The following is a 257,307-nucleotide window of genomic DNA, read 5'->3' as shown; positions in this document are numbered from 1 at the left end:
GTTCATCTTTGTGGGGGCACAGAGGCTGGGGCCTCCTATGTTGCCATTTGTTTTCAATGAATGGATAAATAAAACGTGGTATATCTGTATAGTAGGGTATTATTTGGCAGGGAAAAAGAAGGAAAATGAAGTACTAATACATGCTGCAACATGGATAAACCTTGAAAACATTATGTTATGTGAAACAAGCCCATCACAAAAGACCACGTATTGTAGATTCCATTTACATGAAATGTCCACAAGGGGCACTATAGAGACAAAAATAAGTAAGTCTAAGGCTGAAAAGGAGGGCGGGTGCTGAGGGGATATGGGGAATGACTGTTAATGGGTGTGGGGATTTCTTTCTGGGAGTGTTGAAAATGTTCTAAAATTTATTGTGGTGGGAATTCCCTGGTGGTCCAGTAGTTAGGACTCCGTGCTTCCACTGCAGGAGGCACGGGTTCGATCCCTGGTCGGGGAACTAAGATCCCGCATGACCTGTGGTGCAGCCAAAGGAAAAAAAAAAAAAGAAAAGCTAAAATTTACTGTGATCATGGTTGCACAACTCTGTGAATATATTAAAAATCACTGAATTGCACACTTTAGGCGAATTGTATAGTTATGTGAACTATATCTCAATAAAGCTGTTACTCAGAAAAAGGATATTGGAAGATAAAATGCCTTCATTCATTGACTCAGAGTTTATTGGGAGCCTATAATTTGCCAGGCACTTGCTAGACACTAGGGAAGAAAGATCCAGCAAGACTCAGTCTCCCTATCCTTAGGAAGCTTACAGTCTGGTGGCAAGAAAATTAAATGGACATTTTTTTATCTGGCCGCAGGTTGCGGGATCTTAGTTCCCCAACCAGGGATCAAACCTGTGCCCCCTGCAGTGGAAGCTCGGAGCCTTAACCACTGGACTGCCCGGGAAGTCCCTAAATGGGCGTTTATAACACAAGGATTCTGCTGGAGAAGGAAGGTAGCTTCATTTTTTCCACTCTGTCCCACCCCCCACCAGCCAGCACTACTCAACAAAAAGAGGGAACTTGCCAGCAAGAAAGAATTCCCCTTGCAATGATACAAATGAACTGATTTACAAAACAGAAATAGAGTCACAGATGTAGAAAACAAACTTATGGTTACCAAGGGGAAAGGGGGGGGGGAGGGATAGATTGGGAGATTGGGATTGACATATACACACTATTATATATAAAATAGATAGCTAATAAGGACCTACTGTATAGCACAGGGAACTCTACTCAATACTCTTTAATGGCCTATAGGGGAAAACAATCTAAAAAAGAGTGGATATATGAATATGTATAACTGATTCACTTTGCTGTACAGCAGAAACTAACACAACATTGTAAATCAACTATACTCCAATAAAAGTTAATTAAAAAGAAAAATAAAAAAAAGAAAGAGTTCACCTTGCTAGAAAGAAGGAGTGGGGTGAGGACCCAACTTCCCCAGCCTTTCAGGGTACCACTGGAGGGCCTTCAGAGGTAGGATACATTTGAGATTGATGCCTGTAGCACCCCTAAAATCACTTCCACATGAATAGCAACCTATGGGGCTTATATACACAATAAGGAAGAATTAAATAGCCTTTTCCTGTTTATAAAGCACTTTCATATATACTGTCCCTGTATGACCTGCCTACAAAGTAGATAACACTTTCCTAATTTTACATAGAGGTTAAGGGGTTTACTCCTGATCACACAGCTAGTAAGTGATAAAACCAGGATTCAAGTTTTCTAAAACTCATTATGCCTCTGTCTACTCCAGACTAGCTCCTCCTCCTGTGTCTTTATTTTACCGGGCACCCCATCCACCTGGTCTCCCGAGCCGGAAATCTGGTTAGCCTCACCACCATATCCAGCCCACCACCACGTCTGGAGAGCCTCTCTCCTTAATTTCTCTTTTGTCTCCGTGAACAGTTCAGGGCCTCCTCGCTTCTCTCATTCCTTGGAAAACAGAAGCCTCTGGCCTCACCTCCTTCAATGCATACTTCATGTGGCTGGCACGGAGAATTTTCTAGAATATTAATCAGGTCTCTGAACCTATCACTGCCCTGCTAAAAACCTTCAATAATTCCCCATGGCTTCAAGATAAAGTTTAAAATTTAGCATATGAGAACATTCTTGCTCTGACCCCAGCCTCTCTCTATCCCTTTTTTTTTTGGCTACACCTGCATGGCATTCGGGATCTTAGTTCCCAGACCAAGGATTAAACCCGCACCCCTGCAGTGGAAGCGCTGATTCTTAACCACTGACTGCCAGGGTAGTCCCTAGCCCTTTTTATACAGGCAAAGTTCATGCCAGTCGGGATGAAATTCCCTGAGAAGTCCTGTTTTCTCTGTCTGGAATATTCAGCTTTTCTCTCTCCATCTAGTTAACTGAACTTCATCCTTCAAGAGTTAACTTATGGTTGGAAACTCATGTCCACACAAAACCCTGCACACTGGTGTTTATAGCAGCTTTTTTCATAACTGCCAAAACTTGGAAGCCACCAAAGTATCCTTCGGTGGATGTATAAACAAACTCTGGACCAGACAATGGAAAATGAAAAGGCATGGAGGAACCTCAAATGCATATTACAAAGTGAAAGAAGCCCATCTGAAAAGGCTGCATACTGTATGATTCCAAGTACATGACATTCTGGAAAAGACAAAACTATGGAGATAGTAAAAAGACCCATGTTTGCCAGGGTTTGGGGTAAGGGAGAGGGATGAAAAGGCTGAACACAGAGGATTTGGAGGGCAGTGAAAATACTCTGTATGATACTATAATGGTGGATACATATCATTATGCATTTGTCCAAGCCCACGGAATGTACAACACTAAGAATGAGTGTAAGGTCAACTGTGGACTTTGGGTGATTTTAATGTGTCAATATAGGTTCATCAGTTGTAACAAATATACCTGTCTTATGTGGGATGTTGATAATGGGGAGGCTGTGAATGAGTGGGGGCAGGGGCATATGGGAAATCTCTGTACCTTCTCAATTTTGCTGTGAACCTAAAGGAGCTCTAAAAAAATAAAGTCTTAAAAAAATTTTGAACTTATGCACCTCCTCCCAGAAGTGCAGATTAGATGTCTCCTTTGTGAGCTTCCTTAGTTAGCATCTTCTATTATAACATGTAGTCTTTACACAATCATTGATTTACCTGTGTGTCTTTCCCACTGAACAATAAGCATCTTGAAGATAGATTTATAACCAAGCAGGACCCTATGGAGCCTTCCCAGGACAGACCCTCCCCCATATCCTCTGCTGTAGCTCTTCTCTGGAGTACCCAGATACAGTATTGATACCGACCAGGGTTCTTGGCCTTCCCCAATCAATAGAAATTGACTAGAGGCCAGACAAGAAATTGCAGGCAAGGCTTTCCTGGGGCCCCGCTGCAGCAGGAGGGAGCGAGCACAAGCTTTTTCCTTATGTGGGGTCGGAGGGGTGGCTAAGGTGTTTTGACCACCCCTTAGGTGGTGTTGAGTGCAGGGGGCATGCTCAGTACCCTGCTTTTCTCCCAACACCCTGCTTTTGGCTCCCAGCTCTTCAAAACTGGCTTTTGAGTTTTTTGGTCTTTTGTATCTTTTTGTCCATAATTTGCCCCAAGGCATGCACGCAGTTATTTTTAGTCCCATACAGTTTCTTTGTATTTTGCTGCTTGAGGAGAGGTTTGTCCAGGTGCAAGCACTGCAGCAAAGGTTCCCTGGTCCCAGCTGGTCTCAGTATCTCACGCATATTTCATGAGTTTTTCAGAGGCTAAAAACCACCACCACATGGAAGAAATTAACTATTTGATGATAATGAGCAAGTAGCTCCCAGACCTTCTGGCACCTAAGGATTGATAATGTTAACTGCCGTGTTACCTAACCATCAACCAATCTGAGAATTATGCATGAGCTGATCACACACGCTGGGACGCGCCATCACCTGGCCTTTAAAAAGACTTTGCTGAAACGTTTTGGGGAGTTCCGGAGTTTTTTGGGCACTAGCCACCCGTTCTCCTAGCATGGCCCTGCAATAAACCTTTCTCTGCTCCAAACTCCAAACTCTTGACATTTTAGTTTGTTTGGCTTCACTGTGCGTAGGGCACATGAATTGTGTTCAATAACAGATTCGTGTCTTATCGGTCTTTAATTTCCCATGCAGATGCTTAATGCATATTTTCTGAATAAAATACTTTAAAAAATCTGCCTCCGCATAAATGGTGCTTCTAAGTATTAGGAGAAGAGGATTTAGAATCTCTTCGGCAACAAGGTGACAATGGATATAATTTCTAATTTAAACTCCTAGTTCATATCAAGAGAAAATTTTTCTTTAATCATTATTTTCATCAATGTCCTCTGTTCACTGTCATAACTGAAAATATATTACTTCAACCATAACCAGGTTCATTGTATCAAAACCTTGCATCTGGCTCTCTTCCTGTTTCCCATCATGGTTCAGGATCAAGGTGCAAAGGAGAACCCCATGCGGGAACTTCGCATCTGCAAGCTCTGCCTCAACATCTGTGTAGGGGAGAGTGGAGACAGACTGACCGGGGCAGCCAAGGTGCTGGAGCAGCTCACAGGTCAGACCCCTGTGTTCTCCAAAGCTAGATACACTGTCAGATCCTTTGGCATCAGGAGAAATGAAAAGATTGCCGTCCACTGCACAGTCTGTGAGGCCAACGCAGAAGAAATCCTGGAGGAAGGTCTAAAGGTGCGAGAGTGCGAATTAAGAAAAAATAACTTCTCAGGTACTGGAAACTTTGGTTTTGGGATCCGAGAACACATCAGTCTGGGGATCAAATATGACCCAAGCATTGGCATCTACGGCCTAAACTTCTACGTGGCGCTGGGTAGGCCAGGTTTCAGCATCACAGACAAGAAGCGCAGGACAGGCTGCATTGGGGCCAAACACATAATCAGCAAAGGGGAGGCCATGTGCTGGTTTCAGCAGAAGTATGATGGGATCATCCTTCCTGGCAAATAAATTCCCGTTTCAATCCAAAAGGCCAATAAAAAGTTTTCAGTGAAATGTAAAAAAACAAACAGACAAACAAAAAACAACCCAAAAAACCCAAACCTTGAATCTGAAGTTCCTAAGTGGGGAAAGGTCTACTTAGCTCCTAGCATGGACCACCTATGAAAGGAGATTCAAAGCTTGTGACCTCTCTATACCCTGGACCTTCGTGTATATCATCTACGGATAAAATGTACTCAGCACCTCAGTCTCTGGTTGCATCAGGAAAATTACTCCAATGGGAATTCACACTGGAGTTTACTTTGGTCACTCTTCAAAACAAATATTCGCAACATTATTGTAATTCAAGAGCAGGTCATCCTCTGGATACAACTAGTAGAGTTAGTTTCACACAATGGACCATTGTTCACAGGCATCTCTGGCAACATATGCCTCCAGTAGCTACTGGCTAAAACTAGAGCTGTTGGTTCTCAGGCCTAGAATAATAATCTACAGCTGCATGGTGCCTTAGTTTTGAAAGCTCTTTCACACCGACCAAGGTAGAGATACCGTGAAAGGTTAGAATACTTGGCAAGCTGTGTCAGTGGTTTAGTAACGTTGCACTTGTTCACCTGTATATGAGGCTGGGGGGAGCAAGCACTAATTTAGAAACACACTTGTAAAACCTACGCCTAGCCCTTCTTTTCCATTCACGCAATCAACAAATATATTTTTGTTATTTACTATATACCTATTACATACCAGTTACTATGCTAAATATCAGGGATAAAATTTTAATAATAGACACGATTGTTTTCATCATTATTACCCATACCTATTAACAATAAGTCATGCGAATCCCAGTGCCTTCCCGGAGTCTTGACTTGCACATTTAACTCAAGAATTGCCAACCTAATTAAGGACCTGCCATGCCTTGAACGATTGAAATAGGATTCTCTTAACTATGCCCCTGATAGAAGGCACTGTAAACTTTTTTTTTTTTTAATTTTATTAATTTATTTTTGGCTGTGTTGGGTCTTTGTTGCTGCACACGGGCTTTCTCTAGTTGCGGTGAGCGGGGCTACTCTTTGTTGCCGTGCGTGGGCTGCTCATTGCCGTGGCTTCTCTTGTTGAGGAGCACGGGCTCTAGGCGAGTGGGCTTCAGTAGTTGTGGCTTGCGGGCTCTAGAGCGCAGGCTCAGTATTTGTGGCACACAGGCTTAGTTGCTCCGAGGCATGTGGGATCTTCCCGGACCAGGGCTCAAACCCGTATCCCCTGTATTGGCAGGCGGATTCTTAACCACTGCGCCACCAGGGAAGCCCAGGCACTGTAAACTCTTGAACGTGAAGAAACTGTGATCAGTGGTTGCCTCTGGGGAGGAGAATTAAGATTGGGACACAGGGGTGAGAGGCAGGGTTTTCATTGTACAGGCATATCTGGGAGATACCACGGTTCAGTTCCAGATAAAGCAAATATTGCAATAAAGTCACACACAAAATTTTTGGTTTTCCAGTGCATATAAAAGTTATGTTTACACTGTTCTGTAGTCTATTAAGTGTGCAATAGCATTATGTCTAAAAAACAAAGTACATACTTTAATGTTAAAATATTGCTAAAAAATGCTATCATCCTAACCTTTAGCAAGTCATAGTAGTAACATCAAAGATCATTGATCACAAATCACCATCATAATAAATATAATAATAATGAAAAAACGAGCAAATGCTGTTGGAGACATGGCACCGAGGTAGGAGATAGATGGGCTCCAGGCTAGACATTTCCAACTGGCATCCTGTTCACACTTCCTGGGGTGAGAAGGAGATGGGCTCCAGGCCGGACATTCATTACCAACCCCCTGTTTACATCTCCTGAAGCAAGAGACAAACGGGCTCCAGGACTACACATTTATGACCGGACTCCTGTCTATATTTCGAGATCTGCATCTCGATGTAAAAACCAGCAACAGAAATAGAGTAAATAACCAGACATTGGACATTTTTATGGCAGGGACAGAGTGGGACTAAACCCTGTTAAAAGATCAAGAGGTCATAAATTCCCATCCTTGGGGCAAGGGAAACATTGCACATCCACAGAAAGGCTCCTTGGGAGTCAAAAAGGAGGGGGCGCCACCCCATAATATGTGATGCTAAGGCGGTCCCATAGGCCTCTGGGCTGTAATCTAGCTTGGAAAAAGTTGCGCATGCGTGTTGGGGAGGGTCTTAGGGCAGGGCAGGTGGAAAAAGAAACCAGATAATTGGCCAAAGGTAAGCAAAGACCTGGAAGAACTGCCCTATATAAATGACCTAACCGCCTTTTTATCGTGCTTCTCCTCACTAGGGAGGGCGCCCACACCCTTTCTCTCCGGGTGTGCCTCTCTGCCTTGCTTCTACCTCAACTAAACAAATGCTTCTCTGTTTGCTCTCCCACTTGTTGTGCTGTGTCTCCAATAGTAAACTTTGTACCTGTTTTTACAGTTTTTGCTTCCATGAGAAATGCATTTTTCACTGGGGGCAAGAGCCAGGGGGTGTGGTGTCTAGAATTCCTAGTTTTCATCCAGGCTACCCAGGTTCAATTCCTGGGCAGGGAATTAAGATCTCGCTTCACGCCACCACTCACTGCTGCCTCTCCGAAATCAGTACCAATAGACTTGCTCCAGGCAGAATTGCCACAAACCTTAAATTTGTTGAAAAAAAAAAAGTAGTCTCTGCTAAGTGCAAACGGAGGTATGCCTGTACAGTGTACATTTGTGTACTGTTTGACTTTCATCGTGGTATTTGCCTGTTCTCTGGTCTCCAGGAAGCGAGAAGGCGCAGCTGCAGACCCTCAGGCACCCACGAGGGTGGCGCCCCCGCCCTGGCAGCGCGCACAGCGGCTATGCGGGGCGGGGGTGGGTGGGTGAGTGGGGAGCCGGGGGACGCGGGGAGGGGCTCCCGGCTCTCCCCGGTGCCCGGGGGGCCTGCTCCAGGTTGCTGGGAAGCAGCTCCGGGTTGCAGGGCGGGAACGTGCCCTTCCACCTCCGGCAAACTTTCGGCCGCCTCAACGGAAGCAGGAACTCGTGAATCACGAACCCAGGGCTGGGCGAGAGCTGCGGAGTCTCCCGGGCGTCCTCCACGAGCCCCTCGCGGATCCGCCGCTGCTTCCCCGAGCGCGCGGGGCTGCCCTGCACCGGGAGGGCAGCAGGGCCCGCTCCTCCCGTCTCCAGGTAAAGGCTCTCCATCCTCCCCTCCAGCCCCCGCGGGCCGCATCGCCACCTGCGGGGGCAGCGGCGCCCCCCGCCCTTTCCCTGGGCGAGCCTCCTCCGCCCCTCCGGGAGCTCGGAGAACTGGCTGAGCCGGATGCTGGTGGCCCCCGTATCCCGGAGAGGGTCTTTAGGCCAGCCAGCAGCAGGGTCAGAAGAATGGTTTAGTGAGCCACGTACATTTCCTCAAAGAAAAGGCAGATTTCCCATTTTTTCTTGTATGATTTGTATCCTGTATTTATCGAACCCGCTAATTGTCTAATACTCTGTAGAGCGTGTGTTTATACACAGTTATAAACACCTTGATAAATTAAGTTAGATTATGCTGTGAGAAAAATGATTTCCAATATTTCACTGACTGCAGGTACGATCCGATAACTCCAGTCAACAGGCATGTAAAGCTCAGGTGCATCTTCTCCTACCCACCTGTATCCTTTTCCCACTCTATTTCAACAGGATTCAACTTCACTTTGAACCTTTTTTTTTTAAATTGTAAGCTTGTTTTGATCTTTTTATTGTGGTAAAATAGACATACTGTAACAAAATGTATTATTTTGATCATTTTAAGTGTACAATTTAGTGGCATTAAGTATGTCCACATTATTGGGTAACCATCACTACTGTCCATTTTCAGGACATTTTTGGCATCCCCGATAGGAAAACTCTGTACCCATTAAACAGTAACTCCCCATTCCCTCCTCCACCAACCTCTAGTAACTTCAATTCTACTTTTTATCTCTGTGAATTTGCCTCTTCTAGATACTTTATATAAGTGCAATCATACAATATTTGTCCTCTTGTATCCAGTTTATTTCACTTAGCATAATGATTTCAAGATTGTAGCATGTATGAGAATTTCATTCCTTTTTGTAGCTGAATAATATTCCATTTTATGTATTTGCCACGTTTTAAAAATCTGTTCATCTTTGGACCCTTAAGGCCTAAATAATAATGTATTAGAAGAATTAATTCACCTAATAATTGTTTGGTACCGTTAATGAGATAAGCGCTTTAGTATGCTTGTGATCCAGGAGCAATAAAGATGCTGGTGCTGAAAGCACAGCTCTTCTCCTGCATCCCCTGGCACAGTTCAGGTTTCTTTGCAGCAGCTTGAGGAGAGATTCTTAGAATCCATTCAAAGTGAAGTGTTGGCCTGGTTTTTCTTTTTTTGTTCCTGTTTTGTTTTCTCCAGTGACTTGCAAAGCGTGGCAGCATAAAAAGTAACTTGTGCCAGGATTCTTAACCTGGGGAGTCCATGGACAATATTCAGAAAGTCTGTGAACTTGGGTGGAAAAGTTTATTTTGCTAACCTCTAAATGTAGTGTAGTATTTCCTTTAAGAGGCATGTAGGCAAAAGCCGCAGGAGTATTAGTGGTAGGGTAGCTCTGATTTGCCACCAGTAGAAATCATAGATATTTCCATGTCATGTGACTTACTGCATATATCTCAAAATCATTACATTCAACACTACTTCAAAATTATGGCAATGATTAGACCTACCATCTGTTATTTATCACACAGCTTTTAACTGAAAATGGAGCTAATGGGATCTAGCTTACAGGATTCTTGTAAGGATTAAATGACATAATATATGTAAAGTGCTTAGCATAGAGAACCATAAATGTTACTTTCATTTTACTGTTTTAGAAAGTTGGACATAAGAGTTAGCAAGGAAGGTATTAGACTTGTGCTGTATTACCATATACTGTTTTTTTAAAAAACTGGGTTTTTTAAATTTATTTTTTTACTGATCAAAGTCTACCTATTTATATTAGGATGCACTCTTTATTTATTTATTTATTATTTATGGCTGTGTTGGGTCTTTGTTTCTGTGCGAGGGCTTTCTTTAGTTGCGGCAAGCGGGGGCCACTCTTCATCGCGGTGTGCGGGCCTCTCGCTATCGCGGCCTCTCTTGTTGCGGAGCACAGGCTCCAGACGCGCAGGCTCAGTAGTTGTGGCTCACGGGCCCAGCTGCTCCACGGCATGTGGGATCTTCCCAGACCAGGGCTCGAACCCGTGTGCCCTGCATTAGCAGGCAGATTCTCAACCACTGCGCCACCAGGGAAGCCCCAGGATGCACTCTTATGTTCTACAGCTCTGTAGGTTTTGACAAATGTAATGACATACATCATTACAGCATCATATAGAATAGTTTCACTGTCCTAAAAATCCCCTGTGCTCCACCTATTCAGCCCTTCCCTTTCCTCCAGACAACCACTGATGTTTTACTGTCGATGTTGTTTTGCCTTTTCCAGAATGTCATAGAGTTGGAATCATACCCTTCACACTGGCTTCTTTCACTTAGCGATATGCAATTAAGGTTACTCTTTTTTGTGGCTTGATAGCTCGTTTCTTTTTACTGCTGAAAAATATTCTATTGTGTGGATATACCAGTTTGTTTATCCCTTCACCTATTGAGGGACATCTTAGTTGCTTCCAGTTTTTTGGCAATTATGAATAAAGTGCTATAAATATTTGTCTGCAGGTTTTTGTCAGGATTTAGTATTGTCAGTTTTTTGGATTTTAGTCATTCTGATAGGTGTGTAGTGGCATCTCATTGTTGTTTTAATTTGCAGTTTCCTAATGACAATGATATTGAGCACCCTTTCATATGCTGCTTTGGTGAGGTGTCTGTTCAGGTCTTTTGCTCACTTTAAATTGGGTTGTTTGTTTTCTTTTTGGTAAGTTTTAAGAGTTCTTTGTGTATTTTAGCTACCAGTTATTTATTGAATATGTGTTTTGCAAATACCTTCTCCCAGTCTGTGGCTTAGTTTTTCATTCTCTTAACAGTGTCTTGCACAGAGCAGAAGTTTTTAATTTTAATGGAATCCAACCTATCAATTTTTTCTTTCATGGATTGTGCTTTTGGTGTTGTTATCTAGAAACTCACCTAATTTAAGGTCACAGAGACTTTATTCTATGTTACATAGGAGTTTTATAGTTTTGCATTTTACGTTTAGGTCTATGATCCATTATGAGTTAATTTTTGTGAAAGATGTAAGGTCAGTGTCTAGATTTTTTTTGCATGTGGATGTCCAATTGTCCAGCACCGTTTTTGAGAAGAATATCCTTTCTCCATTGAATTGCCATTGCTCCTTTGTCAAAGATCAGTTGGCTGTATTTGTGTGGGTCTATTTCTGGGCTCCTTATCCTGTTCCATTGATCTATTTGTCTGTTATTTTGCCAGTACTACATTGTCTTCATTAGCAGTGCTTTCTGGTAAGTATTGAAGTCAGGTAGTGTCAGTCTTCCAGCTTTGTTCTTCTTCAGTATTGTGTTGACTATTCTGGGCCTTTTTGCATTTCCATGTAAACTTTAAAATTGGTTTGTTGAGGTCTATAAAATAACTTGCTGAGATTTTGATTGGAATTGCATTGAATCTGTAGATCAAGTTGGGAAGAACTGACATCTTAGCAATATTGAGTAGTCCTATTGAGGAACATGGAATATCTCTCCATTTATTTAGATCTTCTTTGATATCTTTCATCAGAGTCTTATAGGCACATTTTAAAAACTTTTCAGTAATTATATTTCAATATAACTATCTTCCTTTGTAATCCTATATATTTCATTTTATACATTTAACAACATGGCTTTTATACATTTTAAAACATGTCAGAAGAGAGCCTAAGCACCACCAGAGTACCAAAGGGTTCATAACCAAAAAAAAAAAAAAAAAAATTAAAGAAGCGGTAATTCTGATCTAGGCTATCATTTAGTGAACAATTTGTATTCTGGAAATGAGGATATTTTCTGATATAGCCTTGCCAGTTTAACATTTTTTTTTCTGGAAGAACCAGCTCACCAATGGAGTTGGCATTATATGTATTATGACTTTTGTGTTTTTAGGGATGTCAAAAAGAACACTTGCCCCTACAGTTTCCTTCAACTGAACCAGAATATTCCCCCTGTTGATGGGCTAATTCCTAGAAGGACAATATATGTAATTTTCTTAGCGCATTGCCTACCACTCAGTAGGTGATTTTAAAATGCTAATTGTTATTACTGAGAAAGAAAATATGTCCAAAGCGATGATCATTGCTTCATCAATGACCACAGATTTTGTGTCCTTTCCCCTCTTCTTAGGAGAGGCAAGAAGAGGAAGGATTCTAGAACTGAAAAGCAGACTACCTCTTCTTTCATAGATACTTGTCAGATTTTAAGCATTGATGGGAGAGCGCATGTGTGTGTGCTTACTAGCTTTTTGCCAAGTTTTTAATGAAAGGTCTCAAATCTATTAAAAGTGAAACAAAAAATACTTGTTTATTCCTGTCCTATGAATTGTGAGTTGTTTACATTGACTTGAAGGAAATGAAATGTATCTTCTCTAGGTTTGTTCAAAGAAACAAAACTCATTGATGATTTTCTATTTTTGTGCTAGAGAGAAATTCCATCATATGTACAATCTTCTTGAAGCAAACTCAGGCCAGAGGGAGAGTTATCCGACCTTTGGAGACCAAGACTAAACTGAAATTTAAAATGTTCTTCCGGGAGGGATGGAGCTTGACTTACACTCGTGTAATAATTTGTTTCCTGACACTAAGGCTGTCCACCAGTCAGAACTGCCCCAGCAAGAGTCTAGAAGATATGGTCATTGACATCCAGTCATCTCTTTCCAAGGGAATCAGAGGCAATGAGCCCATACACACATTAACTCAAGAAGACTGCATTAATTCTTGCTGCTCAACAAAAAACATATCAGGTAAGTAATAATGCCTTGGCAACTCTTTATTCCATGTGTTTTGTGATGTAAGTAGCTGGTTGATGAAGCTAAATGGTTTGTACTAGTGATTCTCAATGGGGTAGAAAAGTGGGTGGCAAAATCACTACGGAATGTTCCATGGTGTGCTCTCCCCTCCCCTAAGCTGAGCCAAAGTTACTGATGAGTGTATATATATTATCACTTCAGATATGTGGGTAGAAAAAGGGTTGAAAACGACTGGTGTTATGTTCTAACAGGCATCTGAGATATTGAAAACAAAAGTCCTATTTAAATGCTTGGCTTCCATCATCATGGAATATTGGAATACAGTGTGATATTAGAAAGAACGTTTAAACAGAAAGGGAGTTGAGGCAAAAAATAAAATTCTAAAGTCATCCCATAGGAGAATCAGCATTTGAGTTTTAAGTAGAAGCACAAAATTTCCGTTTTATCTCCCTTCCCTGGAGCTGGTGGCACAGGTGAGTCAGGAAGCCACTGGCCACTAATTGCAGCTTCTAGGAATCTAAGAGGCATGGGAAGGGGTTTAGAATGACCCATTCCATGACACAGAAGGAAACTGAGGCCCACAGGTTTGAACCATGCCCTTGCATATTTCAGGCTCCAAACCTATGACCTGAAAACAGAAGTATATATCTAATAAACAACAAAAAAAACCCACATAAGTTTATTGAGCACCTAATGCCTTGGTAGGTGCTGGAGATACAACAGTGAATAAGATGGAAAAGACCTTGTCATCAAGGACCCTAGAAGAGCTAGTGGACACGGGACGCGTGATCCTTACTTGATTTATCAGCTGACTAAATCATATGTTTTCTCTTAGATCTTTATTTCCGTTTCATGCTGTAATGATTGTGGTATAACAAGACAAATACACATGGACATGAAATTGAAGGACACAGACTTTTGTGTATTTATATTTATTTATAGTCTTTGTCCCTGATTCCTGGCACAGAGGTCCTAAAACCCTGGGAATTTTCTGAGCTTAGGAGCTTCTTCTGTTATTCATAAGGAGCCCCATTCAACCATACCTGAGCTTATGCTAACGAGGTGACTCTTGGTGGGACCCTCGATTGCGCCAGGATGGCTGCTAGTTGCCAGCAAGACCAAGCTTTGCTTAGAAGAAGCTTGGAACTTTCAGTCTTCTCCACCCACCTCCAGGTAGGGGGAAAGGGGGTGGAGATTGAATTCAGTCGCCAATGGCCAATGACTTAATCAATTATGCCTACATAATAAAACTGCCATGAAAACCCCTAAATGATGGGTTCGGGGAGCTTCCAAGTAGGTGAACACATCCATGTGCCAGGAGACACCCCAGCTCCACAGGGACAGAGGCTCTTGCACTTGGGACCCTTCCAGACCTCGCCCTATGTACCTCTTCATCTGGCTGTTCATTTGTATCCTTTGTAATAAATTCTAACAGTAAGTATTGCATTTTCCTGAGTTCTGCGAGTAGTTCTAGCAAGTTATTGAACCTGGGGTGGGGGGGTGATAGCCAAGTTTGCCGTATGTGTGAGTGACCTGAGGACCCGATACTGTGACTGGCGTCTGAGTGGGGACAGTCTTATGGGACTGAGCCCTAGACCAGTGGGGTCTGACACTCACTCCAGGCAGTTAGTATTAGAATCGAATTGAATTGTAAGACACCCCGTTGGTGTTAGAGAATCAGAGAACTGGAGAATTTGGGTAGAAATGACACCAGGTATTTGCTGTCAGGAGGAAGCAAATACTTCAATGATCTTCTCAAATTGAGCTGTGTGCTTTTGGACACTCTTCATAGAGACGTAATTTATGGAAGTCATAGAGATCTCATTTAAATTTCTAGTTTTTCTTTAAATGTTGATATCAACATACATGTGGAATAGAACCATCACCTGCAAATAGGACTGAATGCCATGTGGGCGTATCCTGGCAACACAGGAAACCTTGCATTTCTCTTCAGTTCTGTGATAGGTGTTTAGTAAGAAATGAGGGTTTGCGGCTTTATTCTACAAGCAAAAGTACTGTTACTGCTTTACTGTAAGCAGAGGTACTGTGGGTCTCAGTTAATGGATCTCAGACTTTTCCCTCTTTTACTGAGCGTTGGTTTTTGACCGTTTAGGGTTCCAAAAAAGCACTTTGATAATTTGCCTATAGCCACAGACTCTAGAAAAATGCCTACAAATACAAAGGACACAAAATTTTGTGTACAACTTGGACCCTTTATGGACCCTCCCCTTTACCTAAGTGCCCACAAAAATGGTTTGTAGAATTATCACATCGTGGGGAAAGGAAAAGCCAAAGTAACCAGAGTACCTTTCTTGTTACCTGGCTAATGGAGACATGATAGGATAAAACCCCTGCAGAAACGAACTCAGTCTTATTTCCCACTGGGGGAGTCAAGGGTGATCCCTGACCACTGCCTGATTGGGAGACAAACAAAAATGATAAGGAAGAGCAGAAATTTGAAGAACCAAAAGAAGAATGGTACTGATAAAAGTAAAAAATAGACTTGGCATTCCATATGCTATGCAGCTCCATTGTGGAAGGAGGCATGATATGTATAAGGCCGAATTTACTGACCCTCCCTGCCCACCACCCTCCCCTCGCCCCACACCAAGAAAACCAGACTGATGGCTTCGTAGGCATCTAAGATGCCTTCAGTATGCAAGAGGTACATACAGGCATTAGGGTTAGATCCATTTCCTAAGGTCGGACTCAGTAGTGAGTTGTAGACTTAGTATTTCTATGTATGTTTTGATAAATATTTTAGCAAATGGAAGGCTTCTTTCTAAAGAATGAAATGTACTATTAAAAATGTTTCGCCAAAATTACCTTCATTCTGATTTTTAAACCCGAGGTCTTTAAAAGTTGCTTTCAGTGACTAAACTAAGGAAAAGGAAATGACTCAGCGGCCAGCAGGCAATGAACAAAGGTTTTTGTGTTGGCCGCTAGAATAAATGTTTTCCTGCTCGCCGTATTCTTTGGAAGATCCTATTTCAGAATAATGCATATGAAACCTTTCATTGCAGGGGACAAAGCATGTAACTTGATGATCTTCGACACTCGAAAAACAACTAGACTACCCAACTGCTACCTGTTTTTCTGTCCCACTGAGGAAGCCTGTCCCCTGAAACCAGCAAAGGGACTTATGAGTTACAGGATCATTAGAGGTAATAAAAACATTGTTCTTTGTCTTCTGTGATTGGAATTATTTAAGGATATGATTCATGTAGAAAGGTTGCCTGCAAGAGTTTAAGAAGAACTGCCAAAAGGGATCACAAATATAGAGGCACATCAGAAAAAAATCTCATGATTTAAATTTCAGTTGATTCAACCAAATATCTTTCTTTTTTCCAGTGAACGTATTTTATACCTATGAATGATAGTATTTTGTTTTGTTTTTGTTTTTACCTTCTTAAGATAAAAGGCACATAGATCTTTCATGTAAACATTTTGAAACACGTCTTTAGAACCGTGTCAGCAACACTGGAATAAGTATACAGGTCTCCAGGGGTGACTATTTTGAAAGGGTTAAGATGATGTAAATACAGTATATAAAATTCCAGTACATTTGTCGTTAGGTTCCAATTATTTTGTAATCACATTCTCTGAAATCAAACTCACTGGATTTTATTATCCAGACCTGCAAGGAAGCTCATTTAAGAAGTTTTTGAGAAACAGCTACATGCCAAATTTTGTGCAGGCATTGGAAATAGTCTCCACATTTGGAAATTACATATTTGCTCAGAATACAGAAAATAAACAAGTAAAAATAATATAATTATTTGGATGTGCCTTGGTGAGATTTTGGCTTGTTAATTTTTCAGGATGAAATGCTTTCAAGTATGAAGTTTACTCTTATTTCAGTTTTATAAAGTTTTTGTCCTTACACCCTTAGGTATTAATAATACTCCCTTTGTTCATTTATTCAATAAGAAACAAATTTTATTTAGCATCTTCTATGGGCCAAGCACTTTTTACGCCTTAAGGGTAGAAAGATACGACACTAAACATGAAAAACAAGGTTCTCATTTCTGGAACTAATATTTTAGGAGAGAGAGACAATAACCTTAATAAATAAATAATCAAGAAAAATAGTCACCACGGCCACAGAGAACAGACTTGCGGTTGCCCAGTGGTAGGGGGTTGAGGAGGAATGGAGTGGGAGGCTGGGGTTAGCAGATGTAGGCTTTTATATATAGAATGGATAAACAACAGGTCCTACTGTATAGCACAGGGAACTATATTCAGTAGCCTATGAAAGGGCTTCCCTGGTGGCACAGGGGTTGAGAATCTGCCTGCCAATGCAGGGGACACGGATTCGAGCCCTGGTCCGGGAAGATCCCACATGCCGCGGAGCAACTAAGCCCGTGCGCCACAGCTGCTGAGCCTGCGCTCTAGAGCCCGTGTGCCACAATTACTGAAGACCGCGCACCTAGAGCCCGTGCTCCACAACAAGAGAAGCCACCGCAATGAGAAGCCCGTGCACCACGATGAAGAGTAGCCCCCGCTCGCCGCAACTAGAGAAAGCCGGCATGCAACAACGAAGACCCACTGCAGCCAAAAAAAAAAAAAAAAAAAACCTATGAAAAACCGTAATGGAAAAGAATATAAAAAAAAAGAATGTAGGACTTCCCTGGTGGCACGCAGTGGTTAAGAATCCGCCTGCCAATGCAGAGGACACGGGTTCGAGCCCTGGTCGGGCAGGATCCCACATGCCGCGGAGCAACTGAGCCCGTGTGCCACACCTGCTGAGCCTGCGCTCTAGATCCCGTGAGCCACAACTACTGAGCCCGCGCGCCTAGAGCCCGTGCTCCGCAACAAGAGAAGCCACTGCAATGAGAAGCCCGCGCACCACAATGAAGAGTAGCCCCCTCTCGCCACAACTAGAAAAAGCTCGCGGGCAGCAATGAAGACCCAGCACAGCCAAAAATAAATAAATAAATAAAATAAATTTATTTTAAAAAAAAGAGGTGGTTACCCTTAAAAAAAAAAAAGTATATATATATAAACTGAATCACTTTGCCGTACAGCAGAAATTAACACAGCATTGTAAATCAACTATACTTCAATAAAAAAATTTAAATTAAAAAAATAACAGTGATCATAATAAAATGAAACATGGCCTTTATATAAGAATATATTTTCAAAGCAGAGAAAATTAAAACATAAAATTCCCATTTAAAAAAGTCATAAGAGCTATGCAGATAATTGAGCTAAGACAACATAATAGATAATCACAGAGGGACTTCCCTGGCGGTCCAGTGGTTAAGACTCCTCGCTTCCATTGCAGGGGATGCAGGTTCAATCCCTGGTCGGGGAACTAAGATCCCGCATGCCACACAACACAGCCAAAAAAGAAAAAATAGATAATCACTGAGTGGACCGTCTGGATTAGGTGATCAGGGGAAGCGTCTGTGAAGATGTAACCCCTAAGCTGAGATCTGAACACGGAGGAGCCAGATGTGGGAAGATTGTAGGAAGACCTTCCAGGCAGAGGAAACAGCCTGTTCTAATATCCTAAGGCAGAATGGTTTGGGAGTGTTTGTTCAAACACTCCAATCTCAGCAGCTGACTCATAGTGAACCATGTAAAGAGTGATATGCAAAAAGGAAGGAAAGTGGGGCGATCCCATCAAGCTCTGTAGCGGGTAAGGAGTTTTTATTTTCGGTGCATGATTGGTAGCCGTTGGAAGGTTTTCAGCAGGCACGTATAACGTGCTGTTTTAAAGGTGATTTCTCAAAGCTCACTGTGACTGCTCTATTGCGAATGGACAGTGACGCCGCAGCAAGAGGGCATGTGGGAAGACTGGGTATGAGGCTGGGACGAGATCCGAGTGAAAGGCCGTGGCCTTGGGGACCAGGGAGACGGTGGAGGAGATGGAGGAAAGTAAACACACGAGCCATTTCAGTGATAGCATTGACAGGGCTTGCTGGTGGTGTGGATGTGGGGAATGAGGAAAAGAGAAGAGTGAAACTGGGTCTTAGTCCTGGGCTTGAGCATCTGGATGGATGGCAGTGCCATCTACTGAGCCGGGGAAGTGGTTTTGCAGTTGGGAGGGAGAGTGCAATCAGGGTTCTCTGGGGAACGATGCTGCCCGGGCCATCCGGACACTGACTCTGCTTTGTCCCCTGAGTGAGGCTGTGTCTGAGTTTCGTTCATGAAGCAGCAAAACCTGACGTGTCAAACATTCCCTTAAACAGGAGCGTAAAGCACAGATTGCTTGTGTAAATTCTTCCTACATAGTGGTAGAAGCCCAAGTCTAAAAAGATTGGTAGATAAGGTACAAAGTTTCACTTTTGCCTGATGAAAAATTCTGGAGATGGTTGATGGTGAGGGTTGCACAAACTCAATGCCACGGAACTATACCCTTAAAAACGGGTTAAAGTGGTACATTGTATGTAGTATATTTTACCACAGTTGTTAAAAAGAATAATTTTTTAAAAAGACTATGGCACAGAACAAATTAGGCCTCTCAGAGCACCCAGGATCTTACCTCGGGTGGAAAGTATCTTGTCGTCTCCCAGCCCCTTCTGGGCTTCACACTGGCCAGGGCAGTTGCCCCTGACTGTTCGCCTCCTTTACGTCTATATATAATCTTGGCTAAAAACACCGGGACCTACAGTGTTGTGCGGATATGGCTTCTTGCTTGTCCTCTTTTTTTTTCATCACCTGGAACGTGGCAGAGCCTGTTGGACACCCGGGGATGGTATCCAGCAGGAAATGGGCATCGCAGTCTGAGTTTCCAGTGAGGTCAGGGCTCAAGACACTAATTGGAATGGTTATTTTTCTCCTTCAAGAGCTCCCATCAGGTGGAAGTTGGACCATCACATCTGCCTCTCTGATCCCTTCTCACTGCCTCTTCTTCATTGTGTCCTTTCTTCCACTGTCAGTGTGTATTCCCTATGTCTATCAGCTATTTCACAATTAAAGCAGAATATTAAAGAAATTATAGGTAATTGAATCCGGTCATTCGACTTCCATAAAATCTATACCAAATAAAAAGCTGTTGTTGTGAAACTGTTTATTATGTAATTAGTTTAAAAAGTGAAAACAGCACTTTTTGAATTAGTTTAAAGGAAATTAGTTTAAAAGTTTCTACAGCTTAAATGTCCAAATGCTAGGGAATGGTTGGGTGTAAAGTATAATGGATCCACCTGAGGGAATACAATGCAGATGTTAAAAAATAAGTTTGAGATGTAGAAATAAAATGTCACCTAAATTTCAGGTGAAAAACACCCAGTTTTTAAATTACATGAAAAAAATTTTAATTTTAAGGTATGCATAAATGTTAATAGTTGCTGGGACATGATAGAAATTATCGTTGAATTTGTTTTATAACTTTCATAATACTTCTGTCATGTTATTGATTTTATAATGCCTGTATAAAAGAGGGAGTATGTGGTAAAGATTCCATTTTCTCCGGTGGAATTGGGAGAAAAGGGAACTTGGCTTGTGCCTAAACCTTCTAAGGGCAAGTGTGAAGGTAGTGAGTGAAGTGGAATTAGAATCGAACAGTTCCTGTGTCAGCCACCAGGGGGCACCATCAGCCCGGAGCCGGTGGCTATCTAGGGGCAAAGTGGCACCAACCCCGGACTTAGTGTGCAGTGGGCTGTCTGTATCTACAGATGTTTACAAATTGTGTTTGTAATTCTATTTATGAATCTGCCCGTGTTGATGGATTGAGATTGCCCCATAAAAATAAATTATCTGCCTCCTGGTCAGAGTGAAATTCAGTAGATATGTTTGGTGGTTTGTATCCTGATGAACTCTATTTCCTGTAATTGACTAATATTTACAGACTGAAAGTTTGAAAGATAATAGTGTGCTCTGTTCATTCTGTAAAACCATTGCAGCTTGGCATTATTTAATCTTTGTTTGTTTGTTTGTTTTTGGAGCTTGGTGGTCTGTCATTCCTCCAAGGATTAGAATAGGGGAATTCAGAAATAGAATAAATTGAAAGTCTATTTGCTCAGCTGGTTTCCAAGTTAATAGTCAGTCCCTAAATTTTTTATCTAGTGAAGTCACTTGGAAATGAAACTCAAAAGAGCGGTTGAGGACACATTTCCCAGCTCCTTCTGTAGCTCATGGCTACGTGACTGAGAGAAAACACCATACCCCAAAGGCAAACATCAGTGAGGTGAATGGAGCAGGTGTGGAGGATCCCTGTGTGGTTCTAGGATCCTTGCCAATAGATGAATCTTATCAAGAAATGGGAATAGCCCTAGCTTTGCTTTATTTATGACCTTGTATTCTTGAGAAAGAAAACAGCTGTTTTGGTCATTCTTGTCAATGGCCTTATTTTAAGTTTTGAGTTCACACATATCACAGAGTATTTATTTAGCCTTCTTTTTTTTTTTTAACTTTTGGGTTTGTTTATTTATTTATTTATTTATTTATTTATTTATGGCTGTGTTGGGTCTTCGTTTCTGTGTGAGGGCTTTCTCTAGTTGCGGCAAGCGGGGGCCACTCTTCATCGCGGTGCGTGGGCCTCTCACGGTCGTGGCCTCTCGTTGCGGAGCACAGGATCCAGACGCGCAGGCTCAGTAATTGTGGCTCACGGGCCTAGTTGCTCTGCGGCATGTGGGATCTTCCCAGACCAGGGCTCGAACCCGTGTCCCCTGCATTGGCAGGCAGATTCTCAACCACTGCGCCACCAGGGAAGCCCTAGCCTTCTTTTTAAACTTTAAAATGAATTATGATGAGTCTTGCTCTTTTTAAAAATATCTGACACGACCTAAAAATACAGGTGCTCTTTATCTCGTGGTGAAGCTATGCCTATGAATGTGATATCACCTGCAGCAGAAACTCTTTTCTTCAGCATTGTTGGAGGAATTTCAGGCATCTAAATTCTATTTTAGAGTGTCCTAGAGCAGGTATCCACAAACTTTCTTTGTCGAGGGCCAAATAATAAGTATTTTAGGCTTTCAGGCAAGTCTTTTAGGCTTAGTGGGCCATATGCAATCTGTCGGACCTCCTCACTTCTGTCCTTGTAGTAGAAGCAACCATAGACAATATGTAAACAAATGGGCATGCTTGTATGCCAATAAAACTTTATTCATGGACACTGAAATGTGAATTTCATATAATTTTCACATGTTACAAAATATTATCCTTCTTGATTTTTTTCAATCATTTAAGAATGTAGAAACCATTCTTAGCTCGCAAGCCATATAAAGAGAAGTGGCCATAATTTGCTGACCCCTGTCCTAGATGGATTAATAAGTGACAGCTCTGAAGGACCTCTGAGTAGTGTGAAGCTTAGAGAGTAGTCAAAGATGTCACAAATCTGAAGTTGCCTCTGGATCTATTTGTTAGCAGAGAGGAGAGTGAGGTCTAGTTTAGAAACTGGTATTGAGGGGAGTTGAAATAGAAGACGGAAAAGAGAAGAGGGGAGAATCACCTTTGCTTCCTTCCTTGTGTTTCTGCCGTTCTAATTTAAGTGAAATGATTAGCCAAGTAGCAGAGTGATACAGAGCAATTCAAGCGGTCTTTCTCTGCCCCGGATTGCTTTAACCAGCCTTTTCAGTTCGAGCTGTGATAAACGGCATGTGTGACAAAGAGCAAAACTCTAAACTTTCTCACACAGGAAGAAGATCTGAGGCTGGTTCCTCCTCAGCAGGAGTTGGGACTGTGTGATCTTCTGCTCTTTATGCTAGCCATGTGGCCATCATGATTTCAAATACTGGTCCATGGTCCTCAGAACCTAAGATATTGGCTCTAAAATTTTAATCTTCAAGGGTCAAAAGAAAATCTCTCAGATCGCCTTCCTCCCCTGAGTACGATGCTGAAAGCTGGTTGTTTTTTTGGTTTTTTAAAAATATTTATTTATTGGGACTTCCCTGGTGGTCCAGTGGTTAAGAATCCACCTTCTAACGCAGGGGATGTGGGTTCGATCCTTGGTCAGGGAACTAAGATCCCACATGCTGCGGGGCAACTAAACCCGCGTGCTCTAGAGCTCACGTGCCACAACTACTGAGCCCGCGTGCCACAACTACTGAGCCCACGGGCTCTGGAGCCCATGCGCCACAACTAGAAAGAAGCCTGTGTGCCACAACGAAAGATCCCACATGCCGCAAGGAAGATCCCGCGTGCCGCAACCAAGACCTGATGCAACCTAATAAATAAATAAATATTAAAAATATGAAAATGCAGGCTCTCAGTTGCGGCATGCAGGATCTAGTTCCCTGACCAGGGGTCAAACCTGGGCCCCCTGCATTGGGAGCACGCAGTCTTAACTGCTGGACCACCAGGGAAGTCCCTGAAACCCATTTTTTTCATTGAAAAACGTCATCAGCTTTGTGCTGCTGCCTTGGCTTCAGGGACCCTCCAGCTTCCTCCTCCTCCTCCTCCTCGTGGAAGGCAAGTCACTGGGATTTTGTCTCCTCTCCGCATTGTCCTGTGGGCTACCCCCCGGCCCCATGATATCTCCCCTAGTGATGGCTTGCTTCCCAGTTGTCACTGCGGTCCCAGCTGGCACAGCCTGTGCCTCACACCAGCATTTTCTCTGCCTGTCCTCTTCCTGCCACATCACTCCAGCCCAGCTGCCTTCCCTGGCCTTGGCCCCTGAAGGGTCTCCATCTTCCTAAACCTCTTGCCGGCCATGCTGAGCTCCTCTTATCATCTCTGCTGGTCCCCTCCCACCTCTTCCTTCATTTGCCCGATCCTCTTCTGCACACTTCTCTTCTCCTCTGGGCCAACACTCTAGAAATAAACCACAGCATCTGGGGAAGAGGCAGGGTCATCAGGATCTGATTTAGCAATTCGTATTTTTCCATTTTGCACCATGAAATGTCAAGAATCAACAGTTTGAGGTCTTACTGAACAAGCTGATAACGTTTGTCCTTGTTAACCTGCCTTCGCATGGAAATATGGAAGTCTTCTTTTTATTTTCTTTCCGTCTTCAGATTTTCCATCTTTGGCGAGAACTGATTTGCCAAGCCAGGAGGTGGCCCAAGAAGAGTCTCTGTTCCGCAGCAGGTCTTCACACACCATCACTCCGACGCCCCCTCCTCCCACAGGTGCTTCAGAGCCCACGGTCTTATGGAGAGATTCATTCTCTCCGAAGTTTGGATCCTCAGATCACTTGGAGAAACTACTCAAGATTGATCTGGCGAGTCCACAGTGGACTGTTTATAAAGCAAAAGGCCACTCTCAGAAGTCACCATCTCCCTCAGAACAAACGGTAGCTCATCTGCTGCCTGAAGATGTGACAGTGTTCCCCAGTACAGTGGCAGCTGCTTCTCTGCCCACCATCCTGGCCACTCCAAAGCCTGCTTCTCTCCCTGCCGCCAGCGCTGCAGGAATACCTTCTGTGACTTCTCAGCCTCAGGGGGCCACCTCTGCCCCACCTGTAGCCACGGTCACTAACATGACCACAACTGAGGTTCCGACATCCATCTTTAGGGCATCGACAGACTCGAAAGGCCCACCAGACACGGTGCCCTTAAGAGACATTTCCAGCTTGATTTTGAACACAGAGGCTGCCGGGGACCCTGCTACGTTTCCTTTGTCAAATGTGAATTCTCCCACTACAAATACAGCAGCTTCCCAGGAAGACGGGAAGGCCAGCTCTGGTGGGCCCTCCCTGAGCAGTGCTCCAGAAAGTCAGCAGGGCCTCGCATTTGAACAGTGGCTCCTGGTCGGGACCGTGCTCTTTGGGGTTCTGTTCCTCGCCATAGGCCTGGGTCTCTTGGGCAGAACGCTCTTAGAATCCCTCCGCAGGAAACGTTACTCGAGGCTTGATTATTTGATCAATGGCATCTATGCTGACATCTAAGGAGGACATTAGATGCCTCTTTTTTTTTTTTTTGGCTGTGGGATGTGGGATCTTAGTTCCCCGACCAGGACCAGGGATCGAACCCGTGCCTCCTGCAGTGGAAGTGGGGAGCCTTAACCACTGGGCTGACAGGGAGGTCCCTAGATGTCTCTTTATTCATGTAGTTACTAATAGCCCCTATGCAGCGAGGTTCTGCTGATTTGCTCATCTTCGCAGGATTTTTCAAGTATTTTGTATACAGGCAAAGATGCCTCCTACCGCTTTCTTTTTGCTTGTTCTTCGAAAAGAAGCGGGGGAAAGAAACAAACTGGGTGATTTGAAGGATCTGTCTCTAAAATATTAGCTGAAAACAAAGCTCTACCTAAAGCAATAAAGAATAATTGCCACATCAATTGGAAAACGACTGGCTTTTTACAAGGAAAAAGGGTTAGGACTCCTAAGCTCCAATTCATTAATGTTTCTGGTTCCAGATAAAGTCGACTGTTTATGGTATTAATTCTAATGGATTTACTTTCCTTTTTATATGAATTCCAATAAAACTTATTCCAGATGTATTTCCTTCCAATTAAATATCTGAATAAATCTTTTGGTACTCAGTAATGTTCTTGTAAGTGACACGTCCAGCTGGATAACTTTAAATTTATTCCCACCAGCAAAATGATTAAATGATGAAAATATGTGTTCTAAGTTAAAATGACAAACCCCCCTTATCCCATCAATGGGCAAAAGAGGTTCCTTTGGGAGAATTCTAGCAGAATATTAGCCTGCATGGAGATGATGATAAGTTCTGATAAATGACCAGATCTACTTTGGGTCTGTTCTAGTTAACTATTTTTTCAAAAAAAAAAAAAGAAAAAGTAAAATAGGCATTTTCCAAACTTCAGTAAATTTAAAATGTAACAATATTATTTATAAGTCCTTATCTAAACTTGACCAATAGTCAATTTTGGCTTTATTTGGAATAACATTGGAAATAATAGATAGCACTTAAAATTACAGGCATACCTCATTTTATTGTGCTTCACTTTATCATGCTTCACAGATATTGCATTTTTTACAAATTGAAGGTTTATGGCAACCCTGCCTCAAGCAGGTCTATTGGTGCCATTTTTCAACAGCATTTTCTCACTTCATGTCTCTGTGTCACATTTTGGTAATTCTTTCAATATTTCAAACTTTTTCATTATTATTATATTTGTTCCGGGGATCTGTAATCAATGATCTTTGATGTTGCTACTACGAATTGCTGAAGGCGCAGACGTTGGTTAGCATTTTTTAGCAATATTTTAAAATTAAGGTATATACTTTTTTTAGACAATGCTATTGCACTTAATACTACAGTACAGTGTAAACATGACTTTTATATGTACTGGGAAACAAAAAAATTCGTGAGACTCGCTTTCTTGTCGTATTCACTTTACTGCAGTGGTCTGGAACCAAACCCGCAATATCTCCCGAGGTCTGCCTTGTATTATTAAATGATTAGCATGCTGTAATTTTTATTGATTAGTTATTACAGTGTCTGAGAAATGTTTTGAATAATGGGGGTTTGCCGGACAAGTTACAGTGGGGTAACTGGAAATCCAGGAGACCGCCTGGGTCAGTTCGACATCTCATCTCTCTGGACTTCAATTTGCTTATTTGCAAATCAAGAGGTTTGGTCCCTGGTGTCATCAGGGTTTTTAAAGACAAAAATGGGATTCAGGTGAGAATTTATACAGTGAACACTAGAGGGCAGTCACTGGTTAATAAGTAGAGCAACGAAGGCAAATGTAGACAGAGACAGAAACAGGCTTTTCTCCTTTTTCCTCCTTCCCTCCTCCTTCCCGTCCCCTCGCCTGGAACCCCTCCCCCTCCCCCCTGGTTTACACTAAGCTCATAAAGCTCATTAAGAGGAAAGCTGGTCTATTGAAAATACTACTTTTCATATATTTTCCAACTTAACAGCTTGACACAAATCTCCAAGGGGTTTACATAAGCTTTAAGTATGTTGAATAAATAAAACCTTGACTCAGTTTAATTTAACAAGTATTTATTGAATATCCACATGTAGGCCAGAATCAGATTAGTAACTAAGTACCTTGGAATTTTAAAATTTCTCCTCTCTTTGTTAACGGAATTGGATGTTGGAAATAGGGCTTTCTGTGGATGTTTATAAAGGCGTTCTTCTGGAGCTCGCCATCCACCTTGCCGTCTGCAGTCTTTCTTGCGATGGAGCAATTTGATTGGGAGCCCAGATGAGAGATGCTATGGGCCCAAACTCTGGCCATGACTGTGGGGATGTAGATTGTAGGGGAACTGCTGATTTGCGACGTCCTTCTCAAGGGGAAAGAGTAGCTCTTCTCACACAGCTCTCTGCTTGTTACCCCATCACCATGGGTGAGATGCTGCATGGGGCAGTAAAAGGGGGTGAAGCCTGCATCCACATCCTTTTAAGTACCTTTAAGAGTGACTGGCCTAGCCAACCTTCTAGACAAGGTGAACTGAATTATGAACTTTCTCCTTTGGTTTGTGGGAAGGGAAGGTGACAGCCTAGAACAGGTGAGAAGACTAGAAAGGTCCCCGGGCTCAAAAATATCCTCTCTCTGTATTTCACCAACAAGTTACTCACCTGAGTTAAAAGCTATCCTTAAAAAAGCTAATGACCCCCGAAGGATGAAGTCTGTGGCTCATTTACTCTGGAAGAATAGTGCGATGTCCTTGTTTCTCAATTATCCCTGGCCTGAGTGAGGCAGTCTTGAAATCTTTGGCTCCCAGACTGTGATGGGCACTGCGGATTCTCCATGCAACAGCCAGCCCAGCTCCACTTTTGCTTCATTTGTTTATAGATTGAAAGTGCCAGATTCTTTCCCAGCTCCTCTTGCAGTTAGGGATGGGCCTGTGACCCATCAGTTCTAGCTGAAAGGAAACCAACTGGGGCTTCTAGGAAAGATTCTCCTCCTTGATAAATGAGGGCTACACAAGGAAGAAAGCCGTTATTTCCTGCTTGAAATGCTGGTCACGTGAGGACTGGATATTTGGGACTACTGCAGCCTTTCTGCCACCATGAGGGGAGAAATCACTAACAAGCCGAAGATGGCAGAGTGGGATATGGGAAGGGTCTGGTCCTCGCACCAACCTGGAACTGCCCACTTCCAATCTTGTTCTGAGATAATAAATCTCTAATATTTGTACCACTTTTAGTCAAGTATTCCATTACTTATTAATAATGATAGCAAACACTCACAAGGTACTTACACTGTGTGCCAGGCACCCTTTTACGTAGACTAACTCATTTCATTCCTGTAACCTCATGAAGAATTTTTATCCTTATTTCGCAGATGAGGAAACTGAGGCACAGAAAGTTTTAACTGACTTGCTGGAGGTCACTTGCCTGAATGATCTGGCTCCAGACTTCCCACACTTATACTCTTATAACAGGACAGATAAGAAGTAACCAAAAAAAGAGGTTTTCAGTAGATCAGGTATCTTCTAGATAACAGCTTTCAAATGGTATTGAACCGAATGATGGATACCATGAGCCAGAGGCATGGAAATGAAGAGATCAGATGTCTCATTCTGGGGCAGGCTTCTCAGCCGCTGTCATCCTGCCTTCTTGTTCGGTCACTGGCCACCTGTGCCATAGTTAATGGTCATCCTTTAGTGGGGGCACACCCGAGTAGAGAACCCATCATGTTCCATGTTCTTGCATCTGGATTAATAGTGTCACCAGCCACCCAGTCTCCCCTGTACTGAGCAACGTCAAAGTCATACTCTGCTTTGCCCTTTCCTTCCACCTCCACAGCCAGGGTTCACCACATGTTATCTATTCTCTTTCAATAATGCTTCTCAAAGTTTTATTTATTTATTTATTATTATTTTTTGGCTACGTCGGGTCTTGTGGTGTTCGGGCTCTTCGTTGAGGCATGCGGGCTCTTCATTGTGGTGCACGGGCTTCTCTCTAGTTGTGGCGTGCGGGTTTTCTCTCTCTAGTTGTGATGTGCGGGCTCCAGGGCCTGTAGGCTCTGTAGTTTGCGGCACGCGGGCTCTCTAGTTGAGGCTCATGAGCTCAGTAGTTGTGGCGTGCAGGCTTAGTTAGCCTGTGGCATGTGGGATCTTAGTTCCCTGACCGGGGATCAAACCCGCATCCCCTGTATTGGAAGGCGGATTCTTTACCACTGGACCACCAGGGAAGTCCCTGCTTCTCAAAGTTAACCCTTCCCACTGCCACCTCCCTTTTGGTGTCCCTAACCCATTTCTCCTTACTCTACTCCCAAGTTACACATTCACTCCGTATGACCTCCACTCCCCTTAAAAGCACAACACACACAATACATCATGCAGTACACCTCTGTGCCCCCCTATTACCTGCAGGGGTGATCACCCCGAGTGTAGGCTAACAAGGTTCCCGTGTTCTAGCCCTGACCTAACTGTCCTCCCAGCTTCCTTCCCTCCCACAAAACCTGGGCCGCAGCTACACACACCTATGCACTCTTTCTCAAACGTGCCAGGCACTTTCATGAGCCATCCTATTCCCTCTGCTTGTAAATTGCCCTCCTTCACCTGGCAAATTTCCACTCATCTTTCAAGACTCAGCTCAAACATCACCTCCACTGCAGTCTTCCCAGGGTCTCCCAGGAGAGGTATTCTTCCTCCTGGATTTCTGGCACGGCTCTTGATTTATACCATCAGCAGGACATTTCCATGGTCTCTTTGCATGTATCCATTTATATATTACACCACTGTGTTCGAGAGCAATGCTCCTGTGATTCTCCCACACTCAGTGTGTGCCTGGCACACAGTACACTCGATAAATGATCACGAGTGAATTTTAAAACCTGTTTGTTGAAGTTCATGCCTTTCAGCAACAGGCAGTAATGTGATCAGCTGGATATGTAACAGCTTCTATATCATGAAGAGAAAATACAGGCAAGACCCCACTTATATGCATTTTTTTAGGAAAATGGAATATAATCCAGGTGCACAATGATGAAGTGTATACTGTTATTTTAATGAAGACCATGTGCTGAGGAATCAGTAGATAAGCAATTTGATTTTGTTTATTTCTCTTCTTAGAGTTAAAGTAGTACAGTTTTCTTAGCCTATGGGAAGATGAGCTGACAGAATGGGTTTTTGTTGGTGCTCTTACATTTTCGGTTAATTTTTAAAAATTATTTTATTCAAGTATAGTTGATTTACAATGTTGTGGAAACCACAAGTCTGTTCTCTGTGTCTGTGAGTCTGTTTCTGTCTCATAGGTAAGTTCACTTGTGTCCTGTTTTAGATTTCACATATAAGCGATATCATACGGTATTTGTGTTTCTCTGTCTGACTTACTTCACTTAGTATGGTAATCTCCAGGTCCATCCATGTTACTGTAAATGGCATCATTTCATTCTTTTTTATGCCTGAGCAGTATATGTACATGTACCACATCTTCTTTATCCATTCATCTGTTGATGGACATTTAGGTTGCTTCCATGTCTTGGCTATTGTGAATAATGCTGCTCTGAACATAAGGGTGTATGTATATTTTTGAATTATAGTTTTCTCCAGATATATGCCCAGGGGTGGGATTGTTGGATCATATGGCAGCTCTATTTTTAGCTTTTTAAGCAACCTCCATACTGTTTTCCATAGTGACTGCATTTTTGGTTAATTTTAAGGCAACTTTTAGAGCACTTTTATTGCCAAAATAAGGCCCAGAATCTGTTATCTGTCCCCAAATTATGATGTTGGTTAGCAAAAGAGTCAAAACTGAAACCTTCTGATTCAATATTCTTTCCACCAAGCCATCCTACTGTGAGCAGGGCTGTGTCTCTCTGGAAATAACGCATCTAATAACATACACACCCAGACATGGGGTGGGAGGTGTTTAATTTTGAGTTTCAATCTCATTGTATATTACGTAATTTATAATATCTTTAGTAAACATTTGTTTTTCATCTGTTCTCCATGAGAGACATCCATTTACATTTAAATATTTGAAAATGAGGACACATAGGACTGGTTAAAGGCTAAATTCTGTTTCAATGACTATATGCAAATACTGTCTTTATCAAGGGCCAACAGCATTACTCTGTAACATTATATTTGTGTTCACCTTTTCATATGGACAATTTGTCTTCCCAGCAATATTGAAAGTGCCTGGAAGATCAGCACTCCATCTTATACTTCTTTTTATCTGCTAGCATCATTTATTGTTTGCCACCTGTGGCTGGCACTCATGCCTAATTTTCTTTCTCATCTAGTCCTAATTACAGTGCAGGAAGGATACGAAAGACACAGCTCAGAGCATGGAAGGTCTGGCCCAGCCTCGAACTCTGCCTCTCCATCCTTGCTTTGTGTCTGTGACAACTCCTGCTGGCCCTGCATTGAATAGGTTATCAGGAAATGTGTTAGTTGGAACATTTTCTAGACTTCTACACTCTAAGGTTTGGGGCCTGTGTTTCATGGGATGAAAGGAAGCCCGAACGAGCCAGGCAAGAATTATAAAAGCTGGGAGTGGTGGGCCCTCGTGTGGGTACAGCGCATGCTCCGCGCCATCCCTCCCTCCGGTTCTTCCTCTCCCCTCTCTTTCCAACACAACCCTCAGCCCCTCAGGCCCTGAGACCTGCATTCCCCTCCAGCCTCCCCTCTGCCTTCGGAGCCTTGGCTCCAGTGAGAAATGGGCAGAAACACAGAATGGGCAGCCTCTGATGAGCTGCCTGTCTCCTCAGAGACTTGGCCTGTTCTCACATCACTGAAAGCTCACTCCCATCATCAGGGGAAAAAGAAAACCCTTACCAGACATCACAACACATACCTGATCACACACATTTGCAGACCTTTTAAGCATGTTTGTTTATTTATTTATTATTTTTGGCCGCACCTCGCAGCATGTGGGATCTCAGTTCCCCGACCAGAGGTCGAACCCCTGCCCCCTGCAGTGGAAGCACGGAGTCTTAACCACTGGACCGCCAGGGAAGTCCCTTTATGCATGTTTATACATAATAACCTGGAAAAAAAAAAAACCCAAACTGAAGAAATCTGAAAGGATAATGTAAAAGAAATAGAACTTGGAGCTAGCATATAAGGTTGGGAGTGAGGGTGCGTAGGTGAACCCTCAGCCAGTGTCCCTAACAAATCACTAGGGTGTTCCTCGCTGGGCGGACCAGGTTCAGTGGCACACAGGCCAAACGCTGCTGCCACACAGCCTGCTTTTTGAATGCCCTGGGGTGGAGAGCAACAGGGGCAGCTGCATTTTTGCAGCCAACAAGGAGCAACAGAGAATCATCCAGTCCCTCCTGCCTCTGCCTTCCAGACAGGGCTTCTTGTAACTCAAGTCAGGTTCTGCGCATCTTGGCTTTCTTCTCATCCCCTTCAGTCAACATCATCAGCAATCTTCAGACTTGAAGCAGGGTGGAGACCAAAATCTCTCTTTAAAAAAAAAGGAAAGCCCTTGCCTTAGGAGGACTTCGTCCAGCGTGGGCAGGTTACACTGTCCCCACCATGTCACCCCACCCAGCCAGAGTAACACAACATACCCCTGGCTGGATTTATGACCTCCCTCTCTCCCCCTCTTGCCAGGGAGAGAAAAAGGCCACAGTTTTGAGAAAAACAAGTATCAAGGGTTGATGTGTGTGCTGAACTTTAGAATGCTAAATGACGGTGAAAAATATTTTGGAAAAGAAACGATCTTCAAAATTGTGCTACATAGTAAAGTTAATGGAGCCCATATGGCGTCTACTAAAACTTAGAAAAACAAACTAAAAACAATACTTTAGCGCCTGCCAGGCTGAAATGTGATCTACTTCTTAATATTCACTCAACCCAGAGTAAAATGCTTTAAAATGGTAATGATTCCAAAGTGAAGGCCGAGCTCCGTGGATAAACAACAGACCTCAAACAACACGGGGGTCTCTGTTCTCATCCCAGCTCCAGGCAGATCGGGCAAATGGCTTCATCTCCTGGTTCCTTCTCAATTTTCTCAGCTCTAAAATGGGGATAGCACGACTTCACAAGGGGTTTCCAAGGCACACTAAAATGATTGTCAAGCACTTTACAAATGTTTAATAACTGATGCTTTTTTCATAACGGGGCTTTGTAACATCCTTCATTATGCATTCGGTGGTGTGGAAACAAACGCGGAGGAGTCAAACGAGCACAGAGGCTGCTTATTCGGAGCTTGCTTGCTGCAGTGAGGGCGTCAGCCACCGTCACTTGCATCGGGCAGAGACTCAGGCCGGAGAGGAGAGTGAGGAAGCTTCCTAATGAAAGAAAGGGAAGCCTTGGGGTGTGCCCGGGTCGGGGGTCGTTGGCATGGGGAAGGTGGAGGCGGGCTACCAAGAATCGGGGCGTCCTCTGTGGTTGGTTTGGGGGGCATATTTGGCTTTCTCAGGTTGGTCCTGGCTGGAAAGGGGCTCCTGAGTTGGAAGCCGAGTGGTTTGGCTTCCCCAGCTGGTTACGGCAGAAGCTGTGAGTCAGAGTTCTACTGTCATATATGGTATGGCGTTGTCTGTTTGTACATTCAATCTCTCAGTGGAAAATAAAAAGGTGAGAGGGGTCCGACCACCCCAGAACAAAACTAGGCACCTGCCTGGTAGCCTAGGGAATAACTTGGACATTTTGTACCTTTTAATCACTTTTAGAAGCGGCAGATCTAGAAGATAGACTGATGAACCAACAGTTTCACTCTGCGCAATCAGTGGGCACCACCGCTGGGCGAGCAATCCGGACGGACAGATGGGCGGGTGGTGACTAGTCCTCGCCGCAAAATGCCCCAGGGGCCTGAGACGAGTCACACAACCTCCCAGGGCTTCAGTTTCCTCGTGAAAAGGCGGAGAATTCCTATCCGTGGAGTCTATCTCATCGTTGGGTTTTGAGAATAAGTGGCTTCATGTTTGTAAAAAGAACCCTATAAAGCAGGTATTTAAAACTCTATAAAGGAGGTATTTTATAAGGCATTTTAGAAGTCTGAGAGGGAAGATTGTGGCTTAAGCCTTTGAAGTTTCACCCAGTGGGCTGGAGTCTTGAAAATTTTTCATGTGTCCCATGGGGAGACAGGCTGCCTCTCCCTCAGACTCCCCACCTTTCCCACCTCTGCCTCCAGGAAGGCTGCCTCGTCCTCTCTGCACCTCCATCTTCCATCTTTGTGAACAGGATCACTAGAAATGAGAATTTCTTTAGTCCGCTGCAGGAAAGTTGAATGCTTGACTTGTACCTCTCATTGATTCACCCATTTGTCCGAAAAGAATGGGTTTCTTATTGTTATTTTTAAATGAAGTAATAAATATTTTTTTAAATTTCTCATTTCTAATATAGTAAATATTGATATAACCAATATAAACAAAATCTCTGTAGGTCTTCAACAATAGTTAAGAGAACAAAGGGGTCCTGAGACTAAAAATCGATTAACCACTGCTTTAGATAATCTTACCATTTGTCCCATCCAATGATTCTACATCTAGGATTACATTCTAAGGACATAGAATTGCACATAAAAATTAATGCACAGTATGTTCATTGCAGCACATTGATCAGTGGAATCAGTCTAGGTCTCTGAATATGATTAGTTAAATAATTCATAGTACATTTATAAGGTAGAATATTATATAGCTAGTGAACATACTTTCAAAGAATTTTAATGATACAAATAACTAATTTTCGACAAAGGTGCCAAGAATATACAATGGGAAAAGGTCTGTCTCTTCAATAAGTGGTGTTGGAACAACTGGATATCCACATGCAAAGGAATGAAATTGGACCCTCATCTTACACTGTACATGAAAATCAACACAAAATGGATTAAAGACTTAAACTTAAGACCTGAAACCATAAAACTCCTAGAAGAAAACACAGGCAGTAAACTCTTTGACGTCACTCTTAGCAATATCCTTTTAGATCTCTCTCCTCAGGCAAGGGCAACAAAAGCAAAAATAAACAAGTGGGACTACATCAAACTAAAAAGCTTTTGCACAGCAAAGGACACCATCAACAAAATGCAAAGGCAGCCAACTGAATAAGAAAATAATATTTGCAAATGATATATCCAATACGGGGTTAATATCCAAAATATTCAAAGAACTCATACAACGCAAAATTTAAAAAATAAGTGATTAGACTGAAAATTGGGCAGAGAACCTGAACAGACATTTTTCCCAAGAAGATATACAGAGGACCAGCAGGCACATGAAATGATGCTCAATATCACTAATTAGGGAAATGCAAATCAAAACTGCAAAGAGATATCAGCTCACACCAGTTAGGAAGTCTATTATCGAAAAGACAAGAGATAGATGCTGGCGAGGATGTAGAGAAAAGGGAACCCTTGTGCACTGGTGGTAGGAATGTAAACTGGTACAGCCACTATGGAAACCAGTGTGGAAGTTCCTCAAAAAATTAAAAATAAAACTACCATATGATCTAGCAATTCCATTTCTGGGTGTTTATCCAAAGGAAATGAAATCACTGTCTTGAAGAGATATCTGTACTCCCACGTTCATTACAGCATTATTTCCAATAGCCAAGATATGGAAACAACTTAAATGTCCATCAACGGATGGATAAAGAAGATGTGTTCTCTATCTGTCTATCTATCTATCTGTCTACCTACAATAAAGTATTATATAGACATAGAAAAGAAGGAAATCCTGCTATTTGCAACAACATGGATGAAACTGGAGGATATTAGGCTTAGTGAAATAAGCCAGATAGAGAAAGACAAATACTGTATGGTATCACTTATATATGGAACCTTAAAAAAAAAGGGTTGAACTCATAGAAACAGAGTAGAATGCTAGTTGCCAGGAGTTGGGGGAATTGGGACAACAGGGAGATGTTGGTCAAAGGGTACAAATTTGAGGGAATTCCCTGGCAATCCAGTGGTTAGTACTCTGTGCTTCCACTGCACGGGGCATGGGTTCGATCCCTGGTCCAGGAACTAAGATCCCACAAGCCGTGTGGTATGGCCAAAAAAGAAGGAGCGGGGTACAAATTTCAGTTGTAAGATGGATACATTCTGAAGATCTAATGCACAGCACAGTGACTATAATTAGTAATATTTGTACTCTTGAAATTTGCTAAGACAGTAGATCTTAAGCATTCTCACACACATAAAGGTAACTGTGAAGTGATGAATGTGTAAATTAACTTGATTGTAGTAATAATTTCACAGTGCATATCTATACGAAACCATCACATTGCACTTTTTTTTTTTTAATTTATTTATTAATTTTTTGGCTGCATTGGGTCTTCATTGCTGCATGCGGGCTTTCTCTAGCTATGGCGAGCGGGGGATACTCTTCATTGTGGTGCGCAGGCTTCTCACTGCAGTGGCTTCTTTTGTTGCAGAGCACAGGCTCTAGGTGCATGGGCTTCAGTAGTTGTGGCACTTGGGCTCAGTAGTTGTGGCTCTCGGGCTCTAGAGCGCAGGCTCAGTAGTTGTGGCGCATAGGCTTAGTTGCTCCACGGCATGTGGGATCTTCCCAGACCAGGGCTCAAACCCATGTCCCCTGCATTGGCAGGCGGATTCTTAACCACTGCACCACCAGGGAAGTCCTACATTTTAAATATATGATAATTTTATTTGTTATATCCCTCAATAAATCTAGGAAAAAATCATTTTAATGACATTCGTAAATACTAGCAGGATAATATTAAATGAAAAATGAAACTGTATTAGGTATAATCCTGATTTTGTGTATATGTGTGTTTATATGTGTGAAAAGCTTAAAGAAAATTTACCAAATACACCATACTGTTCACAGTGATTATCCATCTTTGGGTCATTGGACTTTGGGTGATTTTGTTTCATTATATTTATCGATATTTTACAAATTTCTATAAAAAACTAAAATATTATGTTTATAATTAGAAAAACACAAAAGTTATTTTTTAAAACACTTACAACACCACATTTATATTTTTAATACCGAAGCCTCTGACCCCCTCCAAAGGACAGGTCTCCACAATTTACATATTTTGGAGAAGAAGCATTTGCTACAGCACTTATAAGCATGAAAACATGTATAACCACTGCTTAAATATCCAATCATGTGCCTGGAGTCTAAAAAAGTCATCTCTTTCATAAAACACCTCTTTTGTAATCTACCACGGGATAAGCCAGAAATCAGGCATACCAGTGGGAACAGGCAGAGGCCCCTGACCTCAATCTAGGTGCATGGCTAAGGTCACAGGCTTTGGAGAAAATGCCAAGACGAAAAGATAAGCCTAAGGGGAAAAGACAGATGGACTCTCACTTTTATAAGCCAAGTCCCTGTAGAATCTGAGAGTCAGCCCGAGCTGGGGTGGGGCAGGCAATGGCAGGTGATTGGAAGAAGGCCAGAGAGGACATTGGCAACAGGGAGATATGGCAGCAGGGCCTCAGGCATCAATCCCAGGGGCTGGAACTTGTGGGTGATCTGAGGCATTTAAGGAGCCAGAGGTGCAGTTCCCCAGTTCGAGGGGCTGTGGATAAAAGTGGGAAAACCTCAGTTTCAGAGATACATCTGAAAGACCTAGCTCAGACATACCCAGTTCAGCCAAGTGACATGGTGCTAATTTCTACTTCACAGAGTTATGGTGGGGATTAGATGAAATATGATAGGTGAAATATTCAGCACAAAACCTACATAGTACAACTAAATCCAAGTCATTTTACCATTTATATTTATTATTGCTGTTGTTCTTGCTTTCTTGACTCTCATAAAATGGGGTTTGGGCATATGTGGGTAAGAATCAGGGATCCTCAGGCGACACTTTGCCTAATGGACCAAGCCTAGACATTCTTCATTAAAGACCACCCAGGTGGTCTCCAGACCTGCAGGAGCCTAAGTCAAGGGGAATTCATAGTGACACGCTGATTATTTGATCTTCTCACCTGGAGCATCAATGCCTTATCTGCACCACACCTGTATATACAGCCTGTAAAATGAAGCTTTACTGCCTTTATTAGTGTGTCTCTGGAATAGGAGGGAGCCAAAGCAGTGTTCACTTTCTTCTCTTAAGCCTTAAGTTGTAAAGTTGACAAACATTATGCAATTTTTGATTAAGAAACAGAATTACACATATAGATTATGAATCATACCTTAATCCAATTGACTATACCTTATGTAACCCATTTGAAACTTTTTTGGGGGGTTATAAATGTTTACCTCCAAATTTCCGACATTATAAGATAGAACCTTAACAAAGAAAAAAAAGGGAGCTTCCCCTCCCGATTTCTATGCCCTTCACTCAAAGTTAAGAAAATATGCCCACACCTTTTGCTGTTACCTATGTTGGATCCTGCATTCCCAGCCTTGTTTACTTATAGCTTCAAGCTCAACTCCATCCAACTCCAGAACTAAAATAGGACTTAGGCAGCTAGTAATTGCTGTTTGGGACCAGTGTATGAACTTTAAGCCCTAGCACAATTATAAAAACTATAGTAATTATTTTTCATTTTTTTCCCCCTGCCCAGCATCCCTCCTGCTTCTTCTGGTAACACTATCCTATTTTTTCTGGTGGGCATGGGGGATCGGAGCGTTGGGGGCAGGGGAGGTCAGTGCCTCCTTGGCTCCACATAGCCATGGTGGAACCCTAGCGTTCTCTGCTTATGAAACAGAAGCCTTTTCAGACTCCACATGTATGATGGGATGTTTAAGCAGTGGCTGTACCGACCATGTCCTGAGATTCTGATTCAACTGGGGCAGGGGCATCATTATTTTTTAAGTTTCCCAGGCGGTCATAGTGTGCAGAAGACAGGTGGAGATCCACTAGACAAGGGCAAGCAAGCCATGACCGTGGGGACCCTGAGATCTCCTATCTCTCACCAACTCAAGGGACTCTCCTTCTGCCTGCCCTTTCTCCATCTTCTCCCTCATGAATTTCCATCCGGTTTATCCATATTACAAAGTGCGGAGTTGTGCTTTAAAGTTATACAGAATTAATATTTTTAGTTTTAAAAAAATCACCAGAGTTGGTGGATCACTTGTGACATTTTTATTCTCAGACTCGACTGCAGGGTCTGTGTCATCCTAAACAGACTCTACCGTTCCCAAGCATGACATATTTGGGTTAACAGAAAGGTTATTCTGCCAGTTTTGTGAGAAGACTAGTGATGAGAAGCAGCAAAGGCCATTTGGGGGCTGTTTCTAGGTGGGCACATTCTGCTAGGAAATCTCTCTCCTAAAGTAGAAAGAGACCTGAGACCCAATAAGATTAAAACGAGCCTTGTGAGTGTGTAAAAGGACATCCTCTTCAACTTTGGGAGCTACCTGGACACAAGAATTCTAATTCAGATACTGATGTAGGATTCCTATGGTCCAGGTATTAGCTATACCTCTGTCTCCAAAACACATATTTTAAATTCTTGAAATCAAGACTTTACAAATATAACAGACAAATGGATTTGTTTGAGCCCATGCTCTGGGATGCAAAGCATGCCCAGTTTACCCTCACAGAGGTTCCTGTGTAACAGACTATACATGATACTTTCTGTGGTACATCATTCAATATCTCCCTGGCAGCAGCAGCTAGAAATTACTGCTTACACACTTCACGCTCACTGATCCATGGGCTACCGAGACACGGGGTAGAAAGTCTTTAATTCCACGTCCTGAGGCTCGCCTTCCACCTGCTTTCTACTTCAGCAACAGGGACACCTGTCATAATCCCAGTCTGGGTTCTCTGGCCAAGCTACAGTTTGTATTGGTGAAATCTGAAGGGACTTCTGTGGCAGTTTTCCTCACTTCATTCATCCATTTATCAAGCAGTGATTGAGCAACGTCTCTGTGTCAGGCTTTGCGGTGATTCAAACACAATTAACGTGCAAGCAATTACAACACATTGTGCCACACGTAACCCTAGAGGGATGAACAAAACTGTACAGAGAGACAGTTTTCTTAGAAAATTTAAGGCCTTTTTTAAAAAAAAGAAAAAGAAAACACGGGAAGTTATGTTCAAGTTGGGTCTTGAAGAGTATAGGGGAGTTTTCCTAAGAGAAAAGTGGAGTATGGTACTCCAGGCAGAAAGAATACTATGTACAAAGGCATAGGAGTAAAAAAAAAAAAAAAAAAAAGCAGGGCAACTTTGAGAATAGTGAGAAATTCAGTATCACTAGAGCAATGGGTATGTGGGAATAAAATTGTACGTGAGACTAGCAAGGTAGTTTTTGGGAAGGGTTTTTGTAAGCTTTGCTTGAGAGTTTAGATTTTACCCTATGAATGCACAAAATAGTCATTATTTCCAAGCATGGCACGTTTTTGTTACAAAAGAAAATCTGCCAGGCGTGTAAGAAAAAGACTAGGGGTGAGAGGCAGAAAAGTCAGCTTCAAGACTCCAGAGCTGTGATTCTCAGCCAGGGGAGATTTTTGCCCCCTCCCCAGGGGACAGTTGTCAGTGTCTAGAGACATGTTTTATTTCACGACCAGGGGTATATAGTGGTGGGTAGAGGTCAAGGGTGCTGCTAACATCTTACAATGTAGAGGACAGCCCCCTGCAACCCCAGTAAAGAATTATCCCGAGAATTCCCTGGTGGTCCAGTGGTTAGGACACTGAGCTTTCACTGCCAAGGGCCTGGGTTCAATCCCTGGTCAGAGAACTAAGATCCTGAAAGCAGTGTGGTGCCACCAAGAAAAAAAAAATCATCTAGCCCAAAATGACAACAGTGCCAAAGCTGAGAAACCCTGACCTAGGGTGTAGCGGACAGTTTCTGCTTTCGGTTGCTCGATGCCCATCCTCTGTTCTTCTTTGGAAAAGGAACTTGATTTTTCATGTTCCCTTTTCTCTATAAAACCACGTGCTGCAGGGGAAGCCGACATCCACATTCCAGTCTGCAGGAAGAGCAAAGAGAGAGTTCACTGCCAGCAGTTTTTTAGTCCTTACAGAGGTGATCTGAAACTTGTATGCACCACTTTCCCTCCCACCCCATTGACCTGAACTCTGTCATATGGTCACGTCAAGGGGAGAGAGAAACTGGGAAGTGGCCATGTTCTCAGCTAAAACTGGGGCAAGTGGTGGTTCTGCTAAGACGAAAAAGGGAAGTGTGGAAACTGAGGGATAATTATCGTCTCTGTCACACCCAGATTTTTTTTTTTTTTTTTTTTTTTGGGCTGTGCCACTCGGCGTGCAAGTGGCAGCGCAGAGTCTTAACCACTGGACTGTCAGGGAAGTCCCTCTGTCACACCTAGATTGATTTGTGTTTGGTCCAGGGCCATGACTTGATATAGGCCCATGAGATATAAAAATATATGAAAAAGACATTTTCTAGGAGCTTCTGGGAAAGAAGCTAGGAAAATTCAAATCAACCTAAAAATAACTTAGAGTGTCCTGATATTTTTCCTTAACCTTATTAGATCTCTTCCTCCAAACTGCATTTTTATTTCTCTCCATTTCCACACTGCCCTATTTCTATCACATTCTCCCTATCATGATGGATTGGTACTAGGCATTCCCTTCCTCCTTTTTCTCTCTAGCCCCCGAAACTAGTCACTCATGAAGTCAAAGCTCTGTTCTCTAACATCCCTCTTTTTTTAAAACAACTTTGACATATATTTCACAAGCCATACAATTCACCCATTTAAAGTGGGTAATTCTATGGTTTTTCATATATTCACAGATCTGTGCAACCATCACCACAGTCAGTTTTTTTTTTTTTAATTTATTTATTTGGCTACGTCAGGTCTTGGTTGCGGCACATGGGATCTTTGTTGCAGCGTGCAGGCTCTAGAGCCTGTGGGCTTAGTTACAGCATGTGGGATCTTAGTTCCCCGACCAGGGATCGAACACGCGTCCCCTGCATTGGAAGGCGGATTCTTAACCACGGGACCACCAAGGAAGTCCCTACCACAGTCAGTTTTAAAACATTTTCATCATCTCCGGATGAAATCCCATACCCTTTGGCTATCACCTCCATATACCCCCATTACCTTCAGCCTTAAGTAACCACTAATTTACTTTCAGTCTCTATAGATCTCCCTGTTCTGGACATTTCATATGAATGGAATCCTGTGAAATACAGTCTTTTGTGACTGGCTTCTTTCACTTCGCATAATGGTTTCAAGATTCATCCATGATGTAACATGTATCGGTACTTCATTCCTTTTTATGGTTGAATAATATTTCATTTCTGGACAGACCACATTTTGTTTATCCATTGGCCAGTTGGTAGACATTTGGGTTGTTTCCACTTTCTGTCTATTATGAATAATGTTACTATAAACATTTGTGTGCTAGTTTTTAATTGGACATATATTTTCATTTCTCTTGGGTTCATACTTGGGAGTGGAATTGCTGGGTCATATGGTGACTCTACGTTCAAACATTTCAGGAACTGCCAGACTGTTTTCCAAAGAAGATGCACCATCTTACATTCCCACCAGCAGAGTATGAGGGCTCTGATTTCTCCATATCTTTGCCAACACTTGTTATTACCTGACTTTTTTTATTCTAGCCATCTTCTAATTGTTACCAAGTCAATTGGTAACACGACGTGTGACCTGCTGGCCACACGACAGGCCAATAGGTCAAGAGATGAGTTATTGGGGCAAGGAATAGCAACTTTATTCGGAAAGCCAGCAGACCGAGAAGACGGTGGACTACAGTCCCAAAGAATCATCTTACCCAAGTTAGAATTCAGGCTTCTTTTATACTAAAGGGGGAGGGGGTGTGGCTGGTTGTTGCAGACTTCTTGGTGCTGGAATCCTTTGTTCTTGCAGCTGTCCACTTAGGTCTGGACACAATGTTTCTATAAACCTGCAACAAGACAATTGTTATTTTCTGTTCTGCAACTTTTTATCTCTATATGAAAGGGAAAGTGTTATACCTTTAAAGGTCAGAGCCTTGAGACTGGGCTATCATGTATATTTCAGGTTATAGGCATCGTTCTTTTATAAAAGGTGCAGAGCCAGCATGACTAAGCACAGGCAACAGAGCAAAAGGTTAGAGCTAAAAGAAGAGATCCAATATGGAGTCACGTTTATTCTTCTCTGTTACATAATGTCTCTTGCTTTCATCTCTTTTCCATAGAGGCACCAAGCCCTCAACTGACCCATTGGTTCCCGATTCCAAACCTCTTCTAGCACTACCAACCTGTGTATTTTCCTGTCACAATGAGCACCTGACTTACGCCTATCTTCCTGGTCTTGTCCTGTAGAGCCAAGGAGAGACCCATCAGGCAATATGCAGGTGACTGTCTACACCAGACAATCCAGTCTTCCAGTCCTCCCCACACATACTGAGTTGGGGAACATTAAAATATCATGACTGCACACTGATGGTGGGAATGTAATATGGTATAACCATTGTAGAAATCAGTGTGATGGTCCCTCAAAAAATTAAAAATAGAATTACTATAAGATGCAACAATTCTACTTCTGAGTATATGCCTGTGATGGTTAATTTTATGTGTCAACTTGACTGGGTCACAGGATGCCCAGATGTCTGGTTAAACATTATTGCTGGGTGCGTCAGTGACGGTGTTTCTGGAAGAGATTAACATTTGAACAGGTGAACTGAATAAAGCAGATTACCCTTCCCAGTGTGGATGGCACCATCCAATCTGCAGAGGGCCTGAACAGAACAAAAGGTGGAGGAACAGAGAATTCTCTCTCTGTCTGACTACTGAGCAGGGATATCTGTCTTTCGCTCTCAGGATGGGGCTTACACTCTGGCGCTCCGTTCTCAGGCCTTCCGACTTGGACTAGAGCTAAACTGCCAGCTTTCTTGGGTCTTCAGCTTGCAGACGGCAGATCATAGGCCTTCTCAGCTTCCATAATTGCATGAGCCGATTCCCTGTAATAGTCTCTCCCTCTCTCTCTCTCTCCCTCTACAGATCTATCTATCTCCTATTGTTTCTCTGGAGAACTGTAATACACTACAGAAAATAATTGAAAGCAGGAGCTCGAACAGATGTTTGTACACCGATGTTCATAGCAGCGTTATTCACAATAACCAAAAGGTAGAAACAACCCAAGTGCCCATCAACAGATGAATGGATAAACGAAATGTGGTATATACATTTGGAATAGAATATTATTCAGCCTTAAAAAAAGAAGGAAAATCTGACACACGCTACAACGTGAATGAGCCTTGAGGATGTTATGCTGAGTGAAATAAGCCAGTGACAAAAAGGCAAACTGTATGCTTCCATTTATGTGAGATCCGTAGAGCAGTCAAATTCACAGAAACAGCAAGTGGAATGGAGGTTATTAGGGGCTGCAAGAAAGAGGAATTGGGAGTCACTGTTTAATGGGAACAAAGTTTCAGTTTGAGGAGAAGAAGTTCCCAGATGGTGATGAGTGTTGTGAAATAATGTAAATGTACTCAATGCCACTGAATCATACACTTAAAAATAGTCAGGATGGTAAATTTTATGTCATGTGTATTTTCCTACAATGTAAAACATGTTAAATCATGATTGCAAATACGTGCACAATGGGGTATTATTGGGCCATAAAAACGAATAAGCACTGACACATGCTACAACATGGATGAACCTGAAAACGTTCTGCTAAGTGAAAGAAGCCAGACACGAAAGGTTATATTTTATGGTTCCACTTCTGTGAAATGTCCAGAATAGGTAAATCCGTAGAGACAGCATGCAGATTGATGGCTGCCAGAGTCTGAGGGAGAAGAGGAAATGGGGAGAAATTGCTTAATGAATGCAAAGTTTTATTCTGGAGTGATGGAAATGTTTTGGAACTAGATAGAGGTTGTGATTGCGCAACATGTGAATGTCCTAAATGCCACTGGATTGTTCACTTAAAATAACTAATTATGTGTTATGTGAATTTCATCTTAATACATTAAAAAATCTGTATATATATACATTTATATATGTATGTATATGTATATATCTGTATAAATATATATTATTATTTTATTATATAAATATATCTATAGATGTAGATACAGATATCATGACTAATACCTGCTTCCTCCTTGACATCAAGCACTGTAGCTGCTCTCTAGAGCATGACTCCAATTTTATTCCCCTGAGGAGGGGGCTGGCTACTTACCTGACCCTCTTCTCTCCTTTTAGATACTGACCTTTTTTTCCTTCTCCCCATTCCCCATCCCTTTTACACTGTCATTACTATGGCCCACAGTGCTCCAGGGGGACCTGGCCCCTGCCAAACGCTCTGAGCTCTTTCCTACCACCCTCCCCTTTACTTACTGTCCTGCGTTGACACTGGCCTTGAACTTGAACAGGCCACACCTGCTGCCCCCTCAGTGTTAGCGCTTGCTGTGCCCTCAGCCTGAAGTATGCGTGCCCTGAGCCTGAAGTATGCGTGCCCTGGGTATTTATCTGCTTTACCTTCCCTTCATTTCAGTCTCCTCTCTAATGTCACCTCCCAAGAGGAGCATTTTGTAATCATTCTACCTACATTTTAAGTATTATCCACCGTCATTCTCTGTCTCATTTCTTTGCCTCCCCCCCACCCCCCGCCTTCCTAGCAGTTATCATATTTGCCATATTTGCTTCAGATCTTTCTAAAATAAAGAATATAGTTGAAGGTCCTTTATTCCATCTTCCCCCAATATCATTCCCTTTTCCTCCTTTACCAAAGGAAACCACTATCATAACTCTGTTCTCTCTGACTTCACATATTCTTCTACTCATGTTTTTATACTTCTATTACATATATGTAGGCATAGATAACATACAACAATTGTCTTTTCTGTTTGTTTTAAACGTTTTTATACTGTTATGTATTTCTCTACAATACACACACACACTTAAAATTTTATTTATTTATTTATTTTTGGCTGTGTTGGGTCTTCGTTTCTGTGCGAGGGCTTTCTCCAGTTTCGGCGAGCAGGGGGCCACTCTTCATCGCGGTGCGCGGGCCTCTCACTATCGCGGCCTCTCTTGTTGCGGAGCACAAGCTCCAGACGCGCAGGCTCAGCAATTGTGGCTCACGGGCCTAGTTGCTCTGCGGCATGTGGGATCTTCCCAGACCAGGGCTCGAACCCGTGTCCCCTGCATTGGCAGGCAGATTCTCAACCACTGTGCCACCAGGGAAGCCCCCGCCCTCCACACACACACTTATATAGATACACACACTTATATAGATACACAGTTCATTCATTTTAACGGATGCTCTATATTCTAACAAATGAAAATACCTCAATTTATCTAGCCCTTTACCAGGTTCCCCCCCCCCCCAATCTACTGTGAACAATTCTGCACGACAATATCCGTGCATGTCCTTTTGTACACACGTTGGAAGAGTTTCTGTAGGGTGTAAACCTGGAAGTAGCGATGCTGGTCATGTGGTATGAGGGGTGTTTTCCATTTGCCCCTCAGATCCACTCTCTCCTCCACAGAAAGCTGATCTCTGTGGACTACATCAATGAATTCCCTTTCCCTACTGGCTTCCTGTTGGATAGTTGGCCAGTGGGAGGTACCATCAGGAAAGCAGGGGGGTGAGGAGGAGAGTGAGATCTGGGCGTTTATCCTCCCGGCTCCCATCCTGCTGGGTCTCTGTGGATTGGCTGGATTTCTCTCCGTAAGGCTCCGTAAGGCTGCTGCCCCTTGGGTTCTGGGATCTGGTGACACTCCTCTCTTTACCTCTTCAGGCCTAAGGGTTGCAATGAAGCTCCCCAAACTCCCCTCTTAAATGTAACTGACTTTGAGCTCTGTTTTTTAGTATTCACCCATATTACCTAAGTGCTGTGTACAGAGAGGAGCTCAGTTAGGATTTTAATGAACAATAAATAAATTGCACTAATATCGCTAATCAAGAATTGGTAATAGCATGCAATCTGGTGACTTGAAATCCTTTCTGCAGTTCTAGATAGATGTAATTTTCATTTTTCCTGCTTGTCTAATTTATTCTTATGTTAAATGTATCCTGTTAAATGGCCTGTGTGTCTTGGTTCTGAGAAATATACATTTTGGTGGTGAATGAATTAATGCCTATAAGTTTACCGTAGATATAGAACTGCCATTAAAATTAAAATATTCATATTTTCATAAAAGAAAAATTTCTTAGCAGTGAAAATGACGGTGATACCCAAGTAAATTAATAGGGATCAAGGGCCTCCATTCTCCACCCACTTCTGGATGAAAATCTGAGGTTCCTTTATCAGCTCTGAAGTATCTCTTAACATCTGCAGACATCCTAAGGGAAATAGGCACAAATAAATAGATCCATGCTATTTTTAACTCCAATGGGAAAAAAAAGCTAGGAGAAATTAGGTTTCTCTATGTGAAAACAGGAAGAGAAATGTTTCTCAAAAGTCTACCTAAGGGCTTCCCTGGTGGCGCAGTGGTTGAGAATCTGCCTGCCAATGCAGGGGACACGGGTTCGAGCCCTGGTCTGGGAAGATCCCACATGCCGCGGAGCAACTAGGCCCGTGAGCCACAATTGCTGAGCCTGCGCGTCTGGAGCCTGTGCTCCGCAACAAGAGAGGCCGCGATAGTGAGAGGCCCGCACACCGCGATGAAGAGTGGCCCGCGCTTGCCGCAACTGGAGAAAGCCCTCGCACAGAAACGAGGACCCAACACAGCCAAAAATAAATAAATAAATAAATAAATAAAAGAATTTGGTCAACAAGCTTTAATTTAAAAAAAAAAAAAAAAAAGTCTACCTAAGCAAAGAAAAAAAAAAATTAGTCCTTGACCTCATTCACAGCCACCCCAAATACAATGATAACAATCACCCATTTCTGCCTAACATATACCCAGGGCCCAAAATATCCTGGATCTTATGACTGTCAAAATACTTTTTTCTCTTCCTTTCCTTAGACTTAGGGCTTTAAGCTTTTTTTTTTTTTTTTTTTTAAATGAATCTGTGATGAACACTTCAACTGCATTTGTAAGCAAATACTTAGATTTCCTAGAGGTCAGGATGCATTACGCTGCAAGTAACAGCTTAGATCCTTGCTACTCAAAATGTGGTCCCTGGAGCATCACTTGGGCATTTGCTAGAACTGCAGAAGCTAGGCTCCACCCCAGTCCTACTAGATCAGAGCCTGCATTTTAACAAGACCCCCCAGGTGACTCATGTGCACATTAAAGTTTGAGAAGCACTAGCTCAGACCAAACAGGGGTTTATTATTTCACATAACAGACGTCTGGAGATAGATCATTCTGGAGTTTGTTAATTCACTTGCAAAATGATGTTGTTGATAATCCACGTGCTTTCCAGCTTTCTGCTTTGACATCTTCCATGTGTTGGCTTTTGTCCTCGGATGTAATCTTTCATTGTAATATAATGGTTGCTGCAGCTCCATCACATCCTCATCAAACTATATTCGAAGCAGGAAAAGTAATCTCTCCTCGTGCTTCTCTTTTTCTAAAGAAGAAAAATATTTCTCAGGAGTCCCCCACCACACTTCTCCTTTGTTTCATTGGCCAGAATAGAGCTAATCACTGGTAGTGGGCATAGGGATTAATAAATTGGCTTAAGTCAATCATGGTTTATCCCCCCCAGAAGTGGGAGGAGCCTATCTCACCTGGACACCTGAACCAAATTGAGGTTCTACTATCAAGACGCATTAATCTCTGTCCGGTAAGTACAAACCAATTATATTACATGGAAGCAAGTAGCATTAGTAGGGAGAAGCAAAATGAGTTAATGAAGGTATGGGAGGCCTATGGGAAAAGTTCTAAACATAGAACTTTTTCTTATAAATACTGAGAAGTGGTCAATAATATCAAATCTGTGTCACATAACAAGTTTGACAACAACTGAATCTGGTGATCATAAAGTTACAAACAATCTTGATGAACAGTAAAGTGGTGGATGGGGGTAGGATAAAGATTACAGGACATTAAAGAGAGAATGAAGGGTGAGGGAATAAAAATAGTCAATGTAAACAATTTAAAAAGCTTGCAAGAGGGAGTTCCCTAGCGGCCAAGTGGTTAGGATTCCGGGCTTTCACTGCTGTGGCCCAGGTTCAATCCCTGCTCAGGGAACTGAGATCCTGCAACTTGCACAGCATGGCCAAAAAAAAAAAAAAAAAAAGTTTGCAAGGAAAAGAAAGAGGAATAGAGTGATGGTTAAGAAGTAACTCTATCAAGGGAAAGGGTTCTTGTCTTTTCCCTACTCCCTCAACCGCCATAGCACAGATCTGAGAATGTCGAGAGGAGAATGAGTCTGTGAAAGAAGAATGAGAGAGGTTGTTAGCAAAGACAGAGGTAAGTTTTGGGTCACAGGGGACCTTGCTGGCCTCGGTGAAAGGACAGGCAAGATCGTCTGTTAAGGAGAGAGATGTGGAGTGGGTGCTAGGGTGGTGGTCTTCATGACGTTGTCCCCAGGTTGACAGCACCTCCTGGGGACTTAGAAGTGCAAATTCTCTGGCCACACTTCAGACCCACTGAATCAGAATCTCTGGGGATGGGCCTCAGCCATCTGTGTGTTAATAAGCTCCTTCGCAGGTGATTCTGATGCAAGTTTGAGAACCACCGTGCCAGGGAATTGTTTATACAGTACCTGCCTGTATGCATGCCTCTGCAGCGAAACTATTTGAGATTTTCCTGTCAGGAAGTGTTTCCCTCTTTGTTCTTCACTGCTCACTCCAGCCAGGTATACCTGTGGGTTCGGGTAGACACACTCTGAGGTGCTTCTGGCCCTGAGGAGGGTGTGTAGAACTCTGGGTAGACTAGGAGGTCTTCCGTGTAGTTTCTCTTCTGGCTGGGCTGGTTACCCACATTTCCTTTATTCCTGCTCTGGCTCTACTTGAGTTCACAGAAAAAAGCCCACTCATCATGTTAACGTTTGTTTCAGTTCCGTTAATGACTGTCTATTGCTAAACCATGAACGTCTGTACCCCTGAGCATGGAAGGCCAAGGCTTCTGTAGCCTAACCTCTGCCCACTTCTTGAGCTGTCTACCTTGCTGCCCTGAGGGAGACCTCTTCTCTTTGGCAAGAAGTATGTAGAAGGGAATTGAGAAAAATTCTTACAGAGTTCTAGTATCATCTGATCTGCTCACAGACCTTTATTACCTGCCTACTATATGCTCGGAACTGTACTAGGGATAGGGATAAAAAGATGCCTTACAGAGGAGTATAAAAGATTCTGGAAGAGATGACCAAAGAAACAGATGATTTAAATACAGTAAATTTAAATGCTATGATAAAGGTCTGTGTGAGGTGATGTGGAAGCACAAAGACAGGACATTTAAGTCAAGGAAGGTCTCCTGGAGAAATCGGTACCTACACTTCAGAATATAGTCTTGAAGGAAAAGTAGGAAGTAGCTAAGAAAAAAAGGTAGAGGTATGTGTTGTGATGAAAGGAATAACATAATCAAAGATAGGGTGTAGGGCTTCCCTGGTGGCACAGTGGTTGAGAATCTGCCTGCCAATGCAGGGGACACGGGTTCGAGCCCTGGTCTGGGAAGATCCCACATGCCACGGAGCAGCTGGGCCCGTGAGCCACAACTGCTGAGCCTGCGCGTCTGGAGCCTGTGCTCCGCAACAAGAGAGGCCGCGATAGTGAGAGGCCCGCGCACCACGATGGAGAGTGGCCCCCACTTGCCACAACTAGAGAAAGTCCTCGCACAGAAACGAAGACCCAACACAGCAAAAAATAAATAAATTAATTAAAAAAAAAATCTTTAGGAAAAAAAAAATAGGGTGTAAAAACAGCGGAGCAGAGGCTGGACACAGAGATTCCCTGAAGCCGGAGTGGAGAGCAGCAGATCAGAGAGCTGGAGAGGAAGATAGAGGGTGACCAACCATCTGGCTTTCCCCAGAACCATCCCAGTTTTAGCACTGAAAGTCCCCTGTCCCTCACTTCTAGGCAAACCAGGATGGAAGCCAGAATGCAGAAGGTCATATGTGCCATGGAAAGGAGTACACACTTGATCATCAGGGTGGAAGAGGCACTGAAGGCAACAGGATATATTTGGGAACATCTTACAGGGCTGCATGAGCAAGAGAGGGGCCCAAGTGGGCTAACCCTCCACAGGGAAGGGAAGGCAAAGTCAAGTCTCCGGGCTTTTGCTGTCCCACACAAGTGGGAAAATCAACACACATACAAAAAAACATTGTTAAAGAGGGAGGAAGGCAAGGCAGGAAGGCAAGGAGGGAGCATAAGACTTGAAGTCTGGAGTTAACGTGTTCATTATTTCCACTTACTCAGACGTGCTTTGTGAGCTTCAGCTTCCGCATCTGTGAAATGGGATAGTACTTACCTCCTTGGTTTGTTTGATGATCAAACAAGAGACTGTGTATGGAAAAGCTTGGTAAGCTATAAAGCACTCTATGAGTATTACTAATAGGACTATTATCACACTCAAAATGTACCCAACCACATCAACTCTGAGAGTGTGATTTTGGTTGTAATTGCATCACATTGCTTTCTGCTGTTCACCAGCACTGAGTCACCATTAACAGCTCCTGTATGTCGGCTGGTTTGAGGGGGGTTGAGAGTTGCTGGGGAGAATTGCTAAGGGAGAAGCAGTCTAGATTCTTCCTGTTCTTCCTCCAACCATAAACATTCAAGCCCGGTTCAGTGAGATTGAAAGAGCAAGAGTGGAATTCTAAAAGATACATGTACCCCAATGTTCATAGCAGTGCTGTTTACAATAGCCAAGACATGGAAGCATCCTAAGTGTCCACCAACAGATGAACGGATAAAGAAGATGTGGTAAATATATACACAATGAAATATTACTCAGCCATAAAAAAGCATGAAATTTTGCCATTTGCAGCGACATGGATGGACTTGGAGGCTATTATGCTAAGTGAAATAAGTCAGACAGAGAAAGACAAATACTGTAGGATACACTTATATGTGAAATCTAAAAAATACAACAAACTAGTGAATATAACAAAAAAGAAGCAGACTCACAGATAGAGAGAACAAACTACTGGTTACCAGTGGGGAGAGGGAAGGTGGGAGGGGCAATATAGGGGTAGGGGATTAAGACGTACAAACTATTTGGTATAAAATAAGCTACAAGGATATATTGTACAACATGGGGAATATAGCCAGTATTTTAAAATAACTATAAATGGAGTATAACCTTTAAAAATTGTGAAAATGGGACGAAGCTCACACTTCTTGATCTGACCCCACTCACCTCTCCAGGTTCTCTTTAGTCCTTCCCCCGTGTACTACATTTCAACCACTGCCACCTGCTAACCACGGCAGAATCTGTCCTGGTCTCTTCTCGCTTGTGCCATCCCTTTCCCTGACTTTCCTCCTTGACTTCCAATATGGGCTCAGATGCTACCTTGGTTTCCCCAGGCAAAGTCAAGCATCAGTGAGCCTGTATGACCTTGGGTGATCTCCTAGTACAGGGGAGGGTATGTAATGCTGGGTAGCAGATGAGAGCATTGGGTTTGCAGGCACTCTGGCTTTTACATCCAGATCAGCCACCTGCTTCTTTGGGCTAAGGCACAAGAGATGCACTGGAGTGGGTTGTAAAGAGCATAGATTCTGGAGCCAGATGACCTGGTGGCAGGACCTTGGACCAAACTCTCAGTCTCTCAGTATCCACATGTGTAAAATGGGGATGATGATATCAGTACCCATATCATAGGGCAGTCATGGGGATAACGTGAGCTCATATGTAAAAGACACCAAGAACAGCGCCTGACACATACTTGTTAGCTCTTGTTATTAATTTCATGCTTTCGTCTTTGTGAAATGGGAATAATACTCACTGGAGAGAGCTGATATGAGAATTACTCAAGATAAGCAGATGTGCTTGGCTTAGAGAAGGTACTCGATAAATCTGTTACTTGCCCTTTTCGCTCTTGCCATTTGTATTATAATTTTTTTACTTTAAGATATTTCAACCACTAAAATCTCTTAGCTCCTCCAGGGAAGAGAGAGAGTCATCCATCTTTGTGTTCTCAGCGTCTGACACACTCTAGGTGCTCAAGAAATGCTTGGCAAATGAATTGATAAAAAGATAGTCATGGGGAAACTCAAAAGGGCTTTAACTGCCTCTCAGCAATATCCTGAAAGGTCACAAAATAGGAACTTAATCCCGAAAAAATTCGTGTCTTTATAAATCTGTGTGCAATTCATAGTTTGAATATTAGTGTGTTTTTTTGGTTGTTGTTTTTTAAATTTTATTTACTAATTTATTTTTGGCTGTGTTGGGTCTTCGTTTCTGTGCGAGGGCTTTCTCCAGTTGCGGCAAGCGGGGGCCACTCTTCATCGCGGTGCGCGGGCCTCTCACTATCGCGGCCTCTCCTGTTGCGGAGCACAGGCTCCAGACGCGCAGGCTCAGTAGCTGTGGATCTCGGGCCTAGTTGCGCCGCGGCATGTGGGATCTTCCCAGACCAGGGCTCGAACCCGTGTCCCCTGCATTGGCAGGCAGATTCTCAACCACTGCGCCACCAGGGAAGCCCTGAATATTAGTTTTTAATTGTGTTCTGTGTTTGTGTTTCTTGGTATTTTTTTCCCTCCCTCGTCTTTTCTGTATTCACCTTGGGCTGGGTTTCTCAATCCTGGCACTAACAATTCTTTGTTGCGGAGACTGTCCTGTGATTGTAGGATGTTTAGCAACGTCCCTGGCCTCCACGCACGAAATGCCAGTAGCACCTCCCCACCCCCCTAGTTTTGACAACCTGCAATGTCACTAGGCAGTGCTAAAACTTCGGGGGAGGGGGCAGAATCTACCCCCTTTCCCCACTATTGAGGACCACTGATTCAGGAATATGCTTAAACAGTTTCAGCTACAGCAAATTTGGGTAGGACTGATTGTTTTTATCTCCAACGGAAAAATCTGGCTCCTATGCCTCCAAATTGAACAGATTCTAACAATGGTGAAGGAGAATTTCTTCTTCCCTGATGGTAGAATTCCTCCCCATTCTCACTCTCAGAAGTGGCACGGAGGCGGGGAAGAGGTTGGGACCATGTTTTATTTACCTAGACAATATACCCCCCAGATGGCAAGTGCATATTTCTTTCTCTTCATTTTGTGGGAAAACTGAAAGAATGCAGTGTTTTACAATTCAGATTAAAGCGAAAAACACATCAGGCTGTCTGATTTTCTGGGAGTGAGAAGTGGGAGAGGGGCTTCATTCTGTTATAGGTGGAGAAAAAGACTTTTCAGCATCAGAAGAACTTTTTACAGCATGAAAGAAAAATGTGTATGTTGAGAAAGAACATGAATGCTAAAGACATATTGTTACTATAAATCCTTGAATCTGAGACACAATTCATGATGCCGCTTTACTAATAGTGCAATTTTAAACCTATTTAAGCTGGGATATTTGTTATCAGGTGACTCAGACATGTGGGGAAATCCAGTTCATCTGTGCCAAAGCTGAAAGAAAGCGATTAGGTATTTAAATGTTGAGATTCCATTCAGTCTTGTAAATGAATTGCAGTAATCTTGGATGAGGAGAAAAGTAAGAACTCATCATTTTTTTTTTTTTAAATTATTTATTTATTTATTTTTGCTGTGTTGGGTCTTCGTTTCCGCGTGAGGGCCTTCTCTAGTTGCGGCGAGCGAGGGCCACCCTTCATCGCGGTGCGCGGGCCTCTCACTGTTGCGGCCTCTCTTGTTGCGGGGCACAGGCTCCAGACGCGCAGGCTCAGCAGCTGTGGCGCACGGGCCCAGCTGCTCCGCGGCACGCGGGATCCTCCCAGACCAGGGCTCGAACCCGTGTTCCCTGCATTGGCAGGCAGACTCTCAACCACTGTGCCACCAGGGAAGCCCTCATCATTTTTTAACTCATCATGTTAAAAAATGTTAAAGGGCTCTTTGAATTTAAATAATAAAACCTTATATTTATAACACATTTATCTTTCAAATAGCATGCGTACTTTTATTACTTTTTTATCTTGAAACATTCAAAAAGTTTTTTTAAAAAAAAGTTAAGTACAGTGCAAAGAACGTTTTGTCCTTAACCGTTTGAGAGAAAGTATGGATCTGATGCCCCACCGTCCCCAAATACTTTTTAGTGTTATTTCCTATGACTAAGACCTCTTTCCTACTTAGTCACAATGCAACCATTAAAATCAGAAAATTAACGTTGATACATGACTGTCTAATCCTCAGGTTCCACTCAAGTTTTGCCAATTGTCTCAATAAAATGTTTTCTAGCAACAAGATATGGTTCAGAATCACACATGACATTGAGTTGTGTCTCTCCCATCTCCCCTATAGATCTCTTACACATCTAATCCTGTCTTGGTGACTGCTTCTCAGTAGACATGAACTAATACATCCGCTTGTTGGACAGAGCTAGGGAATACACACACACACAGACCCACACACACAGACCCACACACACACTTACAGCCATGTTTATTTCTATATCTACCCACATATATTGAAAACCATGAGTTCATAACAATACATCCAATACTAATACAGCATCACAGGGTCCATTCTAGTTTTCTCTGTTTCTGTGTTTGTAACTCTTTGTAATTGTTAAGCTTCTCGGATGTGTAGGTTTATATATTTTAACAAACACAAGAAGCTTTGGATTATTATTTCTTTAAATATTCTGCCTCTTTCTCACTCTCTCCTCTCCTCCTGGGACTCATATTATGTGTATGTTGGTACACTTAATGGTGTCCCACTGGTCTCATAGTCTCTGTTCATTTTTCTTCATGTTGTTTTCTTTCTGCTCCTCAGACTTGATAATTTCGATTGACCTATCTTCAAATTCAGTGATTCTTCTGCCTGCTTGTATCTGCTGCTGAATTCTGCTAGTGAAATTTTCATTTCAGTTGTTGTATTTTTAGCTCCAGAATTTTTATTTGGTTCCTTTTCAAATAATTTCTCTCTCTTTATTGACATGTGGTATTGGTTGAGGCATTGTTCTCCTGGTTTCCTTTAGCCTTTTGTCCATGGTTTCCTTTAGCTCTTGAATATATTTAAGACAGTTGATTTAAAGTCTTTGTCCAGTAAGTCCAGTGTCTATGCTTCCTCAAAGATAGTTTCTGTTAATTTCTTTATTTTCCCCTGTAGATAGGCCATGCTTTCTTGTTTCTTTATATGCCTCATGATTTTTTTGTTGAAAACCACAGACATTTAAAATATGAGGTAACTTTGGAAATCAAATTCTCCTCTTTCCCAGGATTTGTTGTTGTTGGTTGCTGTGGGCTGTAGTTGTTTGTTTAGTGACTTTCCTAAACTACTTCTGTAAAGATCATATTCTTTGTCTTGCGTAGTCTCTGAACTCTCTGTAGTCTCTCTGTGTGTTGCCGCCGATGCTTCAGTGTTAGTCAGGCCATTTATCACTTGGCTTTAGCCTTCGCTCCTGCTTGTGCTAAGCCTGGAGATCAGCCAGAGGTGAAAGCGTATGGTCTTTTCAGGTCTTTTCTGAGGCTGTGTCCTGCCCTGAGCATGTGCATAGCTTTCTCGATTCCCCTGAATGCACAGGAGCTTTTCAAAACCTTATTCCCTAAGTGTATCAATCCTCAGCTTTTCCTCCCAGGTTTCTACATGTCTGTGGTTTGTCCCAGCTGCCTTTGCACGTTTTTTTTTTTTTTTAAATAAATTTATAAATTTATTTATTTATTTTTGGCTGTGTTGGGTCTTCGTTTCTGTGCGAGGGCTTTCTCTAGTTGCGGCGAGCGGGGGCCACTCGTCATCGCGGTGCGCAGGCCTCTCACTATCGCGGCCTCTCTTGTTGCGGAGCACAGGCTCCAGACGCGCAGGCTCAGTAGTTGTGGCTCACGGGCCTAGTTGCTCCGCGGCATGTGGGATCTTCCCAGACCAGGGCTCGAACCCGTGTCCCCTGCATTGGCAGGCAGATTCTCAACCACTGCGCCACCAGGGAAGCCCCCCTTTGCATGTTTTTGAAGAATCTCCTCCAGACAGCCACTTCTGCACTCTTAGAGGGTCCTGAGTTGGGTGATACAAAGGCAAACCCCTTGCTTCAGTCCTTCAGGGAGCCCCCAAACAGGCCAAAACATACAAACACAATTCCCTGGGAACAAGGTCCTCTCTGCTCTCTCCAGATCAAGGAACCCACTCTGGGAACACTGGCTGCTGTTTTCTAGAATGCTTCTGCCCCAGGGAGGCAAGGCTGGGCAAGGGTAGGGTCAAACATGACAAACCTCCTCTACCATGTTTCAGTGGCCCTCCTCCTGATAAAGCATTTGCTTGGTTGCTGTAGACCCTTGACTATCTTCTAGAGCTCTGATAAAGTTGATTCTGACAGTTTCTGCCAGGTTTTTTCAGTGTGTCTGGGAAGAGACAGGACCCTAACAGAACTAGTCCACCATTTTCATTGACTTGGGCACCAATACAGCTCCCTTGTATTTGTAACTCCTTCTCCAACAGTTAGAAACCCAGTGTCCACTGTCCTTAATGTGTTTACTTACTTGATCAATTCCTCTGTACGTAACCAACATTCTGACTCCACCGTCATCCCCTCCCTGGCATGGACACCCTCCTCTCTGCTCTGGCTCTGGTTCCCTAGGGCAGGGTACCCTCTACTGCAGATGTCCTCTCCTCCTGCAGGGGCTAAGTATTTATTGTTCATGTTTTAATTTTATTAGTCTTATTGGGGGTTTATATAGCTGATGTTGAAATAAGAAAAACTATTACCAGAAACAAAGTATAATTCTTTTCAAATTGTAATGAATTCTTCTTATGCATCCCCTGCAATACTCTCATGCTGTAGCTAGGAACAAATATTATTTCCATTCCGTGATGGGAAAATAGAGGCAAGAAGGCCACCGTTCATGGTACCCACCAAATTTATGGTAACCAGTTGCAGCAGGACCCTCTCTGATGTTGGGGAATTCTTTGTCAGCTCCCTCGTCCATTCCTTCAGCTGCTTTTCCAAATCTTCATCACTTTCCTGAAGCCCCCACTATATTCTTTCTTACTTCACTCTGAACAGATTAACTTTGCTTTTTGTTTATTAATAAAATGAAGGCGAACAAACATAAATTTCTTTCAGTTTTGGCCTCCCCTATCCCCTCTGCCCCAAACCTATTAACAGCTACCAGGGGCAGATTTGGTTTTGTGGTGCCTGAGCAGATTCAACTGGAGAAGGGGGAACTTTTAAAAAAAATGAATACAAAAAATACCTTACTTTTGCAAATTTTGTAAAAACACATGACCACATTAAATCATTGCCAGGGTCCCTCCTAGGGCCTCTGGAAGAAGCCTGTAGAAAATGGGGGTGGGAGAAAGGGAGCTGGAACTTCAGCAGCCCTAAATAGGCACGCTTATTCTCCTCTTGCCCAGAAATGGCAGCCCTCCTCCTCCTCCCCCTCCTCCTCTCCATTCCCGTCTCCCTCCCCCTCCCTCCTCCTGCTCCCATCCAAGACTCATGCACCCTGCCAGGTTCCAGATCTTCTGGGAAGCCTCCAATTCACTCCTTTTTCCTCCTTCTTTATTGGATCACCCACTTCAGGTTATAAATGTGACTGTGTTCCTCTCAAACTGAAAAACAAAGTAACCAGTCAACCCTAACCATGTCAACCCCTAAATTCCTCCATCTCCAAATTCCTTTCTAGCCACCCAATTGCTCTTTCCTTTAACAACAAAATTCTGGGAAAACCACTGGCCTCCCTCCCTGTTTCCTATTCATTTCTTAATTCACTTCACTCTTGCTTTGGCTCTCATAACTCACTGAAATTGCCTTGGCTAAAGTCATCAATGACTATTTTGTTCACTTTAAGTTTAGTAGTGATTTTTTTAAAAAACAGGCATTTGAATTAAAAAAGTAATGATCCTCAAGCATCTCAAATAGTAAAGTGTCAAAAGTAGAATTAAGTTCCCATTACCTCTGCTAAGTACACACCTCTGAATGTCCACTCTTTTTTAAAAAAAAACACATTTATTTATTTGGCTGCACTGGGTCTTAGCTGTGGCATGCGGGATCTAGTTCTCTGACCAGGGATCGAACCTGGGCCCCCTTGCATTGGGAGCACAGAGTCTTAACCACTGGATCACCAGGGAAGTCCCTGAATGTTCACTCTTAACAACTTCATGTTTACCATCCATACTTTTTGCTTTGTCCATCCAAATCTAAAACAAACACATATGCAACTACATAGGATTTCTGTCTTTCTCTTCTTCTCTTTCACCCTCCCTTCATTCCTTCTTTTCTTCTAAACAAAAATTCCATCACATTGAACATTCTATTCTCTAACCTGCTCTTCAGTTAACCATATATCACAGCTACACTTTCAAACCAATAGATATAAATTTATAGAATTCTTTTTGACAGTTGTATAGTATTCCACAATAAGGATATACTGTTGTTGATTCAACTATTCCCTACTGAAGTGCATTTAGGTTCTTTTGCCTAGGTTGAATCACATAAAACTGCCATTTTTTGTAGGCTTGTTTTTTTGTTTTGTTTGTTTTCTATTACATACAATGTTATAGTAAATATCTATATATGCGTATCTCTATAAACTTTTCTTTCTGCCGATAAATTCCAAGAAGTGGAACTCTAGTTTAAAAGGTGTGTGTATTTTACTCCCAGATTGCTTTCCTAATATGTTGGCATAATGTATGTTCCCATCAATGACCTTTTGGGAAGTTATATGTCACAATGGCCTCTTTTCAGTGCTTCTCTTAGCAGACTTCACAGTACACTGTATAGTCGGCCCTCGAGGGTGGATTCTAGGATCCCTCGGTTACCAAAATAGGGGGATGCTCAAGTCCCTTATATAAAGTGGTGTAGTACTGTCAGCCCTCCGTGACCGCGGGTTCTGCATCCTCCATCCGATCGGGGTTGGTTGAATCTGTGGATGTGGAACCGCAGATACAGAAGGCCGACTGCATTTTGCTATTATTATTATTATTATTTTTGATGTGGACCATTTTAAAACTCTTTATTGAATTTGTTACAATATTGCTTCTGTTCTATGTTTTGGTTTTTTGGCTGAGAGGCATGTGGGATCTTAGCTCTCAGATTGGGGATCGAACCCGCACCCCCTGCATTGGAAGGTGAAGTCTTAACCACTGGACCACCAGGGAAGTCCCTGTATTTGCCATTATTGACGCACCTTCTCTCCTGGCAGCACTTTCAGCCAGTTTTCCACTCACCTCTTTTTGTCTCTTTCCCCAGCCTCTCTTCTTCTGTTTGTTCCTAGATTCTTGTATACCACATGGTTCTGCCATGGCTCACTTTTCTAGTCACACTAAATGTTTTGTTCTCTCCTTAGGCAAGTTTATGGTTTCAACCATCATCTCTACCCTCAGCCTGCCAAGGAGGTGACCCCAAGGTGACTTCACTTGAATTGAAAAAAGGATTTCCCTTCCTGAAGATGCCTTACTATCGTCGTCCAGAAAATTGTGCTAATAACTATTCAATCACTATTTAATATTCTACAGTATGTCCCCTGGACTGTGTGGTGTAGAAGCTCCACAATCATCACTGATGACTGTGTTTTCCATTCCTCTCCTGAGCCCAGACTTCTACGTCAAAATGGTCTCCTGGAGGGTGTGGAGAAAAGGGAACCCTCCTACACTGTTGGTGGGAATGTAAATTGGTGCAGCCACGATGGAGAACAGTATGGCGGTTCCTTAAAAAACTAAAAATAGAGCTACTATATGATCCTGCAATCCCATTCCTGGGCATATATCCAGAGAAAACTGTAATTCGAAAAGATACACGCACCCCAATGTTCATTGCAGCACTATTTACAATAGCCAAGACATGGAAGCAACCTAAATGTCCATTGACAGATGAATGGATAAAGAAGATGTGGCACATATATACAATGGAATATTACTCAGCCGTCAAAAAGAACAAAATAATGCCATTTGCAGCAACATGGATGGACCTAGTGATTGTCATACTGAGTGAAGTAAGTCAGAGAAAGACATATCATATGACATTGCTTATATGTGGAATCTAAAGAAAGGGTACAAATGAACTTATCTATGAAACAGAAATAGAGTCACAGATATAGAAAACAAACTTACGGTTACCAAGGGGAAAGGGGGGGAGGGATAAATTGGGAGATTGGGATTGACATATACACACTCCTATATATAAACTAGATAACTAATAAGGACCTACTGTATAGCACAGGGAACTCTACTCAGTACTCTGTAATGGCCTATATGGGAAAAGAATCTAAAAAAGAGTGGATATATGTATAACTGATTCACTTTGCTGTGCAGCAGAAACTAACACAACATTGTAAATCAACTATACTCCAATAAAAATTTAAAAAACAAAAACAAAAACAAACAATCAAACAAAACGGTCTCCTGGATAGCAGCAAGCTTGGTGTTTTACAGACCCCGCCAATATAAAAGACCCATTGTTGAACTTATCATCTGTCCCTCTTGGAATGCTCCTTATGCATTTCTTTTCTTAGTAAATGAGACTCCCATTCACTGGGGTGCATATTTTAGAAACCTGGATTCATCATAGACTACTTCTCTCTCTCTCCAAATTCACATCTGTTAGGTTACCACATCCTGCTGTTTCTATCTCATATTCCTGGAATCCACCATCTTTTTTCAATCCCCAGTGCTGCTGTCCTGACCATCTCTTTCATAGACTAAAAATAACTTCCTCACTGGTGTTCCTACTTTTTGCTTTGCCTCCATTCTCTTATTCACACTGTTGCCAGAGAAATTATTTAACATGCAAATCAGTTCTCTCCATGAGAAAAATCCTTCAATGTCCATTGTCAAGAGGTGAAAATCTAAACTTCTTAGCATGACTTAAAAAGCTCTTTATTATCCAATACCTGCTTAACGGTCTTGCTTCATTTCCCGATATTCTCTGAAAGCGCCCTATGCTTCAGATATATGGATCTACTTTCAGATCCCCAACATGCCAAGCTCTCTCTCTAATAATTCAGTGCCTTTGCACCTGCTCCCTTTCTGCCTGGAATTCCTTGTCAGTCGTGTTGGCCTGACAAACTCCGACTTAAATTTCAAGACTCAGCTGTAGGGTTATTTTCCCTTCTTTAAATTGTTCAGGCAGACTTAAGTGCTTCTGTACTTGAATTCCTTGTTGATATGGCACAAACATGCACTACAGCAATTTTAACATTTTATTTATTTGTTTTATTAATTAGAGTTTCCAAACCAGGTTGTAAGCTTCTAGAGGGTAGGGATTATATGATTAATCTCATCTTTGCATACCCAGCACTTGACACCGGGACTGGCACTGAGTATTTTTAACAGGCACTTGAATGCATGTGAAACAAATTATTAAGTAGTAAGAACAGCATCCTGGCTGAGCTTAAGCTTAAGCTATAGATTTTCACATAAGTACCTTTAAAGAAATTGCAAAAAATATATAATACATTAAAGGAAATTTAAGAACAGAAAAATAAAGTAAATCTCATATTACTTCACCATCCTAATCCCTGTTTTAGTGTATTTACTTTCGGTCTTTTCTCAAATATGCGATATTTATATATATATGTTTTTGTTTATACATGTATATATATTTATATTTTACATAGCTGTAATTAAAATATACATGCACTTTTATATGTTTTTAAGCTTAATGAACTGTAAGCATTTTCCAACACTGTTTCATAGTCCTCCAAATTATCATTTTTCCACGATTGCATATCTCATTTCCCTGCTTCGGTTGATAGCCTAAAAGAGGCTTAGGTTATACCCAGTTTTCTATTATAAATAGAAACAGATCCAGGTTTTGTGGAACTTGAAATTTACACAATTTTGAGTCATGTTTTCAGAAAAAGAATACAAAATTATCTTACTTTTGCAAATAGGACCATGTGAACACATTGTTAGGGTCCCTCTCCAGGCTTTGGAAGGGGCCTGTGAAAGTCGTGGGGGGGAAGTCCTGAAGATTAATTTTTATTGGCTTCACAGTTATCTACCTCCAACTAGAAATAATCCTGGAATAAACATTTTGAGCATGAATTTTTTTCCCTCTTTTCCATTCTCTTCGAAGGATTCCAAGTTACTATGATACCATTCACCTTGCAGCAGTTGGGAAAGGAAATGGTCATTTATTGAGCACCTATTATATAGTGAGAAGTTTGTATATATTTTAAAATTTAATTCCTACCACAAACCTGAAGGAGGTATTATCCCCATTTTACAGATGAGAAAACTGAGGTGCAGTGCATTTAACTATCATGCCCAAAGTTACACATCTAGTAACTGGCAGGGTTTTGGAGCCTACCGGTCTTATTCCAAAGCTCATGCCTTCTCATTACATCGTGTTGTCTCCACAGCCACACAGCTTCCAGGTAATATTCTCTAGGCTACTGCTGAAAACCTGGTTCTCAGTTACCTGTTTTGAGGAGGACAGAATACAAAACTTGCAGAGTCCTGACATGTTTCTTGGAAGAAGGTAATTTAAATCAATGATGGCCAGACTTTCACAGGTGAGATTAGGAGAAAGTGATTTGGCTCTTTCTGCCTTCCTGCTTACAGACACGTATTGCCTTGGTTCCGTGTGCATTTCTCGGAAGGAGCAGAGCGTCTGCAGTCGGAAGACCTGGGTTGGGTTCTGACCTGCTATCCTCTACCTGAGTGACCTTGGGTAAGTCATTGAACTCCTCAGCTTCTCATTTTCCTCTCTGCACTAAGGATACTAAGTGACACAACCTGCCTTACCCCAGGGTAGCTGTGAGCGTCAAATCTGATCATGTGTGCTCAGCACTTGGTGAACTGCAATGTTACTAAGATACCAGTACCAATGCAGGAGTGGCTCCAGCTCCGCATCCATCTGCCCCCAGGTAAGGGCATGTGACAGCTGGGCAGGTTGCACCTAATGGCTCCTTTACGTTAACTCTTGGTGGCTTGCCCTCCTCCCTCCCCACCTCCCCCTTCACCCCGCACTGAAGCTGCCATGTGATTCCAGGGGCGTGTGGGTTGTTACTCCTGAATGCCCAGTGCACGGAGAGCAGACAGCAGAGGCTGTACAAAATCAGAGTCCGAGATTCCGAGGAATCCTTTCCTCAAGCTGAAAACGGATCGTCAAAACATGCCCAACATTCATCATTAAACGCGGTTTGTAAAATCCCGAAGACAGTTCTGACCGATTGTCCCTTTGCTCTGTCTTAGGTGCTGACGCATTTATCTTGGAATTTTATCTGCCAGTTTAGAAATCTTTAGTCCTTGTTGGACTTAACTGAGGGGGCAGTCTGTAGTTCTGGGAAACCAGGAGAAAAATTTTAAAAATCTCCGTTTTGTGTTGGCGTTTGAACACCCTTCTGGTGTTCAAACCATATCTACGTTGAAAGTCGGTGGACGCAGCATTAATTTTTATTTACCTTAAAAAAAATAGATGCTTAAACCAATTTCCAACCCTGGGACTAAGCTCATCACCCGCGTTGGGACCCGCGTGGCTCCCTGAGCGTGGACCTGCGGCTTTGCCGGCCCCGGCCCGCCGTCCCCCGCCGCCCCCCGCGGCCCCGGCCCAGGTGGCGGCCGGCGTGGCCCAGGAGCCTCACCTGGCTCGGCCGGCAGCAGCCGCACAAAGACCCGCGCAGGCGGCGGCCGGGCCGAGCCGCAGAAAGTAGTCCCGACCACGCCGTCTCCGATGTTGTTCGACGTCGCTTCACGCCCTCCGCGGGGAGGGCCGAAGGGGCCGGCCCGGGAAAGAATCCCATTGGAATGCGCCGCCGGGCGGCCTTTCCCCTCCCGCCCGCCTCTGCTCGCCCCGCACGTCTCCCGGGGTCTCCCAGCCGAGGCCGTGCGCACGGCCCCCGCTCCTTTTCTGAAATGCCCGGGAGGCGGTGCCGAGGGAGGGGGCTCGCCCGCGCGCAGGGAGACCTCGGCGGCGACTCATGAAGGCGGCAGGAGGCATATCCCTGCGCCGCTGCGTGAGAGGAAGAGGCTGAATGAGGAGCTGCGCGGGGGAAGCGGGGCGCCGGGGGAGGAGGCGGCGGCATGGAAGCAGACGCTGGCGTCGCGCGAGCCCCGGGCGGAGCGGCGCGGTAGAGAGGGCGGCAGCGGCGGCGGCGGCGCGCGCGGAGCCTTGACGGGCCCCTTTCTTTCTTCTCTCTCGGGAAAGCTGGGAAGCATGAGCGTGCAGACCTGCCGCTGCGGCGGCCGCCCCGGCTCCTCGCCTCCCCCTCTTCGGGCCGCCCCTCGCCGGTGAGAGAAGCGAATGCGAGAAGGGAAGATGGGGGCCGTCCTGAGGAGCCTCCTGGCCTGCAGTTTCTGCGTGCTCCTGAAAGGTGGGGAGAAGCGGGGGAACGGGGAAGTTGGTGGGCTTTGGGGGGGGAGGGGGCCTCGTTCTGCGGTGTGGGGGTGGGGAGGGGAGGGAGGGAGGCGAAGCAGGGGAAGAGGAGCCGGGAGAGGCCTGGTCGTGGGGAAGGAGGGAGAGAGGGGCCTGGGAGAAGGGGCTGCGCGCTCGGCCCGGCCACGCTGCAGCCCCCGCCTCGCTTTGCCCACCTCGTCGGGGCAGAGCGGAGCCTCCGTCCGGCCTCCCTGGCCGGGTGACACCCCGACCCCCCGGAGCCCCATTCTGTCCGAGTGACTGAGGGTCGGTGTGTCTCTTTCTGCCTGGAGTCACCGGGGACGAGGGGCTTTGTCTGGATTTTGGCTCTCGGAACGGTGGAGCCCAAGATGCTTCCACGTTGGGCTTCGCCGTCGAAGCCCCCGCCTTTTCTGTGTCGGTCCTGGGAACTTTGAGAGCTCCCTTACTATTTTTCCAGGCCTTGTTACAACTAATAACTGGTTTCCGTTGGGGATATAATGATCGTGGGTGAGAGCACAGTTGGAAAGTGACTCCGAGGTTAAAGGTCGAGAGGTTCAGCCTTGGGAATCGCCCGGGCTTCAGGCCATAATAAAATAGAAACGTTGCCCTTGCAACTCCTGGCATTCAGGACTTGCCCCTGTTTTCGGAGCATGCAAGTGCACAGTTGGCACCAAGTAGGAGAGTCATCCTTGGTGCAGAGGAGCCTGTCTTGGGACCTAAGTTATCATCTGCTGCGCTCCCCTGGGGACTGCTTGGCACTTTGGTAAATAACACAGGCTATTCTAGATAATTTGCTCCGAGAATCGCGTAAATTCGATGGTCCTGTGGGTTTTTGTTTTTGTTTTTTGATTGGCCTGCAAAGCTGTCACATACGCTGTGACTTTTATTTTGTGACAGTTCACTGAGGTTTTTCACTGGCCCGCAAGATTTCAACAGCTCTTCTCAAACTTATCAGTGGTGAAGTGGTAATGACTCTGATGCTATGGGGCATTTACCAGCAGAGGAATTTAAGTACCGATTGATGCCATGACTTGTAGCTTTGGTTTTGTTAAAACTCTCGCTTGTGTTCACGGTCAGTTCTTTTCGGGTACGGAACCTCTTGGGTCTAAGGGGATTTTTAGCTATTAATTTAACAGACTAAACTTTTGGTAAGCGTGCAAAGTTACTGAGGTTTCCAGAACACAATAGAAACTAATAGTCTTGTGCTATAAATGAGCCAGATATGCCATTTTTGAGTATATATTTATTTTAGATGAGGGTGATTGACATTTTTTTGGAGGAGGAATTTTTTTTCTTTAGTTACGCTTCAGGATTATTATGTCTGCCTATTGTATCTTAGTTTTACTTAATTACGACCCACTGTAAGCATATCCTAAACTATTTCCACGTGTAAACTCCAGAAAGCTAGTGCCCATTTCATTTTCATGGCAGAGAATTTAATGCAGTGTTATGTACTTGAGAGGTTTAATAAGTATATGTTTATTTTGTTATAGTATACTCCCTGTCGAAAGGGGATTTTGCTATAGCTGTGCAAAACAATTATATTTGACATAGAATATGTATATATTTTAAGACAGAAGATTAATAGAGTTAACAAATAGGAGAGTCAGCTGATGGGTTAAAGTCTTTGAGAAATTGAAATCCATAACCTGGGATGTTTCTGGTTGCCCAATTGTGTTTCTTGGAAGGGAAGGTTATGATGTAAATGCCACTTGTTTAACACCACGTTTGAGCCTAGAGTTGGGTTTATTCATTATTGGAATTGAGAGAAGTTGTACTTGAAGTAATATTGTGCAGTATGATATTGTGTAAGAAGACCTAAAAGAGTTAATAGTTTAAATTGTCTCATTGCCACTAGCAAGCAAAGTTTCCAAAAGTGAAGCTTTTATTTTAATTGTAGTCTAATAATGGTATGAGGTGGTCTTTGAATTCAGTGTACTTAACTGTGAGTATGTATTTGAACTAAAACTGTCTTTCAGTGTGAAAGATTTTTATTCATAATTTAGATTCTTTTCATTCCATGATAATGTCATCCTGTGTTGAAATGGCAATATTAACCTTGGACTCCAGGGAGAAATGTGATTAATTTGTTGCATTAAGATAATGTTTCTTCACAGAAGAGTTGGAACTTTAACATTGGGAAGATGGGATGATGGGAGAGTTTGGGAGACCTTTTGTCCTCTGGCCCTGTTAAATCAATAGCTGAAAGCCAGGGAATAATGCTGTCATTATCTGGGCTGCATCCCTATCCCTATCATCAGAGGACAAGGTGTAATGGAAAGATTTGGGAATTTCAACACCAAAATCTTGGGTTTAAAGTCCATGCTTCACTACTTAATAACTTTGTGATTCTAGTCTAGTCAGTGAGTTTCTCTGGGCCCCAGTTTCTTTACTTGTAAAATGTGGGTAGTAATAACAAGCTAATTTGCAAATTTGTTGGGTATATTAAATGAAGTACTGAATATCAAGTGATTTGCAAATGTTATTTTTTGTTATAATTTTTGATTGTGGACGTATCCTCAAATGCTGGGGATTTGAGATTTAATTCGTATGAGATTCACAAATTCTTAAAGATAGAAGAGATCTTGATCCTTCTGATCTAACCACTTCATTTTCAAGTGGGGAAACTCAGATTCAGAGAGATTATAGCGTGATCAAGATCCTACAGCTAGTTAATGTTAGAGCAGGGATTTATTGTCCATTCTTTCAGCAATTAGGTATGGTATACCTACTATGTATCAGGCTCTGATGCTATATTGGTGAGCAAAATCGACACGGGCCCTGCTCTCATGGACCTCACGATCTAGGTTGCCATCCTTACTTCCATCCAGGTGCTGGTTAGAAAAGAGTATAGCTCTGATTTCCTAGAGGAAATATTTTTTATAAGGATATAAGTTTTGGAATACCATAAGTGTGTATAATCTGTAAATACTATGTCTAGCTTATTTTGAGAAGGCTTTGTTGTTCTCTAAGAATTCTTTGTTACTTACCTTTTTTTGTTGTTATTTGTTTTGGTGGGGTGGTGGTAAATACTGTCAGCACAAGCCACTAGTGTTTCCCATCTTAAATTTTTATAAGAGTGGTCCTTGGAAAATTGTTTAGTATCAGGTATAACGAAGTCTTGGGAAGATAGAATGAATTTTGGTGTGGGAATCAGGAGAATTTGATTCTTATTCTAAGTTTGTCATTTGCTAGCTGTGTGACCTTGGATAAGTTACCTAAACTCTGTACACCTTCGTTAGGATAATGAATCCTTCTTTTGGAGGTTCTTACTTCATATTAATGCACTAAGGGCTCTGAGAGGTTCTGAGGTAGAGACCAGTTTTAACTTTGTTGAATCCACTGTTTCCCAAAGTAGACAATGAATTTTTTCGTAAATCCTTTTAACAGTCTGCTGAACCTTTGTTCCAAGGAACAAACGTAGAGAGAACCTGGACTCGGTAACCCTTTAAGCATTAGGTTGAGTCATGTGAATTGATATTTGATGATAATTTCATATAGTTGAATCTGATACTTTAATCCCTTCTTACTTACTTGGCTTTAGATTTGCTCATCTGACTAGGAAATAATTTGACTGGTTATGAAACTTCAGGGTTTCAGCTCATTGTTATCATCAGGCCTAACAGTGATTTCCCATGGTTCGGTTTTTCAGAGAATTTTTCTTTTCTTTAATTGGAGGTTTTTCCATTTGCTGAACTGAAATGCTTTTCTGTGTAGTTATATGTGTTTTGACTATCAGAAAGGTTTGTCTTTTTTGAATATCAAAGATTCTGTGAAGGAGTATATAAATGGAAAATATTTTATGTGAATTTATAAATTGAATATATTGGAAAAACAAGTAATACCGGTTATAGTTCTGCTTAGACCATGGGTAAGTACTCTGAGAAAATTCATTTTCATCATGGAAATTTTATTGCAAGTTGATATTTCAGAGAAGAGGCTTTGTTGACAAATCAGGTTTGTCTTCCACCACTTTATGTAGCCTTGGACAAGTTACTTAGCTTTAGTTTCTTCTACTATTTCTTACTATTTCTTCTACTATTAGACGGGGATAATACCTTCCAAGATTTCTGTGAGAACTGATGGAGTGTTTGCAAAGGGATAGCACAGTGCACAGTCTGTGGACTTTGAGTAAATGGTCACTATTGTCAAGATGGCTAATTTAAAAGAAATGTTAATGCACAGGAAAGACGAGTAAAACATTTATGTTCTGGGCACTGTTTTAGACAGTAGTTTTAAACCAGTGGTTTTTGAACTTGATTCTTTGGCAACTGGAACAAACTCCGTGAAATACTTTTACTTCTGATATTTTCTATTTTGTTTTATATAAACAAGATGGCCACTATCTACTAAATTTATTTTTCCTTCTAAAGGATTGCAACTTGAACACTTTTAGGTGATTATTATAAATAAGCTAGAGAATAAGTAGTTCGGTTAATTATAATACTTATTTACTTTTTTAAAAGTTGCCCATACTTATGGGCAAAATAATTTTATCAAAATATTGTCTAATTGAGAGTTTTATTATTGTGTTTGTTTATAATAATTAAAATCAGTTGATGGACTTCTCCCTGTAGGATGGGTAAATGCTATACTGAGTTCCTGCATTGTATATTTCAGTCTTTGTATGAGAGTCTTTTACATATCTTCTGTAAAAGGAATTCCTCTTAATGAATAGAACTGTGCTCCATGTGAATAACTTTGAAATTTAGTTCAGATACATGGACTAGGCAACCTAAAGAATAGGATATTTGTCTTTGAGATTATTCATTTAAAATATAATTCATCATAAATACAAGGAAAACTGTTATTTGATATTATTAGCACATGCTTTTGTTTCTCAAGCTGTTTGTGTTATTTGTGGCAGTGACTATCCTCACAAAAAAGTCATGCAGATGTGAGCCTGGAAAATACTAAAATGTGCCTGGGCTCAATTTGGTGAACATTACAGGTACTTCAGTGCTGTGATCCTATTAGCTATAATGTAACTTGCTGATTTTTGTTTCTGTGATACCTTGCTTGGAAGGGCCAGGAACTTGGGGATGTGAAGTGAAATCATATTTTTAGGCAAAAAAAAAAAAAGTGAAAATTTAAATTATTAATTGACACTAGAAAGACGAATGACTGATCTAAGGCCAGATTGCTTGTACTCTGGACAGTAATTTTACATGCAGTGCTTTCTGTATGCATCTAATTTCACCTGGACCTTAATATGGTTTTGAAAATGATACCAATCACTTTTTTTTTTTTTTTTACACCAATCACTTTTGATAGGGGAAAATAAATAACATTGTAATTTTGGAGTTTGTACATAGGTGGTTTGTCATATTACTGTAAAATAAAAACTAGTCCAGATTTAGGTAAGGAGAGACTTTATTCAAAAGGATTATTGCAAAAGGGAGAATGCTCTTCTGTAGGATCTGCAGGCATCTCAAAATAAAACACAAAAAGACTCTTCTTTTATGGACAGGGGTGAGCAGGGCTAGCAGTAACTTGGTAAGAGTGTGGGCCGAGTGGGTGAGGGTGAGCAGATTGCATGATCAAGATAGTTTAACTGGAGTTTTTTTTATTTACTGCAGTCAGTTGATGGCTTGGAATGAGCTGTTAAGGGAGCCTAAGAGCATCTGCTTGCTTAAATTTAGGGCAAGCCAAACTTTAGGGGCTTGTGGGAAAGGAGAAAAGCCTGACTAAAGTTTGTCAAGCGAAGTCAGTGTATAAGCAAGGGTAGTTGTGAGCACTTGGTCAGTCCTGCTGTTGTTTAAAAGAAAATTTGTCAGTCTTAGGGATATGTTTTAGTCAGCTCAGGCTGCTACAACAAAAATATTATAGACTAGGTGGCTTATAAACAACAGAAATTTATTTCTTACAGTTCTGGAGGCTGGTAACCCAACAGCAGGGTGCCAGTACGGTCAGATTCTGTTGAGGATCCTCTTCCAGTTTGCAGACTGCTGACCTCTCTTTGTATCCTCACAGGGCAGAGAGAAGAGAGAGGAAGCAAGCTCTCTCTGGACTTTTATAAGGGTACTGATCCTGTTCATGAGGACTCTACCCTTATGACCTCATCTAATACTAATTACCTCCCAAAGGCCCCACCTCCTAATACATTCACATGAGGGGGAGTGTAGGGTTCCAATGTATGAATTTTGGGGGACACAGACGTTCGGTCCACAAAAAAGTAGGCTAAAGTCATTGTGAAGTTGGTCTCATTAGATTGGTCTGATTATTTATGTAGGTGTAGGCATTTTAGGTCTGCTTCAGTGGGACTTTTTATAAGGAATCTTGGATTGAACTTTTAAAAGCCTCTTGAGGCCAGGAAGCCAAGTCAAGTACTCACCATTGGGTTTCACTTGCAGTACCTATAGATTTGGGTAAATTCCTGAGGTCCCCAAAATATCCTAGGGTTCCTGGGCCTGCCTGGAATTGACCTTGCTTACTTTACCTGTAAGACTGGGATCTCTGTAAGCCAGGTACCAGTCTAGTTTTCCCAAGGGAACTGTAAGCATTGTTCCATAAAATCAATCATAGCTCCTTAAAAGTAACTGGTGGTATTAGATTAAGTGAACATGACTTTCAAATATGACATCCAGTCAAAGCCTTGGTTGCATTATAATGTTTCCAACCGGGAGGACAGACTTTTATTGAACCTATACAAATAACTATGTTGCCCTGAAAATAAGAATACTCATTTAAATAAGAGTTTTGTTTTTGAATTATGGATGAATTAGGGAGAAAAAGATAAATGTTTTTATTTCTGTTTACAAAAGCATAGTCTGCTGAAATTGTCAATGAATTATAGCTAGCTTAAGAGAAAAGAGAAACGAATTCCTTATATCCAGAAAATAGGACATTAAAGCATCAGCAATATTTTAAAACCCATAATCATCCTTCATCAGTTTATTCAGTCCTGTGTGATTAATTCTTGTTCTGCTAGATCTTGGGTTAACAGTCTCATGAATCCATCTGCTTCACTAGTTTTTTGGGAATCCTGACTCAGTCCACTGGTATAGTCTTGAAGTTATTTAAGTGATGCCATCAGAAGCTTGTGCCCAGGAGTTACCGGTATAGTCCTCTTTCAACAATCCTTTTTTTGTTGAAGACAAGCACTTGGCCTGTAGCTCATTTGCAGGCACTTTCAGGGAAGCATCGAAGTAAAACAAAAAACACTCTGTAGATAACAAAAGACTTAAAATGGTGGTGCTGACTTATACGGGTAGTTTTAAAAGCGAAAGATCTGATGAGAGTTTGTTATAAAAAATAATGCAGTTGGGCTTCCCTGGTGGCGCAGTGGTTAAGAATCTGCCTGCCAATGCAGGGGACATGGATTCGAGCCCTATACTGGGAAGATCCCACATGCCGTGGCGCAGCAAAGCCCGTGCGCCACGACTGCTGAGCCTGCGCTCTAGAGCCCGCGGGCCACAACCACTGAGCCTGCGAGCCACAACTACTGAAGCCCGTGTGCCTAGAGCCCGTGCTCTGCAACAAGAGAAGCCACCGTGATGAGAAGCCCGCAAACCACAACGAAGAGCAGCCCCCGCTCGCCGCAACTAGAGAAAGCCCACGTGCAGCAATGAAGACCCAACGCAGCCAAAATAAATAAAATTTAAAAATCTAAAAAAAAAAAAAAATGCAGTTGATGAATAAGTTTGGTTTTTTTTTTTTAAATAAAATTTTTTATTTATTATTTATTTATTTTTATTTTTGGCTGTGTTGGGTCTTCGTTTCTGTGTGAGGGCTTTCTCCAGTTGCGGCGAGTGGGGGCCACTCTTCATCGCGGTGCGCGGGCCTCTCACTATCGCGGCCTCTCTTGTTGCGCAGAGCAGAGGCTCCAGACGCTCAGGCTCAGTAGTTGTGGCTCACGGGCCCAGTTGCTCCGTGGCATGTGGGATCTTCCCAGACCAGGGCTCGAACCCGTGTCCCCTGCATTGGCAGGCAGATTCTCAACCACTGCGCCACCAGGGAAGCCCAGTTTGGTTGTTTTTATGGCGTGCAAACCAAAATAAAATCAGTCCAGAAAAGTTTTAGGCAAGATATCTATAGGCATAATGATTAACCTTATTTTAAAAAAGAGTAGCTATTACATCTGATTTATGAGTATAAGTGAATATAACTCTTGTAGAGAAAAAGACTTAAAGATATGCAGTAATCCTGAGACATAATGTGTCATGAAGCATATAGTTAGAGCATATCAAGATTATCAAGTAAAAATTTTTAGTTAAGTCTGGAATAAGTCCTAAACATCTGTATAATAAAATTCCGTAAGTAAGTTAAGTGAATCCCTGGTGGAGAACCACTCACTGGCCTACCAATAATATACTGTATTCAAATTAGAGAAATGAAATTGTGACCAAGGTAACATTAAAAAAAATCATAAAAAAGAAAAAACAAAATTATAATTGATAATTCTGTACTGTTGTTTAATATCAGACAAAGCACCACTGGGACTCAGGAAATGGAAACACACTGTGAACACTGAGGCTATTGATAAATTTCTAGGAACTTCATCCAGTTTTTGAAATAATCATATTAACATTTTACCCATACTGATTTAATCTAGGGAGGGTAAGCCTCTCTTCTGATTTGGCAGTGCTTCCCATGCAAATCATAACATTGATCAAATAAACCAGTTATTTTTAGTACCTCTCTTCTTACAAGGTGAAAGAATCCTTTGTGAACTTCCAGGGGCCCTCTGGGAAATTTTAAAGACAGTAGTAGGTGCAAAATACATCATTTAGTATTTGAATTTGAAAAGGCAGAATGTCAAAAGTTGTCAGGAGGTTTGAACATCCGATTAAATAGGATCATGGATCAGTGAGAAAAAATACCTGGCAACCTGTTTAACCAGTGTCAAAAAAATATTTTTTTAAAAGTGAACATAGGAAAGAACTTTAGCTCTTTCAAAAGTGAGAAGACTTTTTAAAGTAATAAGACATGATAAAATTAACACCAAGTACAGGAAGTTCTGAAAAGACACCGAATTTTTGGCTTCTAAGGAGATTGATTACTCAGAAAACAAAGAAAAACCTTTTATAACCTCTTTATTAACAGCGGATCAGAACCCAAGAAAATTTTGTCATTTTAGTAGAAAACCAAACTTTAGTTTTGTACAAGTATAATGTTTGATACTGAAGCACTTTCTGAAAATCTTACAAATAAACCTGTCAAGTCTTAGCTGGCTTTGACCGTGACAAATAAAATTCTTTTTATCATCAACTTGTTATAACTTTGTCCATTCAGGTTTTGTTCTACATGTTCCTCTTTCTCATTCTGAAACACTTAGTCACTTTACTTTAGGACCGTTTTCTTTTTCCTTAAAAACACATCCTGCATATTTCTATTATTTCTATTAGAGTCTCATTTACATACAAGGTTATAACTTACAATGACAGTAACTACTATTTTACAGAGAAAACTATGAGGTGGATAGTTGTGAACTGTCTGTCATACACCAACATTTTGTAGTAGACTGGCAGAGTTTATGAATATACAGCTTACAACTTCTTATAGCCATGCACTTCCAGATAGTACAACTTCTCAATGTGACAAAAATGAATATGTTCATTGATAGACTCAAATATGTGTAGTTTCTTGGTACCATGAAAATAAGAGGCAAAAACTTGTATAAACTTGAAATGCTTATGCTTCAGTGTTCTGTCTTACTTAGAAATGACCTAGGTATTTGATGAATATCCATGGACTAACTTAGCATAAGTCTAAGGTTTTAAGTTACTAAAAGATTTTGGAAACTATCTTCAAGTTGGCTTATTACAAGATATAATTACTTTTGAGGTACAGTTTGTCAGAATAATGATTCAACTTGGCTAAGTACAAATGTAGATAAAATGCTAGTTTATTCTGTCAGTAAACCTGTAAAAATTTAGGAAGAACATACTCAAGTAGAATAAAAACCTATTCTTGTGTTATACTTAATGCCCATAACTCAGAAGACATAGGTGTTTTTATTAAACCAGCAATATTAAACTGGTCTCATATACCAAAGATTTGCCTAAATGTATGTTAACTTGGATTTTTAAAACATTTGGGTTAGTTTCTAAGAATTTTGATATCCTTAACTTCTGGAAATCTTAGAAATGCTTTTATATGAGCACTTTTTGTTATTATTTTAACAGCTTTATTGAGATATTCACACACCATACAATTCACCCATGTCACGTGTACAGTTCAGTAGTTTTTAGTCTATTCACAGAGTTGTGCCACCATCACCACAATCAGTTTTAAAACATTTTCATCACTCCAAAAAGAACCTGTGAGCACCTATTTATCTTCAAGCTAATCAGAATAGAACTCCTTCAAGGGATTTCATAATCTAAAATTATACTTAACAATACCATCTGAAGGTAGGGAAGTATTTTATATACATATATAACATGCATACATATGTACATAAAACATACAAATAGCTTATAGCGTCAGTTTGAAAGTTTCAGCTCACTGATGGTTTATGTAGAAGAGCTAGTTCTTATCCTTCCTTTATCTTTGTGTTTCTGGCAGATAGGGCAGGTTGAGGTTACCTACCCAGTCACTATGAAGGCTAAAGTCTTCCCACCATTATTTGTGGAGGAGACTTTTCAGATTTTCTTTGCCCTGACGTGTAACCTTAAGGAGGCTGTGGACTACATTTTGAGTGAGGGCCCAAAGAGAGACCAAGGGCTGTCTGGGTGTCTCAGAAGCTCATTTGAGTGGATAAAAGATCCAGCCTGTTTCCAATTTGTATTTTTTTTTTTTAAATTATTTATTTATTTATTTTATTTATGGCTGTGTTGGGTCTTCGTTTCTGTGCGAGGGCTTTCTCTAGTTGCGGCAAGCGGGGGCCACTCTTCATCGCGGTGCGCAGGCCTCTCTTGTTGCGGAGCACAGGCTCCAGACGCGCAGGCTCAGCAATTGTGGCTCACGGGCCTAGTCGCTCCGCGGCATGTGGGATCTTCCCAGACCAGGGCTCGAACCCGTGTCCCCTGCATTAGCAGGCAGACTCTCAACCACTGCGCCACCAGGGAAGCCCCTCCAATTTGTATTTTTAACTTCAGGTCCCTGAGCCCCTCATGAGTCCCTAGGGGGGAAAAGGGAACCTTAAAGTGCTAGTGACTACAGGGAATTGAGGGGTTGGAGTGAGAAGGGAAAGGTCTGACAGGGTGGATAGAGGGGTGGAGGAGATTGGGGTATTAAAGGAGGATAGATAAAGGATTTAAGGGAAGGTTGAGGTTGGTAAAATGGAGGAAGGAAGAGAGATGGTGATGGGAAAGGAGAGGTTTTAGGGAGATCCCGTTTCCCAAGGAGGACATTGAAGTTCTAGATTGTCTTTAGTAAAATTTTGCTATTTTTGAAGATACTGGACTGAATTAGTGCTGTAATGGTGAAGCATGTGGTCAGTGGGAGAAGACGGAGGGCGCTCAATAGAGTGACAATTACCTGTTGGATTAGATAATTAAACAAGACATAAGAATTTTTTTTTCTTTATCTTTTTTTTTTTTTTTTTTTACATCTTTGAGTATAATATCAGCTATACATATATCCCCATATCTCCTCCCTCTTGCGTCTCCCTCCCACCCTCCCTATCCCACCCCTCTAGGTGGTCAAAAGCACCCAGCTGATCTCCCTGTGCTATGCGGCTGCTTCCCACTAGCTATCTATTTTCCATTTGGTAATATATGTAAGTCCATGCCACTCTCTCACTTTGCCCCAGCTTACCCTTCCTCCTCCCTGTGTCCTCAAGTCCATTTTCTAAGTCTGCATCTTTATTCCTGTCCTGCCCCTAGGTTCTTCATAACCATTTTTTTTTAGATTCCATATATATGTGTTAGCATACGGTATTTGTTTTTCTTTTTCTGACTTACTTCACTCTGTATGACAGACTCTAGGTCCATCCATCTCATTACAAATACCTCCATTTCATTTCTTTTTATGGCTGAGTAATATTCCATTGTATATATGTGCCACATCTTCTTTACCATTCATCTGTCGATGGCCACTTAGGTTGCTTCCATGTCCTGGCTATTGTAAATAGAGCTGCAATGAACATTGTGGTACATGACTCTTTTTGAATTATGGTTTTGTCAGGGTATATGCCCAGTGGTGGGATTGCTGGGTCGTATGGTAGTTCTATTTTTAGTTTTTTAAGGAACCTCCATACTGTTCTCCATAGTGGCTGTATCAATTTACATTCCCACCAACAGTGCAAGAGGGTTCCCTTTTCTCCACACCATCTCCAGCATTTATTGTTTGTAGATTTTTTGATGATGAAGACATAAGAATTTAAAGGAGCTGGGAAAGGGTATTCCCTTGTGAAGAGCCAAGGAAATTCCCTTGTGTAATCTCCATTATAGGAGTTAGGGAAGTTAGAAGAGGCCTCACAGAAGAGTTGGGAATATTCCGCCTCAAGAGTTAGGGTGTGATTGTCTACTCAGAGAGTCAAAGAAAAAAATTATTTGCTGGAAAATATCAAGGTAACTTCTTACCATGTTGCAACAGATAAGATGTCTGCAGCACTGGTTAAAGAGTTGAACTCAAGGAAAGATCCCTGAATCTGTGAGCAGGAAAGGAGTTTAAATGACTCACAAAGTGTCATTATTGAGGTGGGGATGGCACGGGTCCATAGGTGAGGTCAATACCCATCCAAGTCATGTCACTCACTATACAGATGTCAAATACAAATAAATTCCGCTTGGTAAGGCGAGTCTTTATTCAAAAAGACTTTTGCAATAAGGAGAATGACCACAGGGTATGCAGGTATCTCAGAATCAAACCCAAAAAGGCTTTACTCTTATATGTAGAAATGAATAGTGCCAGCAGGATCTTTGTGGGAAAGTGGGACAAGTGGGTAGAGGTTAGCAGATGACATGACCAGGGCAGTTTTAACAGGAGATTTTTTTGAGTGTATGGTCAGCTGATACTTCAAATGAGTCCTTAAGAGAGGATGTTCTGGATTGGCTTGCTTAAGGTTAGAGCTAGCCGAAGTTTAGGGCCCAGAAGCCTGACTAATCTGGTCAGGCCAAGTCAGTGTGTAAGTTGGGCATTTGTATGCATTTGGCCAGTACTTAATGTAAAATCCTTTAGGGTTTGTGACAAGTATGTTTTTAGATCAGGTTCTAAAAAATTCCTTTTAAATATTAATAAATGTTTTTTATATGACCGTCATACAGTGAACTGTGTTAGGGATTCCCCAAATTAGTTAAAAGGTATGGCTCCTGTTCCCAAGTGGCAGAGGTCCTAGTTGAAGAAGGAAATATACCTAAAAAAATGCTAATATCAAATAAGTGGTGAAGACTGTAAGGGTGCAAAGAAGGAAAGCTGAGGCAATTGGAAAGATTCTTGGAATAGATAAGGTTTGAATCTGGCCTTGAAGGATTTGCTTGCTGGATAAGGTTAGAGAAATACGGAGCGTGCAGGAAAATGAATACACTGTGGTGATGGAGTATGATGTGCTCACAGTTGATGTGTTAAAAACTAGTTTGTATGACGCAGAGACTATAAAAGGTAAGTTAGAGTCATAGGTAGAAAGCACCCGGTGGAGGCCTGAGGTATTGAGGCTTTTTAATTTTAGGCACAGGAAATCAGAAACCTTTTTGAGTTGGATAAAGTAGAAGTATTGGAAGTAGAAAAGGGAAGGGAGAGTCTTGAGATCATTTACTATTGAGGTAGTTTAGGCGTGAGGTTATGAGGGTCTAGAGTAGGATAGTGGTTATAAAAAAGGGAAAAGAAGAGGCAGATTTAAGGACATGCTAAAGGAGAATCAACAAGACAGTGAGTGATTGGCAGACGGGGGGGGAAGAGGTGGGTGTCAAGGATGGCTCCGTGGCGCACCAGTAGGATTAGGAAAATTGTGGTACCATTGACTCTTGAGGGTTTTCTTTGGGGGAAAGGTGATGAATTTAATTTTATGGCCAGAAGAGACGGCCAACTTAGATAATTTTCTCATCTACACTCTGTGTTGTCCCCTAAGTAAGAGAGTGTAGAAGAGAAGATTATCCAAGTTCACCTGGTCAACCAGCAGCTCTATTCAGGTAATTTTCAAGTCATCATCTCCAGCCTAAGCTTCAGTTCTATACATGTAATTTCTTGTTGGCCATCTCACTATCCTGTTTCTTGAATCTCCAATGGCTCCTGCCAGGTCCCTGCTCTCAAAAAACTTAGTTTTAATAAAGCTAACCTTGCTACCACCAAGAGAATAATTATATTAATCACAAAACCTTACAGTATTGGTATACACTTCATATAACCATCCATTAGCTATTAACTCCTTTAGTCTAACTTCCCACCTATCACTCAGCTGAAACTGCTTTCTCCAAGTCTTCATAACCAAATCCAACTGGCCTTTTCTCAGTCCTTATTCTTCTCTGCAGCATTCAAAAATGTTGACCATATCCCCACCTATGTAGAATGTTCTGCATACTATACTATACTATTATTCCTCTGATCGTGCTTCATCTGCCTTTTAGTTTCAAATCTTCCCTCCCACTTACCAAACATAGGTATAGACTAAGAAAGGAGGAAGGGCAACTTGTCATTTGAGACTGAGGACAAAATAGAGGAGGATGGGTAGGATATAAAGAGATTTTTGAGAAGTTTAAAGTAAGATGTTGGGGATGTATGACATTTACCTTGCTTCCTGCTTCACTGAGATTATTTTGTGAAGATGATCTGGGATGAAGGATTCAAAGCATGGAATTTGTCTTCAGGAAAGCAGAAAAAGTTTAGAAAGGCACTAGGGAAAGATTGGTAGGAAGTTAATAAAGGAAAATAAGGATTTTTAAGCACCTGTGAAGGTTCACTAAAGAGATATGATGGTGGTTATTTGGGTTATCTGGGTATTAAGAAGTCTGAAGGTAAGTGCTTTGGAGTGGAAGATACTGAGTGCATGGCACATACGCTACAACTAGGGGCAAGTGTGTGTGGATCCAGTGTATTTCTTTAGTAGATTAAAACAGTATTACAAGTCAAATTATACTTTTCAGATGTCCCATTTAATATACTGCTAAGTAGATATTGGTGACAATATTGTAGAAAGTATTGAAGTATCAGAAGGGTGGTTGGACAGGATGAACTCTGGGATTTCTTTTTAATAGTGTGTATAGGGTTATGTATAGTCCTTTAGAAATCCTCAATTATAATCACTACTGCTAACTTAAATTAACTTGTACACACCCACCCACCCACCCCCTCCCCTCCTTTTTTTCTGTACTCTTAAGGCTTGTGAGGCCTTAAATGACCAGAAAGGTTCTTTGGATTTTGTAGACCACATATTCAGTAGAAATGTTAATGTTTGACTTGAAAGCCATAGAAGACATTTAGCTGCCACTTAATGCCATATACAGATTTGGTATAGTTTTCCAAGGAAAGTGCCATAAAGAAAGGTGCCCAATAAATATCAGATTATTATCACTCTTGGATTTTAAATTGTAAATGCTCTGGGGCTATTTCTTTGCCTTGTGCAGCACTTAACATTGTACCCTTAACTAATGTTGACCTTTCTTCTGATTTTTATAATTGGCGCATAATATGAGGGGTTCAGTATAAGATAGTGCAGTGAACACTATGTGGACTTATAAATCAGTGTGATGTATGAAGGCCTGAAATGAGCTAAAAGTGCATCTGTGAGGGAAATTTACTAATTTGCCAATAGCAGCTGTAGGTACGCAGAATAAGCAGAAAGGGCTCTTAGTCACTTTTTTTTTTTTAAATAAATTTATTTATTTTAATTTTTATTTATTTTTGGTTGCATTGGGTCTTTGCTGCTGTGCGCGGGCTTTCTCTAGTTGCGGCGAGCGGGGGCTACTCTTCGTTGCGGTGTGCGGGCTTCTAATTGCAGTGGCTTCTCTTTTTGCGGAGCATGGGCTCTAGGCGCGTGGGCTTCAGTAGTTGTCGCACGCGGGCTCAGTAGTTGTGGCGCACGGGCTTAGTTGCTCCACAGCATGTGTAGTTGCTCCGCGGCATGTGGGATCTTCCCAGACCAGGGCTCGAACCCGTGTCCCCTGCATTGGCAAGCGAATTCTTTACCACTGCGCCACCAGGGAAGCCCTCTTAGTCACTTTTTTAAAAAGCTGTCCGCCCATCTGTTTTTGACTAAGAAAGTTGGACTTAAGCTTAGTTAGAAGGGAAGTTCATGTTGTGCTTACTGATGAAAATAGTGGACTTCGTAACTCCATTTGGCAGACACAACCCATAAACTGGCTTAAACATCACTTTTTTCTTTACTGTTTTTGAGCACCTTAATTTTTTTAAAAATTAGTTTCTTAAAGAGGGGAGTGGTTAGTTTTCAGTGGCACTTGGTCTTGGCTTTGGATGACTGTTTTAGATCTTTAGTAAGTAATTGTGAGAGAAGATCATGTAGATTATTGCATCGTAACTCTGGTCTTATTTTTGCTGCCTCGTCTGTGTTCTTCATCTCAGCCTCTAGATCTGTGCTATCCATATGACCACTTGTCTACTTAAATTTAAATGAATTAAAATTAAATAAAATTAAAAATTTATTTTCTTAGTCATACTAGCCATCTTTTAAGTGCTCCGTAGCCACATGTGGCCAGTGGCTATTGTATTGCACAGTGGAGAGAATACTTATATCATCATAGAAATTTCTGTTGGATAGTGGTGCTCTAGATCTTTAATTACTGTTGATACCAGGAAAGTAGATGTCAAAAGCTTGGAATAAATGCTTTAAAAAAACCAAAACCCATATTTTGGGTTAAAAAAAAAAAAAAAGCATTTATACTACTTCAGTCCTAACAGCTTCAGCTTTCTCAGAGTTAAATATCTCTTTCGGATAGGCTTTATATTTAGTTTTGGTATTAGGTCTTATTCAAAGATCATTTTAATAATAATATAAAACAGAATAAAAATAGTTGCATTAAGAACTATATCTTCCAGACTGTTTTATTAAGGTATAATTGATAATTCAATAAATTACACATGTGTAAAGTTTAAAATTTAATAAGTTTTGACATATGTATGTACTTCTGGAACCATCATCACAGTCAGTATAATATAGCCATCACCTACAAAAGTTTCCTCATGCCCCTTTATCATCCCTCCTCCTCTTCTTTTCCACCCTCTCTCCCCACCTCCAGGCAACCACCGACGTGCTTTTTGTTACAATAGATTAATCTGAATTTTCTAAAATTTTATGTAAATGGAGTATGCAATATATACACTTTTATTCTGACTTCTTTTATTTTACATAATTATTTTGAGATTCACCCAAGTTACGTAAACAAATAGTTCATTACTTTTTTTTTTGGCATGCCGTGTGGCACGCGGGATTTTAGTTTCCTGACTGGGGATTGAACCCGTGCTCCCTGTAGTGGAAGCGTGGAGTCTTAACCACTGGACTGCCAGGGAATTCCCAATAGTTCGTTACTTTTTTTTTTTTTTTTAATTTATGTTTGGCTGTGTTGGGTCTTCGTTGCTGCGTGCGGGCTTTCTCTAGTTGCGACAGGCAGGGGCTACTCCTCGTTGTGGTGCGCGGGCTTCTCATTGTGGTGGCTTCTCGTTGTGGAGCATGAGCTCTAGGCGCGTGGGCTTCAGTAGTTGTGGCATGCGGGCTCAGTAGTTGTGGCTTGTGGGCTCTAGAGCACAGGCTCAGTGGTTGTGGTGCACAGGCTTAGTTGCTCCACGGCATGTGGGATTTCCCCGGATCAGGGCTCAAAGCTGTGTCCCCTGCATTGGCAGGCAGATTCTTAACCACTGCACCACCAGGGAAGTCCCCATTACTTTTTTTTTTTGAAATTAATTTTATTTTATTTTTTTATACAGCAGATTTTTATTAGTTATGCATTTTATACACATCCGTGTATACGTGTCAATCCCAATCTCCCAATTCATCACACCCCCCCCCACCACTTTTTCCCCTTAGTGTCCATACATTTGTTCTCTACATCTGTGTCTCAGTTTCTGTCCTGCAAACCAGTTCATCTGTACCATTTTTCTAGGTTCCACATATATGTGTTAATATATGATATTTGTATTTCTCTTTCTGACTTACTTCACTCTGTATGCCAGTCTCTGGATCCATCCACGTCTCTACACATGACCCAGTTTCGTTCCTTTTTATGGCTGAGTAATAGTCCATTGTATATATGTACCACATTTTCTTTATCCATTCGTCTGTCAATGGGCATTTAGGTTGTTTGCAGGACATGACTATTGTAAATAGTGCTGCAATGAACATTGGGGTGCATGTGTCTTTTTGAATTATGGTTTTCTCAGGGTATATGCCCAGTAGTGGGATTGCTGGGTCATATGGTAATTCTATTTTTAGTTTTTTAAGGAACCTCCATACTGTTCTCCAAAGTGGCTGTATCAATTTACATTCCCACCAAGAATGCAAGAGGGTTCCCTTTGCTCCACACCCTCTCCAGCATTTGTTGTTTGTAGATTTTCTGATGATGCCCATTCTAACTGGTGTGGGGTGATACCTCATTGTAGTTTTGATTTGCATTTCTCTAATAATTAGTGATGTTGAGCAGCTTTTCATGTGCCTCTTGGCCATCTGTATGTCTTCTTTGGAGACATGTCTATTTAGGTCTTCGGCCCATTTTTGGATTGGGTTGTTTGTTTCTTTACTATTGAGCTGCATGAGCTGTTTATATATTTTGGAGATTAATCCTTTGTCCGTTGATTCATTTGCAAATATTTTCTTCCATTCTGAGGGTTGTCTTTTCGTCTTGTTTATGGTTTCCTTTGCTGTGCAAAAGCTTTTAAGTTTCATTAGGTCCCATTTGTTTATTTTTGTTTTTATTTCCATTACTCTAGGAGGTGGATCAAAAAAGATTTTGCTGTGATTTATGTCAAAGAGTGTTCTTCCTATGTTTTCCTCTAAGGGTTTTATAGTGTCCGGTCTTACATTTAGGTCTCGAATCTGTTTTGAGTTTATTTTTGTGTATGGTGTTAGGGAGTGTTCTAATTTCATTCTTTTACATGTAGCTGTCCAGTTTTCCCAGCACCACTTATTGAAGAGACTGTCTTTTCTCCACTGTATATCCTTTCTTCCTTTGTCATAGGTTAGTTGACCATAGGTGCGTGGGTTTATCTCTGGGCTTTCTATCTTGTTCCATTGATCTATGTTTCTGTTTTTGTGCCAGTACCATATTGTCTTGATTACTGTAGCTTTGTAGTATAGTCTGAAGTCAGGGAGTCTGATTCCTCCAGCTCCGTTTTTTTCCCTCAAGACTGCTTTGGCTATTCGGGGTCTTTTGTGTCTCCATACAAATTTTAAGATTTTTTTTTCTAGTTCCATAAAAAATGCCATTGGTAATTTCATAGGGATTGCATTGAATCTGTAGATTGCTTTGGGTAGTATAGTCATTTTCACAATATTGAGTCTTCCAATCCAAGAACATGGTATATCTCTACATCTGTTGGTATCATCTTTAATTTCTTTCATCAGTGTCTTATAGTTTTCTGCATACAGGTCTTTTGTCTCCCTAGGTAGGTTTATTCCTTGGTATTTTATTCTTTTTGTTGCAGTGGTAAATGGGAGTGTTTCCTTACTTTCTCTTTCAGATTTTTCATCATTAATGTATAGGAATGCAAGAGATTTCTGTGCATTAATTTTGTATCCTGCAACTTTACCAAATTCATTGATTAGCTCTAGTAGTTTTCTGGTGGTATCTTTAAGATTCTTTATGTAGAGTATCATGTCATCTGCAAACAGTGACAGTTTTACTTCGTCTTTTCCAATTTGTATTCCTTTTATTCCTTTTTCTTCTCTGATTGCCGTGGCTAGGACTTCCAAAATTATGTTGAGTAATAGTGGTGAGAATGGATATCCTTGTCTTGTTCCTGATCTTAGAGGAAATGCTTTCTGATTTTCACCATTGAGAATAATGTTTGCTGTGGGTTTGTTGTATATGGCCTTTATTATGTTGAGGTAGGTTCCCTCTATGCCCACTTCCTGGAGAGTTTTTATCGTAAATGGGTGTTGAATTTTGTCAAAAGCTTTTTCTGCATCTATTGAGATGATCATATGGTTTTTATTCTTCAGTTTGTTAATATGGTGTATCACATTGATTGATTTGCATATATTGAAGAATCCTTGCATCCCTGGGATAAATCCCACTTGATCATGGTGTATGATCCTGTTAATGTGTTGTTGGATTCTGTTTGCTAGTATTTTGTTGAGGATTTTTGCATCTATATTCATCAGTGATATTGGTCTGTAATTTTCTTTTTTTGTAGTATCTTTGTCTGGTTTTGGTATCAGGGTGATGGTGGCCTCATAGAATGAGTTTGGGAGTGTTCCTTCCTCTAATTTTTTGGAAGAGTTTGAGAAGGATAGGTGTTAGCTCTTCTCTAAATGTTTGATAGAATTCACCTGTGAAGCCATCTGGTCCTGGACTTTTGTTTGTTGGAAGATTTTTAATCACAGTTTCAATTTCATTACTTGTGTTGGTCTGTTCATATTTTCTATTTCTTCCTGGTTCAGTCTTGGTCCGCATTACTTTTTATTGTATGGATATATCACTGTTTTTTCATCCGTTAGTCTGTTGATGACTTTTGGGTTGGTTCCAGTTTGGGTTATTACAGAAAAGCTGCTGTGAACATCATGCAACCAGGTCTTTGTATTGACGTATACTTTTATTTCTCTGAAGTAAATATCTAGTCTTTTAAGAAACTGCCAAACTGTTTTCCAAAGGTGCTGCACCATTTCACAGCCCGCCCCCAACCCAGGAGAGTATGAGTGGTCCACTGGCTCCATATCCTTGCCAGTTCTTGGAATGACCAGGCCTTTTAAAATTTTATCTGACAGACTAGTTTAACAAGAAAAGACTGTCCTGGTAGAATTAATTTCCCCTCTTGCAACTCTTTTGTATTTAAAATGCTGCAAAAATAATGGCTTGTGAAAAGATTTTGACAGTTTTCTATACATTTATTTACTCTTTAGTTTTGATAGTATTTGCTCACTAACACTAATTTGAAACTCCATTTATAGGAACCAAGACATTTCCTTCGTTTTGACTTACATATTTTTCTTTTTTTGTTCTAGCGGCCCCTTTGTTGCTTTATGCAAACAGACGGGACTTGCGATTGGTTGATGCTGCAAATGGCAAAGAGAATGCTACGATTGTAGTTGGAGGCTTGGAGGATGCAGCTGCGGTGGACTTTGTGTTTGGTCATGGCTTGATATACTGGAGTGATGTCAGCGAAGAAGCCATTAAACGAACAGAGTTCAACAAAACTGAGAGTGTACAGAATGTTGTTGTTTCTGGATTATTGTCCCCTGATGGGCTGGCATGTGATTGGCTTGGAGAAAAATTGTACTGGACAGATTCTGAAACTAATCGTATTGAAGTTTCTGATTTAGATGGATCTTTACGAAGAGTTTTATTTTGGCAAGAGTTGGATCAACCTAGAGCTATTGCCTTAGATCCTTCAAGTGGGTAAGTTTTGCATCATGTACAAAGGTTATTGTATCTCCTTCTCCTGGCTGTTTTCTCTCCATTAGCATAGACATCCCTTACCTCCAAGAGAAAAGAAACATCAGACCCCAGTTTTAGATTCTTTGGGCTTCTTTGTCAAGTAGATTTGAATGTGGGAAGTTAGGTCATGTTCTGAAAGTAAGGTGTGTCTGTAAATAGTTTTGTGTTTCTAGTATCACTTATGGGATAGCCATGTTTATAGTTCTTGGTTTTTCTTCTGCACTTACTTTTTATAATTATGAGAGGATAATCAGAAGGCGGAGAAGAAGGAATGATAATGAGTAGTATTTGATAGCTCAAGATTATATAAAAAATCTTCTGAATCTTATACCTTTTATTATATACACAAGTGTTTTGTAATGCTAGTGTTTTTTTATATTAAACTGATATTTTTAATATGTCAGTGTTGAATGAAAAATAAAAATTAGGTTGTTAAATAACTCATTTTTAGTTAGCTAAACATGTATTTGCCATAAGAGTTTATTTTCTTTTTTTCCCTAAATATATATATATTTTTAGTGCAGATATTCTCTACAGAACCACTGATTTTTCAGAAAGCTGTCTCTAATTTGGGCAACACAATGTATAGGGAGACCACGGTATCCTATTACTTTTTTTTTTTTTTTTTGGCCACACCGGGTGCGGCATGTGGAACTTCCCCAACCAGGGATCAAACCCGCGCCCCCTGCAGTGCAAGCGTGCAATCTTAACCACTGGACCACCCGGGAAGTCCCAAAGTTTATTTTCTAATAGAAGAGAAACTTAAAGCTATGGGCAGATCTTATTATAAAATGTGAACTGTGTCCCCAGGTGCTTCTCTGTTACTGTGTTTCAGTCCTGCCATATACAATTCCTTGCTATTTATCTATTGAATACATTGTCATGCCAGAGTCTGTCATGGCTAGGTATAGATAACTAAACATGAACCTGAAATGAGTTACTAATAATTGTTTAAAATCTAAAGATAAATAACCTGTGAATAACTCTTTTAGTACTTCGTTTTCTTTGACTTTCAAGTATGTTGGAATGCTTTAAAACTCATTTATAGAAGGCAGTGGATTAATATTATGTAATAAATGAAAATTTGGGAAAAATGAAAGAAAGGTTTATATATGCTCCTTTCTCTTGATATCAGGCCCTTTTTGGTGACAAAAGTTAAAGAAGATAACAATGTTATAGGAAAATGAAAAGCCTTTTCTGACTATAAAAGATAACATGGGCAATGGTGAGTGAAATTTTAGGGTGAGAAGTTCTAGAAAACATATATTATGTACACTTTATATAATATATAAAAAATGTATTTTTAGAGGGGCATTAAGAGGTATCTGCTAAAGTCAGATGGTCTTTTAATAAAGCATCAGAAAATATTATACTGACTCTAGTGGTAGGAAAAAGGTTTGTGTGTCCCAAGGAGAAGGTCACAGATGTTGAATGTGTGGTAAACTGTATTGATTGAAGCATTTGCTTCTTGAGAACTTGCAGGGTATTTTTGAGAAATGGAATCTGTTTTGCCAACAAAGTTCGTTAAGTCTCAGGGAGTGTTGAAATGTTTCTGAGGTTACTGCTTCACAGAACACACAGGGTTTTGGTGCTTTCAGTGGTTATTAGGGAGTAATACGTTGATGAAAAGATAAATAGTTCTTTTTTTTTTCCCCCATTTTTGACAGATTCAATCTTATAACTCTAAGGGTGATGATGGAAATTTCCCCAAATATCTGTTAAATGGTTAGTATGTTCAGAGCTTTGCTTTTTGTGTTCTTCTTGTGGAGAGGGTGAATATCTTTAAGGATTTACTATTTTATTTAAGGAGAGAAAACTTAGGAGAGAGAACTTTTCATTTTTCAGAGCATGTTTATTTGCATTATGTAGCATGTATGTGGAGAGGGAAAGAGTGTTACAGGAATTAGAAGGGCCACAGAACTCTTAAGGAGGATGGGTGGGTAAAATAGCTCGATTATCACAATTCTGGAGTTGCATCTTATCATTTCTATAAGGGGTAATGATTACGTGATAGTACATAGTCAAGGGAGATGAATTTATAGGCAACTATTGACTATTCAGGAGCCGATAATTTAATAAGTAAATGAATCATTCTCATTTTGTCCCCTAAAACTGAGTTTCACTTCTGGGTGGCAGGTCTGATAAGTGTCTTAGGAAGTAGGTTTGCCATATGATTAAAAAGTATTTACATTAGCGTTTCCGTGGCTTAAATATTTACTAATATTTAAAGTTTGAATTTGCCAAAGACTCAGCTGGTAAAGGATACTGGAAGCATCAATAATAATGTGCTTTGAAGGTAGAAAGTACTGTTATTTAAGCTTCTAAGGGATGTTCAGTGAAGAATATGTATATTTTTCCTGAGGCCTAAATGGGGGTGTGGTCAAACACTCAAAGAAATGTCTTTCATTATTTTTGATGTCTGTAGTTAGTGTTGAGTGTGTATGTGTGTGTAAATTCACTCCCCCCCCCCTTCAACAGTTCTAAAATTTCTTTTAATTTTTTGAAAGTTTTGTGTCAGATGGCTATTTTTTGAATTGTGCAACTGGAAGCAAATAGAATGCAGACAAATGGCATCATTTGGTAATTAGCAAGATGAAGCGTATTTAAAATTATATTTTAAACTCATGCACTTAAAAATATATTTTATCAGACAGTTTTTCGGTATTGATCTTAGGTTTTATGTTAATGCTTTTAGTTTTAATGGAATAGTAATTTTGGATTGAGTATATCACTTATCAAACCGAAGAGATGATTTTCAGATTTATTTTTTAGGGGAAAAATGAAGTTTGCTTTCCAGAGAAAGTACATGAAAACAGAGCTGAGGAAAAAGGTGGCTTTATCAGAGTTCCGGGATCCTGGGTTATGAGGTTCAGAAGAGCTGACTGAGCTCTCTCACAGCAGCTTATGTAAAAGGAAAGCTATTGAATGACTGGTATTGTTTGAACCCTGGGAACTGGTGCAGAAATCTGTGTGCTTTTGGATGTATGGAGTTCTTTGTGCAGTCAGTCCATTTAGCCTAGACTGAAGGAAGATTTTTATTTCCCTCCCTAAATTTGGCCTCTGTTAGTCTGAGATTTTTTTTCTTTTGAGTGACTGGCAGTGTAGAATTCGGAATAAGGAGCAGGAAAACTTGTGTATGGAAATTGTTCCAGAAATGAACAACCATGGTTATAGAAAGCAGTATCCTTACTTTATAGTGAGAGGTGATTCCTATGTGGCTGCTCCTAATGGTGGAACTCCTTAATCTGATCCACAGTGACTGTACTAATCTTAGTGATGTTGAGGACCTACTGTTTCAGGTACAAATAAAGCAGTTCTAAGGGTTTTTTGTTTGTTAAGGATCTGTTCATATTCCAAATCATTCTGGATATTTTTTAGAAAGTTAAATTTCAGTGATTCAGTCTGAAGTGAATTCATACTGAATAGCTTTGAATGATACATATTTTAAAAAGTACATTTTTATCATTGTTAAGAATAATATTAACAACACTAAAAGTTCTGCTTTAAAAATGCTTGCAGAACTAGTTCAGTGGAAAAAGAATGATTTATAATTTCTTTATCAATTATGTACATACAATTGTCATAACTTGAGTATGTTTAAAAGTATTTTCTATACTGGTATATCCCAGGTGACTAAAATAGTTCCTGCCACATAGTAAGTATTCACTAAATATTTCTGAGTGGCTGGACTTTATATTTTCTTTTATAATTCTATTAATTCTCCTTGTTAGGGACATTTGTTTTCTAAGCAAATGTAAATTTTAGTATGGTCCTGTGAATTCTAAATCACTATGGCTTTGACTGCAATTGTTAATTTAAAATATAATTAAGATTTTTAGTCTTTTCATTTCAAGTTTTCAAGATCATATTTTATAAAAATACACTCACTGGAGCATGTTTCATATCACATCTTGCTCTGTTATTTACCAAGCAAGTTACTTCATTTTCTTGGACCTCAATTTCCTCATCTCTAGAATGATGAGTTCCTTTCAATTTTGACATTATTTAAGTTTTATAAGTCAGACATTTAAAGAAAGTACTCTTAATTTTTAATTTATTTTTATTTTTGACTGTGTTGCTGTGCACAGGCTTTCTTCTAGTTGCGGCGAGCGGAGACTACTCTTCGTTGCGGCGAGCAGGCTTCTCATTGCAGTGGCTTCTCTTGTTGCAGAGCACCGGCTCTAGGCGCGCGGGCTTCAGTAGTCGTGGCACGCAGGCTCAGTAGTTGTGGCGCAGTGGCTTAGTTGCTCCGTGGCATGTGGGACCTTCCCGGACCAGGGCTCGAACCTGTGTCCCCTGCATTGGCAGGCAGGTTCTCAACCACTGTGCCACCAGGGAAGCCCTAAGAAAGTACTCTAATTTTAAAAATTGTATTTTACAATTACATATTCAAGTCTAATTTAGGTATGTTACACTTAGAATTGTGTTTCTGCAGAACAGATTCTTCTTAAAATTTTGTTTCTACTGCCCTTATTGCATATGTCATCACACTTTTTTAGGGTTGTTTCGCCTCTAGTTTAAACCTCTTTTCCAGTTCCACTTGATGTAAACTGAAAAATATTTTTAAATGGCGAAGGATTCTTTTTGTATGAAGAATGGAAAATGTGGCCCATTACTTTTAGGCAGACTATATATATTCAGATATGTTTGGAGATAGGTGTTTTTGAGATTATTTAAAAATTACGAGAGTGTGTAAGAAAAGCCACTAATCCAGGAAATCTGGATAATAGGTTTAGCTTTACCAGCCTCTGGGATAGGAATCAAGGCCCTTGGAAGTGAAAACATTTTTTTTTAAAGAATAAATAAATGTGATGAATTGGGCGATTGGGATTGACATGTATACACTGATGTGTATAAAATTGATGACTAATAAGAACCTGCTGTATAAAAAAATAATAAAATTCAACAATTAAAAAAAAGAATAAATAAATGTGTGTGTATATTTATATGTATTCTTAAATGTTAGTGTTGGTCTTTCCTCTTATAAACATCTTAACCCTCATCCAGTTTTTAATTCTTTATATCTAGTGATATACATCACATCTCAAATTGAGTTTTGATTATGTGGTCTGATATTTTTATGTTCTGTATCTCCAAGGCCCACTTTTACTGAAGGAATATTGAAAGGGAGTATTTGCAGTATGACCTAGCCCAGTCTCTTAATAGCTTTCTTTGCTAAAAGCTATCCTTGCTTGCAGCATTGACCTTGTAATTTATCCTTAACAAGGAGAACAATGAACAATGAAATTTTATGAGAGTAAAGAATAGGATACCTTTAACTGAGTTCTCTGCATTTTGGAGATCTTACATACCCTTGCTGTATTCCAGTATGATTGGCTCTTTAGCAATTATAGCAAATTAGTTTGATTGCTCCTGGTATTTCTGTCATTGAACCTTTAAGATTTTGGAAGGAGGAGTCTGTGATAGCTAATTTGTGAAGTAGGAATAAAATGATTGTCTTCAGTATTTTTTTTTTTTGCAGCATTTGATATTGATACCATATTCCTTTTAGAAATTTTCTCTTAAGACTTTCTCATTTTTATACTGTTCGTTTTCCTACCACTTGGACCACCCTTTTCCTTTCTTTATTAACTCTTCAAGTTTAAAATGCATCATTTTCTATATTCTTTCTCTAAGATCATATCCATTTCCATAGTTTTTGCACAGAAGCAGATAGCCAGTTATCCATAAAGCTCCATATCCTCAAGCACTGGTTCTGAGTGTGAAATATCTTGCTCTGAACTCTCAATAATTTACATTTTTAAAAGTGTCCTGGTCAATTGGGGAAGCTTACTTTTTTCTGCCCATTAAATCCTGGGACTGGTAGGGAATTTTAAGGATCTTCTAGCTAAATGCCTTCACTTTTTGGCTGAAGAAACTTAGGCCTTTGGCTAAAATAAGAGAAAGTCAGATTCTTGGTTGAGATTTTCCAGTTCCACGTTTGGTGCTTTTTTCATCATGAAAGGTATCTTGCTAAAGCCATTTTTTTTGCACATTTAATTACTTTAAAAATGCAACATGGTAGCTTTATTTAAAGGAGGATTTTATAAATTCTGTGTTTTAGATTTACTCACTGTACTAATTTCTTATTTTACTATATTTTTTTGCATCCCACTTAATCCATTTGTGTTCAGCTTCCTTCTGCTTGCAGTTATGTTCTTTAATATTCCTTTCAGCAGAGGTCTGTTGATGGTAAACTCTTGATCTTTGTCTGAAAATGTATTTATTTTGTCCTCATTCTTGGAATGATAATTATTTGATTATAGAATTCTTTGTGATAGTTATTTGCACTTCGTCCTTCGAGGGTATTATGACTTTAATTGTTGCTGTGAGAAGTCTGCTGTTTCTAATTATTGTTGCTTGGCAAGTAATTTATTATTATTTTTTTTCTGGTTGCTTAAAATCAGCCCTTAGAAATCCCTTAATTTAAAAAAAAATTTTTATTTTATTTATTTGCCTTATTTATTTATTTTTTTTGGCTGTGTCGGGTCTTAGCTGTGGCGCACGGGATCTTTGTTGAGGCAAGCCGGATCTTTTTCGTTATGGCGCGCAGTCTGCTTGGACTTCTTTCGAGCTGCGGCGCCCGGGCTCCTCTCTAGTTGTGGCGTGCGGGTTTTCTCTCTCAAGTTGTGGCACGTGGGCTCCAGGGCGTGTGGGCTGTGTAGTTGTGGCGCACAGGCTTAGTTGCCCCGCAGCATGTGGGATATTAGTTCCCTGACCAGGGATCGAACCCATGTCCCCTTTATTGGAAGGTGGATTCTTTACCACTGGACCACCAGGGGAGTCCCTAAACATCCCTTAATTTTTTAAAAATTAATTAATTAATTAATTAATTAATTATTTTATTTTTGGCTGCATTGGGTCTTCGTTGCTGTGCGCGGGCTTTCTCTAGTTGCGGTGAGTGGGGGCTACTCTTTGTTGTGGTGTGCGGGCTTCTCATTGCGGTGGCTTCTCTTGTTGCAGAGCACAGGCTCTAGGCGCACAGGCTTCAGTAGTTGTAGCATGCGGGCTCAGTAGTTGTGGCTCACGGGCTCTCGCGTGCAGGCTCAGTAGTTGTGGCACATGGGCTTAGTTGCTCCGCGGCATGTGGGATCTTCCCGGACCAGGTCTCAAACCCGTGTCCGTCCCCTGCATTGGCAGGCGGATTCTTAACCACTGTGCCACCAAGGAAGCCCCATCCCTTAATTTTTGATATTTTGCAGCTTTGTTCACTTTGTGTCTAGATGTGACTATGTTTTTATTTATCCTGCTTAGAGCTCTTGTTTCTAGAATGTAATCATTATTGTTATTTATTAATTCTAGAGAATTATTATCCTTTATTTTCTTACTTACCCTTCATTCTGTTTAGTCGCCTTTGGATCTCCTGTTTGATGTATGAGGACCATGTAATTTTCTGCTCCTTGCCTCTTAATCTTGCTTTCATATCTTCTGTATCTTTATCTCTCTAGGCCACTTTCTGGTTAGTTTTTGCACGTGCCTTCCAGATAATTAATTCTTTCTTAAGCTGTGCCTAATTTTACAGTTTGAGTCAGTTGATTTTTTAATATCAGCAATTGTATTTTGCTTTTCTAGAAGTTCTTTGTGCCCCTCATTTAAAAGACTTATTATGAGAAAATGTCAGCCTACATGAAAATAGAGAAAATAGTGTTATCAATAATATTAGACTTATAAAAAAGTTAAAAAATAGTGTATAGTTCTTGTATAACCTTTACCTGGCTTCCCCTAATATTATATTTTATGTAATCATAGAATAGTTATCTTAGATCAGGAAATTAATGTTGATAAAATACCATTGACTAATCTGTAGACCATATTTGAATTTCTCCAGTTTTCCCACTAGAGTCCTTTTTGTGGACTAGGATCCCATGTCACATTTAGTTGTTATTTCCTTAGTCTTTTCTAATCTGGACATTTAACCAGTCTTTGTCTTCGTAACCTTGACCTTTTGAAGATTACTGGCCATTTTGTAGAATGTCCCTCATTTAGGATTTGTCTGATGTTTTCTTGTGATTGGTTATACATTTTTGGCATGGCAGAGGTCGTGTTGTGCTCTTCTCTGGGCATCATATCAGCAGGTGCATGATGTAGATACTGGCGATGTAACATTTGATAACTTGCTTATGGTGTTGTCTGCTGGGTTGGTTTTTATTTTTTTTGTATCTACTTTTTTCCCCCTTGTAATAAATATTTGAAGCTATGCAGTTATCCTGTTTCTTATCATACTTTTCAGCATTTTTTAACGGTTTTTGCCTGCAACAATTATTACTGTGGTGTTTGCCAAATGGCAATATTTCTAGTCCCATTGTTCCTATTACATGCATTATCAGTTAGAATTCCATCTTAAGGAAGAGCTTTCCTGTCTTTCCTATTTATTCATTTATCCAATTATTTATACTAGTATGGACTTGGGCACTTGTTTATTCTATAGGTTATAATCCATTAGTGTCATTATTTCCTGCTTAGTGTTGTCCCAGATTTTGCCATTAGGAGTTCCTTCAAGTTTGCTCCTGTGTCCTTTTGACAGGCCCTCATCATTTTTTAAACCCTTTTTTTTTTTTACTATCTGCATAGCACAAGATGTTCCAGATTCAACTTGTCCTTCTTCTGCTTCACCCTTAGAATCAACCATTTCTCCGAGGGGCTCTGTTCTCCTTTGATTGGAAAATGGTATTGAGAAATTAAGATCTGGAAGCTCGGTGTGTTCATACTGGGTTTTCATTGCTTTTAAGTCCTCTCAGTGGACAGAGTTAAGAAATACACGTATGTATATGCATACACCTAGTTCTGTGTGTTTCTTTCTGTATCTACATATTTTAAAAAAAGAGTTCGTGTTGATATCTCCAATTCCAATCCACTGCTTACAGAATTGTGTTATAGTCTTCTCCCCCCACACCGTTTGTTTGATAGGTTGTTTTTCCAGTCTATGATAGTGAGAAACCTGGTTCTCATTGTCCACAATGTATTTTCTTACTTGCTCAATCCTAGTATACAAGAATTTCAGAATTGCTAACCTCTACTCTTGTGAGAAACAAGTTTATTGTCTAGAATACACTACTATGAAAATATTGTCAGTAGAGTCAAAATACTGTTTTCCAAATTTATTTAGGTAATTTCTTTTCTTTCCCACCCATTGCAGTGTGACATTTGTAATACATTTATTACTGTTTGTGTTCCATTTTGAATCCCCACCCCCCATATCCTGGTTGATTTTAATTATCAATTTATTTTGGGGTTATGTGAAACAATTACCATGTTTCTAAGAGTTAGAAATAACACAAAAAGCTTTACTCAGAGTAGTGTCCGTCCTCCCTATCCTTCTACCATGGTCCCATTTTCACTTTCTTTCCAGCTTGTTCCCATTTGTCCTCTAGGATATCTTATTATCATTTATTTCTGGTTTTATCTTCTTGGAATTCTTTTTTGTGCAAATGAGCTGATATGTATAAATTATTATATTGCCTTTTTTTCTTACATGAAAAAAACACTAAAGGGTTTTTTTGTACTTTCTTTTTTAACTTAATAATATCTCCTGAATATCACTTCATATCATTTCATAGAGCTCTTCCTCATTCTTTTTTTTGAGACTGCCTAGTATTCCATTGTGCAAATATAGCATAGCTTATTCAGCTACTCTCCTGTGTTTAGAAATTTAGGCTGTTTTGTTAGCTGAGGTGTTTTAAAGCAAATCACACAGTGACATCTCACTTTATGTTGCATCTCTGAAAAATAGACATTTTTCTCCATAACTACAGTACCATGGTCTTCCACACACCCCAAATGCACAAGTCTTTAATATTTTAGTTTACTTATTCTATATTCTGATATCTTTCATAGCCTCAGAAATGCTGTTACAGTTGGCGTGTTTGAATTAGGATTTAAAACAAGCTTCATAAGTTGCATTTGATTATGTCTCTTTAAGTTTGTCTAGAACAGTCCCCCCATCTTTTTTTTCCTCTCACCCTCTTATTGAAATGATTCTACAGTTTTCTTGTAGAATGTTCCAGATTTTGGGTTTTTTAAGAGTTATTTGGATGTTTGACTTATTTTTATTCCTTTACATTTCTTTCTATCTATCTATCTATCTATTTATTTATTTATTTATTTTTGGCTGAGTTGGGTCTTTGTTGCTGTGCGCGGGCTTTCTCTAGTTGCAGCGAGCGGGGGCTACTTTTCGTTGCAGTGCGCGGGCTTCTCATTGCAGTGGCTTCTCATGTTGCGGAGCATGGGCTCTAGGTATGTGGGCTCAGTAGTTGTGGCTCACGGGCTCTAGAGCGCAAGCTCAGTAGTTGTGGCGCACGGGCTTAGTTGCTCCGTGGCATGTGGGATCTTCCCGGACCAGGGCTCGAACCCGTGTCCCCTGTGTTGGTAGGCGGATTCTTAACCACTGCGCCACCAGGGAAGCCCTCCTTTACATTTCTTGGAAAATTAAAATTTATGATAGGAGACTTGGTTTCCAACGAATTCAGTGTTTTGGCACAAATGCTTCATAGGTAGCACTGAGTTCTTTGTATTCATCACATCAGAAATGTTTTGTCCTACTTGTAGTGATGCTAATATTCAGTAGATTCAGATGATGAAAGTTAATATTCTTATTATAATATTGAGCTTTTCCTCTTATATCCTTCGTGCAATCTGTGGGATGATCCTTTTGTACCATGCCAGTATCCAGTTCCTCATCTGTATCAGTTCTTGTATTGTTGTGTTAGGGATGTCTGTTACTGTTTTATGATGTCCTGTCCCATGTATTTTAGTTTATCTTTTATGTGTTTTAATCATTTAAAGCACTTATAAATGTCTGTCAGATTGTTCAGTTGTCTGAAGTTCTTAGAAATCCACTTCTGTTCTTTGCTATATTTGCTGATTCTTAAGGTGAACTGTTTCCTTAGGTGTTTTATAGTTTTGAATTGTGAGCTGATCTTCAGAGGGGTTGTCTATGAGAATTCTGAGTGGCTTCTTGGCGAGGCGGGGGGGCGTATTACTCCAGAGAGGTTTGTTTTTGCCAAGCACCCTAGAGATGTTTCCAGGGACCACTTTATTTTTAAACTGAAGTATAGCTTACGTGTACTAAAATGCACAGATGTTCATTGCAGTTTTGACATGTGTATATACCTATGTTATCAAGCAGAGAACATTTTTTCTATTTAATTTTTGGAATTTGGAGCTCCTGTACAAAGTAGATAGAATAAATTCAAACTCTAAACCTATGTGAGGGCATCTTGTGATTACAGAGTCTTTGGTGATTTTTCCCACATTTTCAGAGCCTAGGCCAAGGCAGAAGACTTCTTTGCCTCCTACCAATGGCAGATTTTTCTACTTCATTGTTCCCCAAGGGTCTGTGCTTTGTGCAAAAATCTTACTTCTAAGCCAGTGCATCTTGTGTGTCAAGGCCTTGTCTTTTTCCCTGCTTTGCCACTGAAACAGAAGTTCCTCAGTTTCTGAGATGAGAATAACCTGCAGGGTGGCTGTAGCATCAGGTGTGTACTGCTTTTTATTTCCCTATTAATTTTTGGCTCTCTAAGAGATTTCCCCTACTTTCATACCTTAGTTGTACATTTAAAGGAGTGTTTATGTATTTTTATTTTGTGTATATATGTGTATCAGTCCGTTTGGGCTGCTATTACAATACACCACAGACTGAGTAGCTTATAACAATAGAAATTTTATTGCTTACAGCAGCGGTCCCCAACCTTTTTGGCACTAGGGACCGGTTTCTTGGAAGACAGTTTTTCCACGGGGGGTGGGGGGGATGGTTCAGGCGGTAGTGCGGGTGATGGGGAGCGGCAGATGAAGCTTTGCTCGCTCCCCCGCCGCTCACCTCCTGCTATGTGGCCCTGGTTCCTAACAGGCTGTGGACCGGTAGCGGTCCGTGGCCCAGGTGTTGGGGACCCCTGGTGTACAGTTCTGGAGGCTGGGAGGTCCAAGATCAAGGCGCCAGCTTGGTCCACTTCTGGTGGGGGCCCTCTTCCTGGTTCACGCACCTTCTTTCTGTGTCCTTATGTGGTGGAAGGGCCTAGGGGTCTTTCTGGAGCCTCTTGTATAAGGCACTAATCCCATTCATGACAGCTCTGCCCTTATGACTAAGCATCTCCCAGAGGCCTCACATTCTAATACTATCATCTTTGAGGATTTCAGTACAGGAATTTTGAGGAGACATAAACATTCAGACCATAGCAATGTATAAATCAAGTAAAAACACTTACCTGTGGTTCTAGGTGTTTTGTAAAAGGAGGATTTTCTGGTTATGCTGTTATCAAATTACCAGAAATAGAAATTCTAACTTTTATGTTTTTAAATATTACCTTTTCTTATTGTGGATATATGTGCATGATAGTTGGGCATTATTCATACTTACTAATGTATGTACTAATGACTTCTTTTAATTATAGGTAGGATTATATAAGTAACTTAAAGGATCATGAAGTGGTTTATCACCTGGTATAGATCTGGTTCACTTAGATTTTATGACTCAATTCTAAATGTTGTCTTAATTAGTCACCTTTGAATGTAACTACATCTTGTAAAGGGTGACAATGTATCCCTTTTGTTTAACTTTATTGAAACTGAACATTTCTGAGTATTTTTGTTAGGGGAAGCTGGATTCAAATTAAGTATACATACTAGATTAGGAGTCTGTAAATATTTTGGAAAATATATTATTTTTTCCTTACCTAATCATAGAAATTATATGCTTGGGATTGTAATAAATTTGTGTAAAATGGCTGCTATCTAGTCTGATTGACAGTTGAGATATTTTTACTTTACTGGCATAAGAAATTTTGATGTCTTGAAAACTCACTGTTTTCTTTAATTACTTCCTAATTAAAATGAAGCCAATCTTCTACCCTTTACTCCATTTAAAAATTATTTTCCAGAAAGCGTTGCAAATGGATATCATGCCAGATACAGCAATAAAATTACATTTGTGTGGAAACTAGTGAACAGCATATAGCAGCCTGGCACTGGTTTTCATGATTTTTGATGAATAGCAGATGTGCACACTCTGGCAAAGCGGAGCTGTAACCACATGTATTTAATTCTTCAGTATCAAGTAGATATGTTTATATTCTCTTAATGCAAAGCCCAGATAGAACCCAGAGCCAAAATAAATTAGAGGCCAAACAGACTACATAATTGGAGAGTTAGTAATAATTGTTGCTGAAGAGAGATTTCTCTTATGTGAGCCTGTAACTTGGCTTTTGAGAAGCCATAGGAGACATTTATCAAACACTCTTGTATTTCCTAAAGGATACTTTAGGTATCCTTTTGGCTTTTAAATAATGCTGATAAAAAGTGTTTGTAGACTATATTACACAACTAGCTGAATTTAGCAACTTTATTGTTAAGTGCTTTTAAGTAACCATAGGTTACTAAGCTAGGTTAACTGCCCAAACAAAACAAAACAACTAAGCCAAACCAAACTGACTCCTTAATATGTGTACCCCAGTTATTTTTTATTTTTGGAAAGAGTCCAAAATAAAATGATGTCGTCAAGGAGTTCACCTCATAGTCTTAGTTTTTAGGCAGCTGGGTTAAGGGGGGAGGTCTTCAGGCCTCAGTGTCAAATACTCTTTTCTTCATTTTAATAATAGAAAATGTTTATGTGATATCCTAACAGATAATCTGGAGAATTTTTTTTTCCTCTTTTTTCTCTGCATCCTGAAGTCTCTATTCTGCTGGCAATCTTGATGTTCTCCATCCTACTAGTTGATCTTTAAATAAAACGTTTACATCTTTCTCTTATTGGCTGGTGCCCATCCCCCCTTTAAGGAGTAACTGTCTTAAAAGGAGTAGCCCCTAAGTATTGTTCTTTATTAAATCTACTGTCTTAAAAGGAGTAGCCCCTAAATATTGTTCTTTATTAAATCTAACACCTTAGTTTGTCATTCAAGCTTTTAGCCGGTGCCCTTTACCATATCATCCTGATTTTTTCATATTCTCTTATGCAACTTAACAGTGAGAGCCAGAGTCTGTATATATGCTATATATTTTTGGGCTGGAAATGACCTTCCCTCACCTCCCCAATGCAGATATAACTCTTCATGACTTACTGACATTCATTGCCCCATGATGCTTCTTGTTGGCAGCTCTACCCCAGCTGTGTAAAGTTTCTGGAAATTTTGAAGTCATAGAATCATTTTGAAAAATGACAAACTTCTAAAGGATTCAATTTTGCTTTAAACTATGTACTATAATAGATTAATGGGAAAAACTATAAAGTTAAAAAAGTTAACTGGGAATTTTAAAATCTCTTTTGCAAACTTAGAGTTTTTCTAGGTCACATAATCTCTTTCTGATACATAGACTGAACCTTAAATTTCTTCCAGTACCTAGAGTAGTAGAGTCACTCATATTTATAGAGATATTGTGTATTTGTGCCATGTCTGGATTACATATGAGGGCAGAGCATGCTAGTCTTGTCTTGTGCTACACTTTGACTAAGGGATGTAAGTTGATATTCATTTGACAGTGTTAAAATGTTGTAATTCAACTTTGTCCCCTCACCTGGCCCAAATAAAGCTCTTAGGTAATCAAACTCAAAATACAGAGTAAATCCTCTGTATCTACTTTGGATATGGAGGATACTTTGATTTTGGAGGACATATACCAGTGGATGTTCTTTTTCCCCTCTCTCCAGGGTTTTTCTCCTCTCCTCATGTTGAATGATGATTTTGGGTTTGCAGAAATGGAATTCCCAGTGATGAGATCGGCTGCCATAGTTGTCCAACATCACATATCTGTACAAGGGTCCTGAGCGGGGCTCAATAGCTTCCATTCCGTTTGAATCAGCTTCAGTGCTTCATCCCCGAGTGCCATGAATGCTTCTCTCCTGGCTCTCTAGGGCCCATTACCATTTTTTTCCGCACTCTCTAGAGAAAGACAAAGTCTCATAAAGCAGATTCTGAGCCTGAAACATAGGAAAGACTATAGTGTGACCGTTGTGGAGAAGACCCAAGCAGAGAGCCTCATTGTGCTGAAAGGTCATTGCATTGACTGAAGACATTTTAGAATAACATTTACTGTAATCTCTTTCAGTCTCTCTTTCTTATTCCTTCCTTTGGACATGTAATTTAGCTGCCTTTGGGGAGCCCACATGCCACAACTAATGAAGCCTGTGTGCCCTAGAGCCCGTCCTCTGCAACAAGAGAAGCCACGGCAGTGGGAAGCCCACGCAGTGCAACGAAGGGTAAACCCCCGCTCACCACAGCTAGAGAAAGCCTGCACGCAGCAACGAAGACCCAGCGCAGCCAAAAATAAATAAAATTAAAAAAAAGGATAAGAAAAAGGAAATAAAAAGAGAAAAGTTTTTTGTTTGACATTCATTCATTCCTTCTCTAATACTCTTTATTTTTTTTTTTTTAATGTAGATCTGAGTTTCTTACCCGTATCATTTTCCTTCTCTCTGAAAAACTTCGTTTCTTGCAAAGCAGGTCTGTAGGCAATAAATCCCCTCAATTTTTGTTTTTCTGAGAAAGTATTTCCCCTTCACTTTTGAAGGATAATTTTGCAGGTTACAGAATTCTAGATTGACAGGTTTTTCCCTTTCAACTCTTTTAAGTATTTCACTTTTCCTGCTTGCTGTTCTCTGAGCTGCTTAGATTTGTGGTTTGGTATCTGATACTAATTTGGGAAAATTCTAAGTTATTAGAATATTCTTCAAATTAGAATATGCTTCAAATAGCTCTTTCTCTTTTTCTTTGCCTTCTGGGATTCCCATTATGCATATGATATACCTTTTGTAGTTGTCCCACAGTTCTTGGATATTGTGCCTTTTTTTTTTTTTTTCCCCAATCTTTTTTCTCTTTGCTGTTTAGTTTGGAAATTTCTGTAGACATTTTATAAATACAGAGATTCTTTCCTCAGCTGTGTCCAGTCTCCTAATGAGCCCATTAAAGGCATTCATTTCTGTTATAGTGTTTTTGATCTCCACCACTTCTTTTTGTTTCTTTCTTAGAATTTCTTAGAATCTTTCCGGTTATATTATCTGTCTATTCTTGCATGTTGCCTGTTTTTTCCATTTGAGTCATTAGCATGTTAATCATGGTTGTTTGAAGTTCCTGATCTCATAATTCCAACATTCTGGCCATATCTGAGTCTGGTTCTGATGCTTGCTCTGTCTCTTCAAACTTTTTTTCCTTTTAGTAAATAAGCCTTGTATTTTTTTGTTGAAAGCTGAGCATTATGTACTGGGCAAAAGGGACTGCAGTAAATAGGCCTTTAGTAATGTGCTGGAAGAGGGGATATGTTCTGTAGTTCTATGAGTAGGTCTCAGTCTTTTAGTGAGTCTTCTAGTTCCTGGGCTGGGAGCTTCACAAATGTGTCTGTTTTTTTCCGTCCCCTTAGGTGGGGCAGGATAGCTAGAGGAGACTGGAGTTGGGTATTTCCCTCCCTCAGGTCTGATAAAAGCCCAATAGGTTAGGGTAAAATAGTTTCTCTTGAGGGCAGGCCTTGTTAAGAAGAATAGAATACTCTGATGTAGTTCAAAAATTATTATTTTTTACCTTCCCATTGCTGGAAGCATGAGGGGATTTTTCTTTGATCTTCACAGTGAGGACCTGGGAGAGTTCCTGGAGGAAAAATTCACGAAAGTGTGAGGGCCACCTCATGACTGGTTCTCTCTGGAGTTTTTAACTTTCAGATTTATCTACACTAAGTCTCTAGCAATTCATCAGTTACAGTTTAGGTTTTACTACCCTGCTACTGGTTCCCACATAGTTTTCTGCTCTGGTAAATTATGATTCTCTGTATCTGCCTGCCTGTCTGTCCAATTTTTGGATCAGCAATTTGCTCTGTGACCCAATTCTCTGATGGATCTAAGAATTGTTGATTTTTTTCAGTTCAGGTTTTTGCTTGTTAGGATGGAGTGGTGGTTTCTAAGCTTCTTACATGCTGGACTAGAAATTGGAAGTCAGGGCTTTTGCTTTTTTTGCATTAAAAATCTAAATACATGAAGCTTAAGTAATGCAATATTTATTAGCTAGAAGAATCTTACATAGTATAATCTGGAATCTTAATTTCGATAGATGAGTTCCAGACATATTCAGAGGTTTTGCTTTGGATTGGGGCAGGCATCCAGGGAATAGAACCTGTATGCTCTTATATCTTATTTATATCCTTAGTCTAGTTCCCTAAGCCATTGGTATTGGGTCTAATAATACTTTTATTTATTACCATAAACTGTTTTTCTACAGTAAACAGATACTGTTTAGACTAGACTGACTTTGTTTAAGAATCCTTAGAGTGAGACTGAACTAAGTAAGTGAATCCACATCATCTCAGTTTATATATAAGAAGACTGAAGTGGAAATGAAAACAGTAAAATGAATTCATAACTGTCTTTTTAAATTTTCACTAATTTTATTAATGATAGAGGCTTAAGTGAAACTCTCAGAACTTGGTTGTAAAATAAGATATGAAGTCTGTTTCCTTATAACTCTGTAACATTTTCCTTTGAAGCCTAACCATGAGCAAACAACTGTTAGCAATCTGAAAGTAAATTTTCTGAACTGTCTCCTCAGAGGTTGAAAATAGTGTTATGTGCATGGAGATAAGCCTACAAACATGTAGACTGTGTAGTCTGTTTAGAAGAATTAAAGAGGACTTTGGAAATGTGTATGTTTGCCTGAAGAATTGTTTGTAAGCTGTAAATTTGTTTGTAAGCTGTTATATGTATATAGAAGATGAGAAGCATCATAAAAGAGCACACTGTAAATTTGTCAAAACCCATAGAACTCTACAGCAGAAAGTGAACCTTAATGTGTGCAAATTAAAAAAACAAACATGTAGTTGGTTGGAGGATCCCAGGATGAAATGCAGACTGAGCCAAACATCTAATTCTATTAGAAATGTATGAAAAAAATCTCACTGAATATAACGGGGGAGAAAAGGTACTGTCCTAAGTAACTTTGGAAATGCATGGAACCTGTAAGACTAAAGGCAAAAGGAACTGCACATAAGTAGTGTACTCAAGTTGATAATGTTGCTTCCCATAGAGGAATGGTTAACAATTCTGATTCTATACTAGAATTCAACAAGTAAGATAGGTGGTAGGTGGTGGGAACCAGGTTTCTTACTGTTGGAGTGGGAGGTTACAGACAAGCAAGGGAAGGAGGCTACAGTGATCCACGTGGTAGTGCATTAGAATTGGAGATATTAGTATAAGCTCATATTTAACTTACTATAGATATAAGTATACATCTTAAATGAGTTTAGTTCATTAACCTCAAAGCAATCAAAAACAGAAATTTCAGCCTTGGAATTAATCGTATTTTTTTTTTTTTTTTAAGAAATTCACGTTCTTTTATTTATTTATTTATTTATGACTGTGTTGAGTCTTTGTTTCTGTGCGAGGGCTTTCTCTAGTTGCGGCAAGTGGGGACCACTCTTCATCGCGGTGCGCGGGCCTCTCACCATCGCGGCCTCTCTTGTTGCGGAGCACAGGCTCCAGACGCGCAGGCTCAGTAATTGTGGCTCACGGGCCCAGTTGCTCCGTGGCATGTGGGATATTCCCAGACCAGGGCTCGAACCCGTGTCCCCTGCATTGGCAGGCAGATTCTCAACCACTGCGCCACCAGGGAAGCCCAATCGTATTTTTAAATTAAAAAAATTTTTTATAATTAATTTATTTTTATTATTTATTTATTTATTTTGGGCTGCGTTGGGTCGTCATTGCTGTGCATGGGCTTTCTCTAGTTGAGGCAAGCAGGGGCTACTCTTCGTGCAGTGCGGTGACTTCTCTTGTTGCGGAGCATGGGCTCTAGGTGCACGGGCTTTAGTAGTTGTGGCTCGTGGACTCTAGGCACACAGGCTCAGTAGTTGCGGCGCATGGGCTTAGTTGCTTTGTGGCATGTGGAATCTTCCTGGACCAGGGCTCGAACCCGTGTCCCCTGCATTGGCAGGCGGATTCTTAACCACTGCGCCACCAGGGAAGTCCCTTAATAGTTTTTTATAATCAAGGTGGGAGTAGTTGAAAATTATATTATAGTTAATATTTTAAGCATTTGCCTTAAGTATTGCAGGATTTGTTAGATCTTACAGAATGAGACAGAGTCCTAAATCCAGACCTAAGTATTGCCAGTCATATTGTTGAATGCCTTCTGTTAAGAGGGAGATTTGTACTGATACAAATACAAATCCCTTGATCATAGAATCATGATTGTATTTTGCAGTATTTGTAATTTTATTTAAATTATTCAATATATGTGGTATGCTCCTTCCTTCTCTCTCTCTCTCATTCCCAGGGGGAAACACAGCAACAGTGTTTGACTGGTGGTAATACTTGTACCTAATTTTCAATTAAACAGTTTGTGGAAAGACTTTGTAGAATGGCTGTTTCCAAGTCATTCTGGGAGGCTGAGATAAATGACTATAACATGCGTGTAAAGATTTGGGAAAATTCAGATTCTGTTTTTTCTTTTGATGAAGGGTTTGAATGAAATAATTGGGGAAATATTTCTTTAAAACCTTGGAGTGTCTTTATAATTTTTATGCTTAGCTAATGGCATGAATACTTACTACTTTTCTGGGGAGAATGATTTAAAATATTTTATCTTGGTGTTGGACTGTGTCAGCTATAATTTCGGGTTCAGAAAGTAGAGTCACAATATGATTGAGATTTAATTGATGGTTTTTCCAAATTGACCTAGGAGCATTTTGCCAAATGCTTTATAGATTTATCCTAGAAATACTGCTTGGTGTTTTCTAGAGTTGTGTATACTACGATTACTATGTATTTACTGTGTATTTTCTGATGTTACAAAGACATTTATAAGAAAAGATAGTACTTGAGTTTTATTCTCTTATTACAACGTGGATTCTGATTTAGTAGTTCTAGTGTGGAGCCTGAGATTTCTCTGAGGCTGTTGGTTCGTGGACCACATTTGCAAGGTGTTAGAGCAAGGGGTGGGCAAATGTTTTCTGCAAAGGCCCAGTTAGTAAACATTTTAGTCTTTGTTGGCCACATATGGTCTCTGTTGCATCTTTCTCTTTTTTTTTTTTTTTCTTTACAACCCTTTAAAAATGTAAAAACCATTCTTAGCTCATGGGCCCATACAAAAACAAGGCATCAGATTTGAACCCCTGGCCATAGTTTTCCTATTCCTGTTTTAGAGAAAGGACATATGTGTTTAGTTTGATAGAAACAAAAATTCTAGAATTGGTGTTTGTCATGACTTTTCAGCATTTCAGATGATCATGTAATTTTTCTTTGCCCTATTAATGAGGTGAATTATTGCTGATGGTTCAGAAGCTTTTTGTTGTTGTTTACAAAGTTTGTTTTTCTTATTTTAATAGGGGTATAATTTTACATACAGTAAAATTCATCCTTTTTATTGTATGGTATTATGAATTTTGACAAATGAATATAGTTGTGTACTGTTAAAGGTGAACAAAGCTGGACCCTAGTTAAAATGGTAAGGACAGATTTTAATCAGTAATATATTACTGCAAAGACTCCAGCGTGAATGGAGGAGCTCGGCTTTAATTTGTACAGCAGTGACCTGGCGTTTTAAAGGGAGAATGAAGGCATGGAGAAGGAGTGAGGGGGTTCAGTGGCGTCGGGGAAGCGATAAATAACAGGAGGCTGGAAGGGGAGCTTTTTGTTATTGGTCCACGTGAAACTATCTGGATTGGTTAATTGCTGCTTATCCAAAGCTCTTACCATCCCACACGTCCTGCCAGACAGAAGCCCTATGTTCAGGTGTTGGCTGGAACACACAGTAAATTCTTTTGGCAGCTTTGAGTTTTTTCAGGCAGGTATTTTAAGAGGGGCTGGAGTTATCCTAGGGATGCAGCTGTGAAACTGTGTTAGTGTTTTGTTCAAGTCTTTATAGGCCATGGTTGAGGCATAGTTGAGGAGGGGACTCAGGAGCATGGCTGGAATTTAATTAGAGAGTCTCTGTCAGTATCACCACCACAATCAAGATATAGAACTGTTCTATCATCACCTCCCCCTCCCCCCCAATTTCCTTGTGCTCTGTTGTACTTACCTTCTTGCCTCACCCTTGGCTCCTGACAATTACTGATTTGTTCTCTGTTCTTCTTGTCTTTTCCAGAATGTCATATAAATGGAATCATATATTACATAGCTCTTTGAGACTGGCTTCTTTGACTCAGCATAATACATTTGAGATTCATCTATGTTGTTGTGTGTATCAGTAGTTTTTGTTGTTGTTGTTGTAGCTGAGTGGTATCCCATTGTATTGATGTATTACAGTTTGTCCATTAATCAGTTGTTTCCAGTTTTGGCAATTACAAATAAAGCTACTGTAAACATTCGTGGACAGGTTTTTTTGTGAACATAAGTTTTCATTTCTCTTCCTATTCTTGGGTAATACCCAGAAGTTAGCTTGTTGGGTTCTGTGGTAACTATAATTAACTTTATACGAAACTGAAAATTTCCTGAAGTGGTTATATCGTTTTTTATTCCCACTAGCAGTGTATGAGAGTTCCAGTTGTTCTGCATCGTCACTGGCATTTGATAATGTCAGTTTCCGTCAGGTCATTCTTATACATATGTTGTGAGCTCATTGTGGTTTTAATTTGTATTTCTCTAATGGCTAATGAGGGTGAGCATCTTTATATATGTTTAATGTATTTGTGTATCTTCTTGGGTGAAATATCTGTCAGATGTTTTGCCAAGTTTTATATTGTTTTTCTTAATTATTGTTGAGTTTTGAAAGTTGTTGATATACAGTCTGGATACAAGTCCTTTATCAGGTATGTGTTTGATAAATCTTTTCTCCTAGGCTGTGGCTTGTCTTTTTACTCTCTTAACAGTGTCTTTCAAAGAGCAGACATTTTATGTTTTATCAGTTTTTTTTCTTTTAGGGATTGTACTTTTGGCTTTTAGTATCACATCTTGGAAATCTTTGCCTAATCTAGGGTCACAACGATTTTTCTCCTGTGTTTTCTTCTAGAAATTTTAGGTTTTACATTTAACTCTATGACCCATTTTGAGTTAATTTTTTTTTCCATTTTTACTGGAGTATAATTGCTTTACAGTGGTGTGTTAGTTTCTGCTTATAACAAAGTGAATCAGTTATACATATACACATATCCCCATATCTCTTCCCCCTTGCATCTCTTTCCCTCCCACCCTCCCTATCCCACCCTTCTAGCTGGTCACAAAGCACTGAGCTGATCTCCCTGTGCTTTGCAACTGCTTCCCACTAGCTGTTTTACATTTGGTAGTGTATATATGTCCATATATACACTACCACTCTCTCACTTTGTCCCAGCTTAACCTTCCCCTCCCTGTGTCCTCAAGTCTATTCTCTAGTAAGTCTGCGTCTTTATTCCTGTCTTGCCCCTAGGTTCTTCAGGACCTTTTTTTTTTTTTCTTTTTCTCCAGGTTCCATATATATGTGTTAGCATACGGTATTTGTTTTTCTCTTTCTGACTTACTTAACTCTGTATGACAGACTCTAGGTCCATCCACCTCACTACAAATAATTCAAATTTCGTTTCTTTTTATGGCTAAGTAATACTCCACTGTATATATGTGCCACATCTTCTTTATCCATTCATCTGTCAATGGACACTTAGGTTGCTTCCATGTCCTGGCTATTGTAAATAGAGTGGCAATGAACATTGTGGTACATGACTCTTTTTGAATTATGGTTTTCTCAGGGTATATGCCCAGTAGTGGGGTTGCAGGGTCATATGATAGTTCTATTTTTACTTTCTTAAGGAACCTCTGTGCTGTTCTCCATAGTGGCTGTATCAATTTACATTCCCACCAACAGTGTCTGAGGGTTTCCTTTTCTCAACACCCTCTCCAGCATTTGTTGTTTCTAGATTTTTTGATGATGGCCATTCTGACCGGTGTGACATGATATCGCATTGCAGTTTTGATTTACATTTCTCTAATGATTAATGATGTTGAGCATTTTTTCATGTGTTTGTTGGCAATCTGTATATCTTCTTTGGAGAAATGTCTATTTAGGTCTTCTGCCCATTTTCGGATTGGGTTGTTTGTTTTTTTTGATATTGAGCTGCATGACCTGCTTGTAAATTTTGGAGATTAATCCTTTGTCAGTTGCTTCATTTGTAAATATTTTCTCCCATTCTGAGGGTTGTCTTTTCGTCTTGTTTATGGTTTCCTTTGCTGTGCAAAAGCTGTTAACTTTCATTAGGTCCCATTTGCTTATTTTTGTTTTTATTTCCCTTTCTCTAGGAGGTGGGTCAAAAAGAATCTTGCTGTGATTTTTGTCATAGAGTGTTCTGCCTATGTTTTCCTTTAAGAGTTTGATAGTGTCTGGCCTTATATTTAGGTCTTTAATGCATTTTGAGTTTATTTTTGTGTATGATGTTAGGGAGTGTTCTGATTTCATTCTTTTACATGTAGCTGTCCAGTTTTCCCAGCACCACTTATTGAAGAGGCTGTCTTTTCTCCACTGTATATTCTTGCCTTCTTTATCAAAGATAAGGTGACCATAAGTGCGTGGATTTATCTCTGGGCTTTCTGTCCTGTTCCATTGATCTATATTTCTGTTTCTGTGCCAGTACCATACTGTCTTGATTACTGTAGCTTTGTAGTATAGTCTGAAGTCAAGGAGTCTGATTCCTCCAGCTCCGTTTTTCTTTCTCAAGATCGCTTTGGCTATTCGGGGTCTTTTGTGTTTCCATACAAATTGTGAAATTTTTTGTTCTAGTTCTGTGAAAAATGCCAGTGGTAGGTTGATAAGGATTGCATTGAATCTGTAGATTGCTTTGGGTAGTATAGTCATCTTCACAATGGTGATTCTTCCAATCTAAGAACATGGTGTATCTCTCCATCTATTTGTATCATCTTTAATTTCTTTCATCAGTGTCTTATAATTTTTTGCATACAGGTCTTTTGTCTCCTTAGGTAGGTTTATTCCTAGGTATTTTATTCTTTTTGTTGCAGTGGTAAATGGGAGTGTTTCCTTAATTTCACTTTCAGATTTTTCATCATTAGTGTATAGGAATGCAAGAGATTTCTGTGCATTAATTTTGTGTCCTGCTACTTTACCAAATTCATTGATTAGCTGTAGTAGTTTTCTGGTAGCATCTTTAGGATTCTCTATGTATAGTATCATGTCATCTGCAAACAGTGACAGCTTTACTTCTTCTTTTCCGATTTGGATTCCTATTACTTCTTTTTCTTCTCTGATTGCTGTGGCTGAAACTTCCAAAACTCTGTTGAATAATAGTGGTGAGAGTGGGCAACCTTGTCTTGTTCCTGATCTTAGTGGAAATGGTTTCAGTTTTTCACCGTTCAGGACGATGTTGGCTGTGGGTTCGTCATATATGGCCTTTATGATGTTGAGGTAAGTTCCCTCTATGCCTACTTTCTGGAGGGTTTTTATCATAAATGGGTGTTGAATATTGTCGAAAGCTTTTTCTGCATCTATTGAGATGATCATATGGTTTTTCTCCTTCATTTTGTTAATATGGTGTATCACACTGATTGATTTGCATATACTGAAGAATTCTTGTATTCCTGGGATAAACCCCACTTGATCATGGTGTATAAACCTTTCAGTGTGCTCTTGGATTCTGTTTGCTAGTATTTTGTTGAGGATTTTTGCATCTATGCTCATCAGTGATATTGGCCTGTAGTTTTCTTTTTTTGTGACATCTTTGTCTCATTTTGGTATCAGGGTGATGATGGCCTCATAGAATGAGTTTGGGAGTTTTCCTCCCTCTGCTATATTTTGGAAGAGTTTGAGAAGGATAGGTGTTAGCTCTTCTCTAAATGTTTGATAGAATTCGCCTGTGAAACCGTCTGGTCCTGGGCTTTTGTTTGTTGGAAGATTTTTAATCACAGTTTCAATTTCAGTGCTTGTGATTGGTCTGTTCATATTTTCTATTTTTTCCTGGTTCAGTCTTGGAAGGTTGTGCATTTCTAAGAATTTGTCCATTTCTTCCAGGTTGTCCATTTTATTGGCATAGAGTTGCTTGTAGTAATCTCTCATGATCCTTTGTATTTCTGCAGTGTCAGTTGTTACTTCTCCTTTTTCATTTCTAATTCTATTGATTTGAGTCTTCTCCCTTTTTTTCTTGATGAGTCTGGCTAATGGTTTATTAATTTTATCTTCTCAGAGAAGCAGCTTTTAGTTTTATTGACCTTTGCTATCATTTCCTTCATTTCTTTTTCATTTCTTTCTGATCTGATCTTTATGATTTCTTTCCTTCTGCTAACTTTGGGGGGTTTTTTGTTCTTCTTTCTCTAATTGCATTAGGTGTAAGGTTAGGTTGTTTATTTGAGATGTTTCTTGTTTCTTAAGGTAGGATTGTTTTGCTCTGAATTTCCCTCTTAGAACTGCTTTTGCTGCATCCCATAGGTTTTGGGTCATTGTGTTTTCATTGTCATTTGTTTCTAGGTATTTTTTGATTTCCTCTTTGATTTCTTCAGTGAACTCTTGATTATTAAGTAGTGCATTGTTTAGCCTCGGTGTGTTTGTATTTTTTACAGATTTTTTCTTGTATTGATATGTAGTCTCATAGCGTTGTGGTCAGAAAAGATACTTGATACGATTTCAGTTTTCTTAAATTTACCAAGGCTTGACTTGTGACCCAAGATGTGATCTATCCTGGAGAATGTTCCATGAGCACTTGAGAAGAAAGTGTATTCTATTGTTTTTGGAGGGTTGTCCTATAAATATCAAGTTCATCTTGCTTAATGTATCATTTAAAGCTTGTGTTTCCTTATTTATTTTCATTTTGGATGATCTGTCCATTGGTGAAAGTGGGGTGTTAAATTCCCCTACTGTGATTGTGTTACTGTCGTTTTCCCCTTTTATGGCTGTTAGTGTTTGCCTTATATATTGAGGTGCTCTTACGTTGGGTGCATAAATATTTACAATTGTTGTATCTTCTTGGATTGATCCCTTGATCATTATGTAGTGTCCTTCTTTGTCTCTTGTAATAGTCTTTGTTTTAAAGTCTATTTTGTCTGATATGAGAATTGCTACTCCAGCTTTCTTCTGATTTCCATTTGCATGGAGTATCTTTTTCCATCCCCTCACTTTCAGTCTGTATGTGTCCCTAGGTCTGAAGTGGGTCTCTTGTAGACAGCATATATATGGGTCTTGTTTTTGTATCCATTCCGCCAGTCTGTGTCTTTTGTTTGGAGCATTTAATCCATTTACATTTAAGGTAATTATTGATATGTATGCTCCCATTACCGTTTTCTTAATTGTTTTGGGTTTTGTTATTGTAGGTCTTTTCCTTCTCTTGTGTTTCCTGCCTAGAGAATTTCCTTTAGCATTTGTTGTAAAGCTGTTTGGTGGTGCTGAATTCTCTTAGCTTTTGCTTGTCTGTAAAGGTTTTAATTTCTCCGTCAAATCTGAATGAGATCCTTGCTGGGTAATTTTGGTTGTAGGTTTTTCCTTTTCATCACTTTAAATATGTCCTGCCACTCCCTTCTGTCTTGCAGAGTTTGTGCTGAAAGATCAGCTGTTAACCTTATGGGGAGTCCCTTGTGTGTTATTTGTTGTTTTTCCCTTGCTGCTTTTAATATTTTTTCTTTGTATTTAATTTTTGATAGTTTGACTAATATGTGTCTTGGTGTGTTTCTCCTTCGACGTATCCTGTATGGGACTCTCTGTGCTTCCTGGACTTGATTAACTATTTCCTTTCCCATATTAGGGAAGTTTTAAACTATAATCTTTTCAAATATTTTCTCAGTCCCTTTCTTTTTCTCTTCTTCTGGCACCCCTATAATTTGAATGTTGGTGCGTTTAATATTGTCCCAGAGGTCTCTTGAGACTGTCCTCAGTTCTTTTCATTCTTTTTTCTTTATTCTGCTCTGCAGTAGTTATTTCCACTATTTTATCTTCCAGGTCACTTATCCGTTCTTCTGCCCCAGTTATTCTGCTGTTGATCCCTTCTAGAGAATTTTTAATTTCATTTATTGTGTTGTTGATGATTGTTTGTTTACCTTTTAGTTCTTCTAAGTCCTTGTTAAACGTTTCTTGTATTTTCTCCATTCTATTTCCAAGATTTTGGATCATCTTTACTATCATCATTCTGAATTCTTTTTCAGGTAGACTTCCTATTTTCTCTTCAGGTGTTTGGTCTGGTGGGTTTTTACCTTGCTCCTTCATCTGTTGTTTCTTTGTCTTCTCATTTTGCTTAACTTACTGTGTTTGGGGTCTCCTTTTCGCAGGCTGCAGGTTCGTAGTTCCCGTTGTTTTTGGTGTCTGTCCCCAGTGGCTAAGGTTGGTTCAGTGGGTTGTGTAGGCTTCCTGGTGGAGGGGACTAGTGCCTGTGTTCTGGTGGATGAAGCTGGATCTTGTCTTTCTGGTGGGTAGGTCCATATCTGGTGGTGTGTTTTGGGGTGTCTGTGACCTTATTATGATTTTAGGCAGCCTCTCTGCTGATGGGTGGGGTTGTGTTCTTGTCTTGCTAGTTGTTTGGCATAGGGTTTCCAGCACTGTAGCTTGCTGGTCGTTGAGTGCAGCTGGGTCTTGGCGTTGAGATGGAGATCTCTGGGAGATTTTCGCCATTTGATATTACATGGAGCTGGGAGGCCTCTGGTGGACCAGTGTCCTGAACTTTGCTCTCCCATCTCAGAGGCACAGTCCTGATGCCTGGCTGGAGCACCAAGAGCCTGTCCTCCACATGGCTCAGAATAAAAGGGAGAAAAAAGAAAGAACGAAAGAAAAAGATAAAATAAAATAGTTATTAAAATAAAAAACAAAAAATAAGTATTAAAAAAAATTTTTTTAACTGATTAAAAAGAAAGATAACAACCAAACCAAAAAATAAACCCACCAATGATAAGCGCTGAAAACTATACTAAAAAAGAAACAAACAAAAAACCGGACAGACAGAACTCTAGGACAAATGGTAAAAGGAAAGCTATACAGACAAAATCACACACAGAAGCATACACATACACACTCACAAAAAAGAGAAAAAGGGTAAAATATATATATCGTTGCTCCCAAAGTTCACCTCCTCAATTTGGGATGATTCGTTGTCTATTCAGGTATTCCACAGATGCAGGGTACATCAAGTTGACTGTGGAGCTTTAATCCACTGCTCCTGAGGCTGCTGGGAGAAATTTCCCTTTCTCTTCTTTGTTCGCACAGCTCCTGGGGTTCAGCTTTGGATTTGGGCCTGCCTCTGCGTGTAGGTTGCCTGAGGGCGTCTGTTCCCCACCCAAACAGGATGGGGTTAAAGTATCAGCTGATTCGGGGGCTCTGGCTCACTCAGGTGGTGGGGAGGGAGGGGTACGGATGCGGGGCGAGCCTGCAGCGGCAGAGGCCAGTGTGACGTTGCAACAGCCTGAGGCGTGCCGTGTGTTCTCCCAGGGAAGTTGTCCCTGGATCACGGGACCCTGGCAGTGGCGGGCTGCACAGGCTCCCGGGAGGGGAGGTGTGGAGAGTGACCTGTGCTTGCACACAGGCATCTTGGTGGCTGCAGTAGCAGCCTTAGCATCTCATGCCCGTCTTTGGGGTCTGCGCTGATAGCCACGGCTCGCGCCCGTCTCTGGAGCTCCTTTAAGCAGCGCTCTTTAAGCAGCATACCAGGAAACAAGGAGGCAAGAAAAAGTCTCTTGCCTCTTCGGCAGTTCCAGACCTTTTCCCGGAGTCCCTCCCGGCTAGCCGTGGCGCCCTAGTCCCCTTCAGGCTGTGTTCACGCACCCAACCCCAGTCCTCTTACTGGGATCCGACCGAAGCTGGGGCCTCAGCTCCCAGCCCGCACCCGTCCCAGCGGGTGAGCAGACAAGCCTCTCGGGCTGGTGAGTGGTGGTTGGCACTGATCCTCTGTGCGGGAATCTCTCCACTTTGCCCTCTGCACCCCTGTTGCTGCGCTCTCCTCCGTGGCTCCGAAGCTTCCCCCCTCCGCTGCCCACAGTCTCCGCCTGTGAAGGGGCTCTCTAGTGTGTGGAAACCTTTCCTCCTTCACGGTTCCCTCCCACTGGTGCAGGTCCCTATTCTTTTGTCTCTTTTTTCTTTTTTCTTTTACCCTACCCAGGTACTACCGTGGGGAGTTTCTTTCTTTTTGGGAGTTTTGAGGTCTTCTGCCAGCGTTCAGTAGGTGTTCTGTAGGAGCTGTTCCACATGTAGATGTATTTCTCATGTATTTGTGGAGAGGAAGGTGATCTCCATGTCTTACTCTTCTGCCATCTTGAAGCTCCTCCTCCATCTTGAGTTAATTTTTGTATGTGGTGTGATTGAAGTACATCTTTTGGCATGTGAATATCCAATTGTTCCAGCATCATTTGTTGAACAGACTGCCCTCCATTGACTTGTCTTTGTATCTTTATTGAAAACCAAATATGTGGGTCTATTTCTGGACTCTGTTCATTTGATCTTTGTGTCCATTGTTTTGTCAGTAACATGCTCTCTTGATTACTGTAGTAAAGATAGTAAGTCTTGAAAGCAATTAGTATGAGTTCTCCAAGGTTGTTTTCCATTTTCAAAATTGTTTTGGCAACTCTAGTCTTTGATTTTTCAAATGAATATTAATGTCAGCTTGTCAGATTCTAATTAAATCTTGCTGGGATTAAATGAAGCATGTTTGTTCTGTTGAAATCTTCTAATTCCTAACTGATTTTTGAGTCTGTTTGATTTATCTGTTGCTGAGAGAAGTGTGTTAAAAATCTTGACAGTTTCTTTCTATAGATCTGCCCATTTTGCTTTTTAAAAGGGTGCTTTGAGACTGTTTTGAAGTGTACGTAGATAGAGAATTATCTTCCTGATGTACCTCGTACTATTATTTAGGGACTGAATTTATTGCTAATGCATTTTGACTTAAAAGTCTGTTTTGTTTGTTGTTACTAACTACATGTACTTTCTTTCAGTTAGTTTTTGCCTGATAGTTTTCTGTTTTTAAATTTTCTGTGTGTTTGTTTTCTAGGTATTTCTTTTTTAAACTTTAAGTAGCTTGTGGTTTGATTTTTAAGTCCACCTTACAATTTGTCTTCTACTGAAGCTTTTAGTCCATTTGTGCTTATTGTAATTACTAATATATTTCAGTTCATTTCTGACATCTTATTTTGAGCTTTCTGTTTGTCCTTCCCATTTCTGTTTCTTTCTCTGTTCTTTCTTGGCTTTTTTCATGTTGATTATGTTTTGTCCTTCAGTTTTTCTCCTCTACTAGTGTGCAAATTGTACACATTCTGTTCTTTTTGAAGATACCCTAGGAATTTTTTAGCACATACACTTATGAAATTCTTAGTACACTTGACCTCTGTTTATTACTTTCCTGGCTTATATAAATATCATTATCATTAATTTAAGTTCTACTTCGTTGTTTGTAACTCACTAGAAATTTTTAAAATTTAGATTTATCATGCCATCTTGCATATTAGACCTTCCAGGTGAGATAATTTTTCCAAATGTTTAGTATTTACATTAGTGAAGGTGTGTTGGTAGCTGACTCTCTCAGGCTTTGTTTGTCTGATATGCCTTCATTCTAGGTCAATAGATTTCATCATGTTGATGGTATCATTCTACTGTCCATTGGCATTCTTTGTTGTTGAAATAATCTATTACTCTTATTATCATTCCTGACCACAGTTTAAGTATAATTTGTGTAGATTTTTGTTTCTTATTATGCTACTTGGGATTTGTTGGGTTTCTGGATTCTGTGGGCTGATGTCTTTCATCAGTTGTAGAAAATTCTCTTCAAATAATTGCATTTGCCCCATTGTTTTCTTTTGGAACTCTAAATAGAAATCTGTTTTCCTCACTCTTCCATTTTTTTTATGATAACCTGTCTTTCATGAATCCATTTTTTCCCTTTGTATTTAACACTAATTATCTCTTCATACAGTCAGGTATTCCTACCATTTCCTTCTTTCTCTCTGTCTGTGTGTTTGTGTGTGTGTGTGTGTGTTCCTTTTAGCTTATCCACTGAGAATGTTCAAGTTGGGGTTTCTGGTACTGTGTGTAATCCCTCATCTGTGGGTGCTACCTTGTGTAGATTACAGAGACTGTCTCTCTTTCAGTGCTGCATTACTTCTCTGGATTTTTCCTTTCTTTTTGCTGTGCTCCAAATATTTCCTTAATTTTCTATGGTCGTAGATATGTACTTAAAATATTATTTTTGGAGTTTATCATTTTCAGGTGTTTTATAATAGAAAGCCTTCTCTGGACTTACAGTCTGCTGTATTGCTGTATAAGCTTTCCTGCCCACCCCCACCCCAGTATTTAATTTGCTGTTTCTTTCTTTTATGATTCTTATATTCCACTCTTTCCAGTACTAAGGAGAGTTAAGTATGTTCAGCTTGCTTTCCTCTCTTCTTTTTTTCTTTATGGTTTAGTTTGCTGTGCATTTTAAACCACTCACATACTTATATTTCATACCTACAAGAAGATAATAACATAATGAGCACTGTGCCTACTATATAAGCTAAGCAGTAGAACATTACCAGTGTGGTTTGCTCCCTGTACTGATTGCCTCCTCTCGTACCATACTTCATATTTAATTCTTCAGTTGTTTTGGGGGATGTGAAGTAGGGTGAGACTCTAAGTAGCTCCCCCAACCAAGAGTTTTTTAAATATATACTAGAGTTTTAATTTGATGAAATTTGAGAGTTGGATTAGAGATTAATTCCTAGTCTAGTGCCATTTTCCTTTTCTCAGTTATTTCAATTTAAGAAAAAAGTTTATTCTGTAGCTTTCAGATGATTTTGTCCTTTTTCTCTTTCACCTGCTTTCCACTTCTGGTAGATTAATGAATTGCCTGCTCAAACATACTGTTCACCTTTTTAAGTAGTATTTGTTTAGAGTTTATTAACAAATTAATTTTTCACCCATCACTTTAAATTCTTTTGCAACTAAATCCTTGTGAAACAGGCCTACTTAAAATAATAATCCTTTTACTTAGCTCCTTTTCTAACTGGAGAATACATTTAAAATAGATGTTTATGGTGCCGTTTTATTTTTAAGTTTTAAATAACTATTTCTGTTTTGTTTTTGGTAGTTATCTTGACGTTTATTCTTTTGACCTGTTTGACCTCAAGGTGAAATTGGAGGTAACTTTAAGCGCTAGGTAGTACCCAGGTAGCTCTAAATTTAGCACCAGTATCAGAAGACTGTTCATCCTCTAGATGCTATTTCACTCTGACTCTTGGGGTCTTGGGCAGAAACTGAGTCACTAATTTTGTCAAAGAATCTTAATGATGCCCCCGCACGTACATAAAAGAAGGGTTGGCTTTGGGGCATGTCTGCCTACTGTGGGTATCTGAGTAGGGTTACCAACTTTTTTCTGCTGATTTATATGGATTTGAAAAAGACGGTAATGAGTGATGGCTTTTATTTTCAGGAGTGTTTAAACTCTTAGAAGTGTACCAGTTTTCCCAGGGGAAAATTGAGAATTACCAATTGTTTTTTTGAGTAATGCAGTTTTGTTTAAGGCATGATAGCTTTTTGTTCTTATTTATTTATTTTTTTAAAATCTTTATTTTATATTGGAGCCTAGTTGATTAACAGTGTTGTGTTAGTTTCAGGTATACAGCAAAGTGATTCAGTTATTTGTGTACATGTATCTGTTCTTTCTCAAATTCTTTTCCCATTTAGGTTATTACAGAATATTGAACAGAGTTCTTTGTGCTATACAGTAGGTCCTTGTTGGTTATCTATTTTAAATATAGCAGTGTGGACATATCAGTCCCAAACTCCCAATCTATCCCTCCCCGCTGGTAACTGTTCTCTAAGTCTGTGAGTCTGTTTCTGTTTTGTAAATAAGTTCATTTGTATCATTTTTTATTTTTAGATTCCACATATAAGCAATATCATAAGATACTTGTTTTTCTGTATGTGACTTACTTCACTTAGTATGATAATCTCCAGGTCCATCCATGTTGCTGCAAATGACATTATTTCATTCTTTTTAATGGCTGAGTAATATTCCATTGTATATATGTACCAAATCTTTATCCGTTCATCTGTTGATGGACATTTAGGTTGCTTCCATGTCTTGGCTATTGTAAACAGTGCTACAGTGAACACTGGGGCACATGCATCCTTTTGAACCATGTTTTTCTCTGCATATATGCCCAGGAATGGGATTGCTGGATCATATGGTATCTCTATTTTTAGTTTTTTAAGGAACCTCCATAATGTTCTCCATAGTGGCTGTACCAGTTTACATCCCACCAACAGTGTAGGAGAGTTCCTTTTTCTTCACACCCTTTCTAGCATTTATTGTTTGTAGATTTTTTGATGATGGCCATTCTGACTGGTGTGAGGTGATATCTCATTGTAGTTTTCATATGCATTTCTCTAATAATTACCAACGTTGAGCGTCTTTTCATGTGCCTATTGGCCATCTGTATGTATTCTTTAGAGAAGTGTTTATTTAGGTCTTCTGCCCATTTTTTTGGTTGAGTTTCTTTTCTTTTTTTTTTTTTGATATAGAGCTGCATGAGCTGTTTATAAATTTTGGAGACTAATCCGTGGTCAGTCGCACTGTTTGCAAATATTTTCTCCCATCCTGTGGGTTGTCTTTTTTGTTTTGTCTGTGGTTTCCTTTGCTGTGCAAAAGCTTTTGAGTTTAATTAGGTCCATTTGTTATTTTTGTTTTTATTTCCATTACTCTAGGAGATGGCCCAAAAAAGATATTGCTGTGATTTATGTCTAAGAGTGTTCTGCCTATGTTTTCCTCTAAAGAGTTTTATAGTGTCCAGTCTTACATTTAGGTCTTTAATCCATTTTGAGTTTATTTTCGTGTATGGTGTTAAATAATGTTCTAATCTTTTTTTTTTTTTTTTTTTTTTTTTACATGTAGCTGTCCGGTTTTCCCAGCACCATTTGTTGAAAAGACTATCTTTCTTCAATTGTATCATCTTGCCTCCTTTGTCATAGATTAATTGACCATAGGTGCAAGAGTTTATTTCTGGGCTTTCTATCCTGTTCCATTGATCTATATTTCTGTTTTTGTGCCAGTACCATACTGTTTTGATGACTGTAGCTGTGTAGTATAGTCTGAAGCCAGCAAGCGTGATTCCTCCAGGTCTGTTTTTGTTTCTCAAGATTGTTTTGGCTATTTGGAGTCTTTTGTGTCTCCATACAAATTTTAAGATTTTTTTGTTTTAGTTCTGTGAAAAATGCCATTGGTAATTTGATACGGATTGCATTGGATCTGTAGATTGCCTTGGGTAGTATACTCATTTTCACAATACTGATTTTTCCAGTCCAAGAACATGGTATATCTTTCCATCTGTTTGTGTCATCTTCGATTTCTTTCATTAGCGTCTTAACAGTTTTCGGAGTACGGGTGTTTTGTCTCCTTAGGTAGGTTTATTCCTAGGTATTTTATTCTTTTTGATATGATGGTAAATGGGATTGTTTCTTTAATTTCTCTTTCTGATCTTTCGTTGTTAGTGTACAGGAATGAAAGAGATTTCTGTGTATTAATTTTGTATCCTGCAACTTTACTAAATTCATTGATGAGCTCTAGTAGTTTTCTGGTAGCATCTTTAGGATTTTCTATGTATAGTATCATGTCATTTGCAAACAGTGACAGTTTTACTTCTTTTCCAATTTGAATTCCTTTTATTTCTTTTTTTTTTTCTGATTGCCATGGCTAGGACTTCCAAAAGTATGCTGAATAAAAGTGGCAAGAGTGAATGACAGTTTTTTAAATATTGATCTTTTACTGGACTGAACCTGCATGAAGGAAAAAGTAAAAAATCCTTAATTATTTGGAAAAAGCATTAGTTTTGTGATATTTCAGACTTTATTTAGCATAGCTAAGGGTAGGTGCAAGTCAACCAGTGTCAAAGTAACACAATGCCAAGGTAACTATACTATTTATATTACACATTTTGATGAAAATTTCTTGCTAGCCTAACATAATCCGTCTTTTACCATTTTGGCAACATCTAAACTGAAGACAAAAGTTTTTTAAGGATATTTACTATAATCTTCTATATGTTTATATCTTATAAGTAAAATGAGACCCTGTTGTGTGTAATATATTGAATGAATTAACAAATTAAAACCTCCAATGAAGAGTTGCCACCATATATATATAAAGAATTGGGGGCTTCCCCGGTGGCGCAGTGGTTGGGAATCTGCCTGCCAATGCAGGGGACATGGGTTCGAGCCCTGGTCTGGGAAGATCCCACATGCCGCGGAGCAACTAGCCCCGTGAGCCACAATTACTGAGCCTGCGCGTCTGGAGCCTGTGCTCCGCAACAAGAGAGGCCGTGATAATGAGAGGCCCGCGCACCGCAATGAGGAGTGGCCCCCACTTGCCGCAACTAGAGAAAGCCCTCGCACAGAAACAAAGACCCAACACAGCCAAAAATAAATAAATAAATAATTAAAAAAAAAAAAAAAAAAAAAAGGATGCCAAAAGCTTGAGAAGTTTTAGAAGAAATTTGAAAATTCATTTTATCCTCACAGATTTTTGTATATTTATTCTTAGTAGAATTTTAAACAGTAATTGTGAACTTTCAAAATACCATTTCTTAAATTATAAAACTTTTGAAAGAAGTACGGAAGTGTTGTGTGCGGGAAGGAATTCGTTCGGTACTTTGTTTCCTTTTGTGGTCTTCCACAGCTTAAGGTGTGAGTACCAACTGAGGCCAATTATTAGCTAATATTTAGGGTCAGCTGGTTAATGATTTAAACACATTAACACCACCTGTACAGGAACAGGGTGCTGTGGATAAACAGGTGCTTGAGAAAGTCAGACTCCTCTTTACTCTTTCTAAACCCTGTCTGAGTGCACTAACATTCCTTTGGGAGCTTTTAGACAATATTGATGCCTGGGCCCCAATCCAGACCAATTTAATCAGAATCTCTGATGGAGGAACCCAAGTTACTGATATTTTTAATGAGTTTTTCAGGTCATTCTCAAGTGCTGCCAGGGTTTAAAAAATTTATGCTTTAGGTGTTTCATGCTGTTGATGCTGCTGCTGTTGTTGATGGTGGTGGTGTTAATGTTGTTGTTGTTATTTTTATTAGTGTGTTTGTGTGGGGAAGCGTGTGCATAATCTAAGAAACATTGTGCTTAAGGTAACTGGTATTAGTCCGTTTGGGCTTCTGTAACAGTATACCATAACTGGTGGCTTATAAACAACAGAACTTTATTTCTCACAGTTCTGAGGGTTATGATGTCTAAGATCAAGGCACTGGCAGGTTTGGTGTCAGGGGAGGGCCTGCTTCCTAGTCGGCTGTTTTTTCCACTGTAACTGCACATGGTAGAGGGGGCAAGGGAGCTTTCTTGGGCCTTTTAAATAAGGGCATTAATTCCATTCACGAGGGCTCCAACCTCATGACCTAATCACCCCAGAGGCCATACCTCCTAATACCATCACCTTGGGAGTTAGGATTTCAACATATAATCTTGGGGGGCAGGGGAACATTCAGGCCATACCATAACTGTTAATTATGTGTACAATTCTGGTTTCTGAATATTCAAGAACTGGTTATCTCAGGGTCATTATGTATTGGTGATTATTGGATTTTGAAGTTATAAATGTGTAGATAAAGCAGACAGTTCAGTTGAATTTTCTTTCTTTTATGCCTCATTGTTTCATTGTTTATGGTGACATAAGTGTCATATTTTGATGTTAAGTTGGCTTTTCCATCTGTCACAAATTGTTCTCTTTATATCAGTTTTCATCAAGATACCGATTTAGGTAAGTGTACAGGTGGAAGGTTCAGGATATGATTTGCCTGACAGTTTTCTGCCAGCCATTCTCATGAATGTTGACATTGGCCCTTAATGAGCGGAGTCACAGTAGATTGAGGGAAGAGTTGTGAGATTTTTGAAGCATGCCATTTCTAAGATAGCAGAGGTGAGGGGAGGTCTAAGATACGAGGCTTTGTTGGGACAAGAGTTGAAGTGACTTTGTCTAAACTTTTAAGTGATGGTGTTTGGATCTAAAAATGTGTGTTAGTGTTCATAGTTTTAAGCAATAGAAACCCTTCTACTTTAAACAGAAAAAGTATTTTTAAAGAGGATGTTGGCTTACTCATAGAATTTCATAAATGGTAGAATTACCAAGCTTGGAATCTACATCCAGGACCTCTGCTACAAATCATACCACAGACCTGGTCCGGTGAGGGCACCGCTGTCAGGTGGTGTGCTTACCACTGTGTGTGCTCTCCCACTGACACGAGGCAACAGATGATCCTTAAACTGTTGTAAAACTGGGTTAAAGAAGGATGAGTGAGCTTAAACTGGATTTAATTAGCCTTTGCTCTTACCCCCAGCCTCCCCAGAATGGGTTGCTGTGGTCCTTGCTGCTGCAGCTGTTGCTTCCTCCTCTCCTGCCTCTACCTCCTCCTTTCCTTGGTGTGTCTGACTGGGAAAACCCAGATCTTATGTTCTTGTCGCAATTGCAAGGAAGGTTTGGAAAGCAAATAGCTGGTGTTTTCAGTTTCTTTAGTTTCAGGTATTGGTTCTCTCTCATAAGGTGGAGGATTCTTCAACCATAGGAAGGTAGTTTAGATGCTGGAGAGCCCCCTAAAATGCCAGCTATCCATGACAGAACATTTTGTAAGTGAATGGTCATAGGATTAGTCCATATTTTTGCCATACTTTGAATACTGTATTTTTTTTTCCTTTCTCATGTTGAAAGAATGAATGGAGTGTGAGGATAGATAGTTAATAGAAATATAAATTTTGTAACTGGAATGGGCCTTAGGAATTATCTAAGCCAATCTAAAGAAAATACTGATTATAAGAGTAATGCCATTCGCTGAGAAATCATCTTTCCTCCTGTTAGTGAAACCAATTTCTACCCCCATTAGTCCTCATAAAGAAGCTGCTATATAAAGTAGTGAACAGCACCCTTGTAGTATCATCAGTGACACATTTATTTGGTCTTTGTGCTGCAGTGTCAGGGCACAGTGCAGTTCAGTAGAAGCAGGTAAGGTGAGCTAGAGATGTGAACTGAGTACTCAAGGGCAAGGGCAAGATTCTCCTCAAAAAGTAATTTTGGGATTCCTGTAATACATCAGACATGTAATTGAAGTCCTCATAGGGCCGACTGAAATAATTTTACCTTTATTCTCTTCACCAGGCCATTAAAAAAAAAGTCAGTGAAGCTCTATGTGTAGTTTTTAGGTTTGAGCAATGGGATATTCTAGTATATCCTCTGCGGTGACCTAATAGCAAAATGTGCATAGAATAGAGACTAATTATATATTTATTAGGTATAAACCAGTTTTAAATTTAGGGAAATAATGTTGTGTAATAAAGCTTTATAGGTATTGCTATGGGAATCTGTACAGTGGAGAGAGTTATCAGTTTTACTCGGGAGGCTATTTCAGGTTGGTGCTTTCTAGCTGAGCAGTTGTTGGCCAGAGGAACAAGGTGTGGAAATGGGTAATAGGTTTTAGTCAGTAGGAACGCTGTGTGCCAGACTCTATCGTGCCATTCATTGCACATTCAAGGAATAACAAATAGCTTGTAACTGGAGTGTAGTATAGGAATAAGGGTATACATTAAAATAAAATTCTACCTGTATTTTTCAAGGATGTGGTCTCTGTAATAAGACCCACATACAAGATGGTCCAAGAGCAGGTGAATGCAGACCATTATTAAACATTGGAGTAGTGACTATAAATATGCTTGCCATTATATTAGATGGTTTTAGGATAGGGGATACAACTATGAATAAAAACAAGGGCCTGGAATCTAGAGGGGTGGGAAACGTGTAAACAGCCCTGGTATCGTATGTGTTTGAGATGTGCAGAGCACTGGAGGAGCACAGAGGAGAGTGTGCTTGAGGGAGTCATGAAATGCTTTCACCAAGGTGTGGTGACCTTTGAACTGTCTGAAGAATCAGGATGTTTATGAGTGTCTAGAAGGAGGAGGGTGGCATTCCAGACAGTTAATATATCATTTTTATTATACTTAAAGGAGCCCAAAATGCATCACCTTGTTTTCTTCAGAAAGAGGAATGTGGATAACAGCAATTTGGCAAAATTGCTATAGTTAACATTTTCTTTGGTAAGCGTAGGGAATTAAATTGATTTAGCGTGCTGTTAATTTCAGGCTTATAAGCTATACCTTCCAGTAGTGTTATATCAATGTTATTTCTGAATGAAGTATATTCTTAGTATTGTGTCCACTAACTCTTAAATTTGTCAACTAGACTGGGTGCCTAAGGATCATTTTTCTCCAGGATAATCAGTTTATACATGCAGACTTCCATTATGATGCATATTGTCGGAGCAAGGTTTTATTTAATAGAACCCATGTTCTTTCCTGTTCCTCAATAATAGAATCTTTTTTTTTGATTTGGTTACTGTATATTCTCTGTAAAAACAAATCATGTAAAACAAATGCTTTCATTATCTTCCAGTAATCACCACGTATAGTTAAAATATGATACTAACACTAATAATCAAAGAGAGGGAAAACACGGGAAGTATAGCAGATTTCTTCATAGTTTTTTTTTTTCTCTTTGTATTGGGTTGGCTAAAAAGTTCGTTCGGGTTTTTCCGTAAGATGTTATGATAGTTCTATCAGGAAATAGATATTATTGAATTCTCCAACCTTTTCTTCACTTAAAAGCCTAATCTACTAACCAAAGTAAAACAGAACTGGTTCAGGGATGAGGAAGACGAAGGATGTGTGAATTCTGCATGAGCCTTTTCTTTTCACTTTCATTAAGTCAGAATTTTTTTCACTGGCTTTAGTCCCAGTGATTTTAGAAACTTTCTCAAAACAAATTTTATGGCAAGAAAATGTTTTTGAGGCTCCATGGCTCTTTATAGTTAGATTTTACCTTACATCTGTCACGTCATGTTCTTAGAATGTGGCATGACTCTTGCTTACACTTTGGGGTTGGCTTGGTTTCATATGCAACTCTTAATTGTAGTTTCTTTTGCCTTGTTACTATAGTCCAACTGCGTTGACTGTTAACATCCTTTTTATTTTATTTACTTTTCTGTCCAACTCTTCCTTAATTTTTACACTGTTTTTTTTGTTACTCTTTTGGCTGGTTCTTTGGATATAGAAGGAAGAACAGTGAGGTCAGTGTGCTCATTTCATCTTTGTCTGAACTCAGCATGTTGCCCCCTAAACTCTGTCTCTATTCCGTATTTTGTTGAGTGACACCAATATGGACTTACTCACATTAGCCAAATCTTGGGAGCCATCCTAGTCTGTCCTTTATCTTTCTTCTCCCTCGTTGATCCATCCCTCAACTTTTATCTTCATCAGTTCTCATTTGGAATATCTGAGAAGTTTTGTGCCTTACTTCTCTTTCTCTAATTTCTTCCCCCTCTAGTCAGTCCCTCAGTATTATCAACAGTGATTTGTAAAAGGATAATCTTTTGTAATTTGTAAAAGGATAATAAGCACTTTACTTTTCTGCTTATAGTCTTAACGTAACTTCTCATCCCTTATAAGCTATGCAGTCCAAGCTTCTTAGCACAGCAAAATAGATCCCATCTGTGGGACTTCTTTTGTTGCCTTGTGTCCTCCACAATACACAGTATCCTGCAGCTCTGCTGATCTTGCTGTTTCTCAAATATGTCATGACTTCTTATGGCCTTTGCATAGGCTGTGTCTTCTTCCTGGAACACTGTTTCCCATTTTGGCAACTGCCTAAATAAAAATATTACTTCCTCTGGTGGGCTTTTGTTGAGAACTCTTACATTCACTGGCTTGATTGGGTATGAATTCCCAGTACTCTCATAGCAGCCTGTTCATACCTCTCTTGATACAGTTACCATTCCTTGCCTAGATTGCAAGTTTCATAAGGACAGTAGTTTTACCTTGCTTATTTTTGTATTACCATGTCAAGCATGATGCTAAGCTCCTAATAGGTGGTCAGTACATTAAAAAAAATTAAACAGTATCTTGGTAACTTATAAAATATTTGTGTTTTTGTGCTGCCTGTTCCTTTTTCCCTTTCTGTATTAAGTATGTAATGAGTTTTTAGCTTAAAGGTTAATTAAATAACAAATGCAAATGTTCGGTATTTATAGATGAAATTTATTACTTTAAATTTTAAATATTTGAACAAATGAAAATACCAGCAAGCTTCAATTAAAAATTCTAAATTTTATCAAATTCTCACCTGACAAATTTCTCAGTTTCATTTGTTGTAGTTGAAGCCTTTACCTGGGTGTGATCCGTGAAGTAACATGACATGATTTATTTCTTAGGGTTGAGTACTGGAAGAGTTATTCATTAGCTTTGAGCATGCATATAATTTTATTTATTATAAAATTCTTGTTGAGCTGACTAATTCATTTGTGATAGCTTTTTATTACACCATAAACTAGACACTGAGTTCTTGTAAGTTTAGTGCTTCTTTAGACAAGCTTAGTGGCAATTGTGAGACCTATGTAAATGATATTATACAGGAAGGACAACGGCACTTATTTGCTATATCCATTTGATAGCGTGCAAATTGCTTATGGTCAGCCCATATGAGTTCTTCATAATTTGTCTACAAACTGTGATAAGTATTATAGCACAGCGAAACAAGCTATATAGGAGCACGTAGGAGGGAGTAACTCTACTTTTTCTAGGCAAGCTAGGAAAGGCTTCTACAGAAAAGAAGCTACCTTTGCATTAACTTTAAAAATAGTCTCTTGATTCTTATTTGTGTTATAAGCAACTTTTTTGAGATATAATTTATATGCAAATATATGTATATTTTAGTATTTATAGCTTGATGAGTTTTGATAAATGTGTGTATCTACCATTACCTCCGAAAAAAACCCATTTTATCACATCACTCCAGAAAGCTGCCTTAGTCCCTTTCAAGTCAGCTCCTACTTTCACCACGATAGCTACTGATCTGACTTCTATCACTATAGATTAGTTTTGCTGAATCTAGAACTTCATATAATGGAGTCATTCTGTAGGTACTCTTTTGAGTCTGGGTTCTTTTGTTTACCATTATTTAAAAAAATATATCCTTGTTGTTGAATATGTGAGTAGTTAGTTTTTTTACATTGTTGAGTTGTATTCCATTTTATGAATATACCAGAGTTTGTTTATCATCCTATTGATGGGCATTTGATTTATTTCCAGTTTTTGGTTATTATGAATAAAACTTCTGTGGACTTACATGTACAGATCATTGTGTGGGTATGTTTTTATTTCTCTTGAGTAAATACCTAGAACTAGAATTACTGGTTCATAGGGTTAAGTGTACATTTAATTTTGTAAGAAACTGCCAGACTATTTTCCAAAGTGATTATACTAGCAGTGTATGAGAGTTCCAGTTGCTGTATCCTCACCAACACTTGGTATTGTTGGTCTTTTTAATGTTAGCCATTCTAGTGGGTGTGAAGTGATATCTTATTACTGATTTAATTTTCGTTTCCCTGATGATTGATGAGATTGAGCATCTTTTTATGTGCCAATTGGCCATTCATGTATCTTTTGTGAAGTATTAAATGACGTCTTCTACCCATTAAAAAAGTTAAAGTAAAATTTGCACACAGTAAATTTACACTTTTTTGGGTGGGCAGTTCTGAATTTAGACAGATGCATACATTTGGGTAATCACTACCATAATTAAAATATAGAATAATTCCACGACCCCCCAAAATATATTCTTGGCTTTTTGTTATCAACCTTTCCCTCCACCTGCAGCTCTAGGTAACCACTGATCTGTTTTCTGACTCTATACAGTTTTGTTTTTTCCAGAATGTAACATAAATGGAATCATATATCGTGTAGTGTTTGAATCCAGCTTCTTTCTCTTACCATAAAACATTTGAAGTTTATATGTGTTATTGTGTATGTCAGTGGTTCTTTTTTTTCCTAAAAATATAAACATTTAGTAAATTATAACACAGATACAGAAAATGTGCAAATCATATATATATAAAGCAAATTAAGTTTATAAATGTGAACACATCAATGTGAGCAGCATATAGATAAGAAAACAGTACAGTACCAGCATTCTAGAAGTCCCCTCGTGCTCTACTCCTTCCCCCAGAAGTAACCATTATTCTGACTTCTAACAGTTAAAATAGTTTTCCTTTTTTTTTTTTTTTGCACTTTTATTTTTATTACAGTGGTTCTTTTTATTAATGCTGAGAGTATTCTGTTGTTCGAATGTACCATAGTTTGTTTATCCATTCCCCATTTGAAGAATATTCAGTAGTTTTTGGTGACTATGAATACATCTGCTATAAACATTTTCATACAGGTTTTTGTGTGAATACATATTTAATTTCTCTTGAGTAAATACCTGGGAGTGGGGTTACTAGATCTTATGGGAATGTTTAACGTAAGAAACTGCCAAACGGTTCTCCAAAGTAGATGTGCCATTTTGCATTAACACTAGCAGTGTATAAGAGTTTCAGTTGCGCTGCATCTTTGCTAGTACTTTGTATTGTCCATTTTTTAAAATTTAGTCATCTTACTAGATCTGTAGTGATATCTCACTATAGTTTTAATTTTCATTTCTGTGATGAATAATTATGTTGACTATCTTTTTGTATGCTTATTTGCCATTTGTATGTCTTTTGTTGATGTGTCTGTTCAGATCTTTTGCCCAGTTTTTAATTGGGTTATCTTTTATTGAGTTTTAGGAGTTCTTCATACATTGTAGATATAAGTCCTTTGTCAGATATATATAATGTACTACAACAGATTGAACGCAGAAAGCTCAGATTTTGTTATTGGCAACAAATTGAAGGGACAAGGTCATTTCATGTATTTCCAAGAAAGTATCTGCCTCATACCTAAGTTTTATTAACCATAGTTTGTCATTCATTTTTTTTTTTTTTTAAAGTAAAAATGGTGTTCCATGAAAAAAGCAGCTAGCTCAGTTGGCCAAGTGCTTTTTCTCAAGACAACCATTCTACATTCATATGCAGCAAAAGTACTTTCTCTGTAGATCCTATTTTGTCACACAGAATATTAAATGTGTAATCAAAGGTCAAGCTCTAATGAAATTAATAATTTTCTGCCTTACCAATGTCAGTGTTCATTGAGACTGACTTTTCTTTTGTACGTGGTGAAGAATAAATATAGTGACTATTAGTACAGTTGGTTGCCACTCCCTGCAGTCTTACCCACCATTGCTTTTGGACTATCAGTGCAAATATCAGCACAAGTAGGTAGTTCAGGGTAATCTGTGCAATTCAAAAAAGTTATTCAACACTTTGAATATTTCAGCACCACGTACATTTATTGTTGTAAACATTCACTTAGAAGATCTTTGATAATTAGTTGGTACTGACACCTGATGAACAAACAAAACAGTAAGTCCGGCCATATCCTTAAATTTAGTCATATGTAAGGCAAAAGCACAGTTTCTTAGATGACATTAACTTCCCTTTTCATGTTTGCAGCTAAATTTTAAATTTTGTGTTAATGTAGCTTTGGAAATTGGCGGCACTATGATTTCTTTTATTGGCTTTTCCTCTGGGAGGAATTCAGTAATGCTAACTGGAGAAAGCTTTATTTGTCTCTGTTTTTGTGAGTTTCTCCAGCTGGAAAGCTGTAATAAACATTGTTTGGCTTTTAATGAGGTCATATTTACATTTAAACTATGCAATTCATTTTTCTTTAAACTCTGAATGATTGTCTCAAAATAATGCCTCAGCTTAACTGGAACCATAATACTGTTCACAAAAAGATAACATGTATAAGCCAATGGAAAGATTGCTTTTGTAATACTTTTTCATTTACAGTTTTGCTCAGGGTCTTGGAGTAGATTTCATCCCTTCTTAGAGTCAGAGAACGCTCTCTGATAGATCAGTATCATCTTTTTTAACATCTTTAAATGTAGGCAGTATAGCTGTGGGTTGAAGAAGTGAGTTTTCTCATCTCTCCTTTTTAAGCCAATGGGCCATTCTTAAATACAAGACAAATATAAGTAAATTTTCTTTTATTTTAAAATAGAATACTAGTAAATTTCAAAATAAAACGTTTAAAATAAAAACTTAAAGTTAAGAAATATTGTAAAACAAAGCAGTGTATTTGCTCCTTGATGTGTTTTTGCTCTGGGCACAGTAAAATTTCAGGACTTCAAAAGTAACAAGTTTTTAGATGATAATGAGGTACAGAGATTATAGCAGGTATAATCAAAGGTAGCTAGTAAGAGTGCAAAAGTGCTGTGAACTGAGTTAATCTCGGAACATGTATATAGTTATTTCCAAAACCTGCTACCTTAGAAGCTTATGGAAAATATAGTAGGTATACATTCCATGAGCCATCAGGGTGAAGTCATCACCACACCTTATATGTATCCATGAAAAACCTCCAGGATGAAAGTGAAAAAGGCTAAATAAATACATAAAACTTAGCAATATTATGAAAACAGGTTTGACCCTGTAGACCTCCTGAAAGGATTCCTTAGATCTCCAGGGATCTTTTTTTTTTTTTTTTAAATAACTTTATTTATTTATTTATGGTTGCGTTGGGTCTTCATTGCTGCACGCGGGCTTTCTCTAGTTGTGGCGAGTGGGGGCTACTCTTCATTGCAGTGTGTGGGCTTCTCATTGCGGTGGCTTCTCTTGTTGTGGAGCACGAGCTCGAGGCGCGCGGGCTTCAGTATTTGTGGCACGTGGGCTCAGTAGTTGTGGTGCATGGGCTTAGTTGCTCCACGGCATGTGGGATCTTCCTGGACCAGGGCTCGAACCCGTGTCCCCTGCTTTGGCAGGCGGATTCTTAACCACTGCGCCACCAGGGAAGTCTGTCCAGGGATTTTTGGATCACACTTTGAGAACCACTGCCCTAGGGTGTGGTCTGGATTCAGCCCTTTGAGGTGTCTCAGCTGAATGTCCAGGGTGGTGTTGATACTCTTTACTCTGTCTTGGCAGAACATGTAAGACCACCCGCATTGCTTGACTTCTGGCATTTTAGTTCTGTTCTCAACCTGATAATCCTTGAGGATCCTGTGCGTGCACAGCCTGGTTCTTGGTCCAAGGACTCATGGGGATCCCCCATGAGTCCCCCTCACCCCCACCAATGTAACTTTCTCCTTGTTGGGGCCCTGCAGATTCCAGTCTTTGCCCCAAATTCCCTCTGCCTTCTTAAGCTTGTTGAGACCACTGTTCCTAATTTCAGTTTCAGCTTTCCACACTTTGGTTGGGAAGTTGTCACCAGGTTGAGTCCGGGTGATTTTTGGAGCTCACCTGGTGAGTTTCCTTTGTCTCATGGTTTGTGGTCTCGTGCTGCCTTATTTTCAGTTCCTAGAACAGCTGCCTCATAATATTTTGTTTAATTTTATGATTATTTATAGCTGTCTCAGTAGAAGTTAATGTGTAATAGCTGCAGTTTTGTGAGTTAATTATTGATGGTGGTTATTAGCTTTTTAAATTAGGATGGAGTAAAATAGTATGCGTGAAAACATAGGGACAAAAAACTCAGGGTGTCTTGGGAAGAGCATGTAGTCGCTGTGTTTACAGTAGGGTCAACAAAGGCAGGCCTGCATTAGCTCATTCCCCTGGGTTCTTAGTAGAAGTCATTAACTAAAAATCACTGAGTTTCTCCCCACAGCTCTGACTAGGCTTCACAACCTTTATGAACAGAGTACCGGACCAAGTCACTGATGGTTGGCTGTTAGGGGAAGGAAACAATTTGTCAACTTGGGACTCTAACTATAGGATTCAAGGTAGGGAACACCAGGTGATGAAACTAGGAATTTAGGCTAGGCCTAAAGAAAGGCCCTGACCCTTTATATAAATGAATATTTCTGTTATATTATTCTACTACCATTGCCCATTTGCTTTAGTTGTCGCCTCATCCTTTCTCACTTGGAAAAATTGAAATAGATTCCTAACTAGTATCTGTGTTTTTCTTCATTTAAATCCAGTAAGCTGCCAGTGTGATCTGTATAAAATGTACAGGTTTGACCATGTCATGCCTCCCCCACTAAATAATCCAACTTAGCAATGGTTTCCCAAATACCTATAGTGTCAAGTTTAAGCTCCTGAGTACAGGCGTACGGCTCTTTGTGAGATTTGATGCCTTTGTTCTCTAGCCTGATCTCAAACCTTTCATTTTATGATGTAATGATACTGGAATGCATGTAGTACCTTTTACACACAGTTTGTGCCTCGGTGTAATGTTTTCTCCCGATTTCTTATAAACCAACCTGCTCCTCCTTCAAGGCGCAACTCAGGTGTCATTATCTCTGGTTGGACTCATAGCCCCTCTTCTGTTGCTGTCAGAGCAGTGAGGTCACACTTACCTCTCTTATGTCTCTATTATATTTGAAAACTGTCTCTTCTGAAAACTCCTTGAATGCCAGAACCATACCTCAAGGGATGTTTGTCACTTGGTAGGTGCTCAGTGTTAGTCTAGCTGCATTGAAGTGAACTGATGAAAATGAAATAATGGTTAATCCCCAAAAAAGCTTTTCCTATGGAGGAAAATTTGACAAACACCAAAACGTGCAACACCATACAAAGCTGTAACTATACAAACCAATCTTAATAATTAGTATATAAATTACAGTTCTTTTGTGACGTTTAAAATTTTTTGTCAAAACATTAAAAATTATTACTATCTGCTGTAAATGTATAGGGAAATGGAGAAACAGTAAAACTAGTATTTATTTATGTACTATAATTTAAAACATTAGCAATATTATTAAAAGTGGTTTGAGCAGAGTGTGCTGCTGTCTTCTCATTGTATAACTTACTATACGGAACAAACATCTTTTCTATGCCTTGGTGAATTGTCGTATTCCTTTCTATGTTTGGATCAAGCTTTCAGAATATTTAGGCCTTTTTGTTTTCAGTGTTGTGGATTACCTGAGGGAGTCCCTTCAGTGTGAAGTCTTTGCCGCCGTCACTCTGGGGTGGCTTTATCCTTTTTGTCGCAATCATTTTCCTCGTTTATGTTGATAACTTGGCCTTGACTGAGTTCTCCTGGCTGCATATCTGTGTAGAGTCTTGAATGGCAGTGGTGTCGACGTTCCCATGGTCAGCTGTTTCTTCTATAACTCCATTTATGTTCAATTCAGATTTCATTTCCTGTGTTACCACTTTTCATTTCTTTGCTGCACCTTCATCTTTCTTGGCCAATTTCCTTTCGATAATTCATTGCCATAAAATGTTACATGGGTTTATCAGTACAAGGAGGCAACGCAGCTATACACTTTGCTGTCTGTGTGTGAGCTGAATAGCAGATGGGCAGAGGCCAATCATAGACTTTGAAAGAAGGATGTGATTGATCACTGATCATCAGACACATCTGTCATTTACATAGTGATTTGTGGAGCTGGCAGTGAAATTTGTACTTTGTGTACTTACAGTTCCTATACCATGGTAAGTGAAATTTGATCATGTTGAGCGGGGACTGATGTTATTTAACTAAACTGCGGTAACTGAAGTTCACATGTATTGGAACCGTGCAGAGCCATGACTGCCTGTACAAAATTAAAAACAGGATATTGGAAGGAGCCTGTATGAGGGATTCTGAGGTTTGCTTATGCTTTATTTATGGTAAATGTGCTTCTGAGTTGCTACATGATATATGCATTTAACAATTAAAGATAGTTTGAGAAATTCTGTATTTTGGTAGAGATAGGGTTTAAATTTCAATTTTTTTTGAAGAAAGCTTCTACATGATTTTGTCATTTTTAGGTGGTTCTTTGCCCACATGCAGAAGACTGCATCTCAAACAAGCACTTAATTTATGGGAATAATAGCTGATTGGGAAAAGATAAACACAGATACTCAGCTTATCTTCCCAGCCCCTCTTTTTCCTACTCATTATGGAGATCCAAAACAGTGAAAGGACTCACAGTTAAAAGTGAAAAAATTTAGACCAGCACAAGCAACAAAAGCAAAAATCAACAAGTGGGACTACATCATACTAAAAAGTTTCTGCACAGCAAAGGAAACTGTCCCCCCCCCCAAAAAAAACAACAAAAAACCCTACAGAATGGGAGAAAATATTTGCGAACCATATATCAGATAAGGGTTAATATCCAAAATGTATAAAGAATTCATACAACTTAATTAAAAAAAATCCAATTAAAAAAATGGGCAGAGGAACTAAATAGATCTTTTTCAAAAGAAGTCATCTAAATGGCCACTAGGTACATGAAAAGATGCTGCATGTCACTAATCATCAGGGACGTGCAAAGCAAAACCACAACGAGATATCACCTCTCACCTGTTAGAATGGTTATCATCAAGAAGACAAGAGGTAAGTGTTGGCGAGGGTGTGGAGACAAGGGAATCCTTGTACGCTGTTGATGGGCATGTAAATTGGTTCAGTTACTATGGAAACCAGTATGGAGGTCTTCAAAACATTAAAAATGGAACTGCCATATGATCCAGCAATTCCACTTGTGGATATACAGTTGAGCCTTGAACAACACAGGAGTTAGGGGTGCCGACCCTCTGTGCAGTTGAAAATCCACATGTAACTTATAGTTGGCCCTCTGTACACATGTGGTTGCTCTGTATCCGAGGATCCACATCCGAGGATTCAGCCGACCATGGATTGTGTGGTACCGTAGTATTTATCGTTGAAAAAAAATTTGCGTATACATGGACCTGTGCAGTTCCAATTTCTGTTGTTGGAAATGAAAACAGGAGTTTGAAGGGATACATGTACTCCTATATTCATTGCAACTTTATTCACAATAGCTAAGATACAGAAACAACCTAAGTGTTCTTCAACGATGAATGGATGAAGTATACAATGGAATATTAGCCATTGAGAAAGAAGGAAATCTGCCATTTGTGGCAACATAGGGGGGCCTTGAGGGCATTATGCTAAGTTAGATAAGTCAATCAAAGAAAGACAAATATTGTATAATATCACTTAGATGTGGGCTCTAAAAAAGCCAAACTTATAAAAGCGGAGTAGAATAGTGGTTACCGGAAGCTGGGGGCTGGAGGAATTGGAGATGTGTTGTTTTAGGGTACAAACTTAGAACTAGTAGATAAATAAGTCCTTGAGATCTAATGTACAACATAGTGATTATAATAAACAATACTATATTATAAACTTCAAAGTTGCTAAGAGACTAGATCTTAATTGTTCCCACTGCACAAAAGAAATGATAATTATGTGATGTGGTAGGGGTGTTAGCTAATGCTATGGTGGTAATGATATTTCAGTATATAAATCTGTATCAAACCAATATGTTGTACATCTTAGACGTACGTGTTGTTATATGTCAATTATACTTCAATTTGAAAAAAAAAATTAGTCTAGGAGGACCTTGGACTTGGATTGTACAATAATAAAAGAACAAAAGGTGCATGGGTTGATTTAATATTTTGTCATTGACTGGTTGCTCTCTTTTTAAAACTCTTCTTGTGGTGAGAGATCTAAATTCTTATCATAAATTCATTCCAGCTTTCTTATTTTTAACGTTGTGAAATATAAACCAGAGGTGAGCTGTTAGCTAGAACATTGCTAAAATATTTACTGATAGAATGACCTGTAAACAGTTGGCACTCAGCCAACTGAGACATGACATTAGCATGTCAAACTACATAATGAAACGCTGCCGCCAAATTCAGTCTGTGATCATTGGAAATCTCTAGTCAGTTTCTCTGCCAGCTTATTCTTCAAATGTATTATTTCTTTTCTGCTGGCTGTTGTAGACAAGAGTTCTTTCATGTAATAGCATTATTAAGAATGAGGTATTTGTATGCCTCAGCAAAAGGTATACTTTACCAAATCAGAAGATGGAAAATTTATCTTTCATTTACTTTTAAAAATCTTGTCCTAATCCAGAAATTGCATGAAACATAAATGTGCAAGTTAGAGGTAATAAACAATAAACATTAAGCAAATAATTATATTGATAGTTGTAATGCTATGAATATAAGGTAGTCTGAGAGCTTATGAGAGACTGTATAACCTAATTTGGGATTTAAGGGAAGGCCTCGTAGAGGAAACACGATTTAAGCGGAACTCTGAAAGAGGAAGATAATAGGTAGAGGGAAAGCCCTATACTGCCAGGGAGTGTGGTACCCGGCATATAATAAATGAGGTGGAGAGTGGCATTAGTTGAAGCTGAAGAGATGGGTAGGAGCCAGATAGTACAGAGTTAAGGATTATGTTAATGATTTTGCTCTTCATTCTAAAAGTGAGAAGCCATAAACAAGGGATTTATGACATAAACAGCAGTAGCTAAAGCATATATAGAGCTTCTACGTGCTTTGCATATATTAACTGCTTTAATTCTTGCAGAAACCCTATGAAGTAGATCTTTTTTGAATCCTCATGTTATAAGGAATATGAGGGACAGAGAAGTGAAGTAACTCGCTCAAGATCACGTGTCTGGGAAGTGGCAGAACTGAGCTCTGGAATCTGTGCTCTAAATCACCTCTACACTATCTTATAATCCAACTTTTCCACACTTAAAGGGCTTGTAATTATAAATTATACAATTTATAATTGAACAGTTACAACAAAAGAACATTTCTCTGTTACGGTGATATCCGAAATATGACATTCATACCAGTAGGTGTTATATGGTTGAACATCTTTTATTTTAATAGCTGTGTATTTATTTTGATGTGTATTAATATTTACCTCTTTTAAGGCATCACTTTTTGGCCAGAGACCTAGAAATCATCCGCAGTTCCTGCTCTTCCCTCACTCCTCAAGCCAAGTCCTGTCAGTTTTTCCTTCCCAAATAGCTGTTGGCTTTGCCCTCTGACAATTTCTTTTTTGAATGGAATCTTTAATCCATTTATATTTTAATGTTGTTATTTACTTGAGTGTAGTCATGTCTGTCATTTTGTTTTCCTTACGTCCTGTTTTTCTTGTTACTTTGCTTCAACTTAACTGCCTCCGTTTTTATTAAGCAGATGTTTTCTAGGGTGTCATTTTAATTCCTCTGTTGAATTCTTTTTTTTAAAATTATTTATTTATTTTTATTTATTTATTTATGGCTGTGCTGGGTCTTCATTTCTGTGCGAGGGCTTTCTCTAGTTGCGGCAAGTGGGGGCCACTCTTCATCGTGGTGCGCGGGCCTCTCACTATCACGGCCTCTCTTGTTGCGGAGCACAGGCTCCAGACGCGCAGGCTCAGTAATTGTGGCTCACGGGCCTAGCTGCTCTGCGGCATGTGGGATCTTCCCAGACCAGGGCTCGAACCCGTGTCCCCTGCATTGGCAGGCAGATTCTCAACCACTGCGCCGCCAGGGAAGCCCCTCCTCTGTTGAATTCTTAACTATAATTTTTAAGATATTTTCTTAGTATTTGTTGTAGGGATTATAATATCTATTTTAATCACAATGGACTTCAGATTAATGCTAATTTAATTCCAATAAAATACAGAAACTTTGCTCCAGTATTGATCTATGTTTTTCCTTGTCTGTTTTGCTATTGTTGTCATATATTATGTTTCTGTATGTTATAAAACACTAATACTGTGTCATAACGATCGCTTTAAACAGTCTTCTTTTTTTTTCTTTTTGGCTGTGTTGGGTCTTCGTTGTTGGGCGCGGGCTTTCTCTAGTTGTGGCGAGCAGGGGCTACTCTTGGTTGCGGTGCACGGGCTTCTCATTGTGGTGGCTTCTCTTGTTGCAGAGCACGGGCTCGAGGCATGTGAGCTTCAGTAGTCGCGGCACACGGGCTCAGTAGTTGTGGCTTGCGGGCTCTAGAGCGCAGGCTCAGTAGTTAGTTGTGGCGCACGGGCTTATTAGTTGCTCTGTGGCATGTGGGATCTTCCTGGACCAGGGCTTGAACCCCTGTCTCCTGCATTGGCAGGTGGATTCTTAACCACTGCGCCACCAGGGAAGTTCCTTTTTTAGTCTTTAGTAAGGTTATTTTGTATGTAAGACACTTTGGGAACTGGGAAGTCTTGCATTTTTTAAAGATGCTAAGGGAATAACAGAAAAAATGTATAAGCCTTTTATATTAACCTGCATATTACCATTTCTGGTACTCTTGATTTCTTCTTGTGACTTTAGTTTGTGCTGTAACTTGCCTCAATTTTGCTTCCCTTTTCTCTTCTTAATGCTACTATTTCCATATATATAACACCTTTATATGTTACAAGCCCAATAAAACAAGTTTATAATTATTTTTTTGTGCAGTTGTCTTTTTAATCCATTAAGAGAAGAAAAGGGAAAAATATATTTGTCCTGTCTTTTATAATTACCTACATAATTATCTGTATGAGTACTGTTTGCTTTTTCATGTGGATTTGAGTTAACATCTAGGTCACTTCTTTTCTGCCTGAAGAATATCCTTGGTATCTCTTGTAAGGCAGATCTACATGCCACAAATTCTCTCACTTTGTTTATCTGGGAATGTCTTTATTTCACCTTCATTTTGGAAAGATAGTTTTGCTGTATGTAGGATTCTTGGTTGACATTTTAATTTCTTTTAGCACTTTTAGTGTGTCGTCGTACTGCTTTCTGCCCTCCATTGTTCTGATAAGAAATCAGCTCTTAGTTATATTGTGGTTTCTTTGCAAGTGATGAGTTGTTTTTCTTAGTGCTCGCGATTTCTTTGTCTTTCAACAGTTTAACTGATGTGTATAGTTGTATATATCTGTGTTTATCATACTTACAGTTTATTAAACTTCATGGATGTATCGGCTAGTATTTTAAAAATCAAATTAGGGAAGTTTTTGGTCATGATTTATTTGAAATATCGGAACCAAAGTACAATGATCATATTTAGGAAATTAACATTAGTACATTTCTGTTATAGAATTTGACATGCTGTAAAATTTTGCCAGGCTTCCCAGTAATGTCTTTGTAGCATATTCCGCAACTGATCAGTCCAGAATCATACACTTTATATAGTTACTGTGTCTCTCTTTGTTTATTTATTTTTCTTTATTTTTTTGGGGCTGCATCGAGTCTTAGTTGCAGCATGCAAGATCTTTTTGTGGAGGCATGGGGGATCTTTTTCGTACCGCGTGGTCTGCTGGAGCTTCTCTCTAGTTGCGGCTTGTGGGTTTTCTCTTCTCTAGTTGTGGCACGTGGGCTCTGTAGTTTGTGGCACGTGGGCTTAGTTGCCCCGCGGCATGTGGGATCTTAGTTCCCCGACCAGGGATCGAACCCCCATCCCCTGCATTGGAAGGTGGATTCTTAACCACTGGACCACCAGGGAAGTCCCTTACTGTGTCTCTTTATTTTCCTCCTACCTAGATTAGTTCATCTGCCTTTCTTTGACTTTTATGACATTGATATTTTCAAAGGCAGTTGTTTTGTAGAATGTTCTTTAATTTGGTACTCTCTGTTTCCTTAATAATTTTGTTCAGGTTATGCATTTTGGGGCAGAAATAATATGTAAGAGAATATACATAAAAGAGACGGTATGGGGGCTTCCCTGGTGGCGCAGTGGTTAATAATCCGCCTGCCAGTGCAGGAGAGACGGGTTTGAGCCCTGGTCTGGGAAGATCCCACATGCTGCAGAGCAACTAAGCCCGTGCGCCACAACTACTGAGCCTGCGCTCTAGAGCCCACGAACCACAACTACTGAGCTCGTACGCCTAGAGCCTGTGCTCTCAACAAGAGAACCCACCACAATGAGAAGCCCGCGCACCACAACAGAGTAGCCTCTGCTCACCACAACCAGAGAAAAGCCCACGTGCAGCAATGAAGACCCAACGCAGCCAAAAGTAAAATAAATAAAATAAATAAATTTATATATAAAAGAAAGGTGGAATGTTCTTCCCAGCGTATCACATATATGATGCCAGTGTTGATGATGATGATGTTAATTTAGATGATGTGGATAAGGTGGTGTCCACCAAGTTTATTTTCTCTAAAGTTACCATTTTCCCCTTTGTCATTAATAAGTAATTTGTGGGGAGATACATTGAGACAGTGTAAGGTATCCTTTTTGCCAAAGAAACTTTGATCAGATGGTTTTTGTGTCCTGGATGATGCTTGTCTTGAGTCAGTTATTACCATCATGGTGGCAAAAAGATGATTAAAATTTCGGTAACAGTTTCTAGGAGTTTCAGTTTTAGTGTTCCTGAGAGAGCTTTCTTTATCCAATAGTTATAAGATACTTGGTGGTTAACCTGCTTATGTCATGGGTTTATTTTTCATGATTTTTAGGTTCATGTACTGGACAGACTGGGGAGAAGTACCAAAGATAGAACGTGCTGGAATGGATGGTTCAAGTCGCTTCATTATAATAAACACTGAAATTTACTGGCCAAATGGACTGACTTTGGATTATGAGGAACGGAAGCTTTATTGGGCAGATGCAAAACTTAATTTCATCCACAGATCAAATCTGGATGGAACAAATCGGTAAGATTGCCTTATAAATTTATTTTTAAACTTTAAGTCAACCCTGTGATATCTTGATGTAGTAATCAAATTATAAAGCCTAATTTTATTAAGAAGTTAGCATATTATTGGCTTAAGTGTCAAAGGGGAAGAAGAATAGATTTTTAGTTTGCGTTTTAAAAAGGTAACGACATTTCTCATCTATCTTGGTGGCACTTAGAATTTATGGGCTGTATTTTCTCCTTCTTTACTCTGAGCTAGTAATTTAGTTCTGCAGTGGTTCTCCACCAGGGATAGTGCTTCCGTTCTCTTGCAGAGTGTTTGGAAATGTGTGGAGAATTTTGGTTAACACTGGGATTGGGAGTACTACTAGCATTTTAGTTCCTGGGGGGCCAGGGATGCTAAACATCCTGTAATGTGCTGGGCACCTAATGTGACAAAGAATCATCCTGTTCAGACTTACCCACCTCCCAGGTGCTGTTTGTGGAAGCTCATTTGATAAATCTGTAGACCAGAACAGGGTTGGCCAACTTTTTCTGTGAAGGGCCAGATCGTAAATATTTTAGGCTTTGTGGGCCATATCTCTGTTGCAGCTATTTACCTCTGCTGTTGTGTTGTGAAAGAAGCTATATATAATACCTAAGGGAATGGGCATGGTTGTGTTCCAGTAAAACTTTTCTTGAGCCAGTGGACTCTAGTTTGCTGACCCCTAGACCAGGAGAAAACCTACTGCATGTATGCTATACCCCAGTATTCACAGAAGACAAAGTTATAGTACATAAACATGGAATTTCTATTCAGATCATGTTCAGATTTTTTAAAAAATTTTTTATTGAAGTATGGTTGATTTACAATGTTGTGTATGTTCAGATTTTTAAAAATTATTTATTTATTTATGTATTTATTTAGGCTGCGTTGGGTCTTCGTTGCTGCGTGTGGTCTTTCTCTAGTTGCGGCGAGCGGGCTTATTGTGGTGGCTTCTCGTTGCAGCGCACGGGCTCTAGGCACGTGGGCTTCAGTGGTTGTGGCATGTGGGCTCAGTAGTTGTGGCACACAGGCTTAGTTGCTGCATGGCATGTGGGATCTTCCCGGACCAGGGCTCAAACCCGTGTCCCCAGCATTGGCAGGCGGATTCTTAACCACTGTGCCACCAGGGAAGTCCTGTTCAGATTTTTAAAAACACTTTATATTCTTGTGTTTGGAAGATTATTTAGGTTTCTAGTGGTCTCATTTTAAGACCTCACTAGAAGCAGGGAGCCTTAGGTAGTTGAAGGAATTTTTCAAAGTGTACACATTTGTAACTTATCTGAACTATGAGTCAGGAAGCATTTATAAGTGTTGAAAACCAGGAAAGATTTAAAGAATATATTAAAGTGAACTTTTTAAAATCATGGAGTGAGAGAATTTTTTGCCTTGTTGCAAAAAAGAATGAAATGACTCACAACAGGATGGTTTAAAAATAATTAGAAATAAGTGTCAAAAAAATTGATAAGTATATGATGAATATAACAACATAATTGCTGTGTTTGAGCTTCAAATTTGTCTTTGAGAGGGATACTAGGAAGTGAATATGACCACTCCGTAGGTTTTTGACTCTCTTGGAATACCCACACAAAAACCAATGGAACAAGATAGCAAATCTGAATACTTACCGTAAAGTTAACCTCAGGCATCCAGAAATGAAAGCAGGTAAGTGCAGACCACTAACAGCCACAAGACCTCCATAGTATTACTGTCTGTGCAAGAGTAAGCTGAGAGAGTGAGTAAAGTATTTCACTGAACTTAAAAGCAGGGGACCTCCAAAATAGCCCCAGCTATTTTCTAGACAGTGTAGTGAGCTATATTAGGAGCAGTAGCTGAAATGAGAGAGTGGGGGGTTGCCCACTCCAATATGAGGCAAGTGCAGTGTGTCCGTGGTAAAGACAGAAGAGGATAGAGCAGTCTGGCTCCAGAGAATTCTCAGAACAGACCTGCTAGAGTTCTCTACCAGGACAGGGTACTACAGAGTAGAGACAAAGTTGAATAGAAGAACATCAAAATTCAGCACAGTAGGGAAAATTAAGGAATGAAAGGAGAAGGAAAGAGAAGGTTCAGATAAGGATGGGCAGAGGAAGAGCTGGGATATCTCAGAAAGGAAGCTACCATATTTTTTAACATGTGAAAACAGAAGAGTGAATTCTGTAAAGTTAGAAAAACTATGCTGAACACCACTATGTTCTAAAAGTTCAGGAAAACTAATTTCACATAAATAGAAACATAAAAGTTTCAAGGTATAAAATCTCATTTAAGGTTACTATGAAGAATATCTTACATTTATAACAGTATTTTAAGCTAATAACAACTAAACTTTAAATGCGTACTTAGGTACTTCCCTGGCAGTCCAATGGTTAAGACTCCACGCTTCCACAGCAGGGGGCTTGGGTTCAATCCCTGGTTGGGGAACTACGATCCTTCATGCTGCGTGGTGCGGCCAAAAAGAAAAACCAGAAAACAAACAAACAAAAAAAAACCGTGTACTTAAACTCTACATTTTTTTCCCAAACATTTAGTGTTTATGATGTCACAATGCATGTCTTTATACCTTGTGTATCCATTAACACATTATTATAGTTAGTTATTTTTACTACTTTCGCTTTTAAGTGATTTGCTTACCACCATTACGGCATTAGAATATTCTGAATTAACCCTATATTTATCTTTACCAATGAGATTTATACTTTCATATGTTTTCCTGTTACTAATTAGCACTCTTGTTTCATCTTGAAGAAGTACCTTTAACATTTCTTTTAAGGCCGATACAGTGGTGATGAACTCCTTCAGCTTTTGCTTGTATGGAAAACTCTTTATCTCTCTTCATTCTGAAGGACAGCTTTGCTGGGTAGAGTATTCTTGGTTGGCAGTTTTTTCTTTCAGCACTTTGACTGTATCATGTCACTCCCTTCTGGCCTGCAAGGTTTCTGCTGAAAAATCTACTGATAGTCTTATGGGGGTTCCCTTGTGTGAGACAACTTGTTTTTCTCTTGCTACTTTCAAGATTCTCTCCTTGTCTTTAACTTGTGACATTTTATTTATAATGTGTCTTGGTGTGGGTCCTTTTGGATTCACCTTTTTTGGAAGTTTCTGGGCTTCCTGTTTCTGGATGTCTGTTTATTTCCCCAGGTTGGGGAAGTTTTCAGCCATTATTTTGGGATAAGCTTTCTTCCCCTTTCTCTCTATCCTCTCCTTCGGGGACCACTGGCATGCAAATAGTAGTCCACTTGATGGTGTCCCATAAGTCCCTTAAGCTATTTTCACTTTCTTTTATTGTTTTTTCTTTCTGCTTCTCTGACTGGATGAATTCTACTGCCCTGTCTTTGAGTCTGCTGACCCTTTCTTCCACTTGATCTAGTGTACTCTTGTACCCCTCTATTGAATTCTTTATTTCAGTTACTGCATTCTTCGGCTCTCTGATTTCTGTTTGGTACTTTGTTCTCTTTTTATTTTTTTTGTTGTTGAAATTCTCACTTTGTTCATGCATTGTTCTCCTGACCTCAGTGAGCATATTTATGATTGTTGTTTTGAACTCTTAATCACAGAAATTATGTATCTTTGTTTCATTATGAAGTCTGTTTCTGGAGGGGTTTTTTTGGTTTGTTTGTTTGAAACATATTCCCTTGTTTCTTCATTTTCCTTGACTCTCTGTGTTGGTTTCTGTGCATTAGATAAAACAGCCACCTCTCCCAGTCTTGACAGAGGAGTCTTGTGTAGGATATGAACCTTAGCATTCAGCTTGGCCTGAGCTCTTGGTTGTCTCTCAAACCTTTGTGATTGTCCAAGCTGCCTTCTTTGTTCTTCTTGCTCCCAGTAGTTGAGTGTGTGCCAGGATTTGTCAAGTGTTCCATAGAGGAGGATTGCAATCGGTACCTAGGTGAAGCCTGTTTGGAAGTCAGACCCCCAGGCAGCAGGGAATATGCATGTAGTTTGAGCCCTTCTATGGAGAATCTTGGAGATAGGCTTTTTTTGCCTGCTCCTTCTGCTCTGGACCCAGCTTATAGCTGTGGAAGAGGTTCCTCCTGTACCCATTAAAAACTGCTTCATTATTTGCCATAGTCCTGTGGGATTTGTCAGTGCAAGCCCTGTTGACTTTCAAAGCCAGGCGAGCCAGGGGCCCATTCTTTGAGTGGCATCCATGAAATCTGGGGTACCAGATGTGTGTACAAGCTGATTCTGTGTGGAAATACTGGAGATTTGGAGTGGGCTAGTGGGAGAAGGCAGAGGCAGTATCTGCTGGCTTCCCTGGTCTCCTAGGAGGATTGCACTTAGCCCCTGGATGTCTGCCAAGTTAGAAGCCTGAGCATTAGACAGCAGCTTTTAAAGTATGAAAATAGACCTCTTTTAGGGAAAGACTGGGAGATGAGCAATTCTGACTGCTCCCTCTGTGCTGAGCTCTGCTGGGCTCGACATCTTATGTAAGCCTAATGGTAATCGAAAACAAAAACCTGTCCTAGATATACAAAAGATTAATAGAAAAATCATCAAATCACAAAGAGAGGAAGAGAAGAAGGGAACAGTTGAAATACAAAACAGCCAGACAGCAACAAAATGGCAATAGGAAGCCTATACCTATCAATAATTACTTTATATGGAAATGGACTATATTCTGCAATGAAAACATGTAGAGTAGCTGAATGGATAAAAACACAAGACTCACTGTATGTTGCCTGCAAGAGACTCACTTTAGCCTTAAGGAAACACACACTTTGAAAGTAAAGGGATGGAAAAATGTATTCCATATGAATGGAAACTGAAAGAAAGCAGGGAAGCTATACTTATATGAAACAAAATAGATTCTAAGCTGCAGACTGTAACAAGAGACAAAAAAGGTCATTCTATAATGATAATGGAGTCAGTCCAAGAAGATATAATTTTGTTTATACACCCAACATAGGAGCACCTCTATATATGATGCAAATATTAACAGGCCTGGAGAGAGTAATAGACAGCAATACAACAATAGTAGGGACTTCAGTACCCCACTTTCAGTAGTGGATAGATCACCCAGGCAAAAATCAGTAAGCAAATATTGGACTTAAACTACATGTTAGACTAGGTGTACTTAAGAGATGTTAAGAAACATTCCATCTAACAGCACCAGAATACACATTCTTCTAGAGCACACGTGGAACACTCTGGAGAACAGATTATATGTTAGGCCACAAAACAAGTCTTAATAAATTTAAGAAGGTTGAAATCATAACAGGTATCTTTTCTGACCACAGTGGTATGAAACTAGAAATCAGTTACAAGAAGAAAACTGGAAAATTATCACCTCATACTTGTTAGAGTGGCTTTTTTCAAAAAGACAAGAAATAACAAGTGTTGGTGAGGATGTGGAGAAAAGGGAACCCTTGTGCACTGTTGATGGGAATGTAAATGGTGCGGCCACCGTGGAAAACAGTGTAGAAGTTCCTCAAAGAATTAAAAATAGAACTGCCATATGGTCCAGCCATTCCACTTCTGGGTATATGAAGAAAAAAACACTTAACTTGAAAAGATACATACACCCCTATGTTCATTGCAACGTTATTTACAATCACCAAGATAAGGAAACAACCCAAGTGTCCATTGATGGATGGATAAAGAAGATGTAGTATATATGTACAATGGAATATTATTCAGCCATAAAAAAGAATGAAGTATTGCTATTTGTGACAACATGAATGTACCTTGAGGGCATCATGCTAAGTGAAATAAGTCAGACAGAGAAAGAAATACCATATGATCTCACTTACATGTTGAATCTAAACAACAGACGAACAAAAAACCAAGCTCATAGATACAGAGAACAGATTGGTGGTTGCCATAGGCAGGGTATGGGGGTTAGTGAAATGGTTGAAGGGAGTCAAAAAATACAAACTTCCAGTTATAAAATAAGTAAGTCCTGGGGATGTAATACACAGCATTGTGACTATAGTTAATAATACTGTTTTACGTATTTGAAAGTTACTAAAAGAGTAAATCTCAAAGGTTCTCATCACAAGAAAATGTGTACTTTGACAACGGACGTTAACTAGACTTGTGATCATTATATGTTATATACCAATATCAAATCATTATGTTGTAAACCTGAAGCTAATATTATGTTGTATGTCAGTTATACCTCAATTAACAAGAAAAGAAAATTGGAAAATTCACAAATACATGGGGATTAAACAGGATTCTCCTGAACAACCTGTGGTTGAAGGAAAATGTCAGAAGGGAAATCAAAAATATCTGGAGACAAATAAAAATTGAAATACAACCTACCAAAACTTACGGGATGCAGCAAAAGGAAGTTCTAAGAGGGAAGTTCATAGTGCTAAATGCTTACATTTGAAATGAGAAAGATCTCAAACAACCTAACTTTACACCTCAAAGAACTTGATAACGGAGGACAAACTAAGCCCAAAGTTGCCAGAAAGAAGTGAATAATATATCAGAGTGGAAATAAATGAAATAGAGACTAAAAAGACAATAGAAAAAATCAGTGAAAGCAAGAGCTGTCTTTTTTGAAAGAGAAACAAAATAGACAAACCTTTAGCTAGACTTAATAAGAAATAGAGAAGACAAATAAAATCAGGAGGAGACATTCAACTGATACTACATAAATAGAAAGGATCATAAGAGACTACTGTAAACAATTACATGCCATCAAATTGAACGGCCTAGAAGAAATGGATCATGACTGAATCATGAAGAAATAGAAAATTTGAGCAAACCAGTTATTTATAAGGAGATTAAATCAGTAATCAAAAACTTCCCAAAAAACAAAAGTTGAGGACCAGAAGGCTTCACTGGTGAATTCTACCAGACATTTGAAAAAGAATTAGTACCAGTCCTTCTCAAAGTCTCCTGAAAAATAGAAGAGGAGGGAACTCTTACAAACTCATTTTAAGTGGCTAGCATTACCTCGATATCAAAACCAAACAAGAAGCCTACAAGAAAAGAAAATTACAGGCAATATTCCTAATGAGTATAGATGCAAAAATCCTCAACTAAATACTAGCAAACTGAATTCAGCACCACATTAAAAGGATCATATACCATGATCAAGTGGAGTTTATTCCAGGGGTACAAGGATGGTTCAGTATATGCAAATCAATCAATGTGATTCAGCACATTAACAAAATGAAGGATAAAAGAGATGTGATGATCATGTAATCATCTCAACAGGTGCAGAAAAAGCATGTGACAAAATTCAGCATCCGTTCATGATTAACTCTCAACGAAGTGAGTATAGAGGGAACATACCTCAACACAGTGAAAGCTATATATGACAAGCCCACAGCTAATATCATATTCAAAAGAGGAAAGCTGAAAGTTTTTCCTCTAAGGTCAAAACAAGACAAGGATGTCCACTCTTGCCACTTTTATTCAGCATAGTACTGGAGGTCCTAACCAGAGCAGTTAGGCAAGGAAAAGAAGAAAAGGCATCTCAATAAAAAGGAAGAAGTAAAGCTGTATTTGCAGATGATCTGATGTTATATATAGAAAATTCTAGAAACCACCACAAAACTGTTAGAACTAAAAACAAATTCAGTAACATTGCAGGATACAAAATCAGTATACAAAAATCAGCTATGTTCCTGTATGCTAATAATAAACTGTCAGCAAAATTAAGAAAATCTTATTTACTATATCATCAAAAAGAATAAAATACCTAATATTAAGTTTAAACAAGGAGGTAAAAGACCTGTACACTGAAAGCTATGACACTGATGAAAGAAATTGAAGAAGACACAAATAAATTGAAAGATATTTTATGCTCACAGATTAGAAAAATTAATTTGTTAAAACGTCTGTACTACCCAAAGCCATCTACAGATGCAGTGCAATCCATATCCAAGTTCCAGTGGCATTTTTCACAGAAGTAGAACAAACAATTCTAAAATTTGTGTGGAATTACAAAAGACCACAAATAGCCAGTGGAATCTTGAGAAAGAATAAAGCTGGAGGCATCACACTTTCTAACTTCAAACTGTATTACAAAGCTATAGTAATCAAAACGGTATGGTATTGGCATAAAAACAGACACATAGATCAGTGGAACAGAATAGAGAGCCCAGAAACAAACCCATGCATAATTGGTCAATCAATTTATGACAGAGGAGCCAGAATATCCCGTGGGGAAAGGATAGTGTTTTCAATAAATGGTTTGGGAAAACTGGATATCCACATGCAAAAGGGTGAAACTAGATCCCTATCTTATACTACACACAGAATCAACTCAAAGTGGCTTAAAGACTCCAGTAGAAGACCTGAAACTATAAAACTTTTAGAAAAGAAAAGAGCGTAAGCTCCTTGACATTGGTCTTGGTTATGATTTTTTGTGTGTGTTTGACACCACAAGCAAACAGTATGGAGGCTCCTCAAAAAATGAAAAATATTAATTCCATATGATCCAGTAATCCCACTTCTGGGTATTTATCCAGGGGAAATGAGAACAGGATCCTGAGGAGATATCTGCACTTACATTTTCATAGTAGCATTATTCACAATATCCAATACATGAAACAATGTAAGTGTCTGTTAGCAGATGAATGGATAAAGAAGATGTGGTATATACACATTCAGTAGAATATTGTTCAGCCATGAGAAGGAAGGACATCCTGCTGTTTGTGGTAACATGCACGGACCTTGAGGCCATAATGCTCATTGAAATGACCCAGATAGAGGAAGACAAATATTGCATGGTATTACATATATGTGGAATCTTAAAAAAAAAAAAAAGTCAAACTCATAGAAAAAGAAGAAAAGTGGCTGTCAGGAGATTGGAGGAAATAGGAAGGAGTTGATGGAAGGGTGTAAACTTTCAGCTATAAGATGAATAAGGTCTGAGGATTTAGTATACAGTTGACTCGTGAACAACATGGGTTTGAACTATGTGGGTCCATTTATATGCAGGTTTTTAAAAATAAATATGTACTACAGTACTACATGATTTGTGCTTGGTTGAACCTGCGGATGTGGAACCTCAGATATGGGAGTTCCAACTGTAAAGTTATACACAGATGCAGGGGTTTGCACCTTTAATCCCTGTGTTATTCAAGGGTCAGCTGTATAATATTGTGACAATCGTTGATAACACTGTACTGTGTAATTGAAATTTGTTACGAGAGTAGAACTTAAATATTCTAACCAAAAAAAACACCAAAAACACGAAACCCTAAAAAGTAAAGCAAACCCCCCCCAAATGTGTGAGATGTGATAAATAACTAGATGAGGGGTATTCTTTCACAATTTATGTGTGTATCATATCATTACTATGTACACTTTATGTATCTTTCAAATTTGTTTGTTAATTATACCTGGAAAAAGCTGAAGAAAAAAAGTGAGGAACAGAATAATGTCCTTACATAAAAATCTCCCCAGAAAGATATGATCATAGAACAGATTAAACTTCCATTTTAAAATGCACTATCACTAATTGAGACACCAGTATCACATGTCAAAGACCAACATATATTAAAATTAGAAAGTTCAGAGATGAGATGCCAGAACTGAGGAAAGAATTATAAATAAAAGAAAAAAATCATTTCAGAAAAGCTAGCTAAACTAGAAGGGACAAAAGAGTGAGTAAACAGAAAAGATCTTTAAACAGAAGTTGAAAAGGGGGAAAAATTTAAGGACTAAAAAGAAATGTAAAAAGATGAACAGGATTTGAGAGAAAGGAACAAATATTAAAGATAGGCAAAGAAGAAAAAACACATAGATAAAAAAGACTCTTAGGAAGATAACTTACATAAAGGAATAGGACAAGTATGAGGAACTATAATTCAGGAAAAGTTTCTTAAAAGAAGATTTGAAACAACAGATAGAGAACATTATGTACCTGGTAATATAAGCTAAAGCTTATACAAGATATAAGTAAAATCACTCTATAGAAAAAGGAAAATATTCCTTTAAGAATAAAATAAATGACTTTTTAAAAGGAAAAGAAAATTAGATTCACATTAGGCTTTCTCACAGCAACACTCCCTGTCAGAATTAAATGGAATAGTATTTTTAAGATATTGAAAGTAAGAAGGTGTGAGCCAGTGATTTTTCTCCCCAGCAAAAGTGATTTTCCTCATACAAAGCCATAGACAAATTTTATTAACATGCAAGAAATCAAGAAATACTGTTTCCCTGAGTCATTCTGAAAATGGACTAGTGGCTGAGCTTTAGATAATCAAAATGATGAGCGATATAACAAAATAAGACTTGGTGAAGAGCATTAAACATATAATTAACTTGTATTAAAACTAAAGGAGGATTAAGATTGAGAGTATGGTATATAATGTCTAGATAATGTAGGTAAAGCACCACTCTAAAAAATAGAGTGAAAGGACTTCCCTGGTGGTCCAGTGGTTAAGATGCCGTGCTTCCACTACAGGGGGCATGGATTCAATCCCTGGTCGGGGAACTAAGATTCCACATGCCTTGCAGAGCGGGCAAAAAAGAATAAATAAATAATAAAATAAAATAAAATTTTAAAAATAGAGTGAAAGTTAGAGGTATTACATGCAAAAATTTTGTTCAACTCTTTATAGTGACTACAATGGTGTATTGGTATGAATATTTATAATTTTGGATCAAATAAGTGAGTAATTTTTGGATATATTAATTCCATTGCCTTGGAATATGTAGGATTCTTGTTGTGGAAGAAAGGATATATAGATGTTAAACTGTGGAGGTTAAGTAAGAGAAATTGTTAATTCTGAGTTTTAATTGAAAGGACTGGTGTGAGCTCATTAGTTACTGTATGTTACAAAAATACACACAAGTATGTATGTTTATTTCTTAACTGTGACCACTGATGAGGACTAGGGAAAACACCACCCAGATTGTATTCTTGGAAAAACATTCCACCTTAAAAGAAATCAAACCTTTCAGGTGAAATGGTTGATTCTATGTCTCTTGCAAGAAACGTCCAAGATGAGCTGGAACATTATGTCATAGTGGAAAGCAAGGAAGCTATTACAAGCTACTAGGGTCATTTCATAAAGCCCAGAGAAATAACTTGAAAAGCCTCTCACTGGTCAAAGATTGATAGAAACCCATCAAGTATGTTTAAATCCTTGAGTGCATAATGATACTTTTTTTTTTTTAAAGGAAGTCACTTTCAGAGGATGACGGAACCAATTCATTACGTTTTTGGTTTTTTTTTTTTTTAATTGATATTTCTTTATTTTTTCAACAAAGATTTACCTTGTCTCACTGTTCTAAATTTTTTTTTAAGTTTCTTTTTCTTTTTTTTTTAATTCAAACAAAGTCACAAAAATTATAATCATCCTCATCAGTTCACTCAGTCCCATGTAATTAATTTTTTTTTCATCTTGATCTTTTGTTAGCACTTTTATGAATTCATCAGTTTTCCATTAGAGTTCTGAAAATGCTTATTCATTCAGTTCAGCAGTATAGTCAGTTACCAGAAACCTGTACTTGTCAGAGTCTTTTTCATGAATTCCTTGAAGATGAAAACCTTTTATAGGAACATTTTTGCAAAAGCATCAGAGTACACCCAGAACTGTCTGTAAATGACAAAAGACTTAAAAATGACCACAGTTAAAGATTTGATGAAAGTTCATAATAATACAATTGACAAGGTAATTTAGTTATTTCTGAGATATACATTTTAAAATAATAGCTAGAATTATGACATAACATTATACCAGAACATATAAGATTTTTAGGAATTTCATGTAATGTCTGAAACATTTATATTAACGTATTTCCATACAAATAACCCAAAGAAAGTTTAGTATTCGTTTTTTTTTTAATTTTTAAATTTAATTTAATTTATTTTTTTATACAGCAGGTTCTTAATAGTCATCAGTTTTATACACATCAGTGTACACATGTCAATCCCAATTACCCAATTCATCACACCACCATCCCCGCCCCCCCCCCCCCACAGCTTTCCTCCCTTGGCGTCCATACGTTTGTTCTCTACATCTGTGTCTCAACTTCTGTGCTGCAAACCGGAATATCTGTACCATTTTTCTAGGTTCCACATACATGCGTTAATATATGATATTTGTTTTTCTCTTTCTGACTTACTTCACTCTGTATGACAGTCTCTAGATCCATCCACGTCTCAACAAATGACTCAATTTCGTTCCTTTTTATGGCTGAGTAATATTCCATTCTATATATGTACCACATCTTCTTTATCCATTAGTCTGTCGATGGGCATGTAGGTTGCTTCCATGACCTGGCTATTGTAAATAGTGCTGCAGTGAATGAACATTGGGGTGCATGTATCTTTTTGAATTATGGTTTTCTCTGGATATATGCCCAGTAGTGGGATTGCTGGATCATATGGTAATTCTCTTTTTAGTTTTTTAAGGAACCTCCATACTGTTCTCCATAGTGGCTGTATCAATTCACATTCCCACCAACAGTGCAAGAGGGTTCCCTTTGCTCCACACCCTCTCCAGCATTTGTTGTTTGTAGATTTTCTGATGATGCCCATTCTAACTGGTGTGGGGTGATACCTCATTGTAGTTTTGATTTGCATTTCTCTAATAATTAGTGATGTTGAGCAGCTTTTCATGTGCTTCCTGGCCATCTGTATGTCTTCTTTGGAGAAATGTCTATTTAGGTCTTCTGCCCATTTTTGGATTAAGTTGTTTGTTTTCTTAATATTGAGCTGCATGAGCTGTTTATATATTTTGGAGATTAATCCTTTGTCTGTTGATTCGTTTGCAAATATTTTCTCCCATTCTGAGGGTTGTCTTTTCATCTTGTTTATGGTTTCCTTTGCTGTGCAAAAGCTTTTAAGTTTCATTAGGTCCCATTTGTTTATTTTTGTTTTTATTTCCGTTACTCTAGGAGGTGGATCAAAAAAGATCTTGCTATGTTTTATGTCAAAGAGCGTTCTTCCTATGTTTTCCTCTAAGAGTTTTATAGTGTCCGGTCTTACATTTAGGTCTCTAATCCATTCTGAGTTTATTTTTGTGTATGGTGTTAGGGAGCATTCTAATTTCATTCTTTCACATGTAGCTGTCCAGTTTTCCCAGCACCACTTATTGAAGAGGCTGTCTTTTCTCCATTGTATATGCTTGCCTCCTTTGTCATAGATTAGTTGACCATAGGTGCGTGGGTTTATCTCTGGGCTTTCTATCTTGTTCCATTGATCTATGTTTCTGTTTTTGTGCCAGTACCATATTGTCTTGATTACTGTAGCTTTGTAGTATAGTCTGAAGTCAGGGAGTCTGATTCCTCCAGCTCCGTTTTTTTCCCTCAAGACTGCTTTGGCTATTCGGGGTCTTTTGTGTCTCCATACAAATTTTAAGATTTTTTTTTTCTAGTTCCATAAAAAATGCCATTGGTTATTTCATAGGGATTGCATTGAATCTGTAGACTGCTTTGGGTAGTATAGTCATTTTCACAATATTGATTCTTCCAATCCAAGAACATGGTATATCTCTTCATCTGTTGGTATCATCTTTAATTTCTTTCATCAGTGTCTTATAGTTTTCTGCATACAGGTCTTTTGTCTCCTTAGGTAGGTTTATTCCTAGGTATTTTATTCTTTTTGTTGCAGTGGTGAATGGGAGTGTTTCCTTAATTTCTCTTTCAGATTTTTCATCATTAGTGTATAGGAATGCAAGAGATTTCTGTGCATTAATTTTGTATCCTGCAACTTTACCAAACTCATTGATTAGCTGTAGTAGTTTTCTGGTGGCATCTTTAGGATTCTCTATGTATAGTATCATGTCATCTGCAAACAGTGACAGTTTTACTTCTTTTCCAATTTGTATTCCTTTTATTTCTTTTTCTTCTCTGATTGTCGTGGCTAGGACTTCCAAAACTATGTTGAATAATAGTGGTGAGAATGGGCATCCTTGTCTTGTTCCTGATCTTAGAGGAAATGCTTTCAGTTTTTCACCATTGAGAATGATGTTTGCTGTGGGTTTGTCATATATGGCCTTTATTATGTTGAGGTAGGTTCCCTCTGTGCCCTCTTTCTGGAGAGTTTTTAGCATAAATGGGTGTTGAATTTTGTCAGAAGCTTTTTCTGCATCTATTGAGATGATCATATGGTTTTTATTCTTCAGTTTGTTAATATGGTGTATCACATTGATTGATTTGCATATATTGAAGAATCCTTGCATCCCTGGGATAAATCCCACTTGATCATGGTATATGATCCTTTTAATGTGTTGTTGGATTCTGTTTGCTAGTATTTTGTTGAGGATTTTTGCATCTATATTCATCAGTGATATTGGTCTGTAATTTTCTTTTTTTGTAGTGTCTTTGTCTGGTTTTGGTATCAGGGTGATGGTGGCCTCATAGAATGAGTTTAGGATTGTTCCTTTCTCTGCAATTTTTTGGAAGAGTTTGAGAAGGATGGATGTTAGCTCTTCTCTAAATGTTTGATAGAATTCACCTGTGAAGCCATCTGGTCCTGGACTTTTGTTTGTTGGAAGATTTTTAATCACAGTTTCAATTTCATTACTTGTGATTATTCTTTTCATATTTTCTATTTCTTCCTGGTTCAGTCTTGGAAGGTTATATACCTTTCTAATAATTTGTCCATTTCTTCCAGGTTGTCTGTTTTATTGGCATAGAGTTGCTTGTAGTAGTCTCTTAGGATGTTTGTATTTCTGCAGTGTCTGTTGTGACTTCTTCTTTTTCATTTCTAATTTTATTGATTTGAGTCCTCTCCCTCTTTTTCTTGATGAGTCTGGCTAATGGTTTATCAATTTTGTTTATCTTCTCAAAGAACCAGCTTTTAGTTTTATTGATCTTTGCTATTGTTTTCTTTGTCTCTATTTCATTTATTTCTGCTCTGATCTTTATGATTTGTTTTCTTCTGCTAACTTTGGGTTTTGTTTGTTCTTCTTTCTCTAGTTCCTTTAGATGTAAGGTTAGATTGTTTGAGATTTTTCTTGTTTCTTGAGGTAGGCTTGTATAGCTATAAACTTCTCTCTTAGAACTGCTTTTGCTGTATCCCATAGGTTTTGGATCCTCGTGTTTTTGTTGTCATTTGTCTCCATGTATTTTTTGATTTCCTCTTTGATTTCTTCAGTGATCTCTTGGTTATTTAGTAACGTATTGTTTAGCCTCCATGTGTTTGTCTTTTTTACGTTCTTTCCCTGTAATTCATTTCTAATCTCATAGCGTTGTGGTCAGAAAAGATGCTTGATATGATTTCAATTTTCTTAAATTTACTGAGGCTTGATTTGTGACCCAAGATGTGATCTATCCTGGAGAATGTTCCATGTGCACTTGAGAAGAAAGTGTAATCTGCTGTTTTTGCATGGAATGTCCTATAAATATCAATTATATCTATCAACTCTGTTGTATCATTTAAAGCTTCTGTTTCTTTATTTTCATTTTGGATGATCTGTCCATTGGTGTAAGTGCGGTGTTTATGTCCCCCACTATTGTTGTGTTAGTGTCGAGTTCCTCTTTTATAGCTGTTAGCAGTTGCCTTATGTATTGAGGTGCTCCTGTGTTGGATGCATACATATTTATAATTGTTATATCTTCTTGGATTGGTCCCTTGATCATTATGTAGTGTCCTTCCTTGTCTCTTGTAACATTCTTTATTTTAAAGTCTATTTTATCTGATATTTTATCTATTTTATCTAATATGAGTATTGCTACTCCAGCTTTCTTTTTTTTTAATTAATTAATTTATTTATGGCTGTGTTGGGTCTTCGTTTCTGTGTGAGGGCTTTCTCCAGTTGCATAGAGTGGGGACCACTCTTCATCGCAGCGCGCGGGCCTCTCACTGTTGCAGCCTCTCCCGTTGCGGAGCACAGGCTCCAGACGCGCAGGCTCAGTAGTTGTGGCTCACGGGCTTAGTTGCTCTGCGGCATCTGGGATCTTCCCAGACCAGGGCTCGAACCCATGTCCCCTGCATTGGCAGGCAGATTCTTAACCACTGCGCCACCAGGGAAGCCCTCCAGCTTTCTTTTGATTTCCATTTGCATGGACTATCTTTTTCCATCCCCTCACTTTCAGTCTGTATGTGTCCCTAGGTCTGAAGTGGGTCTCTTGTAGACAGCATATATATGGGTCTTGTTTCTGTATCCATTCAGCGAGTCTGTGTCTTTTGGTTGGAGCCTTTGATACATTCACATTTCAGGTAATTATCGATATGTATGTTCCTGTGACCATTTTCTTAATTGTTTTGGGTTTGTTTTTGTAGGTCCTTTTCTTCTCTTGTGTTTCCCACTTAGAGAAGTTCCTTTAACATTTGTTGCAGAGCTTGTTTGGTGGTGCTGAATTCTCTTAGCTTTTGTTTGTCTGTAAAGCTTTTGATTTCTCCATCAAATCTAAATGAGATCCTTGCCAGGTAGAGTAATCTTGGTTGTAGGTTCTTCTCTTTCATCACTTTAAGTATATCATGCCACTCCCTTCTGACTTGTAGAGTTTCTGCTGAGAAATCAGCTGTTAACCTTATGGGAGTTCCCTTGTATGTTATTTGTCATTTTTCCCTTGCTGCTTTCAATAATTTTTCTTTGTCTTTAATTTTTGCCAGTTTGATTACTATGTGTTTTGGCGTGTTTCTCCTGTATGGGACTGTCTGCCCTGCCTGGACTTGGGTGGCTATTTCCTTTCCCATGTTAGGGAAGTTTTCGACTATAATCTCTTCAAATATTTTCTCGGGTCCTTTCTCTCTCTCTTCTCCTTCTGGGACCCCTGTAATGCGAATTTTGTTGCGTTTAATGTTGTCCTAGAGGTCCCTTAGGCTGTCTTCATTTCTTTTCATTCTTTTTTCTTTTTTCTGTTCCACAGCAGTGAATTCCACCATTCTGTCTTCCAGGTCACTTATCTGTTCTTCTGCCTCAGTTATTCTGGTATTCATTTCTTCTAGTGTAGTTTTCATTCAGTTATTGTATTGTTCATCTCTGTTTGTTTGTTCTTTAATTCTTCTAGGTCTTTGTTAAACATTTCTTGCATCTTCTCAATCTTTGCCTCCACTCTTTTTCCGAGGTCCTGGATCATCTTCACTATCATTATTCTGAATTCTTTTTCTGGAAGGTTGCCTATCTCCACTTCCTTTAGTTGTTTTTCTGGGGTTTTATCTTGTTCCTTCATCTGGTACATAGCCCTCTGCCTTTTCATCTTGTTTATCTTTCTGTGAGTGTGGTTTTTGTTCCACAGGCTGCAGGATTGTAGTTCTTCTTGCTTCTGCTGTCTGCCTTCTGGTGGATGATGCTATCTAAGAGGCTTGTGCTTTTTCTGATGGGGAGGGACTGGTGGTGGGTAGAGCTGGCTGTTGTTCTGGTGGGCAGAGCTCAGTAAAACTTTAATCCGCTTGACTGCTGATGGGTGGGGCTGGGTTCCCTCCCTGTTGGTTGTTTTGCCTGAGGCAACCCAACACTGGAGCCTACCTGGGCTCTTTGGTGGGGCTAATGACAAGACTCTGGGAGGGCTCACGCCAAGGAGTACTTCCCAGAACTTCTGCTGCCATTGTCCTTGTCCCCACGGTGAGACACACCCACTCCCTGCCTCTTCAGGAGACCCTCCAACACTAGCAGGTAGGTCTGTTTCAGTCTCCCCTGGGGTCACTTCTCCTTTCCCTGGGTCCCGAAGCACACACTACTTTGTGTGTGCTCTCCAAGAGTGGAGTCTCTGTTTCCCCCAGTCCTGTTCAAATCCCACTAGGCTTCAAAGTCTGATTCTCTAGGAATTCCTCCTCCCGTTGCCGGACCCCCAGGTTGGGAAGTGTGACGTGGGGCTCAGAACCTTCACTCCAGTGGGTGGACTGCTGTGGTATAAGTGTTCTCCAGTTTGTGAGTCACCCACCCTGCAGTTATGGGATTTGATTTTACTATGATTGCGCCCTTCCTACCGTCTCATTGTGTCTTATCCTTTGTCTTTTGATGTGGGGTATCTTTTTTGGTGAGTTCTAGTGTCTTCCTGTCTATGACTGTCTAGCAGCTAGTTGTGATTCTGGTGTTCTCACAAGAGGGAGTGAGAGCACGTCCTTCTACTCCGCCATCTTGGTTCCTAGTCCCCAGTTCATTACTTTGAATGTTGGTAATAAAGAGAATCAAGCAATTTATCTTCCCTTTCATATATGAATCTACCAGTAGCTAACAAAGTAGTAGATATGAGAAAGCTATTCCAGCTAATAAATGAAAGAAATAATATAATTAGAATATCAGCATTTTATAACTTCCAGTGAACTATTAGATCTAGGCATTGAACATCAATGGCTGCCAACATCACAAGGAAAAGAACAGACACTGCCACCTGAAGGAAGAAAAGAGCATCCTCTCTCATTTTGCCAAAAGGATCAATTCATCAGGAATCTGATCAAACTTGGAATTTGCAGGAAATTTGTGGGAGAAATAAAGGACAGAGAAACATATTGAACCGCACCATGAGTATGCATCAGCAGATTCAGACATACAGGTCACACATCCCAGGTCCTTGAACAGATAAACTGCAAAGAATGATGAGGCAACCTATAGATTAAAACAGACTTAGAAAAGAAACTTAACGGTTACTAAAGGCAAAGGGCGGGGGTAAGGATAAATTAGGAGTTTGGGATTAAAATATACATATTACTATATATAAAATAGATAACCAACAACGACCTACTGTATAGCACAGGGAACTATACTCAATATTTTGTAATAACCTATGATAGGAAAGAATCTTAAGATACATATAAAACTGAATCACTTTGCTGTACACCTGAAACTAACACAGCATTTTAAATCAACTGTATTTATATTTCATTTTAAAAAGAGACTGAAAAGACAGTGTGAGTGGAGGGATGAATAGGCACAGAGGATTTACGTTTAAGACGGTGAAAATACTTTGTATGAAACTATAATGATACGTACATTACTCCAGACCCATAGAATGTACACCACCAGGAGTAATCTTTAAGGGTAAACTGTGGACTTTGGGTATGATGACTTTGCACTTGATTTCAAGGCTTCCCATAAAGCCAGAGTAGTTAAAACAATGAGGTACTAAATCTGAGCATAGATAGGTATCAGTGGAACAAAATTGGGTTCAGAAACTAGTGTACTAGTGTATGTATGGTTAGTTGACTTCAACATAAGTATCAAGGATGTAAATATGCTCTTTTAACCTGCCTTGACAGACACTGAAGAAAAATAATAAACTTTAAAAACTGGGAGGAACATAAAAGCCCTTTCTGTGAAAAAATTTAAATTCCTAAGTAGTAGAGTCAGGTTTTCAAGTTAAGCTTATTAAAGTTATTATTAAGGTTATTAAAGAATGCTTTGGTTTGTTCCTGTTCAGCAGCAACTGGAAATGTGAGGAATGGTTGGAGGCAAGTGTAGAGAGATGGCTAGGAGCCAGATCCCGCCGGGTCTAGTATTCTAAGATGCGGCATTTGAATTTTAGCCTGAAGTTATTGAGAGTCATTGGAAATTTTCAAGTAGCAAATTGACGCAATGGATTTGTCTTTGAAATACCTTTGGTAGTTGTGTAGAAAATGGTTTGAAGCCTAGTTATTTCACTTCCATAAGTCTTCCAATTGTCATTGTTCTCCAGTAAAGTACAGACTCTTCACTATAACTTACATGATCTAATTTATGTACCTCGTTTTAGACAAGTATTCTCACCGCTTCCTCCCTTGCCTACCATGCCCCAATCCTAACAAGCCACTTGCGGCTCCCTGATGGTGTCTATGATGACTCCTAGGTTTCTGCTTTTAATGGCTGGTTTGATGGAAGTGCCATTCAGTGAGATAGAAGATTCAAGAAAGGAGGATATATTCTTTTTCTTTCTTTACTTCTTTCTTTCTTTTTTTGATGTAGAAAGAGAATGAGATTGAATTCAGCTTTGGACATGTTTGCGTTTGCATTTGAGTTGCTTACGGAAAACTATGGTGATAAAGTCTGGGGAGCTTTAGATATATGAGCCTGCAGCTCAGCAGAGTGGTCTCAGAGGGAGATTTAGATTTATAGCCATTATCAAGTTAATGGTTATTAAAGCCATGGACTATAAACATAGGGGAATTTTACATCAGTGCTAGAGACTTAGGCAAAGATAACAACCGCATACCAGAAACCTTGAAGAATTTCTTCAAGACTGAAGGATGTCCCAGTATGACTGAGCTGTTGCATGATCAGCCATCCTTGTTTGCCTGGTTCCAGGAACCCCCTCAGACCCAGGCAAATCAACATGGTTGGTCACCTACCGAGTTTGTGAAGAATCTGCTTCCCAAAGAAGCAAATTGAAGAGATTTACCCACATAAACAGTAATAACCACAACTCTAGAGAAGGAGGGCTGAAGGTGAGGGTGATGAGAGGGAGGTAGGATAAGGTGGAAGGTAGGCCTCATCTGGATTCTGTTAGCACCTCTGGGAAATATACCAGGCACTAAAGGACACGTACCTTATGACAACCATACTTGACATGATTGAGCATCTTAGGCAAACATCAGAGGTGTAGTTAAAGTTGGCTCTGAATGAGTACAGTGGTGCCAGAGAATAAGCAGGGTCATGATATCAACAGACTTCTTGGTGCTACCAGAAACATGCAAAAGAAACAGGAATATGCTGCTATTATTGCTAGTTTCAGATCCCACCGCCCTGTCCTCTGCACAGTATAATTTGATTTCCAAATTAAAATGAAGTTGTGATAAATCAGAAATTTATTTACCTTCTCCCTTCTTGATCTGAAAGCCTGGACCAAGAATTTTCAGGCTACAACAGAATTAATCTCAACTTCCAATAATGTACAGTCTTCCCTCTGAAAGCCCTCCCTCCCTGTTAGAAAAAAACAACAGGGCACATGAGAAGATACTACAGTTCAAATGAATGATCCATGTTAAAGAATCAGAACAATGTCTTGCTGTAATTTCCTGTAAAATGCAGGAGAAAAAATTATAGAAGTTCAAGAAGACACAGCATGTATGAAAACAGAATAAATAGTATGAAAGAATGCATTCAAGACTGGTGAAGACAGAATGGTAATAAAGAGCATGATTGTTCAATTTAAAAGTTTAAGCAGCATCAACCAGATAAATGACTGAAAAAAAAAATAAGTGAAATGGAAGGTAACCTTGAGAAATTGTCCCACAAATTGTAGAAGTAGGGATGAAAACAATGGAATAAAAAGATCTGAGAAATGGAGGTTGATCTAGGAGTTGTTCTATTACTGCAACAGGAAGACATTATTATTAGATATGCAAGGAGTCAAAATATGCCATTTATATCACTCTTTCTGAAAAAGTTACTTGCTACACTTCAGAAGACTGATAGAGATGAAGTACAATGTAGAGCTCAAGAGTGAGGATATCAGATAATTAAACATTTGTGAAGAATGAAACCAGTTAAACATGGAGTTAAATCTAGTAATTACTGTTAATGTACTTTTAAAACTTAATGTAACTGTGAGATATTTTGATCTCTCAAATAAAAATGGTAAAATGAAAGCACGTAATAGAGATCTGAAATTCCAGGTTTCATCAATTAAAAAATGAGACATGGTAGGGACTTCCCTGGTGGCGCAGTGGTTAAGAATCCGCCTGCCAATGCAGGGGACGCTGGTTCAAACCCTGGTCTGGGAAGATCCGACATGCCGCGGAGCAACTAAGCCCATGCGCCACAACTACTGAGCCTGCGCTCTAGAGCCTGTGAGCCACAACTACTGAAGCCCGTGTGCCTAGAGCCCATGCTCTGCAACAAGGGAAGCCACCGCAGTGAGAAGCCTGCGCACCGCAATGAAGAGTAGCCCTGCTCGCTGCAACTAGAGAAAGCCTGCGCGCAGCAACGAAGACCCAATGCGGCCATAAATAAGTAAGTAAGTAAGTAAATAAATAAATAAATAAATGAGTAAATTTATTAAAAAAAAAAGAGAGAGATGGTAGTGGGATGGTTAGATGAGGAAGAAGAGCATGTTAACTTCTTACCTTACACATGGGAGTGTCAGTAGATACTGTCTTACTCTTAAGTTTATTGTCTAAAGTAGGATCACATATGATTTTAAAACATAAAGGTAATAAAATTGAATAAAACAGTTTGTATAGCATCCAAATCCCTAGAGACATTTTAAAAAGCATGTAAATCCAGCCTAGTAGGAAAAGTCCATGAAAAAATGGAGAAGTGGAGTATAAGGAAGAATAAAAAATGGAAGTTATAAGAAAAGAGTAAGGGTCAAACAGCTATGCTGTTAGATATAAATGGAAGAAATAATCTGAATGTTGAATAATACTTTTTATAAACTTCCCTTTTGTGAAATATTTAAGTTGTAATTTTTTTACTTGTATAAATAGTGATGGAATAAAGAGGAGCCTATATGAATCTGCATCTTTGATTACATCTTTAGAATTCATTACAAGAAGTAGGATTTGTATGTCAAGGTTCAGAGTTTTAAGGCCATCTTTTTTTTTTTTATAATGGAATGATTTTATTAATTTCCACTGTCACACACAGTGTATTTCTGCATATCTAATCTACCATTTTTTTTTTACATTAAGTTTAGCTAAGAAAAGATAATTTCATCCTTTTTGAAATTTAAAAATATATTTTATTTGTATTTGAGTTTTTTTCTTTACTAGTGAGAGTGAATATTTTCCATAGTATTAATTATAGTGGATTCTCATTATTCACGGTAGTTAATTTTATAAAGTTGTTGTGAACATGGAAATATAGTGAGCCCTGAACCATTGCTCCAAGGAGAAATACAGAAGTAGTTTCCTGCTAGACTGTTGTCAAAAAATTTTCATCAACTGATCATTACATAATTTTTTAAATATATGTTTATGTTTAAAGACACCTTATTTAATATATAATGTTGAATGTTGGCAATATGGGTTTTAAAATTATAGCACAGCCATTCAATGCAGTGTTATATAGCCTTTAAAATTAATGTGAAAGCAATATTTAATAATATGTTGAAAATCTTTACATTGTGAAATGAAGATGGGTCATTATGATGCAGTAAATGCTGTGCATTTACAAAAATTCACTTTTGTAAAAAAATACAGTCAGATATTGTTTAAACAAGATGAGAAGGGTGAGTTGGAGTCTTTCAAAATACATAAATTAACCATTTTTTCTCAGGGCATATTAACAGTTACTAAGATGTAACAAGAACCTTGGGACCTGCTGCATATATACCCAGGGAAGAAGCTCAGTAATTATAGGTGGTAAATGCTCTTTATTCCTGGTTTGGTGCAGGCACCTCAATTGTTTCTTGGTTTGGCTCAGCTGTTTTCCTTCGTCCTGTTGGGGGATACGATTTAGAACTAATGAATTTTTACCAAGTTATTAATTCTAAATTCCATTGGTTAGTTGGTTTCCTGTTATGTCTTAGTTATTTGGTTTCATGCTGTACCTTATCTATTTATAAAAGAAACCAGGTTTTCCATTCCTTGATCATTGGAAATTGCTTGTATTTGTGTATATACATGTACATATTGTACACATGTACATAATAAAGGACTAGAAAGATATACTTTCTATTTCCACATTTTTTTATAGTCAACATATGTGTATTCTTTATATTATCAGGAGAAAGTAATTACTTTGGAAAAAGTAAATACCAGATTTTGCCGACATGGTTTAGGTCCCTTCATGCTTCTCTTTTGCCTCTACTCCAGATACATTATTAACTTTACTTCAGTCTGTCCTGCCTGTAATCTTCTTGAATACAGTGTAGCTCTGTCTTCCTTCACATGAGGCTCAGATATTTAAGACATTATTCAAGTTAATTGCCCATTTTTAAACTGGGTTATTTTATTATTGAATTGTAAGAATTTTATGTATTCTAGATACAAGTTCTTCATTGGATATATTATTTAGAAATAAAGTTCAAACTATTAGTTTTTTCTTTTGTTAAAGGTGTTTTTTATGTACTAAGAAATCTTTGCCTAACCCAAAGTCACAAAGATTGACACTTATGTTTTCTTCTAAGAGTTTTATTGTTTTAATTCCTAACATTTAGATCTATGATCCATTTTGTGTATGATGTCTTACACTCTTTTATTAATTTATTTCCAAGTATTTGGGGTTTTTTATGGTGTTGTGAATGAATTATTTAATAAATTTCAATTTTTCTGTTTTCTCAGCACCATTTATTAAAGAAATTGTCTTTTCTCCATTGGATATCCTTGGCTCCCTTGTTAATATTAGTTGACTATATTACTTTTTGTATTTTTCATTGCTAGTCTGTAGAAATCAATTTATTTCTGTATATTGATCTTGTATCCTGCAACCTTGTTGAATTAATTACATCTGTGAGGCTTTTTTCTTTTAAATTCTTTAGTATTCTCTGCATACAGAATCGTGTCATCTGTGAATAATGACAGTTTTACTTCTTCCTTTCCCATCTGGATGCCTTTTATTCTTACTTGATAGTACTCACTAGGTCTTAGGCTGAATAGAAGACATCCTTGCCTTGTTCATGATCTTTGGGGGAAATCATTAAAAATTTTTTTTTCTTTTTTTGCCATTGAGCAGGATCTTAGCTATAGGTTTTCTGTAGAGACCTTTTAATCAGGTTTAGGAAGTTCTCATCTATTCCTAGTATCTTCAGTTTTTACCATGATTGTGTATTGGATTTTGTCCAGTACTTTTTCTGCATCTGTTGAGATGATCATGGGGTTTTGTTTTTTATACACATGGTGAATTTCATTAATTGATTTTCAGTTGTTTAACCAATCTTGCATTCTTGGAATAAATCTCACTTGGTCATGTTTTAGAATCCTTTTTATTTTTATTTATTTCTTTTTTTTAAAATAATATTTTTAAAAATTTATTTTATTTATTTATTTTTGGCTACGTTGGGTCTTTGTTGCTGCATGTGGGCTTTCTCCAGTTGTGGCAAGCGGAGGCTACTCTTCACTGCCGTACACAGGCTTCTCATTGCGGTGGCTTCTCTTGTGGAGCATGGGCTCTAGGTGTGCGGGCTTCAGTAGTTGTGGCATGCGGGCTCAGTAGTTGTGGCTCGCGGGCTCTAGAGCGCAGGCTCAGTAGTTGTGGCTCACGGGCTTAGTTGCTCCGCGGCATGTGGGATCTTCCCAGACCAGGGCTTGAACCTGTGTCCCCTGCATTGGCAGGTGGATTCTTAACCACTGTGCCACCAGGGAAGCCGTAGAATCCTTTTTAGATGTTTCTAGATTCAGTTTGCTAATATTCTGTTGAGGATTTTTATGTGTTTATTCATGAGAAATTAGTCTGTAGTTTATTTTCCTTGTGCTGTCTGGCTGGTTCGTATCAGTGTAACATGAGCCTCATAGAATGAGTTGGGAAGTGTTCCCTCTTCCTCTATTTTCTGGAAGAGTATGTGATGGATTGATATTATTTCTTCTGCAAATATTTAATAGGAGTCATTAATGAAGCTATCTGGGCCTGGGGATTTCTTTATGAAAAGATTTTAAATTATTAAGTCAATTTCTTTAATTGTTCTAGGTCTTTACATTTAATTTCTTTTTGAGTGAGTTTTGGTAATTTGTTTGTTTCTAGGAATGTTTCCATTTCATCTAAGTTTTCCATTTTGTTGGCATAAAATTGTTCATGGTATCTTATAATCCTTTTAATTTCTAAGGTCAGTAGTGACGTCTCTCTTTTATTCATAATTTTATTCACAAATTTCCCAATTTCTTTTTTTTGTCAGTCTAGTTAAAGGCTTGTCAACTTTGTCGATCTTTTAATAGAACCCACATTTGGTTTGTTTTTTTTTTTCTGTATTGTTTTTTCTGTTTTATATTTCATTTGATTTCCACCCTAATATTTGAAAGTTTTCTTGCTTTGGATTTAGTTTGCATCTTTTCCCCCCCTAGTTTCTTAAGGTTGAAGCTTAGATTATAGATTTGAAGTCTATCTTCTTCTTCTTTTTTTCTTTAATATTTATTTATTTATTCGCTGCGTCAGGTCTTAGTTGCGGCACGCAGGTCTTTCGTTGTGGTGTGTGGGCTCTTCACTTCGTTGCAGTGTGTGCAAGGGCTTCTCTCTAGTTGTGGTGCACAGGCTTAGTTGCCCCGCTGCATGTGGGATCTTAGTTCCCTGACCAGGGATAGAACCGGTGTCCCTGCATTGCAAGACAGATTCTTAACCACTGGACCACCAGGGAAGTCCCTATCTTCTTTTCTAATGCAGGCATTTAGGGATAAATTTATAGAATTTACCCTAAGCACTGCTCTGGCTGGTAACATCCCACAAATTTTTATATGTTGTATTTTCATTCTCTTTTAGCTCAAAATATTTTTTTAAAATTTATTGGGATTTCTTCTTTGACCCATTGCTTACTTAGAAGACATTGAGGGAGGATTTAGAAAAATTTAACAATGAGAAAATTCTCACTGGATTTCCCGAATTTTTCTGTTCTTGATATTCAGTGTGCTCAGAGAATACACTTTGTATGACTTCAGTCTTTTAAAATTAATTGATACTTGTCCTAATGTTCGAATTTCCATATCCTTTATGATTTCCTGTCTAGTTGTCCTACCTTTTAATGAGAATAGGATTTTGAGATCTCAGACTGTTATTGTTGAATTGTCTGTTTCTTCCTTCAGTTCTGTCAGGTTTTGCTTCATTTGTTTGGGGCTCTGTTTTTATTTGTGTATGTTTATAATTGTTATATCTTCCTGATGATTTGACTTTTTGTCATTATAAAATGTGCTGCTTTATCTCTAGTAATATTTTTTGTATTAAAATGTATTTTGTCTGATAGAACCACTGCATCTCTCTTATGGTTACTGTTTGCTGTAACCTTTCAGTTTCAACGAATTTGGATCTTTGGATATAAAGGGTGTCTCTTGTAGACAGCCTACAGTTGAGTCTTATTTTGTTTTACCCGGTCTAACAACCTTTGCCATATATATATGGTTTCTTTTTACAAAGAAAAACTGTATATATTTAAGGTGTTCAACCTTTTGTCTTTTAATTGGGGTGCTTAATCTATTTACATTTAATGTTGTTAATAATATGGTTGAGTTTAAATCTGACATTTTTATTTTATTTTTTTTTCATGTCTGTCTTTTTTTGTTCCTTTGGTTCTTCTGCCTTCTTTTGTATTAAGTAGATATTTTTTAGTGTATCGTTTTAATTCCTTTTATGTTTTAAAAGTGTTTTGGAGAATAAAATATTCTTAGTGATTATTTTAGGGATTGCAGTATTCCTTTTGTCAAAATCTGTATTATGGTAAAATACTAAGTTAATTCCTGTAAATTATAGAAATTTTAGTCTCGTATATCTCCATTCCCTCTCCCCTCCTTTGTACTATTAGTGCCATTTATATTACATTTCTATTATAACCAATGGAATGTTATAATTATCACTTTATACAATCTTAGGTGTTTTTAAAAGGTTAAAGGAGAAAAAGAGAAAACATTATTCATAGAGTCTTTTGTATTAGCCTACATATATGCCATTTCAGGTACCCCTGTAATTCTTCCTGAGGGTTTGAGTTACTATTTGGTGTCATTTCTTTGCTGCAGATTAATTCTGTTCTCTTCCCTGTCCTTTGTGCTTCAAATCTTTATTTTTAAAAAATCTATTTTTCTGTTTCTTTTTGATCTTCAAAAATTCCTCCTTAGGGATGTAATGTACAACATGATGACTGTAGTTAATTAACACTGCTGGATGATACATAGAAAAGTTATAGGAGAGTTAATCCTAAGAGTTCTCATACCATGGAGAAAATTTTTTTTTTCTTTCTATTATATCTGTATGAGATGATGGATATTAGCTGAATTTATGTGGTAATCATTTCACAATATGTCTAACTCACAACATCGTGCTGTACATTGTACTGTGATATATGTCAATTATTTCTTAATAAAACGGGGAAAAAAATCATGAAAAAAGAAAAAAAATTCCTTCTTTTCACTGGCTGTTTCTGTTTCCTTATCTGTTGTGTTTATTCACTCTTGTGTTTGTGTTATTTCTAGTTGATAATTCATTTCTTAAGCGACTTATTCTTATACTTCTAATTCTTTCATTAGTTCTGTCACCTCAGTTTTGAGGTTTTAAATTGTAATTTGTGTTATTCTTTTATGGCTAGTATATGATTTTAAAGCATTTTAGGTTATTTTGCTTGCAATAGGTTGTAAACTGTTTTAGGGCCATACTTTTCTGGCATATTTTATTATCTTTAGGGATGTTATTTTCCTTCTTCTTTTTGTTTTTAACATTTACTTTTTTAATGGACTTGATCTTTATTTATTTATTCATTTTGTTTAAAAATTTTATTTATTTATTTATTTTTGGCTGTGTTGGGTCTTCGTTTCTGTGCGAAGGCTTTCTCTAGTTGCAGCGAGCGGGAGCCACTCTTCATCGTGGTGCACAGGCCTCTCACTATCCCGGCCTCTCTTGTTGCGGAGCGCAGGCTCAGTAGTTGTGGCTCACGGACCCAGTTGCTCCATGGCATGTGGGATCTTCCCACACCAGGGCTCGAACCCGTCTCCCCTGCATTGGCAGGCAGATTCTCAACCGCTGCACCATCAGGGAAGCCCCTTAATTTATTTTAAAATTTTCACATGAAATTGTTTTTCTGGAACTTGTTGAAGAAGGCAGAGTTTATCATAACTTTTGTAACTTCACAGAACTCTCGAGTGTGTGTGTGTTTAAAAAATTAGCTTGCTTGCTTTCTGAGATTTCCTGGCTCTGTTTCCTTCTCCCACTTTTTTCTGTACCTTGGTTTTCCATTATCTCTCTTGTACTATCATCCTCACTTTCATTCTGCTCCCAGTAGTGTATGGTCAGTATGGGCCTTTGTCTGGAAGGGAGCTCTGTTGGATCAGTTGGAGATTTCACTGTAGGTTAAAGTGCGCCAGTCCCTTCAGTACCAACCATCCACTCTTCGCATTCTCCGAGTGGACGGAACCAGTCCTCGGCAGCTGCTGTTCTCAGATTGGTTTCCCTGTCTTTCCATTGCTGTCTATTTTGTGTGTTCTCCTGTTCCTGGATCTGCTGAATGCCCTATTTTTTCCTTCCGATTCCTCCTGCAGAAGTGCTGATGCCGATGAGATCTTATGGCTGTTGGTAGTTTTCCTTTTTGTGTCTTGGGTTTTGTGGTAGTACCTTTTCGTCTAGCTTTGTTGTAAATGTTGTCCAAGGGTTTTTTGGTTTTGCTACCTAGTTGTTCTGTTTTCACGTGGAAGACTTGTAGAGATTTTTCAAACACTGTACCACTACCACTGTTGTCATCTTTTTCGGTTTTATAAAAACCTCACTGTGATGTGGAGAAGCTCTCTTCCAAGGTTAGGTTCAGATGTCAGAATTCATGACAGTAGTGCTTTGGTGTGACTAAGTAGATTTATTACCCACACAGGTGGGGAGTTCTGAGTTGGGGGAAGAGGACAACTTTCTGGGAAGAGGTCCAGAAACAGAAAGTGAATACAAGTGCACAGGTGTTTTATAAAGGATAAGTCTGGTTGGTGCAGAATTTGAAAGAGGCACCTGCCAGGCGTGGAATCTGAAAGAGGTAACGAGTGCACTCCTGTACTTGGCAGTACTGGTGAGAGTGAGCCCTCAGGAAATGACAGACAGAGGGAGGAGTTGATGCTCAGAGGTTGCCAGCACTAAAGCAAAACATCAGTAGGGGTCTCGGTTTCTCTCCTTTGGTCTCTGTAGAAGAGATCAGTTTTTCAAGTCCTGTTTTGGTTGTGGCATACTACTGAAGGACTGGGCTTTGACCTTGCCAGCCACATTTGTTCTCAGTATCCGTGATCAACTCCTCCTTGAAGTAACCCGAGTTTCCGGGGGGGGGGTAATCCCAACCAGAGGGAAGAAAGGTGAAGACTATGTTCACTTATCTGCAGTTTCAGAGCAAGTCACCATTTGCTGGACAAATCGGTAAGTCACCAAAGAATATGACAAGAATGAGTGCTAGCCTTCTTAGCTCTGCTTTTTGTACAGTTCTGTTAATTACATATTTCATTTAAGATATTTAATTTTATCAGGCATTCACTGAGTGTCTAATAAGTCCACCTAATTTGTACATATTGTCATTTTGTGTTGTGTGAGATCCTGTTAATATAAATAAGCCAGAGTCTAGTATTTACTTGATTCTAATGAGCTATTGATTTTAAGAGCTTTTTATTTTGACTTACAAACCAGCCCATGAAATGTTCACTTCAGTTGTAAAATATTAGCCCTATGTCAGAAATATTAAAATATTGAAAACATACATCCTAAAATTGAGGAGTCATTTATGAAATGTTTATTAAGTACCAATCATAATGCTTAAATGCTTTTGCATATATTATCATTTAGTCTTCACAGTAACTCAGTGTGGTTAGGTTATTATCTTCCAATAACAGATGAGGAAAACAAAGCTTGTGGAAATAAGTAGTGTAAGTACAGGGGGACATTTGAACTCGGCTCTGTCTCATTTCTTTTCAGTATATAAGTGGTTTCAGTCAATATGTAAACTGAGCATATCTTTTAGGGAGGGGTTCTGTTTTTCCTATCTGTTTATTCTGCTGTGTTAAATTCATCAGGGTGAATTGTAACTTTTTATTTAATAATATACAAAGGACTTAGAAGACTTTTTTCTCCGCAGAGTTTTTTCAAAGATCTGGTTATATAATTTGTGATTCTTTAAGATGGTTAATGAAAACCTAAGTAATTTCATCTTTCCTGTTATTTATTTTTCAGTCATGTTACTTGACTTTCTTGGCAGCTTCTCAGAACTCTCTCTTTATGTCTTACCATAATGAATTTTGGAAAACGTCAGTGTGAAATATGCAGGCCTATTTAAATTTGAACTTAAACTATGATATCACTCCTATAATAGCATAATCATTTTAGTAAACTTAATAAAGCAGTTCATTTAAAAACTGGAAGAAACCACTTCAGAAGTAGTCATTGTGACCATTCTTATTGGGAAATGAGAGGGAAAGTAATCTGCTAGGGAAGCGAGAATTAAAAAAGAGGAGAAAATTGTGGTGATCTGGGCTGGCCTAGGTATGAGGTTTTAAAATAGAAAGTTTGATAAACTAGTCATGCTAATCTTGTATACAGTTATTTAAAAATCTGGCTCAGATTTAAAACATCTTAGGCTAGGACCATTCCACGTACAGTAACAGATGCTAATTCTGCTTAGATGAAAATTATCTTACTGCTCTTAAATTTAATTTAGAATACCTGTGATCTGTTAGGTGTTAGAGATCAGATAACCTCAGGGACCTAAAAACTGGATTATCTGTCAATGTGTTATCCTTTATTTCTTTTTAGTTGCTTACATTTTCCTCTTTCTCTCCTAGCTGAGCAATTTATGAAAATATTAGATTTGATATTATGAAAATATCAAAGCATTTATTTTCTTGACTGTTACTGTGGCTCAAACGCAGTTTGTTCATTATTCAAGAATTATATTATTTACTAATTACATAACTCTCCATGACACTCTGCAAAGTTCTGTGCCTTCAGTACTAATCAGGTTCTCTACCTCTCCTTCCACATAGTTAGGATTGCTTGTGAAATTTGGGGATCTGCTTTGTCTCTTGAACACATTCTGCCAGTGGTTGGGCTTCCTTTTTGCTGCCTGGCTTGTGGAGATTAAGTAACCATATAGCAGAAAGCCAAGTGAGATGATCATTTGCTGGAGCGAGACTGGAGTCTGCAGAGAGAGAGCTCTACCAGAATGACTTTTTAGCCTCATGTGTATGTTTTTACTTTTCAGTTATCAAAGCCATAAGAAGTGATGGAAGAAACAGGCTCAGATTCTTTGTTCTTCCACATCAAGAAGGGAAAAACCTATTGCTGATTTAAAACTACTTCCCAGGGCCAACTCTAAACCCTGGGATTTTTCTTTTTGCCAGCCTTTCTCTTTCCAATGGCATGAATTATGTGGAAGGATGGAAGGTGTGAGTGCGGAGATGGGAGCTGACAACAGTGCTGATACTTGGGTCTTCACTTTGTCTGCTAGCTTGTGGTGCACCCGAAGCCTGCTGCCAAGTTAGGAACCATTCTGAAGTGCTTGGTTGAGGATTTCGGGCACCATGATTTCAAATACGTTTGAATTTACTCCGTGTCTTATTTTTCATAGGTGTATTTGACCTTAACATATATGTTATCCAGGATTTGTATGTGTTAATGTGGACTACAAGACCATTTTAATGGGAGAGATGAAGTTTTGATTAAAGAAGGAAATTTAGAAATGTTTGAGTTTTTCTCTTTATGTTTAATAGGCAGGCGGTGGTTAAAGGTTCCCTTCCACATCCTTTTGCCTTGACGTTATTTGAGGACACATTGTACTGGACTGACTGGAATACACACTCCATTTTGGCTTGCAACAAGTACACTGGCGAGGGTCTGCGTGAAATCCATTCTAACATCTTTTCTCCCATGGATATACATGCCTTCAGCCAGCAGAGGCAGCCAAATGGTAAGTGATCTTGATTTTTAAATTGCAGGTTGGAATAGCTTTGTAGCACTCTGATGTCTGGCTTTAGTGAGGGGCAAGAGGAGGGAGGATATATCCAAAGGTAGTGGGAAGGAATAAAAAACAGGGAAAATGTCAAAATATAATTCAGGGTAGATAACAGCGTAAACCATTTGTAGCTTGATATCTGTCACTACAGACCACCTCAGCCCTTTGTTTGAGTCTGGGTTATGAAGGTAAAGAAGAGAGAAATAAAATAAGAAATTGAGATACCTCATATGCTAAGATTGTGCACAAATGCATTTCTTATTCATATTATTTCTCTCTAATGAGTGATTTTGTTCATTGTATGTTTAAAAATGAACACTTTTCTTGAATGGAAACCTCTATTAATCTAACTGGTTAATTTAAGTACCTCAGGTTACTTAAATAAAATACTTGCTTATACCTTTTCTGTGCACATCCCCCCACCTTTTTTTCTTAGTTTTGCTTCTATTTCTGGCCATCCTTTATAATGACTTGGGCTGTGACTGCTGACAACAATTTCTTGTAAGAGAGGACTAGAATTAGGTTTAAAAGAATATGAGAATGTTAAGTGTTTGGCACTGGTGTGTAAATAAATGTCTGGCATGTGTCTGAGTGTATTTCAGATTGTATTCCGTAGCCAAAAATGCAGGGGTTTTGGATTATGCATTGCTTTGTATTAGTTCCTTCCATTTAGGGGGAGATAGTCAAATACTGAATGTGTCATATTGGAATCTGGTGATCATGAGTCCATAAAAATGTTTTAAAATGTTTGTGTTACTCTTTTGTAGAAAAGAAAATGTTGAGTCACTTGCGTGAAATTTTTATTCTCAGTGTTGGCCCTCAGGAAAGAATTTCTTTGTTCTTGTTTTTTTAATGACACTGTTGATCCTCTTTATGTTTTACTAGTTTGAGAATTTGCAGTTATGTGTGATATTGCTTTCTTTTATCTTTCATATTTTGTTGATCTCCATCTTTTGTTGATTTTTTTCTATGAGTATTATTTAAATCCATCGCTTTCTATAGTTTCTTCACATTTTCTAATTAATCTCTGCTTCTCAGTTTTCCCTTTTAAGTCCATTTTGTTTATCTTTTCCATGTAAATCTTTCCAAAGTGTGGCTTTTCTTGACTCTCAGTGCCTCCACCACAGACGTTCCCCTCTCTGTGCTCATTCAGCTTTAGTTCCTGTTAGTCATACCTTAATCTTCAGTTACACTGTTCACCTTATTATCTCACCCAGTGCACAGCCTCCAAGCCTTCATTCATGTGGTTTTACCACACTTGAATGTCCCCCTATCTGTTCTTCCTATCTTTCAAGACTTCAGTCGTGTCCTGTATCTTTCCTTAGTGATTTACTTCCCATTTGACTCTATACTTACTTTACAGTCTAAATGTGCAAGATAGCAGTTTCATTGTTTTGTATTGTTTTCCAGTATTATTGTTCATTAATTTTGGCATACTGGCCAGATTGCAAGCTCTTTAGGGCAGGGACATCCTGCTTTATTTCTTGTATATTCCTCTTTGGATACAAAATGCTAAGTAAATTCTCACTGATTAATTCCCTTCCTTGCAGATGGTCTGGTAGTCAAGCACCTGGATGACATTTGGTAATGATTTGGTTTATCAGAGTTGCTCATGTTATGGTTGTTAACCTTTGTGTACCTAGAGTGGGGGAGGTCGTCCATAATCATTGGTATTAATTACTGTGATTTATATTTGACAGCTACAAATCCATGTGGAATTGATAATGGTGGTTGTTCCCACTTGTGTTTGATGTCTCCAGTCAAGCCTTTTTATCAGTGTGCTTGCCCAACTGGGGTTAAACTCCTGGAGAATGGAAAAACCTGCAAAGATGGTAAGAAGTTGGTCTCCAAGAAGGAAGAATTTTAGATAGCAATTGGGATTCTTTATGATTTATTTTATTTCTCTGTAATAAGCTCTACAGGTTACAGTGCTTTGGGAGACTAGTCACTTAATCTCTCAGTCTTCACAATTGGTTATACACTAGGAATGTTTCGTGTTTTATGGCAACTCTCGAATATTATTTTATAAACTATTTTAGTATTTAACTGAATTTTTAACATGCTATTTTGGAAAAAAAAATTAGGTGCCATTTCTTTTCTCTGTCAAACCTCAGAGTCATTGATATCACAATTGATTCTTGTGGAAATGAGTATTCTCATAAAGAATACATTTTTAACAGTAGGTAGCATTTGTAAATAAAGAACTTCCATGCAAGGAAAAGATGTTTATTAAACTTTTAACTATAAAGACTACCATGGGATAAACATATTTCCTAAGAAATGATTGAATGATGTTTTTAATTGCCTTTTAACAACAGAGAATTGCCTTCAGAAGAAGAAAAGAATTCCTTATTGTCCTGTTTAAAGCAACTCTTTCTATACTTAACCACCAAACTGCCTCTTCTCCTTACTCTCAATTCCCTGTAGAGAGAGGGCATATTGGAGAAGTATTCTGATTTAGGACATTTCCAGGGACTTCTGGTCTGGGATAACACCAGTTCTTCTCTTTTTCTTCTTAATGAGAATCTTATTCTTCATTCTTACCCCTATGGATCACCATCTGGTTCTCTAGCCACCAGCAAGACCTGGTAAGAAAATTGTCATATTTAGCAGTGGCTTCTTTATCTAACTCTGAAAAGCAGAAGCCTTTATTTAGGAGTGGGTTAGAGTTTCTGGCAAGGGGGGTCAGGGAGTCAGAGAGATGGAATTGAGTTGGTGTACAGGATATTTGTCATGACTTGGCATTGATAAATTATCCTCCTAGTCAAAGGTGAAGCTGGCTGACTCTTGTCAGAGGGTTTTCATGGCAAACAATAATTTGGTTTCAGTTTAAAACAAAAGGTTTTTGTAATGTTGCCTTTTTGTTTAAAAATGTAGCCTGACTTTAAAACAGAGGATTTATTTTAGCAGTAGTGGTCTGTTTACACCCTATAGCAGTGCAGATGTATGAGTTTAACTACTATTTTGAATTTCAGATATAAATTTGGCATGTGATAGCCTTAAGTTAACTATTCTGTTTTGATCGCCTTGCCAAATTGACAGCTTCACTTTCTATGACTTCTTTGTTTGCAAAGTTTAGGGCTGGCTTCTTTTGGTAGTTAGCAGAGGCAGTGAATTGTATAAAGTTACTCCTGCTTGGTGCCTGCTATGGCATTTAGGGCCGTATTCTCTCCAAGACAGAGTTCATTTATAATTAATCCATGAGTCAAAAAGCTGATGCTGAGAGCTTTTTCACTCCTCTTCAAAGTGTTTTCTACTATAATTCCAGATTAATGCTTGAAGTTTAATGTCAGTATTTTCTTTCAGACTCATTTCTTTGGTTGGGAATCTTTTTTCACTCTTTGAGATGTCAAATTGCTTACTATCTTTTATTAGCTTTTATATAAAGTTAAATGGTTTTTTGCTAGTGGTTGACTTGAATATTTAAAATCAAAGCAAACAAAAAGATTAATATTCTCATTCACAACAGTGTTTTTATTGAATACTGTTTTGGGTTAAAAGCATTTCGTAAATAAATCTGATTTAAAACTCAATGAGATAAAAATTTGAAAGTTTATTTTCTAATGGTAATAATAATAATATATTAGCTAGTATTTATTGAATACTTACATGTTTGGTACATTTCTGAGTTTTACATTTATCTCCTTAAAGTCTCACAGCAACCCTATAGAAACCAGGCTTAGAGAGATTAGGTGTTTTGCCCGAGTTTGTGTAACTGCTTGAATCCAGTTCTGTCAGATGAACAACTCTAACCCTTACCCACTGTGTCATATTTATCTGATTCCCTCTCTCTTCTGCTACTGTTTCCTCCTCCATAGGTTCCTTTGTCCTTAATTCTGTCAGGCATTGCCCTGTAGTTCTTTTTGTTACAACAGCTTTACCGAGATTTAGTTTACATATAAAATTCAACCATTTCAAATGTACAATTCAGTGATTTTTAGTAAATTTACAGAGTTGTGCAGCCATCACAATACATCCAATTTTAGAACATTCTCGTTAATCACAAAAGATCCTTGTCCTAGATTCCTTTACCTTTTTAAACATCCTTCTTGAACAAAGGACCTATATCCTATACTTCCTCTAATATTCAGCTACTTAGCTTCTTAGTCATTACTTAGTTGCTATTCATTATACCTTTAAATAAATGTTATTAATTCCAGGGACTATATAATGAATGAAGCCAGAGAGAGAATCAAAACTTGATTCAGAGAATTCAGCCGTTATAGAGCTTGAACTCATAGTCAAGCTACTCCTGTTTTACTGCATTACTTTCCATTTCCACCCTACCTAAATAGACCCTAGTATCCTTTTGTACTCATTACTTTTCAATTCCTGAAGAAGTTCTGCATTCTCTATTTAGAGTACCTAAATTTTGCCTGTGGGTTTCAATTTTTTCTTCATTTTTTTCACTCTGTTGTTCTAGGTGCCACTGAATTACTGCTTTTAGCCCGAAGGACAGATTTGAGACGAATTTCTTTGGATACACCAGATTTCACAGACATTGTTCTACAGTTGGAAGACATCCGTCATGCCATTGCCATAGATTATGATCCTGTGGAAGGCTATATCTACTGGACTGATGATGAAGTGAGGGCCATACGCCGCTCATTCATAGATGGATCTGGCAGTCAGTTTGTGGTCACTGCTCAAATCGCCCATCCTGATGGTATTGCTGTTGATTGGGTTGCCCGAAATCTTTATTGGACAGACACCGGCACTGATCGGATAGAAGTGACAAGGCTCAACGGGACCATGAGGAAGATCTTGATTTCAGAGGACTTAGAGGAACCCCGGGCTATTGTGTTAGATCCCATGGTTGGGTAAGAGGCTCTGCTGATAGAAAATTTTGCCAGGTGTTTCTGTTTTTTACAGGTTCCTAGAAACATTGAGAAAAACAATGTGAAGTATATGTTGGTTTCCAATAAATAGCTCTTTAACGACTGTCCAGTTTTAGAATATAGTGATTGGAATAAAATCTCAAGTTAAAGAATTGCTAGTTTTTTTCCTTGAATGTTTTGAATACTTTTTCTTTCTAAATTAAGTCCATGCTTGCTGACTTTGGGTGTTGGCTGCAGATTTTGCCGAGGTTGCATCATGACCATGAAAAGTGTGGAAAGAAGTTGTTTTCAGAGCTCTTTCTCTTCCCCCTAGAAAATTTAATTTCATCTCATTTTCAGTACTTCCAGAACGACTTGGTAAAGAATATATCTTACTTTTTGTATGTCCCCAAACATATAAATGATTTGATTTCCAAAACTTTGTCAGGCCATGTAGCTTTATGCCTAGTCTTTTTTTTTTTTTTTTTTTTGGCTATTAACACCCTGACCATGGTCCAGGGAAACACAGCTTTCTACATACTCACCAGTGTTGTTTGTTACTATGAGATTCATCCTGAGGGTGAACATAATGACAAATTATTACACCTCAGTGCATACCAATGCCTTCAAGCCCCTTAAATTCTCAGGAGCCTCAAGAATCACTTTAGTGCTACAGGAAGAGTTAGTTATTTGGGGAAATCAGTTTGCCATCTGAATATTACTACTGGTTTAACCTTTTTGCGTCAGAGATGACAAGCCAGCAAGAAAGAGAGGGCTATTCCTGGGAAGGAGCACAAAATATTTTGAAAAAAAAAAAAAAAAACAACTGAAAATAGAATATCATTATTGGGAGGCATTATCAGTTCTAGAAAACACTGTTTCATCTGAAAATTTTCTACAAGCTTACACACTGCAGTTATAAATGTCTTAAACATACTCTTCGTATGTTTGTCTTATGTTTTTTTTTTCTTCTGTAGTGTTAATGGATAATCAGTGTAAAAGAGGGGTGGATCTCACCTTTAGGATATCTGAAAGTTACAGTTTATTGTCTGTTTTTAGCTCATATTCTGTGTACTTCTATAGGTACATGTATTGGACTGACTGGGGAGAAATCCCGAAAATTGAGCGAGCAGCTCTGGATGGTTCTGATCGAGTAGTGTTGGTTAACACTTCTCTTGGTTGGCCAAATGGTTTAGCCTTGGATTATGATGAAGGCAAAATATACTGGGGAGATGCCAAAACAGACAAAATTGAGGTTTGTTTCTTGCTTTTTCATTTTAAAACCAGTTTTATAATGGTTTTTGAATTAATGGTAATTTGATGCAGATATTCTTGCATCTCACTGGGGTGCTGGAGGTATCTTGCATAGAAATTTTATTCAACCTTTAGGATTCTAGGGATTGCGTATTTTCTTCCATCTAACCATAAAATTTCTGAGTTACACTGGAATGAGAAATGGGTATTCATATATTTCTAGTCTTAAAAGCTTATGTGAATGATTTTTCTCATTATGGGTAAAACCACTGCCTGAATTTCCTAGGGGCAGTTTGCACAAAGCAAATATTATATACGCTCTAGACTGAAAGAGCTGATAGTCGTTGTCAGGAAAACAAAGCCCATGCATGCATATATACTTTCTGTTGGTGATGGTGTTGGGGCAGGTGGTGGCATATATTAACTATTAATAAGATGGTTACATGCAAATGGTTTTGAAATTGATTTATGAGCTGTGTGGGAGAAAAATTAATTAGCCAAAGCTTGGGGGAAATATTTTCCAAATGATAGAACTAAGGGCAATCAGAATAGAATTATGGTGGAAACAACCACCATATGTGAATATGTGACTATTTTATCACATTGTTTTGTGAAGAGCACATATCCTTGATAATTGATTGTGAAGTCTAACTTTACAACTTTGAATTGCTAGAGGTCTTGTGAATCATATGCTTAAAACGGAGTTTTGATCACAATATTTCTTTGGAAAACACATGACTTCTCATTTAAGGAATAGCTTTGAATGGCTCTTCAAAGGCACAGCACACATCTCGCAATAGATAGATAATTTGGGCTCTAGAGCAGTTACTTTAGAAAGGTGATTCTTAGGAATGTCAGGGACTCTGAGGGAATAATGAGTTAAAGGGCCTTCCTTTAAGAATGGAATCTTGGAATAGAAAAAAATCCATTAGTATTCCACCAGGCTTAAATAGTGAAAACCATCTTCAACTCTTGCAGCTGGTTTCCATTAATAGAAAATTATGCATAGACTTGACTATATAAATTTTCTCCCTGCTGTTAGTGTTTCACTGCCCCCACCCCCTTTAAATCCAAGTTAGGTTTGAATCTAGCAGCTGGAGTGCAGTGCTAATGAGACAAAGGTTATGAGTTCACTTTTCAGACAGGCTATTAGCTTCACTTGGGTAGGCTTGAGTACAAATCTCACAACATTCCCATCCAGTTCACAAATGTGAATTGTTGATCAGCTGTGGACTATACATGAGTGTATAGGTATACTACTCTTAGAAAAATAGTTTAAGTCCATGTGTCCCAGAGGAATGTCTGCACATAAGGAAAGAGCACATAATTTACATCACAGAAGAACACGTGATTTATTATTTTATAGGGATTTTAAAAATTCTGTATTTGATCTTATCTTTCTTAGCTTACTATGACTGATTAGATTGTAAATAAAACATTTGTTTCTTTCTAGGAATTTTTCAAGTCTTATTTTCCCTAATGCAGGTCACTTTTAGCACTTCAGATATAGAAATTCATTCAAAATCACAAATAGTTCAGGAGGGATTCAGGTAGAGAAATGGGAATTTATGGAGGTTCTGAATGACAGTGCTTAAGAATAAAAATGAATACACATTATATAACAATATATAATATTCATTTTACAGGATTTATTTTCTTAGTTTGCAAGAAGTGCAGTAGGTCTTAAAATTAGTATTAGTTCTGACCTTTTGAGCTGTGTATATGTATATAAGTGGTGTCATTTGCTTTCTCACTTCCTTATTTCCTTCCTCCTTGACTTGTACCAGCATCCTTAAACTTACCTTTCAGATCTATTTCTCTTCTTCCAGGTTTACTGGAACACAGCTGCTATTTGTTCTTTGTCCCCCTTTTGACAGATTATTTGAGGTTAGTGATATATCTACTTCCACCAAATTACACACACAAAGACCTCCCCTCATTCTTTCCCCTGAGATTCTGATTAAGTTTCCCTAATTGAACATTCAGTGCTTTTGTAATTTTAATTACAATTACAGTGTAAAAAAAAATTCTTTTTACAGACACATCTGGGAAATAAAGAGAGCAGATATTGTTATCTGTTACCCTCAAATTTACGATATGTAAAATTGCTGGTATATGGCAAACTAAGGAAAGAGCACAGCTCTTCATATGGCATAACTGAGGGAGAAAAACTGTTAGTTTCCCTCTCTGAGACTAGTAGTGATTATAGGAGCAACTGTAACCACCAGCTTTTTCATTTTGCTTTATTCAGTAGTAGGTTGACTAAAACTTTTGCGAAGACACATAATTTTAAAAATGCTTCTTTTTCTAGGATTACTTGCTAGCCTCTTGTTATGTATCAGCTGATCCTCGGTGCTGATCTGACCCTAGTCTAGGTCACATGCTCCTTGCTACTCCCCTTCTCTTAAGAAAGCTTCTCCGCTTTTGTCATGCCCAAGAATGAAAGGTACTTTTTCTTGGGACTATAAGAAAATATTAAATTATGGTTGTAGTGGCCTTATTCTCTTCTGGAAGACTTAGAGTTTACTTGGGATATATGTTTCCAGTACATTTGGGAAGAAAAGATAGGTATTTGATAAATTATATAGCAGTGTGTAAGGCATAGTAAACTCTTGTGTTTTGAGTGGATCTTATGGGAAGAGCTTAAAATGTTCATTCGCTTATGCTCTCTGCTCCCTCAGTGGAGATTCCTTAGATCAGGTTCTCACTCACATTTTTTGGTAAGTGGTGATGTAACCAGATGCTGGATACTGGGGAGCTGGGTCTGAGGATTGGGGAAACCAGAGAAAATTAATGGGGAGCTCTGGGTTTCAGACTCGACTTCTGTTGTACAGAGTTGCAAGAAAGAATAAATAGGTTTACCTGAGGTTTATAACCAATTCCGCAGAGAGGGATGGTACATAGGGAATTGCTAATGATGTCACATTTTTTTAAAAAAAGACAGTCATCGTATTGGCTGGTGCTTTAATATAAGAATGTGTTTGTGAGGATATGTCTGATTTCCCTACTTTTCAACTGATAGTGACCACTTAACTGTAGGTGTTATTTAAAAGGTACTTCCTGGTACTTGTTTACGTTTCTTCATTATGCTGAAATCATTTCATCACCTTTTACATACAAGCTTCTAGTTTACTTGTCTGCACTGGGGTCCCCTCTACTCCGCACCCAAGTGTTACTATAGTGTTCTGGGGCTTCCTGATAATAAATACTAAAGCATTAGCAGAAAGGATCATTTTCTTTTTTCTGGTTGGGGAACATCAAACAAGCCTTTATTTCAACTTTATAAGACCCTGCAGTAGGCAGAAGCACATTGTGTCTTAACACTATTCTCATTTTTCTTGGTCCATTTTAAGTGCCAAAAACATTTGTTGTACTAAGGGCCTGCAGTACTGCTTACCAATAGTCAAGACATATCATAGATAATTTATAAGTTTAAAACATTTTCAGTTAATGCGTTTTCAGTCACTGGTTTTATTGAAAATAATAATATTGTCATAGCTGAAATTTTCTCACAGTTTATTTTCTCATTATATACTTTTTATTCATTTTTTTTCCCCTTTTCATTTCTGAGCTTATGCTGACAGATGCAGCAACACCTAGTGGTTGTAGGTAAAGAGAGAGATTTTTCTTGTTTACTTCAAGGACATGTAGAATTATTTCACATCTCTTTTATTGTAAATTTCCCTGTTTTAGAGAACAGTGTCCATAGGTAGTTTTGTCCAAATCTAGTTATACCTGGCACAATTTTGTTGGGAAACGGAAACAGAGATTATTAGAACCTTGAGTACCAAGACATTTTTGAATAAAGACTGTATTATTGTGTAGAATGTGTGCTGAAAACTTCGCATTTGGTGAATATTCTATTTCATATTCTAAGCCTGAAACTGCAGGGCTGTATTTTCCTCTCATGACAACTTCCTCTGTTTAATCAGTACTCTTATAAAGAAATTTGTTTCCCAAGTATTCAGATTTTTTTTTAAAGTAATTTCTTTGTCTGGCATCTTTAGCCTGTGTATTGTGAAAGTCTGTTAAAACACACAAGGACCCATTTATGATGGTTTTTCTTATTGTTTTTCCTAAGATTAATTCCTCCTTAAGAAATTATAATAATATAATCATCTGTTGTTGAGATAAAGCTCTCCTGAGTGTATGACAAGTACCAACAAGTTCTTCCTTTTGAATCTTTGCCAGTTTTATAACAGTGTTCCTTAAAATTGGTTTTACTTTTAGTTTTAGAGAAATGTTCAAGATAATGAACTTAAATACCTGAATCTTTGCCCATTCCTACTACTTTACCACACTATATGTATGTATATATGAATATATATTTTTCCCCACATCTTCTTGACATGTAATAATGGAAGAATGATTTTGATAAATTCCATTAATAGATTCCTCAGCTCAACAGAATACCTGGATTTGGGGCCTGTATTCACCGAGTTGTAAACATGGGCTATCCTGTTATATCATCTTGTTTCTGATTGGGGTGTATCTTATGATTATATCTATCTTTGAACCCGTATTTGAAGGTTACCTGTTGATGTACAATTCTAACAACATTATTTAACTTGTTATCATCTCTAGCAGCCAGAGTAGTACATCGTCCAGTTGTATGCTCTGTCATCTCATTATCTACTCTACTTTGTCTGGCTCTAAAAAAATTATTGCACATATTTATAATGAGAGAAACTTGCTTGATGATAGGTGTAATCATATTTTCCTGAACTGGCACAACAAACCCTGGAGCCTCACCAAACAAGATGCAGTTGCCTCACTTTGGAGTTAGTATAATTTTATCTATGTAAATTAGGATAATCTGTTCATTTGGTACTTAGAAAGTGTTTTAGTGACCAAGTTTGAACTTGCACTTGGATTATTTTTTAAATGTTCTGCTATTATACTTTTTCGCCTCCTGTTTTAGTATAAAACCATTTAATATGGGGGGAGCTGTTTTTAGTTACAGTCTGATTATTTTAGAAGTACCTTTTTTATTCCTTTGGTTTTTGTACCCCTGAAGTAAGAGTGCTGATTTCAGTGTCCTACTTTCTTGAGAAGAGAGGTCATCCTCTTTACAGTTTGTAACAGTGTTTAGTTTTTATCGAGGTAATCTCTAGATGTTTTATTGAAACATTTTATAATATTGGACCCTGACCTAGTTCTTGTTTGATTTTGCCATTTAACTCGGTGACTTTAGATAATTCACATCATCTCTGGTCTTTGTATTTTGGCCAATGAGGTCATTTGAACCAGGTGATCTTTAGGTTCCTTCCAGTTATAACATTTTCTGATGTTTTTTATATTAACTGCATGTCATAGGTTAAGAACAAATAAAACACTTTGCTTGGGAGAGTTGCTAAAAGGGAATCTATATTGAAGATGACATGACTGTTTTCTTTTTTTCTTTAAATTTTTCCTTATTTACTGTGCCTTTAATTCCTATCACCTAAAGAAAACTTGCCTGTTGGGGGTTCAATATCTTTAGTAACTCAGTTTTACTAATAGCGATGTCTGGTAAGCTATTCATTTAGATTTTGCGTTGACCTGTATGCAGGCTACTCCATTATTAACATGCATGGCTGGTTTAAATAAATGTTTAAAGCTGCTGTTTGAAGCTTGCCAAACATGTAAATGTTAATGGAGTACATGTAAAACATTATTTTTCAGGAGGTTATTTCCCTGTAGCTGGGAAACTATTATACTTTTAAAGGGGTCATAGAGCTTTTATTTTTACTGTTTTTAGAAGGTTTGGAGAGGGTAAAAAGTAATATAATGGCAAGGACCACAGGTTTGGGGCTTCTTCGGAGGGAATTTGCGAAACATAGAGCAGTGTTAACAATAACAAGTATTTTAACTTCTTGTTTCAACTTAATTTATCACCAGCTATTTAAGGATTCTGTGTAATAGTCATTGCTGAAGTTATCCATAACGAGCAAAGGATTCTCCTTCAATTTTTTTCCCACTTTAAGTGTAGCTTACAATTTTAAAATGTTGAGAATGTTATAATGCAGGCCCTGTAATTTTTTTGTTGAACTCTTAATAGATTTCCTAAACTCTTCATTCATTGTACTATGATTTGTTTTTTTGGTAGATTTGATCTGAAATAATAATCTGAGGGAAGGAGTTAGAATCCCTTTTATAGTGCTGAGATTTTCAATAGATTAGTATTTTGTTATTTCACTTATAATTTTGAGCTTCTGAGATCTGCCAGGCTTGTAGAGCTTGTAAGTAGGACTGAAATTAGAGGCTTTATGCTATTAATATAGCCCCTGTTCAGTTTTTTGTTTTTGTTGTTGATTGATTGATTTTTTTTTACAGTTCTGTAAGTTTTAATAAGTGCATAGAGTCATGTAACCACCACCACAATTAAGATACAGAACATTTCCATCAATCACAAAAACTGCCTTGTGCTGCCCCTTTATTTTCAACTCCCCACGGCCACTCTCCGGCAACCTCTGCACCTAGATTTGCATAAATGGAATCATACAGTATGTTGCCTTATAAGTATGGCTTCTTTCACTTAGCTTTAGACATTTAAAAAGTTAAATGTTCATTTATTTTCGATTTTAGATTGATTTATGACTTGGTCTTTATGTCTGGTTGAGATTTATAACACTACTATTGTGTTTTAGTTGCAGTGTTATTCTTAAAATATGGAAAAAAAATCCCAAACCCTTCTCTGCCACAATAGATTTCATTAGTCTACAGATAGTAAGCAAACAGAGTTCCATGGGTTTTCAAAGTGTTGTTGTCTTTGGGAAAAAAGCCATGTTCAGATGGTTTAGACATTATCAGATGGTTTCTAGATAGTGTCATATACTTACACAAACATTTGTTCTTTCTATCCCAGGTTTCTCTTCCCAGAATTCAGCACTGTTTGTTGCTTTTTGATTAGTTAGCTTCTTTTATTTGTCAGAGGTCATAGAACTTGCTATTTATGAAGAAAACAATGGAATTCAAGTTTCCTGATTCCTAATACAGTACTTTTTGTGTTGAGTTCTGCTGCCTCTTTTTTAGACTGTTCATTTTGAAATAATTTCAGACTTCAACAAAAAATTTGCAAGAGTAATAAAACTTTCACCCAGGTTCATTTTACGTACTCATAGAATAGTGATCAACACCAGGAAGTTAACACTGATACCATTTCCATTATTCCTGTTATATTAATTGGAATTCTCCCATAAGGAAGAGGTGTCCCCTTTCCTATTTATTCAATTATTCATATATATATGTATGCACATATATATGTATATATATGAGCCCATGGATGTTCAGTTTATTCTACAGGCTATATTTCATTATCATCATTATATCGTTGCAAAAATTGTTGCAGAATTGGCATTAGGAGCACCTTCAAGGTGATTCCGTGTCCTTTTGACGTGCCTCCATCTTTTTTTTTTTTTTTTTTTTTTAATTGTGGTGAAAAACACATAACGTAAAACCTACCATCTTAACCATTTTTAAGTGTACAGTGGTGCTAATTATATGCACATTGTTCTGCAAGATCTGTAGAACTTTTTCACCTTGCAAAATTGAATCTCCATTCCTATTGAACAACTGCTTCCCCACCAGCCCCTGGCAACTGCCATTTTACTTTCTGTTTCTAAGAGTTTGATTACTTTAGATACCTCATATAAGTGGAATCATGCAGTATTATCTTTTTGTGACTGGCTTTATTTCATTTAGCATATGTCCTCAGGGTTCATCCGTGTTGTGGTCTGTGACAGGATTCCCGTCTTTTTTAAGGCTGAATAATATTCCATTGTATATATATACCATATTTTCTCTATCCGTTCATCTGTTGATGGACATTTAAGTTGGTTCTACCTCTTGGCCATTGTGCATACTGCTGCAGTGAACATGAGTGTGCAGATATCTCTTTGGGATCCTGTTTTCAGTTCTTTTGGATATGTACCAGAAGTAGGACTGCTGAATCATATGGTAATTTAATTTTAATTTTGTAAGGAGCCCCCGTCATTTTTAAAACACTTTTTGGAACAACAGCATATTCCAGCTTTCTCTTATTTCCCATGCCAAGGAGCCATGGTTCTTTTTAATGAAGGATAGTATTTAAAAACCAATATCTGGGCATAAGGCGTGCTCATTGGTACTTGAGTAATTTGTTTTAATACTAAGATGTTAGAGGTGATTTTTTTTTTTTTCCTACTAAGACTCCAAATATATGTTAGTTGTGCTTGAAAAGAATGAGAGGAAAGGGAGCATCTTCCCCTTGTTAATATGCTAATGTGTTTCCCTTAGGGTTTGTTAAAGGCTCCAGGACAGTGGGGTTCTCACAAGTGTCTCATGAAGCATTTGAGTATTGACTAAGGTGGTGTTGGTTTTCATCATAGTGATACCTTCAGATGAAAATCTGTTCTCAATTTTATAGTTTTCCTGAGTAATTCATGTTTTAGAATGCTTTGGTCACAATAGCAATTCGTAGCTCTGTCTGTAAAAGAGCATAGTAACTGCAAATGTTTAATATTCTAAGCACGGCTCCTTGAAGAAATATTACGAAACTACCTAGTGCAAGTTTGATACTTTTTCTTTCCATATTAAAAATCACTTGTATTTACTCAGACATAATATGTCTTGAAGTAGGTTAAAAGGCTTTACATGCAGCACCGAATTTGCCCTTACTGCTCTCTTAAACAGGAGCATGGCATCCCTTTGCTTCCCCTACTGAGTGCAAAGCATTTCTCTTTCCTTCTCACCCCGGTGAGATTCTGCATGACTGAAATGTTATTTCCCATCGATATAGTTTTCAAAAATGCCATTTCTGTGAAATTATACTTTATAACCTATGAAGTATATGAATCAGCCCCCAACGATACCTATTTGTCTCTCATATATATATATATATATATATATAAACTTCTAATTTACTACTTGTTTTGGATATTGGCTGGAACAGTGTAAGAGGAATGGTTCATTTGCATTTCTTTCTTGGAACTTGATAGCATTCTCCGTTCATTTTATGGTGGGTGCCTGGTTGTCCTGTTGTCATCTATCTCTTGAACATGTCCAGTCAAGTGAATTTGCATAGCAGCAACTTTGGTAGTAGACTGGCTGCATTCCAGGATTTCATGGGTAATCCTGTCTTGACATTTAATGGCCTGATGAAACTGCTCAAAAAAACCGGATGTGATGTCTGCAGAAGGTTTGCCATTACCTCCTCTCTGTGAAGATAATGTTCTGGTTAACCCACATCTGTTTCCTGTTGTAGCCCATATGCTCAGTGTGGTTTGCAATATTTGGGAATGCCTCGGAATGTTAAATCCATACCACAATGTGGTTGAAGCAGCTGAAACCACTGGAGACTCTGGTTCAGATTTGGAGGTAGATTTTAGAAGTGACAGAAGCCTAATTTCAGTTTAATTAAACCACTCTGAGGTAATATGGTGAAACACACCCTCAAGAAGACTTAATTAGTGTTGGCTCAACTTTTAAAGCATAAGGGTTATCTTTTGGAATGGCCTAAAATGGTGCATTTGTTCTGGATTCAGAATGTACAAGCAAGCTTTTACCAGGATTTGGGTTGTTATTTTAAACATAAAGGGGCTTAAAACTGTATTTACAAACCTAGTAACCTGTCCAAAACTGTTACTCCTTGGGTATGAGAAATGTAACAGTAATTTTCTTTGAGACAAAGCAACATGTTCTTGTTTCTCTATGTTGCTTCTGCCCAGTAGAGAGATTGTGCGGCTGATAAAAGAGAAGCATTTAGGGCAGAAGCCAATTTTCTAAGAAGTGTCAACTCTGCAAAAGTAATGGAAGGAAACACATTTCAGAAAGTAATCAGACTCTGTATAAAGGGAAATATGTAGTTCTTTAGAAGTAAAGTCTCACAATCAGATTTTGTTTAAGCTTTTGATCCCTTAATCTCTTCAGAGGATTCTTATAAATTGCTTCCTACATCATATGAACAACAAAAATGATAACAGCATTTATTACTAACAACTATTATTATTATTCAAGTGCCCTTGGACTTTTTCCTTATCTTTCCTCCCTTCATTTTTTTTTTTTTTTAATTATGGAAAATTTCAGACACATAGTAAAGCAGAGTAAAGATACTCAGGAACTACCCAGCTTCAACCATTATCTGTCAATCTAGAATGCTCTTAAGGGGAGAGCCAAGGAGATGGCAGATAGGGATTCTCGTATTAATATAAATGTGATTTTAATACTTTTATTTTGAGATAACCTAAAAGAAATGAAAGAATCGGGCCTTTGTCCTTACTCTTACAAATCTCAGCTAGTACTTTGAAATGTAAACTTACAAATGTGATAAAAGATGAAAAAAGTAGAGTTTTATTAGTTCTTTTCATGAGAAATCAGTTTTTGAAGTAATTTTAACCCATATTAGAATTAAGTATAGTATAGCTGGGGAGGGAGGAAAGACGAAATGGAAGACATTTGTTTGTGGCTTTACTGAGCCTGATGAGTCTAGGGCAGCCCTGAAGGTGTCAGGTTTGAGAGGGGACAGAGATCTAATCTAAAACAGGAGTAAATTAATTTTGTTGTGGGCTGTAGAGTCACCACCATGAAATTCTAATCCTGTGCGGTCCACTAGGGTAGCCAGTAACCACGTATGTCTATGGAGCACCTAAAATGTGGCTACTCTGAATTGAGATGCTTGAAGTGTAAAATGCATACTAAGAAGACCTAGTAAGAAAAAACATAAAATCTCGTTAATAAATTTTTAAAGAGTGATTACATGCTGAAATAAAATATTTTGGATATATATGAATAGATTAAATATATTATTAAAATTACTTTCACCTGGTTTTTTTTTTAAACTTTAAAAAATCTGGCTCCTAGAAAATTTTAAATTACACACATGACTCACATTTGTAACTTGTATTTCTTTTGGGCAGCACTGTTCTAGACCCAACCCTGTTGTAAAAAGCTACAACAGTCAAGAATGGGAAGATAGGGAATTAAGGGAAGCAGTGTGCTTACAAATTTACATTTAAAGTATCTTAGCATATCTTAATTACATTGTTTAATTTGAAATAGATATGATATATCTAGCTTTAGTGTGCACTTTATTTACTCCACTACCCACCCCCACCCCCCAAAAAAAACATTTTTAGTTTTTGCCTTTAAAGTGAGAGAACAAGGAATAGCTAGCTGGAAGGGTCTAATACTCTAGTGTGCAAAGCTATAAAATCCATAGCTGTGGCTTTTAGGGAACTATATTTCAGTTCTTGGACTCTGTGCTATTCTAAAGATCTTCTTAAGACCTTCATTATCATTTGTTGTTGTTTTGCCAGATGTTGCTAAAAATTACCTTATCTTTTTAACATGTCCTTTGCTTGTTTTTCTTCTTCCTGAGACCCTTGCTTGCACTTAGAGCAGCATTAACACTGATCCAAGCCCCAGTTTTGTCAGGGGACCAGAGTGAAGATCACCAAAGCATTCCTAACCTACAATCCTTTATGTGCAATTCTGAAATCCAAAAAGCTCTCGAAACGGAAAGTTATTTTTATTAATTCAGTTGGTAGAGAGTCTGGCTTGAGGGACTTCCCTGGCGGTCCAGGCAGGGGGTGCGGGTTCCATCCCTGGTGCGGGAGCCCAAGCAAACCAAAACACAAAATGGAAGCAGTATTGTAACAAATTCAATAAAGACTTTAAAAATGGTACACATCAAAAAACACTTAAAAAAAAAAAAAAGAGTCTGACTTGAAGCAGTGTAAGACTAATTGTAGTCTCTATTTATCCCCCTTTGTGGGAATATGTATATGTCTTGCTGCAAAAATATTATCATGCTAGGCAATGAAGTGCTGTCCTGGACCCAGGTAGAGGTGATACGACATGTGCATTGTGTTAGCCTTTCGGTATTTCAAAGAAGTCCAAATTCTAAAATAGAGCTAGCCCAGAGACTTTCAGAAAGGGGATTTTTGGACCTCTATTATCATCCCATAGAAATTGAAAATATTTTATTAACCATAATTCTGTATTTAAGATATTTATCTTTAGCGCAATCTGGACACAGTGATAGAGGTAAATGAGGTCTTCCTGAAATACAGCTTTGTTATGTCACTCTCCTTAAAGTGCTTTCAGAAGTTTCTTGTTTTCTATAGTTTTTCTTACCTGGGATTTCATACCTCCTATAGGGTGCTGTCTCTGAGTCCCTTTTGTATTCTTTCTACCTCAATGCGTCTCTTTCAAAGTCAGTCAAACAAGACATCCTTGACTGTGTCTTAACGTATGTTACTTCTTTTATTCTGAAAAATCATTTTCTCTTTTTCTTTGTCAAAATTCTTCTAATTCTTGAAGGTGGATTTGAACTCCTGCTCCTTCCTGAAGTTTTTCCTGATTAGCTGTAGGCCAGAGAAGGGTGTATGTGTATGGTTTTAATGTAAATTTAGTTTACTTCCTCAACCAGATTGTAATCCCTTAGCTAGAAGAGGCCCTGTTGTAAACTTCTTAGCATTCATCATGCTTTTCATGTGATTTGCATTTAGTAGATATGTTTATTAATGTTGTTTGATTTGGGGTGGGGAGTGGAGTTGAGGGTCTGGTAGAGCAGCAAAAAGTATATTCCAATCAAATTGTCAAACTGCTCCATTTTGTGTACTGTTTTAGTTACTGTGCGTCTAAGTAGCATAAGCAAACAATAAAAATGGGGGTTGGAAATGGGAATAAGGCTGCAGCCCTGCAGTTTTCCACTAGTTGCCAGGATACAGAAAGGTCTGTGTTGTTTTTATTCAGCTTAAAACTGTGTGGTTGTTTGGTCCTTTACTTCCACATATCCTTTTATGTTTATGTATTAATTTTTATTTTGAAGCACTATATTTTACTAAATTAATTAAATATAGCCATTTAAATATAGCTGTTTACTTTTAGGGACTAAAGCATTTTACTAAAACAATAAAAGGCAAGAACCAGCATTCACTGAGCATCTACTAATCTGATACTGTGCTATATAAGTAAACATTCTTTTCTTTAATTCTTAAATAATTCAGTAATGTAAGTGCTCTCTCCCTATTTTACATGTGAGAAATTTCCTTAAGGGTATCTAGTGAGTGATAGAGCTTATATTTAAAATCCAAATCTGTCTAATTCTGCCAGAGTATTGTTTGCTAATCATAAGAGATTTTTAGAGAGGAGAAGAATGAAGAATATATGCTAAATAAGAAAATGCTGAGTTGTGTAAACCAGAAGAATCTTTTGGATTATCTTTTTGTTATTTTTCTCACTGTGGTTTTCAGTTTAATTCTTTGCCCATTATCTAAATTCATAGCTAATCAGCTATCTTTGTTTAAGCTGTTAATGTCTCAAAATGAACAAACAAGAATGTTGCAGGACACATAACTGATGAAAGAGGAGAGTTGGTTGATCCTGTAATGTTTTTGAAGTAGAAATTTAGATTTTATTTTTAAAAAGTTCAGTATTAGGCAACTAGTGTATGCTTTTAGATCAGCAAATAAATTTTAATAGGAAGGCCAATATTGGAGCATAGTAATCAGCAAAATTAGTATTAATTTATTAAATGTAAGATAATAATTGATTTAAGATAATACTGAAACGAGGAATAAGGTAAAAGCAGACACGTTTTACTATACCATACACTTGTAAGAGAGTATTATTTTAGAGTTCTGTAATACAGAATGTTTAGCACTCTGTGTTAGATGCTCTCTGATAGGATGATGAACTCCTCCCCCTAATGGAGAAGATAGGTTTCCTGTTAAGTATCTGACATTTTAGATGAGGTAGCAGTAGATTTTCTGGGAGATGCAGTGGGAAATATTGCAGTAGAAACTGATGAGACTTTAGACTAGAACTTTACATCTTTGTAATTTTTCTGCATAAGGTAATATTAAAGACTTAAGACTTGATGGGCTTGTTGAAAGGTGTTTTATAGACAGAGAACAACTCAGGAAATCTTGGAACATATCTAGCCAGGTTTGAAAAAGGAAAGAGGAACCAGTGAGATGAAGAGATAGAAAGCAGACTGTGCACAAGAGCACAAGAGCAGAGAAGAACTGGAAAGTAGTCACTGATCATTTTCAGTAGTCATTTGAGCGAGTCACAGATTGTCAGCCAGTTGTAGGGAGGTAAGGGAATGAATGGTAAGAGGTGGAGGCAGCGGCTACAGATCATTCAAAGAACATGGCAGCAAAAACAGAATCATTCAGCTTTTAAACAGTGTCTTTCTAAAATGGTGGAAACTGTGTTAAAGGCAGAAAAGAAGGACCTTATGGAGAGGGAGAAATTGGAGATCCTGGGAAGGAAGGACATAGTATTGGGAGGAAATTTTTGCAAGGAGGGTAGAGGAAGATACCAGAGTCAAGAAAGAATCTCCATATTAGGGTGGAGGCAAAAGGACAGAGTTTTAAAGTAAGCTTCTCCTACCTAAAATAATGACTATTCTAAATTATGTCTAATGAAGGAAAGATTTTCACCCTGATCAGAGTTTCCGGGCAGTAATAAAATGGGGCCAGAAATTCTTTCTTGGAGCTCTGCTTTTACGAGGGATCAGGAATGTATCCATTCTCTAAAAGTAGGCAGTAGTATGCATTTTTACATGGATTTAAAATTTGGGCAAGAATACCTTTCATTCATTCACATGGCTAAGCTAGGATCTAAGGATAAGAACTGTTTTATAAATTTTTATTCCCATTTTTAAGAAGGTTTCTTGACTGTCATAGGTCTTAGGAAACCTGTCTCCTTTTAAAGGTTTTTTAAAAAAAAAAAAAAATTTTATTTATTTATTTATGGCTGCATTGGGTCTTTGTTGTTAGGCGTGGGCTTTCTCTAGTTGCAGCGAGCTGGGGCTACGCTGCATTGCGGTGCGTGAGCTTCTCATTGTGGTGGCTTCTCTTGTTGCGGAGCACGGGCTCTAGGCTCACGGGCTCAGTAGTTGTGGCTTGCAGGCTCAGTAGTTGTGGCGCACGGGCTTAGTTGCTCTGCAGCATGTGGGATCCTCCCGGACCAGGGCTTGAACCCGTGTCCCCTGCATTGGCAGGCGGATTCTTAACCACTGTGCCACCAGGGAAGTCCCTCCTTTTAAAAATTATTTAACAAGTATTTATTGAGTTCTCTGCCAGGCTCTTTAATAGTAGCTGTGAAAGACATAAATAGATGAATTAGGGTCCTGCTATTCTAGAGATCACATCCTAGTTATATATGAAAACATTATCGACCTTTTTTCTCTGCTTAGTCATCTTACTCTTAAACACCAAAGTAATTTTAAGATAAACCGTAGACATCATAAAATATATCCAGGAATGGTCTGTTGCAAGAAAATACGTAAAAAATCCAAACTCATGTCTCAAGGAGAAATTACTAACTTTAAAAAGTATGTAATGTTAGGAGTTGGAGTAGTATTTAATTCTCTTTAACTATGTTTTTGACTTTTAAAAAACATTGTATTTAAATATAGATTTATTCATTTGGCTTAATAGAAGTCCCCTTGTATCTAATATGAACAGATAAACATCCAACTAATATAATCTCTCTTCCATCAGATATAAATCAAATATTTATTGATATTTGCAAGTGAAGATACAAGAATATAGCACAACTTTGCTCAATTTTTAAGTATTTTGTTTCCAAGGTTTGGATGTTTGGGGAAGGTCAGCAAGTGTTTTAAAATTTTTAGAGAGGAGAGATAAAGATATTTGCTTGTCATTCCATCTAGGCATCACAGTATTGACTTACATGGAATATAATTTATGAATAAAAAATTAATACTTGTATAAGATTATGCCTGATACTTCTTTTTAGGTGGGTGTTTGCATGTACATGTTATTAGTAACAGAATAACATTTCTGAAGGCTGATTTGCCTGGTACACAGGCCACTTTAAATGATAGAAATGTTCTCAGATGAGGACTTGGAAGTTGGTGCTTTAGAATACTTCCTCTGTCTTTTAGAACAGAAGATTAGTACATGTTTCTGTAATGTCAGAGACAGATAAGACGCCTTTGCCACTTCTAGGGAAATTGCTGATGTTTATAATGAAAATGTCAGAATGAATTTAATAATGTTGCTATAGCAGGGGTCGCCAACCCCCGGGCCACGGACCAATAGTGGTCTGTGGTCTGTTAGGAACCGGGCTGCACAGTAGGAGGTGAGCCGAGCGAAGCTCCATCTGTATTTACAGCTGCTCCCCATTGGTCGTATTACTGCCTGAGCTCCGCCTCCTGTCAGATCAGCGGCGGCATTAGATTCTCATAGGAGCGCGAACCCTACTGTGAACTGCGCATGTGAGGGCTCTAGGTCGCAAATACAGATTATCATTAGCAGAGAGGTTTGACTACACAGAGACCGTAATAAATCAATTGCTTGCAGACTCATATCAAAACCCTGTCAGTGAGTGGCAAGTGAAAACCAGCTCAGGGCTCCCACTGATTCTGCATTATGGTGAGCTGTATAATTATTTCCTTATATATTTCATATTATATTACAATGTAATAGTATTAGAAATAAAGAGCACAGTAAATGTAATGTGCTTGAATCATCCTGAAACCATCCTCCTCCACCCGGTCTGTGGAAAAATTGTCTTCCACGAAACTGGTCCCTGGTGCCAGAAAGGTTGGGGACTGTAGGGTAGTTGGAAAGAGCTGATACATCCTAGTTACTTGAAACTTAGTTGCAGAGAGAGTATCTAGAGTGTTTGGTTTTTTTTTTTAATTTTTTAAACAAAAACAATGAAATAAAAAATACACTAAATAAAGGAGTCCTAAAAAAGACATCAACTCTGTTTACAAGCTGTGTAACCTTATTTGAATCTTAGTTTCCTTAGATGTCAAACAGGCAAAACTCTCAGGATAAAATATGTTATAAAGCACAATACGTAATAAAATAATATGTGCAGAGGTACACTATTATTTGGAAACAAACGTACAAGCAAACTTAAGGTGATACTATTGTACTTTTAATTTTTACACAGTCATTCAATAGAGGAGGTGCATACTAAATCTAATGTTGCCAGAATTTTCAGAAGGAAGGGTAATAAAAGACTGGAGAAATAGAGGTAAAATATGAGCCTACATTGAGTCTTTGAAATCATTCTCATTAAATGAACATGTTGTCATTTTGTGAAAGCATTGTAATAGGAGTAACTAAGATGACACTTGGATCTTGATGTAGGCACAGTTGGTTTTGTCATTTTTACATACATTTGAAGAAGTAAGTACACATCTTTTCCTCTTCCTTCTCTTTAAACTTAAACTTGAAGGTTATGAATACCGATGGGACTGGGAGACGAGTGCTAGTGGAAGACAAAATTCCCCACATATTTGGGTTTACTTTGTTGGGTGACTATGTTTACTGGACTGACTGGCAGAGGCGTAGCATCGAAAGAGTACACAAACGAAGTGCAGAGCGGGAAATCATCATAGACCAGCTCCCTGACCTCATGGGCCTGAAGGCCACAAATGTTCATCGAATCATTGGTAAGTAATTGCACGATTCTCTTAGAGATTGAACCAGGAATGAGAAAAGATGGAGACAGTCAGCAGCTTGTAAAGTCAGTAGTGTAAATTGTTGATGTTTTGAGGGGATATACATAAATTCTTTGTGGTACAAGTACGTTGTTCTCAAAGTCTGATACCTTTTACATCATATCCCATGGTGTCTTATGGTGGCTAAGGAAGACAGTGAACAGCTTTTAGACAATTATCTTCTTTCTCAGGGACTATCATTCCATTTCTTTCCACCTCCCTACTGTCAAACCCTAAATGTAAGAACCAGAGAAATTAAATAAATGTCCCAGGGAAAATACTCCAAATCACTTTCTTCTTTTGGTTCCTGCAACCTCCAAACATATTTTCAGCATATCACCAAGTCCAGTGATATTTGGGGATGACCTAGTGCTGGGCACCATGTAGATGGTCCATGAGTAATTTTGGAATCGAGAACTTTCTTTAAAGTTGTTTACCCGGAAACAAATGAGAACTTTAAGTTATCAGATTGATTGGCAGGAATAGACCTTTTAAATGTTGGCTTAGTACTCTGGCTACATAGTTTGAGTCAAAGGGCTAAACTTAACACACACACACACCCCTTCATGAAAAGAATTTCTGTTATATGAATAATGCAGTTTACTTAAAGTTTACTGTGGGTACAAAGGAAAGTATTTTTGTCATACCTTTATTCACAGTTGATCAGCACAAGAGTTTTGACCTGCTCCGTTTTCAGCCTGGGCCAGTTCACCACTCCTTAAGCAACCTGGTAGTCCCCACTCCTGGGAGGTCACCATACTGATGCCAGCTTAATCGGATACCCAGTCAGCATAGAGCATTACCGGTCAGAACTCCTGGGCTCAAGCCATCCTGCTTGCAAGCAGCTGGGACTATAGGCCTGCACACCTGTGCCTAGCCTTTTATTCCCTATTAATCCTCATAGTGCATGTTTATGAGATTAGAACTGAAACTCCAGGTTTGGGAGCAAATATAATCCTCGGTCTTTGTGAAACAAATGCTTAGTCATTTTAAATTGAAAATGTGTTGGTTGTGTCAATGCGTGTGTCCTTCTGTGCCCTTTTATAATTTTAGGTTCCAACCCCTGCGCTGAGGAGAATGGGGGATGCAGCCATCTCTGCCTCTATAGACCTCAGGGCCTTCGCTGTGCCTGCCCCATTGGCTTTGAACTCATCAGTGACATGAAGACCTGCATTGTCCCAGAGGCTTTCCTTTTGTTTTCACGGAGAGCAGATATCAGGAGAATTTCTTTGGAAACTAACAATAATAACGTGGCCATCCCGCTCACTGGTGTCAAAGAAGCTTCTGCTTTGGATTTTGATGTGACAGACAACCGAATATACTGGACTGACATATCACTCAAGGTTAGCAAAAGAACTGGAATATTAAAACTGGGGGCTAAAAGGGAGAGCGTCTAGAATTTGAGTCTTCGTGCTATTATCAGCTTTCCTCATTACTTAATAGGCAGAGTACAACAAAAACACTTAACTTTTTAAAGGAAGTCGAGGGAAAGGCCCATTCAGTATTTTATTAAGTATCTTTTAGTGCAAGATACTTTGCTTGAGTGTTCTAAATCTGCAAGACATAATCTTCCTCTACTTTGTTCTGTTTGAATATAGTGAGTGACATTTTCTTCAGTTAGAGAGTAAGCAATTGTATGCTTCATATATAAATGGCTTATAGAGACTTGACTCTTAATTTATTAAAAAAAAATTTTGGGGCGCCTGACTGAGGTAGAAAATGCCAATTATGAGTTATAGCATACCTTTTTTTCCCCCCCTAGAATAAATATTGAAAAGCACACTGAGTCAATAAGGAGGAGCTCTTAACCAGAAAATCTGGAGAATAAGCTTTCCTTCTTCCAGATTGTTTTGGACTTGTTTTAGATAACTTGCGTAAAATTTTGTCTCATGTGCAAAAATCATGGAATGTTAGAGCCGGAGTTGGATTCTAATGGTGTTCAGTAAAATCTGTTAAATGAGTGAATAAATGCTTTCTCTTGGCTTTTATTATGTGGGCTTGTAAGTTTCCTCATCTTGAAAATAGCGATAATGTCTATCTTGCAGGGCTGTTGTGAGGATTAAATGAGAAAATATATGTACACAAGGTACTTAGGATAGTACTTGCCAAGAAGTAGCCGCTATTATTAATAGCTTGAATTATGGCGATTTTAATTTTTAGGGGATTCAAAGCTACAGTGGTAATGGTATGATAATAGTCATATGCGCTTCTATAAGGTATCAATATAAGTTTGTTGAGATCTTCAGTTGACACAATGGCATGGCCTACTCTCAAGTACCTTCAGGAAGCTGACTACCAGTTAAAAGTCTACAACATTCTGGTCACATCTTTTTCACTTGATTACTAATAAATTTTACAAGAATAGTCATTCCACTGTTTTACTAGAATACATTTCTGGTCCTTAAAAATTTCAAAACTTTCTCCCTGAATTGGCAATAAAACTTGAGGTCACAGTTGCATTTATTAGAGATTGACATCATTTTTTTTTTCTTTGCTCATAAAATATGTGAATTGTATTGAGAAACTATGCCTCTGGCTCTTCTGGATCCTCCCACCCAACGAAAACCAAACCATACCTTCCTTCTGGATAGTGTTTTGTACTTAAGCCCTGTGACTTTTTTGTTAATCTTATTTTTGCAGACCATCAGCAGAGCCTTTATGAATGGCAGTGCACTGGAACATGTGGTAGAATTTGGCTTAGATTATCCAGAAGGCATGGCAGTAGACTGGCTTGGGAAGAACTTGTACTGGGCAGACACAGGAACAAATCGAATTGAGGTATCAAAGTTGGACGGGCAGCACCGACAAGTTTTGGTGTGGAAAGACCTAGATAGTCCCAGAGCTCTTGCATTGGACCCCGCTGAAGGGTAAACAGCTTTTTGTATGCATTCTTTGCAACTGCATTGCTCATGGCCAAGTTATGGATTATATTCTTGATGTCTTAAGTAATGCCTTTAGGAATTTGAGAAGTCAACCATAGACAGGCTTTATCTTAAAACCATTAGTTGAGATTTCACTGATTTAGAATTAATAATAATTTGCTAAATTTGACTTTTGTCATCATTAACATTGGGTGAAAAAGATTAGTGAAATGGATTAATAATTAAATATTAATGATCATACTTATATACTAAGTAGACAGCCTTTTTAAAGGTGTCATCAAGTCTGTATTTGCTTGCACTCTCTCCCAGGTTACGCCAGATTCCAAACCTATGAAAGTAAACCCACTGAAATAATGTGTGCTAGGAAATAACTGCATTTTACAAGCTCCATTCTAGAATGTTTGTTAATTCAAAAATGGACAATTAGTTTGATTATTATTATAAACTTGGGGAAACTTTGATAGTAAACAGTGAACTTTCTGATAAATAAACTATTTATTTACAACGTGACATGTTTTTCAACGGTAGATGATCCTTCTTACATGATTTAGCAAGTTTTAAAAAGCCAGCATCTAAGAAATCTGAAATTCGAAGAATAACTCCATTTTAAAAAGCAGAAGTTAACAATGTGAACATACAAACATATTTACTATAGCCGTAATGAAAAATAGTTTCCCTGAATCAGTCAGTTCCATGGTTAGCTTGTTAGCCATGTAGTTAAGAAGGTCATACTGAAAGCACCCTCTCTGTGCTGACATGTTGTGATTGGGTTATGGTGATTTTTATTCTAAACATTAGTTACCAGGCAGATATATTTAGTAGTTGGGACGAAGGTCTCTAGTTTATGTGGCTGCTGGCAACTGTGAAATTTCTCCCACAGTTGTTTTCTCTTGGGCTCTTGGGGTGTGCACGTGCCTGTCAGCTGACAAGTACAAATGCAAACAAAGACCGAGACAACTTCAGTTTTCAGAAAAGCGTGTTCATACATTGCTACCAAATCAACCATCAGCTAACAGGCTCATGAGTGAATGTCTCCCATGGGTATTTGATGAGACCTGGCATGTGGAGAACATTCCTAGTCCCAGTATTCAGAGTGTCTTGAAACTAGCACAACTAGTTCAGCTGAAAGGGCATTTGGCTAAGGATTAGCTTCTAGTTCTAGCTCTGCCATATGACTGGCTTGAAGACGTTAGACAAATCAGTCACACTTTTAGTGCCTTGGCCTCCTCATGTGTAAAAAGCCTATACTGTTGGGCCGCTCTAAGGTTAAGGTGGAAAACTCAAAAGAATACAATAAAGGCAAAAGAGTGTTCTAAAATTTCACAGGGGTTGTAGTAATAGCGTTCACTGACCAGCTGACACATTAAGGGGTGGTTCGTTGCTCTTACACGTAGCAGTATGTTACCTTGGACCATGTGACCAAATACATTTTCAAACTTTGCTTTTAAATTTCAGTTAAAGGCTCTTAATTTTTACCCTTGATGTACTACTGCTGCAACTTGGTTTGGGGGAGAGTTGATGACACAAATTGAAAAGAAGTTTAAAAATTAAAAAATTCGAATTACTTGTATTCAGAAATACATGTATTTTGTTCTGAAGTGAATCAGGTTCTGAGACCAGAGCTTTAATTCTTTCCTAACTTCTTGAATATTAGTTTTATAAATGCAAGTGCTGCAATAAGGAAATCATTGGTTTGTTTCCAGTTCCTAGGTTTTGGATGGAACAGATTCATTGGAAAGACTAAGGAAAGCTGACTCACTTCCTTTTTAGGATATGAGAAAAAATATTTAGTTGAGGCTGCCAATATTCTTGAAAAAAATTATAGCTATGATTTTGCTTTACCAATTTCCTTGACTTAATGTATATTTTCTTTAAATTCATTTAGTTACTATGCATGAATATGAGCCTTTCTCCCAAATAGTCAAAAATGAAATGTTAAATGTCCACTGTTTTGAATTTAGATTTATGTATTGGACTGAATGGGGTGGAAAGCCTAAGATAGACAGAGCTGCCATGGATGGAAGTGAACGTACTACATTAGTTCCAAATGTGGGGCGAGCAAATGGCCTAACTATTGATTATGCTAAAAGGAGGCTTTATTGGACAGACCTGGACACCAACTTAATAGAATCTTCAAATATGCTTGGTAAGCTGTACTCCTTTTTGTTCAGACAGATAGTATATAATCCTTTCTGTGCAAAACTCAGTGGCTGTTATTTACCATAGGTTAGATACTATTAATAAAACTTCATATGAATGTCTAGGTTCTTCCTCTGTCTCACACTGTATCCTATTTATTAATAGTGGGCCAAATACTTGGATTCATATCTCTTTAATATGTGGAAATTTCATTACTGTTGGGCTTATTATGGAATTTATAACACCCTGGATATTCCTGAAGTGACTTTTTGTACCAATAAAATACAATATATGCATTTCCATCTTTTTATGGAAGGAAAAATAGTTGAACTATAGACCTTTACGGAGGGAAAATAAGACCACAATCAAAATAGACCATTTACAGGAGTTTAAACAAACTCAGTGATTTGTAGCAAGAATGTTAGTTTGAGGCATGGGGTCAGACTGCAGGTGGGTTGATTTCAGAGGACCAGTCTGGTTTAAGAATTGCTTTTAAAGGAATTTTTCTGTTTTAAATTGCTTACAAAAGTAATGTTTTATATGTTAACATTTTATTTTATTTTTGCCAACAAGACTCTTACATTCTCACATACTTCATCTCTCTGCTTCTCCCCTTTCTACTACCTTTCTGAAAACAGGACTCAACCGTGAGGTTATAGCAGATGACTTGCCTCATCCTTTTGGCTTAACTCAGTACCAAGATTACATCTACTGGACGGACTGGAGCCGACGCAGCATCGAGCGTGCCAACAAAACCAGTGGCCAAAACCGCACCATCATTCAGGGCCATTTGGATTATGTGATGGACATCCTCGTGTTTCACTCCTCTCGGCAGGCAGGGTGGAATGAGTGTGCTTCCAGCAATGGGCACTGCTCCCACCTCTGCTTGGCAGTGCCAGTTGGAGGTTTTGTTTGTGGATGCCCTGCCCACTACTCTCTTAATGCTGACAACAGGACTTGTAGTGGTAAGCTGCATTCCCCCCCCCCACCCCCCCCCCGCCAAAACAATCTAGAATTAGAGGAGAAAGCAGGATTTTGAAAACACTGTAGTTCATGTTCTTTATAGAGTAAAAAGTTGTAGAGGTCCAGAGTTGATCATTTGTTTAATAAAAGGGAAGGACTAAACGTGGAAAAATGCAAGTGTTTGTTACTTTTATTTGTTTGGTGCTAACTAGTTGATGTTATGGAAAAATTGATACTATAGAAAAAGTAAGTCTTTTATCCTTGGGGATTAAATATGTATTGAAAAATTTGCATCGCTTCTTTGAGAGAGACAGCACATATGTGTGCTATACATATTTATTCATGATAAGGGAAGAACAGTACAAACAGTACAACAAAGAGAATCTACAAAATACAATCTCCTTGTCCTTTGAAGTTCATAGAATAGGCTAAAGATGAAGAATTTAAGTGTGTAAGAGGCCAGGCAGAAAATGCTATGAGTAAATTTAGCCCAGTATGAAACAGTAGTAAATACATGGGGAAGGGAAACTGGAGAGCACATGCTCTGAACATAGTGAGTGGTCGCCACTTATTTCTAACTGATGTTACCAGATCTTCTCAGATTCACATGCACACAGAGACACGCACACGTACAGTGCTAAGAACACCAAAACACAGTGTGTAACAAAAGATTGTTGGCTTGGGGAGTCCTGATTTATGATTCAAGTGTGCATGAACGCCCATGTCTTGGTGGATAGACAAGAACAAATTGGTAGATATGATAAAGAAATAGATCAGAAAAAGTAGATTCGTGGGAGAGAAGTAGGGTATGGTTCACTAAGTTAGAAGGTAACAAAATTGCTGTAGGATATTGGATATAGTGAACTATTGAAATTACCTTATTCTGTGCCTGAAAGTATAGGAGGTCACACAGGAAAGGATTTAGTCTGTTCTGGCTCAAGACTTCAGTTCTGAAAAAGAAAGTACATCAGTTTACAGTTTAATGGTTTGGCATCTCTGTCACACGTTAAGTTTTGTGTTTTACCGAAGCAAGTCACATAAATTTTTTAAGCCTTAATTTTTCTCATTTGTACAATGGGAATAATAATAGTAACTAACTTGTAGGGTTGCTATGAAAATTGAATAAGATATAATAACATGATTGCTGTGGAGAATGGATTTGAGGAGGAAAATAAGTGGCTGCAGGGCAGTCAGACTCTTGTGATAATGCAGGTCGACTTAGACGGGGCTGGTGGCAGTCGTGATGGAGAGACGTCGATGGGTTCAAGGTATATTTTGAAACTAGAATGAACAGAACTTGTTAATGAGTTGTATACGAGGAAGAATAAGAGGGAGGAAGCAAGGATGACTCCTAGATTTTTGGTTTGAGCACTTAAGTAGGTAGCAAATGGGGAGGATTAATTTTCAAAAAGAATTTTAAAATTTTAGGTTTGTATTGATTTTCCTATGGGAAATAGAAATATTAAATAGGTAATTGTAGGGACTTCCCTGGTGGTGCAGTGGTTAAGAATCCACCTGCCAATGCAGGGGACATGGGTTCGAGCCATGGTCCGGGAAGATCCCACATGCCGCGGAGCAACTAAGCCCATGCACCATAACTACTGAGCCTGCGCTCTAGAGCCCGCTTGCCTAAAGCCTGTGCTCCGCAACAAGAGAGGCCACCGCAATGAGAAGCCTGCGCATTGCAACGAACAGTAGCCCTCACTCACTGCAACTAGAGAAAGCTCGCGTGCAGCAACGGAGACCTAACGCAGCGATAGATAGATAGATAGATAGATAGGATAGATAAGATAGATTAGATAGATAGAAATTGTATAGAAGAATCCATAGCTCAGAGAGAGAGATGAGGTTAGAGGTATTAATTTTAGAAATGCCAGCATGTATTTAAAATAGGTACTTAGGGAGAAGGTGTAGACCTGCGGTCAGCAAACTTTTTCTTTAAAGAGCCAGAGAGTAAATATTTAGGCTTTGTGAATCCTATAGTCTCTCTCACACCTATTCAGCTCTGTACACTGCAGTGTGATAGCAGCCATAGATGTTACATTTTTAAAATGTGGCTCAATTCTGATAAACTTTATTATAAAAACAGGCAGCAGGCCAGATTTACCTTGTGGGCCATAATTTGCCAACTCTAGTGTGGCGAAAAGAAGGGGTCTGGTAACCTCAGGAACTCTGGTTGAGGAGGGAAAGCTGGCAGTGGACACAGAAAAGCAGCAGCGAGAAAGGCCAAAGGAGAACCAGGAGAAGATAGTGACACAGAAGACAGAAGATTGTTTCAAAATAGAACTGTGTTAATGCTGTTGACAGGTTGAGTAAGGTGAGGCCTAAAATAGTATCCATTGGATATTTGGATGAGGTGGTTATTAGTAACCCTAAAAAAAGTAATTTCAGGGAGGTAATGGTGAAAGATGGGAATAGATCAACAAGTGAATGGAGAAAAGGAAGGGGAGGTAGTGTATGTGTTATGCAGACATCTTTTTTAAGAAGTTTAACTTTGGAAGGAGAAAATGGGGGTAATAAGTGATGGAGGATGGAGACAGAAGAATATGGAAAGACCTTTTGAGGTCATTATTGTTTGGGCTGATTTTACCAGTGTGTGCTAGTTGGTGAGTGAAGGTCTTGAGAAATCAGTGCTGAGTGTCCCTAATGTCTGTCTTTGGCTCTTTCTGAGATGATTGGCAGTGTTTCAAGAGGCTTCCTGTTGCGTGTTCTTTTTATAATGAGTACTATTTAATATTTGTGCACAGATGTATTAGATTCCAAAGCAGATTACAAGAGAAGTTTAACACAAAGTACTTGCCCTCAAAAAGTTTTCTAACATTGTGTAATTTACTCCTAGACCTGTGTTTCAAAAGCTAAATCAGATCATGTTGTTACTCTGCTCAAAACCTCCCATTTCACACAGAGTGAAAACCTAGTTCTTATAATGGCCTACAAGTTCCTGCATGATCCGTACCCCACACTTTGCACTGCCCCCCCCCTTGCTTCTCTAACCTCAGCTTTTACCATTCTCTCTCTTGCTCTCTCCATGGCAGCCACACCAGCCTCATTGCTGTTTTCAAATATGCCAGTTACTCCTACTTCAGGACTGTTGTACTGCTTATTTCCTCTACTTGGAATGTTCTTCCTGCAAATATTTGCATGGATATACTTCACCTCCAAGTCTTTGCTTAATTGTGACCTCCACAGTGAGACCTGATCTGCCCGATTTAAAATTGCAAGTCATCCTTCCACCCTATCTAACATTACCAGTGCCCCTTACCTGCCATTTTTCTTTTTCCTGTGACACTTAATCACTCTCTGATATACTATATAATTTATATACTCTATTATTTATATACTATAGCCTCTTTATTATGCTTATTACTTGTTATCTGTTTACTGGAATATAGACTCCATGAAGCAGCATTTTTTTCCTGTTTTTCCACTGATGTATCTTAGGTGCCTAAAAAAGTGTTCAGTAAATAGTAATCATTCAAGAAATCATTGTTAAATGGAAGAATGAAGAAGCAGGACAGGATTTGGAAAAACATGTGCTCTTCCATTCAGCAGCAGCTTTGTGACCTGGGAAAAATTACTTAACCTTTCTGAGCTTTTCTTTAAAAATTACTTAACCATTCTGAGTTTGCTCACCTATAAAATGGAGTAATTTGGGGTATTGGATGACATCTGGTATGATGTGTGACATCTTGGAGTTCCTAAATAAATGCTTCTTTTCTTTCCCAGTTTTCTGAAATAATTTTATTTCCTTACTTTCAGAATCATGGCTACAGGGCTGTCCTTAGTTATCATGATCTCATGCTTGTTTCTTCATTTGTTTACTCATTTATTCTTTCAATGAATATTTACTGAACACCTAATCCACACTGGGCATCATTTGAGCCAGTGAAGAATGTAGCACTGAATAAAACAGACATTAATCCCTGCCCTCATGGAGCTTACATTTCAGTGGGACAGATAATGAACTAAATAAGTAAACTCTGTCATGAGTTAGATGGAGATGAGTGTTATGGAGAAAATTAAGAGCAAGAAAGGGTGGGTAAGAGGATCACAGTGTTAAATAGGGTCATGAGAGAAGTCCTGACTGTAAAAGTGACACTATGTCCGGAACTGAAGGAGGTGAGGAAATGAGCTATGCTGGATACCTGGTAGAAGACCTGTCAAGCAAAAGGGAATAGCAAATGCAGAGGCCCTAGGGGGAAGCATGTCTGGCATATTAGAGGAACACCTAGGAGGCCAGTGTCTCTGGAACACAGTGAATAGAGATTAAGTCAGAGAGGAAACAGGAGGCCAAATTGTGTAATCCCTTGTTCAGTACTGAAGTGGTTGGCCTCTATGGAACCTTTGTGCGAATTGGGAAAAGGTGTTTCCTCTGGGCAGATGCAGCTGCCTAGGTGCTTGACTTGGCTAATGAAGTGTGGACTGGACTTCAGTCCCTACTTGGTGCCTTTGGCACAATGCACAAGTGGCACAGTCAGACATGGTGGGCTTGGCCTTGTCATTTATGCTGTTCTTACACCAGAGTAATACCTTTCTTTAAGCTTTGGGTGAACACTTGTGTCTTCAAAGGAGAGCTGAAGAGCTTCCTCCTACCTCATCCTCCAACTTCTGCGTGTGGCTGTCTTCATTGCGGGAATGCAAAACAGAGTCAACCTCACAGGACGGTTTGGAAAGCATTCTGCAGGAGATGAGGGAGTGGTGGTTAGAGGTTACATAAATCAGGATGGATTTAGGCTTACAAAATTGCATATTCTTCGTCACTTTTGTAAATAAGTCAAAACATCAGCTTCCTCTTAGAAATATTTAGCCAGCTGTAATTATTAATGTCATCCATAGACTTTTTGAAACAAGCATTTATTTGGAGCCATATTTGGCTTTGTCTTAATCCACATTTCTAGAACACCTAATCGTGGAATCTTATTAAAGGTTAAAACTTGTTTCAAAAAAAAAAAAAACTACCCAGTGAAACATACTTGGAGCCAAATACATATTTGAGTATTTCCCAGGCAGGAAAAGTGGACACCTAAAACTGTGGGGTCTTTCTTGTAAGTTTCATCATATGTCTTAGTATAAGCGGTGCTTATTTTGTTGGAAATGTAGAATTCAGAACTTTTTTTTTCTATTTTCTTGATTTACAAGAATGTAGTACTGCGAAAAAAATAATTCTTTAAAAAAAAAAAAGATGGGAGACTTGTTAACTACTCTGTTGTGACCTGTATTCTTACTGCTTAAGGCATGGGTTCTACTAAAATTGCTGAAAGTTGTTAAATCAATATGTTATGGACTCCAGGTAATGGAGAGTTCCAGTGGGATCATTGGAATACTTTCTAAATCTTCCAAGCTAGGTGTGGACTTTTAGCCAGTGAGGAACTCAAAGCAGAATTTCAGTGCTGTGAATACCAAGTTTCTTTGTGAGAACCAGTGAATTTCTTTGGGATTTAAGCCAATATACATTTGGGTGTAAATGTAAAGTCAACCAGGGAACCACAAGTAATGGAGCTGTGAAGAATGGGGTTTAAGGGGAAATAAAGCAGGGAGTTCTGTCTTGGCCGTTTATGTTTATATCCCTGAGAAGGACAAAATTCTCCTGGATTTAGGTGATGACTGAGCAACAAGAGTATAATTATGGAATTTTTACATATATTTTAAATGAAAATTTTAAAAATGCTATTAGACTTTGAAGTTTTTGGTAGCACTGCCAGATGCTGTCCTTTTCTAGATTAGAGGCCTAGTCCCTGGGAAAGGGAATGTTGTCTCTGTTGCATTTTCCCATTTCATAAATTTAAGGGCATCAACTTAAGTGTGTTTTTTTTTTTTTTTTTACTGGCTCCCTCTCCTTGCAACCCACTATGCAAAATATTAAGCCTATGTCTGCAACCAGTGAGGGTTTGTTTGAATCCTACTAATACCAAGTTTATTACTGCTACTACTGATAATAATAAACAGTAGTTATTTTTACTTGATATTTACATAATGCCTTACAATTTTTTGTTGAGGTATAATTGCCATAATGCCTTACAGTTTTTAAAGTATTTTCACATATGTTGTAAAATTTTTATAGCAACTCAATGACCAGGACAACATAACTATGACCTTATCTTACAGTTGAGTAGATTTTGACCCAAAGAGGTTTAGGGCCTTAGTTAAGATCAAGCGACTAAATAGTGTGAGAAGTGAGACTAAAACCAATCTTGAAGTTTCTTCTTTGACCTATGGAGACCCAGGCTTCCTTCCACCTACAAGAATTGGTTATGGAGGAGTTAGGATTATTTACTTGGCAGACAGGAGTATTTTGTCTGTCTTTATTAAATGCTTCATTAAAATCAAGTGTCCTATGATACCACTGTGGACAAGACAGAGAAAAAGTGGCTAGTTGGCTGTTATCATGGGGTAAATTCATAACTGGTTTGGTAACCAGAGCGCTGATCAGTGTTGCCTCTAAGAGAGTTTCTGGAGGCATTCCAAAGGGTTTTGTCTCAACCTTACCTTTTCAACATACATGTCTGTTTTCTATGAGATACAGACAACAGGCTGATCAAATCTTTGAGTGATACAAGACTGAGGGTAACTATGTTTTTCCTCTTTGCTTTTTTCTTTCTTTAAGCTCCAACTACTTTCCTGCTCTTCAGTCAAAAGAGTGCCATCAACCGCATGGTGATTGATGAACAGCAGAGCCCCGACATCGTCCTTCCTATCCACAGCCTTCGGAATGTCCGGGCCATTGACTATGACCCACTGGACAAGCAGCTCTATTGGATTGACTCACGACAAAACATGATCCGAAAAGCACAAGAAGATGGCAGCCAGGTAATTCAGGGCTGCGTTCAAGATCCAGTTCTTCTGCCGAGTAATTGGACCAGCCAACCATCCTATTTTACTTAAGTCTTGACTCTGCTTATGTGTGTGTGTGTGTGTGTGTAAAACTGGAATTCTGAACCTAGCAGCTTTTTTCCCTCCTAATGATCTTTGAGTAAACAATTGTTTGATACTTCTATTGGAATGAAGATTGTGTTGCATTAAAATAACTTATGCTCATATGTTAGTATGACTGTCAGTGCCACCCATATCATTTATATAGTTTTTTTTTTTTAATTCCATTTACATGGAGTGTTGGAAACTTTGAAATCAAATAAACCCTTGGTTCTGATCTCAGCTTTGTCACTCACTAGGATTCTTACGAACTTTTTAGCTGAAAGGAATGTAAAGCACATAGCCCATTACCTGTTACATCGTGGGCACTCAATAAATAATAGTTCTATTACTAGTTAACTATTATTTAAAAGGTTCAGAGGATGGGAAACATAAAACACAGTCTCAGTAAAATTACATCTAGGATATGTTATCATTAGTCTAATGTGTTTTTGTTTTTGTTTTGGTAACTATTATTTGGTAACTGTGGGATAGGAATGAAAATATTATCAACACGTCTTATCTGTGCTTACATTCTAGTCATGATTTACATACCACTGTCCATAATTCTTTGCTTTCTTCCTGTGTCCAAGCAGTATTAGACCAGGATTACTATAAATAATTATTTGTCATTTTCCTTTTAACAGTAGTGTTAAGTTGGATTTTTAATGCATTAAAATTTAGGGAGCCTGTTAGGGAGATTAGATTACTTATTTTTTATATGTCTTGTCTGACAAAAAAGAGCAAGGAGATAGTGTATTTAGGGCTGCCGAGGATCATTTAGGGGTATAGTTGTAGCGGTATATTACAGATGCACTTTACACGGTGTAGGCCAGGACCAATAGACTGATAACTAGTTGATAGAAATTATAGCTGTTCTTATACAGCTGAGGACATAGCAAATAAATGAGATAGCCTTATTAAGGAGTGTGACCTCAGAGATGCCGAGTAAATAAAATATAATTTATTCAGATAAAAGAGGTGAAGAAAGCCTCTCCTTTTGCTTGGCTTTGTTTAAAAAAAAAATTTTGAGGGGGGGGTAGATTTGAGGATTAGAGAAGGACATGACTCATAGATGTGGTTTGTAGCCCTGACTAATTGCTGTTGTCTCTAGAGCAGAGTTTCTCAGCTTCCGCACTGTTGACCTTTTTGGCTGGATAATTCTTTGTGTGGAGGCCTGACGTGTACGTCGTAGGATGTTTAGAAGCATCCCTGGCCTCTCCCCACGAGAAGCCAGTTACACTCTCATAGGCGTGACAATCAAAAATGTCTCCAGACATTGGCCAGTGCCCCTGGTGGAGGCGTTTGCAAATGCAGAATCGCCCCTGGTTGAACACCACTGCTTTAGGGGTATTTCTAGAGTGTGGTTCTAGCCGCAGTTGTCTCTAGTTTACAGGGACACCTGCCACCTTCTCACTCTCATTTCTGAGCAATGCACTATCAGCTTCTTAGAGCAACTAATATGGCCTCAGCTTGCTCTTCTGCTTTATGTCGTAATAACCAAAGGGAACATTTGAAATGTTCACTAAGAATGTTGCTTGAGACTTGAGAGATCCTTCTCAGGTGTGTGACCACATAAGTGTAAGTATTGTGAGTGATCTCCTCGGAGCTATCTGGCTTGGAATCTAATTTTCTGTGTGTGTTTCTTTTTCTTTCCTTAGGGCTTTACTGTGGTTGTGAGCTCAGTTCCGAATCAGAACCTAGAAATACAGCCCTATGACCTCAGCATTGATATTTATAGCCGCTACATCTATTGGACTTGCGAGGCCACCAATGTCATTAATGTAACAAGATTAGATGGGCGATCGATTGGAGTGGTGTTAAAAGGCGAGCAAGACAGACCTCGAGCCATTGTGGTAAACCCAGAAAAAGGGTATGTTACTAAGGTGGCATCTGAAACCCTCATCAGCCTTCCTTTTCAGCCCATGTATATTCTTGCTTTCCCTGATTTTACTGTCTAGAATTTCCTTCCTTAGTCACTACTGCTTTAATTCTAATTTCTACCCATACCTCCAGGACTGTTTGAACTGTAACATCCTCCGTGAAGTTTCCGTTGATCTGCCCCATCCTCAGCCAGATGTGACGTTCCCCTCTCTCAAATACCCACTGCTCTGTGTCTGTACCTCTCTAGTTATACTTAGTCCTTTCCAATTTACCTTATACTTAATTGTTTTTCAGTCTTATGTTTTCTACTAGATTTTAGGTTCTTTTATGATAAGAACTAATATGCCTTCTTTCATTTAATATAGAGCTTTGCATTTAATAAATTGTATTTACTTGAATCTGAATGAATGATAAGGAATTCAGCAGGGAAAGTAGCTTACTTCAAAGGAGTTACAGGAAAGAGATGAACTATAGAAGTTAAATATAAGAAATGATTCATATACGACTTATTTTCAGTTATGAAATGGACTAATAGAGAAGAAATTTAAAATTTTGTGCCCAGATCTCTCTGATTACTGCTATTTTCTTTTATTTATTGTATTGTATTATTCCAAAAGCATAAGGCTGCCTGTACCTAACACTTTGTTTTATTAATTCCTTAAAGTTAACTCCCTAAGAACTTCTGTGCACCCTTTGTTGCTATTATTGAAATTAATATATCCCATGACCTTCAAAAAAATATGTTCTAAAACATTTTAAAATAAGATTTAAAAATATTATTTTACTTCCTTTTGTCTTAACAGCAATATTCTCATTTTGTGTGATTTCTTACTTTGGTAAACTTATAGTTTCCTCCTTTCTCTTCAGGTATATGTATTTTACCAATCTTCAGGAAAGGTCTCCCAAAATTGAACGAGCTGCTTTAGATGGAACAGAACGGGAAGTCCTCTTTTTCAGTGGCTTAAGTAAACCAATTGCTTTAGCTCTTGATAGCAGATTGGGCAAACTCTTTTGGGCTGATTCAGATCTCCGGCGAATTGAAAGCAGTGATCTCTCAGGTACCCAAGAAATGTGTTTCCTTATTTTGATTTGAGTTATTGAGATGATTCACCAATAGCATTTGTATTTTCCTTCTATTGTATTATTTTTGTACACATTTCTTTACAGTTTTATTTACTAAGAATAGTCAGAAAAAAAAAAAAAAAAGAATAGTCAGCATCAAGTTGGTTGGGAAGCACTTTTTCTTTAACCATCAACATGATTACTCCATTTTTATCTAATAACTTGCCAATTTTCTTGATTTGGGCTCCGTAAATAATATGTTTCTAATGCATCTCTTCTCCTTTTCTAATTCTTCTGCTCTACTTTGTCTTATCTCTGGCCTGACTTCTAGCCTATGATTAGTCTCCTGCCTGCTGATTTTTCCCCCCTGAAAGTTTACACACTGTTCCTAAATTAATTTTCTGAAGCATGGTTTTTAATCATGTCACTAACTATACTAAAAAAACCCTTCAGGGTACTCTTATAACCTGAAGAAAACAAATCTGGTTGAATGCTTAAGTTGGTATTTCACAAACTCATCCTCAAACTCAAATGATCTTAACATTCCTAGTGTGTTTTAACGAAATTAAATAATTTGTTTGTCTTCAGATATACTTTTTACTTTCTCATTTCTCTGTGGTCCTCTCTTTACAATCATGTTTATTCCCCTACCCCCAATTTCTGAAGTGCAAATACTCTGTGTGGTCTCACTAGTGATCAGGGAAATGAAATTAAAATAATACACTATTTATATATATCAGAGTTGTAAAATATGATGTTGATTATTCCCAACATTGGCCAGAATGGTAGCAAATGGCATGCTCTCATACACTTTTGTAGAAATGGAAATTGGTAGAACCTTTTCGGAGGGCCATTTGCTTTTAAATTTCTCTTTCCGATAGCTGTCTTACAGAAACACTGACCCCGTTGTACAACAGTGTTTGCTGAGCATTATTTGTAATAGTCTATCACAGAGAAATACATTCTAGTATATCAAGGGTATGAAATATTACAATCATTCAGTAAATATTACAGTCATTCAGTAGATCTGTGTGTACTGACATAGAAGGATGATTTTAAAAATTAAGTTGTATAGTAATGTTTATTAAGATTTAGTTTTATTTAAAATTTAAAACTATATTATACACACACACACACATATAAATACACATACACACACACACTATATACTATATATACTGGCAAATTGCCTCCAAAAATGTATGTACTACACACACACACACACACACACATACAATATGTATACTATTAATAAATATATAGGTATGTATGTATGTATATTCCTTGAGAAATATGCAAACAAATAAACCGTGAGAAAGGTATGGAAGGTTAGCATACTAATATGTTAAGAGTATTTATTTCTGTATCATTTAAGTTTTATATTTTTGCATATATGTGTAACCTGTTTAAAAATTTAAGAAACTCTGTCTTTTCAGGTTCAAATGCCTCCCTTCCATTATGCCTTCTTTGATTCCAAACAGTCATGCACTCACTTTGCGTGTGTGTGCACACACCTTGCAGAGTATACGCTTTCCCTTACCTGATCACCTGTATCTCTTATATCCCCTCTAATTTGTATAATAGTTATTTATATCAATGTTTTAACTCTTCCTAGTATTTAAGGTGGGTTTTCCCCCGTCTTTCCTTTTCTCTTTTTCTCTTCGTTTATGGTGTTTATTTTTTGTTATAAAAGCGGCACATGTTTATTAAAGACAGTTTAGCAAATAAAAAAAGAAAATCCAAAACACTATCATTATTTATTTATTTTTAAAACATTTTTATTGGAGTATAATTGCTTTACAATGGTCTGTTAGTTTCTGCTTTATACCAAAGTGAATCAGCTATACGTATACATATATCCCCATATCTCCTCCCTCTTGTGTCTCCCTCCCACCCTCCCCATCCCACCCCTCTAGGTGGTCACAGAGCACCGAGCTGATCTCCCTGTGCTATGCAGCTGCTTCCCACTAGCTACCTATTTTACATTTGGTAGTATATATTGGTCCATGCCACTCTCTCGCTTCGTCCCAGTTTACCCTTCCCCCTCCCCATGTCCTCAAGTCCATTCTCTATGTCTGCGTCTTTATTCCTGTCCTGCCCCTAGGTTCTTCATAACCTTTTTTTTTTTTTTTTTGAGTCCATATTTATGTGTTACCATACAATATTTGTTTTTCTCTTTCGAACTTACTTCACTCTGAATGACAGACTTTAGGTCCATCCACCTCACTACAAATAACTCAGTTTCGTTTCTTTTTATGGCTGAGTAATATTCCATTGTATATATGTGCCACATCTTCTTTATCCATTCATCTGTCATTGGACACTTAGGTTGATTCTGTGTCCTGGCTATTGTAAATAGAACTGCAGTGAACATTGTGGTACATGTCTCTTTTTGATTTATGGTTTTCTCAGGGTATATGCCCAGTAGTGGGATTGCTGGGTCATATGGTAGTTCTATTTTTAGTTTCTTAAGGAACCTCCATACTGTTCTCCATAGTGGCTGTATCAATTTACATTCCCACCAACAGTGCAAGAGGGTTCCCTTTCCTCCACACCGTCTCCAGCATTTATTGTTTGTAGATTTTTTTGATGATGGCCATTCTGACTGGTGTGAGGTGATACCTCACTGTAGTTTTGATTTGCATTTCTCTAATGATTAGTGATGTTGAGCATTCTTTCATATGTTTGTTGGCTGTCTGTATATCTTCTTTGGAAAAATGTCTATTTAGGTTTTCTGCCCAGTTTTGGATTGGTTTGTTGTTTTTTTGATACTGAGCTGCATGAGCTGCTTGTAAACAAAACACTATCGTTATTAATGCTTCTTTTTTTGTCTATGCATGTTTTATTGTTTGTTTTTCCACCCTTAATTATGAAATGGTTCCAACATACAGAAAGTATAGAATATCTGCCATCCAGCTTTGTCAAATCTTAGTGTTTGAACAAATAGCACATAAGGGAATCCCCATAAGGTTAACAGCTGATCTTTCAGCACAAACTCTGCAAGCCAGAAGGGAGTGGCAGGACATATTTAAAGTGATGAAGGAGAAAAACCTACAACCAAGATTACTCTACCCAGCAAGGATCTCATTCATATTGGATGGAGAAATTAAAAGCTTTACAGACAAACAAAAGGTAAGAGGATTCAGCACCACCAAACCAGCTTTACAACAAATGCTAAAGGAACTTCTCTAGGCAGGAAACACAAGAGAAGGAAAAGACCTACAATAATAAACCCAAGACAATTAAGTAAATGGTAATAGGAACATACATATCGATAATTACCTCAAATGTAAATGGATTAAATGCTCCAACCAAAAGACATAGACTGGCTGAATGGATACAAAAACAAGACCCGTATATATGCTGTCTACAAGAGACCCACTTCAGACCTAAGGATACATACAGACTGAAAGTGAGGGGATGGAAAAAGATATTCCATGCAAATGGAAATCAAAAGAAAGCTGGAGTAGCAATTCTCATATCAGACAAAATAGACTTTAAAACAAAGACTATTACAAGAGACAAAGAAGGACACTACATAATGATCAAGGGATCAATCCAAGAAGAAGATATAACAATTGTAAATATTTATGCACCCAACATAAGAGCACCTCAGTATACATAAGAACAAATACTAACAGCCATAAAAGGGGAACTCGACAATAACACAATTATAGTAGGGGACTTTAACACCCCACTTTCAACAATGGACACATCATCCAAAATGAAAATAAATAAGGAAACACGAGCTTTAAATGATACATTAAACAAGATGGACTTAATTGATATTTATAGGACATTCCATCCAAAAACAACAGAATACACATTCTTCTCAAGTGCTCATGGAACATTCTCCAGGATAGATCATATCTTGGGTCACAAATCAAGCCTTGGTAACTTTAAGAAAATTGAAATCGTATCAAGTATCTTTTCCAACCACAATGCTATGAGACTAGATATCAATTACAGGAAAAAATCTGTAAGAAATACAAACACATGGAGGCTAAACATCACACTACTTAGTAACCAAGAGCTCACTAAAGAAATCAAAGGGGAAATCAAAAAATACCTAGAAACAAATGACAATGAAAACACAATGACCCAAAACCTATGGGATGCAGCAAAAGCAGTCCTAAGAGGGAAGTTTATAGCAATACAATCCTACCTTAAGAAACAAGAAACATCTCAAATAAACAACCTAACCTTACACCTAAAGCAATTAGAGAAAGAAGAACAAAAAACCCCAAAGTTAGCAGAAGGAAAGAAATCATAAAGATCAGATCAGAAATAAATGAAAAAAAAATGAAGGAAACGATAGCAAAGATCAATAAAACTAAAAGCTGGTTCTTTGAGAAGATAAACAAAATTGATAAACCATTAGCCAGACTTATCAAGAGAAAAAGGGAGAAGACTCAAATCAATAGAATTAGAAATGAAAAAGGAGAAGTAACAACTGACACTGCAGAAATACAAGGGATCATGAGAGATTACTACAACTATATGCCAATAAAATGGACAACCTGGAAGAAATGGATAAATGCTTAGAAATGCACAACCTTCTCAGCCTGAACCAGGAAGAAATAGAAAATATGAACAGACCAATCACAAGCACTGAAATTGAAACTGTGATTAAAAATCTTCCAACAAACAAAAGCCCAGGACCAGATGGCTTCCCAGGCGAATTCTATCAAACATTTAGAGAAGAGCTAACACCTATCCTTCTCAAACTCTTCCAAAATATACCAGAGGGAGGAACACTCCCAAACTCATTCTACGAGGCCACCATCACCCTGATACCAAAACCAGACAAAGATGTCACAAAGAAAGGAAACTACAGGCCAATATCACGGATGAACATAGATGCAAAAATCCTTAACAAAATAGTAGCAAACAGAATCCAACAGCACATTAAAAGGATCATGCACTATGATCAAGTGGGGTTTATCCCAGGAATGCAAGGATTCTTCAATATACGCAAATCAATCAATGTGATACACCATATTAACAAATTGAAGGAGAAAAACCATATGATCATCTCAATAGATGCAGAAAAAGCTTTTGACAAAATTCAACACCCATTTATGATAAAAACCCTCCAGAAAGTAGGCATGAGGGAACTTTCCTCAACATAATAAAGGCCATATATGACAAACCCACAGCCAACATCGTCCTCAGTGGTGAAAAACTGAAACCATTTCCACTAAGATCAGGAACAAGACAAGGTTGCCCACTCTCACCACTATTATTCAACAGAGTTTTGGAAGTTTTAGCCACAACAATCAGAGAAGAAAAATAAAAGGAATCCAAATTGGAAAAGAAGAAGTAAAGCTGTCACTGTTTGCAGATGACATGATACCAAACATAGAGAATCCTAAAGATGCTACCACAAAACTACTAGAGCTAATCAATGAATTTGGTAAAGTAGCAGGATACAAAATTAATGCACAGAAATCTCTTGCATTCCTATACACTAATGCTGAAAAATCTGAAGGTGAAATTAAGAAAACACTCCCATTTACCACTGCAACAAAAAGAATAAAATACCTAGGAATAAACCTACCTAAGGAGACAAAAGACCTGTATGCAGAAAATTATAAGACACTGATGAAAGGAATTAAAGATGATACAAATAGATGGAGAGATATACCATGTTCTTTGATTGGAAGAATCAACATTGTGAAAATGACTCTACTACCCAAAGCAATCTACAGATTCAATGCAATCCCTATCAAACTACCAATGACATTTTTCACAGAACTAGAACAAAAAATTTCACAATTTGTATGGAAACACAAAAGACCCCGAATAGCCAAAGCAATCTTGAGAAAGAAAATCAGAGCTGGAGGAACCAGGCTCCCTGACTTCAGACTATACTACAGAGCTGCAGTAATCAAGGCAGTATGGTACTGGCACAGAAACAGAAATATAGATCAATGGAACAGGGTAGAAAGCCCAGAGATAAACCCACGCACATATGGTCACCTTATCTTTGATAAAGGAGGCAGGCATATACAGTGGAGAAAAGACAGTCTCTTCAGTAAGTGGTGCTGGGAAAACTGGACAGCTACATGTAAAAGAATGAAATTAGAACACTCCCTAACACCATACACAAAAATAAACTCAAAATGGATTAAAGACCTAAATGTATACCAGACACCATCAAACTCTTAGAGGAAAACATAGGCAGAACACTCTATGACATAAATCACAGCAAGATCCTTTTTGACCCACCTCCTAGAGAAATGGAAATAAAAACAAAAATAAACAAATGGGACCTAATGAAACTTAACAGCTTTTGCACAGCAAAGGAAACCATAAACAAGACAAAAAGACAACCCTCAGAATGGGAGAAAATATGTGCAGACGAAGCAACTGACAAAGGATTAATCTCCAAAACATACAAGCAGCTCATGCAGCTCAATATCAAAAAAAACAAACAACCCAATCCAAAACTGGGCAGAAGACCTAAATAGACATTTCTCCAAAGAAGATGTACAAATTGCCAATAAACACATGAAAGAATGCTCAACATCATTAATCATTAGAGAACTGCAAATCAAAATGAGATACCATCTCACCACACCAGTCAGAATGGCCATCATCAAAAAATCTACAAACAATAAATGCTGGAGAGGGTGTGGAGAAAAGGGAACCCTCTTGCACTGTTGGTGGGAATGTAAATTGATACAGCCACTATGGAGAACAGTATGGAGGTTCCTAAAGAAACTAAAAATAGAACTACCATACGACCCAGCAATCCCACTACTGGGCATATACCCTGAGAAAACCATAATTCAAAAAGAGTTATGTACCACAGTGTTCATTGCAGCTCTATTTACAATAGCCAGGACATGGAAGCAACCTAAGTGTCCATCGACAGATGAATGGATAAAGAAGATATGGCACATATATACAATGTAATAGTACTCAGCGATAAAAAGGAACGAAACTGAGTTATTTATAGTGAGGTGGATGGACCTAGAGACTGTCATAGAGCGTGAAGTAAGTCAGAAAGAGAAAAACAAATACCGTATGCTAACACATATATATGGAATCTAAAAAAAAAAGAAAAAAAATGGTCAGAAGAACCTAGGGGCAAGATAGGAATAAAGATGCTGACCTACTAGAGAATGGACTTGAGGATACAGGGAGGGGGAAGTGTAAGCTGGGACAAAGAGAGTGGCATGGACATATATACACTACCAAACATAAAATAGATAACTAGTGGGAAGCAGCCACATAGCACAGGGAGATCAGCTCGGTGCTTTGTGACCACCTAGAGGGGTGGGATAGGGAGGGTGGGAGGGAGGGAGATGCAAGAGGGAAGAGATATGGGAACATATTGTATGTGTATAACTGATTCACTTTGTTATAAAGCAGAAACTAACACACCATTGTAAAGCAATTATACTCTAATAAAGATGTTTAAAAAAAATCTTAGTGTTTGGCCATATTTGCTTTTGAACCTCCCTTCCTCCTTCTCTCTCGTGAAAAAAAAAAGCATTAGGGAGAATTTCAAGCCCTTGTGTATCCCTCCCCAGTTCTGTTTTCCTCCCTCTTTCCTCAGAGGTAACTTTTGATGTGTTTCTTTGCCATGCATGTTTTGCTTTCTCTCTGTCTCTCTCTCTCTGTGTGTGTGTGTGTATTTTCTACCATGTAAACTCACACATACATTTAAACTTTTTTTCACTTTTTAAAATTAGTATAAATAGTCTCATGTATTCTTTTGTCGCTTGCTTTTTTCAGATATATCATGGTTTTGAGATGATCCCTTTTGATCCACAAATCTGTCAGTTATTTTCAGTGCTAAATAGTATTTCATTGTATGATCATCCTACAGTTTCTCTATTCTGCTATCTAAACTGCTATTTCCAATTTTTTGCCATTAAAAGCAGTGCTGCAGTGTATATTCTTATGTACATATTTGAGTATTTCTCTGTGGCCTAAACTTAGTAGTGGGATTGCTATGTAATGTGGTATGTATATATTCAACTTGAATATGTCTATTCAGATTGCTCTCCAAAGTGATTATATCAGTTTAGAATCCCCACCAGAAGTATATGAGTTTCTCCTCCAGTACTTGGTACTTTTAGACTTCTGAGTTTTTACCAATCCAATAGTTTTAAAGGTATATCTCATTATTAATAAAATATGCATTTCTCTATTTGAATTTGAGGTTAATTTATTGGTCATTCATGTTTCATCTGTGAATTGCAATTCGTAGTTTTTAAAGTTTTAATTAAATTAAAGTTTTAATTAAATTAAAGTTTTTAATTAAAACTTTATAACAAATTTATCTGGCAGTGTACATCTTTAGTATTTCTTCAAGATTACCGTGGCTATTGTTGACACTTTGCATTTCCATATACATTTTAGAATCAGCCTCTGAGTTTCCACCAAAAAGCAAAAACCTATTAGAATTCTGTCTGGTTTGCTTTGAATTTATAGATCAATTTAGGGAGAATTGTTATCTTTATAATATTAGTCTAGATTCTAAACCATGAACATGGTATATCCCTCATTTATTTAGAACTTTAATTTCCCTCAGTGTTTTGTAGTTTTCTGTGTAGAGCTCTTGCCTGTCTTTCATTGGAATTATTCCTTGGTATTTAATGCTTTTGAATGCTAGTGGTAAAGAGTAGTCTAAATATTTAATATTTCATTTTCTGGTTGTGGCTGGAATATAGAAATACAGTTTTTCCCTTCTTCCCCAGTCTAGTACATTGTACTTGTTCCCAGGGACCTTGCTAAATTATAATTTTCTATGTTACAAAATCATTTGTCTACAAATGAGGAGAGTTTTATTTTTTCTTTTCCAGTCCTTTTTCTTTGTTGCCTTATTACACTGACTGGGACCCCCCAGTACAATATTGAATAAAATAATAGAATCCTTAGATTTTTTTTGTTTCATTTTGTTTTTGTTTTTCATGATTTGGGGGAAGCATTCAATAGGTCTTGATTAGGTTTTATGTTTGCTAAGGTTTTTCTGTAGATAACTTTTAAAAAGCAGATTAAGGAAATTCTCTTCTGTTCTTAGTTTGCTAGAATAAATCAAACTTGGTATGATACATTATCCCTTTTATATATTGCTGGATTTGATTTGCTAATGTTTTGTTTAAGATTTTTACATCTGTGTTCCTGGGAAAGATTACCCCATAATTTTCCTTTCTTATAATGTACTTGTTGGCATCTTGCCATCAAGGTTACATTGGCCTCATAAAAAAAAATGTTTCCTTTTTTTACGTTTTCTGAAAAAGATTAGTATAATGTTGGTAGGTTTTTTTTCCCCCTCTTCCTTATATATTCACAGATAATCATATACTTTTTTCATGGGATATCTTTCTACTTAGTATTTTTAGCCTCCTACAGAGCTTTTATACTGGACTGCGTTTAGTATATGCTTAGATTGTTGAATAAATGTGTCTTTTCATTGCTGATCCAGAGTTTTATAACTGCCATCAGAGTAAATCAGTAGATCTGGGATCCTCCAGCAACACTGTTGACCTCTTATTTTCCCCAGTTGTCCAATTGAGGCCATCCTTCCACTACCACCAACTAATCTTTTTTTAATCACTCTTAGTGTTACAATTTTAAATTTAATTTTAATTTTCATCAAAATAATACATGTAGATATAGAAATCAAATGGTTCTAATTGGCCTACAAAGACCAAGTCTACTGCCCTACTCCTTCCTCCTCTCAGTTCCTACTCTCAGAGGCATCTCTGATAGTTTAAAATAACTTGTTTAAAACTGCTGCTTCATGATTTTTAATTTTTAGATACCACAATTTGACTTCTTTTAATGGAAGAAAATGATTTTGCTGTCTTAAACCATGTATCCCTAACATACCTATATGAACTCTCCTCCCATCCTCCCAGCTTAGTTATATCATAATTTTTAAGTTCATAATTATTTGTTATTTATGGCTATGAAGATATTACCATCAGCTACATTTCCTTCTGTAGCTTTTTTTCTCTCTGAAATTAATCTTATCTAATGTAAATATTGTTTCAGTATATGCAGATGCATCAAGCAATCCATCTTTTTTTCTTTTTAACTGAAGACGTACCTCCTGAATTTCTTCGTCATCTTGCTCCAGTCTGGGTTTGCTTGCTTTCTAGGCCAACTTTCTTTCACCGTTATCCTGGGAATGTACTTGCCAGTCTCCTTGGTGCTGAACCTGCTGTTTCCCAGATTCCGTTTCTTTCGTTAATTCCTTTTTCGTGATAGATCACATCCTCTGTTAGCTTCTTGAAAGGAGATTCATAGTAGGCTAAAATTCTTGATCTGTTGTCTGTCTGTTCTCCAACTTGTAAATTTTATATCGCTTTTCTACTCTTCTGTCCCATTTGTCCTTATGGGTTTATGCCTTCATTTTTTACCATCGTTTTAGCAGATTTTTAAGAGGGAGCTTAAGTAGACTTGTGTTTAACCCACCATGAATCTGAATGTTGACTTAGGCGGTGCCTTCTCATCCGTAATATCTCCCCACTTTTCTCCATTTATTAAAACTTAGCTTTATGCTTGCCTCTTTCCTGGAACTTTCCGTGATATTTCCAAAGTATTAAGCTAATGTCTTTCTTTGATCAAACACTTAGGACCAGGGAAAAGTTCTACAGATATTTGAAGGATGATTAGGAGGAAGAGAGAAAGAATTAATGTATTTTATTCTTTTTGAATGAGGGAGAAGCTATGGGGGTGGGCAGTGGGGCACAGATTTCAGCACACTATGTGAAAGAACTTTCTCCTAGTTCAGCAGTAGAATAGGCTGCCTCTTCAGAGTCTGGATGGCTCTGTGTCTGGGGTGTTGTAGAAATCTTATTTTGAGGTGAAGCTTGAACCAGGTAACCTTTGAGTCCTTTTTCCTGTGTTCTGAGTGGCCCGGTGGGTGAGGGTGGTGGTCTTCACAGATGCCTTGGGTGTGCTCGGCAGGTGGGGGAAGCCGAGAACTCAGAGCTCTCGGCCCACCACCACTGCTTCATCCAGAGAAGTACTGTTTTTGTGTGTTATACATGTTAGAGAGTTTGATAAGACTTAATTTGAAAGATGGACTGTGCTTTAAAAAATTTTTGAAAGCGACTCAAGTTCTTTTCTACATTTCTATGAACTTAGTATCTACTATGTATTGGACGCTTATTTGCTCTTGATTGCACTTGGATGTCTAGTCTGTTACCTGTTTTCTGGTATGTATATATCTTTTCTTCTCAGAATGATTTTTAAGTTTTCTTGTAGAGAGCTTATCATATTTTCCTTTTCAGTACTTTAAAAATCTAACTGGTTTTCAGTAAATAGCTGTTGAATGTATGACTTGACCCACATGCATCATTTCTGTTGAATGTTCTCCTTTCCAAGGTGCCAACCGGATAGTATTAGAAGACTCCAACATTCTGCAGCCTGTGGGACTAACTGTGTTTGAAAACTGGCTATATTGGATTGATAAGCAGCAGCAGATGATTGAAAAAATTGACATGACAGGTCGAGAGGGTAGAACCAAAGTCCAGGCTCGAATTGCCCAGCTTAGTGACATTCATGCTGTAAAGGAGCTGAATCTTCAGGAATATAGTAAGTGTTGGTGGTGTACTGCTAATCGCAGGATTCATGTTTGTTGTAAGAAATGATGTAAAATTAAGATGTTGTTTTGTGTCTTCTTATTTATCTTTAAGATTTTCATACACTTTTAGTTTTGCCTTTTTTTTTTTTTTAACTCTTCATGTTTTTAAAGCCTTATATTCACGTGGGAACTTTTTCATATGAAATACCTTTTCCTCATGAAGCAGGAGTGGGGGAAAGGAATGGTATTGCTCATTTTCAAAAATTTCCCCAGGTATAGCAAGGACTCTGCTTGTCATGTTTTTTCTTTCTCTCCTTCAGCCCTTTTAAGAATATTGGTATACAGCATATATTTCTTTTGTTCCATGTACATCCCCATGGTTTCAACAAAAGCAAAAGTTACATTTATATAATGATGACTATAGTTATCATGGAAATAAACCCATTCTTAAGCAAAAGCAAAACAAACTAAAAATTAGTGTGTAAACTTAGAGAAGACTGTGTTTAGTAAGAGCTTGTTTTTTCCCCTCTTGGATAAGTTTTTCAATTCTAGCTTAGAAAAGTGGCCATAAATTATTTTTTTATCTTACTGAAAACTTTTGAAAATGACTAGTCATCTTGGCCTAGTTAACGTGTGTTTATGTAATACTATTAACTCTTGTTAATATGTGTCTGTCATCAAATGTGCCTTCCTAGCAATCACTGCTATAGGTCTTATACAGTATATCAGGAATGCAAATGTTATATGGAGGACTAATGAGAGAAGTATTGAAACTCCTTAACTTCTTGGCACAATGCTTCAGAAATGAATTGGAGTATGAAAGGAGGGAAGAGGAATGAGAGCACCGTAGCTTGTTCAAGTCTTCATTGTGTTGTCAGTGTTCATGAACTTAGAAGTTAAGTTAGGAGGTATTTGAGATTTAGAAAGTTAGAATTGTTGTCATCCTATGTTATGACATATAATTCATGCTGAATATTTAACAGAAATAAGGTAGAGATGATATAATGGCTAAGTTATTTATTCAGTTGATATGAACATTTTATTGCAGAAAAATCTCAATGAAGGTTTTCAGAATTTCAGGGGGAATATCTTTAAAATTTAACATTTAAATATGGTTTTATATTTAGAAAAACTTTTTTTTTCAAATTTCTAATAACGTTAAAGAAAATGGGATTGCTGTTTATGAAAAGTGTCATGAATTAAAAGGTTGAGAAACTGCTATATAGGTTGTACATCCTAATACAAGGACTGGGGTGTCTGCTCTGTGTGATACTACACATATGTGTAGTATCACGCATCTGCTCATTTGTACAGAGCTGGCTCCCTCAATCTCATCAACACACACTGAAGCAGGATTGATGTGTTACTGAGAAAAGAGTCACATAATAAATGGGTGGCTACTGGGATGACAGCTGTCAAGTTGCTTTTGACACGAGCTAAGTAGCAAAGTCAAAACAATGATTTCATTAAATACAACTTATGAGACAGACTTTGAAATGTGCCTGACAGTGTATTTATTTAATTTAACCCAAATATGAGGAAATTAAACATTTGTAACATTGCAAGTTCCTTTGCAGTTGACCAAGCAAATAATTTTGATTGTCTCCGGGTGGTTAGATTCACTTGAACTTGTTTTTTCTTCTAACAACTCTAATTTTCAGCAGGTTCCTCATTGGAGTATACTTTTTGAGTGAAATCATCTTATCTCTCAGAAAGGTAGAATTTCGGAGTTAAAAATCTTTAGAAGAGTTGTTATATTTTAAAGAGAATAATATCCAAGTTTCAGCATTCTCCCTAGCAGTTTTTTTAGTTTGAATAATCAGATTTTCTTATTCACAAAAATTAACATGAGCTGTACCGTTAACCTTACTTTAAATACTGTAAAATATTGTATGTATAAATATGTAAAGACAGTGGTTAGATGTAAGTATTTTGTGTTTTAAATTGTTGTCCTCCTTGTAGATTGTGTAGGGATGGGGTGAGAAATTACATTGTGTGGAAATAAAATTCAAAGGGATTTTACATTTGGTTTTGTTGGTAACTCAAAAATAATTGATTTTGGCTGGGCTGTTCTTCCTTCTTCCTCCCTCCCTTCCTTTTCTTTTTCCATTCTTTCTTTTTCTTTCTTTTTTCTCTTCTCTTCTCTTCTCTTCTCTTCTCTTCTCTTCTCTTCTCTTCTCTTTTCTCTTCTCTTCTCTTCTTCTCTTCTCTGCTCTTCTTCTCGTCTCTGCTCTTCTTCTCTTCTCTTGTCTCTTCTCTCTTCTCTCTGCAGGACAGCACCCTTGTACTCAGGATAATGGTGGCTGTTCACATATCTGTCTGGTGAAGGGAGATGGTACTACAAGGTGCTCCTGCCCCATGCACTTGGTTCTGCTTCAAGATGAGCTACTATGTGGCGGTAAATATGTTGTTATTTTTTTCTGAAAGTCTAAATGCCAATCATGTTCCAAAACTTAGTCTAGCATTCTTTGATTTGACAGTGAAATTGCTTTCTCCTAACTTGATTGCTCACTTATATTTCATTTTCTGCACTATGCTAGGCTTTTGGATTATTCTAGGAGTGAATTCAGCATGACAAGTGATAGGTGTAACCCAACCCTGGGACTAAGGCAAAAGGGGAAACTCATAACTGTGAACGAGTCTACTTCCTAATAAAAAAGTGGCTTTTCCCACCCCAAAGGGTAACAAGGCGAATTAATTCTACCTCCTGTAGTCTCCATCCACTGAATCCTAGATTCTATCAGTTTATATTGTCATTGCTGGGAGTGTGTCCAGTGAAAAGAAAACTCTTTTGTTCAGTTCTATCAGCAGTTCCCTGTTGTTTCTCTTACTTACCTAGCCAAAAAAAAAAAAAAAAAAAATTTTTTTTTTTTTTTAAATATCACTGAGTAGTAATAATGTTGTAGTGAAATTGGTTCAGTCACTCATGGGACCATAACAGATTGGTATATTCCTTTGTTAAAGCAAAGTATGGTAGCTTCAAATGCCATTATAATATTTATTCCCTTAATTCAGAAATTCTCCTCTCGGGGATGATTCTAAGTTAATTCAACTGAAGGAAAAAGACTATTCTCTACAGTGACAGAAATTTAAAAACAATTTCTAATGATAGGAAAGTTAGTAAAATAACTGAGTTTATATAGCTATTAAACATTATGAGCATAAGCTGATGTAAAAATGTAGCCAAAATTTGCTGCGAGTGGAAAAAAAATATTAAAATTGCGTTTTCTACTATGATGAGAATTACGTAAAAAACGTATTTCTGTGAACAGAGATTGAAAGGGCTTACACTCAAAATATAAAAATTATTGATAAGATGGTGTTATAAGAATATTTTATTCTTCTAACTTTCCTTTAAGTTTTTTTAAAAAAATAAATAACATGTATTGAGTAGCAGCTATGAGGCACTCTGTTTGGACTGCAGAAGACTTGCAGCTCTTTGACACAGAGCATACAGTTTAGTCGGGGAGATCAGATATGTGCATAGTAAAAGTTAAGCTCTGGTACTTGAAGTATCTCTCCCCAAAATAGCAGGCATTACACAACAGTGTGAATATATTTAATGCCACTGAACTGTATATTTTAAAATGGCTAAAGTGGTAAACTTGTTACATATATTTTACCACAATTAAAAAAACAAAACAAAACAAGTGTTTCCACGTCAGGGTGCCAGATTATTGCTCTAATAAGGCAAATCCTAGAAAAATATGCCTTTGTGTAATGATAACGTAGGTAAAACTGAATCAAAGATATCACCTTTCATTTAGAAAATGTCCTGTAAAAGACCAGTGTTTTTTTCCTTCACCTTTAATGATTGTTTTTAATGTATATATTAAATGCATGGTTTTATTAAATGCATAGTTTTTAACAAATGTGTACAGTGGTGTTACCAACACCCAAATCTAGACATACGGTGTTTTCATTAAGAAAAGTTCCCTGTGTCCTAGCAGCCACTTCTCTTCCAGAAGTAACCACTTTTAAAATTTTCATCCTCATAGTTTAGCTTTGCCTGTTCTTGAACTTTATATAAGGGATCATGACGTACGTACTCTATGTCTGGATTCTCTTGCTTAATATAATATTTTTGAGATTCATCCTTATAGTGGAGTGCATCAGTCATTTTTATTGCTATGTAGTATGTTTCATTGTATAAATAAGCCACAGTTTATTATTCTTGTGTTGAGGGACATTTTAATTGTTTTCAGTTTTTGTTATTAAGAGTGAAACTGCAGTGGATGTTTTTATACAAGATTTTTCTTGTGACTTAACATTGATTTTACAATGGAGGTAAATGAAATACAGAATCTTAATTCCTCTGCTTGACCTTCAAGATGTGTTTTCATTTCAGCCTATTTTACCAGCCCATCTCATTTGTATTTCTGCCCAGTCTGCTCACTTTATTTCTGTGTGGCTGTTTGGAGTTTGACATCACTGTGACATGTTCTGTTTTGTTTTGCTTCTGCGGATTTTCTTGTGGTATTTCAGGGATGTATGTTTTCTTCTTGCCTACGCATCCTCAATCTCTCGTTTTCAAGGTGCAGCTGATGAGTCTTCCTCCTGATCTTTGAAACCCTCACTAGCGGTTACTGTTGTCCCTTTCTCTGAATTGTAGCACTTGTTAGCACCATGCAGCTCAGAGTTACATAATCATTTGTTTTATATTCATTAGTGTGTTCCTAGCCCCAACCAAAGTAAAAGCTCTTTAAGGACATGGACCATATTTTATGTATTTTTATTCTCCACATGATCTGTTCGAGTGCTCTATACATAATAGGCTCAAATTTCCTCTAAAAAATCCCTCAAATCCTCCATGTAAAATGTTCACTTGTAATCTCTGTTCTCTATCCAGTATTCTCTATTTTAAGGATAAAAGGTTTTCTGATCCATAGTCATATAATAAAGTTGTGTTCTCTAGAGAATTTACTAACAGATAAGTTTTTAAAAGGAGTCAGTGGGCTAGTGGTACAGTAGTAAAGGCAATGGGCTAAAAGTAAGGAGACTGCCCTTCTAGTCCTCTTTTTTTTTTTTTAATCACTCTTGTTCATAGGAAGCTCTTTGACCTTGGTGATCACTTAGCCTCTCTGAACCTCAGTTTCTTCATTTGCAAAACAAAGGAATTCAGATTGAATGGCAGTTCTCAAACTGGTCTCAGCATATTTTTACATTTTAAAGAACTGCTGAGGAGAGCTTTTGTTTGCATAGGTTATATTTATCTGTATTCACCTTAGTAGGATTTGAAACCAAGAACTTTAAAAAATATTTGTTAAAAAATAACAATAATAAACCTTTACATGTTCTCAAGTTAAAACTGTTAAGAAAATTAACTGTATTTTCTAAAGCAAAATCATTTTAGTGAGAAATGTGGCATTATTTTTACATTTTTGTAAATCTCTTTAATGTTGGGCTAGATTCTCATGTCTACTTCTGCATTCAGTCTGTTGTAGTACGTAGTTTTGTTGAAGTACATGAAGAAATTTGGCCTCATACAGATATGAGGAAAATGGAGGACTATAACATAGCCTTTTCAAATAATTATGTACATTCATCTTGAATTCTACACCAAATCTTGACAAGTGGTCGTTTTCTATAGGTTTAGTTGTAATGTGGAATTTGAAACCATATCAGTTCACTTTTCATAGTCTCTTATGTTGAAATCTGTTAATTTATCTTGTGCTCAGAATGGATATTTTACCCATGCACTATTTTGTAACCTTACACCTTGGTCATTTGGAAATATTAGAATTCCACTCAGAAATTCCCAGATCTTCAGATTTTGATGCGTTTCATTATACAGTATCGAAAAAAATAACATTAATATTACCACCAGTCTCATCATAAAAATATTTAAGTACTAGGAGTCTGTCAAGTTTACAGTTTTGGATATAGGTCTTCCAAAATTATAATTTCTGATTGAAAGTTCCAGTGTTATAATTTGCCACAGAAGTACAGTGTTACGATTTGCTATTGTTTTCCTTGAAATAATTGACTCACTGGTTCATTTTTTTAAAACTTCCTGCCAAATACCCAAGTGCAGCTATCGATAGTTTATCTGTCAGTTGTTCTTTCACATCGGAAGGGTGTCCCATTTTAGGTTGCGTTTATAGCTCAGAATGCTTTCCCTTAAGAAACCATCATTCTGAGGTATGCAACGCGAGCGAGCTTTATACATGCTTCCCATTTTGTCAGACAGTATTGAGGAGACATGTACTCAAAGAATTGATTTTAATGTAATTAATATTTTTACTGATTCATCAAGAACATTCTTAAATGAAACTGGCTTCCCCAATGCCCCCCACCCCGTATGTATGTGACTATGTAGAATGCATTGACTACTAGTACAGTTTGGTGCCATTGCCTTGAATCTGCTAAGGTGCCAAGAGTTTTACCCACCATTCCTTTTGTGGCACCAGTGCAAGTGACATGTTAATATTATTATAAAATAGTTTTTGTCAATTCCCTGAAAGAGGTCGCAGGTTAGGAACCCCCAGGGGTTTGTGGACCATTATTTGAGAACCTCAGGGCTAGAAAAGTAATGAATTCTAAGGTAACTTTAAAATATTTGGAGGTCGATGATTATAGTGATGATTCCTAGGTTAATGTGTGAGATTATAACGGATTGCAAATACAGTAATCCTACTTGAATTATAGTATATGAGAAAACTTCTGCCTTAATAGTTTTGCAAGTTAGTGCATCTAAATGAAGTGTACTGTAAAAATTATATTTCTTCTCTGATTCGGTGAGACACTTTACAGATTTTATCTATTATGAAGTGTTTTGTACATGCTAATTATTAAAGGGGCTTCTCTCAGGTGTAAATGTTTGTACCTCTGTGTGACGATGATTGTGTTTTTGTCACTCCCCTCCCCCTTGTTCATTTGAAGAACCCCCAACATGTTCTCCTCAGCAGTTTACTTGTTTCACGGGAGAAATTGACTGTATCCCTGTGGCTTGGCGGTGCGACGGGTTTACTGAGTGTGAAGATCACAGTGATGAGCTCAATTGTCCTGTGTGCTCAGAGTCCCAGTTCCAGTGTGCCAGTGGGCAGTGTATTGACGGTGCCCTGAGATGCAATGGAGATGCCAACTGCCAGGATAAGTCAGATGAGAAGAGCTGTGAAGGTATCCGAAACCCCTAGGCCTGGTTATGGAGTCCTTTTTCAATTAAGTTGTTTGAAATTCAGAGTATTGCTTTGGCTCATTCAGTGGTAGATTTGGGGTTTTTCAAGTGTATTTGACTTTATTATTTCTAAACATAGTAGCACGTTCTAAATTGTTTTAATTCACTTAACATGCGTAAGGTTTACACACGTTTATATAAGCTTTGCAAGTTGAGAAATGAGGCCAAAACATTAGACCTTCAGTATGTAAAACTAGTCCTTGTTTCCAGTGAGCTCTCAGTTAGTGGATTTATTTATTACAACGTAAAATAATTTCATATTTTCTTCTTTTATCTGCTAACCTTTAACACAGTAAAAAAACAACCACGACAAAAACAAAAAACAAACAAATTCTCTGGAAATTTTTAGTGTCCAGAAATGCATGTAGAATTCTTTAATTCTTGACAGAATTATTAGTGAAAGATGAAATTTAGCATAAGGGACAAAATAGGAAAATTTGTGCTGGATTCCTTTGTCTTCTCTTTTCTCTTGACCAGTGGAAATCCCCAGAGAATAATTTGTAAGTTTTCTCTAAAAGTCTAATTTGTTTTTCATTTGCACCCAGAAAGCACTTTTTGACTTTTGCCAGAGTTTACCTTTACATGGTAGCAAAAATAAGAAAACTATTTGCATTTTTTTCCTCAGTGCTTTGTTTAATTGATCAATTCCGCTGCGCCAATGGTCAGTGCATTGGAAAACACAAGAAATGTGATCATAATTTAGATTGCAGCGACAAATCAGATGAACTGGATTGTTGTAAGTATGACTAAAATCTTGTTTATTACTCTTAAGGGAGAATTTTTAAAGTACTTTTCCTTTTCTTTATGTGTGAGGTTCACTTACGACCAGTATTTCCTTGTTAAGAAACAAGTTATTAAGTTAGTTATTTGTACCAGGGATTTCTTACGTTTTATATTTAATAATTTCTTAAAGACAGTAGTTTTCTTATGTACAAAAATCTTCACAGAAACATTTAGTAAAGCATCAGAAAAGAATATTGTTTTGCCAAAACTAAAGTTAGGAAATTCTCAGTTTAGATATGTAGAAATCAATCAGTGGTCTAAACTTAAGAGTTTCTGAACATTGGTCCATGTTTAAAATCTCCCATTTTTTTTCTGGGTAATTTTCTACCAGTCTCTCTCTCAGTGACTCTAAGAGCTTCCTTAAAATGCAGCCTGGGGATACTTGAGTCACCATACACCCCTAGGTCTAGAGACCTTAGGCTAAATAACCTGTATTTCTTTAGGGTTCATAACTACTGACTAATGTCCTAACATAAAATATATCCCAAATTGACAAACAGTTCTGAATGGAATTCAACACAAGCCAGGTCTACCTACCCTGGTTTTGTGGAGTTTAGACAGAACTCATTTTAAAGCTCTTTAATCTTAACAAAGACTTCAAGCTGGTATTTTTACAAAATTCAAATGGGAGACTCACTAAAATTTTTGGAAACTATTCATTTATTCAGCAAACATGTGCTGAATACCTACTGTGTGCTGAGGATGCATGGTACCTGTACCAAGGTTCTCAAAGTCCTCTGTGGTTGGAGGTAGTAGTAAGAAGAGGGATTTTAAAGCCAGGCAGAATATGGGAACATATGTATATGTATAACTGATTCACTTTGTTATAAAGCAGAAACTAACACACCATTGTAAAGCAATTATACTCCAATAAAGATGTTAAAAAAAAAAAAGATGAAAAAACAAACAAACAAACAAAAAAGCCAGGCAGAGATAGATTTGAATTCTAACTTCACCGCTTACCAGCATTTGTTTGCTCTTGTTAGGCCTCAGTTTCTCCATCTTTAAAATGAAGATAATATTTAGCATGGCTGTTGTGAGAAAATTAAATGATTTACTGTATATAAAACATACAGCTTGGCTCATAGTAGGTACTTGATAAAGGAGTGTGATAAGTGATATTAAATGTGCTATAATAGAGCTCTATACAAGGATTAGCACAAAGAAGAGAGTAGTCAAATCTTTAGGAATGAAGATGGGGTTCATCAGGGAAAACGTCTTAGAAAAATGGTGCATAAGGTTGGTGGGTGTTGGTCAGTGAATAGCGTTACTTATGCGGATAAGTGGAGAGATTGCATTCCAGGCAGAGGGACTGTCCTGTCCTGCTCAAAACCAGAGTGAAACAAGCACCTTTGAGAAGTTACATGTAAATTGGACTGCCAAAATACAGGCTCCTGTCTTGAGGGGTGTCAGCTGGAGATAGCGTATGTAAAGGTGAGATCACGAAGGATTTTGCTTTTCCTCTAAAGAGTCTAGACAGTATTCCAGAATAATGGTGAGCCATTGAAAAACTTAAGTGAAGGACTGGCATGGCTACATAATTGTGAAAGCTGTAAAGCGGACGCATTGGAGGTGATAAGATTATGGCAGGGAAATTTTTTAGATTGGTTTTAGATTTGAAAATCTTTTGACCACATCAAGAGGAATACAAAGATGTGAGTACACACAAATGAAAGTGTCATACAACAATATTTACCTATATTGTGTGGAACGCATTCTGAAGTTTCCTGTTTCAAAATGCTGGTTTCAACCCACTAAGTTGTTTTTACCGTCTAATGACTTGCAGCCTATAATTTTAAAATGCTTCGGAGGCTATTGTAGTTCCAGCAGAAGACGGTGGAGGTCTAAATCAAGGGGAGCAGTGGTGGTGGAAAGGAGGGAGTGGATAGGTTTCAAAGTTATTCCAGAAATAGAATAAAAAGGGTTTGGTAACCACTTAGAGTTGATAAGTCTAGGTTGACTCACAGGTTACCTCATTGAGTGACTGGAGTCATAAACTAGAATATATGGCAGAGACTAAGAACCCAAGTATCGTTTTCTATCTTGACTGTGGATGTCATGTTTAGCTGATGTAGATTTTTAGTTAGTTTATTTTTGTTTTAAATTTAATTTAAATTCCTTTAATTTGCTACAGGTGCCATCATTTATTTATGATCTACCTTACCCCTGGACTCTAGGAAACATTGACAAATGATGGTGACTACGAGTTCAGTTTGGATTATGTTGCATTAAAGTTGCCCATTGGGTATCCTATTGTAGCTATTTAGAAAGTTAACTATATGGGTCTGTAGCTCAAGAGAGATGGGCTTTTTAGTTTATTAATGTTAATTACAGCTGAGGCAGTAGGCGAGATCTCCTAGGGGAGAGTAAGCAGCGGAGGAAAATAGCAGGTGGTAGACAGAACTCTGGGAAGCACCTGCACTTGAGGCAGACAGAAGAGAATGAAGCCGACAAGAGGAAACAGAACAAATAATCAGATGGTAAAACTGAGAGAGTGGTATCTTGGAAGGATCAGGCATTTTTGAGAAGAAAACGGGAGTCAGCAATATTGAATGCATAGAAATGTCAGTGAGAAGAAGAGTTTATTGACTATGGCAAATAGGAGAACTTTGACCTTTGCAGACTAGTTTCATTGTGGTGGTGAGGACAGAAGTCTAATTTCAGTGAGTTAAGATGTGACCCAGAGACTAAGAATTGGAGATGGTGAGTGTAAATGTTCTTTCTTGAAGGTTGGCGTTAGAGAGGAATGCCAGTGCGCTGAAAAAGAATGAGAAAGATGGGCTGTTGCTCACAAGGACTAAGGAGTCTGTGCCTCAGAGTCCATAGGTGGTAATATGGGACTGGCAGCTCCTACATATTATGTAACTTAGTGATGTTGTTTTCTCTCATTTCTTGGATTTAATCATAGGGTGAGTTAGCTGTGTGGATGGGCGCTTTTGAGGCAAGATGAAGCAGAAGGAAGGTTTTTAAAGGATCTGCAATTGTGAAATATAGTCTGACTATTCAGAATGGAAGGATTTTCCTTCTGAATAGAAGAGTAATGCTCTGAATCTGATGAGCCCTTTTGCTGTTTCCCTCTACCTCTAATATTGATGCTCTCTGCTTCTAAAGCCTCAGATAGCTCAGGGATTCCATGAAGGTAGATGCCATGGGCATCTCATGCTCTGGCTTTTCTTTCTGAGTCCTCGGGTACTCAAGTATCAGAGACCTTACATTCCTTGCCCTCAGGCAACTAGACTCACCCTTAAGGCAGCAGTATATTGGGCCTGAGAGCTAATGCTCATCTGTAGCTTCTACTTTCTCTTCACCAGGCCTAAACGTCACTTTTCAGACCTAAAATCAAGCTCAGAGCTGATTTTGGCTTCTTTACCATTCCAGGTAAAACATTTGATGACTTTTCCAGGTCCATCCCTTCTGACCCAAAAATTTTCTCTGAAAATTCCAAAGTAACCATATTGATTTTTATGATATACAGAATGAAGTAGGATAGATTTTATCTATATATGTGGTTTTAAGCTTCTTAATGGTGTTTAAATCTATTAATTAACATTTTTGTTATTGATTTACAATTATACTTCCCAATGTATTGTTCTATGTCTGTTTTCACTTAAGTTTTGATTCCTAACAATGACGTTTATGTATATATCCATGGGGCATGATGTATATGTATTCATAAAAGAGAAAAGTGTTTATGAGTTGTCTTCATCAGCCTCACATTCTGCTTGCAAGCCCTCTTTTTAATTACTAGTTTGAACCTACAGTTGTTTTTCCATTATATAACTGTACTGCATTCCCATTTTAGATCCAACTGAGGAGCCAGCACCACAGGCCACCAATACAGTTGGTTCAGTTATTGGAGTAATTGTTACCATTTTTGTGTCTGGAACCATATACTTTATTTGCCAGAGGATGTTGTGTCCACGTATGAAGGGCGATGGGGAAACCATGACTAATGACTATGTAGTTCATGGACCAGCTTCTGTGCCCCTTGGTTATGTGCCACACCCAAGCTCTTTGTCAGGATCTCTTCCAGGTGAGCTGAGACTGATCCATTGAGAATCAAGTCTTGGGTCCTGGCAAGATTGCCACGTTTCCATCATGGAAACAGACAGAATACTGCCTACAGTCTATTTCAACGTAGACCGCTTTGGGTTTAAACAATTATAAGAACAAATGTTCTCTTTTACTTTTAGCGCCTTCTCTTAACACAGAAGTCCTTAGGTATGGTTTGGTAGAAATTGCCAAAGGATATAAAGCAAATATATGTACATACAAGCATTTATATATAATACATTTACTGCATATACTGCGTTTCTGGATGTGCTCTACTGAAAATGAATCAACTGGTCATTTGGTGAAAAGAGTCATAAACCACAATTCTTTAGGTTCACTACCAAGAGACCTCAGTACTACTGAGCCCAGGAATTAAAGGCGGGCAAAAAATGGATGAAGATTCCTTTTCAGCAAACAGAGATTTAGAAATACCTGAGTGAGAGCAGGGAGGTATATATCGTCTTATGTTTTCTCCTAACTTAGGTGATGACAGTGGGAGTAGGGTTTGTTCAAACATAGCCAAGTTGCCAGATGTTCTATACTTGGGAGAGACCATATTGCTCTAGGGACATACAGCTTGCTTTTCTTTTTTTTTTTTTTTAATAAATTTATTTATTTTTGGCTTCGTTGGGTCTTTGTTGCTGCAAGTGGGGGCTTTCTCTAGTTGCGGCGAGCAGGGACCACTCTTCGTTGCTGTGCGCGGGCTTCTCATTGCGGTGGCCTCTCCCGCTGTGGAGCACGGGCTCTAGGTGCGCGGGCTTCAGTAGTTGTGGCTCGCGGACTCCAGAGCACAGGGTCAGTAGCTGTGGCGCATAGGCCTATCTGCTCCTTGGCATGTGGGATCCTTCCGGACCAAGGCTCGAACCCATGTCCCCTGCGTTGGCAGGTGGATTCTCAACCACTGCACCACCAGGGAAGCCCCAGCTTTCTTTTCAATGCATTTTGGTACCCTCAGTGAAAAGAAGCCTTTCTTGTAATAAATATGGAGAAAGAGATACCAGGCCAAGAGCCCTGTGAAAATAAGGACTTATTCTGGATGTTAATTCTAAGGAAACATGTGATTTCTAAAACTGTTAATGATTCCTTGTTACCATACCTCACTTTGTTAGTGGAATCTGGGAAGTCACTTTGAAAAAATGGAATTTCTTCTTCAGCATTATAGTTGTGATTCCAACAACATTTGCATCCAGTAGATAAAGCAATAATCTTCCGTGCAGTGAATTTATGCCCTTAAAAATGGGTTTAGTTTTCTTTTGAGATCTGTTACTTAGTCTGCTCTGCTTTGCAGCCTCCACTCTCCACAGTTCTTTCTTTCTCAGATCCTCTAAGAGGTTGAAAACCTCTCAGTTTGAAGAGCTCTGCTTCCATTCTGGGGAAGAGGAAGGGCTGGGAGCTACTCGTGGCCTTGTTCTAGGCCAGCTCTCAATGGAAGTGTCCACTTCTAGGGAACATTTGTTCCTCTTTTCCATTAAGTGTTTTCAATTATTATTGGGAAAAGAGGGCGTAAATTGTTTTAAAGCCAAACTATTTGACCTTTGGTATTTGTAATTCTAGTACTGAATAAAATTATTTCATGCGTTTTTACAGATCTTATTCAACTTCAGTATTATCCTCCTTCATTTTAGGAATGTCTCGAGGTAAATCAATGATAAGCTCCCTCAGTATCATGGGGGGAAGCAGTGGACCCCCTTACGACCGAGCTCATGTCACGGGAGCATCGTCCAGCAGTTCTTCAAGCACCAAAGGCACTTACTTCCCTGCAGTAAGCAGTCTCTTTTCCTTTGTTCACTTTGAATACTAAGAGAAACAGGATCTTAGATTTTTAGTTTATTTAAATGTGGGTACTCAGCGATGGTAATATAAAAAGTTTTTTAGTACAGAATTTAGGTATATAAGGCTCAAAGGAATTACCACCACGTGAGCACTTAGAAATCTTTCTTTAAGTTTACTGTGTAGCAACCAGCATATTTGAAAACGCTGACATTAATTTCATATACTGGGTAAAAGTAGAACTGTTGAGTAGTACCTCCTGAGAGGCTAAGGACCTTCATTCCATGACCTCCCAAGAGAAGAAGCACACCTGGTATTTCTCCTAAGTCAGTAATTTTTCTCTAAACATTTATAATTTTAAAAACTCAGAACCCAGTTGTGCTACACTTAAACCAGTGACTTGTAGATTACAGATTTCCTTCTCATCACCTGGTGCTATTCAGCCATAATGAAATTGTGTCTTGGGGGGTGGAGAGCCGCAGTCCTGAAGTACTATTTTAAGTCAATTCTTTGAAACAGGATTGTGCTACTAGTGTAATGGAAAGGAATATGAACCGAGATGAAGGAAAAGAAGTTGAAAAAAGGCTAATAGTCTCTGTCTGGAATAGACTGTTCTTATTTCAATAATTTGATTATTTTTCCTTTTAGATTTTGAACCCTCCGCCATCCCCGGCCACAGAGCGATCACATTACACTATGGAATTTGGTTATTCTTCAAACAGTCCTTCCACTCATAGGTCCTACAGGTAATACACATCCTCCTCCAGCATGAATCGCAGTATTTATTAGAAGCAAGTATTCTAGTTGTGAGTTTGCTGTAGCCTTGAATGAGTAGATGATGGTCACCAAGAGAGAACAGGCATCTTGTCTTGGTAATGCTGATATTGCCCCTACCACAAATCCTTTTCTTTCAGGGCATTATACTTTTTTAAAATTGAAGTATAGTTGATGTACAATACTGTATAAGTTACAGGTGTACAGTATAGTGAGTCACAATTTTTAGGGGTCATACTCCATTTATAGCTATTATAAAATATTGGCTATTCCCTGTGTTGTACAATACATCCTTGTAGCTTATTTTATACCTAAAAGATTATACCTCTTATTCCCCTGCCCCTAAATTGCTCCTCCCCACTTCTCTCTCCCCAGTAGTAACCACTAGTTTGTTCTCTATATCTGTGGGCCTGCTTCTTTTTTGTTATATTCACTAGTTTGTTGTATTTTTTAAATTCCACATATAATTGATATCATACGGTATTTGTCTTTCTCTGTCTGACTTATTTCACTTAGCTCAATACCCTCCAAGTCCATCCATGTTATTGCAAATGGCAACATTTCTTTCTTTTTTATGGCTGAATAGTATTCCATTGTGTGTGTGTGTGTGTGTGTGTGTGTGTGTGTACCACATCTTCTTTATCCATTCATGTGTTGATGGACACTTAGGTTGCTTCCATATCTTGGCAATTGTAATAATGCTGCTGGGAACATTGCGGTGCACATATCTTTTTGAATTAGTGTTTCCATTTTTTCAGATATATACCCAGGAGTGGAATTGCTGGGTCATACGATAGTTCTATTTTAGTTTTTTGAGAAACCTCCATACTGTTTTCCACAGTGGCTGCATCAATTTGCATTCCCACTAACAGTATACAAGGGTTCCCTTTTCTCTACATCCTGCCAACATTTGTTATTTTTGTTCTTTCTGATGATAGCCCTTCTGACAGGTGTGAAGGGATACCTCATTGTGGTTTTGATTTGCATTTTGCTGATGATAGCAATGTCAAGCATCTTTTCATGTGCCTGTTGGCCACCTGCATTTCCTCTTTGGAGAAATGTCTGTTCGGGTCTTCAGGGCCCTATACGTTTTTTAAAGAGAGTCAAAAATGCTGTCTTTTAAAGTATTAAGGTAGAGCCCCCAGGCTTTGGCAGTATTCTAAGGAAGTTACCCCCCAAAGTGACTTGATTGCAAAATAGGTTACTGCTGAGGTTAGGTTTGATTGATAGTCTTCAGTGGAATATTGGGATAAAACTAAGGTTGGGAGTGTTATGAGAACTCTAAAACAGCAGGAGTATTAAGGGAACAGAATTTGAGAAAAGTTGAGAGAAGCTTAAGTTCACCTCTTGTTTACATATGTTATTACAATCTGGAATGAAAAGTTTCTCATATAGTTGCATGGAATAAATCATGACTCACTAAAATAACTGAAATGTGTTTGTAAGCCAGAAATGGGGGGATTATGCCTTTGTGCTGCTTCGTGAGGCTGTAGAGCATAGGCATGAGCAAGTTAAGTCCCAGTGTGTCGTCTTTCGTCTTATTTGAGAGGCCAGCAGAAAGTCAGAAACTTACACTCTCTCTTCACTTAGTGCCCAGTGTTTACTGGCATCCCTCAAGTGCCTATTATCTTCGAGATCAGGTGTTTTCTAGCATTCCAGTCAGATTGCCCTGATATATATAACCTTATAGATGTGTAGAAAGCAAGTGGAAATTGTTTATAGTATCTCATTCACAATTCTCATTTCAGTTTATGGATAAGATAGGCTAGGCTCTGAACTGATTGTTTTTATGTTTTATTGTAAATGTTGCTTTCCCTACCACAGGTTTGTTCTAAAAAGCCAAATAGAAAGGCAGAAACCTGAAAATTGAAAAAAGGAAAGACCTAAAATTTTACTTTAAAAAAATTAATTTCCTTAAATGGAATAAAACCCTGTTTGGTTCAAGTAAACATAATTGCATCAAAAACAATTCTTATTTAACCATTTCCAACATCTCAAATTAAGCCCAGTTTATTTCTTCAGAGTGAAACTTTTTATCATTTGTTGAAATTTTTGTCTAACTTAAAGTTTGTGGAACTTAAAAGAATTTTGTTAATTCTATTTCCTTTCGTTCTCTCCTCTTTTTTTTTTTTTCTCCCATGAAAATGGAATTTGGGCCTTTTAAATGTAGAGCCAAGAAATTTCTCCAAGGCTCACCACCTGATTGGACAGAAAGATAAGACCTAAAAAATACTATGACATCATGTCAGTACTGGTAGTAAAAATGCTTGAGAACCTGCTTGGCAGGTCATGTAACTTTTGGTCTTTTGCAGCCATTTCTTTTCATACCACTGAGGGCTTGGCCTCACATGGCTTTTATCCTGAGGTGTTATCTGGCACTCTGTATCGCTAGGTATTTTATAAATCGTTACTTCAGTTTTACACTTGCTCTTGCCCTACTCTTGCAGTCATTTTGTCTGATGGGAAAGCATATAAATAAATCTTGATTGAGGTATATATGAAATAAGGTCAGCTTTACTCAGCTTTACTATACTTAGACTATGAATGGTATAAGAAGTTACAGATAGAAGTAGAAATGATAGAAAAGCCAGCAATTTGTCAGCTCTTATTTTCACTAGTACATTTCTCTCTTTCCAGTGCCTTTTTCTTTAGTTAGCCACGCTACAAACTTGACTTAACAGCTATAGATTACTTGAAAAGGTAGCTTAAAAAGTGTAAAAAATAAATTAGGACTCTGAAATACATATTAGAAAATTCACTGGTCCTGTATGGATACCTAGAATTTATCATTTTGATGTTCAGTTAGAGCCACTCTTATAACAATATGCTTGTCTACATACAGGGAATCAACACTTCTTCCCCCAAACCACAGCAATTTCCCTTTGCTGATAGTAATAATAATGGGATAGATAAGCTCCTTAGGCTGTCTACCAAAATTCAGCCTGGCTTGTACAGTATTTGAGTTGTAAAGAGACAGTGAAGTCTTCAGACATCATTAAATTATTCATCAGGTAAATCATAGATCATTTAAGGAGTATTGAGAGAATGCTAACATGTTTGAGTAATGTAAGATAATAAAGACCCATTCTTCTCACAGATCATGGAGAGGCAGAAATTGGTGAGGTCCACTATATAGACTAAATCCAAAATGTATAACTGAGAGATTTTCCAAAGATGACCATTAAATACAACTTTGAATAGTTCATTTTTATTCTATGATACAGGGTAACTTAAAGATACAAGTGCACACCCAGAGGCTAGAATGGGTTCACCTCTGCATTCCCATTCTGTCCACTTTTAATTGCCTCTAATCACATTTTATCTACAAATATGAAACACATGCTATCTTCCTCCTCCAATCTGCCATTGAAAACTGCCTCTTGGTTGGTGCAGCCTTAAATTGTGGTAGCTTATTGTCTTGCAGGTGAGGTTTGCGTTTAATACCTCTGTATTCTGATAGAGAAAACCACCTCTCCATAACCCTGACTCAGCCTCTCCTGGTTTTCTCCCTCTGCCAGCTACAGGCCGCACAGTTACCGGCACTTTGCACCGCCCACCACACCCTGCAGCACAGATGTTTGTGACAGTGACTACGCTCCCAGCCGGAGAATAATGACCTCAGTGGCCACAGCCAAGGGCTACACTAGTGACTTGAACTATGACTCAGAGCCTGTGCCTCCGCCTCCCACGCCCCGAAGCCAGTACTTGTCGGCAGAAGAGAACTATGAAAGCTGCCCGCCTTCTCCATACACAGAGAGGAGCTACCCTCATCACCTCTACCCACCGCCGCCCTCTCCCTGTACGGACTCCTCCTGAGGAGGGGCCCTCCTCCTCTGACTGCCTCCCACACGGAAGTGTAAACACGAATGCGGTTGGGATCTGGAGGGGGGGGGGAGCTCTTCGAGAAGGGTGAGGCAGACCATGTACAGATAAAAATTATAAATGGGGTAGGGCATACTGGAGATATTTGTACAGAAGGAAAAGATATTTATATATTTTCTTAAAACAGCACATTTGCTGCTTGTGCCATAAAAATTTGTATAAAAAATAAATTTGTACTAAAAGTTTTATTTTTGCAAACTAAATACACAAAGCATGCCTTAAACCCAGTGAAGTGACTGAGTACAAAGGAAGCAGGAATAATAAATAATAAAGGCATCACTGACCAGGAATGTCTGGGCTTTATTGATACCAAAAAAAAAGAAAAAAAAAAAAGAAAAGGAAAAAAAGTCCATCTCAGAGCAGCAAACTATAGATACTTGGAAGTAGCCAAATGGCCTTCATGTTAACTAACATTTGAAGGCCAGCAGGTTTAAGAAATGAAAGGGAAAAAAAAAAAAAGAATTAATACTAACTTTGGATAAAGGGCTTTGTTTTCTCTAGGAATCCAACAATTTTATCGAGGAAAATAGATATTTATAAAAATCCATTTGGGGTGCTGCTGTTGTGGGAGAGATCAGCTGTCTGGTAAGATGCTATGGGGCCGTTTGTTGTGCAAGTCTTCTGTCCCTACCTTAAAACTCACCCCTCTGTCATATATTAATTTTCTTCCCTGGGTGTTTTCACCTTGCTTCCTCCCCTAGCAGTATTGTAGGGTATTTTGCCAAAATGCCATAATTTATTCACAGTTTTTTATCTGAGGATTGATAAAATGGAGTTTTCTAAATTAAGGTTTCATTTTAATATTTCTACTAGCTCCATACCCCAGTCAGCTTAGCTCTTCATTTGGACTGCTGTGTTCGCATAATGATCAAAGGTTAGACATGTTTATTGCTCCTCTTTACTTCCAAGATTGTTTTAATGCTCATTAAAATGTCTTTTTACAACACATATAGACAATGTTTAAGAGTTACAAATTTAACCATTAAGTTTTTGTTGTAAATTAATCATATATCCTTGCAGTACTTTCAGCATATAATATCACAATATGAAATCATTTTTATATGTATCTTTCCTAGTAAAACATTTAAATATGTTCCGGTTAGAGACAATCTATTTAAAAAGAGAATTTTTTGTTATCGTTGGGTTTTCCCTTTATTAACTGTTGGTGACATTTTCATGTTCTTTAGGCCAATTTTTCTCAGAATGATCTCTACATACGTACCTCTTCTAATGTGTGACATGAGTTTAATATCTTTCTGTTACCTAATGTGAATGTTAGATTGTTTCCAAATTATCCATGAATTATTCTTATAATCACCTCATATATTTTTTATGTGTCTTCTCTCTTATTCCATGATGGATTAAGACGATTTAACAAATTTAACAATATGGATTACATGAGAAGGCAAACTATTAACTTCTCAGCTGTCAGAACTTGGGTGGAGGGGAATATTGGAAGGCTCTTACGTAATCTGCCTGACCTGTGTGGTACTGGGGCTGCTTCATCTTCAGCTATCAGGGCTGACCTGTGGAATGATTCTAGCACTGCTCTGCCACCTTGCCAGAAGTTGGTTTCCTGCTTTTTACATGTTTCCAGAATTTCTCTGCTAAAGTTGAATGTGTTTTTAAGCTAATGTATTTTTACCTTAACAGATGTTGGTCAGTTGTTATCGAATGATTTTTTTTTTTTTTTTAATTCTGTTTTGTTGAGGCCTCTCTGGATTTCAGGACCGAAGAGAAAACAGTGGAAGAAGGGATTCAGAAGTTTGGTAGAGGTGAACTAACTGTTTTAAGCAATTAAAAAATATACCTAAGTAATCTTTTTAAAGAGAAAAAAACACGGTTTCAGAGTAATGCTTAGATTATTGGGAGTACCTTATATGAATCAGGTGCACTTGATTTTGCATATAAATAAATGGTAATCCATTAGTATCTTGCATTTCAGTCAGACGAGTGTTAACTCTTCCTGTTGATGGAACAAAGTGCTCAAGTTCTAACAAAATGGACATTGAAGTTGCAAGGGCGCTTGATGCTCAAATGAAGATGGAAAGGTTAGCAATAACTGGGTATCACTTAAAATTTGAGAATTCTGTATGTTTACATTTTTTAATGTGCATCTTTATCTGGTGGGCTTCCCATGTGGAAACTTGCACTATAATGGACTAAGAAGAATATTGCCTTGTTATATCTCAGTTCAAGTGTTTGTACTGCGATGGCAATGGCCTCTTCTTGCAAAATACTAATTTGTGTGCCAATTTGTTTGAAATTATTTGAAGGCAGTTCAGCTTAATCTCAGAATCCTCTTTCTTGGTATTTGAGATGGATTCTTAACATTTTGGGGAGTACCTTTCAATGAGAGAATTGTCAAAATTCAGGAAAGATTTATTGACCCTCAGATTATATGGACAGTTAAGCTTAAAAGTAGACTATCTTGATTGTTAAACACAAGATCTTTAATTGGAAGATAAAAAATTAATATATGAGAGCACAAATCAGGGGAAAAAGGGAAAAAGTGTTTTGAATTTGGAGTATTGCTAGATTCATTATCCATGCTGGGGGGCAATGAATAAAATTTCATTATATTCCTTAAATGCAGAAGTATTCATTGTGATTGTATGGCGTGAAGTATGCCCAGTTACTGATGTCATTAAAATTATCTGAGAATTGAACTTCAGCATAGCATGCTTTCTGTGCCCTATAGTAAGCTATTCTTCACTGAAGGTGGTCTTTTACAATTCTGAACTTTTATAATCTTGAATTTGGCTCCTTCAGAGCCCTGGTTTTCTGAACAGTGGCCCAAAGGATTTTGCTACTTATATCAGATGATGGCATATTCACAATGTAAAAAACAATTAAGGCATAGAATTTTCTCAATATTAATTTTTCTTTCAGGAAATTTTGTTATGCCTCTGACACTTGCTATAACTCTTCTAACTAGCATATCATGAGATAGTATATGTTTAGCAGAAAATTATTATTTTAATTTTAATATAAAAATACTTTGTGATGTACCACCGAGAGCTTATCTGACCCTTCAATAAGTTTGAGAACAACTATTCTAAAGGGTTGATATGTATTTAGAAATGAAGTCTTTACATTTTCATCTAATATAGGCCAATAATTGGGGGTGGAGGCTTTTGAGCAGTAAAATTTTAAGATGATTGAGGATTGTATATTTTCATTATTTAAAAATACTCCAAAGTCAATCATTTGTATACAACCAACTCATTTGATATTAAGACATTGTTAAGGTATAAAAATAGCCACCATCCTTATTAGGTAGCAGTTAGTTTGGAGGGAAAATTTTTTTGTTTTGCTGTAAAAGCTCATTAGTGAAGAATACTTCATGTAGGGTTAGTAGCTGTGACTTACCTGTTAATGAACTGTGTATATTTATGTGACCTGATAGCAGTAATCATAGTATAGAGACTACTTACTTTTGGTACAAAAGAAAGGCTTGCCTTAAGCAAGCAAACCTGGCTCTGCGATAGGTCTGCTGCTATTGTTTCTCTGTCAAATCCTTTGCCTCGACTAGATTCTTAAAAGTGTAGTTTTTAAAATTGCTTTATCTCTTGCAGGGGGAAACTTGCCACTTCATTGATTTGCATGCCATAAAAGCAGCATGTTGGTTATTACCGTTACACATCTAACAAGATTCAGAAACAAAAATCTTGGCCTTTTCACGCCCCCCCAAGTATGTCAAACTTTTAATAAGCGCAGTACTTCATTTTGAATAATGACATGAATAGTATGTCTGGAGTGTGGGTATGAGTATGTGATTATCAGATGGCTGACAAATGTTTGAGCGTCAATAAATGAGACTGTACACTAAGTGTAGACATGGACTGAGTCTTAAAGAAGTATCATAATCAAGCGTTGTTTAAAACATGTTCTCAAAATTCTTAAACTCAAGAAATTTAATTTTATTTGGTACCCCTTTCCTTATCCCAAACCTAAAATGAACCAAGAGAAATAACAGATGATTTTACAAAGTACTAGTAGCATATGGTTGGTTTCTGACTTCTGGGATTGCATCATTTCACAATAGGCTCAAAACTTAGCTTTTGAAATTCTCAAACTTTTAAAGGACTTTGGACCCTAAAGCATAACATTTTACTGTTATAATTTTAAAAGATTTTTTAAATTGTGGACCATATACTCAGGATATTTGTTTGATTGGATTCTGCCTTTTGTTAAACTAAGCCTATACCTGAGCGGAGAGGGAGGTAGATTCTTCGGTTAATCTAGATGATTTAGAATGAAATTACTGACCTCATCCTTCTTCAGTCAAGGTAAACTTTACTGGTTTTTTGGTTTTGGTTTTGGTTTTTGGTTTTTTTTTTTTCATAAGGCGTTCTTAAACCATTCTTAAGTTATTGCTGAAAAAAATCATCATGCCTTTACAGGTAGAATTATAAACTAAGTGATATCTTGTACTCAGAAGTGGAATATAGCCCTAACAAAAACTAACTTTTAGATTTCCCATTACTTAGGGTTTGCCCAGTAGTTAACACCAAAGAATTATACAATGCGCTTTTGCTTAACTGTCCATTCTTTTTTTAAAAGAAAGAATTTTAATTATTAAAAAAATTTTTTAAATCAAATATAAGGGCAGGGGTATACATAAATATATAGATAGATAGATAGATCTCTATGTATATGACTCTAAATATCAATGCCTAAATATGAATATTAAAAAGAAAATAAAGCAAAGAAAGTCTGATTAAACCTAACATTATATGAAATTAAGTATCTGGGCTTAGTTGAGGACATTTTATTATAATAAGAGTAAAGAGGATACTGAGACGCTTAAGCTGGACTAGCCTTATTTGCAAGTGAAGGATCTGGTGCTGCTTTCAGATGTTTTATCCTCTGTGTTTTTAAATTTTTTCTTAAGCTTTAATCTTCGTCATTGTCTTGAAGTCAGCTGGTGTTTCTTGTTCATGGACTTTGGTACGATGGTGCTTTGCAAGGATGTATTTATATTTTAATGACCAACATTTGGTCAGCCTCTGTCCACTATTCACTTCCCCCTTTTTGTAAAATAAGTGCTTTAATTTTAAGCTGTATAAAAATACCTTGTATAAATCCCCTTTTTGATTATTACAATAAGTTGAGTTGTAACAAATGAAATGTTGATTTTTATAATAAAACGGTGGAAAATACAAGTGTCATTTCTTCAGCAACAAATTAAAACAGTTGATTGTGCTTTGCTATGATATATGAATGTTGTGTTTCAGACACAACAAAACCCACCTTTATTGTTTGCATTTCAAATAAAATACAACTTTGGAAGAAAGGTTTGAGAAGGGCTGTTGCTTAGTGCAATGCTGACAATACCTGTGATTGGGAACAGAATAAGGAAAAGTTGGGTCTGCTTACCCACTGCACAGCAAAGCCAATCTACTGATACCGGGTTGTGGTGAAGGAAAGTACAGCATTTATTTGCAGGGTGCCAAGCAAGAAGAATGGGCAGTTCGTGCTCAAAAGACCCAAACTCCCTGATAGCTTTCAGGAAAGAGTTTTTTTAAAGGCAGCATTTGGGGTAAGAGCTGCAAGGTGCATGACTTTCTTCTGATTGGTTGGTGGTAAGGTAACAGAGTGGTGTTTATCACAGGAATCTTTATCATTAACCTTGTGGTTCTAGCCAGTCTGGGTTCTACATGCTTGTGGTTAGCATGTAGTCGCCATTCTCTACTTGGGTTGGGGGGCTGGGAATCTTAGTTTCTACAGAACAGCTCAAAGATATGCATCAGGTTGTTAGGTATATCCCTTGAGAAGGAACTAGGATTCTGTTTTACCACTGAACTATTATCATTACTTTTCTTGCTTAACTGCTTTTCCTTTGTTTCTGAATTCCCTCTCTTCCCTAATTAGTAGGAACTCTGGGAAGGCATAGGAGACTAAAGCCTTTTTCTACAAACAAGAAACAGGAGACAGGAGGGCTTTTGTGCTCAGGAGGGCCCCACAGGGTCCTGCTCAGTTTCACAATTTGTGCTTCTGACTGCTCTTGTTTTTATAAACTCCTGGAAGGAGTCCTGATGTGGCCTCTGAGCCACCCCCTTCTCCTCCTCCAAATTATCTTTAAAAATGAACTTGCTTTTCCTGGTGCAGAGCCCAATATGATATGATGATATTGAAGGGCAGCAGAATATACCACTGCAAAATATGCCACTTTGGCATCTTGATTATTTTGATCTGTAGGTACTTAAAAACCAGCAAATGCAGAGAAAAGCTGTCTCTGAATTCCCCTTATGTGCCTAAAGGCAGATCATCTAAAAGCAACACAATTGTCAGGAATCATAAATCCCTTCCCGGAGAGTTTTATCAACCAGGGAAGATTGACGTCATGGGAGAGGAGACTAGAAGTGGACACGTTGGCCAAAAAACAAACTTTGTCACAAACTATCATATCGCCTATGTATTCTCTTAAAGGCCTATTCATCTTTCCTAATAATCCCATAAGAGGCCTACATCCTCACTCCCCTTTCCCTGTTACAATGGTATTTATGCCTGAATTCTAAACCACCTTAGGGAGTTACTCATTTTTCTCTGGGTATCTCCTATGTATACCTAAAGTATACATGTTAATAAACTTCTGGTCTTTTTTTTTTTTCCCCCTTATAAATCTATCTTTTATTGTAGGAGTCTCATCTAAGAACTCAGAAGGGTGGATGGAGAAACCATTGAGAACTCAAAACTACCAGATCCCTGCTTTAGTCCGAGATTACTGTTTGATAGGAAGAGAGGAAGCTGCTTTTTTATTAGGCAGTAGTTGAGTTCAAACATCAGATGGTTAAATGGAAACCAAGTGGTTTTTTTTTTTTTCCTTAATCAGTATATTTTAAAATTGAAGTATGGTTGATTAACAGTGTTGTGTTAATTTCTGCTGTGCAGCAAAGTGATTATATTCTTTTTTTTTAGTATTCTTTTCCATTATGGTTTATCATAGGATATTGGATATAGTTCTCTGTGCTATACAGTAGGACCTTGTTTTTCCTGTTTGTTTGTTTTCATTTATTTTATTTATTTTTTATTTTTGGCTGTGTTGGGTCTTCGTTGCTGTGCACAGGCTTTCTCTAGTTTCAGCAAGCAGGGGCTACTCTTTGTTGCAGTGCACGGGCTTCTCATTACGGTGGCTTCTTTTGCTGAGGAGCATGGGCTCTAGGCACGTGGACTTCAGTAGTTGTGGCTCGCTGGCTCTAGAGCGCAGGCTCAGTAGTTGTGGTGCACGGGCTTAGTTGCTCCATGGCACATGGGATCTTCCTGGACCTGGGATCAAACCCATGTCCCCTGCATTGGCAGGCGGATTCTTAACCACTGCACCACCAGGGAAGCCCAGGACCTTGTTGTTTATCCATTCTGTATATAAAAGCCTACATCTGCTCACCCCAACCTCCCACTCGATCCTTCCCCCAACCCCCTCCCCCCGGCAACCACCAGTCTGTTCTCTATGTCCATGATTCTGTTTCTGTTTCATAGATAGGTTCATTTGTGTCATATTTTAGATTCCATATATAAGTGATACCATATGGTATTTGTCTTTCTCTCTCTGACTTACATTACTTAGTATGATAATCTTTAGTTGCATCCATGTTGGTGCAAATGGCATTATTTTGTTCTTTTTATGGCTGAGTAGTATTCCACTGTATATATGTACCACATCTTCTTTATCCATTCATCTGTCAATGGACATTTAGGTCGTTTCCATGTCTTAGATATTGTGAATAGTGCCACTGTGAACATAGAGGTGCATGTATCTTTTTGAATTATAGGTTTGTCTGAATATATTCCCAGGAGTGGGATTGCTGGATCATATGGTAATTCTGCTTTTAGTGGAAACCTAGTTTTAATGTAAAAGTCTTTCCTTAGTAGATGCTTTTGAAAAAATGAGCTTACCTTGGCTTCTTTGCTGACCCCTTGCATTCTTTCTCTGGAGGGAAAACAAAAATCATGTAAGTTGCGCTGTTGCCAGTTGAGTCACAGAAAGGAAAGGCAGAACTATGGTTGGTTTGCCTGATTTTAAAGGCGTGCTGTAGAATAAGGAAAACAGTGAAAAGACTAATTCAAAAAGATACATACAGCCCAGTGTTCATAGCAGCATTATTTACAGTAGCCAAGATATGGAAGCAGCATAAGTTTCCAACAAGTGAATGGATAAAGAAGATGTAGTGTGTGTATACACACACAGACACACACACACAAGGGAATATTACTCAGCCATAAAAAACAATGAAATTTTGCCATTTGCAACAATATGGATGGATCTGGAGGGAAGGTATTATGCTTAGAGAGTGACAAATAATGTATGCTATAACTTATATGTGGGAATCTAAAATATGAAACAAATGAATATAACCAAAAAAAAAAGAAACAGACTTACAGATATAGAGAACAAACTAGTGGTTACCAGTAGGGAGAGGGAAAGGGGGAGGGGCAAGGTAGGAGGAGGGGATTAAGGGATTCAAATCACTATGTATAAAATAAATAAGCTGCAAGGATATATTGTATAGCACAGGGAATATAGCCAATATTATATAATAACTTTAAATGGGTTATAACTTTTAAAGTATTCATCACTATGTCGTACACCTGAAACTAATATAATATAGTAAATCAACTATACTTCCATTAAAAAAATGAGTAGGGAATACAGTGAGTTGTTTTGGGTTCTTCTTTCCCCAGACAGGTTTTCAGCTAAGGTTTTACAATCTTTTTAATTTTAATTCTTTGCCTTGCTTGTATGTGATTGCATTATTTCTGTAAATTTAAATCAAAGGATGAATTAGTATTCACAGGGTTCAGGACACACTACCCCAAAATATGGCACCTTGGCATGTTGAATATTTTAAGCTGAAGGAATTTGAGAAATGGGATGTTCAGGAAGGACTCTCTGACCTTCCTGTGAAGCAGGTATAAACCATCATGTGAAAGGTGCCCTCCCTTTACCCGGAAGAAAGACACACCGAGGAATCTGAACAGGCATTGCTGAGTTCTCCCAGTTTCCTACGCTTAACTCATACTCTGCCCTATCATATCTTTCCATGACTTTCCACTCTTCATCAAACCCAGTGAAAGAACAGGTTTAACCATCTTTTGGATCCTCATTTCCTTATGAGGGCTCCCATGTCACGTAAAACAAACACATATGTATGCTTTTCTATTCTTAATCTCTTTTGTTATAGTGGTCCCAGTAGAGAACTTAGAAGATATTTTTCCTCCCCTATACTGGTTTCAGACCTCTGGATCTATTCATTTGTACCATCGTGCAGTCTGCACAATCCATCTTCCACCCCAGAAAAATTTCTACCTGAGATTTGCATTTGTAAATTCAGATTTAATTACCATGTAAAGCCAATCTTCCCCAATAAAGAGGCTAAAAATAAAGGATAACATTTGTTAACATTTGACCGGCATTTACTGTGCACCAGGTGCTGTGGGAAGTATCCCATTTTTTTCCACAAGATAATCAACTGATTAATGACTAACCTTGACAGGAAGTGCCCAATTGGAGTATGAAAATGCCAGTGTAAAATTTTGATCAGAGACAGTTGGCAGTGGATGCAGGGAAAAGGACACTGAATTGAGATTTAGACTGTAATCTCTGTTCCATTTTAATTAATTGCCAAGACATGTCTGAAGTCATTTGTTCTCTGTATTTGTTGGTATTCGTCTCTAATAGTTTTCTGAATCTTGACTCTTCAATCAGCCAGTTCTACTACCTGTTCCAGAGAGCTACTTGTACATAAAGCATTCTAGGCAATGAATAGTATTACAAGGAGGCTGAACCGCTATGTAGCATCCTGTTCTGTGTAGATCCCTGTTTAATGCCTCCTTCCTCCTGGCCCCTTCTCTGGTCTTGCTCTGCATTCCAAAGGAATTTATAGCTCTCAAAAGAGAGACAACACAAGGCCTATCATACCGTAAAAGCTGTATGGCAGACAAAAGTGATTATCTTTTGATAATCAGAGGGAGCTTTTTGACTTGATTATCCTACCAAAAGCTTCCACTCTACGATTACCTAATTGTATGGTCCTCAAGATGCTTGCGTTTTGTCCAGTAATTATAAAACCAAGTTCCCCTGCCAAGTTCGATTAACCTCTCTATCTAAAACGTTATTCCCTTTCTTGTCTTGCCCCTGTTCTCCTCAGGATTGAGGAGTGTCAAAGAAAAGGTGGGATTGAAACTGAGCAGAACCCTGCAGGGCCTTCCCAGGTACCAAAGCCCCTCTGTGTTCTCTGTTTCTTGTTTGTAGCAAAAGGCTTTAGTCTCCTAGGCCTTCCCTGAGTTCCAAAAAGTGGGCACAAGTAGTTAACTAGGGAAGTGAGGGCATACAGAAACAAAGGTAAAGCAAACAAGAAAAGTAATAATAGTTTAAACAGTAGTTCAGTGATAAAAGACAGTCCTAGTTCCTCCTCAAAGGATATACATAACAATCTGATACATATCTTTGAGTTGTTCAGCAAAACTAAGATACCCTTCCCTGCCTGGAGGGTGGTGACATCATGCAGACCACAAGTATGTAGACCTCAGAAGACTGGAATCAGAAGGTTGATGATTAAGATTTCTGAAACACCACTCTTACCTCACCATCAACTAATTAGAAGAAATCGTGCACCTTGCATCTTTCATCCCAAATGTTGCCTTTAGTAACCCTTCCCTGAAAGCCATCAGGGAGTTTGGATCTTTTGAGCATGAACTGCCTGTTCTCCTTGCTCGATACCCTGCAAATAAATGCTGTACTTTGCTTCACCACAACCCGGTGTCAGTAGATTGGCTTTACCAGCAGACCCTAGTTGGATTTGGTGACCACAAAGGGACTCATCATCCCACGTGGGTGTCTCAACCGGTGGCACATCAAACCCTGGCTTGTGGTGGCTCTCATTCTGTCCAGCAGCTGCCTGAGCACATTTGTCTCAAGGACAGCCCTGAGGCTTGCCACTGATTGGGTGTCGTTGACGCACAGCGCTTTTGATATTTGTGGTAAAGGAAACAAGGCGTTTGAAGGTTGAGGTACCTGGTAAGTAGAGGAATCTTGTGTGTGATGATACCAGGGTATTCTTCCCTATTTTGTTACCTTGACTGGAAGTTTCCTTTTGGGTTTGGGACTTGGTCATTTGACTCCAGTGACTGAGCAGAGCCCTGCTTTAATTGGATTTTCCCTTTTGGACTGAGGAGTCTCTCTGGCCATTTAGCACCACCTGGGGCTGTACCTGGGAATCTCCCGTTTGGACCAGGACTCATACACCACCATCTGGGACAGTAAGACGAGGCTCCTCACTCTCAAGTTAGGGAAGTGTGACCTGAAGAGACCCCATTGCATTGGTTTGTTTCTTTTGGCACACAGACTGGGGAATGTCTCACAGTACCAGCCATGGATAATTAATGATGGGTAACCAGAACTCTATTATATCTTGTAGACCCTTAGGGTCTGTTTGGCAAAACTGGGAGATCTTCAGTTATGCACCCATGAAAGAAAAAAGTGTTTCATTTTAATACTGCTTGGCCTCATTGCTCCTTAGGACCTGGAGAACAATGGGCCCTAATGGCTCTCTAATTTATAACATTATCTTTCAAGTAGAACTGTTTTGTAAAAGGGAAGGAAAATGGTATGAAATTCCTTATGCAAAGCGTTTTTTTTTTTTTAATTTATTTATTATTTATGGCTGTGTTGGGTCTTCGTTTCTGTGCGAGGGCTTTCTCTAGTTGCGGCAAGTGGGGGCCACTCTTCATCACGGTGCGCGGGCCTCTCACTATCACGGCCTCTCTTGTTGCGGAGCACAGGCTCCAGACGCGCAGGCTCAGTAATTGTGGCTCACGGGCCTAGTTGCTCCGCGGCATATGGGATCTTCCCAGACCAGGGCTCGAACCCGTGTCCCCTGCATTGGCAGGCAGATTCTCAACCACTGTACCACCAGGGAAGCCCGCAAAGCCTTTTTATACTGTTGTATCAAAGTAAGCCTTTTGGAATTGGTTTGGCTTTGAGCCTTTTGGAACTGGTTTGGCTTATATTTTGAGGGTGTGTGTGTGCGTGTATATTTGTGTTAAAGAAGGTGCAGTGTTTCAATTGGTGGACATGAGAAACAAAAGTTCATTTCCTAAAAATAGCCCTTTAGGATGCATCCTACAAAATTAGACCACCCTCAGTTCAGGTGACCATGGTGTTCTTTAGACTCCAGAGAAAAATGACGAGGATGGAGCTCTTTTGACATTCTAAATTTTTTTTTTTTTTTGCATATCCTGTTAGAGGAAGCAGGCTTTCTAGGAGGAACTTGCATTTCTCTCCCTGTGCCTTTGAGATATAAATGTTCTAATTGGGCTCTCAGAAACTTTTATCTGACCATCTCCAATTCCTGAGACTAAAGAAAAAAAAAAAAAAGGAAAAAGATTTTTAACTCAAGCAGGAAACAGTGAGATCTGTTTATATGGATGTATGTATGTCTGTGTACATTATAGAGATGATATGTTTTTACCTCTGGATGATATTACCAAAATTAATTTGTAAATGATCTCTATTTAATTGGCTTAAAGGAAAGTAAGCACTTACATAAATTTTCAGACTTAGAAACTAACTTGATGAATTTTAGGTTCACATGATCTGGGAAATACTTAGTATTAAATTAATTTTTGGTATTAAAGTTAAAGTTTATTGGTTTAATATAGGCATGTCTTTTGAGTCATCAACATTAAGCAGAAATACTTTTATTATACCTAGGTTTACTGAGAGTCAATAAGATTTTGTTATTCCTGTTACAGAATTTGTCAGGAAAGAAAGTAACTTGATATGATGAAACTTTTAAGTAAATGTGAATGAGGTAGTAGTTTTTTTGGATCAACTCTTTGGGAATAATTATGTTTTGCGAATGTCTACTTAAGAATCATCTCCCCAGGTGTTGGTAACTTAAAACTCTTTATAGAGTTTTGCTAAATTAAGTTAAATGATGGAAATTTATTGAATATCTAGGTCATTTCAAATAAGATAAAATACTGGAACGTTAATTGTTAAAACAAGTCTAAGTTTACCTAATTTTGTTTTCTTGTGAGAGAAAAACTAAAGATGTTTGGGTTTATTAGACATATGTCTTGTACCACAGTGAGGAAAGAAATTATAATATGAAGAGATGTATATTTCTAGAGGTTATAGAATATATTCATAAGTTGGCCAGTCAGGAAATGCTGGTATGTTCACAATTGCTTACTTCTTGGTTTTCACTAGAGATTAAGGTTTTTGATGGTTAAAATTTGTAATATATATGTATATAAAGCTACTAAAATAATAAGGGAAACATTTCAGTATGCAAGGAAAGTAGGAGGTGTGTTTTCACTAAAAGAATGTATGAGAAATTGAAATGCATTTTTTTAAGGGAAAAAGTAATATTGTCCTAAAGCTGATTATTTCCCAATGGGAAAGAAAATAAGGGATAAACTAATATTGATATAGAAAGTTGTAGATTTATGAAAACAAAAAAGAATCTTTAAAAGGAATTTTATGTGTGGTCCGGACTAAGATTAGAATGAATTTAACTGAGTAAAGTTTAAGATTGAAGGTAAAGTGGTGTAAAACTTGAATTGGGTTTTCTCTTTCTGTTAAGAGAACAAAATTTTATTGGAATATTGATCAGCTTTTGATAATAGATTGTAAAGTTTCTTAACTTTTTAAGTAATTTATACTTTCTGTATTTGCTCTTAAAATCTCTTATTGTCACTTTGGTTAAGTAAATAAGTATTGTTTCACAATGACCTATGATCCTATTTGACCAGGTGTTTTGAAACTCTTTTATATTTTTGACAAACGTTTCTAATATCAAATTCTAATTAAAGTACTTTTGATCTCCAGCTAATTTTGGAATACTTCAGAGAAACCCTAAGGCATCTCAGAGAGCAATATTAAAATAATTAGGATTATTTGGTATGTTAAATTACTTGAGAAACATTGTCAAGTGATTGGTAATAAATTTTCTCAGTTTATAGTGTATGGGCAAATGCTCTTAATATAAAGGTTTTAGAAGTTATATGAAATTTTTAAAAATCTGGTTTGTTCTGGTATAATGTTATCAGTCATAATTCTAGTTGTTATCTTAAAATGTTGTCTGTCACAGCAGTAACCGAATTTCTTTGTCCATCGCAATGTAATCATGTGTTTAACTGTGCCTTTTAAAGTCTTTTGTCATTTATAGACAGTTACCGTTGTACTCTGATGCTTTTACCAAAAAAAATGCTTCATCTTCAAGAAGATTCATAGAGAGGACTTTTTGACAAGTACAGGTTTTTGATAATGTTCAGGTCATACCGCTGAACTGGGTAAGAAATTAAAGAATTCTAATGGAAAATGTGATGGCTTCATAAAACTGTTAACACAAGGATTAGTAACGCAGGACTGAATGATCTGTTAAAGGTGGTTATAATTTTTGTGGGTTTTGTCTGAAATATTACTGGCTTTTAATCTGTGTTTTCCAGATAGAAGGAAACCTTTCCCCTCAAACTAATTATGGCTTGTAA

At 38.5% G+C, this 257,307-nt stretch overlaps 2 protein-coding genes and 1 pseudogene across 2 annotated transcripts; all 3 read left to right on the top strand.

Annotated features, from left to right (window-relative positions):
• Positions 1-4,422: 4,422 nt before the first annotated feature.
• Positions 4,423-5,013, top strand: LOC137775349 (large ribosomal subunit protein uL5 pseudogene; annotated as a pseudogene).
• Positions 5,014-7,776: 2,763 nt separating this feature from the next.
• MANSC1 (MANSC domain containing 1) lies at positions 7,777-25,248 on the top strand. The gene is made up of 4 exons (XM_068561651.1): positions 7,777-8,131; positions 12,549-12,869; positions 15,899-16,039; positions 23,777-25,248. Exons 1-4 carry the CDS (start codon positions 7,804-7,806, stop codon positions 24,646-24,648), a joined length of 1,662 nt encoding a protein of 553 aa, XP_068417752.1. The 5' UTR covers positions 7,777-7,803; the 3' UTR covers positions 24,649-25,248.
• Positions 25,249-64,281: 39,033 nt separating this feature from the next.
• On the top strand, positions 64,282-243,776 carry LRP6 (LDL receptor related protein 6). Its single transcript, XM_068560706.1, has 23 exons — positions 64,282-64,620; positions 85,636-86,029; positions 140,946-141,143; positions 173,215-173,411; positions 175,157-175,288; positions 177,880-178,276; positions 179,357-179,528; positions 196,715-196,931; positions 198,033-198,322; positions 199,620-199,846; positions 201,823-202,007; positions 202,639-202,965; positions 209,568-209,770; positions 211,534-211,745; positions 212,624-212,814; positions 224,171-224,380; positions 226,642-226,767; positions 231,252-231,488; positions 232,172-232,282; positions 236,132-236,362; positions 238,008-238,144; positions 238,801-238,898; positions 242,445-243,776. The coding sequence occupies exons 1-23, from the start codon at positions 64,551-64,553 to the stop codon at positions 242,740-242,742; spliced, it is 4,860 nt and encodes a 1,619-aa protein (XP_068416807.1). The 5' UTR covers positions 64,282-64,550; the 3' UTR covers positions 242,743-243,776.
• Positions 243,777-257,307: the final 13,531 nt, after the last annotated feature.

Source organism: Eschrichtius robustus, chromosome 13, assembly GCF_028021215.1.
Source record: "Eschrichtius robustus isolate mEscRob2 chromosome 13, mEscRob2.pri, whole genome shotgun sequence".
NCBI lineage: Eukaryota > Metazoa > Chordata > Mammalia > Artiodactyla > Eschrichtiidae > Eschrichtius > Eschrichtius robustus.
This window is presented reverse-complemented; position numbering and strand designations above follow the sequence as displayed.

What these genes read in the sequence shown, in the direction of transcription:
- LRP6 (XM_068560706.1), top strand. Translation starts at nt 64,551, where the DNA reads ATGCGAGAAGGGAAGATGGGGGCCGTCCTGAGGAGCCTCCTGGCCTGC. An exon ending in GCCTTAGATCCTTCAAGTGG is followed by an intron (nt 86,030 to 140,945) that starts GTAAGTTTTGCA and finishes CATGATTTTTAG; the next exon opens with GTTCATGTACTGGACAGACT. An exon ending in GTGGTAAACCCAGAAAAAGG is followed by an intron (nt 211,746 to 212,623) that starts GTATGTTACTAA and finishes CTTTCTCTTCAG; the next exon opens with GTATATGTATTTTACCAATC.
- MANSC1 (XM_068561651.1), top strand. Translation starts at nt 7,804, where the DNA reads ATGCGGGGCGGGGGTGGGTGGGTGAGTGGGGAGCCGGGGGACGCGGGG. An exon ending in CCCGCTCCTCCCGTCTCCAG is followed by an intron (nt 8,132 to 12,548) that starts GTAAAGGCTCTC and finishes TTTTTGTGCTAG; the next exon opens with AGAGAAATTCCATCATATGT. An exon ending in CTCAACAAAAAACATATCAG is followed by an intron (nt 12,870 to 15,898) that starts GTAAGTAATAAT and finishes CTTTCATTGCAG; the next exon opens with GGGACAAAGCATGTAACTTG.